Raw genomic sequence first — 214,419 nt, 5'->3', positions numbered from 1 at the left:
ACATCTTAAAATTTCAGATGACTATGTATTTTCAAAAATAATTCTGAAGGATATCAAATGTAATCATATAAATCACTCATTAAAAGAAAGTAGGAGTTAGTGACAATAATCTGATCTTTTTTGTTTATTTTTCTTTAAAAACAGGAAATCAAGTAGATTATAAGCGTCCTTTGTTCCAGGAGGACCAAGAGTATGCATCTCTTCCTTACGATGCCATTTGGCTGTCACATTTTTGAAAACTTTCTTAAATCCAAGGCCACACTTCTAAACAAACAGAAAGGATGTCTTGTTAATCCGAATGTGAGGCAGGAAAAAAAGAAGCCATTCAGATGGTAATAGTAGAAAGCACTTTAGAAGATCTGGCAAAGTCAGTCATGGCAATGTAGTGAGTGTCTATGTTTAATATATTTTCCAACATAAGTCCAGGACCAGGATGCTTCATTTAAGTGAATGTTCCAGATAATTGAAGCTTAACCCTTCAGGTGCCAAAACTTCAAAAATTTATCGAGCTCCCCAGTGAATAATGAAACACTTGCTTTTCCTTGGTTTCTCAGGATTCCCATTATAAACCACCATTGTACACCTGCTCAATACCCTCAGAAACTGCTTGTCCCATCCAGAGGCTGTTACATTAGGTGATTCTTCAGCCTCTCCTGGATCATCCTTCGCTATTATTATCATTTATCAGGGTCTTATTTACCTTTCTTTCTCGGTCTACCACCTCTTATAAACTGGGAGGAACTGTTGGTTGCCAAAGGAAACCAGATAAACTTATTATCTTATTATTAACTTATTCAATCCCCACCTTCTTGAAGAGCACTGCTCTAAGGTGGCAGGAAGCCCCGAAGACTCCTCTAAATGAAAAGTAGGCTTTGCAGCCTGAATCCCTGACTATTTGCTTTCAGGTTTTCTGCTCTCTTCCTTGGGTAGACAGGATTGCTATAAACTAGACAATCCCAGCAGTCCTGATGACTCTTCAATGGAGAACCACTGATTTAGGCATCGGTTGGACATGGTGTGAAGATCAGATTTAATAATAGCCTAGGGGTGTTATTAGTGACTGACTCACAAGTTTTATATGCTCCATCAGGAGTCAGCTGTGGTATGAGAGGGTGAATGTACCCTCAACCAAGATTCAGAAAACTGATCAGCTCAGTGACTTTGAAAAAGGACTAGACCTACCTGGGCCTCAGTTTCCTCCTCTGAAAAAAACAAAAGGAACCTTATTCCCTCTTGTTTGTAGATAGTACATTCTAGACAGTACAATTGTCTTAAACTACAGATTAAATTAGTCACAAAATAAGCACCAATCCAGACGCTTATTTTCATGGAATCTACAGGTGAGGATTTATACATCATGTTACCTGGCTGAATAGAGATTGTAATAATCTTTTCTGGACCAAATGAATGAAGTCACTTTGAAAAATCTAGTAGAGTGTTGGCTTACTAGGCCATCTACTTCAGATTTTAGAGATTAAAGTAGGAGACCTACGGTAAAATCTCTAGAAATGGATAATAGTTAACCCTTGGTGGTTATTAACCATGTTATAGAAAATGTTAACATGCTGTGTGGTAGAAAAACTTTGAAATGAAGGACTGGGGAATGTGTTCGTTTAGTGTCTGATGCTTTGTGTCACAAGTTTGCCTCAAAGTTGTATATGTGGAAGTATGTGTGTGTGTGTTGGCTATAAGGTTTTGCCTTTACTGTTTGTTTGTTAATAAAGCAGAATGAATATCAACTTCTGAGTTAATCTTTCTTCCTTTCTTGGAACATAAATTTAGATTTGTCGATAGAGCTCTGTAAGCTGTTTTATGGCAGGAAGTCAACAGTGAAACGTAAACCACACATATATATGACTGGAATTAGTATTAAACCTCAGAGCTACTTGGTTTGAACTCCTTGTTTGGATTCATAAAATTTGATTGGAAAAATTGATATAGTGAGAGAGCAAAGCCTATTACATTTCTCCCTTTAGGGCTCAAGGGATACTTTTGAGGGATTGCGTTGTCTGTCTCTAATGCCACTGGATTGAAATCCCCAATTCATTATGAACCCCCTACCACTGTTAGAAACCAGTAACTGGTGTCCGAGTTCCATTTTAGAAATATCAGTTAGCTTTTTTTCTTACTTCAGAGATAGTGAAGAAATAGAAAGCACAAAAGTACAAATATTTCCCTCCTAACACCTCAAGGGCACATTTTATCTTATACTAGCTTGGTCTCTGAGAAGAATGGGCCTCCAGATGCAGCTCCACCAGATGAGTCCTTATCTCAGTTACCTCCAGTTGGTTCTTGGAAGTCACTCCTTACAGAGTGGAGGCTGGGCTGTCTGCAAAAGGTGGCATGGATTTGACCCCCTCAGCATCAGTCACCTCACCTGACCCCTTGAAACTCACAGTCATAGCCCCAATTTCACTTAAAGTGAAAGAACAGATCCTGAGGCCCATATTCATAGACTGTGTATTGGCTTTGTACGTCTTTCATAGCATTGTTTTTCTGTAGCACACCAATAGCAGGAAGAAATCAGCCGAAGAGGAGGGGCCGAAGCTCTGGTTGGTTACGGAGCCACAGCCAGTCAGAGGCTTTTCCTCACCACGTGATCAGCAGACCCGAGCCATTACAGAATGACTGCACTTACTGTAAATCCCTCCAAGACACTGATCATTAAACAACATTATTACTGTTCTAGAAGAAGGAGGTTCCCTGGTATCTTCCATGTTGGGGAAGCTGGTTGAATCATGTTCATAAGGATTGCTCAGTGACCTGTCTCTCATTGAAATCATAGAGATTTGTCTGATACTAAAATGCTCTGAGTTGACTGTAAGATATTTTAGTAAAGGTGTTAAAAACACTGAATTTTGGGAGTCAGAAGACCTAATTTTTGCTAAAAGGTGTTTTTCCCCTTTGCTGATTGCTTCAGCTGAATCCCAGAAATTTGGGCATGTTGTTTCATTATCATTTTCTTTCACATAATTATTCGTTGTTTCTGTGATTTGTTCTGTAACCTCATTATTCAGGATTTCACTATTAAGCTTCCATTTGATAAGCCTCCTGTGCTGCTTTTTTGGGTTTCTGCTTCCTTCACTGAGTCTTGTTTTTACTGCCTTAAGTTCTGTAAATTATGTGTTTGCTGTTTCTGCCCTTTCGAAATATCTCTGGGCCCTCATATGTGGCAGTTTTTTGTAAAAAGTCCATGTGGTGCTGAGAAACGTATATTTCTTTTGAAATCTCATTTAGAAAACATTATCAGTCTTTTTGCTCTAGTTCCTCCAGCAAGTGATAGTGAACATCACATAGGATAAAATGGATAATTTTTATTACATAAATTTTAAAAGTTTTTGTAAAACAAATCACATATAGCACAAATAAGAATGGAAATGGTTAACTAGGAAAAATCTTTACAACAGGTTTCTCTGATAGAAGTCTCATTTTCAAGATACGTAAGGAATTGATTCAAATTTGTAAGTCTAAGAGTCATTCTCCAAAGAGATAAATGGTTTAAAAAAAAAGGATAAGAATAGTCAATTTTTAAAGTAAGTAATTCAAGGTATTCACAACCATATAAAATGCCCCCAAATCACTAATAATTAGAGAAATGAAAAAAAACCAATTCTGAGATTCTAAGTTACACTCACAAGGACTGTGACTATAACAAAAAAGAAAATGATTGTTATTGGAAGGACTATGGGAAAACAGGCGAGTAGGGGTAGATTAATGAAGAAAATAATTAAAAATATTTACCAGCCAGGCATCAGCACTTAAGTGATACAAAGTCTATACTTTTCACATTAGCCTGAATATTAATACTTGTCTAGGATTCAGTAACAGAACAGGTATCAGTGCTTAAACATTCAACAAATGTGCAAATATGAAAATGTTATATCCAAAGAAACTGTTCTGTCATGTAAGAGAAACAGACATCACACACGCAAAAAAGGACTGTACAATTTCAGATTTGCAACTTCAAGAGAACAAGTAACTTGCAAAATCTGCTCTAGTAGATCCCAAACTAAGGAATCTCAATAACCAGTGGTATGCTATAAATGTTTCACAGATGGCTCCCCAAACACAAAAGAAAAAAGCAACCCCATAACACACTTTTAAGTTTAAAATGTTAAAGAAATTTTTTTCTACTTAAGTCTAGAGACAGTCAATAAAACAATACATCAAGCCCTAATTTTGTAGCATTAACTAATGTCTAAGCATAAATGATCACACTGAAAATTTAAAATTTGTCTCTTCCACAAGCTCTTCCAATAACTCAAGTACTGGATGAAAATGTCTGCAAACGTGAAGGGTCCAATTTTATCCTGGATGAGCCTCTACCATATCTAAGATGTGTGTAGTTATGTAGTATATGCATTTCCACATGGGATATCTATACACATAGTTGAAATTTTCAGACAGTAAGAAGCATGGAGAGATATCTCTGGCAGATAGGGTGTTCCAACTATCTTGGGAATGCTTTAAGCTTTTAAAAGCCTAACATTGCCATTTCTACTATACATGGAGCAGGAGGAGGGCCCTAGCTTTTTCTTTTGGCTATCTTCAAGAGAAGCATGGATCTAGATTTATATCCATTTATCTCAAATATCTCTGGTCTAAGGGTTTTTTTTTTTTTGGCGGGGGGGGGGGGGGGGGGGTTCTAAACAAAGTGGCTTTCTTCATCAGTCTTAAAGAGAAAGATATCCCTCTGCTTACAATGACCAACTTAGCCCTTTCCCATCAAAAGTTGGTTACATGAGACCATCGCAAATAACAGACAGCAAGGATGGCCTGGGCTTTCCACCTCCTGTAGTAGGAGGATATTGTGTGGTGTGAACAGAGCAGAATAGACATTTCTAGCCTCTTCTTCTGCCACACTTTTCCAAGAAAGACTAATTCCTTCTCAAAAGGAAATCAGGAAGTTGGAGCCAGAGACTACCACTCTTGTTTTCCTCAGATAGAAAGGATACTGAACTAGAATTAGTATTCATGTGTTCCTTTAAATTAGTCTACTCCAAGAAAATCAAGGAAGAGCAAAAGACAGGAAGACCTTATCATGGAAGTAGAAAATCTAGCACTCAAGACCTGTCTTCAGGCTGTGCTGGTTGAGCTCAAACAGCAGGAAGAGAGAAACAACAGCTCCGTTCCTGGCAGGAACAGCTAGAATTATTCCTGGAGAAATAAGAGGTCCCTACCTGCAAATTCACTGTTATCCTCACATTGGTAAATGGCTCACGTTCCATCCTTTGGATTGAGGATGATATACATTGTTAATGTGAGAATTTGTATTTTCAGTTCACCATTTTTCTCTTGCCTATTTTGACTTCATCCCATTTCTCTCGCTGTAACACTTTATTTTGCTAGGAACTTACACACTAATAAGTAGAAGGTGATAGGTGAGAGAAGAGTGATTGTAGAAGAGTTTTGGCCACAAGGCTTTCCTTCTCAGAATCAGAACTTACTGTTTCTCCAACTATAAAAAGATTTAAGGATAGAGGCTGGAAAGCTTGTTTTGTGTATATTTTAGTTTCTCAACTGTTCTAGATCTCTCTAGAGGAGCAAGTTGTATAGTGGTAGATAACAGTCACAGCAAATAAAAGTGACAGCTATTCATGTCTGTAACAGAAGTAGTTTCCTATCGAGTGTTTGTCTCCATTTTTTTTACTTCATTAATGTTGATAAACAGTTATTTCTGTGATATGTTGTAGAATTTTTTATGATATAAGAGAGAGATAGACCATGTTTGGCAACTTTTAAGGCTACATTTTGCATCTCCCTTCACAGCTGGTAAAATTGTTACTCTGTTTCCTAGTGTTATATGTTACATTTTTGTTTAACTGACTCACCTTGAATTTATTATGAGTTCCAAGTTAATTCTTCATGCTGTGAAGTTTTTCTAACTGTGTTAAAGAGTGATTTGACTCCCTAAAATAAATAAATAAATATTATTAATCTAGATTGTAGAGGATGTAATTTTCAGGTTCAATAGAACACTGATCATTATTTCGCTAATGCGGTAAAGCAGGACTTAAAGCTTTATCCAAGGCTTGACTCTTTTTCCAGCAGATATCAGTTCCACAATGAACACACACACATCGCAATTAGCCAAGAAACCCACTTATCCAAATCAGTAGGAAAAACAGAAATCAGAGAAAATGTACATATGAGAATACATGCTGGACATAACAAGGTGAAGGAACTCTTCCATTGGGAGCAAGTTAACTTAGAGAATAAGAGAGGGAGAGAGACGGAGACAGAGACAGAGAGATGGAGACCAAGACAGAGAGAGATAGAAAGGGAGAGAGACAGAGAGGGAGACAGAGAGAGACAGAAAGACAGAGAGAGAAAGAGAGATGAACAGAGAGACAGAGAGACAGGGAGACAAAGGGTCCTAGATCTCACCAAAAAGGGAAGCTTCCTGAAGTCTGTAGTGTGGCAAGTTGGTGATAGGGACATGGCCAATGTGATGAGGACACAAACAGTGCCCTCCAAGGGTCAGTAAGGGTCACTTTCCCAGGCTCTCTGAGGGGGTTTGAGGCTCATTCTATAGCCCATCCTGTAACTTAAGGGTATCCTACTGCCCTATCTTGAAGCACCACGCAACTTGTATGAAATGAATTGCTTTTGTCCCCTTTATCCTGTGTTCCCTATCCTGTCATTCATCTTCCTCATCCTGTGTCATGACAACTTTTCCTTATCTTTCAAGCAACCACCTTCCTTACCTTGTTTGTACTTATCCTGTCCCTAAAATCTGCAACCCCCATAAGAAACCCTAAAATTACATTACTTTCTGTACATATGTCTGGTTCTTTTTCCTACATCAGTGCCTTTATTTAACTCCTTGCTAAATCTCAGACCTGTGTGCTTTTGCATCAATAAAGCTCTCAATGGCTACAGAGGTCTAAGTGAATTCTTTCACACCTGAAGCAGCTCTAACATTTCTAAACCTCATCAAATGGGATTTTTTTGGCTAAATTATACTTTTTTTTTTGTTAAAAAGTACTATTCAATTCAGATCTATTTTTTTAAAGAATTAATAAAATTTTATTTTTTAAATACTATGTTTGTGGATACTTAGTTTCCTGAAGCATCCTGTGTATATCATTCCATTTCTAAGGAAGTACAATATTCACATTGACTTAGGAAGATACTGTTATGAAGCTTCATGTCACTCAATAAATATTGGTTGAGTAAACCAAACAAAAAACAATTAAGAAGCCTTACTCCAAAGGTGGAGACAAACTGATCTTTATTGCTTGTTAAATCCAGTTTGCCTGTTCATTGTCGTTATTAGCTCCACCAAGCTCAAGTAGTTTTTTCTTCCCATTCACTCTGACTTTCTCTGGATGACTTTCTTCCTATTAATCTGAAAACCTATTTTAAATTAACCCTGCATGATTGCCTTTGGAGTTCTCTAACAAATCAACCACCCACTTGTTAAATACAGCACCATCTACCAGTTAAGGACATAACTTCTCTGTTAATTTAGAGTTGTTCAAATACTGTTTTTGAGACAAGTTAGTAGCCTTCTTAGCCCTCAGTTTTCCTTATCTGTAAAATCATGGAGTTGCTCAAGCTGGCCTCCAAGCTTTCTTGTAGCCCTCAGTCTATGATCCTATGACCTTGCCTGAAACTTTTAAGCAAGAAAATTTGCCACCTTTTCTCACACTATAGGGCAGATCAAAACTTAAATTGAAGCTTTAATTGTGTTTAGGGAATAAGAGTGGTATGTACTGATATACACTGATTATGGTATTATTGTAGGAGTCTGGTGCAAAGTTTGATCAACCTCATCTCAAATCATAAACACTAATCAGCACCCATTCTTCTCCCTTAGAATGTGAGCTCTTGTGAAGGAATGTTAAGGGGTCCCCTGAGCTTGTCTTTTTGAGTTGTCATATTTTCCAGAAATGCTGGACCCAGAGGTTGCAGGAGACCCTGAATATGGCAAGGATGAAATCCACCCTGAGCTGACATAATATGCTGTTTGCATCCCAGCCTGGACTCCGTGTCATTGGGAATCAAGACAGACATCAGTCAGTCTGTGCACTGGGCTGAGAAATTGCTAGCAAAGGCATCTGGGTCCCTTGTAGATAAGCAGACCCTCTTATCTTCATAGTCTGGCAGTTCCCAGGGGAAAAGAATGTGACTTTTGCTCCTCCTCTTCAGGAAGGGTTTTGTTCCACCTTTCCCCCTTCTGTGCCACACCCCTTTAGGTAGAGATTTGTGTTTTCTCCCCCCTCCTTTGTCCTACTGGTATGAATATGCAAACTTCTGTATGAATTATGAACTCTTTGAGTTCCACACGCATGTTTCATAAAGTTGTGGTTGCCTGTTGACTATCTTCAAGGATGAACACAATTTTCACTTTCTTTTGTCTTCTCAGCAGAGAACTATGGAAAAACAAAGCAGCCTTAGCTCCTAGATGGGGCCACCCACTTCAGTACCTTCATTTTACCCTTTCTCATGAGGAAGCTAAAACTCATAAAGAAAAGACTTGCCCAAATCTACATAGTTAATAAGCAGCAGAGCCAGAACTCAAACCCATCTCACACTCCAAAGCTTTTTCTGCTACATGAATCCAAGAAATATGAGTGATTTTTATATACATATGACAAGCTCATTGTGATGATCAGGATTTCTGAGTTATTTTAGAAGAGAAAACAGATGAGAGGCTCTTTAAAAAGCACCAAGTTTGGTTTGTTGCCTCTGGTGTAATGGAACATTATTTTAAATTTTTATTTATTTAATTTTAATGTATGGATTAAAGCAAGCATTTCCATAACATGATATAATAAGCAAAGATGACTGCATATGAAACTGCAAATCTATTGTGTACAATTTGCTATTCCTTTTAAATATATAATAATGTTACCATGTAAATTTCTTTTTTGTCTTTTTTTTAGAACCTATATATTCTAAAATATTTATAGCAGCTCTCTTTGTGGTGGCAAAGACCTGGAAACTGCAAGAATAGCTGAAAAAATTGTGGTAGATGATTGTGATGGAACACTACTGTTCCATGTAAGAAATGATGAGCTCAATGATCTTAGAAAAACATGGATAGACTTGCATGAAATAACGAAGAGTGAGATGGGCAGAACCAAGGCAACTTTGTATACAGTAACAGCAATATTGTTTTAAGAGCAACTTTGAGTGAATAAGTCATTTTGACTATTATAAGTAATCAAATTAACTACAAAAGAAATGTGAAGGAAGATGCTATCTGCATCCAAATGCTAAGTAGAAGTATGTATAGAATGATTTTACACACACACACACACACACACATACACACACACACATACACACACACACATACACACACACACATACACACACACATACACACACACACATACACACACACACACACATACACACACACACACACACACACACACACACACACCCCTTTAGGTTGCCCTTAATGGGAACTTTTTAGCACAGTTTTAGGTGCTCCAATTGGATTCACAATCTTAGGAGTCATGAATTAAAAAAGGAAGACAAGAGAAGAGGGTCCAGAAAACCTTTGGAGCATGCATGTAAGCTTTTAGAAACTGGATAAATAAAAACCATCTTTGCCTTCTCTCCCTCTGCCATGGAAATCTTTTAGTGAAAATCACTGATTGACTAGCAGACTGTACAGGGCATTTAAAATGGATAGTCCAGTGCTCTGAACCCCCTTGTTTTCCTCTTATTCAATCTGATAGGCCACATATATCTGGGTCTCCCAGGCTTCCTCCATATCACCACCATAGGTGTAACAAAGGAACCAAATGCCTCATCATTGTACTCTTGACCTATATTCCTTCAGGGGGTTCCTATTCTTTCTTCTCAGAGAGGGAAACTTTCTGGGACTGATCTCAAAGAAATCAGAAACTACTGAAGTAACCTTTGTGCTGTTTCCTGAGCATCCACTTTTGTACAGTGAAGACATACCATTTTGGGGGATTCTTTCTCAGATTCCCCAGACATTAGGAAATAGAGAACTCTTAAAGTCCAATGTCTCTAGATCCGCTTTGAAACAGGAAGAGTAGGAATCCCTTTGATGCACTCTGTCACCATTGGCTTCCCTCCTGCTGGACCACCACCTCCAAAGCATGATGTAGCAGTTCCTCAGGGTTACTTGGAGTGGAGATCTCTGTCCCCAAATAAACATATCAAATATCACAGGTAGTAAATATGAAACCCAGCATTCAAACCCAAGTTTTCAGAGTCCAAACCTGTCTTTTTTCCCACTACATTAATATGCAGTGAAATTTGGCAATATTAATGTTAAAGGAGTCTGCTTTTGTGGACTCAGCTTAAACTACCTTTATTTTCAGGCAAAATAATGATGATGTTGTTTAGGGGCAAGCCTAATTTCAGGATCCTATTAGTTAATAGAAGGAGGCTTACTTTGTCCTAACATAGTCAAGATATACAACGACAATATAGTAACACTTAGCGTCTCTGGTCATGGCCCCCTCATCTCCATATGGAAACTCATCTGGTCATTAGGTATGGTCATCTGAGTGATCTACTTGGGTGATCTTCAGATATCTACCAGGTTAGATGGACCCAATATCCATGTGAGTCAGACTTTTTGTGATCTTATGTGAACAGGAAAATGAATCAAGGAAAGGAAGAGATAATCAGACCCCAAGGAGAGCTCTTTCTATTTTTTAGGAAAAACTAATCCCTCTTGTGTGCAAAGGGGGGAACCTGGGCCTAACACAATCATGCTGCTGTTGAAGATGATAGGGATATTGATGACACTGATCAATGAAAGAGATGATTTTGATGATAATGATGATGGTGAAGATGATAATGATATTTTTTTTCCATTAGACAAAAGAAGTGAATTTTTCATCTCTCCCTAGCACCTACCACAGTACTTTGAACACAGCTGATGGTTAATAAATATTGGTTGAATTGCATGGAAAGAAGTGACAAGGTTTTTGTTTCCAGTTTCAGTTACTGCTTCCCATCTCTTCTGTTCCTTCTAGGTGAGTAGGAGAGAGAATGCCTTAGAAAAATACTCTCTAGCACATTATTATAGGTCATGAAATGGTAGCTGGAAGACCACTTGATGATGTTAAGAATGGGATTCCTGCTTAAGTAAAAGTCACATTAGTTGATTTCTGAAGTCCATCTGAACTCTGAGACTCTAGGGTTCTTTGGTTCTATATATTATTAGCTAGCCCAGTCTGAGACCAAGTATCAGGCAAGTTCCTCTTAGATTGAAACAATACAGGTCAAGTTCCCAGCTGACTCCTATAATCTAGAGATATATGGAATTAGAAAGAATCTCTCCCAAAAGATATTAATATCCCATATAATACAATTATGCACATATTATACGGGAACTATACTTATTTCCTTGAGATTTCCACAGAAGAACAAAACAGGAACCTCACAAATTGAAACAAAATGGAATGGAAGAATGGAAACCTAATATTTCTTTGGATGTGAAAACTAACCTCAGTCTCCAATATCATCCCAATTGTTGATATGAGAGATGGGATCCAATGATATTACAATGTGCTCTGGGTCTCCTGGAACAATGAGGGCCATTTCAGTCATCATCAATTACCAGTATAACTTTAGTGCTTCCCACTCTCTGCACACCCTCAATTTCTGGAGACCAAAATTGAAGGCAGCCCATCTCAAACTCCTGGGATGTATTTTCCTCTTTCCATGCTGACAAACTTTATACTAGTTGTTCTTTATCTGAGCTGTTTTCACTTAAGCTTACTGATAACTAAGCAGGTGACTCCAGATAGGTGGAAAGGAGGATGTATGTTTGTGTGAGTGTGTGTGTATTTGTATCACCCAGGAAATATTAATAGCACTGAGGGCAACTATGAATATGCTGGTGTAGTTCTGAATCTCCAAGTATAACAGACTTTGTATATAGAAGGCAGAAGAAACACATTTATTCAGATACCAGAAAGCCAAATCCATTGTAGTAACCTAGAAGTCAATACATACTAGCACTGCAGGGGACAAAGCCATTCCCAAGTCTTTCCCCACTGCTGGAGCCTTCCCACAAACAAACACTCATGAACCTAGCTGTGCCTGTGTCCTCTCTTCCCTCTGCCCTAACTGCTCTCACCAACTTCCTCCCAATTCTGCTCCACCCTTCCTGTTCCACCCATTCAGCAAGTTCCTCCCACCACATATGACTTAAGCTTCCATGTGATTTAAGCAGGTCGCATGGGTCTGTTAATGAATGAAAAAGATGTTTCCATTTAAATTACCATTACACCTGGCCCCAAGATTTCTTGTGTTCATTACATAGATTGGTGGGGCAACTGGTATCAACAGAATTGTAACAGAGGTAACAGAAAATAGGCATATAAAACAGTATCTTAGGCAACTGGTGTCAATAGAACCTTACCACAATATGACAGGAATCACACAAAATACACAAAACAATATCTTAGGGTGGGGCTTGAGCACAAGCACCCCATCATTCACCCCTCAAACAAATGGAGCCCAACATCTTGGAGTAAGGTGAAGGTTTCTTCTTTTATAGCTACTTCCTGCTGAAATTGGACGTAGAGCTATCCCTGACCCAAGAGGTCTCATATGAAAGGTTAGTTCTTTAGCTGGCATCTGGAGCTTGATCAACGCCAGTCTGTATTACGGAACTCCAGTGTTGATAAGAATTATTAGAACTTAACTTTCTTAACTTTTCTTTCAAAAATTCATTCTTTCAATTAACCCAGATACTTATGGATAATATGGAATATGATATATCCATTCTATATTGTTTAATACACAATATTTCTTCATTCCATTACTTTTGAAATGAGATCCATTGTAACTTCGAATCCGCATTGGAGTTCCATAATACAGACTTATAGAACCTAGAGTTTTACAGGTGTTTTCCTGGGTCCCATTCTTATAAGGAAAAGTCACTAGTACAGTATTCTATTCAGACTGCATTGTATATTCATGATATTAATGCCTTAGGTCTTTTTTATGATAATTTCTTCCTTCAGTCACCACCCAGGTCCAGCATCCCATGGCTTTTTGGAACTCTCCAAAGTACAGAGTTCAGAATGACTATGTTTCACACCCCATTCACCCCAGGTATCTTGCTGCCATCTCCTCTGTTGCTATCCCCTTCTCCCTCTCTAGAGCAGCACTCTCTATAACAGACTTTGAGAGATCATTCTCCACTCTTTGGGGAAGTGAATACACTCAAGTTTTGTTATCCACCCTGGGGCCAAGCTATCCTGCCCCAGACATGCTTTACATTCCTCCTCTTAAGGACATCTTATTACTATCTTGCCTTTCTCTCTCTCTCCCCTTTTTGCCTTTGGTTTTGGCAAGAATAACCAAACAGTGTTGACCCTGCTTCTAGAAAGGATGGGGAATTTGTTAGAAGAGACTTTCTATAGTTTCCATTTACCATTCTGTGACTCCCCAGACTCAAACTCACTTCCTTAGCTATCATTCCCCTAGATGTATGGTTCTCTCTCCTGCCATAGAAGTTATATAATGTAAGCTCCTTCAGGGCAGGGACTATATCACTTTTATATTTATTCTCCCAGTTCTTAGCACAGAGCCTGACACATAATAGATACTTAATAAATGCTTTTTCATTCATTCACCTGTCTATCCATTCATCCATTCTGCCAATTTACTGGAGTCTAGAGTGGAGACAAGGCTCTCAAAGCATATTATGCTCAGAAGAAGATTAGGGGACAGAAAGTTAATATAGCACAATGTCTCAGTGTCAAGGCCTATGAACTATGAGACATTCAAGTTAAAGAGCAGAAGGCTCAGTGCCACTCAGTGTTTTGCCTTCCAGGGAAATAGATTGTCAAGGAAAATAAATAAGCCAGAGTGCTCAGGAAGAAAAGGTTAAAGATTAGAATGTCAATAAAACGAGAGGAACAGGCTAATGTGATCACAGCTGGAGGCTAAAACCTGTAATCTCATTTTGCTGGAATGACATATGACTTGTCAGTGATATTTCTTATTCCTGATAGATAAGACATCGTCGCTGAGTAACAATCATAAAAGAAAGGCAAACTTAGACCTAAGAATACAAGCTTTAATTAGGTTAGCTATCTCCAATGGAGGAGCTCCCCTTCCATGCTTGTTTATAGTGGAATTGCATTAGAATCATTGGTCTGGAGGGAAAGCTTTAAATTTAGTAAATTTTTCACATTTTTTTTAAAAGAACACTTCCTTCACTAAAGTACTAATCTCTTTTCCCCACTTTCACTTAAAGTGCATTGAATCATTTTATTTGACCAGAATAAACATTTTCCATATCATTAATATAGGAAAAGAAAAAAATATTCTTATTATTTTTTCTCCAAATTTATTAATTTATTTTCAGTTTTCAGCATTCAGTTCCATAAGTTTTAAATTTTCTCCCTCTTTCCCTCCCCTCCCTTCCCAAGATGGCAAGCAATCTTATATGGTCTCTACACGTACATTCCTATTAAACACATTTTCACATTAGTCATGTTGCATAGAAGAATTATAATGAATGAGGGGAATCATAAGAAAAACAAAACATAACAAAAGAGAAAATAATCTGCTTCATTCTACGTTCCAACTCCATAGTTCTTTCTCTGAATGTGGATGAGTCCTTTGGAAATGTTTTAGGTCCTTCCATTACTGAGAAGAACTAAGTCTATCAAAATCAGTCCTCGAACTGTGGCTGTCATTGGGTATAATATTCTCCTGGTTCTGCTCCCTTCACTCAGCATCAGTTCGTATAAGTCTTCCCAGGTTTTTATGAAGTCTGCCTGTTTGTCATTTCTTATAGCACAGTAATATTACATTATATTCATATACCACAACTTACTCAGCCATTCCCCAATTGATGGGCATCCCCTCAATTTCCAGTTCTTGGCCACCAAAAAAAGAGCTGCTATAAATATTTTTGTTCATGTGGAAAATACCCTTATTCTTTCAACAGACTTCATTAAACCCAATGGAAGAGGCAGTATCTTGGTTGAAAACTGGCTTTGAAGTCACCAACCTTTCAGTGGTTCTTGCAACTCTGAAAGTCTTCTTATTGTAGAGGAATTAAAGAATTGCCTTAGTTGAATTTCCACACTTTACCTGGGAGCAGCAAGGTGCAGTAGAAAGAGAACTCAGGTAGGAAGGAGAATCTGGAATCTAAGGATCTGCATTCAAATCCCACCTCTGATGTTTATGACCTGTGGAACCTTTGACAAGTTATCTAATCTCCTCAGCATTAGTTTGAAATGAAAGAACTGGCCTCTCAGGCCCCTTTCAGGACTACATTTATGATCCGATCCTAGGATAGAACTCTACCCTGATGAAATCTTGAGTCTGGACCAAAAAGCAAAGCAACAAAAAACAGACAATGCATCATAAATTTTCTCCCTCTTTCCCTCCCCTCCCTTCCCAAGATGGCATACAATCTGATATGGGCCTTACACATACATTCCTATTAAACACATTTTCACATTAGTCATGTTGCATAGAAGAATTATAATGAACGAGGGGAATCATAAGAAAAACAAAACATGACAAAAGAGAAAATAATCTGCTTCATTCTACATTCCAACTCCATAGTTCTTTCTCTGGGTGTGGATGAGTCCTTTGGAAATGTTCTTAATCCAAAAAGGACTAAGTCTATCAAAATCAGTCCTTGAACTGTGGCTATCACTGTGCATAATGTTCTCCTGGTTCTGTTCCCTTCACTCAGCATCAGTTCAGTAGACAAAATTTGGTAGGATTCTCATGCCCAAGTTTTAGTAGTTTGTCTATCCAGAAGTTAGGAGAAGGCTAGCCCCATAAAAAAAGATAAATTAAGGTGAGACTTCTGAAGTCAAGGAGCTTAACTTTGTTTACAAGTTTACAGACCTGTGTTCTATTTACAGTCAATTTGTTTAAGAAGAGAAGAGGGCTTAAAAGTGTCCATCACAAGTTTTGGTAAAGAGAAGAGATTAAGAAGTGAGGGGTAAGGAGGGAAAAGGTTAGACATCTTTAGCAAAGCATGAAGGAGATTGAGTTATGTGGAACTTCAAATTTCAGTCCTTAGAGCTTTTCTAGTTCACAAAATAAGTTTTTCCCATTGAAGTAGAGCCTAAGCAAATGTCTAATTCAAGTATATTCTGTTTTGCATTTATCACTCTCATGGAAGTATTGAAATTTGTGCTGAGTCAGTCCCTGTGACCAAAAGACCAATGTCTTTTGGTAATTGTCAGCTTATCTCTTGGGAAAGGCATGTACTTTGATCCCCTCCCTTTGTCCTTTGTATTATCTGCTAGCCAGCAGGTAGATACATGGCTTTCATTCCATTCCCTTTGTCTCTAATCTCATTTCTCAGCGATGTGGCAGGGGGGTAGGAGCTGAGATGCAATGGTTCATCCCCTTTTGGAAATGTGTGCCCAGCAGGATTATCTTGCTCTTATTACAAAAAATTGTCCATAAAAGCAGCGGGTGGTTTGAAATTGTATCCTGGCCTCTCAATGCCTACTGGCCTTGAAGTGCTTAATAAACTCCTTTTAATTCTCTCTGAGTTTGTTTCATTATTGAGAGTAAAGACCCGAATGAAGATTTTCTTTTAACAATTTGGCAAGTTCAACCAGGAGGACACTCTGCTGTGGCTGGGAGTGAGGGTTAGGGAGGCTTACTGGGGAATTCGATTCTGACTTCTTCAGCCCCCAAACTAGGCTTTTGTCCCTTGATGAGTAGGAATAGATCAGTCAGCTTTGAGGTGGGATCAGAGAATTTAACTTACAAAACTCAGGTAGGATAAGGAGAAATAGGTCTCAAATCCAAATTTTGATTTTTCCCCCTCTTATTTTTGCATGAAGAACAGAAGAGGAGGATGGTTGGAAAAGGGAGGGTAAGAAAGGAACTTGCTGTGTGTGTGTGTGTGTGTGTGTGTGTTCCTCATTTGCTACAAAATACCAGAATATCACTATTCATGATTGGATAGGTGGAGGTCGCCTTCTCCTGACTTCTGGATAGACAAGCTACTAAAACTTGGGCATGAGAACCCTACCAAATTTTGTCTACCAAGCTTCACTCCTTGAAGTGGGAAAGTTGTGGAACAAAGAAAAAAAAATTTGGCTAGATAAAAGATGAGACTTTGAGAATTATGGTCAATAAGATGTGAATATTAAACAAGACTCAAAGGTCAACAGCCAAGGTAAAAATTCAATTTTAGCAAAACTGCCCTCATTATCAATACAACTAAAGCCACAATACCTTCCAGGGAAAGAGACAGAAGAGAAGGGATTAAAGAAGAGAAAAGGAGATTTAGGAGACTGAAGAGGAGTGAAAGATCATCAGCCCCACCCATACATCTCCTGGATCCAGATTCTATCATAGATAATGGGGGAAAATATTGACAATGACAGGAGGATGGAGGTGGTGGAGAACCAGGGCTGTCTTTGGGAAAGCTGAAGCAGAACAACTCATGGTGCATCACTGAGCTGTTAGAGAGCACTGAAAGGCAACTTAGAAGGGAGCAGGGAGACTAATAAAATTTCAAAACAGATCCATTAACTCTCACTGTCTTTTCATCAGACTCAGTGTGAGATAAGGAGGAAAACTGAAAGTCTTTCTGCTTCTACAGCCTTGGTCTGGTTGGAGAAACAGAGATAAAGATAGATAAGGAAAATGAAGGAATTTTTTTTCCTTTCTTCCTGGTTTGTGGAAAACAGTTTGAAATAATTCAGCAGAATTTGAATTGTTTAGGTAAATTAGTAGGCTTTAATCTACTTTCACTGGAAAGTTATATAAGAAGGGAAGAGAAAGTTTAGACAAATAAGGATAAGAGGAAATGGATAAGAAAAAAAAGTTAAGAAAGTGGTAGTGTGTTTACATTAACAGTGTAAACAGAGGTCTTGAAAGTAAAGGGTTTGGAGTTAAAAAAAATTTTTGAGTATTTCAACTATACTTCTTTGTTTGTATTTTTCTGATTAAAAATTATTTATAAATTATATGTAATTATTAAATTATAAAAATTACTTATAAAATTTAAAATTTTTATAAAAATAATATAATATAATAATAATATAATTTATTTTAATTTTCCAATTATATGTAAAGATAGTTTTCGAGATTTACGTTTATAAAATTTTGAGTTCCAAATTTATTTTCTCCTTCATTCCTTCGCCCCTTCCCCAAGACAGCATGCAATCTGATATAGGATATCAAGGTACAATCATATTAAACATATTCCTACATTAGTGATATTGTGAAAGAAGAACCAGAACAAAAGAGAAAAATAAGAAAGAAAGAAGAGAGAAAATAATGTGCTTTGACCTGCATTTAGACTCCATAGTTCTTTCTCTGGATATGGATAGCATTTTCCATCATGAGTCTTTGGGAACTGTAGATCCTTGTATTGCAGACAAGAGCTAAGTCTTATCAAAGTTGATCCCATACAATGTTGCTCTTCCTGTGTACAGTGTTTTGGGTCTGCTCACTTCATTCAGTATCAGTTCATGTAAATCTTTCCAGGTTATTCTGAAATCCACCTGCTCATCATTTCTTATGGCACAACAGTATTCTATTACATTCATATACCACAATGTGTTCAGTCATTCCCCAATTAATGGGCATCCCCTCAATTTCTAACTCTCTGCCACCACAAAAAGAGCTGCTATTAATATTTTTGTACATGTGGGTCATTTCCCTTTCTTCTGATCTCTTTGGGATATACTAGTGGTGTTGCAGGATCAAAAGGTATGCACAGTTTTATAGCCCTGTAGACATAGTTTCAAATTGCTCAGTTTGGAGTTTTCAAAAGAGGTTTAAGGAAGATTTTTGATTGAATTCAAATAAGAAGGGCAAGAAAAAAATTATTTTGTTATTCTTTATGATATGGAAAATATAATATAGAAATATATTTGTAGCATTGAATTAAGTATAGCATACCACAATTCTGTCCCTGAAGGATCATCAGAAGGGTGCTTTTTAGTCCTTATATAAGAAACATATATTCATAATTTTGTTGCTATATAACAGAGGTTATACTTGCAATTTTCGTGTTTTAGAAAATCATGGATCCTGAAAGAGGAGTGAAAATACAAGACTATCCCTTTAAATCTTTGACAGTAGGCTACCGGAAGGAGCCAAGCTATAATGTGAAGTGCTAGCAGAAAATGGCCATCAGGAGAACTGATTCTATTTGTAAATATAGATCCAAATGTGATTGAATTTATTCTAGTCTAACTTTAGTTGAGAGGTATTCTTCTGTTAGGATAATTGTGATCTTTGACCCTTTATAAGTAAATCAGGTCTTAATCTAAAATATTCTTAATATTTGACGTTAAAGCAATGTGTTTAGAAACTGCAAAAAATATTTTTTTAAAAAATGTATAATTGGTTCGAAATTATTCTGTATTGATCTTGAATGCAATCGGTATAGAATGCCAAAAGTGATAAGATGAATGAAGTAATTTCCTCTGTAAGATATTCTGGAGATGCATTCACCTGAACTGATGTCATCTTATTGATAACAAGTTTTGTTTCATGTTTTAAATTAATAATATTGAATATGCTATTATTATGTTTCAAAATTTTCTTGTATTGTGAATATGGGAAACCATTCATTGAATAAAATTGCTTTTAAGAGAATGATACAATTGCATCATTAGAAAATTAACTTCTCTTTTGACATGGATGTTGTGAAATTATTGTTTTTAAAGGTTGTTGTCATAATGTGAAAACCTATCAAGTGTTTCATTGGATATGATTTGCTTTAAAGAAAGAATAATAGCTTTTACTGTGGAGGGAAAGTATGAAAAGAAAGAGACTTCTTAAAATTTCTTTATTTGTAAACTTGCCAGGTTCCTTGAGACCTTCCTCCTGGGAAAGATCACAAGTTATTAGCCCTGTGAAAGAAGTTGCTAGATGTTGTGAAATTCCAAAATTATTAATTGGTTTACTGAAAAACTGGGCAGTTAGGTGGTAGAGTGGATAGAGCACCGAACCTGGAGTCAGGAGAACCTGAGTTCAAATCCAGCCTCATATACTATCTAGGTGACACTGGACAAAGTCACTAATTCATTTGCTTCAGTTCCCCATCTGTAAAATAAGATGGAGAAGGAAATGCCAAACCACTTCAGTATCTTTTCCAAGCAAATTCAAAATGGGATCACAGAGATTTAGAAAGGATTGAAATGACATAATAAGAAAAACTGAAAAAACTAGGATCCCTTCTTGAATCACAAACACTCACATACAAAATGTGTATATGTGGGAGACTTAAAGTTGTTTAGAAGCAATATACTATACTATATACTATAGTACGGAAGTAATTTACATGACACAAACAAAGATAGGATCCTCTTGACTCTCTTTCCCATTGTACTATTTCCTTTCTGAACAGAAAATTTTTCTACCTGGTTAATTCTGAGCCTGGCTATAAAATATCCTGTGAATAAAGGTGGGACTTTGCTACATGATTGGCTATTGACTCTGACTCATGCCTGGAATCAAACTGAGCTAAGAGGGTCAAACCACCCCCGGGCCACCCCCACCACCCTCTCCTTCCCCCCTTCCCCGTTAAGGCTTATATCAGATCAGTCTGTACCTTCGAAGAGAGAGCGCTAATATTGTCATAACCATGTCCTTCCCTTTTCCTTTAATGGAAAATTTCTATAACCAGGGTAGGTGAATAGTATAAGTTTTATGATTACAATACTAAACCTATTAATTAATAGATCAATACTAAAACATCTGAGTTACTATAATAGGACACAAGCATGAAACAACTTTCTATTTTTAATCTGTATTTGTGGTTAACTCCATAGCCTATGCAACTAGGTAAGTGAGTTCTTAGACTGTCCATCTCCTTGCTAATAGGTTTATATTCATGTATAACATTAGACCCTTGAAGTACCTCATTCAGGATGGGATTAGAATAATTTATAGATCCTAAAAAAGAGGGATAGGATGAAAAGGTAAATGTATTTTTAAAAGTTTGCTGGAAGGGGAAAAGCCAAGATGTTAGAGTAAACCAGGGACTTGCTTGACCTCTCCCCCAAACCCCTTCAAATATCTATAAAAAATGATTCTAAACAAATTCTAGAGCTTCAGAACCCACAAAATGACAGAGTGAAACAAATTGCTAGCCCAAGACAACCTGAAAGGCCCAGAGGAAAGGTCTGTTGAACCAGTCTGACAGAAGAGCACAGTCCAGTATGGGCCCCTCTGGCACAGACCAGGTCCCAGCAAATCCAGAGTAGGCCTCAAGGGACTGAATCACTGGCACCTGTGGTGATTTCCAGACTTCTTAACCCACAAATGCCAAAGACAACTTATAAGGTCAGTAGGAAAGGTCTGGAGAACCTGGGTGGGAGAGCCCCAGGGTGCCTGCAGCCGAGGTGGCAGCAGCAATGGCTGCTTCTGGAGCTCTCAGCCCACAGATGGTGGGGAATGGAACGGTAACAGAGTGGAATTACAGGTATCTCTTTGCTGGCACTGAGTAAGGATTCTCTTGCTTTTCCCTTGCTTGGATCTGGGACACAGTCCTGGGTGACGTGATCCTGGGGTGATGAAAAGCACTGTCTGACTGGAGCTTGTGGTGGCAATGTATGAAGGGAATTCTCCTCATAGTTCCAAGGAAGAAAAGAGTGCTTGTGGTCACTCACAGACCAGAGTATAGGCCAGGAGCAGAGTATACACCTTTTCTTTGCTCATACCATCTTGGAAGAATTGAAAATTTACAGGTCCCTAGAAATATCTCTGAAAACAGTTGTGCAAAGCCCAAGAAGCTTGGGACAGTGCATTCTCCACTCTGGAAGCAGAGTCCTACCTTCACAAAGAGCTAAAAAGTCAAGCAATTGAGTGGAAAATGAGCAAACAGGAAAAAAACCAGACTATTGAAATGACTTTGGTGACAAGGAAGATCAAAACATACAACCAGAAGAAGACAACACAGTAAGAGCTCCTACATCCCAAGCCTCCAAGAAAAGTAAGAATTTGTCATAGGTCATGGAAGAGCTCACAAAAGATCTTGAAAAATAATAAGAGAAATAGAGTAAAAATTGAGTTAAAAAAATGAGTGATGCAAGAAAATCATGAAAAGTGAGTCAACAGTTTGCTAAAGGAGACTTTAAAAATGCTGAAGAAAACAACACCTTAAAAATAGAATAACCCAAATGGCAAAAGAGGTCCAAAAAGCCAATGAGAAGAAAAATGCCTTACAATGCAGAATTGGTCAAGTGTAAAGAGAGGTCCAAAAGCTCATTGAAGAAAATAATTCCTTCAAAATTAGAATGTAGAAAATTGAAGCTAATGACCCTATTAGAAATCAAGAAATTATGAAACAAAACCAAAAGAATGAAAAAGTAAAAGACAATGTGAAATATCTCATTGGAAAAACAACTGACTTGGAAAATAGATCTAGGAGAGATAATTTAAAAATTATTAGACAACCTGAAAGCCATGATCAGAAAAAGAATCTGGACACCATCTTTCAAGAAATTATCAAGGAAAACTGCCCTGATATTCTAGAACCAGAGGGTAAAATAGAAATGGAAAGAATGTAATGATCACCTCCTGAATGTGATCCCAAAAGGAAAATGCCTAGGAATATTGTAGCCAAATTCCAGAGCTCCCAGGTCAAGGAGGAAATGTTGCAAGCAGCTAGAAAGAAACAATTTGAGTATTGTGGAAACACAGCCAGGGTTACACAAGATCTAGCAGCTTCTATATTAAAGAATCAGAGGGCTTAGAATATGATATTTCAGAAGTCAAAAGAGGTAGGATTAAAACCAAGAACCATCTACCCAGAAAAGCTGAGTATAATACTTTAAGGGAAAACATGGACATTCAATGAAATGGAGGACTTCCAAGCATTCTTGATGAAAAATCCAGAGCTGGATAGAAAATTTTACTTTCAAACACAAGATTCAAGAGAAGCATAAAGGTAAATGGGAAGGAGAAATCATAAGGGATTTACTAAAGTTGAACTGTTTACATTCCTATATGGAAAGATGATATTTGTACCTCATGAGACTTTTTTTTCAGTATTAGGATAGTTAGAGAGACTATATACATATACATGCACATAACATATACACATGCATACATACATATATATACACATATAGACATATGGAACAGCATGAAGTGAATATGAAGGGATGATATCTAAGAAATAAAATTGAGGAGTGAGAATTTACAGGGAGAAGGAGAAAGGGAGAAGTAGAGTGGGGTAAATTATCTCACATGAAAGAGGCAAGAATAAGCTTTTTCAGTAGAAAGGAAGAGTGTGGAGGTGAGAGGGAATGAATGAACCTTGTTCCCATCAGATTTGACTTAAGGAGGGAATAGTATGCATACTTAATTGCTATGAAAATATATCTTACCCTACAGGAAAATGAGTGGGAAGGGGATAAGATAGGGAGGATGATAGAAGGGAGGGCAAATGGAGGGAGTGGTAATCAGAAGCAAACACTTGATGTGGGACAGGGTCAAAGGAGAGAATAAATGGAGAGCAGGATAGGATGGAGGAAAACATAGTTAGTATTTTACAACTTGACTATTATAGAAGTGTTTTGCATGACTATACATTTATAACCTACATCAAATTGCTTGTCTTCTCAATGAGGGTAGGTGGGGAGGAAGGAAGGGAGAGAATGTGGAACTCAAAGTTTTAAAAACGAATGTTAAAAACTGTTTTTACATTCAATTGGGAAATAAGATATACAGACAATGGGGTATAAAAGTTTATCTTGCCCTATAGGAAGTAGAAGGGAACAGGATAAGAGGGGGGTGGTAATAGAAGGGAGGGCAGATTGGAGGAAAGAGTCATCAGATTATACACTGTCTTGGTGTGGGGGAGGGGAGAGATGGGGAGAAAAGTTGGAACTCAAAATCTTGTGGAAGTGAATGTTGAAAACTAAAAATAAATTAATTAATTTAAAAGATTTGCTAGAGTAGTAAACTTTGAGAAAAGCAACAAGGTTTACCTGTTAGAAATCTAAAGACTAAGATGTGTATGTGTTGTGTGTATGTGTGTATGTGTATGTGTGTATGCATGCATGCACACACATATGTATGTGAACAACTTCCAAAATGTTTCAAAATGGGACATACTAGTTTTGAGTACACTTTACAAAAAATCTCTCAAAATATTTGGATTAAGAGTTTTACATATAAAATTCCATTAACAATAGTCAAGAATTTTAAAATCATGTCTTTTTTCATATTTGAAGTATCTAAGTGATAATATTAAGAAACAAAAGTAATTATTTTTTAAGTCAGGGTCTCAAAGATCCCTTTTTAGAATAGGAGTATACCCATAACATGTGAATGAGCTTTCACCACATGAGCTAATTGCTGAAAGACCAATCTAATTAAGATTTTGTCACATTTACTTAATTCTACAAAGTCTCATCATTAGTAGGACTTGGCAGCATTATCTAGAGAGCCTACGAAGCTGACCAGGAACCTAAAAATGGTTGAGGAAATACTTTCACAAACTTGGCCTGATCCAGTCTGAGAGATGCGCAGGAAGAGTTAACCAGATCCCTGAAGATCACGGACTCTGCAAAAGGACTTGACACCCCTTAAGCTACTGCTGTGTGTGTGTGTGTGTGCGTGTGTGTGTGTGTGTGTGTGTTCATCCTTTGTTGCCAAAGAAGAGCATGCCATTCAAGACATGATGACAACTTGCACTTGACTTTGTTTTGAGTGAGGGAGGGCTCTGCAGGTCACCAGCCTCACTTCTCCTCCAGAGCCATCTGAATCCAGTGACCAGATATTCATCAGGATGACTGGAGATGACCCAGGATGAGGCAATGGGGTTAAGTGACTTGCCCAAGGTCACACAGCTGGTGAATGTCAAGCGTCTGAGGTCAGATCTGAGCTCAGGTCCTCCTGCCTCCTGCACTGGTGTTCTATCCCCTGCACCACCCAGCTGCCCCTTAAGTTACTGCTGTACTGAGTTGGTTTGCTTACTGTAACTTTGCTATGTTAGCTATGCATTGTTATGGACCTGCTACTTTTCCTGTAAGCTGCTCTCATTTCTTTGTGAACTGATGCTACTGGAGGAGCCCACTGTGCATGTGCCACTCCCGGTTTGCCCATGTGTTTAGGCAGAGGCCCTTCCTTCAGTCTCAAGCTGCCTTTCTTGTCATGAGCCTAACATCTCATGTAAAAAAAAAAACTGATAAAAGGGTAGTGAGACACCCGAACACCCACAGTGTCACTATAGTGCAGAACTTTTCATTAGCTAAATTATCTGTTTGTGGGTTTTCTCGTGTGTCCTCATAGGAACTGCGTGCTACAGATGTTTACAGTATCTTCCTTGGTGGAAAGAACTGATCCCCAAGCCAGCCCCCACGTTTACAGGGAGCAGATATTGGGTTATCACAGTTGAGGACAGAGGAGCAATATAGGTCTAAATGTGGTGCTGCATCACAAGGGGGAGATTTGTGCTGAGTCTGTCCAAGTAACAGCACTGTTTCCAGTTCTGCTTGTTTTCAGCTGTCCATCCGTCTCTTGGGAGAAGTGACATATGCTTTGATTCCATCCCCTTGTCCTTTGCTAGTCAGCAGGTAGCCACATGGGCTTTCATCCCATCTCCATTATCTCTCATCTCATTTCCCTATGATGTGGCATTATGGGAGGAGCTGAGATGCAAAAGATCCCTTTTGGAAATATGTACCTATCAAGATTGTCTTGCTCTCAAGTGGAATGAGCAGAACCAGGAAAACATTGTACACAGGAAAAGCAACATCATGTGATGATCAACTATGAAAGACTCAGCTCTTCTCAGCAACATAAAAATCCAAGACAGAGGACTCAGGAAGGAAAATGCTCTATATCCAGGTAAAGAGCTGATGGCCTCAGAAAGCAGATTGAAGCATATTTTTCACTTACTTTGTTCTTTCTCATGGTTTTATTTCCTTTTGATCTGTTTCTTCTTCCACAACAGTGAAGAATATGGAAATATGTTTTACAAGATAGCACATGTACAATTGCCTACCATTTTCAGAAGAGGGGAGGGTTGGAAGTGACATGGAAAATTTGGATCTCAAAATCTTGTAAAAATGAATGCTAAAAAATGTTCTTAATAGGTAATTGGAGGAGGGGAATAAAATACTATTTACATTTTAAAAAATAGACACAAGGAGTCTAGGGACAAACAGATCTAATATTTATTTAATTGGGGGAGAAAAGGTTTGCCCCTATTACAAAAATTGTCTATAAAAGCAGCAGGTGATTTTGAAATTGTATCCTGGCCTTTCTCAATGCCTGATTGCCTTGTGGTACTTAACAAATCCCTTTGAATTTTTCTACCTGCATTTGTGTCTTTATTGAAGGCAAAGGTCAAAAGACTTTCTTTTTACAGAAGGAACTGGGGTACATAGGTCTCTGCCTATCCTTCTGAAGACCCAAATGACTCAAAACTGGAATAAGAAGATTTGTGCTATTTACCCACTCACAAAAGGGAAGTCACAAGTGTTCTGCACTTAGAGAACAGTGTTCAAATGTTCATTCTATCTTGAATTGAAACAGAACCTCTCTAGAGGGTCTGGGTTGGATCCGAAAATGTATACAGCATTCAATCTAGCAGTAGTCACAAAGAAGATTCTATTGGCAAAGTGTCTTCCAGAAAAAAGTCTCAATGGAATGTTTCATTTTCTCTCTGTCTCTATAATTCTTAAAGGTATTTAAATACACTTGACACTGTAAATTTGGTAACATTCTGAAACTTGCTTGATTTTCTCTCTCATAAATACAATGAATTTCACAGTGATCTTAAATGGTTGTCTATGGATTTAAAATTTACCTTTTGCAAAACTGACCTTTGCAATCAGGAAGTAGGGACATTATGAAAAAGTAACCTCTTTTTGAAAAAGATAACATAACGGGATTCAATGTGCTGTAGATATAGGCTTAAATTAATATTTTATTGAAAAACTTTATCCTGAAAAGGGCAATTGTGGTACATTATATAAGTCTCTATTATCCTTAACAATTTGCTATATCCTACGCTTCTTGCAAGCTATCATCCTAAATCTCTTCTCACTTTCTCAGCCAAACTCCTTTATAAAAAAAGCTTTTCTCTAACTGTCCTTTAAACCCTGTGAAATCTGACTTTTGATTTATCTGAAGTTACTTTATCTTTAACTGAAATTCCTCTCTACCAAAGTTGCTAAAGATCTCCAGGGGTGGGGGAACTGCAGGCCTCTAGGTCCTCAAGTGTGGCCCTTTGACTGAATCTGGACTTCACAGAATAAATCCCCTCAATAAAAGATTAGGGCCACCTTAATCTAATGGACTCTTTTTACTCATCGTTTTTGGTCTGGGTGAAGCACTTGACACTGCTGGCCACCTTTTTCTCTTGAATACTCTCTTTGGATTTTCATGAACTTTTCTCTTCTGGTTGTCTTCTTACCTGCTGACTGATCTCGGTTAATTTCCTCTAATGGATTATCACTCACATCACGCTCCTTAACTGTGGGTGTACCAAAGGCTCTGTCCTGCGTCATCTTCCATTTTCTTTCTCTTAGTGACTTCATCAGCTTTAATGCACTCAATTATCAAACTTCTGGAGATGACTTCTAGAGCTCTTTCTTGACCTAGCCCTGGTCTCTTGCCACCAATTGCTTCTTGAATATTTTAGATTCATCTCAAATTCAACATGTCCCCAAATTGTACTCATTATCTTTACTCCCCTTCCCCCACTCTGCCACCATCTATTTCTTTTTCAAACTTCCTAATGACTGTTGAGATCACTACTGCCCTTCCAGTATCTGGTTTTGCAAACTCAGTGTCATCCTCACATCTTCACACTTACCCTACATTTCAATTGCCAAATATTGCTAATTCTATCTCTACAACATCTTTCAAAATCACCTCTTCTTTCTACCCACACTGCCATAACCCTGGCACAGGCCTCCCTCATGGCTGGACCAATACAACAAACCTCTCCAATTCATTCTCCACACAGCTGCCAAACAGATTTTCCTAAAGCATAGACCTCATCATGTCACTCCCTACCTAATTAATTCCATTGGCTCCCTAATACTCTTAAGATCCCCTTTCCTCTCTTTGGCATTTAAAACCCTTCAGAACCTGGTTCCAACCTCTGTTCAGTTTTACATGTTAGTCCCTGTAATGCCACTATGGTCTAGTCAAACTGTCAGTCCAATACTCCATTTCCCATTGGAATACAAAGTCATTGGTGTGTAGGGATTATTTCATTTTTTGTACTTGGATCTCTATCTAATGTTTAACACAGGGACTTACACATTTTTAGTTGTGCCTGACTCTCCGTGACCTTTTCTTGGCAAAGATACTGGAGTGGTTTTGACATCTCTTTCTCCAGCTCATTTTACAGATAAGGAAACCGGCAAACAGGGTTAAGTGGCTTACCCAAGGTCACACAGCTAGTGTTTGAGAATGTATTTGAACTCAAGAAGAGGAATATTCCCGACTTCAGGTCACACACTCTTTCACTGGCTTCACCTAACTGTCCATAATTGAACTTAATAAACACTTGTTGACTGAGCAGTGAAACTAGCGAAACTGGGCATCCTCCATGCTTGGAATGTCTTCCATCCTTTTAAAGTCCTTAGTGTCCTTCAAACTCATCTCAAGAATCATTAAAAACTTTCCCAACTCTGCTCTTTCCCCAACCCAGTTACTAATGTCTTGTCTCCCAAAACTACCCTGTACTGATTTCACAGGTACATATAAATATGTGTGTGTACGTGTGTATGCATATTTATATGTACATGTTATCTCCCTGGTTACAATCTAAATCATTTAAAGTCAGAGATACTTTTGTATCACCAGCACTTGACACAGTGCTGGCACAAAATTAGCAATAACGAATGCTGATTGATTGATTTGCTAGCTTAATGTCTCAGTGTTGTGACAAGTAATTCAATCATTGATTAGATAGAAAACACATAGATGATAACATTATTTAGCATCCTGTGACAATTCATCAAAAATAATATTTGAAGTGCTTGTATCAACACTCATGGCCTTAGGATACATCTGATTTGAAAAGCCACATCCTCTGGAACAGTAGAAGTTTACAATTCTTGTATACTTAATGCTGACTTTTGATCTGACTCGCTTTATTTTTTTGCCATTCAGTTGTTTCAATCTTGTCTGATACTTTGTGACTCCATTTGGGGTTTTCTTGGCAAAGATACCGGAATGGTTTGCCATTTCCTTCTCCAGCTCATTTACAGATGAAGAACTGAGGCCAATAGGGTTAAATGACTTTCCCAAGATCACACAGCTAACTAAGTGTCTGCGGCCAGATTTGAACTCAGAAAGATGAGTCCTCCTGATTCTAGGCCCAGTGCTTTATCCACTGTGGCACCTAGCTGTCCTTGCTGTCATCCAAAAGAAAATACAACATGGCATACATAAGTTCAGTGAACAAGTTTTATTGGATGGTCAGTTAAGGTTGATTATTGCACATGATCACTTCACAATATGAAAGAAGGAGAAAGCAACATATCCACTCTCAGACTGGAGGTTTCACAGAGTAACATAGAGAAAAACATATAAGTCAAATGATTTAATAGAGTATGTAGCATGCAGGCACTCAGGGAACACAGGAAAGAGTATGCTAGGGAGCTGCGGTTATTGGCAGAGTACTTCCTTGCACAAAGTTTCGAGTCAGAGCCCTGAATATAAGAATCAGGAGAGACTCATGACTGTTCCACCAAATAAGTAGCCTTGTAACCTCATAAGCAGGTCCCTTCCTCTCATTTTCTTGTGCACAAAAAAGAGGTTGACTGGATGAAGTCTAATGTTTCTTCCCACTCTATGGGTCTGTGAAAGAAGGTGGAAGAAGGAAGGAGATGGCAGTTAAGAAAACCAAAATGGTCAAAAAAGTAGTGAAAAGCAGGGCACAGTGTGTGAATTTTCTTGACTAGTGTAAAGTCTGAGAGTAGCAAGCAAGAAAACTGTTAAAATAGATTTGAAAGGAGGCTTCAAAAGCCAGGTAGAAGACTTGATAGCATAGGTAGTCAGATGTTGGAATTGCAAAAAACACCCCCCAAACAAAATAACAACCCAATAATCCAGTTTCTGTAATGGGGAGTCTAAGTGCCCTCAATCCTCCTAAAAAGGAAGTGTGCAACATTGTCTGGGAGTTTCTTCAGTTTCTCAGGAGCAGCCCCCTTTTATAGGCAAAGACAAGAGCAGCTGCTGAAGTCAAGACTGTAGAAAATCCAATCAATCTCAGAAGTCCTGGCACAGAAGGCAAGTTCCTCTCCCAAAAGGTGGTGATGATTGGCCGGGTTGGCACATCCTAGATAAAAGAACGTTTTATATTAGTTTTGGGACAGGTGGAGGGGCAGGGCAGTTGGTGGCAGAGGGGATAAAGTTCTGTGGGGCTGGAGTTAGGAAAACTCATCTTCACGAGTTCAAATTTGGCCTCAGACTCTTCCTAGCTGAGCAACTCAAGTTGCCATCCCCTGTTTGCCTCAGTTTCTTCATCTATAAAATGAGCTGGAGAAGGAAATGGAGAAGGAAATGCCCACTGCAGTATCTTTGCCAAGAAAACCCTAAAATGGGGTCACAAAGACTCAGGCATGATTGTAACAACTGAACAAAAAGGTGAAAAGACAGATTAATGTTTATATCACAAGTCACAGGATCTAGAGATGGAATGAATTTCCTTCATCTATGATCACACAGGCAGCAAGGGATATAAAGAACCAAAACCAAACAGGTTTATTATGTTTAGATGCTTCTGTGTAATAATAAACTAAAAGTCTGATGGGCTTCTATGGGGGTACTTTGGCCAAGCCCTTTCCTTTCTTCGGGAGTTTTTCACACCTGTAAAATAAAGGTGAACTTTGGGGACTCTAAGATCCCTTCCTGCCATGATTCCCATGATTCTCCTCTCACAGTGCTGCTAATCTATTTTTGAGGTGAAGGGGGTCACTGTATTTATTTGAATTTTCTGGTTTTCCCTTGACCAGGGGGAGGAAAGTTAGTTGGCCAGCGATGAGTTAGGAATGGTAGTAAAGCATCTCCAAAAATGCTATTCAATCAGAAAGCTTCCTGGCTAATTGATAAGGAACCTGGCAGTGTAAAATGTAGGAATGAGCTAAATCCAGCACACCCAAATTAGAAAATCCCAAATCTGTGTGGGAATATGTTACGGTGGAAGGCACCTTTCACTTGGGAGAACAGTGGGGAACCAGATAATCCAGGGCTGGAGAGACTCATGGGGCAAATGAGGCTGGGCATTTTAGTTTATAAAACTGAACCAAGTCCATTGCTTGACAGTTTTCTTTCACACACATGTCTACTAACCTTATTGTGATAAATTCTTTATGAATTCAGGTAGTCTCTTTTCCCTTATAAACAATCCCTTGACTATGTAAAATGTATGAATGAGTTAAGTCCCATTCGTATTCTGGAATGTGAATGGCACAGGTGAAAAGGGAGAGGAAGGGATGCTAGGATTCTAGCATCTACTCATAGTCCAGTAGAAGAGGGGTAAAAAGGTAATTAGTTACCATGTGCAGCAAATATTTGAATTCACAGTCAAGTTACCCATGTAGTCAATGGGCTTAGTAATTCTAAGTCATCAAGTAAGGTTATTTACAAAATAATCAGTTAAACTGGATGTGGTGTCATCTGTGAATCCCTGCTACTGAGGGAAGCTGAGGCTGGTTGATCTGAGCTGCAATGAGCTAGGACAGTCAGGTGTCCATATGAAGCCAGGTACCTATAAGGTGACCCTCTGGGAGTAGGGTTGTGGAGCCACCGGGTTGCCTAAGTGCCTAAGGACGGGCAAACCATCCAGGGTCAGAGATAGAGTGAGGCAAAGCTCCCATGCCAATTAATAGTGAGATCATGAGTAGCTTCCTCACTTCCAGGTTGGGAAACACATGGATCTCTCTCTTTCTCTCTCTATTTTTCTTGAAAAATCAAGCTAACAAATATGTATACATACACACAAATATACATGTATGTGAATATACACATACATATATACCTAGACACAAATAGATGTATATATGACTATATATGAATACACACATATACAAACTATCTACATAGCAACGAACATTTACTAAACAACCCACTATGAGCTAATTAGTGTGGGAGGACCAAGTGAATTGATAATGGTAAAGTTCTTAGCACAGTACCTGGCAGGCTGTGAATGCAACATAAATATTATCTATTTAGGTTATATTATCTATCTATTTAATACATCTATTTATGTCATAACATCTGTTGTCTATCATATGGCAAGTGCTTAATAAATCTTGGTTCCATTGAGTTGAATTCACCTAGTTGTGAACATCAAAATATAATAGTGATTTGGGTCAGATAATCATCCAACCATTTATTATCAGCTCAAAGTGGCACCAAGAATACTGTTTCAGGAAGGTGGGGCTCTTCTCTTTAATATAAAATTAAAAAATTTGTTTTCTTTGTTGCCTCTTATAGAGCCTTGTTGCCCCTGAATTATATCGAGATGCTCTTGTACTTGTCTGTTTCATATTGCACCACTTCCTGAGGTGGGTTTAATCAAGTAGATGAGTATTTTAGCCTTTTTCATGCTTCATGGTCTGCTTCTGGGTCACAATATTCTGGGTCTTGGTAAATAAGTCTATATCCATTGTACCCATGCCCTGAATGATTACACGAGTGTATACTGTATCTTCCTCTCCCTCTTCATCTTTACCAAAAGATGTCTAATTATTAAGGAGAAGTGAGTCTTTTTCAGGTATGCAATGGATAAGATGGTCACTGACGCACCTTTTAACTCTGAAATTCTGTGGGTGCTTCTGTGCATGAATAATTTCAGTCCGTATTCACACTGAAACCTACTCTTTCTTTCCATCACTTGATTTGATCATTTTGTATTTTTTATTGCATCTTTCTATAGGTTTCTTTTTTTGGGGAGGGGAGAAGGCAAAGGAGTTGGGGTTAAGTGACTTGCCTAAGGTCACACAGCTAATAAGTGTCAAGTGTCTGAGGCCAGATTTGAACTCAGATTCTCCTGGCTCCCCATCTAGGTTTCTTAACAAGTACTATACAGTATTCAAGAGTGGGACAAGTTTTTACATTCATTCTGAAGTTCTTCTTCATGATGTCCACCATCTTGTTAGTCTATTTAGGCCTGATGGAAACATAAACTTTTTGGAGCAGAATTGTCACTAAAAATATCCTTTTGAGATTGAAGCACTTTCTTTCTCTGTCTTTGTACTCTCAGTTATCCTTTTCTGAGATTTCCCCAGTTTTTCCCTGTCATTTGACTTTTCATAACTCAGAAAATCTTAATTTTTTTTAAGATTGGAGATCTTACCAAATGCTTCTCTTGCAGATCATTTACAAAAAATATTAAACAAGATTTCTGAGGTTCTCTTCTATTTAGAAAAAACAATGGTTTGTTCCTACTCTTTTTTTACCTTTTATTTTTTATCTTGTTAATTCTTTGTGATAAAAACACATACAGCCCTCCCATCTCCAAGCCCATGGTACCTCCTTAAAATATTCTTTGGTTGAAACAAATAAGCATTTATTTTAACCCATTCACTGTGCTAAGTACAGGGGATATACACAAATATACAAAGCTCTCCCACTCCTTAAAATATTCACTGGTTGAAGCATGTAAGGATCAAAAAAATAATATGTTATTCTTAATTTTTTTGTTAATAAAAGAGATTTATACTAATGTTGTCAGACATTGCTTGAAGCTATCAGTACATCTGATTACTAAGAGATATCACCTACCACAGATTCTGGTTCTGACTTCCAAATTTCGTCCTCTGGAATTTTCCCCATAGCATGGAGAACCTGAAATGAGAATATTTCCCAGTGAATCCAATTAGTTTTCAATTTAACTTGTAAACTTGCATGTAATGTTAATTAGAGTTAAAGATCTTTCCTACCTATTAATAGGCCTCACTTGAAACCCATTAAGGGAAATTTTTGCTAATATCTAATGAGGCACTGAGTTACAAGTGTTGTGCCCCCTGTTTCTGAAAAGTGTACATATACTTTGAGATGAGGTTTTGCTTTGGGGGCTTGGAAGAAGGTTCATGTGCCAGATGAGACTCTGGATAGCCATTAAGGAACCTCCTCCTTCCACCCCCTAGCTTTGAAAACCCAGATGTTGGTGTTTCTCTCTCTGGTAACTATGTATGTACTTAATGGTCAGACAGTTGGATCTGTCTGTTGATCTGTGATGTATGTATTGCTTACAGTCAGGCAGTTGGAAGTCCTGTCTGTTGATCTTTATTTGGATGAATATAATTAAAGTAGATTGTTGACCTCTCAAAAGTTGCTTTCATTTTAGAAAAGCAGATCTAAGAACCTATACAGCAGGGCCTCCTATGTATGCCAGAGTCCTTGCTGCAACACTTCGTTAAAGGAAAAAAAAAACTTTCCCGTCTTCCTCGTTCAATCTCCCTTTCTTGCTTCGCTCCCCAGTAAAATGAAAGAAGGTTGTCAGGTCATCAATCAATCATTGAGTAATCTGTACCTTTCCATCTCCCTTAGTAAAACAGAGAATTGACCTTCCTTGTTAGCTGCTACTAAGTGTTTCAAAGCCAAGACCTCAACAAAATGCAGAGATAATGCAACTCTACAGATAAAATATAAATAAGTGAATGCATTTATAAAAATGATGGTAGTCAATATTTTCCCCCAAGAGTAAGGGCTTAAATTGCCCCCCAACTCCCAACCCTTTCATTTTCTTTTTGAAAAATACAACTGAATCTGGAAACCAATGTAATCTATGTATTTAATTAGTCATTTCCTGGCCTGAATGGAATTTCCCTGGCAGTTGTTTTCTTTCTTATCTTTTCTACTTCAGAAGAAGTGCCTTCTTTGGTTGGGGCCTGGGTGGTAATCAAAGTAGAGGAAGAAACATATATTGTAAAAAGAACTCTGAACGTAGAGTTAGGAAAACTGAGGGCTTCAAGTCCTAACTTTGTTATTATCTCTGTGATCTTTGGAACTCACTGACCTTCTTTGGGCCTCAGTTTCCCCATCTGTAAAATAAGGGAGTTAGATTGATGATTTCCAAAGTCCATATGATCTTAGGTCTCATGTATGAGTTACATGTTTCAATGATGAACAGAGTAATGAGTCTTGGTCCAGAAATTTATCTGCAGCCAATTAACTGCCTCTGTGACCTTCACCAGTGTAATAGTCTTGTTTCCATGGGTCCTAGGAGAGGGACATTACTGTGGATTCAGAATCCTAGAGAATGTGTCTATGACTTTGCCTTCTAGATTCTGGGGCTGGGTTTTTAGCAGTATTATAAACTGCTGGCTTTTATCAAATGTAATACACAAAAGGAGGATAAATGTTTGTATATACATATACATATACATATACACATATATTTGCAGGACTAGATCTGTGATTTCCTTGGTTTAAGGGATTCTTGGTGATGAAACACCTCCCAACAATATTTTGCATCTCTCACACAACTGCCTGGGCAGTTAGGTGGCAAATGGATAAAACACTGGACCTGGAATCAAGAAGATCAGTGTTCAAATCTGTACTCAGCTTACTAGCTGGGAAAATCACTTAACCTGTTTGCCTCAGTTTCCTCACCTGTAAAATGGGGATTTATAGTAGCACCTACTTCCCATAGTTATAGGAAGCATCAGATAAGATAATATTTGTAAAGCACTAAGCACAGTGCCTGACACATAGTAGGAGATATATAAATGTTAGCTGTTATTTTTATTGTTATTTCATGACTTTCCCAAGGTCACATAACTGATATGTGTCAGAGGTGAAGTCTGAACACAGGTCTTGCTCACTTGAGACCAGTACTTTAACCTCTAATCCATACTGCCTCTCTACATTTAAGTGATATTTTTAAATGACAAAAAAAAATACCTTTTACCCTACTTGGTGACTTAATAATATGAGCCTAAGAATAAAAATAAATTTGGTACAACGCATATCAAAAGCTCCCACAACTTCTTCTACCCATGGAAGATGAATGGTATGGGAGGTTTCAGTTACTATATTCAGGGTCATTTTATAAATCTCCAACCTGCATTGCTATGGCTGAGACCAGGAGAGTTGGAATAAGTATTAAAAGGAAGTATGCAAATGAATTCATAGCTTTTTTGGAAATGAAGAAAAGGTTTCAATTTTGAAATTTCGGCACATCTTAGCTTTACATTGTTTTGGTCTCTTTATTCAATAGTGTTTTCTTGTGGACAGCTTATTCTAGCTTATTAGATTTTAGGAGGGGAAAGAAAAGAACTACATATGCATTCTTCCTCTTGGGAAGTTATTATAAATCATGTGACAATTCTCTAAAAGGAACAGAGCACAAAGCATGGGATGATTATTTCTGTAAGAATCTCAAGAAACTTGGAAATTGTTGATTTACTTTTAAATCTCTAATGCATTCTGCTCATGTGAAGGTTGAAACTTTGGGGAAAAGAATTATAAAGTGGACATGGGATCAAATAGAGAGTTTTGGATATAGATGTTAAAATTGATATGCAATCTTTTAAAAAATAAAATGTAAAAATGGAGATTATGGTTTCATATCCAATATTTAATTTTTTTGTTTGTGTATATGAATGTTTGTTATTGCTGGAAGTTGTTTAGAAAAATTGTAAAATTAATTTAGTTTTAAAAATAGACACTGGCTGCCTTCCCATACCTCTCTAGCTGCCCTCTCTCCTGCCTGCACTGCTCCTTCCATATATCCGCTCCAGTGTGTAGCAGTCTCCGTTCCGGCAAAATAAATTCTGCCAACTGGCTGGCGAAGAACCCTTGAAACCAAAGCAAAAGAAGGAGAGGGAAAAAAAGAGAAAACAGCATTAGAATTCCAAAGCACATGTTTTTGTTATGGAATGAACTACACTGGCCATATTCCAGGGAAAGCAACATTAACCTAGGATTAAAACTTGCCCTCACTCACAGTGCTATGTAGGGCACACTGCACAAAAAAAAAAAAAAAATGAAATTTAACAAGTGCTAGCCCCTGCCCTCTCCATGTATTTTATAAAGTGGGATAGAAAATAGATGAGGTAATCCACACTTTGGTGCAGCTATGTAGTGGATAGATAGAGTGGTAGGCCTAGAGTCAGGAAAATTCAACTTTGTGAGTTCAAATATGACCACAGACATGTTAGCTGTGTGACCCTGGGCAAGTCACTCAACCCTGTTGTCTCAGTTTCCTCATCTGTAAAATGATATGAAGAAGGAAATGGCAAACTTCTACAGTATCTTTGCCAAGAAATGGGGTCATGTGACCCACATGGGGTCCTGAAGAGTCAGATGACGGAACCACTAGGAAAAAAATACCTCACTTGCCACTTTATTGGATCTCCAACTCAAGGAGACGTGCATTGTATTCATAGGAGCTTTGGGGCATTGGAAGGAGCACTGGAGACTTTTTTTATTTTATTTAATTATTTTATCTTTATTTAGTTTACCTCCTCCATTTTACAGTCAAGCAAACTGAGGCACAGAAAAGTTCAGGTTTATCTGAGATCATATAGTTAACAGGTGGTTAAACTGAGACTTGATGTCTGAGATATTACCTGTTCAATTAATCAAGTTCTGTGATTTTGTCAAGATGTGCTGTCTTTCCATAGTGTGGTCTGAAAGTCCTGTGCAATTGAGTAGGTGGCCTTGATAGGTTGCTGTGCTCAAAGCAAGTTATCAATCCTGTTGATGAGTCTCTCTGACCTTAGCTAGGCTGTCCCTCAGTAGGCCCATTGGTTTTGCCAATGTGTCACAGAATTTTCCATACTTTAGACTTTGTTGGCAGAGCCTTCAAGAACCCTGGTTTACTATAATGCTATGATGAGGCAATAAAGTCAAAAGTTAGGGGAGAAATATGATTAATAGAAATGAAAAACAGTACTCTTCTTTAAAAAAATAAGCCACCAAACTTATGATCATGAAAAAGATCACTTAGTATATTTATTCTTATAGATAAGATGAGGTTAGATATATCAGTTTGCTTCTGAATTGACTACATAATGATATTTCAAAATATCTTAACAAAAATCCTTTTAAACTGGTCATTCTACTTGCTCTCAAAAGCTAACACCAGCCTCCGTCTCCTAAACTTACAAGAAAAGACTTCTGCATACATCCAATAGACAATTAAGGTAAAACCCTTAGCAGCCTTTGAACCTGCACTCAAATAACTGTTCAAATCTAACTTTGTCCTTTCAAGGGCATTGCTCTAAATTTGAAGTCTGAATAGCCTGGGCTCTTCATCTTAGCTCCTGTCTCTGATTATGACTTAGGTAAGTCAATAAACCATTTTATGTTTCAGTTTCTTCATCAGAGAAACTGCAATAATAAATCAGGCCTGACATTTTCAAGAGGATGTTTTTTAACAATGAAAGTGAATTATATGTGGAACCCTCAATGTTGTCTATCCTTTTCTACCAGGGAACATGTAAATAAGAAACAAAGAATTATTTCCCAGTTTACAATGCTGTTGGGCTATACTTTGTTGGCCTAACACATCTAGTTGTGCCCCCTTTAGGTTTTCTTATGACAGAATAAGAGTGAATGACCTTATCCTGACTCAGGGAAACCAGGAGGATGTTGACAGAAGAGACTTATGTTTCACTAATGCTGAGCTGAGAACTTAGATTTCTGGCCATCCAACTCAACAGTAACTTTAGTTTCATGTAGGTTTAAAGTGAAGGTGCTGTAATGGGATCTCAAAAATTGCCATAAATCCGTTAAATCCATATTATTCTGCCCATATTTTATTGCCTTTTCTTCTTCTATTCCGTGTTCAATCATTGTTTCCTAAAGCACTGGACTAAAAAACCATAGCATCTATCTACCACTGATACATAGGAGAATGGTATGAAACAATAGGAAGAAGGGAAAAGGACTCAGAGAATCATAAAATTGTAGAATTTTAGAAATAGAAGGGAAATTTCAGACCAACTACCTCATACATTCCTGATTTAGAGTATAGCAATTCTGATTTAGGCTAATAGCAAGCAGTGATTTTAGACCTTTCTCTTTTTTATTTTAGAAAATGTTACAATGTTCCTTTTCCCTCCAATTGAGCTGAATGTTTTTCATATATATATATGCATATACGAATGTGAGTGATATCCACAATATATTAATGTTTTGTTACTGCATCAACACCTTACATTTGGAAATAAAGCTGCCACATTGCCAGGAAGGTCCCTCGCAGCAAATGGAGAATGGTGTCATTCAGAAAAACATGTCTGCTTTTTGATAATCTCTACCTGCTTCTCAAACATTCTGGGTTAAGCAAAACTGATCCCACATTTTCCCAAGCAGTTTCTTCCTTTGTTTTTTTTATTTTGTTACTTATGAATTCTTTCTCCTATAAATTCCTTAGTAGCCAAGTCTTCTGTAAAACTATGCAGTGCTGACAAACATAGCCTGTGATATGACCACAGAGATTGCTGACAAAAACATGATCCTGATGACCTGAGACTGCTGAATGAAGGCATTCTCAGTTTGCTGAGAACAGCAGTGGCAGCCTTGCGGTGTTTTTATTTCTAGATACAATATGAGGCTTTTGACATGGTAATAAAATATGTAGATGATCATAATACACAAGAAGACATTTGGGGAAATTGGAGTAAAAAAAGAGAGATATTGCTGATATTATCTCCTAAAGAAAAAGAAAAGACTTCAAAGACTGGTAGTACAGCTCTATAGGAAGCTACTCTATGAACCATGAATATTTACATAAGGATAGATGTCCTCTGGGAGGGAACTGAGTTCTGAAATGTTGCTTCTGACTCTAAAATTCTTGGAACCCAAGAAAGTCATAGCTAAAATCAACCGTAGAGATTAACTTCGTCACTGGGGGTCTTGAGATTTCCCTTCTTGCTTTTTGCTATTCACCTGGTCTAGTTGGCTGCTTGCAGGAGTTGGATGAGATGGGCGAGATAGATGATGATGGGGACTCTCATTTTCCCTGTACTTGCTTCCGAAGGTCCTTCAGGTCTTACCATCTAACCTGCCTCTACGCCCTGTAGACTTCTAGAGCTTTTGTCACCTAAGAGCTCTTGGGGCTTGCCCCTACCCTGACCCCTAGGTCTCCTGAGCCATTCCATACAACCTGCAGTTACACTTTCTTTTAATTTGATGTCATCTTCCCCCAAATAGATTATATGTTCCTTGAAGGCAGGGACTGTTCTCTTTTTTTCTAGTTGTATCCACAGTGCTTAACAGAATGAATGACAAAAATAGATGCATAATAAATGTCTTTTCATTAATTGATTCACAAATTAATTCATTTATCTATTCATGTACCCCTGCCTCCCACATCTGTTGTGAGGATAAGATGATGTATTTGTAAAGCTGTAGGCAAGCCTTAAAGCACTGTATGAACACTAGCATTATTGTTATTATTATATAAGGGTCACTCAGGTCCAGGTCACTCAGCAGCACAGGCAAAATTAGAATCCAGATCTCATGATTCCTCATGCAGTGTTTTTTCTAGCTCACTGTTTTGCATGCCTTAGGTCTTCTAACTTAGTTTCACATTCAGACCAAACTAACTGAAATAACATGGTTGATACCAATAAATAACTGTTTCTGATGCCCAAGATAATTTTTCTCATTTTTCTAGAAAATTTTCTTTTCTTTACCCTGCGACCTCCTCAAACTGATGTCTTCTCTTTGCCCTTCAATGTTATACTTGTAGCATCCACTCTTACAATTTGGTTTCCTTTCTTACCACTCTACTGAAAAACCTGTTCTCAGGTTTTCTACTGCCTTCCTTAATGACAAAATCCAATCGTTTTTCTCCAGGTTTTACTCTCCTTAACAGCTGTTCAGCCCTTGGTATCAGTGGATACCACTTTGTTTTTGATACTTTGTTCTCCTTTGGCTCAGGCATTTTTGACTCTTCCCTTTCACTCATCCCTCACATTCAATCAGTCACAAAGTTCTATTACTTTCTTCCTTTAATATGTCTCTCACATTTGTCCTTTCTTTTCTACCTAGGGCAGCCACTCTGGTCTGGACTTGCATTATCCATTGCCTGGCCTATTGCATCTGATTCGATTCTCTCACCTCTCCCACCTCACACCATTATAGAGCAATCTGTCTAATATGCAGGTTTGATCACATGACCTCTTTTCTCAAAAGCTTCCTAGGTCTCCTCTCTAACCCCAACTCCTGCCATACATCACCAACTGCTTACAGGTCAGCTCCAGCTCCATGTCTTGTAGGCACATGCAAAATGGAACTCATTTGTCTTCCCCCTGAAACCCAGCCCTCTTTCTGACTTCTCTGTTTCTTTCAAGGGTACCGCCATTCTCCCAGGATAATCTCAGTTATTTTCAGCTCTTCAATCTCTCTCATCTCTCCCCCATCCAACTAGCTCTTATGTCTTATCAATTTAATTTCACGATTCTCAAATCTATCTCATTCCTCTACTTATAAAACCAACACCATAGTCTACACCCTTCTCACATCTCACCTAAGATTATGGTAATGGTCTCCCACCTCCATTCTTTCATTTCTGTAATATTTCTTCTAAACAGCTGTCAAACTGATATATTTTTTCCATTTTTAAAAATAATTTTTTTCTCTACTTGAGAAACACCAAATAGCATGAATATTCTATGTGCAGAAAAGAATAGAAAAAGAGTAACATATAGAAAACCACAAACTTCTATTACAAGCAGTTCTTTTTTTAAAAAGCACATAAATAAATTCAATCTGTTCATTTTAAAGCTAACCTCCTTTCTGTTTTATGTTTTTTAAAAGCTATTTCTTTCTACCGTTCTTGTTGGACATCATTACTGCTTTCTTGTTCTCTAACTCACCAATTCTTTTATTTTTTTTTAATTTTTAAAAAAATAAACTGATGTTTCTAAATGCAGGACTATTCATGTGTCATTCATTTGCTCAAGAAATTTAAATGCCTTTCTGCTGCTTCTCGGAAAAATACAAACTCCTTCGGTTGACCTTTAAAAGTTCTCCAACTTATGTTTTCTAATTTATTTCACATTACTTCCTTAGGAAGTTAGGTGGTTCATTAGATAGAGTGCTAGGCCTGGAGCCAGGAAAATCTGAGTTAAAATATAACCTCAGACACTCACTAGCTGTGTGACCCTGGCCAAGTCACTTAACCTCTATGCACCTCAGTTTTCTCAACTGTAAAGTGAGAATATAAAATAGTACCTACCTCCCCTGGGGTTGTTGTGAGGATCAGATGAGATATAATTTGTAAAGAACTTGACAATGCCTGCCATGTAATAGATGCTATTAATATCAGTACTTTACAAGCTTTATATTTGAAGCAATACTTGTTCCTGATATAAGACTTTCCAGCTCCCACTTCTGTAACTTGGAAAAGGCCCTCCTCCAGGCCTGGCATGCTCTTCCTCCTTACCTCTGCCTCTAGGAATCTTGAGCCTTCACCAAAGCTGAGCACAGGCCCCTGCTTCAGGGGCTCTCCCCTGATGTTGCCAGGCATCAGCACTCTCCTCACCTCCAAAATACTATGCATTTTCTTTTTATGTACTTTATAGTAACTAATCTGTGCGTATGTTGCTTACCACCCCAACGTTTCCCTGTTAATAACTTTTTGGTGACTGTTGACTTGAGAAGTGATTTACAGAGTCTTCTACAGATGATCACAGAATATGTTTTGAAAGCAGCAGGAAACCAGGCCACTCTGGGCAAAGAAACCATCCACCTTAGCTGTGTGGACAAGACTAGAGAGTGAACTCAACGGTTGTGTGGAGTGTCTATCTCAGGAAGAGGGGAGCTGGACAGACATTTTATGGGAGAACTCTTCTTCTAAAGATACATTTTAGAAACATTCTAGAGACACATTCTTCACATTTTGAACCTATTCCATGAAGGATACATTCTGACATTACTATATCCCTTCTATCAGTCTGAGTAGAGCACTCAAAAGGCTGCTTCATCGCTTACTCTTACAACACCTTGCACATAGTAGGTACTACTAAATGTTTGTTGAACTGAAAAAAAAAGGCAAACAAAATACCCTCCAGTGGTTCACCATTGCTTCCCAAGGTCTTCCATATTCTGACTCCAATCTTCCAGCTTTTTTTTTTTTTTACTACTCTCCTTCATGTACTTGAATGCAGTTCTGTTGCTCACTAGCCCTTATTTTCTTACCTTTCGTGTTTTTCATACATGCTATCTCCCAAGCGTGAAATGGAAATTCTCCTCTTTCTTTAAGACATAACTTAAGCAGCACATTTTCCAGGAAAACTTTCCTGAGATCTTCATCTACATAATTGATCCTTTCCTTCTTAAACCTTGGGTTTCAAAATAGTCTCTCTTATACCATTATCTGTTTTTTCTCCTTATAGTATCTGCTAGATTATGACCTCTTTGAGGGCAAAGATTGTTTTCTGTTTCATTTTCAAAATTCCTGTCACTTAGCACTTGCACATAATAGGTGCATCATTTGTTTAACTGAAAATAGGAAGCGGTATCCTTCACACAAGAAACAAACTTAAAAAAGAAGTTCTCATTTATTTTTATTGTCAGAAATCACTGTTTCCTTTCATGTTGCCATTCATGCAGAAATTTTAATACGTACCATTTTAGGAGGGTTTGAAGGGTTACAAACTCAACAGAAAGTTACTGTTTCTGAAGCTACTTGCTGATCACTGGAATTAGTCTTAGAAACAGAATAAGAAGTATCATGTTGGCTGGAGAGCCAATCTTGTGGTGAAGAATATATGGTTTGATAGAATCAACAATTCCTTGGCTCAACTCACATACCACCCTTTCCCCATAACCCTCACCCACTATGCCATGGGGAAATTTTACCTCTTTGGTGCCTGATTAACTTCAACTTCTCTAATGCAACTTTCCCTGCTTTGCATGCTACCCCCCACCTTCCAGTCCCTAGTCAACATGAGTAAGGTCCAGGACAAAGCTGTTCCTGGGATGTGATTAGTACTAGTTTTCTTGATGTACCTCTCTGGTCATAAAACTCCATCAAAAATCCCATGCACATGGAGTCTGGGCCTCTCAGACTTGGTAGAGGCTTAAGTCCATGTAAGTCACCATATCCTGATGACTTACTGACCAGAGATGTTTCCAGGTAGAAAGGGGTGGGAAGGCTATGTCCAGAGCACCTAAGGCTACTGGATCCTTGTTGTATATCCTTGCTATGTGTTAGGGCAAAGTAAACTTCCTTTGTTAAATATTAAATACCTTATGACAGTGCCTCACTTTGTCCCAACATCAAACCTGAACTAAAGGTGTTGTAGTTAGAACTGTGCCTCCAACATATGGGCTCAAAAACTGGATCATCCATATGAGCAGTCATGGGTAAGGGACTCAGCCTCTCCATTCCTATAAGTTACAGAAAGGTGCCATCTGCACTGGTGAAAGGATTTCCCTACAATGACAAGATTGGGTAGAGCCCCCCCCCCCCCCCCATTTCCTCAACAAAACAAAGATAGCCTGAAATATTGCTTTTTATAATGAAAACACAGGAATCAAAAAATTATGATGCTGGAATTCCATTCACTTAATGTAGAAGAAATAGAACTTGGAGACTTGTTCTGTATACCAACTTAGCTCACCCCAGGGCTCCTACGGTTACAGCTTTGTATATAAGTTTCACGTATAGTACCTCCCAAACTGAGTCATTATTCCTGGGGGGAAGTAAGTTGTGTAGCAGCCTCCTGAGTACTGTTCCTCACACCAGTTCTTCTCCTCATAATGCACCGGCTGTAAGACAATTGGGACAGTTTGAAAGAAAGCCAAAGGAAGACAGCACCAGACAACAAAATAGCTTCTTTCCTAAACATCCTCGTCTTAGAATCTTAGAGCTCTTATTCTTCTGTTATTATGTGATTTGGCATTGGACACCAGTCAGCAAAGTCCAAGTACAGGGAAAAATAAAAACCAAAAGAACTATTAAGAACTCTAACTTTATAAGTTAGAATACATGGGATACATTCATATAGTAGTTCCTATTTTACATGTCCTAAGTTGCCATTTCCCTTTTAACAAGTTTTCACTGTTGGCATCTTTTTCCTTGGAAGATGGATTATTTAAGAGGTGCTTACTGTTTGTGGATTGGGTTCTGAATGGCTCAAAAAACTAGACCAATCTGGACAAAAGGTATATCCGTAGGGATAAAGATTAGAGAGAAGTTTGTAGTGGTATAGAGTAAAAGCATCTCTGTGTGGAGGGGAGCTGGGAAGAAATATTATGAAAACAAAACATAGCATCTCTTCTGGAGACAGGCACCATTTGCATTTTGAATCTGTCTTACCCTTATAAATAATACTTTCTGATATAGCGTGACATTACTGTGTTGACAATCAGATTCACTTGGCAAGTTGAACATACAAAATTTGTTTCAGAGTGTGGTGGAAGCTTGTAGTTACAAAAAGGTGCCACCAAAAGCTGGCATTACCTTAGTCAAAACCAGTTATAGTTCATACTTAAATCTTATTCACATGCATCCTCATGATGTCACTGGTTTCCTTCGAGAATGATGAACAACAAACAAATGTAGTATACAGCAGATCTATTCCATGGGTGTGGCTTATTGGCACACAGAGATAGGCAAGTTCTTTTTCTATTTATAAAAATTAAATTCTGGATGAAAATGGAAAGAACAGTGAGAGTGAACCCAGGAAGTCTCAGGCCTGAGATTTGTCACTGACCACTCACTGGACCATGGAGAAGTCATTTTTCTCTATGTGGATCTCAAGTTTTCTTATCCGTAAAATGAGAGGTTTGCATGAGATGATCCCTAAGGCATCTTTCAGCTACAAATCCAGGGATGTTATTGTACTTTCAGGAGGTCATTGCTAAATATTACTTTCAGGTTAAAACTCATTAAAGATATGTTAATACCTGAATATGTAGCCTAACAGAAACTAAACTTCAAAATATTAAAAATAGTACATTGTTTACAAAACAAACATAGCTCAAATTTATGAAGCATAAATTAAGTTTTGTAAAATTCTTTCCCTACAATGATCCTCGTAAGTATCAAACTCAAGACTTGACCTTTGAACCTCGAACTACTGATCTAATGACCCTCTCATTGGAGCACACTGCTCTCTGCCATAGGTTTTATTTGTGTCAGAAAACAGCTCCTGGCACACACCTAATGGGTTTTGGAGCTGCTGGTAATTAAGGTCCAAATTAGGCAGTTGGCTCTATAAGAACAGATAAAGTATCCTATTCTTTTCTGATTCCTCCTTAGAACTTACCATAGTGCCTTGTAAACAGTTGGCCCTAAATGAATTCAATGAATAAATGAATGAATGGACTGGGTTGCATAAAGGGTGCTTTGGTTAGATTTTTTCCCCCATGGTTTATTTTTATGTTAATCTCTGTGTTTGTTTAAAGCTTCACAGACAAACGGTTTTAGTAAACACTTTCGAAAGGTGATAAAATACATGTCAAAACTCTTCAAAATAAGCAGTCTAGTGAATATACCCAGAATATTAATTAATACTTAAAAATTATAGAAAGTGAACAAAGAAGATGAATTTTACTGTTGCATAAGAACTCTACTTTAGGGCCCCTTGGTTTATAATAAAATGTATTAAAAGGGAAGGCACAATCTAAGAGCCTTTGAATTCAAAAGGGGAAAAAACCCTCTCTGTGAACTGTTTCCATGGTTACTCAAAACACAGCTTTTGAATGCTGCTTCAAAGAAAAAAAGTGAGAGAAGCTGAGACAAAGGTAGTCAAGCATCCAGGCAGGGCCACCTCTAGGTGGATGGGCTGGCTAAATCTTCAGCTCCCTTCCATTTCCTACTTCTCACACTATCCTTTTTTATACCAGTAAAATTAGGATAAGGTAAACACAGAGGTTGTGTTAGAAGAGGGAAATAAGTCACAAAGGATGGGTCTGTGTATGTGGAAGCTGGGGAGGGGAAACCATTATTCTCTGTTTTGCCTGGGTGGTAATGGAAGTGTTGGCAGCTGGAGGTCTATAGTCTTCTTTATAGACTTATGAAGCACAATCTTCAGGTCATCATCTCCTTTTCCTAGCGTGCCACCTCCATCTTTCTTGCTAGCTACCTCCCCAAGGCCTTATTTATTTGACAAGAGCAAGGCAACTGTCTCTTTCACCAAACCTGGCAAGAGCATTAAATCTACAGGTTTGTGAGGTCACAAGCCAGCCAGGAGCTCACTCAAGAGCCTAGTATAGACAAATCGCGTATATAATGGAAGAAATCCCTTTTTCTTTCAACCTGTTCCTTATAGAGGACATTATTAACCATGTCATTATTGGCTTACTGAATCATCTTTTATGGGGGAGGGAGGAGAATCTGGCTAATTGTGTAGGAAGTGCTGGTCTTACATTGAGTGCTTCTTTTGATCCCAAAACCTTTGCGTAGAGTTCACAGAGTTTCTTCTTCCTTCAAAGGAACAAAAAGTAGAATCAAACAAGCCCTGTTGTAATTTCTACTCCCCCTCCCTTATCTCTCAAATGAAAGATTGCTTACTCATTATTAGTTTAAGTTGGATAAAAGGTCATTTCATATCCAAGACAGAAAATAATGAAGAAAATGAAATGATCAAACATTCTGAAGGGAACTTTTCAGGTCACTGGAATCACTAGGCAGGTAAACTGATTACTGAAGGTTTGTGGTAGCTTGCATCAAGCTGATGTCATACAGTACAATATTAAGGAAGCAATGGTGGACTGGGAATCAGAAGACATAGGTTTCCTGTTGGGGGTGTAAGCTCAGTTCCATGTGGACAGTCTCGGGCAGGTAAAGGTGAGAACTTCTAAACCTTAGAGTTCTCATGAGGCCTCCCAGGGAACAGCAGGGAATTGAGGTGTGAGACCGAGCTATCTCGTGAATTTCCGCCTCTTCCCGTGAGAAAAGTGCTGGGAGAGAGCATCCCCGCCCTCGAGATTGGCCCAGATCTGAGCACACCTATTGTTGTCTAACAGGCACGGTATTCAGGTGCAAACTATGCGGCCGGAGATCTTAAGTAGGGTCAGGAAAGCCTGAAGGCGCTCTTAGCGCTGAGGGACCCTTACAGGACAGAAGGCCCCTCTCCCCTCTCTCCCCACTTCTACTTCTGCTTTCATTCTCTTACTGTAAGATCTTTGCCTCCTTGGGAGATTTCTCTCTCTCTCCTAAGGAAGAGTTCCCCCTGCACATGTAACCAAGACCCTGAATAAAGCCTAACCCTTGTTCGACTCCGGAAAGTCTCTTCTCTCATACGTTTATCCGGTTTGGCCAGCCGAAGACCTGCGATAAGTAAGGTAAGACTCGGGTAGCCCTCAGGCCTCTAGGCCTGGCAGTTTCCGTCCTACTCTTCCTACTTACTAGTCTTGATTATTCCCTCATCATTGGGAAAATAAGGACAAGTCTGCCAGTTGTCTCTAACTCATTGTTGAGAGGATTAAATATGATGATAAAGGGCTTCGTAACCACAAACATCAGATAAATGTAATTAACATAGAACCTTAGAACTGGTCCAGCTCTCTCATTTTACTGGGGAGGCAACTGAACCTCAGAGAGAGGAAGGGAGTTGCCCAGGGTTATAGTGTTAGGTAGCATCAGAGCCAGAGCTAGACCTAGGTCTACTGATTCCCAGTTCAGTATGCTTCCCAGTACACACTGCTTCCCAGGGAAGACAAATATCACTTCCTTTACATGATAAGAAAGTAGAAAATGTTAAAGCTTTCTGGTCTCCATTATTAAGATTCTCAACAGCATTTTGCAAATATTATCTCATTTTACTATTGCAATTATCCTCAAAGGAGAAAGCTATTATTACCCCTATTTTATAGGTGAGGAAACTGAGGCATACAGAAGTTGAGTGACTGGCCCAGGATCACATGGCTAGTGAGTGTCTAAGGTAAAATTTGAACTCAGATTTTACTGACTCCAAGGGCAATGCTCTAGTCACTATGCCACCTAGCTGCCTTTAAGTGACAGACAGCCTTCTATAATATACATGCTGCAGATAATTTGGTTTTTGAGCAGTGTCAGTACTGGCAAGGCTGGGAAAAGAGAGGTAGCCAAAAAAAAGACTTTTCTGACGAAGAATATTTGAGACAATACAGGGTGTCCCACCTTCCATATCTAATTGGATCAGGCTGATTAGAGTAGCAACTGCCTCCAATAAATTAAAAGAATACAACATTCAGTAAATGTCCATGAAGTATCTGTCACCTTGGAAACGAAAATGAACAACACTCATCAGATGCTACCAGGGAGTAAGTGACTCCATGTAAGTTTTTCTAGAAAGTGATCTGTGAATTCCTGACTGGCAGCATCTAGTCAAATAAGAATTTACTGAATAAACTAAAAGAGTTAAGACATCTCCCAAAGTGGATTACTTCTTCCCAGCAAGTAACTAGGTCCTTGGCATCCCAATAAAGTGAATTTGTGAAAAATTTGAAGAATACCCTCCTCATTTCTCATATGGAAAAGTAAAAGGGGATCCCACAAGATCCCACAGCATGTCACTTAACTGTCTTTGCCTCAGTTTCCTTATCTGTAAAATGAACTAGAGAAGGAAATGGCAAATGATTCCAGTATCTTTGACAAGAAAATCCCAAATGGAGTCATAAAGAGTTGGACATGACTGAAAAATGACCGAAGAACCACAAAAATCACCTCAATAATAAGCATGTTGTTTGTGTGGTTCATTTAGTATTTGCCACATATTGCTTTGTATTGTCCACTGTACTGGTCTTATTTTCCTTACTAGACTTTCTCCCTATAGACCTATTACCTTGCTCAGAGGGAGTACTCAAAAATGGCAACTAATTTGCAGAATGAATTAGAAGACCTGTTTTTTTTTTCAATGCCAGCTCCATATTTTTCCTAAAATGGCTTCTTGGCACCTCAGTAATTAAAAGACAGCTAGTATTTTATGGTATATATATTCATTGTTAGATGTTCTACACACTAAATTTAAAATTCACAACAACAAACTGTTAAATAACAAAATTTATTTCTTACCTTTCTTCTTTGGTAAGATGTGCCAGTTTTCTTACTTTGTGGGCAAGAATGAATCTAGAACATAAAAACAGGAAAAAATAATATGAACTTGTCTTTTTTCTTGCCCTGTTCACATAGCTTTAAACACTGCTTTAGAAGACTGATAAGACTATGCAAAACTAATTTATTTTGTCTCCATGTCCCTCTTATTTGCCAGTTGATTCAATTCTGAATGGAACACTGAATACTGAATTCCACTTTCACTCTTGAGGAATTCTGGGGGATAAATAAAAATAACCAATTCATCAGCAGTCCAGGTCAGTATCATATTGTTTTCCTCCAATTGTCATGGAATGATAATTGCTTATGAAAATTCCCTGAGCTGGGTTAGGTCTTTGTCAAGCACTTTCTGTCTTAAAAGTATATCATTATTCTAATACTTTCAACAAGGGAAGCTTCCTACGAACTGCTGTCTTTCTAAACCCAAAAAAAATGGTGAAAGATGTAATAAATGTCAAAATGGAAAGAGAATTCTATTTAAAAAAAAAAACTATGAATTTATTGGACATTTTGAAAAAGAAATAATGCTGATTTATGGAACATTACATTTGTGGAACCATTTTCTTGGGTAAGAAGACATTTCAAAATGATTCTGGTTCATTTTTCTTAACAATATGAGTATTTTCTTTTTCAAGAATGAAAGAAAATAAAAAATATCTTTCACCACCATGAATATTTGGACATTATAAAGACATTTCAAAATGGTTTTGGTTCATTTTTCTTAACAATATTAGTATTTACTTTTTCAAGAATAAAAGAAAATTTAAAAAATCTTTCATCACCATGAATATTTGGACATTATAAAGACATTTCAAACTGGTTTTGGTTCATTTTTCTTAACAATATTAATATTTCCTTTTTCAAGAATGAAAGAAAATTTTAAAATATCCTTCATCACCATAAATGTTTGGACATTATAAAGACATTTCAAAATGGTTTTGGTTCATTTTTCTTAACAATATTAGTATTTTCTTTAACAAAAGAAAATAAAAAATATCCTTCATCACTATAAATGTTTGGACCTTATAAAGACATTTCAAAATGATTTTGGTTCATTTTCCTTAACACCCCAATAACTCCTTTTTCAAGAAGAAAATAAAATAAAAAATACTCTTCATCACCATAAACGTTTGGACATTATAAAGAGATAGGCTTTCTTTCATTCTTACGTTGTTATGGCAGGATAAGAACCATCGGGCTTGGTGTCATCTAGAGTGTAGGCAACAGGTGCTTCTTCCCCTTCAATGATCATGCTTCCACAGTAATCTTGGCAAGCCAGAGAGAGCAGAAAGAATTGAATTTTCCCATCAAATCCAGGATCAACAATACAACCCTAAATCCACTGAATAAAACTGTTGTTTATTGTTTGGACAATAGATGCAGAAAGATCAGACAAGTGATTTATGCTGAAAGAAAAGGTAACCAACGGATCATTTACCTTTTTTTAAATTTTCTGAAAATGAGGCTACAGATTTGGGCAAAAAAAAAGTAAAAGAATATAGCACTATGAATAAATGCAGGACTGAATTTAATAAAATCTTGCTATTAATTCTAACATAATTTTCTGCTCCTTTTTATGTAGACAATAAGAATAAGATATCATATTCTGCTACCTAACTGTTGCAGATTTTATTCCAAATTTTTGCAAACAAGTGGAGTGTGACCATTATGTAAAGTTTTCCTTAAAAGACCGTGCTGGTATTACTTAAAAATCATTTATTACTAGACTGTCTTTGGCACAAGATTAGGATGCACAGAATTCTAGTGAAATACATTAAAACTGAATGTTGATGACGCACAAGCTCCCAGCTTGAGATAAACGCGTAGTCATATGCCACTGCTCAATATGTTGCCGATCTGTTTACCTTTTAAGTGGCATGAAGAACAGAAGTCTAATATTCAATGATTATGTGGTGAAAGATTGTAAACCAATTTTTGGACTGGAAAAAGAAAACAAAAACAGGGTGCAGCAATTATGTGGTAGTAATGATTACGCAGTGAAATATGGTAAGAAGGAAGGTTAAAATGAAAGGGATTCTAATAATCTACTGCACAATAGAAACAGGACAGTATGTCTAAAATCAGTCAGGCAATTTGCAGGCCTTAAAGTTTTATGATCATTTTCTTGGGTATTTTCCCCCAAGGGATATATGACAAAAGATTTTCAATGAATCAGCAGTTATCTGGGAGACAACGAAAAAATAGATAATAGAAATCTACCAATGGCACAAAATTTTCACTTCAACCAATCATTTCAACTTCTTTCTGTAGGGAACTGATGAACGCTTTGTGTTAGTTCATTTCCTATGGGTGGGTCTCCCCTGACCATTGACAAAACTGATGTCAGATCTAGAAAATGGTGATACTAAGGTGTGGTGAAGACACAGTGGTTAGAATGTGAACTATTAGAATATATGCTAGAGATAAGCTCATGATGAAACTCTACTTGATCCCTCATTTATTCAACAAACTGTAAGACACATGGTAATCAGATTACAATTATAACTAATACTTTTGTAGCACTTTGAGGTTTGCAGAATGCTTTAGAAGATCTCATTTTATCCTTACAACAATCCTGGAAGGCAGTTTCATTAACATAGCAATACTACAGATGAGGAAACTGAGGCACAGAAAGGGTGAATGATTTCTTTGAGGGCACACATTAGTAAGCATCCTAAAAGAAAGATCTCGGTCTTCCTGACTTAATGTCAAGTGTGTATTCACTGATCCACTTAGCTGCCTAATGGAGAATTCTAGTACCACTGTATTTTTTTTTTAGTTGTTAGAATAATTTTGTAGATTTTGTAATACTCCTACGCTTTGGGAAAAAAATCAGATCAAGGCTTAAATTATTGTTTTGTCAATTGTCTAGGCTGGGGTGGGGAACCTGAGACCTTGAGGTAACACGTGATCTTCTAGATCCTTAAGTTCAGCCCTTTGACTGAATCCAAACTTCACAAAATAAATCCACTTAATAAAAGAATTTGTTCTGAAAAGCTTGGATTTAGTCCAAAGGCCACACCCAAGGACCTAGAAGGCCACGTGTGAAGCTGCAGTTTCCCCAACTCTAGTCTAGACTTAAGAAAGCGATAGAGAAAACGATAATAAGTAAATTGAATTTAAAGTGTGGTGCATAGTCCTTTTTATTCAAAGAGTTATTTGTTAAACAGCTATCTCTTAAACGTTTTTACCTGAATACCCCATATTGAGTAAAAATGAAATATATGCAAAATAAATGCAAAGTAGGAGGAGATGTTATCAACTGAGGAGATCAGAAAAGACCCCGTGTAGGAGCAAGAATTTGAACTGAGCTTTAGAGATGAACTAGATCATCCCTAAGGTCCTTTCCTGAGCTGACATTGTATGATTCTGTTAAGAAGACTGGCTTTTTTTCTCCCCCATTCCCCTCTCTCCCAGCACCTTGTTTCTAGCTGGTCACTTCAAAGAAGGTACCAGCTCCTTGATATGGAACCACTTTTAATTTTTCTCAGCGTACCTTCTGCTGAAATGCTACTTATAAGTAACAAAGCTGATTAATAGGATTTTCACCTCTTCTCACTTATCCTCTGAAGAGACATGGCTAAAAGGCAAATAAGAAAAAGGATGAACTAAAGAATCCAAGCGACTGATTCTCAGTCAGTGGGTCTCAATACTTTGGCTTCTTTTTTTAAAAATAATATTTTATTTTTAGATAATTTTTAAATTTTTCCCCAATTACATATTAAAATAATTCTGAACATTTAAAAAAATCTTTTGAACTCCAAATCCTATCCCTCTCTCCACCCCCTGCTATGGTAAGTAATCTGAAATACATTACACATATGCAATCATGTAAAACATTTACATACTACTCATTTTATATAAGAAGAGTCAAAAAGAAGAGAGAAAGAAAAGAAGGAAGGAAAGAAGGAAGAAAGAAAAAACAGCATGACTTTGGTTTCTTGCAAAGATATCCTCAGTCTGCTGATGGTGGGGGTAAGGAATAGAAGGGGTTGAAAGAGTTAGGTTTTGGGAAGAAAAAGGAGTGGGATGGATGACAGAAGAAACACTAACCACAGTGCAAGGAGAGCAGCTCATGATAGATATAATTATATCTTGAAATTGAAAGATTCAGTGAATAGATAGGTGGCCAGACAGATGAATGGGAGACTATTAGTTGAGGCAGAGAAGAGGAGGATCCTTTCTTTCTTAATGTGTCTTGGGAAACTCATCTGGTTAAAGGTTGAAAAAGACTGGAAAGGACCTATCTAGATAATCCACAAACTAGATCAATTGTATCAGTCTGTAAAAATGAGTGGTCTGTAGTTCAATGTAAAAATACTTAAATAACTTCCTTTTAATTATCAAAGTTCTATTCAACTCTAACCAATTTATTAAAAGGTAACATACATAAATGGCTAATTATTTTGCTACTTTCAGAGATCTATGACTTTCTCAGGATGGGTATGCCCTCCCCTGACACAGATCAGAACTCCTGTATATGTTAGTAGATAATATTCATGAAAAAATCAGTACATGGTGATGGTCATTCTTTTACTAAGAAACTTGTTTGTGTTTGGTTACAGTGGTGCTAGGACGATAAACATAGTCTGTCACCTGGTCCATTCTCAAAATTTTTTCAACTTGGAGAGTTTACATTCCACTGGCATCATCTTTGAGAATTCAAAATCACTTCTATGTCACGAGGAACCTTCAGAAGAGGACTTAAGAGTAAGAATAATGAATAATTGGTGCATGAAATTTGCATGGACAATTATGGGATTTTCTCATGAACCCATCATGCTTTACAGGACTGGTTCCAAGCAATTGTCCTCAAGGATTATTCTGAGTACTAGTTTTGGACATAGAAAGCCTGGGTTCAAGTCCTGATTCTGCCTCTTAGCATCCGTATGATCTTGAATAAATCATTTTTCTTTTCCAGGACTCAACTTCCTCATCTGCAAAAGGAGTCTATTGGATTAAATGATTTCTAAATTCTCTTCCAGCTCTAAATCTATGACACTAAATTTCCTTTCCCTAAATCTACCAACAAGAAATGATGTGTTATGTTGGCCATCTTCTTATCTATTTAAATATGGCAGAATGTTCCTTAACTTATTAGAACCAGAGATAGTAAACAGTCACAAATCTCTGCTTTCCTTCCCTTCCTAAGATCTTACAGTAGAAAGAAGTTATGTTAGATAAGACTGGGAAGGTAGGTTGTAGAGAGCCTTGAATGTTAAGTTTAGGGCTTAAAACATGTATTTAACAGAAAATAGAATATTTTTTAAAAAATAGAGTGACAATATTCCAAAATAATGTGCATTGGTGGGGCATAGGGAAAGATAAAGAACCCTTTAGTATTTTTCTTAACAGACCTCTGGAATATTATTTAAAAAAAAAGATACCTACCTTTTTTCCTCCAGAAAGGTTCTTGGTAATATACTATACACTTGATGACTGAACCCATAGGAACACGATTAATCAACTGGTTTCTCATCATCGGTAAGGGAGGCTTAAAATGAATCTTCATACCCAATGTTGGAGGAATAGCGCTAATGACATATTTGGCCTGGAAGGAAACAAATGACATCATCATCGTCATCATGAACTGTACTTCAATTTTCATAAAAATCATAGAGTTTGAGTTGGAAGAAACCTTTGAATTGAGTCCAGCCTTCTTATCAAACAGATGAAGAAACTGAAACCCAAGGACGTTTATTGACTTGTCGAAGGTCAAACATTTTAAGTGTCTGAGGTAGGATGTGAACTCAGGATTGACTCCAAGTCTAGCACTACATCCATCACACCAGGGTAACCATTATCTAGAGCGTTCACAGAGCTCACATTATTATAGGTCTTGGGAGTGTTAACCAAAAAGGAGAAGATACCACTTCTGCAAGATAAGAGAATATTTTTCATTCTTCATTAGAGAAGGTATCATATCTGAAGTGTGGTAAGCTTGTCCATAGTTAAGTGCGGGGTATAGTGGAACTCTGACATAAAATCTTATCAGAAGGAATCTTTAAGGTTATTTGGTCCAAGCTCCAAATCAATCAATTTGTAAATATTTGTTAAGTACTTACTGTATTCTAAGAACTGTGCAAGGCACTAGAAATACAAAAACAATGAATTAAATGATCTCCCCTTTCAAGAAGCTTAAATTCTAATAAGGGAGGAATCTTTTTTTACCCCGTCCTTGACAGATGATCATTTGGGCTTTTCTTGCTGGAGTTTGGTGACAAGAATTTCACTGCTTCCTGAATATTTCATTTCATAAGAAATTTACAAGGTCTATTTCATTTTTTGATAATTCTAACAATTAAGAAGTTATTCATTACATTGAGGTGAAACATCTCAAATGTTTTTAAATTTAGTCATTGAATCTTAAAAATCTGAAATTTCCAACCACTGGACCTACTTTTTATCCTTTTCCTTCCTCCTATGCTACCTGCCTCCCCTCCCCCCCAGCCCTGCCTCTGTAACTACATGGAATAAATCTTATCTGTATTCCACATAATTCATCAAATATTTGAAGATAATTATGGTTTCCCTCTCTTCTCTTCTTCAGGATATAAATCCATTCATTTCCTTCAACTGTTACCAATACAATATAGTCTAGCTCCTTCATTATTCTGGATATTCCTTTGTACGTATCCAGTTTATCAGAATTAAGAAGAATATCCAAGATGTTTTCCAAACAGTTAAGAATATAGAGACCAATGAACTCTACCTCTTGCATTATAGAAACTACATTTTCATTGTATGATTACATTCTGGCAGCCTATGATTATATTAATATTTTTGTTTACAACAGTTAGAACATTGACTCATTTTGATCTTATAGCCCACTAGCTTCCAGTATTTTTGCCTTTCCCACCCTATGCCATTTGGCATAACATTTTAAATTTTGCTTTATATTCATGGAATAAAAGATGCAATTCCATAATATAGTATGATAAAAGGATGATTGCATGAAACTACAAATCTGTTACGTATAACTATGAATTACTGTTAATATAGTTCTCCTTCATCTAGAACTTGTTTAACTGTTTATTTTTAGTCTAAACAAAGAATTTTACATTTTATCCCATTATTTTCAACGCATTATTACTATGGATTAACACTTTTCACAAATTCAAATTTTGCTGTTTGATGTATTAGCTATTTCTTCCTGTTTTAGGGCATCTTTAAAATTTGCTAAGGGGCCTTTCTATGTCTTCATCCAAGATATTCATAAAAATTGAGTATTGCAGGAGCAAAAGAGAATCCTTTGGCATGCATCTAGAAATCTTCCTTTAGCTTAAATTAAGTTCATTAATCAATGTCCTTGAGTGCTTCAGTCAGTCAAAAATCAACCTTAACTTTCCTATCTATGCATTTTTAAAAATGTTTGTTAAATGCTTTGGGAAATTCAGACATACTATGTTTATAACATCTCCCTTAATCTTCTAGTCTAATAACAATTTTAAAAAGGATTGCATTCATTTGGCATAACATTTTAAATTTTGTTTTATATATATATGGAATAAAACAAGCATTTCCATAATACAGTATGATAAAAAGATGATTGCATGAAACTACAAATCTATTATGTATAACTTATTATTCCTTTTAAATATATAAAGTTATCACGTAAAATTTTTTCTTCCCTCCCTCACCTTCAACCCTAGGTATGGCTACCATTAGACACAAATAGACACACACACACACACACACACAAAATAATTCTATATAAACTTCTATTTATCAGGTCTTTCGATGCAGACAGCACCTTTTTTTCATATGCCCTTTATAGTCAATTTGGGTATTTATAACAGTCAAAATGACTTATTCTCTCAAAGTTGTTCTTCAAACAATATTGCTGTCACTGTATACAATGTCCTCTTGGTTCTGCTTATTTCACTCTTCATTATTTCATGCAAGTCTTTCCATGTTTTTCTAAAATCATTAAGCTCATCATTTCTTATGGCAGAGTAATATTCCATCACAATCATATACTACAATTTATTTAGCCATTCCCTCATTGATGGGCATCCTTGCAATTTCCAGTTCTTTGCCATCACAAAGAGAGTGGCTATAAACATTATACAACATATGGGTGCTTTTCCTCTTTTCCTAATCACCTTTGGAAATAGATCTAGTAGGAGTATTTCTGAGTCAGAGCGTATAGGCAGTTTAAAAACTCTTTGGACATAATTCCAAATTGCTTGCTTTCTGTCTTTGGATAGTTTCAATTGTATTAAATTTTAAAAAAAAGATTTTATACAATAAAACAAATGTAGCCAAGACCAGAAGGAAAGCAGAAAATTGGGGGGAAATTTAAAGACAGTTTATCAGAAAAGGGTCCCATATCTAAAATGTATAAGGAACTTTGTCAAATTTATAAGAATACAAGGTATTCCCCAACTGAGAAATAGTCAAAGGATATGAACAGGCAGTTTTCCAATGAAAGAATCAAAACAATTTATAGTCATATAAAAATGGTCTAAATTATTATTGATTAGAGAAATGCACCTATTAGATTGGCTAAAATGATTGAAGGGGAAAGTGACAAATATTGGAGGGGATGTGGAAAAATTGGGACACATTCATTGTTGGTGGAATTGTGAATTGATTCAACCATTTTGGTGTAACTTATTTTTAGTGAATACATTTTGGCCCTTAGGTATCATTTACAGAACTCTCAATCATATAAATATATTATTAATTAAAATACTAAAAGAACTTTAATTACCTCGTATATCTCATGGTTCAGAGTCTCCACAATAACCTTATCACCTGACTGATCAATATGCATTACAGCCCTTTCCAGCTTTACTCGGTCTCCAAGAAGTTCCATTATCCTCTCACTCACTTGACCAGAACCTCCAACAAACTTCCTTTCCTGTCAAAGAAAGACATACCATAAGAGGTGGGATAGAGGGGAAAGGAAACAGTGTTTAACTTCCTCCTCTCAATGACTCAATGACCATCCTTTCCACTTTCATTTTGTTTTTCTCTTTTCCTACCCTCCCCAGAGGTATATTAATATTTATTGGCTGCCTATGTGTCAAACATAAGATTGGAAGGAAAAAAATAAACTCATTATTATTTGTTCTGGACATCAGACTTTAATTAATGCAGGCAAAGGAACAGAGAGAGAGACAGAAGAAAGGGAATGAACACAAAATGAGAAGGCGGTCACAAATTGCTCGAGAGGAATTTCCAAAGAAATTTTCATTAACCAAGAAGAAAAAGAATTGCCTCCAATCCTTGAGGATAGTACTGAAAGGTTTCCTCATTATACTTCACTGTAGTTCTATTAAATAAAATATGTATAATACTCTAAAGACTATGCCTAATTAGTGGGAGTGGACTGATCACTTCCACCTCCTGTGTCTTTCCTTGGTACTTCCTACTCTCTTTATCATATTATTGATGATCTTTGAAAGACTGGAGGTCTTACAAGCTGATTGGTGGTGGTGGTGGTGACACCTGTAAGAACTGTTGACATTTTCTTCTGCCTCTCTACTGGGTTCTGATATATTTATCTTGAGTTCCTCATAGGTGGTGGTGTTCCATATGCTGGTGCTACATGGCAATAATAAAATAAGGTCTTGGTAACTGGTCCCATCACTTTCTGGCAAAATGAGGGAGAAGAAATGGAAGCAGCATCAGATTTTATGTTCTCAGGCTCAAAGATCACTGCAGATGGTCACTGTAGCCATGAAATTAAAAGATTAAGTTAAATTAAATTAAATTAAAAATTAAAATAAATTTAAAAACTCCTTGGAAGGAAAGCTGCGGCAAATCTGGACAGCATACTAAAAAGCAGAGCCATCACCTTGCTGACAAAGGTCCACATAGTCAAAGCTATGGTTTTTCCAGAAGCAACGGATGGCTATGAGAGTTGGAGTATAAAGAAAGCTGAGCCCTGAAGAAGAGATGCTTTCAATTTGTGGTGCTGGGGAAGACTGGAAAGAATTCCTTGGATAATAAAGAGATGACATCAGTCAATATTTAAAGAAATTTACTCAGACTATTCACTGGAAGGCCGAATGCTGAAGCTGAAATACAGTGACCACATAAAGAGAATAGAAGAGTTATTGGAAAAGCCCCTGATGTTGGGAAGAATTAAAGGAAAAAGGAAAAGGAAATGGCAGTAGGTGAGATAGATAGTGTCATGGAGACAACGAGTTGGAGTGGACAGACTTCAGGAGATAGTGGAGGATAGAAGGGCCTGGGGTGTTATAGTCCACTGGACCACAAAGAGTTGGATGTAAACGCAGGATTGAAAAACAGCCCCAAATTCTTGGCACCTACGAGGCCCTAGAGGGAACTCCAATTTGGGCTACTTTATTTAAAAAACAAAGACGACTGTTCCAACTATTTTTTTACTGAAAAAGAAATCAAAAAGTTTTTTTTTTTTAACTGTCACTGTCTGGCATTATCTGAAAGTCATAAAAAATGTGTCTATTTGGATTTTAATCTTTTAACACCACACAAATGTCCTTACTTTAAAAAATAACTTACTGAGAATGTACTCAATATGTCCATTTATTTTGTTTTTAATGTCTTTGTTCTAGAGCTTCATAAATATTCTGTTTTTGCAAAAATCTTTGGTTGCGTTGATTCCAAATACATTTAGATTTTTAAGATTACACTCCCAGTTTCTGTTATTATGAATATCCATCAACAAATAGTGCCTTTCTAAAAATATAAGAAGGCTCAAATTACTATAACACAGTGTTCTTATTCTCTCTCTCTCTCTCTCTCTCTCTCTCTCTCTCTCTCTCTCTCTCTCTCTCTCTCTCTCTCCCTCTCTGCTCTGTTCTTTCAAGTTGAAGTAACTTTCAAACTAGAAACATCCATTGATAATTGTGGGTACCTGTCCTCCATTGGTTGTTGCAAGGATTCTGGTTGTGCCTCCACACTGCTTCACATACCACAGGAACCAGAGTGCAGAGACTTCATGTGTCTCAGCAGTGACACAGAGATTCACAAAGAGTATGGCAAGTTGTTTGGCAGATCTGTATAGGAAACAGAAACAGAATTATCACTGTGATCATCCTCAGGGGAAAGAACATATTTAATTTTCCAAAAAAATGTTCAGATGAAAAATTTAGACGACAAGATCAAAATTAATATTGTCAAGCTCCTCAGTGTATAGACTAGGAGACCAAGATCAGGCAAGGTTATGTGACTTGAGAAGCAGCATAGTATAAGGGATAGAACACTGGACTACTTGGTATGCCAGTTCTTTTCACGGACACTAAAGTCCAGGTCCCACCATGCCACTCCCATAGTCAACATAGTTGCTCCCTTTTGTTACCAGGATTAAACACAAAATCCTGTTGGCATTCAAAGACCTTCATCATCTAGTCCCTTCCCATTTCCAGTCTTCTTACACCTAATTACCCTCCCATTCCTACATCATATATACCCTTTGATACAGTGACACTGGTCTTCCTGCTGTTCCACAAAGGAGATACTCTTCCTCTTGGCTGGAATGCTTTCCTTCTTCATTCATTTCTGCCTCCTGGCTTTCTTTAATTTCCAGCTAAAATCCTACCCTGCACAGGAAGCTTTTCCTAATCCTTCATAATTATTTCCTTTTTATCCTGTATATGCCTCATTTGAACATATTTATTTGTTTGTTTCCTCCATTAGACTTTAAGCTACTTGAGGTCAGGGACTGACTGTCTTTCACCTTTCTTTGCATCCCCAGGGCTTGGCACAGTGCTTGGCATATGGTAGGTGCTTAATAAATGCTTACTTACATACAAATAAGCAAATAGCAGTTTTCAAGAATTGGCTGGGGCACTGAGAGATTGTGTGACTTGTTCCTGATCACAAACCTAGTATGTGTCTAGAGGTAGTATACTCTGCCCCACTGCTGCTCATAGTGGTGAAACTTCACAATTTCTACCCCAAATTGGTCCCCATAATGCTGTTTCCCAGTTATCTTGACACAATGCCACCACACACATACTGCCGCTGCCCCATAACCACCTCTTTCTTAGATACATTTCCTTCCTCCACTACAGTATAAGCTCTTTGAGGGCAAGACTGCCTTTCTTTTTTGCATCTGTATCTCTAGAACCTAGCACAATACCTGATATATAGTAAGTACTTAATACATGAATTTTTGTCCATTTATCATAGTTTTAAAAAAATATTTTCCTCTTAGCAATCATATCTTACTCAAAGTCACCCTTGAAACATACATAATACATTCTCAAATGTCTCACAATGTTTCTGTACTTCAATGGATTTGTGATCTCACTGATAGGGGTAGTCTGTTCGGTGATACAAGCTGAACACAATTCGTGCCTTTTCATCCTGTGTAATTTTGGTCCAGGTATTTCTACAAATCCTTTAGAAGTAGTCCATTCAATGTGTTTCTGCATCTCTTCTAGATCTTCAAATATTTCTTGGGGACTATTGGTGGTACAAGGATTATCCTTCACAATCATTATCCAGCATTTCTATGACATTGCATTCTTGTTTTTCTGAAAAATTTTTTCCTGTGGACTAAAATTTTATCTACCTTTTTTAAATAGTATTTTATTTTTTCCATTTAGAAAGAAAATTTTCAATATTCATTTTTGAAAGATTTATCATTCTAAATTTTTTCTTCCCCTCCTTCCTCTCCACCCTCCCCAAGATTCCAAGTAATCTGATATAGGTTATACATGTGCATTCATAATATTTTTAAGTCATGTCTCCTGCACTCTTCTTGGTGAGCTAAGACCTCTTGTGACAGTATGCTTCTTCTTTGCCCTTTTAGTTTTATTTTTGTAGCTTGAAGTATCTCATGTTTTGCAGCCCCAAAGTATCACTAGTGAGATCACCAAGTAAGAAAATATAAAGGGAGAAGGTGGGGGGAACAGGATGGAGGTCTTGGGGAGGACATCTACAATTAAATATGAATAATCCTTTCAGGGCTCTTTATGAAATGTAATTTTATTGCATAATGATTAATAAATGATATATTTAATACTTTTGTTTTTCTACATTTTTTGATGAGACCTTTGCATCCTGATATATAGTCAACTTTTGTAAAGGTGCCAAATACAACTGAGAAGTACACAAATTTTTCTCTGTCCTCATTAAGTAATTTCCAAAGATCTTCATTTCTAATTTTTCTCTAGTTTTATTTAAGTTTTCATCTTCTTTCTTGTTTATTTTTGGTCATATTTGTCTAGGTCTGAAATAGATACATTGAGGGCCCCAATTATACTTTTACTGTCTATTCCTCCAATTTTATGATTTTTTTCCTTTAAGAATTTAGATGCTATGCTAGTAGTTGCACATATGTAATATATTGATATTCACTCATTATCTGTGGTGCCTTTAAGTATATTTATATTTCCCTGCTTGCTTCTTTTTTGGTCTGTTTTTACTGTAGCCTCATCAGACATCATGATTAGTATTTTTAAGTTCAGTTAAGCTATAATAGCTTTTACTTCAGTCCTTCATTTTTACTTTATGCAAATCTCAGTTTTAAGTGTTTCTTGCAAACAACATTCTGTTAGTTTCTGTTTTCAATCCATCCTGCTATCCTTTTGTTTTATACATGAATTTATCTCATTCACAATTATGATTTTCAATTGTGTATTACCCTCCATGCTATCCTTGTGTGCTCTTTTTGCTTTTGCCTTCACCTTTATAAGAAGTGAACAGTAAAGGAGTAGGAGTTTCCTCGACACGTGATTGTGTAAGTAGAGCAGCTTGTCCCCTCTCTGCAAGACTCTTCTCTTGTTCTTTCCCAATTTTGGTCCCATGTTTTTCCTCTTTCACCCTTTCTTTGCAGTTCCCCCTGTATGGTCCCCCCTCCCATGTTCAAAATTATTCTGCTGATGACTTAAAAACAACTTATCTATCCTGCCCCGTTACTCCTCCCACCTCTCCCTTGTCATTGTCCCCTACTTTTACCCCCTTTAATTTTAATGTATTTCTGTACTAAAATCTTTACTGTGTATGTAATTGTGTTCAATGTTACTTTATACAATTCAAATGTAAGTGAGATTGATGGGATGCCCATTGCCCCATCTCTTTCTCCATGATCATATGCTCTTCATGTTAAACATGTTGATGATGCAGTAGTGCTTTCCTTCCCCTTCTTCCTCTCCAGTGTTCTCTAATCTCTCTCATTTTCATCTTCTAACTACTGAAGGATGGTTTTCAGGCACTTAAGTTCATCGTGATTTTATAAAAAATTCTTTCGGTGCATGGTTTTCAAGTTTTCTTACAATGGTTTTACCTCATTCTAACAATCCTTCTGCTGTTCTGCTTTTGAGTTTCAAGTATGTGGTCCTCCTTTTTCAGAGAATCTATTCTTGATAAATTCTTTGCTTACTCTAAATTACCTTCTTGTTGGTAGTTTTTCCAATATCTTGGAGAGATCTAATTTCTATTTTTTGTTACTTCTTTTAATTTTGTAAAAATTGTTCTTCTAAAACCATCCTGAAGGTCCTTTCCATTGCTCGCTGTGACTTTGAGGCACCTTGTATTAGTTGCTACAGTACTTTTCCTCTCATCTACAGTCTTCAAATGAGCTTTTTTTATTTGGTCTACAATCTTTGTATTCTTTATACTGAAGAATCTTTGGAGTTGTTGAATCATTTTTCTTTATCACTAGTCTCTCTGCTATTTATGCTGATGCCTTCTTTCCCTAGGTGATCTTTGGCTTATCCTGGCATATGATGGAAAAGAATTGAGCTTAGATATAATTCAGACATCTTGCCCAAAGTTTCATGATTAACTTTTGGGACAACGAGTTCAGTAAAGTGACTGAGAGAGAAAACCTGCTGCAATGTTTAGATGACAGATGTAAGGAAATGAAGAAACTTCAGAGTTTATAGACATGGTTTCAATGTTTTCTTTTATTTCAGTGAAAGGGAGGAGATAGAATAGTAGCTAGATGGGGTAAAAGATCAGATTGTCAGGACTTCCTCCCCTTCCCCTTTAGTATTGCATGGATCTGAACATGCTTGTAGGCAGCTAGGAAAGAACCAATGGAGAGGGACAGGAAATTCAGTCCTAGAATAGGAAAGTACAGCATGGGATCAAAGGAGCAGGAATTAGGTCTAACAAGAAGCAGCTAAAAATATTCTTGTGGCTGGAGGAAAGACAAAGTAGGTTATGATTCTGATAATTTGTGAGAGATGAAATTAAAGATCCCGTCATTGAGAACCTTAGTTGTAACTCTGGCTAAAGTCCTTCTCCTAGTCATTACGTTAGACATAATGTTGAGTAAGTTCAGTGCAGTAGTTAAGACTTTCCCTCTTTAATATGAACTGATGTTGAGAAGGAATTTGTTCAGGGGAGAAAGACTGCTCTCATTTATGAACTTTCTACTCTGGATTCTCTTACATACATTTCAGTCATGTGCTCCTGATTAAAGACTTTCCCATGTTTATTATCTTCACATAGTTAATCACAATGTCTCTCAATCCACTGTTGAATAAAGTCACAGCTTCAGGTGAAAGCTGTTTCCTATTTATTATATACATAAAGTTACTCTCTATTATGAATTTTCTGATGGATAGCAAAGGTTATTTACAGAAGACAGGTCTTCCCACCGTCATTATATTCATAAGGTTTCTCTCCAGTGTGAATTCTCTGATGTTAAGTAAGCTGTGAGCTTTTTTGGAAGGCTTTCACACATTTGTTTCATTTATAAGTCTTCTCAGCATTATGTGTTAGCAGAAGACCTTCCAGTATTCATTGTATTTGTATGGTTTCTCTCCAGTATGAATTCTCAGATGTACAAAAAGTTAGGTACTCCTCTTGAAAGCCTTCCCACATGCATTTATTCTACATTTCCTCCCCTCTGAATTCTCTGTGTGCAATAAAGTTTGTATTCAGAAGGAAGTTCTGCCACATTCATTACATTCATGATTTCCCTCTACTATGAATTCTCTAGTGTACAGAAAGGTAGGGTGCTGCTATTGAAAGTGTTTTTTACATTTATAAAGCTTCTGTCCAGTATGAATTGTCTACTGTCAAGCAAGGTGTGAGTTCCACTGGAAGACCTTCATGTAATTATGACATTTTAGAAGGTTTCTCTTTAATATACAGTTTCTGAGTTTTGGTGAGGCTGGAATTATAACAGAAGGACTTTCATTCTCATTATAATTAGGGGATATTTTTGAGCATATTCTATCAATTTCTGAGAATAATCTGAAGCTATTTCCATATGTGTCACCTTTAGGGAAAGTATTTCCTAGTGATATTCTCTATTATAGAAAATGTCTTGTCTCAGAAGAGCAATTCAGGCACATTTGCCATGTTCATGCCTTCTCACTTGATTAAGATGGATGATTTTTACTAGTTCAGAATGTTTTTTCCTTATTTCTCTGCTCTCTCCAACCTGGCCAGACTCCTCACAGCTTGGAGATACCGATACTAACCATGGGAAAGCATCCCAGATATCTTTCTAGGGATAATTTTATCATGGAATGGTGTTGGTTTTTAGGTCTAGTCTCCTAATTTGCATAGCAGATTTCAGGGATATCCCCCCATCTCCAGTGTCTAGGGTACTTCCTCTTGCTTCAGCTAGTGGATCACATCTCTTGGAAATGACAAGTCCCAGGTGGACCAAGTTACTGGAGTTTTCCTGCTTTACTTTCCCGTATAACTTTTTCAGAGAAGGGTCTGGGTGCTCCCACTCTTCCAGAGTGAAGTCCCCAACCATATCCTAGAATGCCACTGACTTGTTGGTAGGAGGTGTTACTGAGCACTTCTTCCCTGGTCAGAAAGGAGTCTCGATATATTGGCCCCTAAAGCCCAGAAGCAACTGTAAGCCTTGGGCACATGCATTGGTTAGGTACCCTGAGGCCCTGAGGGAAACCAGGGTCCCTACTCTAGAACTTCGGGATTCTAGAAGAATCAGCTACAGGACTTCTAGTACAGAGCAGGAAGTAGACGTGATGAGATTGTTCCGGAGGACAAAGGTACCATTTTATGTAGAAGCAAGGACGATGCATGTACACAGCAGGCACCTTCCTACTAAAGCCAACAGTCTCAGGAGGCCTGACTACTTAGGCCTTATCAGACAGCTTTGGGTGTCCCATCTTCCCCTGCCTTCCAGTTTCTGCAGGGCTGCCAAGGGAGCAAGATGAGGTCTCTAACCCTCTGCCCACAGTGACTGCTCAAAGCCTTTGCCTTTTCTCCCATTTCAGGGCTGTGAGCTGAGGCCATGTGCTTGTCTTCTAAAACTATTAAAACATAATAAAATCATGCATAGACCCACTATCATGTTAATCTTTGGTACCCTTAAAGATATTAGGATTTCAAGAATACATTTATTTCTTATTACCATATTAACACATAAACAACTCATCCCTACATATTCCCTTTCGATTAAACATGTATGTTTCTCAGCTCAGATGCTACCTTCTTCAGGAGGCCTTTCTTGCTTCTGTCCAGTGTCAGGTCCTTTCCTTTGAAGTTAACTTTCATTTACATTACATGCACTTTTCCCCCTTTGGCATCCTCTCTGCCCCATTAAGGGAAGCAACCATGTGTTTACCATTCTTTGAATGCCCACTGCCTAGCACACAATGTAGATGTTTAATCAATGATGCTTAATAAGTGCTTAATAAATACTTGTTGACCGACTCACAGACTTGCCCAAGGTAGCGTAAGAGTTAGGATTTGAATCTACAAATCCAGATTCTTTCCATAACACCATGTTCTCCAGATTCACCTACTTTGTACCTATGCAGTTACTTTATAAAAATCATCATTCACTATCTGACATATACATGTCACGAACAGGGAAATCAAAAGCTGCAGCTTTGTAATTAACCGGCATTCTTGAAAATATTTCAATTCAGTTTGGCAAGACAGGCAAGCATGGAATAAAGAAAAATAACTGAACTGGAGACAGATCTGGGTTCTCGTTCAGGTTCCACCAGCAACTGACCAGCAAGTCACATTGGGCAAGTTACACGTTCTAGGCCTTTTTCTTGATCTATAAAATGAGGAGACTTGACTGACTGATCCTCAATGTAAAATCCAGTCCTCAATTTCTATGACACTGAATATTTGTTGAGGATCTGCTAGTGATAATCCTACCGTAGTGAATATAAAATATTAGGTATGCTCCCTGAGACGATGCCAGCAATTTCATTGAGAAGGCAAGATCTCCATTGAATTACTGCTGTTGCTGAGTTGTGTCCAGCTCTTAGTGATCTCATTTAGGGTTTTTGTGGCAAAGACAGTGGAGTAGTTTGCCATTTCCTTCTCTAGCTCATTTTATAGATGAGAAAACTCAAGCAAACTGAGTTGTCACACAGGTTGTAAGTGTCTGAGGCCAAGCTTGAACTCAGGTCTTCCCGATTCCAGGCCTGGCATTCTATCCACCACCTAGCTGAGGAAACAGTTAAGTTGAAAGAATAATTCATGTGTGACTGCTCATTTAGTGTGGAAGAAGAAACATCAGAGAAGGGGTCAGAGATCTATGTCTGAGGTCCAGTTCTGGTATTTATTAGATCTGTAACCATGGAAAAATAATTTAAACTCTGAGTTTCAGCCACACCAACCGGGAAATTCAATAATGCTTACACTACTTATAATAAACATACCATAGGATTGTTGTAAGTAAAAAGCTCTATAAATCTTAAAGAGTTTATTTTTATTTGTGAATCACAATAATAAATATGATTTTGGGCAGGACACTTAAAAGATAACTTATCTGCACCAACAACAATAATACTTAACATTGACATAACACACTAATATACGATTATTTAACATGTACATGGGTGACATGCTGTTGGAGTTGAGTCTCTAAGTCCATTTTGCTATACTGAGTCAAATGTGTTTTGTTTTAACCAATAAACAATAATCACATAGAATCTTCCATTTTTCATACTTCTCCATGAATAGTGAGGCTGAGAAGATAGAATGTGCTATAGAAAATTGTTTGTAAAAACACCATTCCTTTGGACTATTTTCTTTTTTTTTAAAACTAATTGGAATATTTTCATCAAGGATGTCTAGGTCTACAGATAAAGACCAATATCACTAAGAGTGATGCAGATGAAATAGAAAGCATTAGGGTCAGTACTTGATGTCCCTGGAATTACTCTTTTTTTTGGAGTATTAAAAGTACTTGATCAAGTACTTCATTTTTTTCATTCTTTTGGAATGTCTACAATGAAGAGTCTTGCACACATATAATTAAGATGCCATCATACAAAATTCTCTGGCAGATAGAACCACAGTAACTTTGTTCAGTGATCTGCATGCATCAGTATCAAGTTAGGGATATCATCCAGATAGTGTCACACAAATAGGTGGGCTACCATCATGAGAATTTGCTCAGCAGAAGTAGTGTGGGTCATGGCTACTTCCTTCAAGACCAGAGGGAAATTCTAAGTCCAATGCATCAGTACTTCCTGAAGTCTGTTCCTCTTTCATTCTATCCTATTTTTAAGCTATTTTCTTCTTTAAGGATATTTTTCCATGCTGACTCCTTAGCACTTTCGATTTAGGCAATCTTATCCTGCATTCTTTCCAGGATCTTTTTGCCCATATCTTTCTTCCTTTTTATCTTTTCATAATCCCAGTGAACCGTGTGATCAGCAAGAATAGTATAGATAACAATCTATTACTACATCTACTACTGCCTGCATTCTCCTTCTACTTCCATCATGGGTTACCATATTCTCTTATCAGAGATTCATGCCATTATTAAACCCAATAACCCAGGGGTAGTTAGGGGGAGCAATGGATAGAGCATTGACCCTGGAGTCAGGACCTGAGTTCAAATTGAACCTCAGACACTTGACACTAACTAGCTGTGGGACCCTGGGCAAGTTACTTAACCCGGATTGCCTCACCAAAAACAAAACAAACCAAAAATCCCTAGTAATCCTCTGAATCAGGGACATTCCCCAATTGTCCTCTTATTTAGAGACAAAGACAGATCTGTGATCTCATAGATTCACATCCTCTTTCCATTGATGCACATTATAATCCTACCCTACCTTCTTGTCTTTTGTGCTATTTAGCTATGTCTTTCTATAAATCCTCCATAGATATACTCACTATCCTGCAAGCCTCCTCTGGCTCTTTTAGTATATCAGGAGTGTGTATCACTGTAGCACTCAGTCTGTCTATCTGTAACTTCTCATTCTTATTACATTACCAATTCATCTCCTTTGCTGGTCACACATGTCCTGCACGTTTTCCCTTACAAATTACAAAATACTGACAATCATCATAGCCTGCATCTGTTCACACCCACCCTGTTTAATGAGACAATCAATCAACAGTGATTTATTAAGTATTTGCTATTTGAGGGGCACTATGCTAAGAGTTGGGGATAAAAATCATGGTCTTTGTCCTCAGAGAGCTCAGACGAAGGGGCATACTTCTGAAACCTAGGAAGCTGACCTAAGAGTGATGAGACAGTGTGAAGGTCAATGACAAAATGGAATTTGTTTGGTGTGAATATTGAGAAAACCAATAGGATTCTATCTCCTGAACACTGACTCCATCTTGTGCTGCCACATGTATTATCCTCCATCTTATTTTTCTGCAAATCATCTCCAAGAAACTAGATGGTATAAGCCATCTACTATTTCAAACAACTCAACTGAAATTCACTCTTCCCCCCTCCCAGCTTGGAAAGCCCCTAATCCTTCCTCCAATTAGAAATCAGATTACCTAATTTTATATCCTGGTTTGTGTTCTTGTTTGTATTAATTGCTTTCTTTTAATTAATTGGTCTTATTTGTTTAATTATTTTTAATACATAAAAACTTGTCTCACTGTATGCAGGGTCTTTTGGACTGATTGGAGACTAATGACCGTTTGTTATGTCTGTTTTGCTAATAAATCTTATAGCTTAGTTTGTGTTTTCTCAGTTATTGTAAGTTATCTACCACAAAAGCCACCTTTAACTTCCTAAAATGAGGCACCTCTCATTCAAGACAAGCAAAAGAATGGGAAAATAGTGCAGAAGCTGCTTTGCAATATTAATCTTTTCCCGTTCTCTTTTCCCTGGATGGCTTGTTTATTTTTCTTCATGAAAAATCCTACAAATCTAATCCAATATGGAGCTGAGAATGGGTTTATACACTTGAGGGGATTTGTTTTAAATCCACCTCTGTTTCTAATCAGAGCTATTGCTATACCACCAAATGATCAACTGCTGTGACTGCAAATCTTATGATCCTTAACAATAATTACCTGCATTGCTAATTGTATTTTCCTTATTTGTTACTCCCCTTAAATGATGCCCCAGGATCTGCCAATGCAATAAATGATAAGAAAAAAATAGACAATGCTATTTTCACTTTGATGCAATATTCCAAATGAATGCTTCGGTATTTGCTTTTGATGGATGGCAAGCTTTTCTTTGACAGGAGAGATATTGCTCAGCAATCTATTTACTTCAAGGGATATTGCAAATATCTCATAATCAAATTAACTTTAAATCACTTAAATTAAATTTTTAAAAAAGCTGTGCCATCTAGCAATTTGGGGTGGGACTTGGGGAGGAAGAGGCAATAACAGAAAAGAATCAAGCATGACAGCCTGTCAGCTTATCACAATTCCACAAATATCAGCATTTACGGATACATCTGCTGATTCTAGTTCCACATATACACAAGAGCAAATTTCAGGACAACAGAAAGAGGTCTTTGGCCAATGGGATCATTGATTAGTTGAAAATCTTTTTAAAATAGTCACTTTGTTTTACCTGTGCCCCAATTTCCTCATATGTAAAACCAGAAATTGTGCTGGATGATGTCCAAAGTTCCTTTTGGCTCTTAAAGTCATCTGAAATATACCTATTCTTAATCAGGCAGATTTCCAATCTAATCTATAAGTTACCTGTTCTTTGCTTTTTATAAATATTAATAAGAAATGGAAAGTGTTAAAATAGGAAGGCAAGGGACAAAAGGTACATTATAAGTGACAGTGTAGTCCTCCCAGATTTACTTCCCTCAACCCAACACTGTGGTGAAGGTTGGCTGAATATTATCCTCATTTTAATAATATCATTCATGTTGTGGGATCTAGATGATGCTGGATAGAGCGCTGGATCTGGAATCAGGAAGACCTGTGTTCAAATCTGACCACAAACACCCACTCACCAGCTATGAGACCCTGGGCAAGTTACTCTGCTTTCCTCAGTTTTCTCATATGTAAAATGGGGATAAGAATAACAAATCGCAGTGATGCTATGAGGATCAAAGAGGATAATAATTCTAAGCACTTAGTATGGCATTTGGCACATAGTAGGCACTATATAAATTTTAGCTTTCATTGTTATTATCATTTCTGTGCACATGAATAAGTGAGGCATAAGGAAAGTAGACTGATTACCCAATGATACAGAGCTAGAAAGCAGTAAGACTGGAACTCAGGTCCAAGTTTCCTGACTCCAAACCTGGTGCTTCTCCCACTATAACTAGTTAATTGACACTAAAGGAGGACCAGAGGTATGGTAGATGATTAAATAAAGCATGTTTTGGAACTGTGCCTTTAGGCTTGTAAGTGAATAAGGATATGGCTGAAAGTCTGGGAATTTATTTCCAATGAAATGATGAAAGCATGCTACTAAAACCAGCACTGGAAGACCTTGCAAAGTTAGTCATTTTTTCCCCATCCTCTCTACTGTTTCCCTTCAACTCTCTCTACTCTGGGAAGAGCCTAACGTCAAGAGATTTGCATCCAAGTTTCCTCAAAATTCCCTGGAGCATTCTTAATGTTTAAAAATTTCCTCTGCATAGAAGATCATAGAGTAGGCTCTTAATAAATATTTAATGAATTTAGTTGAAATAAAGGAAGCTCAAGCGCCTAAGTCAAACACCTAAGAAGAATAAGGAACTAATTTTTAATAAACTCAAAAGCACTCCAACTGGACATATAACTTAGGCATAAAGGGTGATATCAAAAACAAAGTAGGGGAACAAGGAAGAAGTTACCTTTTAGATCAATGCTTAAGGTAAGAGTTCATGACTAAACTCCTTTTGAGGATTATGGAAGATAAAGCAGACAATTTTATCATATGGGATTTTAAAAAGTTTTTGCACAAGCAAATCAAATTTAGTTAAAAATAAAAGAGAGACAGACAACTGGAAAAATTCTTTGTAGCAGTTTTCTTTGATAAAACTCTCATGTTTAGGATATATAAGAAACTGATTAAAATGTGTAAGACTGAGAGCCATTCCCCAAATGGTGAAAGGATAGGAATAGGCAGTTTTCAAAGGAAGCAACTTAAGCTATTAACAACTATTTGTTAACATCTAGATGTTCCTATTACACTAATAATTATAAAACTGAAATTAACACAGCTCTAAGGCCATCAAATTGGAAAAGATGATGAAAGATGAAAATGATGGATGCTGGAGGGATTGGGAAAAGTCACATTATGGCATTGTTGACAGACTTGTGAATTTGTCCAACCATTCTGGGAAGCAATTTGAAACTAGGCTCCAAAAGTTACAAGCCACAGTTGAATTGACTGTTATGTGGAGGACTGTTTTGTCATTAGCAGCAACTGTTGTAGTGAAAAAAAAAGCGTTACATCTGCAGTCAAAGTAGCTATATTCAAATCCTCTTTGTACTTCTCCTTGATCTGTTTTCCCAACTTCAAAATAAGGGAGTTATATAAAATAATCTCTTAAAATTCAAAGTTTTGTTCATATGCCTTGACTCAAAGCTATATTTGCTTTCAACATATATTTTTATGCCTATGTCACCAAATCAGTCCATTAAAATGAGGTCTCCTCACCTTACCCCCTTCTCCCACCCAATACTTCATATATAATTTCTATATGCTTATATGAATATGTGTTCTCTTTCCTGATAGAATGGAACCTTTTTGACGAAAGAATTATTTCATTTTTTTGTTTTCTTATCCCTAGATCTCAGCACATGTCCAGTGTCCATGGACACTTGATGGTGTATTAGAGAGATCCACGGTATCTGAAAGAAGTGTGTAGTGTTCTTAGAATAAATTCATTTATTTTATCTTCCCAGCAAGAGTGGGTTAAAATTAAAGAAAAAAAGAAGACAAAGCAAAATGGAAAATTATTTTAGTCAATGTAACATTTTTAAAAAATTAAACTTTCATGGAAAAAGCAATTCAATTCTGATGTTGTCCAAGTATTTTTTTTTACTGTAGTTTTATAAAAGTGTAATTTCATTTGATTAAAAGTTTTAATAGTTTAAAATGGCATTAAGACTTTTGGGATATCCAGTATCATATACATGGTGATCTCCAATTACAATAAAATTGTAATCTTCTTAAGGTCAAGAGCCATATCTTCTAGTATTCCACTTAGTGACTAGCAGTGTCCAACATATAATAGAAGCATGTTGAATTAAATTGATAAATAAAAATGAAAGATCATATATTATTTATGAGTTGCGTAGGAAGCTACTTCTTACTCAGTCCAGCAGATCTTGTCCAACAGCTCCTTCATTGTCATGAAATCCCACTCTTCTGCGAGAGGCGCTTTCCAGGGAGCATCACTTGGAATCTATGCAAAGAAGTGCAAAATGTTTTTCCTTTTGGAAATATACATATGTATATTTTTATATACAGTTTAGTTATTTTCAGTCATTTTGTTTTACATATGCATATTTATTTTTTGGCCTAGACCTTTGATGAAATCAAAATCTCCCCCTTCTGTCTGAGTGTATACATATAAACACATGCATGTTATAGTTATGTGCACATGCATGTGAATATATGCACATATTTGTGTGCATCAGCCTGTCTGCTCCCTCTTTTCATATGGCCTGCAGGCTAAGAATAGTTCTTACATTTTAAAATATAATAAAACTTTGTAAAACTATTCTTAAGGGGTGGGCACAGTGAGTCAAATCCATCCTTCTGGACCATAGTGTGCCAGCCTCTGCACTATACCTTACTACTTTTTCTATGAAATATTTTTATTGTTCCTATCACAATTGTTTAAATTATTACTCTCACTGTCATGATTTTATTTGTTTGGCATTCACATTATTACTTCTACTTATTGGACTCTATAAACTGAATGAACTCTTGAAATTGTGATGAAACCTTTTCTTTCTTATAATAAATATTGTCTTTAAATAGATGGTCCCCAGACATGGGTAATAATGTCTAATTCTAATTTAAAACCAGCCATTATGTCAGATTAGACTATTGAAGTGATTGGCAAAAAGGAAATACACAAAGCTTTCCTGAATCTGCCCAGAGAAAGACTAAATTTGTCTCTGAACATGGCAAAACTTAAAATATTTCAAAAACGAGGTTTGTTGTTATTTAGTCATGTCTGACTCTTCATGATTTCATTTGGGGTTTTCTTGGCAAAGATACTCAAGTAGTTTGCCGTTGCCTTCTTCACGTTATTTTACCTGAAACTGAGGCAAATGCAGTTAAGTGGTTTGCCCAGGTTAAGTGTCTGAGGCTGGATTTTCCTGGTGCTCCATCCATTGTGCTATCCTCTCATTTTGCTCCATTCTACATTTCCAGTTTAATTTCACCTTATTTTCTTTATACATTCTACATTTGTCAAATTAGACTACTATCTCTCTCCTGGATGCAAGCTTCCATCTCTGGCTTCCTATAACAGACCATGCGCCACACTAGAGAGTTAGCCTTCTTCATGGCCTCCATGGACCTCCTCATACAATTTTCTTAAGGTACTTTTTGGGGAGCTCTCTTTTGTCCCTCTCTCATTTTATCTTGTCTTGTCCTATGTATATTGTTAGTCATGTCATATTCCCTAGTAAAATGTAAGTTCCTTGAGGGGAAGAACTATGTCATTTCTTCTGCTTTTGCTCCTGGAATCTAGTATAGCACTTTGTGTATTATGGACACCTCATCCATGTTTCTTTAAATGCTAGAGGAGATGTGGGAAAATTGGGACACTGAAGCATTGTCAGTGGAATTGATCCTACCATTCTGGAGAGCAATTTGGAACTATGCTCAAACTGTGCATACTCTTTGATCCAACAAAATCACTACTAGGTCTGTATTCCAAAGAGATCAAAGAAAAGGAAAAGGACCTATATGTACAAAAATATTTGTAGCAGCACTTTTTATGGTGGCAAAGAATTGCAAATTGAGAAGATATCCAGCAACTGGGGGAATGTAACAAGTTATGGTATATGATTGTTATGGAATACTATTTTGCTATAAGAAATAATAAGTAGGTAGATTTCAGAAAAACTTGGACTTACATGAACTGATGTGGAGTGAAGTGAGCAGGACCAGGAAAACACTGTACACAGTAACAGCAATATTGTACAATGATCAACAGGGAATGACTTAATTATTCTTATCAATATAATGATCCAAGAAAATTTCCTAAGGACTCATGATGAAAAATGCTCTCCACTTCCAGAGAAAGGACTGATGGAGTCTGAATGAAGATTGAAGATGCCTTTTCTCTCTTTTTTAGGATTTCTTTTTGTCTGTGTCTTCTTTTACAACATAGTAATATGGAAATATGTTTTGCAGAACTGCACATGCATAATCTATATCAAATTGCTTACTGTCTAAGGGAAGAGAGAGGGGAGGCAGGGAGAGAATTTGGAACTCAACATTGTAAAAAAATGATGTTAAAAGTTGGAAAAAATAAAATAATATTTAAAAAAAGGAAAAATGTTTCTTGAATTGAAAAGAAGTAGAATAAAGCTCTTTAGAGAGATGTGGAGTTATAGCCCATACTTTGGGGAGAATGACGACCTGGAAAAGAATGAGATGGTTCTAGTTGGTTCTGAAACAGTGACCTACAGTCAACACCATCGGAATGGAGAATTTTAAGTAATTTTTAAAAGAAATGGTCTATTTATAACAGTTATTGTGCATCAAATTTTCTTTCTTTCCTTTTTTTGCTTTTGAGTACCATAAAGAATGGAAGGGAATAAAATAACATAAAAATTAACATAATTTAACCATATGTGATCTTTTTAAAACTCAGGGGGAAAAATGCATTTTCCCTTTAACTGAACACCTGAACATGAAGACTTTGTAGCTTAATCAAAAAAGACTGTACAGGCTCAAATATTCATACCTGTTTCCCCATTTCGTCCATTGTTCTCCATAGGTTATTATGATCCAAGAAGGCAATAGGGTTCCATACAGAAGGAAATGGACCTCTGAAGGGATAACTTTTGCCCTGTAATATATAAGATAAAAAAATAACTTTGACAAAATGCCCTATAATCTTTCATTCATTTGCACATATTTATATTAATTTCATTATGATGAATACTTTCAAAGGAGAAATATTAGATTTCCAAACATTTTGTCTTAAAACAGAGCACATAACATAGTCTGCCATCCTGAAGAAAGAAATTATTAATTAAAGCAGGGGTTCTTAACACATGGTTTATGAACCTGGTGAACAAAACATTTTGGTCACTGTATTTCAATATAACTGATTTCCTCCATAATTCTATAGATTTTATTTTATGCATTTAAAATGTTATTCTGAGAAGCGATTTATGAACTTCAACCAAAAGCAATTTATGTCATTCCTGCATTAATAAAATCACACAAGTGAGGCAACTAAAAAAGGCCCAAAATATGTATAACTCATATTGAGATCACAAGATCATAAAGCTAGAAGGAAGATTGCTCAGTAGAAACTCCTCATTTTAAAGATGAGGAAATTGAGACCCGGGCAGATTAAGTGGTTTATCCAAAGTCACACAGGCAGCAAGTAGCAGGGAGTTTGATTCCTGGTCCTTTGGCTGGAAATCTTTGCACTGTCTCATTCTGTTTGCTTGAAGTGTGGTACACAGTATAAACCATAGCTCACATGTATATAGCATTTTATTTCATTTTAAAACCAATATGCCTTTATTAAGTACCTACTGTGTGCCAGACATTGTGCTAAAGACAAAAAAATTAATTTATTTCATTTTAAATTTATGGAACAAAGCAAATTATAACACAGTATAATAAATAATGGCACACGAAACTGCAAATCTACTGTACAACTAGCTATTCCTTTTAAAATACAACAAAGTTAACATTTAAATTTTTTTCCCTTCCCTCTCCCTATCCTGCCCTAGAGATGGCCACCATTAAACACACACACGTGTGCACATATGCATGCACACATACACACACATAGGTATATAAAATCATTTTATATATGCTTTTCTGAGGAAAGAAGTGTAAACATTATGATTCCCATTTTACAAATGAGTAAACTGAGACTTAATGAAGTTAAGACATTTTCTTGCAGCTCTGCCTCTTATTAGAGAAGATAATAGAACGAGGACTCAAATTTAAACCTGACTCTCAGTATGGTGCTCTTTCCACTATACTATACTGTCTCACTTAGATTTTGTGAGATATAGGCACATTGGGGAATGGGGGAGGGCACCAATAGTCCTATATTGTGATTGTTCAGTTATTCAGAAGACAGTAACCCTGAATCACCAGAAAATACTATTCTTGTACCTATTTGTTAGTAGAGATGTGCGATGAAGTTAAAAAAAAAAAGGAAGTGATTTCCTATTGTCCTTCTGATATTACACTAACATAATACCTTGTACATAATAACGGCTGACCAAATGCGTATTGAATTGAATTTGTGGCAGATTTTAAATTTCATAAGGGAAGATGTCATATCTCATGCTTCTGTTTTATTATCTTCCCCTTACCTCCTTCCCCTAGTTTTGTAAGCTACTATTCAACAAATAGAGGCTAATTTATATTCATAGAGCTCTTTGGGCAGGCTGAAGGGCAGGAGGTTTGGTAGGAGAAAATAGCTTTGAATTAGGAGGCAGGTACTGCTCTGCTACTCACTATTTGTGGGATATCAAGTCATCTCTCTGGGTCTTAATTTTCTTATCTGTACAATGAGGGGATTAGTTTAGCAGAGTTCTAAAAATTCGTTGATGAATTTCTGACTCTCCTAGTTACAAACTTTGGAGATCCTTTATCAATGTTCCTCCAAAAATGTGACACCTGGATGAATTTCTTGAGAGTCAGTCAAAATGACATATTTGTTACTGGCAAGCTTGATGCCAGTATCCTGTTCAGATTTGATTGGAGGATGAAATGAGACAGTTGTAAGGCATGAAACAATTAATAAAAAGAGACTGACTTTGCCCTAAAAATCTGCAACTAGAATACAGTGGCACTTGGCATCTACACAGGTCTCCTCAGCACCATATGGAAAGGCTTCTGGTTGGCAGGACAAAGTATGGTGACTCCTGTGATCTTCAGATAGCCACCAAATCTGATAGCCCCTGACCCAATTTGGGTGGGACATTTTATGTCCTTAGGTGATCAGGAAGTTTGTCAGTGGAGAAAGACAGGTGAGGACCAGGAAACAGTTTTGTTGCCTTTAGGGAACAAGAATCCCTGTTGTGGGAGAGTGGTGAAACCTTGAGAGATACGGATCCTATCACAGTATTCAAAAAAAGCCCTGAATGTGGAGTCAGAAGACTAGAGGTTATTCTGGGCTGGTAACATTACTACTTTGCAAAATGGGGATAATAATAGTTGATTACCTACTTCTCAGAGTTGTTTGGGGAAGAGGGAAGTTCTTTGTAATCTCCTATGGAAATGTTTTTTTGTTATTATTGACTAGAGCTGACTTACATTAAGTTCTCTGGCCAAAAAAAAAAAAAAAAATCTCTCTAGGTATATGGATTTTTGCATGTGTAAGGTAGATTTTTGTTCTTTTTAAGATACTAGCTCCCAGAATCCATGACCATAATGATTTTTCATTCCCAGGCTCATGGTATGTAAACATCTCCACCCCACTTGTGCAGCATTATATAATAATAAATAATGTAACATTTGAATTCAGTTGATAAAAACCCACTATGACCACACAGTGAGACATAATGGTGAAATAATGTAAACTTGTGAGGCTATTGCTAGCAAATTACCTTCTTTGTCTGTTACCCTATAAATCAAGTAGGCACTGGTAAGTAAGGGAAATCTGAATGCAGAAGCTAGAATACTATGTGTACCTAGATTGGCCCCCATTAAGGCTCAGAGAGAATCTGTGTGCTTGCCTCAACCAGCCTCCATTGAGACTCAGGGGACTGGTAGGAGTTATGACTCCTACTATGTTCTTACCTGCTCCTGTAAGAAGAGTAAATAGGAAAGCTGTAAGAGTTAGTGCTCCCACTATCAGCTACCTTCTTGAGAAGACTAGACTAGAATAAAGTAAGCTTATTTAAATCCTTATTATGTCTCCAAACCTGTCTTCCTAGCTGCTCAGATCAAAAGTGAATCTGCTTTACTAGAAGCTAGTGACTTTACTAGAAGCTATTAGAACACACGCTAGAAAAGCTCCTCCTCCCACTCCTGTGTGTTTACCTGTCTAATAATTGGCATAGTTGGTGTTCTCTGTCTAATGCTAACTTTCATTTCCAGCACAATATGGAGTCATAGTCTAATGTGGGGACAGAAAGACTTACAAATTCATGACTTATTAAATAGCCATCCCTTTAAAGATAATTCAGAGGTTTTTTTTTCCCTCAAAATATCAAAAAAAAAAAAAAAAAAGAGAGAGAGAGAAAATGAATGGGGACAGAGCCAAGATGACAGAGTAGAAGCAGGAACCTGCCTGAGCTCTCCACCCAAACCCTTCAAAATACCTGTAAAAAAAAGACTGAATTCTAGAGCAGCAGAAGCCACAAAATGACAGAATGAAACAGATTTCCAGCCCAAGACAATCTGGACGGCTGACAGGAAGGGTCTATTGCATGGGACTCAAAGCAGAGCACAGCTCAGTGTGGGCTGCACGGACACAGACAGGACTGGAGCAGGTCATAGGGTGTTGAATTATTGTGCCTCGGTTTCCAGACTTCTCAAACCACAAATGCTGAAGATAGCTTCAAAGGTCAGTGGGAAAGCTCTCTCACCAGGATGAGAGAGAAATGTGGTCTAGCCCCAGCCCCATGGTGGCAGCAGACACTGCTGCAGCAGCTGGCTGCTTTTGGAGCTCTATAGAGGGAGGAGTTATCCAGCAGGTGATCTGCTTCACAGTTCTGGGTGGCAGTCATGGAGCAAGGAGGAGTGCTGGTGTGGCAGAGTTGGCCTTGGTTGTAAAAAGGGAATCCAGGATCCAGGGCAGAAAAGAGTGCTTGTGGTTGCTCGTAGACCAGAGCACAGGCCAAGAGAGAAATAAACACCTCTCCTTTGATCATACTACTTTGGAGGAGTTGAGAACTCATAGGTCCCTACAAATATTTCTGAAAGCAGCTACACAAAGGTCCTGAAACTTGGGGTAGTGCACCCTCTACTTAACAAGGAGCTCAGAGGTCAAGGAATTAGCTGGGAAAATGATCAAAAGAGGGAAAAAAACTATAGAAGGTAACTTTCTTGATTAAAAGGTATTTTCTTTCAATGAGGAAGATCAAAGCATATAACTGGAGGAAGACAGCAAGCTCAAGGCTCCTACATCCAAAACCTCCAAGAAAAAGATGAATTGGTCTCAGGCCATAGAAGACCACAAAAAGGATTTTGAAAATCAAGTAAGAGAAGCAGAGGAAAAATTGGGATGAGAAATGAAAGTGATACAAAAAAAATCATGAAAAACAAGTCAATAGCTTACTAAAGGAGAAGCATAATATAACACCTTTAAAAATAGACTAACTTAAATAGAAAAAGAGCTCCAAAAAGCCAATGAGAAGAATGCCTTAAAAAGCAGAATTAGCCAAATGTAAAAGGAGGTTCAAAAACTCACTGAAGAAAATAATTCCTTCAAAATTAGAATGGAGCAAATGGATGCTAATGACTTTATGACAAATCAAGAAATTATAAAACAAAACCAAAAGAATGAAAAAATGGAAGATAATGTGAAATATCTTATTGGAAAAGCAAGTGACCTGGAAAATAGATCCAGGAGAGATAATTTGAAAATTATTGGTGTACCTGAAAACTATGATTAAAAGAAGAGTCTACACATCATCTTTCAAGAAATTATCAAGGAAAACTGCCCTGATATTCTAGAACCAAGGAGCAAAATACAAATGGAAAGAATTCACTGATCACCTCCTGAAAAAGATCCGAAAAGGAAAACTCCTAGAAATATTGTAGCCAAAGGCCAGAGGCCTCAGGTCAAAGGGAAAATATTACAAGCAGCCAGAAAGAAACAATTCAAGTATTGTGGTAACATAATCAGGATAACACAGGATTTAGTAGCTTCTACACTAAGGGATTAAAGGGCTTGGGATATGATATTCCAGAGATCAAAGGAGATAGGATTAAAACCAAGAATCACCAATACAGCAAAACTGAGTATAATACTTCAGGGGGAAAAATGAAATTTCAGTGAAATAGAGGACTTCCAAGCATTCTCGTTGAAAAGACCAGAGCTGAATAGAAAATCTGACTTTCGAGTATAAGAATTAAGAGACACATGAAAAGGTAAACAGGAAAGAGAAGCCATAAGGGATTCATTAAAGTTGAACTGTTTGCATTTCTACATGGAAAGATGATATTTGTAACTCATGAGACCTTTCTAAGTATTAGGATAGCTAGAGGGAATATATATATATATATATATATATATATATATATATATATATATATATATATATATATACAGAGAGAGAGAGAGAGAGAGAGAGAGAGAGAAACAGAGAGAAACAGAGAGAGACAGAGACAGAGAGAGAGACAGGGAGAGAGACAGGGAGAAAGAAAGAGAGCATAGGGTGAGCTGAATATGAAGGGAGGATATCTAAAAAATAAAATTAAGTGTTGAGAAGAATGTAATGGGAGAAAGGGAAAGGGAGAAGTAGAATGTGGTAAAACATCTCACATAAAAGAGACAAGAAAGAGCTTTTGCAATGGAGGGGAAGAGGGGGGAGATGAAGGGGAATAGGTGAGCCTTGCTCTCATTGGATTGGGCTTAAAGAGAGAATAATACACATTCAATTGGGTACTAAAATTTATCTTACCCTGCAAGAAGACAGGAAGGGAATAGGAGAGAGAAGATAATAGAAGGGACTGCAGATTGAGGAAAGGGGTAATCAGAAGCAAACACAACTGTGGGAGGATGAGTCAAAGGAAGGAATAGAATAAATGGAGGGTAGGACAGGATAGAGGGAAATGTAGTTAGTCTTTCACAACATGACTGCTATGGAAGTGTTTTGCATAGCTACACATGAATGACCTATATTGAATTGTTTGCTTTCTCAATGAAGGTGGGTAGGGAAGGAGGAAGGGAGAGAAGTTAGAACTCAAAGCTTTACAATTGAATGTTAAAAACTGTTTTTGCTTGCAAATGGGAAATAAGTTGTATAGGCCTATCTTGCCCTACAGGTAAATAGAAGAGAAGGGGATGTGAGAAGGTGGGGGTGATAAAAGGGAGGGCAGACTGGGGAAAGGAGTAATTGGGGTACACACTGTCCTGGGGTGGAGGGAGGGGAGAGATGGAGAGAAAAACTGAAATTCAAAATCTTTTGGAAGTGAATGTTGAAAACTGAAAATAATTAAATTATATTTAAAAAAAGGAAAGAGAAAAGGAAGATCACTTTATTACAAATAGCTTTAAAAATCAGTAATTTCTATGGAATAATCAATCTATCAATAAGTATTTATCAAATACCTCCTAGTGCCAGGCACCATGTTAAACCCTGGGGATGCAAAGACAAAAATCCAACAGTCCCTGTCTACTCTTCAGAAATTTGCATTTTATCATAGGGGAGACATGTACATATATAAATGTATGTAGAATAAATGCAAGGTGTTCAGAGAGAGGGTACTAGAGGATGGTGGGATTTAGCTCAAAATGCCCACTCTGCAGCTTTGGAAGTGGCACTAGATCTCAGGAGAAAAACCTTGGCTTTATATAGTTCTATGACTCATCTGCATAGAGATGTAATTAAGTTGATAGGAGCTGATGAAGTCTCCAAGAGATCGAATATAAAGCGAGAAGCCCCAGATCAGAGACTTGGGGTAATCCATAATTAGAGGGTGTGATACAGATGATTAAACAGTAAAAGAGAGTGAAAAGGAATACTTAGATAGGTAGGAGAATCAGTCTTGAAGACCTAGAAAGGAGAGATTATCCAGGAGATTAGCAAGTAAGAATGATGAAGACAGAGAAAAGATAATTATATTTAGCAACTGTTTGGTTTTGGCAAATTTTGGCAATTGTTTAGATCATTGTTGACTTTAGAAAAAGAACTGAGAGATGACATCACAAGCCAGACTGCAAAGTGGGACATGTAATTATTTTTCTATTATAGTAATAACCAATTATTAAACTAGGATTAATGTTTTTTCTAGTTATTTCCTCATTCAGGGATCAGCTCCTATATGTCAGTCATCCAGCATCTGAAGGACAAGGTTGATAGATGAGATTGCCCAAATCTTCCAGGAACATGCGCCTTGACCTTGGGCAGGACTTCACCCAACTAGCTGATCTTATTTCTACAGAACCTAATCTAGGTAGATTCCAGGCCCAAAGCATTAAGCCCATGCCCTTGTACCCCTCATTGGAGTTTTGGATAACTCAGATCATGAAAAAGAAAACCAACCAGAGTGGTCTGGGTAGGGATGGACTCCTTTGTCCAGAGTGCTGGTGACAACTGAGTTTCATGATCATAAAAAAATATTAGAGACCAAGGGAGTATTGGGCAATCTTCAAGAGAAGGTAGGAGACTAAAGGGTCAAGGACACCTGTAGAATGGTTGGCCTTGGAAAGAAGTGTTTCATTATCAGAGACTAAAAGAAAGGAGAATAGAATGGGGGAATAAAATCAAGTGGAGAAAGAGACAAGAGGGAACTCATGGTAAATGGCCTGGGTTTTGTCAATAAAGAGGTGAGGTAATCTGCTGAGAGAGTTGTAGAGGGGAGGTGTGAGAGGCTTGAGGAGATAAGATAAGGTTTGGAAGAGCTTTGGTGGCAAGTAGAACAGGGAATCAATTAGGGAAAACCAACAAGACTGCCTACTTACCAGAAGGCTCACTAAGATTAGATAACATAAATTATTAGTTCTTCCAGTCAACTCAGGCACTTGGTTTTCTCCAGCTGAATGAGTAGGAATGGATGAGGGGCATCCAATGGATGCTGGGGGAAATCTACAGTTAAGACTTCGCAAGGAATCAGTGACCATAATACAAGCAAGCTAAATAGTACAGTGGAAAGGATGCTGCCTTTGGAGTCAGGAAGACTTGAGTTGAATCCCACCTCAAACATTTGTTAGCCGTGAACAGATGAAAACTGATTTGACTGGTATGGCCCCAGACCCACAGGATGCATAAAAAGTGTTTTGCAATTATATTCAAATAATACTGAGTTTGTCTTGGCAGGTCAGTTTCCAAGTATTTTATATTGTCTACAGTTATTTTAAATAGACTTTCTCTTTCTATCTCTTTCTGTTGAGTTCTGTTGATAGTATGATGGATGGTTTGTCTGGGTTTATTTTGTATCCTGCAACTTTACTGAAGTTGTTCATTGTTTCAAATAGTTTTTAAGCTGATTTTCTAAATTTCTCCAAGTATACCAGCATATTATCTGCCAAGAGTGACAGTTTTGTTTCCTCATTGAAGAAATATTAATTTCTCATGGGTAGGTTGAGCCAATATAATAAAAACGACAACTTTATTTAAGTTAATTTACTTATTCAGTGCCATACCAATCAAACTACCAAGGAATTATTTTATAGAGCTAAAAAGTAGTAACAAAATTCATCTGAAAGAACTAAATGTCGAGAATATCAAGGGATGCAATGAAATGGAAAAAAAAATATTAAGGAAGGTGGTCTAGCAGTTCCAGATCTCAAACTGTATTACAAAGTGATAATCATGAAAACAACCTGGTGCTGCCTAAGAAACAGAGTGGTGAATCAAAGGGATAGATTCGTTACAAAATACCCAGTAGTAAAAGACCATAATAATGTAGTGTTTGATAAACCCAAAGATACAAGCCTGTAGGGTAAGAACTCACCATCTGGCAAAAATTATTATGAAAACTAGAAAACAATTCAGCAAAATCTAGGCAGAGATCAATATCTCAAACCATATACCAATATAAAGTGAAAATGGATAAATAATTTAGACATAAATTATCAGGGGAATAACTTAGGGGAACATGGAAAAAATGTACCTATCAGATCAATGGAAAAGGGAAGATTTTATGACCAAAAAAGACAGAAGGGAGTACATGAAGTAAAATAGATAATCTTGATTACATGAAATTAAAATTCTTTTGCACAAATAAAACTAATACAGGCAAAAATAGAAGGAAAACAAGAAAATGGGAAAAATTTATAGCAAGTTTCTCTGATAAGGACCTCATTTCTCAGATATATGGAGAACTGTGCCAAAATGATAAAAATAAGAATCATTCTCCAGTTAATAAAATAGTCAAAGGATATGAACAGGCAGTTTTCAGAAGAAATCAAAGCTATCAATAATTATTTGAAAAATGCTCTAAATCATTACTGATTAGAGAAATTTAAATTAAAATAACTCTGATGTAACACCTCACAACCATCAGATAGACTAACATGACAGAGAAGGAAAATGAGGAGTACTGGAGGGGATGTGGAAAGATTGGGACACTAACGCATTGTTGGTGGAGTTGTGAACTAGTCCAACCATTTTGGAGAACAAAGGACTATAAAACTCTTTGACCCAGAAATCCCACTACTATCCCAAACACATCAAAGAAAAAGGGGAAAGGACTTATTTGAATAAAATATATTTTATAGCAGTTTTTTTTTGTGGTGCAAAGAATTGGAAACTGAGGGGATGTCTATCAATTGGGGAATGACTAAACAAGTGGTATATGATTTTGCTGTCATATTACTGTGCTATAAGAAATGACAAGCAGGATTCAGAAAAGTCTGGGAAGACTTATATGAACTGAAACAAGCATTACTGTTATACAGTAGCAGTAACATTGAAGGGATGATCAACTGTGAATGACTTAGCGATTCTGATCAAGACAATAATCCAAGACAATTTCAGACCTGATAGTTTTTTCAATCTTTTGTTATCTGCCCCCTTCATACCTTTCCAGTCTTCTTGCACCTTATTCTCTTTTATGTACTCTGTGATTTAGTGATCCTAGCCTCCTCTTGTTCCATGTACAAAACACTCCATTCCCTGCCTGCATTCATTTTCATTGGCTGTCCCCCATACCTAAAACTTTCTCACTCATCTCCTGGCATCTTTAAAATTACAGTTAAATTTCCAAATTCTATAAGACACTTTTCTCAGTTTTCCTTGCTCTTACTTATTTTGGGAATAGGTGATGGGAGGGTCATTTAATTTACTTTTTCCCTGTGGGAATGGAACAGGAAATTTAGAAGCCTGCTTATGAATAGGCTGCTATGGCTAGAACTTTGGACAACATCACATGGATATTTTATCTCCTACTAGGAGCTAAATGGGAGCAGCTAGGTGTTGCAGTGGATAGACTGATGGACCTACAGTCAAGAAGACTCATCTTACTGAGTGAAAGTCTGGCTTCAGTCACTTGCTAGCTATGTGACCCTGGGAAAGGCACTTAATCCAGTTTGCCTCAGTTTCCTCATCTGTCAAATGAGCTGCAGAAGGAAATGGTAAACCACTCCAGTATCTGTCAAGAAAAACCCAAATGGGGTCATGAAGAGTTGGACATGACTGAAATGATTAAATAACAACAACAAAAAGAAGATATATGGCTGGAAAAATTCAGACATAGACTTAGCTTCAGGTCCACTCTTACTTGTTCCATAGCAATGTGCCTCTGTGCAGAAGGTGTAATGTGAATATATGCACTATATATAGGGCTGGGTATGAGAAGAAGAGAAAATAGAGAATGCAGGAAAATCCAATGGCATAGGAGAAATTCTGACTCATCTCCACAAAGTAACTACCACTCCAAGAAAGGTTTAAGCCATGGAGAGTTTGACTCCTTTGGGAGATATGGAAGGAAGTCAGGGTCTGTCCTTTCATAGGGTCTGTTAACTGAGGAGACAACTTGGTTGGCAATTATGACCAAACTGAAACCCCGCTAAGATGTTTTACAAATAATCAGTAGCTGAATATTTCACAACAGAGGAAATCTTGTGAAGGAAATATATTTAAAATTCCAAATGAAAAATTTTTAGATAGTTACTTTGACTTTAGCTAGACTAGATAAATGATGATCCTTTACAAGAGAGGAAATCATCTTTATTCAAAACACTTCTCTCTTCTATTTGTTCTGTTCCTGCTCTCAGCCACACCTATCTTGATATGACCTATTCTCTTGAACTTAGTTTCTTGGCTAAGGCTCCTGAATTCTGGTATGATCTTTGGGCTATTATCTTTTGCCCCTTTGATTCCTAGAACTCAATTTTTGGGCACATTCAACCCCCACTCCCACAGAGTTTATCTACTCTCTCCCCTATTAATCACTCATTAAGCTTGGCAGATGCCAGTACCTTTCTGTTTCCTTTCATTGGGAAGGGAACTATAAAAATAAGAATAAAAAAAAAGAAATGGTGAGGTTTTTTGTGTGAATAAAAGAAGATCAAAATGAGTGTAAAATGATCCATCATTTAAAAAAGGAATAAATTGTCATACTACACATACATATGACCATTTTTCTCCTAGGTTGATGTATTAAAGAGGCTCATTGCTTAGTAAAATTCACAAAAGTAATTAAGATTTTCATATGGGTAAGAAAAGCATCTCATATAGGAAAACAGCATTATCATACTCATATAATCTTCATGCCTCAAGAAGCCAATTTATCACCAAATGGAATACAGAGGCAATATCTAGCTGCTAGAGATTTATACATGTAATAGGTTTACCATTAGCTTTACATTTTTATCCTTGTACTTTCTACAGAAATTCTCCTTTACTTTTCCTTACAGTTTCCTGAATTTGCTTTCTTGAAATTGTCAATTCAGAGTAAGGGGAAGAAAGTCAAGTTTTGGTAAGAGGTCTACTCAAATAACATGAAGTTTAGGAATTTTCTGTGGATTTCATTTATCTGTACTTATATGTTATTCTTAGTCATCCAAATAGCCAGTCAACCACCAATCATTTATTAATCTTTCATTCTATTGGTGGGGGAAAATGTACGCATATAGTAATATACAAAATATATTAAAAATATAAAATAATTAAAGGGAATAGGAATTAGTGACTGGGGAAAATCAGAAGAAGCCTTATGTAGGAGGTGGTAGGCACCTAAGTTAAGCTTCCAAGGCAGCTAAGAATTCTGAGACAGAGGTGAATTGGAAGTGCATTCTAGGTTTGGGAGACAGACTGAGACAATGACATGAAAGGTGAAATGTCCACAGGTCATATGAACTCTAAGATCTCTTTCACGGACTTGACTTTCAGTTTCTCTGAACTATGATCAAAAAGCAATTTGAAATCCCACATAAAAAGTTGCTAAACAGCACATTCCCTTTGACCCAAATGGGTTAATATTACTAGGCTTGAAACATGATTAATGTGGAAACATGTTTAATATGACTGTACGTGTATAGAGGATATCAGATTGCATGCCGTCTTGGGGAGAGAGAAGGAGAAAAAAAATTTGAAACTCAAAATCTTGTAAAAGTGAATGTTGAAAACTATCTTTTCAGGTAATTGGAAAAAATAAAATACTATTAAGTGGGAGAAAAATGCTGCTAGGCTTATACCAAAAAGTGTAAAAAGAAATAGGCAAAGGTCTTATATGAACAGCAATATTTATAGAAGGTGTGTGTGTGTGTGTGTGTGTGTGTGTGTGTCCGTGTGTGTATGTGCTAAAAAAAACAGGACAGTAAATCAATGCCATTTCACAAATAATACACAGGAGGCATTGGAGTTTTGGGACTCCAGTCTCAAATAGGTTCACTCTCGATCTGGGCAGACAGGAAGGACAGAAAGACAGGTTCAGAAGGGTTAATGGTCTTACTTTATTCTATCCTATTCTCAATAATAGGAGTTTGCTGATAATGGAAGCACCAACTCCTCCAGCATTGCCTAATCACCCTTCTCACAGGGTTTAGCAAGAAGCAGGGCAACAAGCCCCATGTCCCGATGGACTCAATAGAGACAAGTACAGCATTCCAGCTTGTGCGCTACCCTAAATCCCTTCAAGCCTCAATGGGGGTTGGTTCAGGCACAAACAGCATTACACTCATATTCCCTTATGTGTTCCCCACTTACTTACTTATTGGTCAGTGCCCACTTGCTTTATAGGGCAACAGACAAAGAAGGCATCTTGCCAACATTAAGCTCACAAGCTAACTTTAGCAACATTATGTCACCCCCACATCTCACTACACAAGCTCAATGGAGATGTTTACAAGTTATGAGCCTGGAAACTAGAGATCGTTAAGGCCATGGATCCTGAGAACTAAACCCTAAAAAGGATAACAAAATCCTCCTTCCTTGCAGATAGATGCCTATCAATTGAGGGATGGCTAAGTAAGTTTTAATATATGAATATGATGGAGTACTGTTAATACTATAAAAAGTGGGACATTGATTTCAAATAGACATAGAAAGACATAAACGGATGTAGAGTGAAAGGCAGAATCAGAACAATTTATATCATAATATCAACATTTCAAAAACAGTTTTGAAGACTTAAGACTGGTGGAGAGTGAAAATGAGCATAATCTGGAGAACGATTTATGCAATAACAACAATGCTGTAAATACAAAACACTTTGAAAGTTTTAATAATTGTGATTTTGATTGATGACTAACCATTCCAATTGATTCCACTGATTCCAAAGGACAAAAACAAAATATACTATCCATATCCAAAAAGAGAGGTAACAGGTTTATGATACAGAATAAGACATATGCATATATAGAAATATATGTATATATATATATATATACATACAAGTACACATATACACATGTATATATATACACATATAGTTACAGAAAATGATAGGATTTGTTTTGATTTTTTTTATTTTTCTAATTATACAGATGAGTGGGAAAGAGAGAACACAGAATCCTATTCATTTAAAATTAAAAAAAATAAGTTGGGGAGGTGTTAAAGATGTGGTATACTACCTGCACTTTCATTTCAGATTAGTTTCGCTCATTTTGCTTGACTGATTTACTTTGTTACAAACAACTTCCCACACACTTGTGGGAGGGGAGAAATCTGTAAATGTTTGTACTGTAGAAATAAGACACATCCACAAAACTTTTAGTAAAAAAAGTGATTTGTGTACCAAGAGATCCCTAATAAATCATGAGATAAGTGTAGACATGTCCAAAGGAAAATATTTCAGAAATATTTGCAGCTCAATAGCTCATCTAGGAAAGCTATCGTATTAATAAGACCAGTGTCACTGTCTGGATCTCTGAGTGGTCCAATTGGCTTTGCTTGTTTCCATGGCTAGAGATTGCCAAGCTATCTCTTCTTTCTACTGGTCTTAGCCCTCAGGAACCACCAACACTTTTTATAACCTTTTTTCTTTGAGTATTTGAAGTTGTTATTTTCCTCTCTCCTTACCCCCAAAAGACTTGAATTTGCGTTTCCTAATTCCTTATTTAGCTACACAAACATTGCAGCAAAATTCCTTTTTAGGAAGGATTACTAGTAGTCAAGATAAATCTTTCAGAGTTGTCTTCAAGAATTCTTTACTTTTAGGGTTGGAGGTCGCCTCATTTGGAATTTCTGAGATTATTAGGGAAAAAGGCAATTTTGACTTAACCTTAGAGTCTAGGGTCACACATTCCCCAAATTTCAATTGATTCTAAGAGGACCAAAACCCTTGATATTTCTCTTCTGTTGAGTTAAAAAAAAATAGATAAATTAACACTATTATCTGATCTTAGTTGAAGTTCTCAAGATTCTATTTTTTAAAACATGTGATAGTCAAAAAAACTGTTTTTTGGAAGATGGGTGACTAGATACCCTTATAGCCGAATGTTTCCTCCTGCTGATTGTATCCCCTCTTCTTACTCTTTTCTGAAAACTTAGATTAACTTCCATGTTCCACACTTTATCAGTGGAGGTTTTCCAAGTTTAATCCCTGCAGTCAGTCTCCTTGTCTGTGTCACCAGAAATGTGCCTGAGGAAGAAACTGTTATCTCTCTCTAGGACCCACAGTCTTCCTCTGGTTCAGTGTTGAGATAATGAAGGACAACAATTAAAAATAATGAATGTCATGGAACCTGGTTGAACTAAGGGTTGTCTCTTGCAGAACCAGCCCCTTTTTTTTCCTCTTCCTCCACTAGCCTGGCAACTACTGAACTTAAAGTTCTAACCATCTTCTTGGGTTTATCTTGTACCATGCTTCTGTCCCTGGGCAGAGCTGGAAAGGACCTCAAGAGGCCATCAAGTCAAATCCCCTCATTTTACAGATAAGGAAACTAAGTTTCATATTAGATCTCAAGACTTCTCTTGTGTGAATGCATTATAGAAAAGTTCTATGGTCTTAGACATTACTGGTCTGGAAGACTTTTGGAAAAATACTCCTAAACCTCACAACCAGGCAGGTGGATAGCACTGTGAATAGATCATTCAGAGCTAGGAAAACACTGAGTTTAAATCCTGCTTCAGAAACTCACTATATGATGGTAGGTAAGTCACTTACCCTCTATATCAATTTTCTCATCTGGGGATCATAATAGCACCTACCTCTCAAGGTCGTGGTAAGGATAAAATGAGATGATATGTGTAAAGCGCTTTGTAAACTTTAATGTACTCTAGAAATGTTGGTTATGGTCATTATTAACCATTTAACTGTTTACTGAAAGAGACAATTTCTTGTAGATCGCTCACTTAATGAAGGTACTGTAGTATTGCTACAGAGGAGAAATAGAGATAATATGTTTGTTTCACATGTGTGTATAACTATTTCTTCATATCTATCTGTCTATCTATATCTATAAAACCATTTCAAAGCTTGGAAAATTTTCATATATACATAAATTTACTTTCTTGATAACGCATTATAATTAGTAGAAACTAACAATGACAACTTAGTTTCCTCTCAAACCATCAAGCAACAGATTGAAACTTAATTTAACTACATTTACTGGAGTGCCTTAAAATATAATGCCTCAAACATGAATGATTGCTTATTAATGCAACAGTCAAACAAGAGTCATCCTTTAAATCCATATATTGAATTTTTCTCAGTTCAAGACTTTCATACACTCTGTATTTCTTTCTTTTCATTAAGCATACTGTCAACTTCCTACTCCTTTCCACAAACACCACAAAGACTGACTACTAATGCTTTCAACAAATATCACAAAGCCTTACATGTAACCAATGGGAATTCAGTTGACTGAATATTTCCTTGCTGACAGAGGGGATCCACTAGAAACCCAGAGTATCTTGCAATTCCAGAGCCACTGGATGGCCGAGAATTTACACTCAGAAAAAAAATCTCAAATTGCAAAGAAAAAATGTATATTTGTCATAGTAGGTGCTCACCTCTTCTAAGGATTTTTAAAACAATTTCTGAATCTTAAATGCTGTGATAATCAGAACCTATTGAACCTATTGTCTATAGTCATTACCAGACAATCTAGCTAATCTATAACAATTATGATGTTCCCCAATCTGAATCAGTTATACTTCTAACACAGGCATCTAGAGATCAGTGGTTCTCTTCTTTCAAAAATATTATCTGAATGCATTTGATATCCCTCATACACAGGTAAACACTCTTGTGAATTTGCTTAGATGGAGTGAAGTGGTTAATTGATTTGGGGAGAAAGGGCAAACTCAGAAACCAAAAGGATTAAAAATGATTGCTTTAATACATTCATCCTGATTTTTTCTTCACACTACTGAAATTTCTCTAAGAGACAAATAATTTCTTTTTTGGAGGGGGGGGTCATCATAAAGTCTTTTAAAAAGTTACCCAGTCCTGTGATTTTGTTGGTAAGAAAAATATCACCTCCTTTGCAACTTTTTGGCTAAGAGAGTTGCCTAGGTAGTAGAGAAGGCAACTTGCCTATGGTCACAGAGCCATTGTCTATGAGGGGTAGGACTTGAACCCAGGTCTTCTTGTCAGTAAGAGTTGCTTTTGATCCATTATATTTATTGTTGTTGTTTAGTTATTTTGTCAGAGCTCTTCGTGATCCCATGGACCATGCTGTCTACAGGGTTTTCTTGCCATGGTTACTGGAGTGTTTTACCATTTCCTTCTCCAGTGGATTAAGGCAGGTTAAGTGACTTGACCAATATCACACAATGCGTGAGCATCAGAGGTCACATTTGAACTCAGGTCTTCCATTATATTAGTGATCTTTAAAGTGGAGGCTATGACCTGACCCCAAAGGATATCTGGTGAAAGAGTTAGGGAGCAGGAAGATGAATTACCTCTGGTAATGTTATTGAGAAATTCTAGCAATTCTGCATAAGGCTTAAACAGAAGGACAAAACCAATTTTCTACAATTAGTTTTGCAACAGACCCGTGCAACTGATTTTTTTCCCTGTTCTTTTGTCCTCCAACATAATTTTCACACCACCTCAAGTCTATTACTCTACTATATATGTCAGGACTTTTACCTATACACCCACAGTGTTTGTTGTGCTTGTTTTTCCAGTTCAATATGAGATTCTTTCCAGGGAGTTATCTTATCTTATGTAGTAGAGTCCATGAGGGCAGGGACTGAGTAGTTTTCCATTTTTGCTTCCTTAGCATCAAGCATAATGCTTTGAATATAGACAGTACTTAAAACTCAGTTGAATCAAACTGAGCTGAATTGAATCTTTAAGATGGTTCTCAAATAAAATACTTTATTCTATGAACAATCAAAAGTATTTACAGACTCATCCAGAAGGTCTATTACAAATTCAGTCATAGTAGATGTGATTTCAACCAATTAGTCAATAAAGTGACTTGGTATGCACATGATGAAGTCCTAATAGATTTCATCCATCATTTTTCAGAATTACCTGAATTTAAGATGCCTTATATCAACTGAATCTATGTTTGAAGGGGAAATCTTATTTTTCTGAAATATTTGTCATTGCTAGAAAATATGTTTATTTCCACAAAACACCATGGGGAGAGGGTGGTGGTGAGGGGAATCATTCAGTCCATCTCTGAAACTCCTAGGCTCTTGAATGCGTTAGACAGGTTTTCTGGTGCCAGATTAGCTCTACATGGTATGTGTGAAGCTCATGTGGATCAGGCAGCTGTTCCTGTGTGAAACAAAAGCATTTGTCTAACCTGCTGCTATGGATTTCAATCATTGTAAGAAAAAAACCCCAAACAAATCACACTATGATTATGAGCAATTACAATGCGGACTTTGATCCAGGCTCCTGCAAATAACAGGATTAGGGGCTGGAATCTGTCTCAAACTTCTTGATAATGTTTAATTTTTTTAACCAGTCCTGAGGCTCTAATATAGATGACTTTGAAGTTTTCACATTCTGTCTTGCAAATTTAATTACTTTAAATATTTTATTTCCCAACTTATCTATTCCAACTCGATCTCTATTTTTTAAATTCAAGAGAAGCCTCGGTTGCTATTAACTCTTTGGCAAAGTTCAATGTCCTGGAATTATAATTATCCTCTTTATCCACCCCAATTGTTCTCCCAGTTCTTGACTTTACTACATCCTGAAACAATGTTTTCCATTGGATTTCAAACTTATGGCCATTATTAAGGGACAGTCCTTAAAGCTCTCTCCTCATACAGAATTTGACTAGCAGTCACATAGCAACAGCAAGTAGAACCCACTTCATAGGTTGCCCTGCTCCATCATATGGTAGCCCTGTGACTTTGAGCAAGTCATCTGACTTCTCCTAGCCTCAGTTTCCTCATCTGTAAAATGAGGATGACAATAGCATTGACCTCAATGGGCTGTTGTAAATATCAAATGGGACAACATATGTAAAGGTCTTTGCATATCTTAATGGGCTATGTAAAGCTATCGTTATTGTTATTAATTATCTCTGTGCCTCGTCAATATATATCTTCCATTTTGATAAATGAGGCAGCTAGGTAGCACCATGGATAGAGTGCTAGGACTGGAGACAGGAAGTCTCAGGTTCAAATCTAGTCTCATACACTTCCTAACTGTGTGACCTTGGACACACCATCGCATACTGTTTGTCTCAGTTTTCTCATCTGTAAAATGAGCTAGAGAAGGAAATGACAAACCACTCCTAGCATCTTTGCTAAGAATACCTCAAATGGGGTCACAGAGAGTCAGACATGACTGAATAGCAGCACCAACCCACTTAAATCCATGTCTAACACGTCTCCCAGTTCACCATGCTATCTACTACATTGGAAAAACCAGATTTGTTGACAGATGGTATTCAATGCTATTGCAGTAAAGGAGAATGGATTCTGGGCAGAGAGGTCATGTGGTGAGGTTCTGGCTGTGTGTGTCCTTCATTTTTGAAGAAGACTATGACATCAGAGAAATGATGATATGGCTTGTACTGGACTTTGTTTTGAGTGAAGGAGGGCTATGCAAGGTCACCAGCCTCACTTTCTCCTTCTGAATCATTTGGATCCAGTGACCAGATATTCATCAGGATGACCGGAGAAGGCCCAGGATGCAATGGGAGACCTTGGCTTTTTCAGGTACTCATTTAGAGTAAGGTAAGGTCATTCAGTAAATAAGCCTCTCTAGGAAGTAATCAGGAAATGGCCGATTAAACTGATGCTGAAGTGTTAAGAAATTGCTGATTCATAACACGCTATATGCTTTGTCTCATTTACTGACTCACACTACTGTGTGTAAATGGTACAGTTTTAAGGTCCTAATAGTCTCCATACATGAGTAGACAGCTCTTTGGGTGATATAAACAAGTCCACAGACAAAGAATCAGACTGCACCTGTCACATCCACAATGGGAGACAAGATGCTTAAATGGCAGTTTGGTCAAAAAGGAACTCAAGGTTTTGGTGGACTGAAAGTTGAGTCAGTAAATATTTACATGCCAACTCAGTGCTTAGCACTGTGCCAAGTAAACACTGCAGCACAGCAAGTTCAATAATAATTAATATTGTGACATAGGTTTCACACATAAGTACTTAAGAAATGAATTTTCATTCATTCATTCATTCACTCATCCATCCATCCATCCATCCATCCATCCATCCATCCATCCATCCATCCATTCATCCATTCATTCACAAAAGCTAGAGGAGAAGCTACATGTAGCTCATCAAGATATGCAAAGTGTTTTACATATGTTATTCCATTTGATATTTACAATAACCTATTTCCCTATCATTAGACCACATGTCGAATATTATGTTCAATTCTGGGAACTAAATTTAGGAACGATATTGACAAGATGGAAAGTTTTTAGAGAAAGGAGACCAATGTGGTATGAAGACCGGAAAACTTTATTGAATGAAGGAAGTAGAAATCTTAAGCCTAGAAAAGAAAATCTTAGAAAGGGTTATGAGGACTGGCTCCAGGCGTGTAAAAGGCATGTCATGTGGGAATGGGATTAGCTTTTTTCTGCTCCAACTCAAAGGACAGAACTGGAAATAATTGGTGGAATTTGGAAAAAGGCAGATCTGTGCTCCAATAAGGATAAATTTCTTAACCATTTGAGTTATGCAAAAATGGAATGGGCTGCCCCAAGTGGTAGTGGGTTCCCCCTTCTGAGTTGGATTTCAAATGAAGGCTGGATAATTACATTAGAAATATTATAAAAGAGATTCTTGGTCTTGTATAGGTTAGACTAGATGGCCCCTGACATCTCATCTACACTTGAGAGTATAATTATGTGAAAGTTTAGCAATCATTATCAGTCACTAGTCACCATTGGCACAAACCAGTGCTATTAATTATCCTGTTGATTTTGCAGCTAAACTATCAAATTGCAAACATTTCTCCTTTTGTGCCTAAGGGAGTTTATGCTTACTTATGCTAAGTTTTGGTTTCAAACAATAAATTGGTACAAAGCTTCTTAAACACAGGAATTTCATTTGTCAGTCATCTAGTTCCTACCAATTACCAGAGTTCACCTATAAAAAATGGATGAAAGAGCCAAGTCACAACATTCCCTAAAATTTCTCTTTTCTTTTAATTCTATCATCCCAAGAAGAAAAAGGAAAACAATTTTACCTTAGCCAATGGCTGCACTGTAAACTGTGATAACTGAAATTGCTGGGTTTTTTATCTTATTTTTAACTTACGGAATAACACAAGCATTTCCATAACAAAGTGTAATAAAAAAAGATGATGGCACATGAAGCTGCCAATTCATTATGTACAACTTGCTCTTATTCCTTTTAAATATATAATAGCTATCATGTAAATTTCTTTTTTCCCCTGCCTTCCTTCCCCCTCCCCCTAGAGATAGCTATCATTAGTCTCAAATAAGTATACATGCATAAAATTATTCTATACATACTTCTATTTATTGGTTTTTTCTCTGGATGCAGATAGCATCTTTCTTACCACTACTGGGTCTATTTCCAAAGAGAATTAGGGGAAATTATGTGTTCTAAAATGCTTATAGCAGCTCTTTGTGGTGAAAAAAAAATGGAAATTGGAGGGATGTACATCAGTTGGGGAATGACTGATGTTTTCTGAACCAGATTCAGTCTCAATAGATCATATTGTTCAGCACTAACAGATGAATCACTGGCAACAGAGAAGTGAAGAAAACACCTTCTGGATTAAAGTGCTTCAAGTGAAAATCATTGTTTAACCACACTAAAAATTAAATCCTAATTAAGCTGTGATGTTTTATTCATGAATAAAGTCCTAAAAAACTATGTTAACAAGAGTTGGATATATAGCAGTACTAAAAATGAATGACATCCTGGAGAATCATAAAATTTCCAAAGGGGATAATAGTCAGATGGCTGAGAGGGGTATATGTTCATCAAAAGTATAGTTAACTTATTTAAAAATTTTTTGGGACAAGAATAAATATCCCTCGTGTCTTGAGGTGATCTCAATAGCACAATAGAGTATGTACCAGATGGTACAATGTTACATGTGTGATATTTAGTCTTGCAGGCAGAATTCTTTCAGTGGGATAATTGTTCAATGATGAGCTGTCCTACAATTTCTCCTTCTTGGGTGCCTTCCATTCTCGTTATAAAACATCCAGTTGGCCCAGTGCATAGAGTGCTCGGCCTGGAGCCAGGAAGGTTTGCATTCAAATCTGGCCTCAGATACTTGGCAAATCAGTTAACCTTCATCTACTTCAGTTCCCTTAACTTTAAATTGGGGATAATAGCACCTCCATAGTACAGTTGCTGTAAGAATCAAATGAGATAATATTTCTCATATAGGTGCTTAATAAATCCTTCTTATTTTATCTGTTAAGGTGCTCTGTTAGCATTTCCCTCTGGAAGAGTCTCCAACTTCCTGGTATACCAGCTTTTCATTAAATTTCTTACTAAAACATACAACATAGCCTTAAAACAGGAGGAAATTAATAGTTTGAATTCTTATCATATAAAGAAATTTTCAAATATTTCTTGTTAAAAATGAGTAAATTATTGATGATAAATGCAAAATACTCCTCAGTTAAGAAATAAAGAAGAGAATTCACTTAAATAACCATTTCTCAAAGTGTGACCTAAATACCTTTGGGAGTTCCAAAGACCCTTTCAGGGGATGATGAGGTCAAAACTGTTTTCATAAAAATATTAATTTTTAACATGGTAAATATTGGTAGATATAACCCACATAAACAAAAGTTCTTTGGGATGCTCAGTAATTTTTAAGAGACCAAAATATTTGAAGACAGCTGTATCACATAATTATTTAGCAGAGAGGGGAGGGAAGGAAAGGATAGCAGATTTTATTGCTATCTTTGTTTTTAAAACATGTCCTTTGCTGAATTTGTTCATGAAGCATTTTAAATTTCAGAAAGCATATATGCATGTATGTAGGTATATAAATCTTTCTACAAATATTTGCACAAAACTATCACAGATGTTATTTAGAAGAGAACACAGGGCAGAAAGACATGGGGTGGATTCTACAAAGCAACGGACCAACTTCTTCCTTATTAACAGACCTGTCCTTCCTACTAGTACTATAAGGTGAAGGAGAACTTGGAAGCTCCAGAAATGAATCCTGCTAACAGAAATATATTTGGAACATAAGCCACGAAAGAGAGAAATGAAATTAAGATGGGCGCCAGGACTCTGATATAAACAACATGGTGCACATAGCCCCTGTTCATTGGCCTGACACTAGCACATATTGAAAAAGCTCTTTGGACTCATAACTCTTCCATAGCTCTGACATTTTCTGTCCTCTAAGTGAGGAAATTTGAAGCTTAGGTGAGTGTTTTGAGGTTGTTTATTGTTTTTTATCTTGATTACAAAGGGACAATTTTTTGGACAGTTTGACTCCAAAGATTTCTAAATATTTGTTTAACTGTAATCTATTTTGAGGTCTGATGGATATTCTCCATAGAACGTTTTATGATAGTAAAAATCCTATATTTGGAAGAGCTTTCAAAATTTAACAACTGGTCTGGAGTTCTGGGATTTTTTTCCCCCCTCCTAAGTCCTACAGCAATTCCTGGTGGAGCTGAAATTGATTACTACATTCAATTTTCCATCCATCAACAGTACTAAGTTGTAATAAGTATGAAGAAAAAGATCATCTAATGCTTATTTTTACAAGTACAAAATTAAAATAACAAGTGATTTGTGAATTTATTGACTTTTGCCAAGAATATGTAATCTACTGTCACATTTTTTATAGATAATATTCTAGGAAAACATTCAGGTAAAGGCAAAAGACCATAAAAAATTGTAAATGAAGTATAAATTATAATCAAATCTAAACAAGGGGACTTAAAATCAGAGTGGAGAGTTGATCATATCTTTTTAAGGGGAGATGTGATTGACGTTTAGTGAATCTCATGATTCATGGACCCAATTCTTAATCATAGACGTATAGTGGAAAGGATCTTGTTTGTCATAGAATCTTACACTCTCATTTTTGAGATGAAGAAACTGAATGCCCAAAGAATGTCAGAGACAGATTTGAATGCAGCCCTTGTTCTGACTGCATGACTCTATTGTATTACAATGTTCAACAATTAAAAAAAAATGATCATTATGTCTTGCTGCTGGATAAACATAGAAGCAGAGTTGAAATGCTTGTGACAATCTAAAATTGAAATGAAAACAAAATATTCATTTAAAAATTAGGAAGTATTTTACCCCTTAACATCATTTATGGTTGCTCTTTATTTCTTGTCATACAATTGTTTCTAATAAATGTTCTGATATTTGGTCTATTTGCTATTATCATTCACTATTTAAAATATTTAAATAGTTTATTTAAATATACATGTATATATATTACATTATATATACATATGTTTAAAGCAGTACTTAAAATAATCTCTCAGGTATCTTTGAAATATAAATTATTGAGTATGCAAGAAATTTTTCTGGTAGACTTAGCCCTTCACAGCAATGCAAGGACCTAAAAATTCCCAATGGACTCTTGAGGCAAAATGCCTTCCACATCCAGAGAAAGAACTATGGAATTGGATAGCAGAATGAAGCAGACCATTTTCTCTTGTGTTATGGTCTTGTTTTTATGGTTTCTCCCATTCATTTTAATTCTTCTATGTAACATGACTAAGGTGAAATGTATTTAATAAGAATGTAAGATTGCACGTTGTCTTGGGGAGGGACAGGAGAAGGAGGGAGTAGGAGGGGAAGGGAAGGGAAAAACATATGGAAATGATTGTAAAAGAACTGAAAACAAATAAATAAATAAATTTTAAAAACCCAGAAGACACAACAGAACTTCTGGTATAAAGCTAAAGGAAATGAACAAATCGAATTTCAAACATATTTCTGAGATTTTTCAACTGTTATTTGGTTAAACAACACTTTTATTAAGTAGATGTTGACCCTAAATTAATACCTTCTCTCTCTAGGGTCAAGACTGCATCCAATTCCCACTGAGGAATATGAATGAAATTAAATTTTAAAATATACTTAAGTGATACAGAGATGGAGAAGAATACCAGGGAACATCATATGGTCCCTCTAAGCAGAAATGTACAAGGTTTAGAATCTCTAAGGGGTGGGTCCGAGCTTACCTTCACATAGTGGATGAGACGCTCTACTTCATTCACTTTGTAGGTCTCTAATCCCAGCTCTTTAGCTAACCTCAATATACGATTCTGGGTTGGCCCAACATAAGATCCTCCGAGGTCTACATATTTAACATGTTTATTCTGGTTTTCCAATAAAAAGACAAAAAAAAATCATTGAAAATAACAAATAGAGGAAACTAATCAGCATACTGAGATTTAATAATTTACCCCATTTATTATTACCTTGAGCGCATCTTTGGGTTCATGTGCCTACTTCTTTTCTTGGTATTTATTTGAAAATTTTCAATATCATCAAATATTGTTGGGTTTTTTTTTTTTTGCCATTTCTTATGGTGTCTATACATACATAAGTAAAATACTCAAATATATAAATGTGCAATGTAAAGGCACAAATATATTTATATGTGTACGTAAAACATTATTTAGTACAAAATCTAAAAATATGTGTATAGCATAGGTATATATCATTACAGACATACACACACATATGAGAAAAGCTATTATCCTATTTAGACAACCAATATATAGATAAGAAGATTGCTTAAAATAAATCCCAAAGTCCATTGCATTCACTTTTTTTTGACAGCTATACACTGAACCTGGATTACTGACTTTTTAAATGAGACATGAAATATTATGAATTTCTTTGATCAGTTTTTCAACCTTGTTTAGAGAAAATACCTAATAATTTGGATGCCAATGAGAAAAACAAGGAATAAAATTAAGCAAAATTCAAACCATTCAAGGAATAGTTTACTAGTCTGTCATTTGCAAAGTCATAGCTGGACAGGGAAGGTACAATTATAATTTAGCTTGTTAAAGATCTCCACATCCTTAACAGTTTGAAATTTGATAATTATTTTGATTCAATTCTAAGAATCAGAGGGGTGACTTCACAAGACAGTATGCTTCCTCCTGTTCTGTTCATTGAGTTCATTATTAAGTTCATTACTGTTCATTAAGGGGTTGGGTGACCATTTGGCTAAGCTGTTGAAAGAGAGATTTCTGCAACTAGATGGAAGATGGACTAAATTCTCTAAATTCTTCATTTATTCAACTTATTCAAGAAATATTTGTTAATATACCCATCATGTGCAAAGCACTGTATTAGGTGCAGTTTGGAATTCACATACATATAAAACATGCTCCTGTCTTCAGAAAGCTTATAATCCAATAGATTTGATTTTTAAAATGTATACAATCAGCTTAAATGAAAAGCAAAATGAGATCAATGCAATGAAAAGATACAAAAAAGTGCTATGAGACTTCAGAAGAGGGAGACATTGCTTTTGACTGGGAAACGGAGAAAACGTTTGAAAACAAGTTCATTCCAAGCAGGGATTGTTTCATTCTTTGCACTTGGAATCTCAGTGCCTAACACAATGTGGCCATATAGTAAGCACTTAATACATAATTGTTGGTTTATTGTAGGATAAGTTACTACATGCAATGGGCTCTGAAGACTGGTAGAACTTTGATGGGCAGAAATGCTCATCAAATTCAGGCATGGGAAATGCAATGTCTATTTTATGTCACATAAGTGATCTAAACTAAGGACTGTACAGAGGAAGAAGGAGCCGCTTATAGATGGGTTGAGGGATGACATTATGGAAGTTAGAATTTAGCCTGGGTATGATAAACAGTATACTTTAGCTAGGGCAAGAGTTTTGTAAGCAGAAATGACAGGGCATTCGTGATGGAGACAATAACCTAAATAAACATATGGAAGTGGAGATTTAGGAGATTATGAGGAGTACAGATTGGCTGGGGCATGGTGTTGATATGGTTGGTTAGGAGCAAATTGTGGAGGGAACTGAATGTCAAACTAAGGTGCTCAAATTTACTTCATGGTAAATGGAAAAACAAGAAAGGTTGTTGAGCAGGGAGGCAGCTTGATCAAAGAAAGACTTTGTGAATATGGATTTTTGCTTGAATTTACTGGGAGTCCTGGGACTGTCTCAATCTCTAAAGAACTAGCAAATCTTGAGTAGAAATCATTAGAGTTGAAACATTAACTAACCAAGAAAAAATGAAAATGCTATTATAATCCTATTATAATAATTACTATTATAATAAATGCTATTATTATAATGAAAATGCTATTATAATATTTTTTGATGTAAGGAGGTGGGGAAGGAGAAGTTCTTTTCTAACCTGCCCATTTCAAGTCTTGATTACTTACTCTTACAGTAAAAGTTCTTCCACCTACTCGATCCCGGGCCTCCAGCACTACAACACTCTGTCCAGAATCATGAAGCAACTTGGCTGCTGCCATACCTGAATGAGAAATCAGAGGAGAATCATCAGATTCAAATATTCTAAAATCCCACAATTATTCTGGAGTGCATTATCATGGTTTCTAGATCCTTTGTGTATCACACTAACTAATGAATCTGATGTTGTCCAAACCTCCTAAATAAATGACACTAAACAGTTCACTAAGTGAATGGATATTTCTAATAAGGAAAAAGAACAAAAACATTCCACATCTGGTAAAGAGTGTGTCTGACTATACAAATTAAAGCTTAACTGAACCCAAGGTGATTGTTCTAAGAAATGTATTGGCCAGACCTGGGGTAACATACAAAACTAATAAATGATTATGGTAATATATTATTTATACACATATAACGTTAATCTAACATAAAATATATAAATATAAAGCATATAATAATATAAATTATAAAACATAAATGGATGTATATGTTATTTTTATATATTACATTAATATTATCTTTATATGACATAGATACAAAAAAATTTGATAATACTGTGTATGTGAGTGTGAGTGTATGTGTGTGTGTGTGTGTGTGTGTGTGTGTATGTACATACACAAAGACCCCGGAACATTGGGTCTTTTCCATCATAAGAGCACAGAGAATCTGTTATTTGGTTGATATTTTTGCAAAATATAGACAATACCATGATCAGTAAAAGAAAAATACAAAGGAATACAAAGAAAACTACTCCAGAGCTCATATCATATTGCTCAATATAATCTGCATCAAAGCTTTCACTCTGATCCCCTAAATTCCTCTTCCCTGACTTGTGGAGTCTATTCTCATAAGGGAATATTGATTGACTTCCATATTTTTCATACTCTTGGATGAGATTTTTAAAACAATCTCTTATTAATAAATTGTATTGTTTAATAAAATGCATTTTATTTCATTTGTAAATTTGATTAATAGTCCTATAATTAGAAAAAACACATCTTGAAAAAAATACTGTGAAAAGGCTTCATCAAAGTAGCCTGCAGATGATTGGTCCCAAGCTATCTTACAATAGTGAGAAAAGGTAACTGAAAGAACATTCCACAATGAAATGAAATGATACCTTGGTTACTGGACTAATAAAACATGGTTGGGTAACAAATCTGATAGTCTTTGTTAAAGAAAATGACCTCTGATTATCTTTTGTAGGAAGTGAAATTTGAAGAATCTAAAGCCTCAGTAGCATGAAAAACTATTTAACAGGAGAAAAATCTAAGGCATTCCCACAGGAAAACATTTCTACTTTTATCGTTGAACTCCCCACCTGACTTCACACTTCCTCACTATGAAGTACAGCAATTAAAACAGGCCCTTTTCAATTTCTTTTGATCTACTTTTTCTACTTCACATTTTGTTTTTGATCTTTATCTGGTAGTTAGCTAATACTCCAACTTAGTATAAAATTAGAGGACTTTTCAAAGTTATAATGAAAACATTGGTTAACTAACTGGTTCCAGTAGTTTTTTATTCATTGTTTTTAGTGGAGTAAATATTTTTAGAGATGTACCATTTTCCTTTTAGAAACAGTTATGGTTTGGCTCCTTTGTTGTACTATTTACCTGACCATTCTATTTACTGTTTTCCTGGGTGTTAAACCATTAAAAAATAAAGTCTAGAACTCATTACAGAGAACTGAGTGCAAAAAAAGAACATCTGAATCACACCCCCCACAACACCTGTGGAGGATGAAAGTGCAATAATAAAAATGAGCACACGAATGAGAAAATTTAGGAGGTAGGTAGCTGGAAAATTGGCCCAGGGCTTACCAATTCAGCTCTGAGTCAAGGCTCTTAAATTTTAAAAACTTTGATTCAGGAATGGTAAATAATTCACTGACGCTCTACATTTTGCATTCTCAGCTGAGCAAATAAAATGACATGAACACACAGTGGCATAACTCTGTTACCAACAAATTCTATCTCTTTGGCAACAGCAGCACAAGTGATAAGCCCAGAAAATCCTCCTAAATGCTCTTTAAAAAATGCTATTCTGAATTTGAAAAGCTCAAACTGAGCATTTTATGTACAAAGAATATCCCTTCCCCCCAAAAAAGATTAAACATGAACAGCAAATCACCACTAGGTTATTTCTTCTTTAAAAGTTTATAATGAATTTAATTCATTCGTTTCAAAGATGTTCTGCTCATCTTTGTTTTCCTCTGAGTTTCCTTTTCTCTTCTAGCTGCTCTTTTAAATGCTTCACCGAGATTTCTTTCTTTTCTTCTTTTTTTTTTTTGGTGGGGGGAGATCAAAATAATGAACCCCTCTATACTCCCTCCCGTAACTCCTCCTTTTTATAAAAAAAAACCCTCCCTTATAACACACAAACATAAGCAAAACAAATCCATACACTGGCCATGTTTGAAAAGGAATACTTCATCTTCAATTTATTACCGAGAAGTGAGAAGCATGCTTCATTAGTTCTTTGGAGAACTGGTTAGTCAATGTTCATGTCATATTTTTTTTAACAATGTTGTAGAGATCATATAAATTATTCTCCTTGTTCTGCTCATTTCATTTTCAATCAGGCCATAAAAGTCTTTTCACATTGCTCTAAATGTATCCCTTTACTGATTTCTTACGGAAAAAAAGTATTCCATTATATTAATATAGCATAATTTGTTCAGACGTTCCCTAATTTATGGGTACTCACATTGTTTCCAGTTCTTTACCATTATGAAAAGGGCCACAATGACTATTTTTGTATCTAAAGGCCCTTTTCATCTTCATTTTATCTCTCTGAAGTATATGTCTAGTCGGCATATCACTGGGTCAGAAGGCGTATGTGATCTAGTTACCTTTTAGGAATAGCTCCAAATTGCTTTTGAGATGAGATGAACCACTTCCCAACTCCATCAACTGTGTCCACCCGGGCCTGTCTTTCCACATTAACCTCCAACAGTTGTTCTTTTACGTTTTTGTCTTTGTAAAAAATATATGAGGCAGAGTTGGAGTTTTTTGATTTGTATTTGGTGATTTGGAACATCTTTTGACATGAATATTTATTGATAGTCCACTTTTCTTTTAAGAACTGCTTGTTCATATCTGTTGACCACTTATTTATTGGGAAATGGTTTCTGTTCTTATGTACAATATTTGAACCAGTTCCCTATCTAGTTTGGATGACAGACTTTCTCAGGGAAGTTTGTTGCAAAGATTTTTTCCATTAACAATTTCCCTTCTGATTCTTAACTTCATTAATTTCCTTTTGCAAAAGATTTTCAAATTTCCAAGTTGTCAAGGAATGTTTACTAAGTACCAACTATAGGCTAGGAATTGTGATAAATTCTGGGAATGCACAGAAAAGAAAAAAAACAGGCTCTGTTCTCAAGGAGTTCAGTCTAATGGAGAAGCTACATGTAGACAACAATTCACATACAAGGACTGTGCAAGATAAATTGGAGATAATTTCAGAGGAAAGATACTATTTTTTTATGATCATTGTAGTAATTTTATTTGCATAATTTCAAATTGCTTTCCAAAATGGTTATACTAATTCACAGCTCTACCAAGGGCATAGAGGAAAGGAGAGGCTCCACCCCTAAAATTTCAGTTGCCAAGGCAATGTCAGAAATAGATAAAGACTGTCAGGGTAGGGATAGGCTGGTATACAGGCTTTTTAAAAAAGGAATAAGACAAAGAAAGACAAGCTGGCGAAATGGAAGACATAGGAAGGGTCTATTTCTGTACAATGGCCTGCCCTTGAGGAAAGGCACTATTCTTAAAGTTGGTGGGGATAGACTTCTTGCAGAATGTGGGATAGCTGAGATTTGAAAAAATCCAGGGAAGCCAAGAGGTGTTGATAAGGGAGAGAATTGTAGGCATGGGGGACAGCTCAGAATAAGGAGATGGATTACTGGAGAAAATCAAGGTCAATGTCACTGCATCACAGAGTATGTGGAAGGAAGTAAGCTGTAAGAAGACAAGAAAAGCAGGAGGGGTTAAGGTTGAAGGTAATAGGGAGCTGCCAGAATTGACTGAATAAAAAGAACAATATGGCCAAACCTGCACTTTAGGGACATAGACTTGAGAGCTGAGTGGAGGGGGATAGACTGGAGTGAGGAGAGACTTGAGGCAAGGAGACCACTACAGCACACTACTGCAGTATTCCAGGTGTAGGGTGAGAAGAATCTGCACCACGGTGGTGTCAATTTTAGAGGAGAGAATGAGGCATAGACAGGAGATATCATGAAGGCAGAATTGACAGAACTTGACAATAGATTGGATATGGGGGGATGAGAGAGAATGGATAGGAAGATGACACTTAGTTGTGAGCAGGGTGACTGAGAGGATGGTGACACCTTCTACAATAACAGGAAAGGGGGAAGGTTTTGGGGAAAAAAGAGATTGATCTCAGTTTTGGATATGTTGAATTTGAACTATCTATGGAACATCCATCTCAAGATGTTCCATAGACAATTGGAGATGTGAGATTTGGAGGTCAGAAGAGAGAGATGAAGACCAGCCATATGGAATCATCTGCTAAGAGACAGATAATAAATTAGCCCATGGGAGCTAATGAGGTCACAATGAAATAGTGTAGAGGGAAAGGGAAAAGGTCTCAGGACAGAGCCCTGTGGGACACCCATAGCTAAAGGGTATGACTTGAATGAAGATCCAGCAAAGGGGAAAGTCAGAAATAGGAGAACCAGGAGTCATAAAAACCTAGAAAGAAGACATTATCAAAATAATGATGCCAGACAGTGTCACAAACTGCCCAGAAGCCAGGAAGAAAAAAAAGACTGAAAAGGGCCATTAGATTTGGTGATGAGATCACTAGTAGCAAGAGTCAGCATTTTTAATTACATGATGAATCTGAAAGTCAGGCTACAGAGAGGAAGAAGAGAAAAGGAAGTTGAGGTGTCAGTTACAGATGGCCTTCTCAAGGAGTTTAACCATGAAAGGGAAGAGAAAGTAGCAGTTGATACTGATAGATCAGGTGAGAGTTTTATGTAAAATGTCCACTTTGTTTTTTACCCACTGTAAATTTCTCTTTCTTTGCTCCTCGAATTTGTTTATGATATGATAATTTATATCTAGGTCTTGTTTCCATTTAGTCATTATTGTGGCAGATGTGAGATTCAGATTAAATCCAATTTCTACCATGCTGCTTTCCAGTTGTCCCAGCAGATTTTGGCAAATAGGGAGTCTTTATCCTGTAAATGTAAAAAAGTCATGCTCTAAGGGATGTGTTTACTATTGTTTAGAGGAGAAAGGGAGATAAAAATGTTCTCATTTACAAAAGAGGAAACAGCTGGCAGAGATGATGGGACATCCCAGATCACACAGATAACAAATAGCAAAGTCACAATTTCAGCTTCATTTCTCTTGCTTCCATCCAATACTCTTTCCATCAAATTCTTCATTGGAAAATTAAACGCTATCCACTGCCCCATCGAGCTGTTCTACGCAATCAACTGCTTAGTGTATGTATGATAACTTCTCAAGGTGTATAGAATGTAAGCCCTGGAATCAGGAGGACCTGAGTTCAAATCTTGTCTCAGACACTAGTTGTGTGACCCTGGGCAAGTCACTTAACCCTGTTTGATTCAGTTTTCTCATCTATGAAATGGAGACGGAAATGGCAAAGCACTCCAGTACCTTTATCAAGAAAACCCCAAATGGGGTCAAGAAGAATTGGACATCACTGAAATGACTCAAAAACAATGAAGCTGATTATATTTTGTGATCAAAAAGCTACTGCAATTGTATGATGATAACATGATCCAAGCAAACACAACACAAGACAAATGGTTACTTTTTTGAAGTTCCTTTAGAACTCTCCAGGTCAGAGGACAGGTCTGCAGTAGGAGAGCTTTCCCAGGTTCAAGGGAATTTCTGTCTATACCTCTAAAACTTACTTCCTTTCCTCTATTCATTTTTCAACTCCCTACAATCTGACTTCCAAGCTTTATCACTCAGCTGAAACTGTTATCTCCAGTCACCAATGATTTCTTAGTTGCCCAATCTAATGATTTTTTTTTCACTCCTCATCTTTCTTGACCATCCTAGTTGTGTGACCCTAGGCAAGTCACTTACCCCTGCTTGCCTCAGTTTCATCATCTGTAAAATGATCTAGAGAAGAAAATGGTAAATCACTCCAATATCTTTGCAAAGAAAATCTCAAATGGGGTCATGAAGAGTCAGCCATAACTGAAAAACAGCATATCAGCAGTACATTATCAATTGCCTTTTTGGATATTTTGAAATGCGAGTCCAGTGAGCATCAAAAAATAAATGTAAACCATAATTTGTTATCTTCCCCTCAAAACTTTTCTCTCTACTATTGAGGATATCACTATCCTTTCAGAGAACTGGGTTTACGACAGGTTCAGTGTTATGCTTTACTGTTCACTCTTCCTCTACCAACATAACTAATCAATCACCAAATCTTGTTATTGCGATCTCTACCACCTTTCTTTCCCCTTACATAGCCGCTTTCTTAGCACCTTTTCACCTCTCACTAGGACTACTGAAAATAACTTGATTGCACATGGATAACCGATGTTGGATTGCTTGCCATCTGGGGGTGGGGAGGAGAGAAAAGGACGGATAGAATTTGGAACTCAAAACCTTAAAAACAGCAAAAAATAGTTTAATAAAATGTTTTATGGAACAAGGGAAAAATAAACATTATTTTAAAGAAAGAAAATAACCTCCTAATTTGTTGCCCTGACTCAAGGCTCATTCTACTCCAGTTTCCCCTTCATACCAATGTCAAAATGATTTTCCTAAGTCTGACCATATGTCACTCTTCCACTTAATAAACTGCAGTTGTTGCTTGTACCAATAGGGATAAATATCATCTTCTCTATAGGGAATTAAAGTTATTCACAATCTGGCTTCAATCTAAATTCTAACTTTATGACACAGGACTCCCCTACATATACTCTATAATCCAGTTAAATTGCCCTTCTTAATATACATTATACCTGACACTGCATTGCCCACCTCCATGTTGTTGTCTTGGCTGCTACTACACCTGAAATGAACTCTTCCCTTATTTCTCTTCTAATTTCTAACTAGTTTTTCAAGACTTAACTCAAGTGTCATGTTCAGGAAGCCCTTCCTGATCCCCAAGATACTTGTATCCAAATCATCTTTTATTTACATGTATCTATTCTGTAGATGTAAATGCATGGACACATCCCCCATGACAGAAGGTGAGCTCCCAGAAGTGAGGCACAGCTTCATTTTTGACTTTCCATCATTTAGCTTGGTACATACTATTGGCTAACAAATGCTTGAAGCTGGATTCACTGATTGCTAAAGGCAGACAGTGGCACAGTATGTAGAGTGCTAGGCTTGGAGTCAAGAAGATGTGAGTCAAAATCTAGACTCAGACACTAGCCACGGGGTTCTCAACAAGTCACTTAATCTCTGTTTGTCTCAGTTTCCTCAACTGTAAAATAAGGATAATAACAGTACCTAATCCCCAGTGTTATGAAGATCAAATGAGACAATATTTGTCATGGTGCCTGGAATGTTGTAGGTACTATGTGAATAGTTACTACCTTCCCTTCTCCCCTAGAAAGACATGTTCAACTTTCTCCTTAAAGAAAAGTAAGCATACTAAAAAGTTGTTTCTTGAAAGAGGACAATGGAATTGTGTATCATATGTGCACACCATAAAAAAAACAACAACTCATAAACGTTTGTTGCTCCCATAAGTCTTAGCATCTGGTTTTACTGGTGATTCTGGTTTTACTCGGTGAAAGACAACATCAGAGAGAAGCTGTATAACAGAGCTGGAGAGCAAACGCTTATATAAATGGAAGGTAAAAGGTCAGGGGAGGAGGTTGTTTACAAAGTCTCTTCCTCAGTTGATGAATATCAGTATTGAAGTACAGTGGAATTGAAAGGAAATAGCCTGTCTCACATGTCAACTACAAACAGCGCTTTGTTTCATCAGTATATTTTGTCTATATTGAAAGTTGATTTTTTTTAAAGGATATCAATTTATTTATTTAGAAAACATGATGAAATTAATCCTATTTTAAAAACTCTAACTCCAGGTATGGGAAACAAGAAAGGCTATCCAAGCCTCCATTACGTGATGCCAGTATGCTCATGAGATGCTGGTATGAACTGCATAGGTGATCTCAAGGGAAGAGTGGGAGAGCAGCTGTTCAGCATGGGCTCAGGGGGGATTTTCTGGACTCAATTTCCCCAATGACACCTGGCAGACTTTAAGCCTGACTGAATGCAAGCGGACAATCTAATCCTGCCTGGAATAGACACGAAGTTGGGGAGATATGGTTTCTCTGCAATGTCCCCACTTTTGGTGGTAATTGCCTATAGTCAAAAGGTTTGTAAGCTTAATACCAGATCTATTCAATTACAGATTATGGGTAGAGGAACATCCGAGGTTGTCTAAAATTAAGCTATTAGGCATAGGACTTTAGACCAACAACATTAAGTTAGGGTCTTTTTATATTATCTGTGTCTCAGTTGGTTTATGTTTAAAAAAATTCTTTTGTGGTCCATATTGTAAATGCTTTAAAAAGATGTATCACCTGACCAAAAGTTTGAATTGCTTTATCTGTTATAAACTGTGTTAAAAATAAATAGAAAAAATAAAAACTCTAAGTAGTTTTCTTTTCAGAAGAGTGCATAGCTTATTTCAAAGCTGCCAAACAGAAGAAGTCAATTAAAATCTCCAATGAATCTCATAAGCACCTTGATATGCCTACTACAATAGTAATCAAAAAATATATCCCTCCTTATTAACCATTGTAAACAAAACAGGGAATTGAACTTGCCCATCATCACTTTTGAGATTTCTTTTCAAGTAATGGCTTTATGAAGCCAGCAAACTTCATTAAAAAAAATCAAAGCTTTGATATAAAAAATGCTTTTTTGCTTGCTTATTTGTTTTTAAGATTAATTCAAAATGTATACATAACCTAGATATAAAGAGAGATAATAAAAGTAAATTTGAACAACATGGAACACATTACTTATAAGATTTATGAATAGGTGAACAATTTATGAATAAACAAGAGATAGAGAGCAGAGTAAGGTATGAAATGGATAATTTCGATTACATTAATGAAAAAGTTTTTGTATTGATAAAACAAATGTAGCCAAGATCAAAAGGAAAGCAGAAAATTTGGAAAAAATATTTTATAGATAGTTTCTCAGATAGTCTCATATCCCAAATAAATAAAGAACTTTGTCAAATCTATAAGAATCTATGTCTATAAGTTTATCTATATCTATAAATCTATAGGTCATTCCCCAATTGATTAATGGTCAAAAGATATACCAGGCAGTTTTTAGATATGAAAATCAAAACAATTTATAATCATGTGAAAAATGCTTTAAAGGCATTATTGATTAGAGAAATGTAAATTCAAACAACCTCAAGATATCATTTTGTATCTATCAGATTGCCTTAAAATGATTGAAGTGGAAAGTGACAAATGTTGGAGGGAATGTGGGGAACCATTGGGTTTACAACATTGTTCATTGTTTGTGGAAGTGTGAACTAATCCCACCATTCTGGAGAGCAATCTGGAATTATGTCAAAAGAATTATTAAATTGCCTATATCTATACCATTTAACCCAGCAATGACACTACTAGGTCTATTTCCAAAGATGATTAGGGACATGTTCTAAAATAGTCATAGCAGCCCTCTTTGTGGTAGCAAAGAACTGGAAATTGCAGGGATGCCCATCAATGGGGAGTGGCTGAACACGTGGCATATGATTGGGATGGAATACTGCTATGCTATAAGAAATGATGAGCTCAGTGATCTTAGAAAAACTTGGATAAACTTTCATGAAATAATGAAGAGGAAAATGAGAAGAACCAAGAGAAAATTGTATAAAGTAACAGCAAATTTATTTTAAGAACAACTCTGAGTGACTAAGTTATTTTACCTATAACAAATACCCAAATTAACTGCACAGCTCATATGAAGGAAGAAGCTATCTGCATCCAGAGAAAAAATGATAAATAAAAGTGTGTACAGAATGACATTAAATATATATTATATGTGTGTGTGTGTGTGTGTGTGTGTGAGTGTGTGAAATGGTAACTATCTCTAGGGTGGGAGGGGAGGAAGAAAATGAGAAAAATACAGAGATTTACATGAAACTTTAATATGTATATATATATATAAAAGGAATAGTAAGTTATACATAATAGATATGGAATTTCATGTGCAATCATCCTTCATAACTATTGTTATACTATGCTATGGAAATGCTTGCTTTATTCCATAAATTACAAATATATTTTTTAGAAGAGTCATTCAGGTAGAACAAGGATCCAACTCTAGTTTGTGTTATTGTGTAGAACTCAGATGTCAAAAATCGAGTTCTCATTAGAAAAAAAGAGAAAACAATGAACCTATAAAAATAAAATCCAACAACAAAACTCACTTGAGTGACAAGAATCTTTTCATCTCTTCAGTGACCTGCATCAGTAGAAATAATTCTGAGGAATAAGAGATCCTTCAATATTGATGAATATATATTTACTAGCTATATGATTATGGACTGGTCATTTAATCTCAGACTCAGTCAACTCTCTAAGGCTACAAATTGAAACCATATTGTCATCTGTATTGGGGAAAGGAGTTTCTACGTTGGGTGCTCCCATAAGTCATTAATATATTGGAGTTTATTTGTGTATCATCTTAATATATTAAAATCTACCCCATACTTCAAGATACTAGGTCACATTTACAGAGCCCTTTATAGTTAGGAAAGGATTTTCTCCTATGCAATGTAATTATCTCAAATTTACAGATAATTAAACTGAATCATATGGGTGTCCACATGTCTTGTGTCCATGGCAGAATCAGCCCTCAAACCCACCCAGGGATCCTGACTCTCAGACCAATTCTCTTCCCACTATACTGTACCAAAATGCCTACCAATTCAGAGATTGGTAGACTAGTTGATCTATGTGATTTCTTGAACCTAAAAGGTAAAATTTTAAATACAGACAATCTGTTTGTGGAACTTCAATGATTATAATTTTTAATCAGAAAATTCTTTCTAACCTAGTTTTTCTAAGGATGGGACAAAGGAAATTGAGAAAATCAAAGCAGAAAAAGGTTGTGATTTGTCCATGTTCACACAGCTAGTAAGTACATGAAGCTGGATTTTAATAGGGGCTTTTCTGACTACAGGATCAGCATTCCATTCATTGCATACGTAGCAAAGTTATTTATGATTAAGCCACCCACTTCTCCATTTGTTTTTCCAGCCTTATTGCAATATTGATAATTTGCAGACAAAATGTGGAATTATGTTATTCATGATAAAACTGCATAATAGAAAAGTCAGATGCCAAGCTCCCTGTAGAGCAGAACAGCCTCTGTTCTCCCCAATCTTCTAAAGAGATCAAAGTCTAAAATATAAATACTAATGACAAGGCACATAGGATTATGTAGGGCTTTGCTGAAGCCTGAAGCTGTGGGCAGACTTTTGCTCTGATCAAGTTGACTGAGGGTAAAAAACAGCCAGCTTTCATTAAGTTACTATAGCAACCTGATACCCAGATGCAGCTACCTCGAGATACTAAAATGAGATTGCTTTCTAGTAGGATTCAGGCTAAGTTTAAAACCATGAAAAATTGTTATCCCCCAAATATTACATACAAATGATTATTTTATTGAAATAATAGTAATCACCACAATTCTTTCTTTAAAAAATGTTTCAGCCTTTTTCCTCGCCATTTTATTGTTTGTGCATAGTTGAATATCTTCTGCATTTTGCTGCAGTTTTAGATAAAACAGCTTTCCTCTTTACCGTGGGCTTTAAGGACAAAAGAAATAAAGAACGAACATGAAAACATGAAGCTTTCTCTAGGTTGGGCATCTAGGCATCATTACTCTCCCTTTACTTGTGTGCAATAGGTACACAGCAAAGCTTTCAATTGGACACATCTACGCAAGAAATACTTAAGTGAAAACATATAATGCAGAATATGGCAGGATGCTGTTATCTGAAATGTGGCTTTGAAGATTAAACAAAGTAGTTATCTTAATTGCTCTAGGAGATATTCATTAGAAAGAAAGCATAACTGTCAATATCATCAAAGCAGAATATAAAAATAGTAGCTTTCCCTGCAAGGAAAAATTGAGTTTCTCCCCTAGAATATCTTTGTTCGAGCCAACGATGATTAAGTACAAAGCAGGAAGAGATAGGAGATTCTTCAAAGACAAAATTCCTATCAGATAAACTGTAGCATAATGCTGAGAAAATAATTGGAGTCGAGAGAGAGAGAGAGAGGGGGGGGGGAGGAAGGGAGAGAAAGAAAGAGAGAGAGAGAGAGAGAAAGAAAGAGAGAGAGGGAGGGAGGGGGGAGGAAGGGAGGGAGGAAGGGAGGGAGAGAGAGAGAGAGAGGGGGGAGGGCAGGAAAGGAGAGAGAGAAAGAGAGAGGGGGGGGAGGGGGGAGGAAGGGAGAGAGAGGGGGGGGAGGAAGAGAGAGAGAGAGAGAGAGGGAGGGGGGAGGAAGGGAGAGAGAGAGAGAGAGAGAAAGAGAGAGAGAGAGAGAGAGAGAGAGAAGGGGCAGAGAGACAGACACAGAGAGACAGACACAGAGAGAGACAGACACAAAGACAGAGAAATAGAAAAAGAGAAACAGACAGGGAGAGACAGAAACAGAAAGAGGCAGTAAGACAAGAAAGAGACAGAAAGAAGCATAAAGAGAGATAGAAAAAGGCAGACAGAGAGAGTGAGACAGAAAGACACAGAGAGAGATGGAAAGAGGCGAAGACAGAGACAGAGAGAAAAAAGGCAGAGATAGAGAGAGAACACAGACAGAAACAAAGCCATAGAGAACACAGCACTGTCCATCGAGGCAACTTGGTTCAAGGCAAAAATGCTTCAGGGGACTGAGTGCCTCTCTTTTGGCGTATGTAATAAGTTTGAGGCTCTGGGACCAGTAGTCTTACCAGCTCACTCTGTATAACAACTTTCTGAAAACGCCCAGGTAGATAGGTCATGGCAGTGTGACTAAAAAGATCAAACAAACAAAAACCAAAGAAGGAAGAATAATTTATTGGGGGAAAAGGGGAGAGATCAGGGAAAGAGGAGAGAATGGAGGGGGACAGGCCAATAAATAAATGAGGCTAAAATAGTGTGATTTGTGGAAAAAAGTTCTGATGGTTGAATCAGGCTATCTGCGCTTTAAGTCTAAGTTCTGATGTTAACTAGTTGTATGATTGTGAGTAAAGGTCCCTTTGTTTCTCCGAGACTGAGTTTTTTCCTCAGTGAAGTGAGGCGATTTTCATTTAATAAAATTATATCATTGAATATCATCTTTCATCCAAGATCTTTTCCAACTCTTACTTCTGTGATTAATGTAAATCACAGATGAAGGAAACCTTTCTTTTTTAGGAGGAGAACTGAAATTTGAAGACACATTTTGGTGCAATGGATATGGATCTGAACTTCAAGTCAGGAAGGACTGGGTACTACCCACTCCCACTTCAGACATCTGCTCCCTATGTGACCATGATTCAGTCGTTTAACATCTCTGAACCTTAGTTTCCTCATCTGTAAAATGGGAACAGGACATCTTTACCTTACCTTTTAAAACTTCTTATGAGGTTCAATCAAGATAATGTATTATTTGCTGAGAAGACTTCAAAATTGTTATTTCAGTGTCAATGATGATGGTGATGAAGGTGGTGGTAGTAGGCTGACCACAAGGCAATTGACTGCTTCAGACAATCAGGAAAACAAGTTTCTTAATTAAAGGTGAGTGTGGGGATCCACTTATGGTTTTATAGACATTAAATAGACTCATTAGATTCTTTTATACTTGCCCTCATCAAAAAGCCTAACCAAAACTTTGACTTTTTAGCCAACATTATGAGCATTCAGTTAACACATTTGTTCAAGCATTTACTATGTAACTACATGGCACAGTGGAGACAGCCCTGGATTTGTAGTCAGCATGACCTGGGTTCATAGTCTTCCTCAAATATGCAGTAGTTGTGTAACCCTGGGCAAGTCACTTAACTTCTTTTGCCCTCAGTTTCTTTATTTGTAAAATAGGAATAACAACTGTACCTACCTCGCAGGGTTATTTGAGTCAAGTGAGATAATATATGTAGGGACAGAGGTGGAAGATGGAGTCTTGTGTTCAAGGAACAGCAAGTAATCCAGTACAGCTGGAATGTCAAGTAAATGGAGGTAAATAAAGAATAAAACTGGATAGGCAGGAAGAGATCAGATTAGGGAAAGTTTTAAGTGTCAGTTCTGGAGGCAATATGGAATCAAGGATTTTACTAAGTGTCATGGTTGTTCATCTTTAGTTCTTGAAAAGAAACAATGATATCAGGAGGGTGTTTTCTTGACTTGCAAGTGAATTAGATTTAAGTGAGGGAGGGCTGGGCAAAGTCATCAGCCTCACTCTCTTCTGCAGAGTCATCTGAGTCCAGTGGCAAGATATAGGTCAGGATGACTGGAGATAATGTCAGATGCAGCGGGAGATGTTAACCTTTTTAAGCTAAGGTCTTTCCCAGGTCTCAGTTTGTCTGGGGCAACACCCATTCAGTGATTTAAGACTAAGTAAAAAATGAGGCAAAAGAGGGCCTAGGCCTAGTTTGCCTACTCAAAAAAAAATCATACTGGGAGGGGAAGACCCTCAGGGTTTCTGACTAGTACAGGAACAGTTGCTATTTACACTTACTCTGGGTCATCAAAACCCCAAAAATTGACCAAGTAAGGCTTGGGCTGGGTAGTTAGGTGGTATGGGCAGACCAAGGTTTAAGGAGAATCACTTTGGCAGTTATGTGGGGAGTTAATTGAAGTAGGAAGAAATATGAGGACGGGAAAACACTTAGATGGCTATTACAACAGTCCAGGTGGGAAACCACGAGGACTTGACCTAGGGTGGTGGTTGTACAGAGAGAGAGAAGAGGACATGCAAGAGAAATGTGAGTGAATCTGAGTCTTTAGTTTTTGTATAGCATTGAAAACTATAGGCCTTAGGAATTAAATAAAAAGTAATAAGTAACAGCAAGAGTTTGTGAATTCTCCATTAACTAGATCAGGGCTGGAGAACCTCAGCCTGAGCCCACATGTGACGCTGTAGGTCCTCAAGTACAGCCCTTTGACTGAACCCAAACTTCATAGAACAAATACCCGTAATAAAAAGATCTGCTCTATAAAACTTAGACTCAGTCAAAAGGCCATGCACAAGGACCTAGAAGGCCACACCCAAGAACCTAGAAGGCCACATATGGTCTCGAGGCTACAGATTCCCTACCCCTGAACTAGATAATCAATGAAATGTTTAAATTAGTTTATTAAGAGGTCAGCTGTAGTCAAAAGCACTGCATATCTGCTGGTTCCAAGCTGAAATCATTTCATTCAAATTCCATGAATTGCAGGATGGCTAATAGCTCATCTTCTCATTAAGTTAGAAAACTATCAGTGCTATTTTTCCATCTCACTCAGAAGCAAACTACAATTTCACATATGTGTGTGTGCCTCATTATATTTCAATAACAGAACAAAATATAAAGTTATTTACGTACATGCATGTATATGTGTGTGCATACATATAATGTATACATATACGTATATTTCCTGTTATGTTATTTATCATTAAATATTTGCCAGCTTTACAATTGTTATAATTCCACAAATGAGGGTTAAGTATCTACTGTGTGCAAAACACTGTGCTAAGCTACTTCAACGTTTGGATGGAAAGGAACCTCTCAGTCCTGCGGTACCAACATTATGGAGATGATAAAACTAAAACCAAGTAAGTTAACTGAATTGCCTAAAGACACAAAGATGGCAAATGGGATGGACAAGACTTGAATCAGGGTTCTCTGACTGCAGACCCAATGCTCTTGGCACAATTTTTATATCATTGGAAAAACAGAGTATCAATTGAATTGTTAAGAGAACAAGATAAATTAGCAAAGCCATGGGGACAGGAGAAAGAAAATGATAACCCTATTAAAATTACAATTAGTTAACATTCTGTTATGTACCTCAAACAGATCATGTATACTGACAAGTTGATTCTGGCACTCTACTAGATAATATAACATAAGTCTTCTCTGTTTTCCACTTAACTATCTAGTGAATGTGTACAATGGATAAAGGTCTCATCCTATTCCTTATTCCTATAATTGCCAAAATATGAGATGGTTTTAACAGTCTTTAGTAACAATATACTAAAAAGCTGCAAGATGGTAATATTACTCCACAGAGTTTTTCCTCCTCTTTTTCTCTTATCTAGCAAAGGACAGAGAATCAGATCCAGGAAGAGTGATGGATCCAGAGAGGCAGACTTCAAGGCTCAAAGATGTTTCAAAGGGTGTGATCTCTGCCAGCAGAAAAGAAAGCCAACCATGGATTAAAGGGAGAATTAGTCCTAGCACTTGGTGGTCTTCTCCTGGGAAGGGGAGAGCCCAATTGAACAACAAATAGGGGAACAACATAAGGAAATCACAAGAAGGCAGATTATCAGGGCATCGTAGTATTAAAAGCAGCAGTAAAGGTTCCCTAATGCTTGTGCCTACTTTTCAGAGGGGCACTGTGTTTATTTGGAGAACTGTTTATGACAAATATTTTGCAGCCACTGTTCTTCTGAAGCCTTTTTAGTAAATACATTTCCTTTTTTAAAAAATCATTTTCATTCAAAGTTTTGAGTTCCAAATTCTATCTCTCCCTCCTTCTGTTCCCCCCCTTAAGATAGTAATCAATCAGATATAGGTTATACATGTGCAATCATGTAAAACATTTCCTTATTAATCATTTTGTATAAGACATGAATAAAAGAAAAAAATGAAAGACAATGAAAAGTAGCATGCTTCAATCTGTGTTCAACCAATATCAGTTCTTTCTCTGGAGGCAGATAGTATGCTTCATCATTAGTTCTCTGGATCATTTAATTGCTGAGAATAGTTAAGTCATTCACAATTCTTCATCGAACAATATTGCTGTTACTATGTGCAATGTTCTGGTTCTGTTCACTTCCATATGTATGAATCAGTTCATGTAAGTCTTTTCAAGTTTTATTGAAATCATCCTGCTTGTCATTTCTTATAGCACAATAATATTCCATTACAATCATATACTACAGCTTGCTCAGTCATTCTCCAGCTGATGGACATCCCTTTGATTTCCAATTCCGAGACACCACAAGAAGAGCTGCTATAAATATTTTTGTACAAATAGGTCTTTTTTCATTTTTTGGATGTCTTTTGGAATGCAACCAAAGTTATAAGGAAAGCAGAAAGCTTGGGGAAAATTTTGCAACAAGTATCTTTAATAAAGGCCTCATTTCTCTAATATATAGAGAATTGAGTCAAATTTGTAAAAATAGATATTCTCCAGTTGATAAATGGTCAGAGGATACAAGGATATGAACAGGCAGTTTTCAGATAAAGAAATCTAAGCTATCTATAGTCACATGAAAAAATGTCTAAAATCACTATTGATGAGAGAAATGCAAATGAAGACAACTCTGAGGTACTAACTACCTCACAGCTATCAGAGTGGCTAATATGACAAAAAAGGAAAATGTTGGATGTTGGAGGGGATGTCGGAAAACTGGGAAACTAATGCACTGTTGGTGCAGTTGTGAACTGATTCAGCCCTTCAGGAGAGCAATTTTGAACTATGCCCAAAGGACTATAAAGCTGTGCATATCCTTTGATTCGCCAATATCACTGCTAGTTCTATATCCTAAATATATTTGTTTGAACTAATTATGTCCATGGGCAGCTAGGTGGCACAGTGCTAAGAGCACTGTTTGGAATCAGGAAGACTCATCTTCATGAGTTTGAATCTGGTCTCAGACACTTACTAGCTATGTGATACTGGGCAAGTCACTTAACATGTGACTGCTTGACAAAAGGATCCACTGCAGAAGGAAATGCAAAATCACTCTTGTATCTTTACCAAGAAAACTCCATGCAGAGATATAGTCCATGGGGTCCTGAAGAGTTGGACATGACTGAGCCACAAGAAAGACTCAACCTACAATCCTGTGAGAACCCAGTTGGGAGGGTAACCCAGAGCAGGTGCTATCCTTGGAAAATACGAACTCCAAAAAGTGAGAAAATGTCAATAACTACTGGTGCATGTGCACACTTTTGTATGTCTAAAATATCTTTATGAGAATAATCTCCATACGTATTGATGGCTCTCTGATATAGGTATGTGAAGCAAGTAGATGAGACTTTAGAAAAAAGATTAAAAATGAATATTAAAAATATTCTACGGTAGTATATTCTATAGTGGTATACACGATGCTACAAGATTGTGCTTATTGTTCTTTTTACTATAAAAAACATTTGATTGAGTTAAATGGAGTTTTCCAGGGTCTTGTTCAGCTAGGTATTATATGTCTATACAAAAAGATTGCTTGAAAGTTGAGCAGATGATTATTACTTTGTAATTAGTAATATCAAGTGAGGTATAAGACAGGAAAACATATGCTCACTTCAGATGTTTGCCATCGTTGTGGAGAACATAGGGTAAACATTAGGATTGCTTTAGATACTCCTGTTTTCAAATGGCATTGTATTGATTTGAGCAAACCCTGTACCATTACAGAGCTCTCCAAATAAGGCCCACACTCATCCAAAAGTGTTCGGAATACCTACCGACATGAAAAAAACCAACTGGATGAAGATTACCTATTTTCCAGATTATTATATATAGTTGAAATGATGACTCATATACCAGTCCGGGAGAACTAGACATTGAACGGTCAATGAGTTAATTGAAAAGGAGGAAGCAAGTGCTGAATTTCCTTTACAAAACTGCTTGTGTTTTCCTAATAATTTAAAAAATACATTATTTATTGATACCTCCTACTTGGGAATCTTTAGCTTTTCTTACTATACCTACCAAAGTATCATCTCTTTTAACAAAGAATTTAAAAAGAATTTTAAAAAGTCTAGCAAAACCATATTATGTTCTGTGTGTCACACCTAGTCTTCCACTTCTATAGGAAAGGGAAGACCTTTTCACGTTGTTTTTGGAGGACAAATATAGTCATTTTGCTTCACAGAATTCAGTTTTGATTGTTTTACTATTATACTTTCCATATATGTTGTTGTAGTCATTGGGTATATTTTTCTTGGTTCTGCTTATTTCATAATAAATGAAGATTTATATTTTTTGTTTGTGTACTCTGTATTAATTACAGTTTTTATTGGATAATGGTCTACAAGGGATATGTTTAGTATTCCTCCTTTGAAACATTCATTTAAAATTTCTCTGTGTTCAGTATGGTCTAATTATTTTGTCTATTTTTGTATGGTCTATTTTTATAAAGGTGCTGAGGAATACACACACACATATAATATCCACAGTAAGAATATCTTTCAGCTCTTTCTTATGCTTTCCTGTATTCACCATATTCGTTGTTTTATACAGCACAATCATATTCTATTACATCTGTACGCTATTTCCCAGTTAATGGACATTTATTTTATTTCCACTTCTTTGCTACAAAATTGCTGCTACAGATAGTCTGGTGAATACAAGGCTGAACGCCTTGACTAATGAGATCTCTGTATCAGAAGGTATGGGCATTGAAATCGCTTCCTTCATATATTCCCAAGTAGCTTTTAAAAGAGTTGGACCAATTCACAGCTTCATCAATGGTATATTAATGTGGCTATTTTTCCATAACTCTGTTAATATTAACTGTTCCCATCTTTTATCATCTTCACTAATTTGCTAACCTTAAATCATCGGATATGAGGAAAAATCTCAGAGTTGATTTAGTGTGAATTTATATAACTATGAATGATCAGAGAATCATTTCATATGACTACCAATAATTTGTAGTTTCAAGAGTCTTTGCTTGTTCATATATGGAAATGTAAGTGTGTGTATACATATGTCCATATTTATATAGGTATTTGTATAAATGTTTTCAAACTCTTATCAGAAACATTTGATACGAAAATCCTGCCCCCTCCCTCCCCAGGATAGATTCCTTATCTTAGTTGTATTAATTTTGCTTGTATTTAATCTTTCCAATGTTATGCAATTGAAATACTTTTTTCTATCTTTTGTGTTCATCTCTGTTGCTTAAGAACATGCTTTTTGGTCATAGATGTGAAAGGTAACTATTCTGGTCCTCCTCTCATTTTTTAATGGCTGTGACCTGTATTATTCCAGTCACATGACATTTTGAGCTTATTGTAATAAATACCGTAAAATGTTGGTTTGAGTTTATTTTCTATCAGGATGCTTTCAAGTTTCCCAGAATCTTTTGTCAAATATGGAATTCTTTCTTAATTAATATATGTTCTCAATTTGTTGAACATTGAATTACTTAGTTTAATTGTTTAACTGGTATGTTTCACTGAGCTACTTAAGTCTGTTTCACAAACCTAATTTTCTATTTTTTAAAAAAACAGTACTAAATGTAATTTTGATAATTACTATTTCATAGTATAATTTGACATCTAGAAGGCCCTATTTCCCCTGTTCCCCTTTCTTTGGAGATGTATGTTTCTTCCAAATTAATTTTGTTATTATTTTGCTTAGCTCTATAAAAGATTACCTTGATAGTTTGGTTGGTATAAAGTTAATCTATAAATTGATTTAGGTAATATAATCTTCATGATAGTAATACAGCTCAGCCATGATCACTGGTTATCATGGAACATTTTATTCTTTTATCTCCACAGGTCTGAGAATTGCTTGGAAGATTGATTCCCAGATATTTTATGCATTTTGTACTTATTTTGAATTTGAGTCTTTCCTCTTGAAATATGAAATTCTTTCCTTTTGGCGTTTGTTAGCACTGTGTTGAAAATATCATTGATTTTTATAGGATTAGTATGCATGTAAGTATGTTCTTTACTGAACTTGCTTTTGCTTTTTTTTGCTAATTCTCTGGGATTTTCTAAGGAACACATCATAGCATCAACAAAATGAATAGCTTGGTCTCCTCTCTGTCTATCTCTATACCTTTAGTTTCTTTCCATTTTCTTATTACTATTCCTATCATTTCTAGCATTATGTCAAATTACAATGAGGAAAGAGGGCATTCTTATTTTATTGGGAAAGTTTCATTTATTTTCCCCTTCCATATGATACTGGCTTTTAATTTTACATAGGTACTTTTTATCATATTTTAACAACTTTCTATGCCTATGCACTGTACTTTTTTTTTTAACATAAAAGCATGGTGCTTTATCAAAGGCTTCTTTCTGCATCTATTGATATCAAATTATTTTACATTCTTTTGTTCTTATAAGTTTAATTATGTTATATTCTTAATGTTGAAGCATCCTTGGTATAAATCTTACTCTTTGGATATATTGCTATATTTTTTTTACAAGGATTTTATTTTAAAATTTTAATTCCTATACATTAATGAAGTTGCTTCATAGTTTTCTTTGCTTTATACTTCCCTAGTTTAGGGAGTAAGACTTTATTTTTCATAGATTGTAGATTGTTCTCTTTCTCAATCCTCCCTAAATTTATTAATTTACTTGTTTTCAGTTTCCAACAATCACTTCCATAAGTTCCAAATTTTCTTTCCCTCCCTTCCCTCTCCCTCCCCAAGATGGCATGAAATCTTATATGGACTCCACACATACATTCCTATTAAACTCATTTTCACATTAGTCATGTTGCATAGAAGAATTAAAATGAATGGGAGAAACCATGAGAAAAACAAAACAAAACATAACAAAAGAGAAAATAGTCTGATTCATTCTGCATTCTGACTCCATAGTTCTTTCTCTGGAAAGAGAAAATGGCATTTTGCATTGTGAGTCCTTTGGATATGTTTTAGGTTCTTAACTGCTATGAAGGGCTAAGTCTATCACAAACAGTCTTCACACACTGTGGTTCTTCCTGTGTATAATGTTCTCCTGGTTCTGCTCCTTTCACTCAGCATCAGTTCATATAAGTCTTTCCAGGTTTTTCTGAAGTCCATCTGCTCAACATTTCTTACAGAACAATAGGATTCCATTACACTCATATACCACAACTTGTTTAGCCATTCCCCAATTGATGGGCATCCCCTCAATTTCTAGTTCTTGGCCACCACAAAGAGAACTACTATAAATACTTTTGTACATGTGGGTCCTTTGCCTATTTTATGATCTCTTTGGGATACAGTCCTAGAAGGGGTACTACTGGGTCAAAGGATATGAACAGTTTTATAGCCCTTTGGGCATAGTTCCAAATTGTTCTCCAGAGTGGTTGGATCAGCTCACAGCTCCACCAACAATGAATTAGTGTTCCCACTCTCCCATATCTTCTCTAATTTATTATTTTCCTGTTTTGTCATGTTAGTCAATCTGATAGATGTGATGTAGTACCTCACAGTTGCTCTCTTTCTTAATTTTTGGTAATAATTTGTAAAATAGAGGTATTAATTAGTTTTTAAAAGTATGATAGAATTCTCCATCTTCATCAGAGTTTTGCCTATTTGCAAAGAGCATAATTATTATAGTTCCAAGTAGGTCTGTCTCTTTTTTATGTGTTCCTTATATTAGTTACTATTTTTACCGTTTTATGGTCTGTAACAACGTGATTAATGTTTTTCTTTTACATCTAATTGTAATTTGTTCTAGAATTTATTTTTGTAAAGATGTTATATGAACTGAGAAATATATGTGTATGTTAATATGTGTGTGTTCACCCTTCATTGCTGAAGAAGACCATGCCATCAGAGAAATAATGACATGACTTACACTTGACTTTGTTTTGAGTGAGGGAGGGCTGTGTGCAGGTCACCAGCCTCACCTCCTCCAGAGCCATCTGAATCCAGTGACTAGATATTCATCATGTATATGTTGCTTCCAATCAGAAGATGCCATAAGTTTTTCAGCTCTAAATTCTCTAACAGTTTGCTCAATTCCATATTTTCCCTTTTGTTTATCTTTGTGTAATATGTGTCCACTTCCAGAGAGGAAAATCAAAACTTCCAAACATTATTTTGTTACTAGCTGTATTTTTTGCAGCTTAGGTCTTTTCTTCATAATTTATTTGCTCTGCCATTTGGCACATATATATTTTACATTGATATTGCTTCACTGTCTATGGTTCCCTTAAGTATAACTGCCTTCTAATCTCTAATGATATTGTAAATTTTTATTTTTGCTTTGTCTGTTAACATGATTATGGTGACTGCTTTTTGAGACTGACCTGATGCACAATAAATTTTGATCAAGTCTTACTTTCATTTCTATCTTTACCTTTTAGTAAAATGATGACTACGCACCAGAAAAGGGAGACTAGAAAGTAAATAAGGAAACTTTTTTTTAAAGGTGAAAACTGCATAAGCAGATGAATCAACAGAGAGTGTCTTAAAAACAGAAGTAAAAAGAAACAAAACTTTAAGAAGCAGTAAAAAAAGCAAGCAAACAAACAAACCCTACACCTCCTCTAACAATTCTTGTGATTCAAAAGGAAGTAAATCAATACCTGATGAAAGACATCCCAGGAATGGCTAAGAAAGCATGGAATAATAAGTTCAAAAATGGTTGAGGGGGGCGGAGCCAAGATGGCGAAGTAGAAAGACGCACATACACATAGCTCCGAACACACAAACCACAGAACGGCTAGAGGGGACCAACTCATGGTGAATTCTGCACCCAGAGACCATGGAGTATTGGAGCGAGGGAGATTCCTGCTCTGGAGAGACCTGCGGACCTCTCGCGGGGGGTCCTTAGCTCCGCAGACTGGGCGCCGGGATGGGGAGCGGAGTGCGGCCCTGCCCCGGCCGCGACACTGAGGGGAGGAGATCCGAGAGGGCTACAGGGATGGGATCTCCAGTGGCCACGCGGGTCTCCCCACCCACAGAGGGACCTGCAAACCTCTCACAAAAGGTTCGTCGCGCTGCAGACGTGGAGCCCAGCCCGGACCTGTGGCGGCGGCGGTGGCCACGGCTCCGAGAGGCACAGATCTGAGAGGGCTCCAGAGGCGGGATCTTCAGCGGCAGCACGGGCCTCCCCACCAACAGGTGACTGACGGGGGTGGGTGAGAGAGTCTCTTTGGCGGGTTGAGAGGGGAGTGGGGTGCCCCCAAGGCTCGGGCCCCCCCGGGAGGTGGGGGCTGAGAGGCGGCTGCGGACAGGGGCTCCCCAAACGGGCAGGAGCCTGGATCCATTGTGGAAGGTCTGTGCATAAACCCCCAGAGGGAACTATGCCTGAGAGGCAGCCCTGCCCCTGACCACCTGAACTTAATTCTCACACTGAATAGCAGCCCTGCCCCCGCCAAAAATCCTAAGGCGGGAAGCAGCATTTGAATCTCAGTCTCCAAACGCTGGCTGGGAGAACCAGGAGGTGAGGTGGGTGTGAGGAGAACATTCAGAGGTCAGGCCACTGGTTGGAGAAAATGCCAAGAAAAGAGAAAAGAAATAAAACTATTGAAGGGTACTTTACCAGAGAAAAGACACTTCCTCCCTTCCTTTCTGATGGGGAGGAACAATGCTTGCCATCAGGCAAAGACACAGAAATCGAGGATTCTGTGTCCCAGCCCACCCAATGGGCTCGGGCCATGGAAGAGCTCAAGAGGAATTTTGAAAATCAAGTTAGAGAGGTGGAGGAAAGACTGGGAAGGGAAATGAGAGGGATGAGGGAGAAGCATGAAAAGTAGATCAGCTCCCTGCTAAAGGAGAACCAAAAAAATTTTGAAGAAATTGGCACCTTGAGAACTAGCCTAACTCAGTTGGCAAGGGAGGTGCAAGGGGCCAATGAGGAGAAGAATGCTTTCAAAAGCAGAATTAACCAAATGGAAAAGGAGATTCAAAAGCTCACTGAAGAAAATAGATCTTTCAAAATTGGAATGGTTCGGATGGACGCTAAGGACTTTTCGAGAAAGACATATCTCAGAACATACCGCGCAGATTCGAAAAATGGAAGATAATGTGAAATATCTTATTGGAAAAACAACTGACCTGGAAAATAGAATCAGGAGAGACAATGTAAAAATTCTGGGACTACCTGAAAACCATGATCAAAAGAAGAGCCTAGACATCATCTTCCATGAAATTATCAAGGAAAACTTCCCTGAGATTCTAGAACCAGAAGGCAAAATAAATATTCAAGGAATCCGCAGAACACCGCATGAAAGAGATCCAAAAAGAGAAACTCCTAGGAGCATTGTGGCCAAATTCCAGAATTCCCAGGTGAAAGAGAAAATATTGCAAGCAGCTAGAAAGAAACAATTCAAGTATTGTGGAAATACAATCAGGATAGCACAAGATCTGGCACCCTCTACATTGAGGGATAGAAGGGAATGGAATAGGATATTCCAGAAGTCAAAGGAACTAGGACTGAAGCCAAGAATCACCTACCCAGCAAAACTGAGTATAATACTTCAGGAGAAAAAATGGTCTTTCAATGAAATAGAAGACTTTCAAATTTTCCTGATGAAAAGACCAGAGCTGGAAAGAAAATTTGACTTTCTAACACAAGAATGAAGAGAACCATGAAAAGGCAAACAGCAAAGAGAAATCATAAGGGACTTACTAAAGTTGAACTGTTTACATTCCTACATGGAAAGACAATATTTATAACTCTTGAAACATTTCAGTATCTGGGCACTGGGTGGGAGTACACACACACACACACATGCACACATGCACACATACATAGAAACAGAGTGCACAGAGTGAATTGAAGAGGATGGGATAATATATTTTAAAAAAATGAAATCAAGCAGTGAGAGAGAAATATTGGGAGGAGAAAGGGAGAAGTTATATGGGGCAAATTATCTCTCATAAAAGAGGCAAGCAAAAGACTTATTAGTGGTGGGATAAAGAGGGGAGGCAAGAGAAAAACATGAGGTCTACTCTCATCACATTCCACTAAAGGAAAGAATATAATGCACACTCATTTTGATAGGAAAACCTATCTCATAATACAGGAGAGTGGGGGACAGGGGCACAAGCAGGGTGGGGGGGAGGATGGAGGGGAGGGCATGGTGAAGAGAATGCAATACGAGGTCGACACTCATGGGGAGGGAAAGGACCATAAGAAAATAGAAGTAAAGGGGGACAGGATAGGATGGAGGGAAATATAATTAGTCCTATACAACACAACTAGTATGGAAATCATTTGCAAAACTAAACAGATATGGCCTATATTGAATTGCCTGTCTTTCAAGGGGAAGGGGTGGAGAGGGAGGGAGCTAAGAAGGTTAGAACTCAAAGTGTTAGGACCAAATGTAATGTTCTTACCACTGGGTAACAAGAAATACAGGTTAAGGGGTCAAGAAAGCTATCTGGTCCTACAGGACAAAAGAGAAGATGGAGACAAGGGCAGGGAGGGAGGATAGAGGAGAGAGCAGATAGGTCACAGGGGCAATTAGAAAGCTCGGGTTTGGGGGGGGGAGGGGATAAAAGAGGAGAAAATTTGTAACCCCAAATTGTGTGAAAATACATGTTAAAAATTAAAAAAAAAAAGAATGGTTGAAAGGAAAAATAATATTTTTAGAACAAAAACCTGGAGTTACTATATGTAGAAACTAAAGTTATATTTTTCAAAAATTAGCAAAATGGAAAATATTCTAATCCATGATGAACAGGTTGCTTATGGAGATTTGCTACAGTCTTGTGGACCTCTATCTTAGGACCAGACTAGTCTGAAGGTAGCACATTTTTAACTCTTCTGCCCCACCAAGGCTCCTTTTCCTTTCCTGTGGTTGGGCAAAGTCAGACTCTGCCACTTCTTTTAATATAGTGGATGAAAGAATGTTTTATTCTATCACTGCAGAAGTATGTGTCAGAGGGCTCTCTATCCTAGAGTCAAGCCCTACCATACATGTCTACAAGTTTGGTGCATGGAGTTGGGTAGAGGAGGAGATCTGTGGTGTTAATTCAAACAGGATTTTACCTTGTCAGGAATTCTGTCTTCTGTGGATTTAGAGGTAATCACTCTACATATAGCACACAATTCCTTTGGGGTTTGGTGAGGAATAGGGTTTAAGTTGTTTAGAGAAAGCGTTTTCAGAGAAATCCCCTATTGTTGGTCAAATGGCCTGGAATTTGCATATCACTTTTAATGACTGCAAGTTTCTCCCTGAAGCAAAAGGCAATATTTATTCTTTCAAGGATGCCATATGATTTCAAATCAGTGAATAGCACAGTTTCCAAAAAATTAGAGTCTCAGGTTATAGCACAGGAAAGTAGGATGAACATTTATTCTGGAGTCATCCGATTTGGGTTTGAATTCTACATCTGTCAGTTACTATTTGTATGACTGGGCAAATTGCTTCACTTCTCTGATTCTGAGTTTCCACAGCCATAAAATATAGGGTTCAGCCTAAATTACTTCCAAACTTTCAGCTTTAAGTTTCAGCTCTAAATCTATGTTCCTAGGACCTTGTTACTATTATTTAGTCATTTTTCAATCAAATCATACTCCTTGTGACCCCTCTTGGGGTTTTCTTGGGAAAGATAATGAAATGATTTGCCATTTTCTTCTCCAGTTCATTTTATAGATGAGGAAACTGAGGCAAACAGGGTTAAGTGACTTACCCAGGGTCACACAGTGTCTGAAAACTGATTTGAATCAGGTCTGGCACTTAATCCACTATACCACCTAGCTGCCCTTTCTATGACCTAAGAGATAAATAATTGTGAATAGTGACTTATAATGTATTTCCAAGAAAAAATTGCTCCTGACAAATGCTGTCAAGAATGTCATCAGAGATATGTATGGAGCAAGAGTGAAGGGAAAAAAGGAAAGAAACATTTATTAAGTGAATACTAGGCTCTAAACTCTTATTTGATCCTCACAACAATTCTAGGAAGTAGATACTATTACTATCACCTCTATTTGACAGTGGGAGAAACTGAGGCATACTGAGGTTAAGTGACTGTCCAGGGTCACACAACTAGTGGCTCAGACTTATTTCTTGAATTCAAGTCTTCCTGACTCCAGACCTGGTACTTCATCCACTGGACGACTGTGATGCCATTAGAGACACAAGAAGGAAAAGTCCCTATGCTGCATGGTATCCACTGAAGTCTAGAGGACAGCACCTGGAATGTTGAATGGGCCCTGCTGAATGCATGATGTAAAGGAATGGTCATGTGGTGATTTGCACCATTGAAAAGAATACCCACATCAGTCACATTGGACAAATTCAATACACATATCGTTGAAGCATTGAAGTGCTAAGATTTGTTTTTGGAAAAAGTTTTTATTGATATCTTTTCTGAATTTTCTATCACCAGCTTTCCCCAGTATTTCTCTCCATCCTCCTCCTCCATGAGCCATCCTATATAACAAATAACATTTTTTTAGAGAATAAAAATTAAAAAAAGAGAAATCAACATAACTAGACTACATAAAATATCTGCATGTATATATGCATATGTATATATACGTGTATCTATATATCTATACATAAATATATTCATGTCAAATTGCAGCCTTCTGGGGAGGGGCAGGGGAAGGAGAACAAAGTAAAAAGTGCACAGCAGAAAATAAAAGAAAACTATCAAGGAAGCAAAAGAAAGATGGACAGCTCTTAACAGAACGCATATTTATTATGTAGACTTTCTAGAAATGGAAAATTTTTGCTATATATTTTGAATCCTCTTACTTTTTACTGTGCACATGACGTACCTTTTTTCTTTTCTTATTTTGTATTTGTTTCAACATCTAAGTTTATAATAGGTTTCTTATTTTTAAGTGTATATTTAAATTTCAGTACTAAAAAAAGAAAAAAAAAGAAAGTAAAAACATCTGGGGATATATACAATATACAATGCTTATGGGTCTTTAACCTCTGAAAATGGGTGGTGTGGAAGTGTCAAATGAAATTGTATGTTCTCCACTCAACTTTAAAAGAGAATGAAATAAGATACCATGACCTAAGCTATCATGAAGTATCTTGCATTTCTCACTTAAAGAAAATAAATTAAGCCAAGATGTTATGGAAGTGACATTTATTGATTGACCCAGACCTATGATTTCATTTTTCTGACAGCTTAGACTGAGGAATCTCCTTTAATCAATGCAGATAAACGATTATTCTGCGCTATTGTAATCTTAGAAAATTGCCTAGGATAGTGAGAGTGTCTCTATTAATTTATGTAACAAATAAGTGTCAGAAGTGTGATTTGAACCCTGGTCTGTCTGTGAGGTGGGCTTCCCATACATTATACTGTGTTGCCCCTCACTGGTATTTTTAAAGTGTTTTAAAGTTTACTATGTATTTTACATGTTTTATCTTATTTGATCCTCTCAATAACCCCATGAAATAAGCTCTATGGATACTCTTTGTCATCTCTGTTTTACACATGAGGAAATTAAGTCTCAAAGTAGTAAAGGGTGGATTGCAAAGTTAATATTAAAGGCAGGATTTGAACTCTGGTCTTTCTAATGCTAAGCCTCTCCCTTTACCGTTAAACCATGCTAGAAGCTCAGGTTCTGGGTTCTTCAGTTCCAGCTAATTTGACAGATCTGGTGATTGGTTGTGAAGGTCAAATATTTCAAGCAGTGTAGCTGCGAGAATGATTATATCTTTGATTGAAGTGAGGATGATTACACAGTTGCCTGGTTTGGAGGAAAAGAATATAAAATTTGGTCTGGTGAAAAGAAAAAGAGAATTTCAGAAATGGAAGAGAAGTTACAGACAACAAAGTCTAGGTGAGGAAAATCAAGTCTAGAGCGATTAACTAATTGACTTGCCAACTACTAACAAAGCTGAGTGTTGAGCTTGAAGTGATGATATATTCAAATTGAAGTAACTAGTAGGTGATTAGAAATTCCTCATATGCAGGAGAGAGATCAGAACTGTAAATATAACTTTAAGAATTATCTGGCACAAGCGAGAACTGAAGTCATGAAAGGAGAAGATATCTCTTAGACCTGAGAATGGAGAAGAGAAATTTCAGGACTGAATCTTGGTTTGCACACATTTTTAAGAGGGTGGAAGGAGTGATCAGTCAGCAAAGAGTTTATTTTTGTTTTTTTCATGTGGGTGTTGTGAGGGTTTGGGAAGTATAAAACACTATTTATATAAAAGCCTAATTATTCTATTATTTAGTCCAACAATCATTTATTAAATGCCTACTACATATGAAGTCTTATGCTAGGTAACAGGAACACAAAGACCTTATAATCACTGAGATTAAAGACCTGGACCAGATCAGGACAACAGAGTCTGAAAAGGAGCAGTCCTGGGGGTGCCATGTTCATGTCCACCTTGGTCTGCAGGAATTCTGTAGGACCACATATGTTCTGAGGTCTCAGTCTCAGGCAGTCCTAGAGAATGCTCCCATCTTCAACAAGGTATCTGTCTTTGGGTCTATGTTGAAACAGAGTAACAAGGAAGATGAGGAATGAATTTATCCTCCTGAGGGCCTCTAGATGAAGGTGGATCCAAATTTCAAAGTCTCAGGAGACTTTGAAAGTTATTTAGCTCTTGGGAACAGGAGTAAGATGCAGCTAATTAGCTAAGTGAGTTCTGTAGGTGAAACAGACTCTGATGCCATTACAGTCTCTTTGTTGTATTTCACCTCTGATCTCACCTCTTTGTTCTTTAGTGGGTTCCCAGGCTACCCTTACTGAATCCAGACACACAGCAAAACCTCATTTTGGGGTTTTGTTTCTCCTGAATGTCAGCAGAGCACGTTGAGTTGCCTTCTAGAAAGAATTAGCCTTTAGCTTTTTTCTGACCATTCTTCAGATAAATGCTTCACTGTAAGGGAATTTTGGCCATCCATAAAACAAAGTACTTTTTCATGATACTGTGCTTCTTTATCACATAAAGCTGACATACCACAGTCCCATTTCAGGAAGCTCAGTCCCACTTGGATCTGCTACACCTTTGTAAAAGGAGAAGTATCACAACAACATGTGCATGGGGATTAAAACTATATGAAAGGCATTTCAAAAGAGCCCCATTTATCCTATTAGACCATTCAATTCCATTCAGCAAGCTTTTAATTACAGTATCAGAATCAACACATTGCTATTGCTGACACACCTGGGGAACAGAATCTATCCCATGGAAAATAGTTTGGAGATAGACACTCAAAAGCCTTCATTATGAGAATACCTCTGCAGAGTAAAGATACCAAATGACTGTTTGTGTTCGTCTGTTACCAAATGACAGCCTTCATAGGAAGATCATAGACAAATCCTGGCTAATGTTTTCTAAAGCACTTGGTCAATCAGTCAGTATTTATTAAATATTTACTAGGTACCAGGCATTATGCTAAGTACTGGGGATATAATGAAAGACAAAAACAGTCTTTGACCTCAAGACATTCTAAGGTCAGGGGAAAATGTAAATAATTTTGTATGTAAGGAATATATAAAGTGTAGTTGGAAGGTATTCTCAGACAAAAGGCACTAACTTTGACTAGAGCTGAGGAAGGAGGGACTTCTGTATAAGGTGGGATTTCAGCTGACTTTTTTTTACATTTAATAGCATTTTATTTTTTCCAGTTACATGTAAAAAGTTTTCCATATTTATTTCTGTAAGATTTTAAGTTCCAAATTTTTCTCCCTTCCTCCTTTCCTCCCTTCCCAAGATGGCAAGTAATCTGACATAGACTGCACATGTACAATCATGATATACGTATTTCTACATTAGTCATGTTGTAAAAGAAGAATCAGCACAAAATGGAAAAACTGAGAGAAAGAAAAAACAAACAAGTGAAAATGGTATGCTTCTGTCTGCATGCAGACTCCACAGTTCTTTCTTTGATGTGGCTAACATTTTCCATTACGAGTCTTTTGGAGTTGCCTTAGAAGGTTGCATTGCTCGGAAGAGTTAAGTCTAACAAAGTTGGTCATGGTACAATGTTGCTTATACTGTATACAATGTTTAAGTTGGTTATGGCACAATGTTGCTGTTACTGTATACAATGTTTAAGTTGGTCATGGTACAATGTTGCTATTACTGTATACAATGTTTTCCTGATTCTGCTTACTTCACTCTCCATCTGTTCATGAAAGTCTTTCCAGGTTTTTCTGAAATCTATCTATTGAGCTGACTCTTTAAAAAAAGCCAGGGAAGCTAAAAGTATGAATTCCAAGCACTGGGGACAGATAGACAGACAGGCACTAACAAAGGAGATGGAGCTCTAAGTGTCAAGATAAGCACACAGCCCAACGTATCTTGCTTATAGAGCATGCTGGAAGGGAGTAAGATTCAGGAATACTAGAAAGGTAGGAAGGGGGCAGGCTACAAAGGGCTTTAAATGCCAAATAACAGTATATATTTGATCCTAGAGGTAATTGAGAACAATTTTCTAGTTTATTGAGAAAGGGGGTGACATGGGAGGAACTAAACTTTAGGAGAATCATTTTGTTGGCTAAATAGAGGACAGATTGGAGTGGGTAGAAATTTGAGGCAGAAAGATCTATGGGAAGGCAAAAGCCTATGCAAGAGGTAATAATAAAGGCCTAAAATAGGGTAGTGACAGTGTGAATGGAAAGGTGATATACGCAAGAATTGTTGTGAAACTAGAAATGAAAAGATTTGACAGCAGGCTGGATAGGTGAACGTAAGTCTGTGAAAGTAAGAGTGATGTATTTCCTTCAGCTGTGAAGGAAATTAAAAAAACAAATTTGAAATAATTCCTACTCATAAAGCTAGCCAAACCTGTAGCTTCAGTGCAGGGTGAAAGGAGAAGGAAGGTATAATGAGTCCCCAGTCACTAGAAGATTCTAGGCAGAGGCAGTAGAATGATAACTACTTGTCATGTCTTCTACATTCCAGACAAGCTGCGTGACGTAGCGCTTCTCCTGCATAAAATTCCATCTCTAGCTATGTACCTTTGCACAAGTGATTTCCTATGCCTAAGATGTGCTCCCTATTTACTTGTACCTCCTACAATCTCCCTAGCTCTTTTCAAAATTCAGTTAAAAATAACCTGACAAACAAGGTGGAGCACCTGATCCATTCTTCAATCCTTACCATCTCACATGTGCCTCCAAAACAGAAATTATGTATGAGACAAAGTGATCTCAGCTGTCTGAGAAACATTTACATAATGCTTTTGGTAGGGATGGGATCTGAACCCATAAAAGGAAAAGATCATGTCTTTGGGATCTGGATCTCAAAAAGGAAAAACCTTGGACTTTCCCCAGATTTATTAACAACCCTAAGAAGGTAATAACTGGATGAATTAACAGCAGAAAAGGCTAATCTATAACTTCTAATATGCTTACTCAGCACCCTCTTCCCCAACTGTCCACTAGACTTTGATATCTATATAAGACAACCCATTTACTTGCAACCAACTGAACTCTACCCCATTTCCCATCTCTCCTTCTACTGTCAAGGAAAAATGAGAAGGAAAAGCTTACTTTGGATGATGAAAAAAGATGGAAATTGCTGAAGATCACAGGAGGAAGCAAACCAATTAGACACCTTGAGCACAGACAGATAAACCAGTAGGGGAATATAGCCTCCATCTTATCCCATCACCATGAGTATATCCATGCCAGAATTACTTTGTATTTAACAGCCAACACTCACGTAGTGGTTTAAGGTTTGCAAAGTGCTTTATACATGTTGTCTCTTTTTATCCTCACAACAGCACCATAACTATTTATTAATTAGTGTTATATTATTGTAGTATTGTATAGTATTACACATGCATATATGTTAGACATATATAAATATATGCACATAGTATTATGCATATGTATAGCATTATAGCATAGAATTCTATATTAGTAGAGTATTATTTAGTGTATTAAGTAGTATTACTATTAATATGAAATATATTATCTCACCTTATCCTCACAACAGCTATTATTACTTCCACCTTACAGATGAAGAAACTGAAGTAGATAGATGTTAAGTGACTTACCCAGGAGGTTACAGTTAGGAAGTGTTTCGGTCTGAACTGGAATCTAGGTCTTCCTGATGCTACATCTAGCACTCTATTTACTCTCCACTGCCTGGGATTTCCTTTGTATTTATTTAAATTTGGATATGTTATCCATCCCACTGAATGGAATCTAAGCTCCTAAGGACAGATACTGTCTAATATTTGTTTTTGTCTTCTAATACACTGCCTGAAGAATGGTAGTTTATCAATAAATGCTTATTAATTGATTATTTTTTTCTAGACAAAACAGGATTCATGATGGGGCAGAATGAGGGTGGAGGTGAAGGAAGGGGAGTTAAAGAGACAGGCAGAAAGCTCCTAGACCTCTGAGATCTTTTCTGTGTCATTAATGTTAAATTTATGAGTCCATGATAACACAGAATCATACCACCACATGAACAGCTTTATTCACTCCTGAAGGAAAACAAGCTCAGTACTTTTCTCGCCAACCTTTCCCTCTAATAAAAATTTAGACGCTTAAAATGTAGGGAAAAGATTCAGCAAGTTGAAAGAAACCTCATTGGATCATGTAACTGGTTTATCCTCCTGCCACCATTAACCATCCTTTTTGAGAAAATATAAGGAAATAACAAAATAGTAACAACTTCGCAAAATACTAACAATTTGCATTTTCCAGAATACAAATGTATATTAAATTCTAATAATAAGCTCAACTTTGATTAAATTTTTTTTTCAATATCATACCTAAGCTGGGAAAGAGTGTTACTTTTTATTTTTACTTTTTTAACTAGGCCACTTTTAATGTTTTTTTCTTTGAATGTCACCCACATATCTGTTGTGGTTGTATCTTTATTTTATTATGCTGTTAGCAATTAGAATCCAATAACATAGTTACTATTGTGCTTTCTACACTAATGAACTAAAACTGATTATTGTTCTTTATTGATGGATTGAATTTGGCATTAGCAATCTTTAATTCCACTTCCATTAATCAACTGAAATTTCTTAGCTTATAGGAATGGAAAGAGTGACTTGTGAAATTGTACACCCACAATGTAATTTACTAAGTCTGTTTCACATATATACTTCCATCCACTCATTAATACCTACCTCATTAATGCCTACCTACTTAAATGAATGGCTTTATACCATATGCTAAGTGGCATCTGTTAATCAATGAGTATTTATTAAACACCTATAATGTTCTAGGCATTGTGCTAAGTGCTGAGGATACAAAGAAAGGGAAAACACTCCCTGTTCTCAAGGGAATTAACAATCTCCCAGAATTCAAGCCCTTCATCTATAAAACAGTAATGACAATATTTGCACTATCTACCATGCAGGGTTATGAGGAAAGTATTCTGTAAATCTTAAAATGCTATATAAATGTTACTGTTTTAATTGCTATTATTATTAAGGATATACATATATTTCTGCATTCAAGTATGTTTAGTATCAGAATGATGAACATAGAATTAACACAAAACATAGAGAGCAGGTAGACTAAATGTGTCAATTCTTAATTATTCATTCTAATGGTATGGACAATCCAAGAACATTGTAAAATATAAAAATAACTTTCATTTTACTTCAAAATGCAGTGGAAGACTCATTGAGACTTTTTTTGGGGGGGTAACTATGCCAGAGGGTTTGGACCTATGATTTAATTCATGTGGGCAAAGCAGCTCATTTGTGACTTAGTCTTAAAAGACTTGTTGAGGGGGCTGAGAGGTTAAATAACTCACCAATATTCACACAGCAAGTGTGATTCCAAGGTTAGCCATGTGCCCTCTATCATGCTCATTCTTTATTTGATGATATACAGTTAATGTGTAACAAAGAACAATTAACAAATCCTTTAGTTAGTTTCTTATTTCTGCTTTATTGTGGATGGGAATGTTTTCTGTTTTCAGTATCACTCTGTCTTCATTAATATCAATAGGGCCCACTGGATTCATAGAAATGGTCCTATTCCATTCTGTGTCATTAGGGAGAAGAAATGGGGAATATAGAGCAGGTATGATAGAAAAGTTTTCTTCCATTAAATATAAAATATCAGTCATCCTTATCTTCCTGGGTAAAATATATTAACTGTCTTTTACACTAAAATAAAGCTAGTCTTTCTTTAAAGACTTTTAAGAATATGATATGAACCTTATTAACTTTTGTATCTACACTACCTCACTTGTTGATTTTGTCAATTCATGGGCTCAGTTATCATCTCTATGAAGACGACTCTCAGTCCTATTTAGCCAGACCTCATCTCTCCCTTAACCTCCAGTCTCATATCAACAACTTACTTGAACTGAATGTGCCATGGTATCTCAAGCCCAGCATGTCCACAACAGAACTCATTCATTATTCTCCCCTGCCCCCAAAATAATCCTTCCTTCTGAACTCCCCTATTATTCTCAAGGCTACCACCATCATACTAGTCACCAAGGCCTCATGGTCAGGCTTGATGCCTGACAAACTCAACCCCCATATCCAATTTGTTGCCAAGTCGTGTCATTTTTACCTTTACAAGATCTCTTCTATACATCTCCTTCTTTGGATTTACATAGCTGCCATCTCTGTGTAGGCCTTCATCACCTCACATTTAGATTTTTGTTTTCTGATTGGTCTCCTTGGCTCAACTCTTTCCTGGCTCCAATTCAATTGTCTACTCAGATACCAAAGCAATCTTATCAAAGTATAGATCTAACCACCACTACCCTATGTACTCAATAAGCTCCATTGGTCCCCTATTAAACCTTCAGAATCACAAACAAAACACTGGTTTTTTAAAGCCCTTCACAGTCAGGCAGCTTGGCTACCTTTGAAGCTTTCTTACTCTTTACCCCACAACACATACTTTGAGATCTGAGGCTACACAATAGAAGCTATAGCCTAACAAATGGACCCAGACCAAATATAAAGGCAAGAGAAAGGAGAATGTGGAGTCTGTTACATTTGTTAGGTCATTGTCTGTTTCTTTTAGGCCCTTGCAGATTTCTAAAAAGCACCACAGCATTTAAAAGTGGAAGAGGATGTAGAGATTATTTCATTTAATTTCTGCTTGATAAGGAAAAGAATGCACAAAATGAAGTTACATGGCTAATTTCATAAAGAAATAAGAGACCTGATATTCAAAAACAAGTCTTCTTACTCCAAATCCAGGGAACCATTTGCCATAACATGTTCTAAGCTTGTTAACAGAAGATGGTTTTCATACTTTTACCACTTCACCTCCAATTATATGGTAAAAAAAATGTGAGCAACTACCTTCATCTCACTCAGAGGGGGAACAACATTCAAGAAATGAAAGACAGCTCAGTACAGTGGGGAGATCATTTCTCCCAACCACCCAAGACAGCACGTGTTATTGACAGGTACATTAACTTAGATTTGGTAGAACCATGGGAGGAGTCTTGTGGTCAGTTTTAAGGAATGTGTTTTCTTGGGATGCAGTATTCTATAAGATGTTCTGACCACAGTTGTCTGCCTTAGCTTCTATATAACTCCTTTTTTGCTCCCTCTCTTTAACAATGTACTTTTCATTTTTTCCAACCTTTAAGTAGGACTATCTCTGGGAAATGCTGTAAAATACCGAGCTTGCTGTGGCATCATAGGACAAAACTGAGAAGCAGGTCTTGTCATAGGACCACAGAAGTTAAAATTGGGCAGAACCTTTGGAGAGCGTCATCTCCTCTTCTTCATTTAAGATGACAAAACACGACCCAGAAAGCTAAAATATGTCTTGCCCAGGGTCATACAACTAGCTGTGTTAGGAGCTAAACCCAGGTCCTGTGTGTCTTTTATTTTCCAGGCACTCAACATAGTGATTGGTACATAGTAGGTGTTATATAAATGCTTATTCCTTTTCTCAACCCTAAACTCCCAGGAACTTTCACAGGTTTTCCTCCTTCCTATTTGTCTTCTAGCTAATTATCAGTGAATAGCCCTAAAGTATCTGCATTTTGATAAAGCATAGGAGATCTAAAAACTTGCCATATCAAGAAAGGAGTTGATATCCCAAAAAGTAGAATTCCTGACTTGTATAATCTGGTGTAATTTAAGACATGCCACTAGTGGTAGCAGAAGGGAGGTAGATATGTTTAAGAAGTGGAGCATAAGCATCCTTCACCTTCACTGAGTTGTATAGGCAACTGCTGACTCTACCTATGTGGAAAGCTCTCCTTACCTTCAATCTACGTGTTAACAGTGTACCAAGAGAAACTACTGAATTTTCCCCCCTGATGATCATGCAAATAATTAAAATAGATCCAACACATATTTGAGAGGCCTCTCTACAAAGAATTTTGCTAATCAGTATGGAGGAATATAAATCAGAACAGTACTAGTCCCACCACAGCTATTAGAGGCATATACATAATTTTCTGACAGCAGTAGTGAGATTTTATCCATCCATGGATAATTTACAAAATTTACACTCATGGATACTGACAAGATATCTTACAAAATATAAAAAATGACAATGTCTAAGCGGCATGGTTAAAAGGTTACCTGCCAAACCCTGCAGTATTTTTTGAGGCAGCTGATTGCACAGGGGAATAAGATGTCTTGAGCTCAAATTCAGCCTCAAATACTTAATAGCTGCATGAGCCTGGATAAGCCACTTAACTCATTTGCCTTAGTTTACTCATCTGTAAAATGGAGATAATAAAACACCTACCTCATAAGGTTGTTGTAAGGATCAAATGAGCTAGCATTTATAAAAACACTTAGCACAGTGACTGGAATTTTACATCTTTCTCATTTGAACAATCATCTCTCATTGAAGAGTGAAAAACTGTATGAGAAAAGGTGCCCTTAGAATCAAGGAAACTTGGAGGTGGAAGGACTTTTAGATAGAATTAAATTCATCCTCTACTTTTTTTTTTTCTACAAATGATACAACTGAGACCCGGGCAAGCCAAAGGATTTTCTCAAGGTCATTCAACTCATGCCTGGCAGAGCTTAAAAACCATAGCCATGGTCTCCACAATCCTAATCACAGATGTATTTGCTTTTTAAAAATTCCTCTTTCTCAGCCTGGAAAGACTTACATGATCTGATGCTGACTGAAATAAGTAGTACCAGGAGAACATCGTATATAGTAACATCAACATTGTTCATAGATAAACCTTGATAGATTTAGCTCTTCTTAGCAATGCAATGATCTAAGACACTTCCAAAAGACTCATGATGGAAAATGCCATCCACATCCAGAGAAAAATCTATGGAGTCTGAATGCAGAGAAAAGCATACTATTTTCTCCCTCTTTTTTCCTTTCTTGTGGATTTTCCCCTTTTGTCATGATTCTTTGACAATATGACTAATGTGGAAATGTTTAATATGATTGTAAGCAGATAGCCTATATCAGATTGCTTGCCATCTTGGGGAGGGGATAGTAGAGGGAAGAAAACAGTTGGAACTCAAAATCTTATAAAAGTGAATGCTGAAAACTATTTTTACATGTAATTGGAAAAAATAAAATGCTATTAAGTTGGAAAATTTTTTAAATTTCCTCTTTCTCTTTACTAGAACATTTTCTCATGTGGCATGCCATTTTTGATTGAAGACCATTTAAAGAGAAAGTCTTACTACTTTCAAATAGAGAATTGAGAAGAGAATGCTAGCCATTTGCTTTTAAGTAGAGGAATTACTATAGTCTGCTTCAACAGTTAAAATGTGAGGAAGTAGAAAGATCATCAGGACCATAAAGTCACAGACTTAGGAGGATCAAGATCTTGGCTGTACCACTAGTGACCTCAGGCAGTTCATTTAATATCTTTGAAGCTCAGTTTCCTTAAATGTAAAATTAGAATAATAAATACTTCCCTATTTAACTCACATAATGAAGATGAAATTTGATAATGTATGTGCTGGGATAATATGGGATCCAAGGTCAGAACAGCTGACTTTGAATTCCAACTCTTGTACTGATTAACTGTGTGGCTTTGGAACTGCCACTCAATCTTCTGTTTCTCAACTACAAAATAAGAAGGTTGAATGGTATTTTAAATAAATAAATGACTGAAAATGAATGGAGCTGAGAAACTCTAATGTCCCTTCTAATTTTACCCTATTAAAAGATTCACAAAATTTTTTGTGTTCATTCTTTGTTTTCAAAGAAGATCATGACATCAGATAAATGATGACGTGACTCACACTTGACTTTGTTTTGAATGAGGGAGGGCTGTGCAAGGTCACTAGCCTCCCTTTCTCCTCCTGAGCCATCTGGATCCAATGACCAGATATTCATCAGGATGGCTGGAGATGGCCCAGGATGCAATGGGAGACTTTGGTCTTTTTAGGCTGGCCTTTTCAGGTGAATAAAAAAACCAGTGAACACTTTTGGGCAACAGCTGTGGTCACTGATAGGAAGAATTAAGCAGAGAATCCCTAGCCTCATCTCTTAAGTAACTACTGAGCATCTATGCCATCAGAGGCTCAAATTCCTTCCTATTTATTTTGACATTAACCACATTCTAGTACTATTGTAAGAATTACTGAATACCAAACTTTAAAAAACTTCAAAATGGTTTGATTTAAAAAAAAATCACATTAGAATCTCATCCAATCAATCCATTTGATTTCTCTATCTCAAAAGAGAGCAAAGATAAATATGATAAAACTTCATGATTCTGCTGACAGCCCTCAGTTAAACAGGGGAGAGAGAGTAGATGGCCTACTCCTAAGGTCTCATCCCTTTTAAGTCTAGAAGTCTAGGAATGTTTTTTGCTTCCTCTTTATTTACTTGAAAAATATTTAATTTTTCCAAATAAAATTTAAGTACTAATTGAATGTTAGTTATTGATAATAAGTAACTAGGACTTGTTGATAGCATATTTGCCAAGAATCTGCTAATAGAGTTTGTGAAAATACCGTCCCCTCTGTTGTTTTCGAAGAGGATCGATGAGATCGTAAGTGACATCTTGACTTGCTTGTGAACTGCCACAGGTGAGTGGTGGGTGAAACAGGTGAACACCAGAGATGGATAAGCAGCCAGGGATCAGCAAACCTGTACAACTAGTCCTCCTGAACACCACTGTCCTCTCTTCTTCTTCCCCTGAATGAGTAAATCTTATTTATGAATGTTTAGCAAAACCTTCCTTCACAAATGCTGCAAAGGGAAATTAAACCAGCCTAAGCTGAATGATCATGAATTCCCATCAATTGCATTTAAAAAAATTTTGCAGGGATTATTTTGTAGTCCTTGGAGACTGGCTCCTATAAATATTAATCTTTTAAAGCTCTCTGCTATTTTGGCAGAAATTTAAAGCTACAAATTTTAAAAAGCAAAGTAACAAACAAACCCATAATGCCCTACTTGTATTTTTAAAAAATTGTCCTAGAATCATGAAGTGGTCGGTAAATTACAATGGATACATTTGGTTGTACGTGGAATGTGCTCAACTAGTGGACATATCTGTCTTAAATGTCAACTCTGTGGAGTACGTGAATTTGTCTTTACAGAGACAGTATGCATCCTTAACGTCTTTCTCTAACATGGTACCTTTTCCCTACTCTCCTCTTCCTCAACCTTTTCATCTTCCTTTTACTTATGATTTCCCCCTTCGAATAGAAGCTCCTTGAGGGCAGGGGCTTGCTTTTTGCTTGTGAATGGATTTCAGTACAGTACCTAGCACATAATAAATGCTTAATATTTATCTTTGACAATATGTTGATCTTTAAATTTTTTAATTTAAATTTTCATTTTGTTTTGAACTTAACAAACACACTGAATATGTGGAGTTAATGAGAATCAAAAGTCATGACTGACACCAAGACTACAGACCTCAAAGACTGAGAGGATGGTGGTGCCTTTGACTACATTAGAGAAAATTGAAGATGATTTGGGGGGAAAGCTGATGAATTTTGTTTTGAACATGTTGAGTTTGAGATACTGATGGAACATCCAGTTCAAAATATCTAAAAAAAGTGGTTGCTGAAATGAAACTGAAGGTCAGCAGAGAGACTAGATATACAAGTATAGATCAGGAAATCATTTTCAGAGATTATCATTAATCCCACAGGAGCTGACAAGATTATTTACTGAGGGCATAAATAGTATAAAAATAAGAAATATGGAAGACAGATCACAGTTAATGAGTATGAAATGGATAAAGACCCAACTAAGGAGACAGAAAAAGAACAGTCACATAGAAGGAGGAGAACAGAGAGAAGGCAGAGTCACAAATATCCTGAGAGAACATCTAGGAGGAAAAAAACCCAACAATGTCAAAACTTACAGAGATATCAAAAAAGGATGAATAGTGAGAAAAGGCTATTTGATCTGGTGATTAAGAAACCATAATAAGTTAAGAAAGAGCTGTTTAGTTTCTGTTGGATGATGAAATCATAAACCAGACTGCTGAATCTAGACAAGTGAAAGAAAACGGAGGAACCAGGCAGAGCTGATTTTTTTTCAGTGCTTAGCTGAGAAGGAACGATGCTGAGATACAGATGGCTAGCAGGGATGGATGAATCAAGGACAGGGTTGGGGGTGGGGGACAGAGACATGACCATGTCTGTAGGTAGTAGCATAGAAACCAACAGATAGGAAGAAACTAAAGATTTTAGGGGCAGGGATGATAGGATTTCTTTTTTCTTAATAAGCATTTATTAAGCTACCTGCTACTATTACTAATTATAATAGACATTTGTTGTTCAGTCGTTTCAGTTGTTTCTGATTCTTCGTGACCTCATTTGGGGTTTTCTTAGCAAATGTACTGTATTGGTTTATCATTTCCTTCTCCAGCTCATTTTACAGATGAGGAAATTGAGGCATACAGGGATCACACAAGTGTCCAAGACCAGAACTGAACTCAAGAACATGAGTCTTCCTGACTCCAGCCCACCACTCTGTGCAGTATGGCACCACCTAGCCACTGAGCCAACATTTAAATAGTGCTTATTGTGGGCCAGGCCCTGTGCTAAGCACTTTATAATTTTTGTCTCATTTGATCCTCATGGCAATCCTTGGAAGTAGGTGCTTTAATTATCCTCATTTTACAGATGATGAAACTGAGACGTACAGAAATTAAGTGACTCATCCAGGATTACACAGATTTAAGTATTTAAGTCCAAATTTGAAATCAGGTCTCCTGGACTCCAAGTCCAGGGGCTCGACACACTATACCATCTAGCACTTGCCTCTCATAGTAGGGGCAATATGCTGGAGAAGACTGTGGGATGATTGTTAAATTTCTTGATTTCCTCCCCAATGCTAAAGTTGGTAATTATATTTTCTCTCTTGGTGCTGCTCTGGGGAGGTGGGCACTTGAAGAACTCAATTCTTGTGTGTTTGGCTTTATAATTATTTATTTTATAATTATCCATATAAGTGTCCTATCCTTCTACTAAACTTTGTGTCTCCCCCTAGCACCTAAGACAGTGCTCTTTATTGGAGTGGGGGAATACAATTTCATTAATGTGGGGAATTCCCAGAGGAGGGACATTTTCTAAGATCAACAACTCCACTGTAATTCATAATCTCCGGTTGTCGCTTGGGCCCCTGCCAGATGATATGATTTGCTCAGGATTACACAACCAGTAGGCATCAGAATTAGAAAAACTAGAAGAAACTAGAATTCAGTTCTTTCTGGTCTTTATCTTATCTGCTATCCCATGTCACACCTCTCTCTGTTCGTGTTTAATAAATTTTTACTGTAGTGAACTGAATAATCTTTTTACATTTCAAATACTGAACATAGACTATTGTTGTTCAGTCCTATCTAATTCTTCGTGACCCTGTGAGCCATAGCCCACCAATACTCTCCAGGGGGTTTTCTTGGCAAAGATACTGGAGTGGTTTGCCATTTACTTCTCAAGTGGGTTAAAGCAAACAAGAGGTTAAGTGACTTGTCCAGGCTCACACAGCTAGTATACGTTTAAGGTCACCTTTGAACTCAGGTCTTTCTGATTCTGGGCCCAGTGCTCTCACCCACTGAGCCACCTAGCTGTCTCTGAATATAGGCTATCCTGCCTACTAAATTCGTGATTGTATAAAACCTGACTGCAATTGTGCTCTTAGTTTTATCCATTTTTATCACCTCCCTCCACCCTAATATCTTTGAGGTAATTGAAAAGAGAGTAGTGGTGATAAAACTGAATAAAACCAGTTCCTTTGAACTGTAATATAAAAACACTTTTATAATAAACATATTTATAGTAGTTTTATGTAATTACATTTAGTGCATGCACAAACATATTTTTTTTTGCTCTCAAAGAAATTTCATTTTAATAATGCAGTCTAGAGTACAGTATCGCCTATTTGCAGACAAATTCAGTACATTTCATGGACTGTTTTAATGAAAAGGAAATGTTAGCTTTAACCCAACATCCTGTGAGCAACATAAACCTGAATAATATTCATTATGAAGGAAACAGAGATGGACTCAAAGTCCTAGTACCTTGAGTACACTTTAGCAAGTTGTTTGAATTTCATCCATTTCAATTTGTTTTGAAAGGGAGAAAGTTTGAACAGTTAGTTTACCTTTCTCCCAAACACATTATGGCAGTCTTGTTTGCTTTTCTCCTACACAGCAACAACTTGTCACATCAGCTATGCTACATTTCATAAAAAAGGTATGGCTCATTTGGGTCATGAGACCTCTCTTTTGTGGGTACTCATGAATACCATACTTCTGAACATCATAGTGGGTCTTTGATTCCAGTTAATTGGCATTACATAAAAAGATTATCTTGATTACGCAATCAATATCTCTTCTATATTCCTAAAGCAAATCAAACACAGAACAGGCTTTTTATATGAACTAAAATTCAAGAGGAATATATTTGATCAGCAGCTACAGTGGTTGTGGTTAAAAGTTCCTCTTAGCTAAATGCCTTATCTAAATCGTCTTAAAATCAGCTGTTACATGTTGATTCTACGATCATTTTGTTGTTCTAAGAATCTTGGAATTTTAAGGCTGAAACTGACCTTCAAGTATTCTGGTCCAGCCTTCTCATCTTACAGAAGGGGAAACAGACTCATAAAAGGAAGGGGACTTCACATGTTGTGAATTACACATGTAACACAATGGAGCTCATACAGAAACAGTTTTGTGTCAAGATGCCATCTTGTTACTACTCTTTTATGTTTCATGTTCTGAAGACTATTGCAAAATGGAAAAATAATAACAATAGCTAGCTCGCGCTTATATAGTGCTTTAAGTTTTACAAAGCTATTTAGAAATATCTCACTGTGTCCTTACAACAACCATGTGAGATATTATTATCTTTATTTTACAAATGAAGAAACTGAGACTTAGAGAAATTAAGGAACTTGTTCAGGATCATGCAGCTAGTGGTAAGCACCTGAGGCAGGATCTGAACTCAGGTCTTCTTGATCTCAAGTCTAGCACTCTACTCACTATTTTTGTAGTTGAATAAAAGCATGCAACAGTTAGAACTGAACATGGAACAATTGATTGGTTTAAGATGGGAAAAGGAGTATGACAAAGCTGTATATTGTCTCATTTATTTAATTTAATTTAATGTTACTTTAACGTAAAATAAATCATGTGAAATGTCAGGCTGGATGAATCAACAGCCAGAATTAAGGTTGCCAAGAGAAACATCAACAATGTAAGATATGCAGATGATACCACTCTAACAGCAGAGAGTGAAGAAGAATTAAGAAGCTCCTTGATGAAGGTGAAAGAGGAGAGTGTAAAAATTAGCTTGAAGTTTAACATTAAAAAATAAATAACCCAGATCTTGGCAACTGGTCCCATCACTTCCTGGCAAATAAATGGAGAAAAAATGAAAGTAGTGTCAGATTTTTTAAATTTTATTTCATATTCAAAGATCACTGCAGACCATGTTTGCAGCCATGAAATTTAAAAAAAAAAAAAAAAAACAAAAACTTTCTCCCAAGAAAGAAAGCTCTGGCAAATCTGGACAGTATAATAAAAACCAGAGATATCACTGTCCAACAAAGGTCTATATAGTCAAAGTTGTGGTTTTTCCAGTACTAGTGTATGGCTGTGAAGAGCTGGACGATAAGGGAAGCAGAGTGCCACAGAATCTATGCTTCTGAACTATGGTGCTAGAGAAGACTCTTGAGAGTCCCTTGGACAGCAAAGGGATCAAACCTGTCAATATTTAAAGAAATTAATTCACACTATTCATTGGAAGGACAAATACTGAAGCTGAAGTTTCAATACTTTGGCCACATATTGAGAAAACAGGATTCATTACAAAAAACTTGAATGTTGGGAAAGACTGAAGGCAAAAGGAGAAAGGGGCAGCACATTCCCAAAGAAAAAGTTCAACTCAATAAGTATTTATTAAGTGCCTCCTATGGTCCAGGCACTGTGTTAGGCACTAGCAATACAAAAGGTAGTTCCTTCCCTCAAGGAACTTATAACTAAATAGGGGAGACAACATGCAAACACACATATAACAAACAAGTTATATTCAGGACAAATAGGAAATAATTAACCAAGGAAAGGCACCAGAATTAAAGGGTTTGGGGAGGGCTTCTAAGGAAGTCAGTAGTAAGAGGGAGAGCACTGTAGGCATGGGGGACAGCCAGGAAAAATGTCTTAAGTCAAGGGAAGGAGTATCTTGTTTTTGGAATGACCAGTGCCACTGGATCAAACATGTGTTGGAGGAGTAAGGTGTAAGAAGACTGGGAAGGTAGGAGGGGGCTAGCTTAGGAAAGGCTTTGAATGTCAGACAGGACACTTTGTCTTTGCTCCTACTGGCAACAGGAAACCACTGGAGTTTATTGAGGGGGTAGGATTTTAGGAAAGTACTGTTTTAGGAAAGTTTTAGTGGCTGAGTGACTGAGTGGAAAATAGATTGAAGGGGGAGAGACTTGAGACCCATCAGTAGGCTATTGGGGCAAGCAAGGTATGATGTAATGAGGGCCTGTACTATAAGGGTGGCAGTCTCAGAGGGGAGAAAAGGACATATTTAAGAAAGGTTGCAAAGATGAAACAGGTAGGACTTTGCAACAGCTTTATATGAAGAGGGGGGTGAGAGATAGTGAGGAACTGAGGATGACTCACTCCTAAGTTGTAAACCTGAAGAACTGGGAGGATGGTAAAAGTGGAGATAGGGTTGAGGGAAAAATAATAAATTCTGTTTTGGACACATTGAGTTTAAGTTGTCTACTGGACATATAGTTCAAGAAGTCTGAAAGGCACTTGGAGATACGGGATTGGAGGTTAGCAGAGAGATTGAGTCAGGAAAGGTAGGTTTTGAATCATCAGCATAAAGATAGGAATTAAATCCATATGAGCTGAGGAAATCATTGAGTGAAGTATTATAGAGGGAGAAGAGAAGAGGACTCAGGACAGAACCCTGAGAGACACCTACAGTTAGAGAGTATGATCTAGAGAAGGATCTAGCAAAACAGTAAGAGAAGGAGTCAGATACGTAGGAGAAAAATCAAGAGAGAGTGGTGTCCTAAAAGCCTAGAGAGAAAAGTGTATCAAAGAGAAGGGTGATCAGTAGCAGAGAGGTCAAAGAGAAAAGGTCACTGGATTTGGCAACTAAGAGATTATTAGTGACTTTGGAGAGAGCAGTTTGGGTAGAATGATAAAGTCAGAAACCAGATCATAAGGGGTTAAGAAGAGAGTAAGAGGAGAGAAAGTGGAGGCACCACTGTAGATAATATTTTCAAAGAGTTTAACTAGAAAGAGGGAGAGTAAACCAAGAGGGATGATCAAGTAAAGATTTTTTTTTTTTTTTTGGATACAGGAGATATGGGCATGTTTGTAAGCAGCAGGAAATGAGCCATTAGAAAGGGAGAGATTGAAACTAAGTGAGAGACCTATCAGATTGGCTAATATGATGCTAATGCATTGTTGATGGCGTTGTGAACTAATCCAACCATTTTGGAGGGCAATTTGGAACTATGCCCAACTATGCCCAACGGGGTATCAAACTGCACATACTCTTTGATCCAGAAATTCCACTACTAGATCTATATCCTAAAGAGATCATTAAAAAGGGAAAAGGACTCACATGGGCAAAAATACTGATAGCACCTCTTCTTATGGTGGCAAAGAATTGGAAATTGAGGGGATGCCTATTGATTGGGAAATAGCTGACTGAGTTGGTATATGGTTGTGGTAATGAGAGAGAGAGAGAGAGAGAGAGAGAGAGAGAGAGAGAGAGTGTGTGTTCATCCTTCGTTGCCAAAGAAGACCTTGCCATCAGAGAAATAGTGACATGACTTGTACTTAACTATGTTTTCAGTGAGGGAGGACTGTGCAGGTCACCGGCCTCACTTCTCCTCCAGAGCCATCTGAATCCAGTGACCAGATATTCATCAGGACAACTGGAGATGACCCAGGATGAGGCAACTGGGGTTAAGTGACTTGCCCAAGGCCACACAGCTAGTGAGTGTCAAGTGTTTGAGGTGAGATTTGAACTCAGATACTCCTGACTCATGCACTGGTGCTCTATCCACTGCACTACCCAGCTGCCTGGTTGTGGTATACGAATGTAACGGAATACTATTGTTCTGCAAGAAATGATGAGCAGATAGATTTCAGGAAAACCTGGAAAGATTCACATGAACTGATGCTGAGGGAAGTGAGCAGAACCAGGAAAACATTGTATATAGTAACAGCAACACTGTGTGATGATCAACTGTGAAAGACTCTTCTCAGCAATACAATGATCCAAGACAATTCCAAAAGACTTGTGTTAGAAAATGCTAACCATATCACAAGAAAGAACTATGGAGTCTGAATGAAGATCAAAGCATAGTATTTTCACTTTTTTTGTTATTTTCTATTGCTCATGGCTTTTCCCTTTTGTTCTGATTCTTCTTTCACAACATGACTAATATGAAAACATGTTTAACATGATTGTACATGTATAACATATCATATTGCTTGGGGAGGGAGAAAGAAAGTGAAAGAGAAAAAGTTTTAGAACTCAAAATCTTACAAAATGAATGTTGAAAACTCTCTTTACATGTAATTGGAAAAAATAAAATACTATTAAGTAAAAAAAGAAAAGAAGTGAGAGAATGGGGCAATCTGTTGAAGAAAATGGGATGGAATGAGATTACTTTGAGCAAGTAGAGTGATTTGCCTTGGTAAGGAGTGACACCACTTCATTAGGTGAAATGGGTGAAATAGAAGAAAGCAGCAGAAGGCATCTGAGTGAGATGAGGAAGAGGGAAGAAGAAGGAGTTCATGGTGAATAACCTCAATTTTTTTTCTGTAAAACAAGGCAATGCTTTCAAGTTCATTTTTAAATTTTAAAAATATTTTTGTTAATGTATTTATTAATTTAATATATTTAAGCCCTTGTAGTAACAGAATTGAGTTTCAATCCAGGTCTCCTATCCATAGCTAACTTTATTTCAACAAGAGTGGAACCTCCTTATTTGGACAGATGGGGACACTGAAGTCCAGGTAACAGAAGTAGTGATAGAGTCAAAATTTGAACCCAAGTTGCCAGATTCCAAAAACATCCTTCTCTCCCCATTATGAATTTTTTTTTAAAAAAGCAAAGATTTGAATAAAAAAAAACCAGTTCATTTCTTCCTCAAGAATTCTACACTTTTATGGGTAAATATTTAAACATTAAGAAGCTGCCTGGTTGGATAGCAAGAGAAACACTATTCTACTCTGCCTATTATTCCAATTCAGAATGAAAAAGAGATAGAAGAATGAAAGGAAAAGGAAAAAGGGAGGGAGATGACAAGGGGTGGTCATGAGGCTGAAATAAGATTGAGTACAAAGCAAAAATAATAGTCTGAACTTCCGAAGGTGTGTGGGAAGGGACTGGGAGGACGTCTCCGAGAGCCGTCTATTAAAACAGATATGGTAGGTGTACGCATAGTAGCTGCTTTATTTATATGTATTTAGATTTAGTTCATATATTATATTTAGCTATATATATTATACAATATAATGTCATATATCATATAACATAATATTCATTATATTACATTTAGTTCATAAATAATATATATATTTATATTTCGTTCCAAATTTTTCCCTTTCCCTTTCTTTCCCCCTCCCCAAGACAGCAAGCAATCTGTATAATCATGCTTCCACCTTAGTCATGTTGTGAAAGAAGAATCAGAAAAAAGAAAAGTCGGAACATATAACTAATATGCACTTATTGAATTGAAACAGACAGAAGAAAAAATCAATCTAGGAGACTCTGATATGAATAAAATGTGTTACTAAAAACCATGGACATCTGATTAATTTTGATGATAATGAGATCAGAGGTAAAGTGGCTTTGGTAAGAAATGACTAACTCATATTATTATAAGCTCGTATTATTTTAAACTTTTGACCTAAAGTATAAGATTCAGTTTAAAGAATAAATGGCCTTTAATAGACTATTAAATGAAACCCATGACAAAATTTTAATTATTTAAAAAGATATAAAATATGTTTAAGGGTATTTTCTGAATTATCCAAGGAAATTCTAAATAAATTCATGACATTTTTCATGTCTTAAAATAGTAAACTTGGTTTTTTTTATTAATTATTAAAGTTGTTACGTATTTATAAAAAATAAAGTTGGCTCTCAGTAACCTGAGAAAAGACTCTCTTATAATGAGAAGATTATAAAGCAATAATATCTTTCCATTGAGGAAAATACTCAATTGTTTCTGACACTTCTCAGAGGTATCCTTACAACTCATCATTTTCCTTTTTCCTCTTTGAGGAACCCATTTTTAATTTTGAGGAGTTCCCATTTCTCCAGACACAGATTTTGTAAGTCATTTCTTTCCTTACCCTGGCCCCTTCAACAAAAGAAAGCACTCACTAAAGGCATTATTATTATTATTATTATTATTAAAAGGTCATTATCTGATCTGGATTGTCATTTGGTTTTTTGGGGACCTAAGTATAAGGTTTCACATTTATCCCTCTTTAATTTAATTTTACAGCATTAGACTTGGACTATTGGTTTAGCCAGTCCTTATTTCTTTTTAGATCTCCATTCTTTCAGCCAAATGTATGGATTATCCCTCCTAGTTTTATTTCATGAACAAATGTGAGAAATACTTGATTTATGTGTTTCATCCCGTGTTCCTTTACCAACTTGTACTAGAACTGATATATTAAGTCCCCAGAGGCTAGCTGCTACCTAGGATTCTAAATGCAACTTTGCTGGGCTATAACTCTTTTTTAATTTTTTAAATTTAATTTTGTTTTTCTTCTGAACTTAACACTCCCCCCCCCCAAAAAAAATGAGCATTCCTACATACAAAGTAGATAGAAGACTATAGTTTAAGCTATGAATATCTCTAAAGTACTCCAATATATAACTTTCAAAGATATCCTGTTTGTCTTGCGTTTCTTTTTGGCTTTTCTTCAGCTCTCTTCTGTGCATTAAAAAATGCTTCAGTGACCTGCTTTCTTTTCTTTTGGGGGGAGGATAACCTATAAAGAGCAACCTACCATTAGGTCCACCTTATCTCCTATTTCCCTCCACTCCAAATTGAAAAGAAAAGAAAGAAAATCTTTCTAGCAAATATGTATTATCAAGCAAAACAAATTCCCACATTTGCCCTCTCTGGAAACATGTGACACACAGTATACCTTGAATGCCATACTTCTTACATGGTTCATCATTAGTCCTCCAGAACTGTAATTGGTCATCAAATTGACCAGAGTTCTTAAGTCTAAGTTGCTTTTTCTTTATAATGTTGTTGGTATTGTATAACATCTGTATGATTCTGCTTACCTAACCACTCTGCCTCAAATTGTCTCTGAAATCTTCCTTTTCATCCTATTATATTACATTCCTGTACCATAATTTGTTCATCCATTTCCCAAATGATGTGACATCCCCTTAGTTTCCAGTTCCTTGCTATAAGAAAAAGAGCTGCTATAAATATTTTTGTAGATATTGGCTCATTTTCCTCTTTCTTTGACCTATTTGGAATATTAAACCACTAGAAATGTTCATTTCTTTTTCTAAATTATTTTGGAATTCAACTTCTTTTCAGTGGTCTTCATTTATGTTGTGGTAGTCACTGGATATATTGCTACTTTGCTTCTCTTTCATTGTGCAAAATTCATATAACTCTTCTGATGTTTCTTTGAATTCATTACTTGTTATTAATGTACAAAAATAGTTCATTACATTCATAGAACATAGATTTTTTTATCCATTCTCCATGTGATGGGCACCATCTTGTTTCTAGAGTTGTTTTGGGGTTTTGTTTTTTTTTTTTGCTCTCACAATGAGTGGTGCTATGGATATTTTGATACATACTGACCTTTGTTCCTCTCTATGATTTTTCATGGGCATATGACCAGTAGTGGGATCAATGTGGACAAAAGGTAAGGATAGTTTTGTCACGTTTCTTGATCAGTTTCACATCAGTATCCATAGTGACTTAACCAACTCACAATTCCATCAATCATATATTAGTGTGAGAGGGTTTTCTCACTACTCTTTAATAGTGACTATGGTCTTTTTAGTCTTATATGGTAATTTTTCAGGGTATAATTTGAAACCTCACAATTATTTATATTGTTATTAGTAATTTGGGTTGGATGTTTTCAAATGATAATTTATATTTTGCATTTCTTGCTTTGGAAACATCATAATGTTTTGCCACTTATTAGGTAATGGTTCTTGATATTAATTATGTAGATTTTTATCTCTAACCTGATGATTCGTCTAATTTCTTCTTTAGTTGTAAATTTACCTTGTTCATTTTTTTGATCATTTGATTTTCCTCCCTCATTTTGTTAATTGTTTATCAACTTAATTAGTCATTTTAAATCATTGTGCTTAGTTTTTTTTTTAATCAGTTATATAGGTTTAAAAAACGTCAGGCTTCTCTGTTTCTCTAATTTCCAGATTTCTTCTTTTGTTCTTGCTTTAGGATTGCAAATTTCTGTATTTTCTAGTTATTTTAATTACATACGGTTTGTTCTTCTTTTCCCATTTTGTCAATTCAAGTTTTATGAGAAATCTATTTTTCTCTGAAGACTGCTTTTTGGTGCCTGGGACTTGGATTAGGACTGGAAACTAGAGACTGCACCCTTCCCCTGACAGCCCTGGGACTAATGTCCAGGACTTATTCCCCTGAAAGTTCCAGCCCTGATGGGGTAAGTTCCTTCTCCATTCCTTGCTCCTAAAATTAAACTCCTGCCTGTTTGGTGCAGTATGAACTTTTCTGTCTGAGCTGTCTCTGGAGATGAAGACCACTTGCATAGGACTTCTCTGAAAGGATATTCTCTGCAATTAGGTAAAGGTAACTGGTTTGTAATAAACTGTACTGTAATCTGAACGTGTTGCTTATGAATTGGATTTTTAGAAGGATGTGGAAAAAAAAATTAGAGTAACTAAAGATAACCCTGAATTTTGACTGCTCTTAATTTAAATTGGTTTCTAAATCTAAATTGATTTATCTTAAAAATAAATTAAGCAAGGGAAGCTAGGTGGCTCACTGGATAGAGCACAGGCTCTGGAGTAGGAAGGACCTGATTTCAAATTGGGTCTCAGATATTTAACAGTTACTAGCTGTGTGACCCTAGGCAAGTCACTTAACCCCGATTGCCTAGCCAAAAACAAACAAATAAAATCCACTAAGCCTAAAAAGCCACCAAGAAAATTAGATTGGCCCACTCTGCTGTCTTGTTATTTGCCTGTGTTTGTAAAATGACTGTGTTTGCGCTGAAAGATTTAAAATCAGGCATCCAGAAAACTTCTAAAAGTTATGGTTAGACAGAACACCTTAGGCTTTGAGAGGGAGATTGACTTTTTTTGGGAGGTCCCAACACTGGCCAAATTGGGGCTATAAGATAAAGTTAGATTAGAAGTAATGGAACTGAAAAAGCAGGGTGAGACTCTCCCAGGAGTTAGTTTGGGAGGTGGAATCAGCACGCACTTGCTGTCCAGCAAAGGATTTTGGTGACCTTTGAAAAACATAAAGAACATAAAACAGGCCTGTACAATATCCAGCCTGTAGGCTGTTTTGGCAGGCCGGATGTCATGCAGGCCTTATCTAGATGGAGCAAACTGCACACAGTAAGGGCTGATGAGGGAAAGCTGAGAGATCCTTTTTGTTGAATTGGATCCCAAAGCTAAAGTTCGTAGATCATGTTTAAATTAAATATAGAGAACTGTCTTTGCACCCCCACTCCACCAATATATCTGACGTATGGGCAATGTGTTTAAAACTACAAAAATAAAGTATGTTGGGGTCTTTTTTTGTCTTTTAACACACTTTAATCAGGGCTTTTATATCATACCCATAAATGTGATCACTTTAGGATTTCAGTGGTTTGCTTAAAATGTATATTAACATTATAAAAGTTTTTTAAAAAATATGTAATGTTTGTGAAGGGTGTGAGACTTTCTCCAGATTCTGAAAGGTGACAAGAAGCAGGACAAAAAAGGGAGTATGAGTTTTCACTTTGGAAAAATGTGTCAATTTGGCAGTCAAGCCTTTTGTAATCTGTTAATGGGGTTTGGAGGTAGCTGGAATCTGACTCTTGTGTTTCAACAGGAACATAACATAAGCCACTGCACATCTCCTAAAAAAAATTGTAATCACTAAAAACATCCAAATGTTTTTTTTTTAAAAAAAGATTTGTCTTTGTTTGGTTATCACTTATGAAAACTACAAGATGGTTCACTAAGCTATTTGGAGTTATTGTTTTAATCAAGTATTTACAAAGAAATTTTTTAAGAAAGGAAAATTGGTAATTATACAAAGAAGAGACCTTGTAAAATCTCCCCTTTGTAATTCTTATCAACCATGTGCAAAAGTTTTCTGAGCTGTGGAATTTCTACTGAGTAAATGGGAATCCATGCACAAAATAGGGGTGTGATTTTCAAAGCTGTTTCATCTAAGGATACATTTATATATGTTAATTTGGAGGTTTGTGAGCTATACTTTTTAAAGACCTGGTAAAATTTGCTATTGTGAGTATGTTCTTGGCTTAGAAAAACTGAATCCTCCTCCCCATTACAAACATCTTTTTTTTTTTTTGAGTAGAGAATTTAGATAACTAAGAATTTTGTGGTAATTAGGAATTTTAGTTCGTTATAGTGCTTTGGGGATTTATTTGTGTTGCTTAAAGTCATTTTGTAGCAACTTAGTTTTGATACATTCCAATTTTAGAGATTTACAACTAATTTACTTCATGAAAGTTTAGTGATTACTCCTTTTAACATCAGGATAAATTTTAAAGCTATTTTAAAGAAAGGGAAATACTTTTACAAAGAAATGATTGTAAGAATCTTTTATTTTGTAATTTTTAGAAGACCTACTAAATTTTCATTTACAAGCTAATTTATTGTGATAATTTGATGTTGATAACAATTTATCAAAATCTAAACCTACTGTGAATTTCCAACTTTCATTTCCAGATTTGTTGTGTCCTTGGACTGGCCTTACATGTATGTTTTCAAGGAAACAAGAGTCAGAGCCATTGGATTGGAATGCAGGTCATTGGAAACAGTATCAGAGATCTAAGGCTAGTGATTAATACTAAAGCATCTGAATTATTGTAACAAACTGTAAGTGGGAAAGGTCTTGCTGTTTTGACCTCAATTCATAGCCTTTCCATGGTCTAAGCAAGAATTAAAATTAGTGTTTGAACTTATTATATGTATAAGATTCAATTCCTGAAGTATCTCATTTTTTCAGATTGAGTATAATTAGAGAAGTTTGTAAACAAGCATGAGGAACAAAGAAGTAAATCCATTAAGTTGTAAAGTTAAAGTCCGGAACTTTTTTTGTTTTTGTTTTAAGGAACAGGTTTTCAATACAGCCAGTTATGTTAGTGAAGAATAGTAATTTATGAGCTATCTTGTGTTATCTTAATGGGAAATTTGATTTTACTTATCTTTGTCATTTGATCTAGATCACTTACCTTAAAGATGTTTAAAGGGATTCTGAGAGTAATAGGATTTTTTGGTGATGATCTTTTATTGTTGTCAATGTGGGGTTACAGTCATATATGTGATCCTTGAGATACGAACCACCTGAAACTCTGATTATCGGAACTATTCAAGACTATATGGGACTATTAGCGACATTTCTGAATCTAACTCCTGGTATGATCACCAATGAATGCTAATGAGTAAATGATCCATGATATCAACAATCCTATGGGGTCTATGAACTGTATCTATGAACTGCAAAGGGTGTTCTCATGTGAAAAGCTGGGAGAATGACTATTTGCATGAACTGAGGTAGGATTCTCCTGACTCAACTTCCTCAATACGACACTGGGCTCAATGCAGTTGGCCATCTAATATAACTTTTGCCTGGAATTAACACGAAGTTGGAGAAACACTATTCCCTTACTACAGTCATATCCCTATTCTTTTTATAGCAAATTTCTATAATCAAAAAGTTTTGTAAGTACAATATTAAATAAGAGATTGATACTGGAACAATTATTGTGATAATTTGATGTTGATAAGAAATTATCAAAGTCCAAATCTACTCTGAATTTCCAGTTACTATAATAAAACTCCCTGTATATTCCTATATGAGTTAGGGTCCTTTTAGGAACCTTTTAGACCAGGGAACTTAGTGGCTAACCTAACTTTTTAGGTTAGCCACTTGTCATGCTAATATAACTGAAATGGTATGGAGATAATTAGATTAAAGACTTAGGAAACCAGGATATAATTTTGTTCTTTAGTCACTGTCTCAGTCCTGTCACAATTAGTTAATTTTAGAAGAAGAATGGCCTGTGGTCTGTCTTGTGAAACAAGCATCCATTTTCATTGCGAGTTACTTATTTGAATATGGCCAGATGTTGGAAATATTTTTATTTGATATGCACTGTTTTAAAACTGATTAATAAATATATGTATGTATATCATCTCTGAACCTTTGTTAAAAGTATAGTTAATCTTTGAACTTTTAAATTAATTAATTTGTGTGTTAAAGTTCATCTTCTTATAAAAGTGTTGTGATGCTAATTTCTTAGTGGAATTTCATCTTCCTACGAATGATGTGAAGCATAAAAACTGGTAATGAGAAGTATAAAAACTGGGCTCTAATTATTCTGTTTTTATTTGAGTTTTTTAATTATATTAACATGACAATTGGCTAACCTAAAAATATAAGTTCCCTGGTCTAAAAAGTTCCAATTTTGATTTTATAATAATAGAGACATAAAGGTTGAGTTAACTTTCATTATTTGACCTGGTTATTGGCAAAGCAATTTAAAATTGTGTTAAGATCAGTTTTGTAGGAGATTTGTAACAAAGAAAGAAGATCTCTACAAAGAGTCTAAGAAGACAGTCAGCTCAAAACTGTTAAAACCATGCTGAGACTGGAAAACTTCATCAGTTGGTGTCCAGACTGATGTATGAGATGAGACTTCTGAGCCTTAATGGACAATTTTCTTCATTATTCACTTTTCCCCTACGTGTCTTCTATCTGTATGGTCTACTTACTAAAAGGCAACTGCCCCCTTTTAACTTAGTCCTCTGTCTATATAGTCCAAGGCTAGGAGTGGTCTGGTATGGCTGGGAGTGATCTGGTATCAAGATATTTTCAGACAACTGCGTAAGGTTGACACACACAAATATGTGTGTGTGTGTGTGTATGTATATATATTACACATATATGGGTGTGTGTGTGTATTAATATCAACATATTTTATGTTTTCATACCATAATAATTCGGATTTATTTTCTGGCATGAAGGGAAGACCAAAAAATTTTATGCAGATTTTCCAGATTGTGGGGGTGCTGTGGAAGGGATGACTGTATAGCAAATGAATATTGCCCTTACTCCTGGAAAGGGTGGGTTGGCTTATTCTCTATGGCTCCACTCACCATGTAACTTTCCAAACAATGCTTCCCTATATGTATTGTCTCCTCCTAGAAGAATTGAAGCTTTTTTAAGGACAGGGACTATCTTTATTTTTGTAATTGTAGCCCTACTGCTTAACACACTGCTCTATTAAGTGCTCTTCATATTTTTAAAATTCATTCTTCTTCTCAATATTTCTAAAGACCCAGTGCTGTTGTGCTTGTTGCCTGTGCTTTAGAATTGGATAACTGTTTTCCTTCAGAGGTTGAGAGTAGCCAGTTTAGACACTGCTTCAAGGAAAGTCTAGGAGCCCATTGCAGTTAGACCTATTCTCCCAGCTTTCCATGGTATCCTTCTGAACAGTTTCTGTGGTTGGCTTTCTTCAGCACCTAGGCTGACCTCATGGATCTAGTCAGGAAGTGGTGCTGAGGTGAGGGAGAGAAAGTCTGAGAAACATTTGAACTGGGTCTCTTCTCCATCTTTTCCTCACTCATTCTGCATGTTCAACGCTATAAAGTATTAAATAGTTATCACCAGCATTGCACTTCTAGGACCCTCCCTTCTCTGTAATCTTCTCCTTTGGGTCCTCTATGACATTATTTTTACTGCTGCATAATTATCTTCCTCTTGATCTTCAAGACTGATTCATGAGACTCAACTAGCCCATAAACCAGCCCAAACCAGTTTGATTTAGCTTCAAAAGGCAATGATCAGAATTGCAGTTGCTTGAGAAATACAGGGCTGCTACAAGATAGCACAGATATAAACAATAAATGAGACACCAGTAACAAGAATGCCAAGAAGTTGATTTGCTTTTGAACTAGATTTCAGTTCCTATTTGTATAAGAATTACCTCAAGGAAAGCTCATTCCCCTTTCCTCCTCTGGTCACCATTTTTGCTTCACTTGGGGCCATTTTCTAGTACCTAGGATGGAGGCAAAAAGATGTGTCCCAAGTTACCTCTCACTCCCTGGTCTTTCAAGGATTTTGTTCTTAAACAAATCCACTAAGTTGCAGAAAGACTGAACTACATTGGTGGAAACATTACCTGGCTGATGAAATTACAAATCCTTGAAGGATTGAAATACTCAAATCCTTCTATGTGTAATTCTCCTTTTATGTAAAATAGAAAGCAAGATTTGAATATTTCTGCCTCTTCTCCATTATACATTATTATCACTTCTTCAGTGATACCTACCTGAAGTCCTGTCCATTTTTAAATCATCCTCCTGCCCCTAAATAGTTTCTTAAAGTTTCTTTTGTTGTAGATAAAGTACACTTTATCTATCTTCACATTACTGCTATTGGAATTCTTTTTTTTTCTCTTCAGTTAACTCCCCTCACTTTCATCTTCTACACACATCTTTTAAAAATTTAAGCTGCTCAGTGAGTTCCCTGTGGAAAATGTATTATCCTTCACCCTCTCTTCTTTTACTCTTGTCTCAAAGGATGAGGTAGCCCTTTTTACCAAAGCTAAATCTTTTATTTCCTACCCCTCTCATTTCCTCTCAGAATCTTCCCCTTTGATTATACCCTTTTTTTCCCCTAATTTTCAATGTTTCCTTATATATGGTCATTTCTCTGCTACTTAGGAATATACTCCTCACTCATAAAATTAAAAAAAACAAAAATTCTTAGGATGCCCTCAAATTCTAATTCTATATCCCAGCTCAACTTCTAGAAAAAGCCACCTATCCTTATTGCTTCTGCATTCTCACCTCCTACTTACTTCTCAGAGTCTTACAGCCTGGCTTTCCATATCTTCCATTTGATTGAAACTGATCCCTCCAATATCTTTTCTCAGGGCTCATATCCTTGTTGACCTCTCTGTAATATATGTCACTGTTGATCACCTCTGCCTTCTGAGATTCTTTTCCCTGGGTTTTTTTCACACCAGTTTACTGTGGTTTTCCTATCTATCAAGCTGATTCTTCTTCATCCCTTTTTCAGGTTCATGACCAAGTTCCACATGTCTCTGTACCCCCAATAAAAGTATACTGCAGGTCTCTATCCTAGGCTCGCTTTTCTTCTCTCTTCTGAAGATTTTCTCTTTCTATACTCTCTCTTTTGGGTATCTTATCAGCTGCTACTGAGACTTTCAGTTCTTTGCAGATGGTTCTCAAAATAGACTTGAGATATAGATATAGATTTTATATATATATCTCAGATATAGACATATCCATACCACATTTGAGCTCTACTCTTGTATTGTCAACTTCCTGCTTGACATACTCAGCCAGAAGTCCTATAGGCATCTCAAAGTCAGTAAGTCTAAAATAGACTTGATTAATTATCCAAAAAAATAAATATTTTATTGAGATAGAAAAATAACAAAATTAATTTGGAAGAACAAAAGATAAAGGATATCAAAGGAATTAATAAAAAAATGTAAAGGCAGACAGTCTAGCAATACTAGATGATAATTATCAAAACTAGCTAGCATTGGTTAAAAAAAGTGCTGAATGACTAGAATAGAGTAGATATACAATACATAGTGGTAAAAAACTGTTGGGAAAAGTGGAAAACAGTGTGGCAGAAAGTAGGTATAGACTGATATCTTAGATCATTTACCAAAACAAGGTCAAAGTGGATATACAACTTAGACATAAAAGATGATATCGTAAGTAAATTAGAAGAAAATGGTACATAGTACCTTTCAGACTTATAGATAGGAGAAGAATTTATGAATTAACATGAGATAGAGAGCATTGTGAGATATAAAATGGATAATTCTGACTACATTAAATAAAAGTTTTTGTACAAATAAAAGCAATGTTTCTAAAATTAGAAGGAAAGCAGAAAACTGGGGTGGAAATTTTAGGGATGGTTTTTTGCATAAAGACCTCACATCTCAAATGTTTACAAAACTTTGTCAAATTTATAAAAATATGAGTGATCCCTCAATTGATTAATCATCAAAAGATATGAACAGGCAATTTTTGGAAGAGTATATCAAAGTCATATATGGTTATATGAAAAAATTCCCTAAATCATTCTTTATTAGAGAAATGCAAATTAAAACAACTTTGAAATACCATCTCACACTTATCAGGTTGGTTAAAATGACAGGAGAAAATGACACATGTTGGAGAGCATGTGGAAAAATACATACACTACTAATACACTCTTGATGGAACTGTGAACTGACCAACCATTTTGGAGAGCAATCTGGAATTATGCCTGAAGAGTGATAAAACTGTGATTATCCTTTGACTGAACAATATCATTATTAAGTCTATTTCCCAAGATGATCAGGGGAAAAGTATAAGAACCTATATATTCTAAAATATTTACAGCAGCTCTCTTTATGGTGGTAAAAAACTGGAAATTGAGGGGATCCTCATCAATTGGGGAATGGCTGAATATATTACAGTCTCATAAATTGTGCTTTAAGAAATGATTACCAGTTCGATTTTTAGAAAAACATGGAAATGATGGGGTGCTTGAGTGCATGTGCTTGAGCCTCGATTCTAAAATTACATTTGTCTTTAAAAATCCCATTTCTTGCTAGCCTCAAAACACTATTCCAGGCAGTTTCTCCCCAGCCTAAGGACATAGGCTGCCCCAGCAACAACCATTATCTCCCTTCCTGATACAGCAGCCAGCTGCACCTATAGAATTTATTAGTCTGAACCAGCTATGTACTGACTGAACTGGCTGTGCACTAGATCATAATGACATTTACTCCTCACTGACCAATCATATGTATCCTACACTTAGACATACCTATACTGCCTTACATTTGTCTTATCTAACAAGACATGGATGACAGCAACCTGGTATTTCTGAGCCAGCCCTGACTGCTAGTTGACTTGGTGACATTTTAGGCCTAAAACCACACCTCCAGGTAGCTCCCCACCCCCTTGAACTATTTCTCGAAGAACTTGGGTAAAATACCAGCTCAGTAGATACCAAAAGTGCATGTTCCTTTAAGAACTGACCACTCTTTAACCACTCCCTAATCCCACCCCAAAACACCTACTTAGCATATTTGGCACAAGTGATACTATAGAATATCCTATATAAACTTTACCTGTACCCCTTTAAGGTTGCAGGTTTCCCTAACAACTCTTGCCCGCTAAAAAGCGTAACAAATCTTTACTTTGACCTCAACAATACTTACAGTCTGTGAATTCCTTCCAGGTGGCCTTTCTCTGGCACCCTAGTCTTTGTGGGGATCTCATCTACCCTTCCAAATCTCATCAGAAAGACTTGCATGAAAAATGAAACATAAAATGAACAAAACCAAGAGAATGCTGTATACAATAATAGCAATATTGCTTGAATAGTAACTGTGAATGACCAAGCTATTTTGAATCATATGAATATTCAAAATGACTACAAAGGACATAAGAAGGAAGATGCTCTCCATCTCAGAGAAAGAATTGATATATGGACATATGTATTCTTTGGTTTCACATACACATCTTTGTCAAATGTTGGACTTCTCTAGTGTGGGGTTGGGAGGGAAGGAGAGAGACAGCTCAGAATTCAAAATGAGCATAAAAATAAAATAAAAAAAGATTAGCAAAGATGGAAGAAACAAAACAAAATAGATCATATTTTCCCTTAAACTCATTCCTCCTTTTAATTTCAGTATTTCTGATGAGGGTACCTCCATTTTTTCAGTCACCTCAGTTGTCAACTTTGGATCCATTAGGACATGTAGGTGTTGAAAAAGTAAAATATACCAATAAAATTTAATTTTTTACAAAAGAATATTCAATCCCTTTTGATTTAACTTCCTCTTTAGAACCCTGGATTATGAAATTCTACCTAACCCTTCTTTGAACTTTTTGAAATTTAATCTTCCCAAGTCCATGGAATATGTGAACCTAAGACTACCATTTTCTTATTTTTTTTAGATAGCAAGATAACTTACTATAAACACTATGTAATAAATGTTTATTAAATTGAATTGTCAAATCTAACGGAAACTCCAAGATATCAGAGTCACTTTGAATAATACTTTTTAAACAAATTTTTTATTTTCCAGAGGCACATTCAGAAAAGAATTTTCCTTGCTTCTTCCTCCTTCTTAAGCCTTCTTAATTGCCGTTAAATATTCAGGGCAAGTCAATTATTTCTTAACTGCTTTCTTTTTATGTACAAAAAACATTCCAGCAGATGTCCACATAATTGAGATTTTTCGTCACTCCTAAGGATTGTCTCCATGACAGATTTGTATTGTGCTTCAGTAACTTAGCATCTGATTTCTGACTACATGATTTATAATATTCTTTTATCACAACATCTCATCTTTCCTTCCATTTATCTTTGCCCAAATGTTCTCTAGTTGATGCTTCCTAAATGAAGGTCTCTTGTTCTAGGTTAGAGGTTTTTAATCTAGGTTCTATGAAGCTGAGTTTTTTAAGTACTACTATTTAATATTTGATTTGGTTTAAAATTATAACGGTATTCAATGTAACTAGTTTCCTCTATAATTCTACATATTTTTTCATGCATTAAAAAGCATTATTCTGAAAATAAGTTCAAAAGCTTCACCAGACCGCTATTGACTAGTTGCCCTAAATACCACTTTTTTAATGCTCAAGAACATTTAGACCTTTTATTTTTTACCACGTGAAAAATCCAATCTCTTTTGGCTGGCTTTCAAGGCCCTCCATAATCTGGACTTAGTCTATCTATCCACCTTTGCATGTCACTACTGCCTACTATAAATTCTCTACTCCAACTATGCCAATTCCCTAGCTTTCCTACAAATAATTCAAAACTTTAATGAATCCTTTACCTCTTAATATAAGAATTCCCCCTGAAAACACAAGTAACAACTCATCCATACCTTCTCATGCTGTGCAACTCTTATCCAACTGCTCCTGAAATGGACCAAGTTTATAGAATCATAACCATTGCATTATCTGAGACTCCTGTTGTCTTCTCATTGCATGCTTCCAATCAAGTGCCAAAATTTGCTGTTTCTTACTTCACAACATTTCTTGCATCCATCCCCTTATCTTCACAGAGTTAACAGCCTTAAGATCAGGTTCTAATCAACTCTAGATTACTGCCACAACTTCCTTATAGGTTTCCCTGACTCAAGTTCATCTTTACTTCTGTCTCATGGAGTCACTTTCTTCCCTCAGGGTGTAGTTGGAACACCTTCTGCATGATACCTTTCCTGTTGCCACCAAATGCTAATGCTTTCCCACCCAAATTACCTTGCATTTAACTATTTTACATACATGTGTATCTGTACACTTTAAATTTAAGCTGTACATATTATTGTATGGACTTGTTGTCTACCCTATTAGAATCTAAATTCCCTTGTACATAGGGATTTTTTTTTGTACTGATATCCCCATTGCTTTACAAAGTGCCTGGAGCATATTAAGAGTTTCACTTAATATTTGTTTAGAGACAGCTAGGTGGCTCAGTGGATACAGCACTAATCCTAGAGTCAGTCAGGAGGACCTGAGCTCGATTCTAGTCTCAGACATTTACTAGCTGTGTGACTCTGGGTAAGTCACTTAACCCTGCTGGCCTCAGTTCCTCATCTATAGAATGAGAAAACGGAGAAGCAAATGGCAAATTACTCTAGTATCTTTGCCAAGAAAATCCCAAGTGGGGTCAGGGAAGAGATGGAAATGATTGAAATAACAACAATAATAAATACCTGATTTTTTTGATTGGTTGATGGTTCCTACCCAGGGGGCAACTCTTTTCTTTACTTTTCCTAATCCTTCTCATTCTTCAAAGCCAGGTTAGATCCCAACTCTTGGAAGCACATTACCCAATAAATATCCTTGGATCATAAACTTAAAGCTTGAAAAAACCAAGGAATTCTTCTAGTGCAAACGTCTCTTTTTACATAAAGAATCTGGCAACAAAGGAGTTAAGCTAATGTTGCTGAGGGGCGGCTAATTATTACCTGTGTACTCAAGGACAAAGAGGTAACAGTAAGATCAGAATTTAAATTCAGGTCCCCCATTCCAAGTCCTTTGCCATTTCCACTCCATTGATTTTTCCATACTCTTCAAACTTGTGTAGCACTCACAGTGTACACAGTGTACACCGTACAATTTAACAAACAATTAAGTGCTGTTTTGGATTGTTCACCATTGTTTCACATATGTTAGTTTTATCTCCTTGACAGATTCTTAATTCTTTGAAATCTCCTTTTTCTTGTTGACTGACAAAACTGAGCATTCCATTTGCTGACTATAGTAACCACTGAGATCCAGGATGAATCTGGTTTTTGTTTTTGTAGAAACAGTAAAAAATGGATATAAGATCATTTTTAAATACCATCTATTGCTCAGAAATATAATTAAAAGGAGCTGACCTGTGTTATTACAAGTCCCCTAGCCTGAGACTTGGTTTCCTTATCTGTAAAGTAAGAAGTAACAACTAAACTCAACTTTAAGAGTCCTTCCAATTCTAACATAATACTACCTCCTATCATTGCCATATTTTGTAAGCACTAGACATACATTGCCCTCCTCTGTTCCTAAGCAGAGAAAAAGCAGCAGTGTTTCCCACTTTTTCTGCTGTATTACAGTTATGGAGGCAGCCCCCAGTTATCAGAGTGGATTCCCAGACAAGGCTCTTCCAGGCTCAAAGTTGTGGATCTGTGGATCTGTATTCCCTTGTAACCACAGCTCTCAAGCTCTCAGTGAGATACTTATCTGTACTTAGTTGTAAGGACAGAACCTGACTAAGGCCAGGAATCTTAGTTGTTTACGAATTGTAAAGACATGAAGCACTTGGAGACCATCCAATGGTTAAGAAAAGGAAGTTTACTTAGCCATAACAGACAAAAACAAGAATACTACTGCACTTAGCTTAGGTCAGTGATAGCCGTCTTTCCTTCCACATCCAGGGAAAGGACAAGAGAATTCGACTGCAGAATGAAGCAGATCATTTTCTTTTGTATTATATTTTGGTTTGTTTTATGATTTCTCTCATTCATTTTAATTCTTCTATGCAACATGACTAAGGTGATAATGCCTTTAATAGAAATGTATGTATAGAACCTATATAAAATGGTATGCCGTATCAGAGAGGGAGTGGGGAGGTGGGGAAAAAGTGGGGGAGGGAGGGAGAAAATCTAAGATATATGGAAGTGATTGTAGAACACTGAAAACAAATAATAATAATAAAAATAAATTTTAAAAAAATGATAGCTTTCCAAATGGAGTGTGGGGGGCAGGACAGAATGCGTTGACGTCACTGGCTTAGGGAACATCTTCCAAGGCCCAATTCCATATGGGTAGCCTTTTTGATGTCCTTAGGTGACAAGGAAACTTTGTCAATATAGCTAGAGATTACAAAACCAAAGGATGGTTTGCCAATTTTGTAACTTTTCAGGAAAAAAATGAAAACAAAGTCATAGCTCAAATAGGCTGATCATGCTGGGTCAGCCAGAGTACACCATTAGTTCGCTACAAAGGCATTTACTGAAATGGAATAACAAGAAAAGTGGCAATGAATTATTTTCTCCAAAAATCTGGGGCAAGCTCTACTCCTAACGACATACATTATCAATGGGAAAAGTAAACACATGGAGAACGGAGTAAACATTTACATAGTGCCTACTATGTGCCAAACATTGTGCTAAGTGCTTTATAAATATTATTATTTCATTCTCAAAACAACCCTGGGAAGCAGACATTATTGTGTCATTTTAAAAGGAATTCGTTTGTCTCCCTTTTTCTTTGCCCCATATTAACATAAACATTTTTAATGCCATTGTAATCTGGTACAGAATTTCATTTATGCACGTATATTCATAATTTATATTGATTTGTGATCTGCCCGTAACTTAAAGTCTTAGAAGTGACGATGAGAAGCAAGTGTGTCAGAGAAAGGACTTGAACCCGGGTCTTCTTTACTTTGAGGCTGGCTCTCCCTCCACTACATTATACAGTCTTTTCTTGGTTGGACTTGGTGATCCCTTGAAATTCTAGGGGAAGAAAGGCATAAACATTCCACTGTTGTCTGTATCAACTATGAGTATCTAAGTTAACATTTTTATTTAAAATTTAAATTATGGATAATATAGTAGAAGAGGTCACTATGTTAGACAAAGTACTTTAAGTCTCAGTCATAACTCAAAAAATACTTATGGTGTTTCTACTATGGATGTAACTGGACTAGACACTGGGAATACAGAGGGGAAAAAAAATTTCTGCCTTCAAGGGGCTTACTATCTAATGGGCAAGAGGAACTCTGTTGTATGTGGCTTTAATATCTACAACAATCAATAACGTCCAGGTCATCTTGGGATCAAGATGACGGCTTCTGTTACCTCTAGGATCAAATACAGACTCCCCCACTTGGGTCTCTGGTCTACCTGTCCAGACTTATTATACTTCACACCACCCTTTCATGCATCCAGCTAATTCAAACAGGATGCCTTGCGGTTCTTCTCCTGAGTCTGTGCCTTTAAAAGTTGTCTCTCACACTTGGAAGGCATACCCTCTTCTCTTCTGAGAATAGCTAGTTCCCTCCAAAGTTCAGTTTAATGTTACCTCCTACATTCTGTCATTCCTCATCCTCGCCTCCAACTCTCAGATGTTTCATTGCATTGTGTACTCCTTGAGGGTAGAGACTATCCTTTGCTTTTTTTTTTTTGTACCTTTAGCACTTAGCATAGTGTCAGGCACACAGTAGGTGTTTAATAAATGGTTACTGATTGGTGCCTCCATCAAAATCATCTTACATTTACCATACACATAATCTGTATCTTTTCATGAGGAAAAGTTGTTTCCCTCATTAGAATATAAACTACTTGTGGGTAGGAATTTCTTTTGTCTATATCTCTTGGCATTGCAATAAAGTATGGTACAAAATAAGCACTAAATTAATAAATAATAGCTAACATTCATATAATATTTTAAGGTCTACAAAGAGTTTTACCCATGTCAATTAATTTGATCCTCACAGTAATCCTCTGAGGTAGGTGCTATTATCACCCTCATGTTACAAATGAGGACACTGAGTTACAGAGGGAGAAAATGCCCAATGTCACATAGCTTGTGTCTGAAGCAAAATTGGAACTCAGGTCTCATGACTACAAATCTTTTGCTCTACCAACTGTTATTTAACTGCTTATTGATTAATTAGTAATGCTTATTAATGACCTATGATACTAATTATACTGCTTATCAACTCAGTTGATTATTTCAAATGTATCCCATATATTACCTGTTTATAACACAGTTATTTACATGTTGTCCCCCCCATTAGACTGTGAGCTCCTAGAACTGGAACTTTCTTTTACCTTTCTTTGTAATCCCAGCACTTAGCACAGTATCTGATGTAAAGTAGGTGCTCATAAATTGATAAATTATTAATAATAATACATAGTATTCAATGCTTATTGATTGCTTAATTGAATTATCTGCTTAGAACTATGTAGCAATAAGTAATCTTGTGGTTTGATCCTACCAGAGAAATATAGGTTAATATTCTTTTAAAAGTATCAATAATGTTCCCTCATAATATTAAAAGAATGTGTAATCAAATAAGCTAAAATTTAATAAATAGGGATTAATATAAAAATCTCATACATGGGTCCCATAAATTAGTATCACAAGAATTTGGAAAGAGTTATAGCTAGAAGGTAGGTCATGTGAAAAAAGATCTAGTGGTTTTAAGAAACTACAACCTCAAGATGAGTCAATAGTGTGATTTGACAGCTAAAAAACCTATGATCATACTACATTGCACTAAAACAAATACAAGTTTAAGAATTATTTATTCATCAGTAGGCAGTCACTGGAGTGCAGGACTTGGAATCAGGAAAACCAGAGTCTGTATACTGCTTCAGACATTTACTAGCTATGTGACACTGGGTATGTGGCACTGGAAAGATCTGGGCCAGTAGAAGCCTTGGGTACAATTGCAGAGGGGAGGGCATTGAATGCCAAGAGTGGAAGCATAACATAAGATGAGAAGAAAATTTTGAAAAACCATTCATGCATGTTTCATTTGTGGTGTAATACAGTTAAAGTCATAATGATTATATTATTTTCCAAATAAACACACAAAATGCAAAAATAACTAATCAGTGGTCAAGTCTGCTGACAGGTCTTAACAAGCAAGTGTTGGCAGATGAGCATGTCCTGCATTGTTGGGAAGTCCATTATGCATTGGCAGGAATATATACTTGTAATGACTTGCTTACAATAGGATACAATACAGTTTCATAACACAAAATTGAGTCAAAAATATCAATGCAGGAAAAAATATAAATCTGCAATAAATTATTAAATATGTGTATTTTTTTAAAAAATTATGCTTTTTTTGAAATGATGCAAATTTCAATAAAAACACTAAAGAGTTAAAGGAAGTAGATTTTGCGGGGAGGGGAGAGATTGCTGAGTAATTTTTTTGAAAAGGGGACAGTAGGTCAAAAAAGTTTGAGACCCTATGGAAAAAATCATAAGACCAAATAGTTTGAGAATTTGCTGCAATTTTCTAGTAGGTGAGTGAAAGGGGCAGAAAACAAATTGTAAATATAGGGGGCATCAAAACAATCAAATTTTTTTGGTGAAAGATAAACAGAATAAAGGTGAAAATGATCCTAAGTAGGTAGAAAACAATGATCTTGCTTCCTTAGCTTACTCTCTGTTCTGTCTCAATTAATTTTCATCTAAAAACTGGAAATATCTAATCTTAAATTAGATAATTATCTGGAACGGAGGGCTTTGTTCTCCAAACTATGGGTAAAAAGGCCTTATTTTAGCCCAAATTCTGTCTTCCATTAGTTGTACTGACTTTGACTAAAGAGTTACTTGCTTATCCTTATCAGAGAGAGGTGCTAGCTTCTACACCCTAGCAGATAAGCTAAAATAGACTGGAGGTCCCAGAAGAGATGAGTCTCGAAGCTAGTACCAGGGATCAATGATCAGGAGACACTATGTACTCAGCAGCAATGCTCAGGTGATACTAAAGAGGAAATATCCTATTTTCCAGAGTTAAGACCCAGAAAACAAGCTGTGACCTGAGCTTGGCTCAATCTTTTGTGCTCACCTTCTTGCAAAATCACTTAATTATTTTATTTCTTTGACCAGCACCAGATATTTTCAGAGCCAAGCACTGGACAAGTTTGGACAAGTACCATGTTCTGGTCATGAAGCTCTATTATAAATCAAACCTGTCTCACTATTGCTGTTACCCACTATTCCTAAAGGAATCCTAAGGAGCAAGTTTGACTCTCCCTCCTCAATAAAGTCCAGTTGCTTCCTAGAATCACATATCAAATCATGTGTTTGGCTTTTAAAACCTTCCACAACCTGATCCCTTTCTACTTTTCCAGTCTTCTTACACTACTCTCATATACTATGTGATTTCAGAGACACCACACTCCTTGCTGTTCCTCAAACACAACATTCCATATTCTGACCTTAGCCTTTTCACTGGCTACATCTCTCCACAAGCCTCCTGGCTTCCTCCAAGTCTTAGGTAAAATCTCATCTTCAAGAAGCCTTTCCTGGTCCTTCCTTCTGAAGAAAATTACTTCCTTACTCTGCCAATTCTTCCAACACAGGTGTTAGTATGATACTGGCCATCCCTGATTTCAATAATTCATATGGGCAACTTAGAATACAGCACCTACATTTCTATACCCATCTTCCTCAAAAGTTTTCTTTTTTTCTCCCTAACACATAAAGTTAAAACTCATTTGCCTGGCATTTAAAAGATTCTTAAGGCCTTCTAAGTTCACCTGCCAATCAAACTACCAATAACTGTGACAATTCCTTTCTTCTTCTCCCCCTGGATTTTCTCCTAATTTTTAGATTCAGTCTGCTGGGCATCAAAGAAAAAGTCTTTTGGACTGTTGCCAAATACAGGCTAAGTTAGCCAGTGTGCTGCTCTTAGGAATGAAACCTTTCTAGTGTCCTGAGTAACAAAATTCTTTCAAGTTTATTAGAAAAGTTCTGAAAAAGATGCAGGGATAGAACCCCTTGGAAAGTCTCCGAGTGCCTCAGATGGTCATTATCCTCCTTAACCACACTTCTTTAAAGTTGTAAAGGGCCTTTAACACTGTGACCTGTGTCCCCTTACTGCTTTCAGCTGAGTGCTCCCCACCAGCGCTTCACACTGTGCTAGGCACACAGTAAACTGTTAAAAATGTTTATTATTGACTGACGGGACCTTCCCCTTGGGATCTTACATTGAACTTTGTCTTGGACCTTTTTAACACTCTAATCAGGTGATGTGTATTGCATAATTATCTGGATTTAAGTCCAATACTTCTACTAGCTTAAATTCAAGGACAGCGTCTTAGGCAAGCTTTTTATCCACCTCCTCCCCCCAACAGTGCTCTGAACACAATAAATGTTCAACAGTTTGCTGAACTGAAAGGTCATTTAATAAAATTCTAAGATTTTTACAAAGCTCCCAGTTTTATACTTATCTTATTCAAACGTTTAATTGAATCCTTTGCCCACAGGTTTGCTTTGGAGTCAGATTCCGTTAATAAACACAACCTACAGACAAACAAGGGCTGAGCAATGATACCGACACTAACTCTGGTAACAAGGGGCTTTCACATCCATTTGATCATCACAACCCTATAAGGAAAGTAAGACCATTTCAAAGATGGAGAAATTGAGTTTCAAAAGTTATTGGGACTTGAACTCAGACCCAGATCTTTTTGGCTCCAAGTTGAGTGTTTTCTGTGCTAAATATATGTCTCAGCACCATTCCACTACGTCACACGGCTTCTCACTACAGACATGCCAGCATATTAAATATATGGCATTATTTGCAGGTTTGCTCCTAGTGTGGGAACTCTGGATTTACTAGGCTCTCTGCTCCCTCTTCCACCCCCAAACTATCTTTACTTACAAGCAACCAGAGCAAACTAGGAATACAAGTTTGGTCTGTAACTCCCCGCGGCTCCTCTCCCCATTCCTCCTGCCCCCCAAATCCCCCAGGCACTGATACAGCAGGCAACACTTTGCCTCCCTCCCTCTCCCATTAAAATTCAGGAGGCGCAATCCAAAAGGGAATTGCCACTGTTTGGCAGGGAGTTAAGTGGGGTACAAGGTGCGATGCCAGTTGACTTATCTGTTTCTAGATGGGTCAGATGGGTATCGGAGTTGCGTGATTCTTTATCCTCACTACAGCCAAAGGACTTGGCAAAAGTTCCAGCCAGGAGGCTTGGCATTTAAGATTTTGCACCCTGCTGCCTAATCCCTGAATGGCCTAATTAGTCTTTCCCAGGAGTTGGAGAGAAGAGTGGGACGCAAGGAGATCAAATCACAGGATGATGGGGTCTCAAGATTTAGAAAGATGCTTCCCAGACCCTCCTCCAGCTCTTGCGCAGTCGCTGGATCTTTACCCCAACTCGCCAGAGACCTGTGGGTCTGAAAAAATCCCTCGGGCAATCCTCCAGGCTTCACCCCCTCATTCTCCTCCCTTCCTCCCGATCCATTTCTCCACTCCTCCTTTCAACAGGTCAGCCTCCACCTCCGCCTCCGAGTCAGAGCCAAAAGGGAGGGTGCGAACGATCTAAGGGACAAAAACCTAGGCCAGACTGACCTGAGATTCCTCCTCCCACCACGATCACATCATACTTGTCGCTCATGGTGCACGCTCACCCGGCGTGGCTGTGACCTCAGCGGTTTCTGCGGCTGTCACCCTGGCTCAAGTTTCTCTCCACAAGGTCTCTTGGGTTCCGTGCCCTCGGCCTTATATGTAGCTGCTCCAAAGGGCTCCCAAAGTGCTCCGCCCGCTAATACGCCAAGCGCTGGGGGAGGAGAAATGGGTTTAGGAGGAGGGAGGTGGTGCCTCAGCCACCTTCCCTCCTATGCCAACCCCACATCTGTGCCGTAATTCAAAAACCGCCTCCATCTTCACTTCCCTCCCCTCAGCCCCATCACGCAGACACCTCAAATGCTTCTTGGTACCAGGCTAGAGGCAGGGGAGCTCGGACCTGGGCTGTACAAGAGGTCAGTTGGAGGGAGGTACGCGAAGCCAGAGAGGAAGCCGCGAGGGTTGAAGGATTTCAGCTTTAATGCTCACTTAACCCTGCTCCACTTGGCTTTTACGTTAGGGTAGTCAGTAGTCTTTTGGGGTAGGGGGATGGGAAAAGAAGTGGAGAAAAACCTGCAAGAGTAGAGAAGTTTAAACACAGTAGGATTGGATCTCTTTGCCGGTAGCTGTCCATGGAGACAGAAGGTGGAAAATGACCTTTTGTAAACTCCCAAGTTCTTCTACCACCAGAACCTTAACCCATTCTTTTCTCTCCGCTCCTTTTTTATTTCTAAATCCCAGTCTTTAAGTCCTAATTCTCTCCTGAAATCCAGTATCATCAAGGTTCTCTTGGATATCTCCTAAATATCCCCAAAGCATCTCAAACTAAAAATGTTGAAAAGAGAACTTATTATCCTTCCCCTCCCCATCTAACCATCTTCCAGAGTTCTCTGTTTTCTTTGACGGAACTCTCATCTCAGGCACTCAAATTTGTAAGCTCTGAGTTTTCCACAATTCTTCCTTCTCCTTTACTTGTGGTTGTTTAGTGGTTTTTCAGTCATGGCTGACTCCTCCTGACCCCATCTGAGGTTTTCTTGGCAATGATATTAGAGTGGCTTGGCTTGTCCTTCTCCAGCTCATTTTACAGAGGAGGAAAGTGAGGCAAATAGGGTATAACCACTTGCTCAGGGTCACACAGCCAGTAAGTGTCTGAGGTTGGATTTGAACTCCTGCGGTTGAGTCTTCCTGACTCCAGGACCCAAACTCTATCCATAGTGACACCTATTGCTCTAGCTCCCCTACTTATACCCATTCAGATGTAATCAGATATTCATTTTTAACCCCACAATGTAACTCGAATCTATCTCTTTCCTTCTACTCCCGCAGCCAATGTCCCTTCAAATCTATCACCTTGGTTAGAGTATTGCTAATGATTCAGCAAAATGGCCTGTCTTTCCCCTTTCTCACCATCTCCAATTTCTGTGCCAAAAGAGTCTTCCTAAGGCATGTCTGACCATAGTGCTCCCCCCTTCCCAAATCTTTAGTAGTAAATCGCTGCCAACAAAATAAGACAGGAAGATAGTAGATATTTATAAAGTGCCTATTATGCACCTGTTAACTCTGGGGATACAATGAAAGGGCTGGATCTGTGAATTCATTTGGTATAGCTAACTCCTAAGTGCTGAAATTCCTTCTACCAAGGCAGTTTGACATAGTCTTAGGGAGCTGTTTAGAGCACTGGGAAGCTGAATGTTATCTACAAGTTTAATTTGGGCAGCTAGGTGGGGCAGTGGCTAGAGTGCAGGATTTTGAGTCAGAAAGACTCATCTTCCAGAGTTCAAATGTGGCCTCAGACAATTCCTACCTGCGTATCCCTGGGTTAGTCTCAACCCTATTTGCCTCAATTTCCTCATCTGTAAAATGAACTAGAGAAGGAAATGTCAAACCCCTCCAATATCTTTGCCAAGAAAATCCCAAATGGGGTCAAAAGAGTCAGACATGACTGAAAAATGACTATACAAAAGAAGTTAAACTAATTATCTCGGTATCATAAAGCCAGTAGGTGTCAGAAGTAGTATTAGAATTCAGGTTTCCTAATTCCAAGGGCACCTCTATTTACTATATACTGCATTTCTTATAATAGCTGACGGCATAGATTACCTCATTTGGCCATATAGCGTCAAGAAGCAGGTGCTGTCATTATATCCATTTTATGGATAATGAAACTGAGTCTGAAAGGGACTGACTTGCCAGAATCACAAAAATATTACTTTAGGATTAGGAGTAAAGTGTTCTTGATTTTAAGTCCAGTGTTGAAACTATCTATAAAATAAGACACAAACTCCCCAATGTGATGTTCGAGTTCATCAATAACCTTGCTCCCATTTTCTTTTCTAGCCTTATTTTCATGAACTCTATGCTTTAAACCAAGAAGACAAATGACTCCAAGCTTGACAGTCATGACATGACCCACACTGTGCTTCTGCGCACATTGTGCTTACTGCCTGTTTATCTCTACTTGGCAGAAGACTTATCTTTTTTCATGACTCAGCTTGGGTGCAATCTCCTCCCAGAAATCTCTTATCTCCCTACTTGTCAGTATTTCTTCCCTCCTTGGTTTTACTGGTACTATACACCTCTCCGTTCTGTATTTATATACTGGAAGATAAAGCCTCTGAAGGAAAGGATTTCCTTCCTTCTTTCCTTCTTTTCTTCCTTCCTTCCTTTCTTCCTTCCTTCCTTCCTTCCTTCCTTCCTTCCTTCCTTCCTTCCTTCCTTCCTTCCTTCCATCGTACCTTCTTCTCTGTTTCTTTCTCTCTGTCCCTTCCTTTTTTCTGTTTCCTTCTTCCTTTCTCCTTCCCTCTTTTCTTCTTTGTAATCTCATGTCCTAGCACACACCTTCTTAATAAATATCCACTGAATGTAGTAGAAGACCCATTTCCAATGCCATCACCTCAGGAAAACTTCCCTGAACATACAGTATGGTAACAATCTTCCCTTACCTGGAACTTTGTTTTGTAGCTAAGTCTAGAATTGTATATCCTTTGTAATTGCGTTTGTCACCCTACATTGAGGCAGTGACCATGTTTTCTATAATTTTTTTCTTTTCAGTCACCTAGCATGGTACTCTGTATGATCATGATAGGTGCTTAAGAGGTAGAAGCAGCTATGTGGCACAGTGAATACAATACCAGACCTGGAAGCAGAAGGGCATGAATTCAAGTTCAGTCTCAGACATTAGCTGGGTAACTGGACAAGTCACTTAACCTATGTTTGCTTCAGTTTCCTCAACTGCAAAAATGAGCATTATAGTTGCACTTACTTTGAAAAGTTGTTGTGAGTACCAAATGAGACAAACTTTGTAAAGTATGTGGCATACTGCCTGACACATAGTAGGTGCTATATAAATGACTATTCTTTCCCTCCTCATTTCAGATGAATGAAGTTAATAAATAAATGAATAAAGCATGTTCCTGAGGGTTTAGTTCAATAAAGAACAGGTAGCAATCTACTAGACTTAACAGCTAAAACACAATGTGAATCCTTAGAAACATACAGCAAAGCCAAGAATAAGACGTGAGGACTTCAATCTGCTTAGTTCAGCCTTCAGGGACTACACAGAGATGGGTTGTGACCATCTCCTGGCCATTCCAAAGGCTGGTAATAGACTAGGAAGAGCAGAACTAGTAGGGATCTTAGATATCATTTGTTCTAACCTCATTTTACAGTTAGGGTAACTGAGGTCTGGGAAAGGAGAAGTGAAGCTACTTGCCCAAGGTAACAGATCTGAGATTCAAACCCAGACTCTCTTCTGCCCTAAACATAATACTTCTTTCAACATCACGTAGCCATCACAGCACTTGATAACCTTGCCAGCCTTCTCTCCTTTGCCCACAGTATCCCTCAAGCTTAGGACTGCTCATTCGGCACATCTTCCTTTTTACACTGCTAAAGGCTATCTTTGCGGTTTAATTTAGTTAGGTTATAACAACAATAAACATAATCACCTCAAAGATACAATTTATGTGGTGTGATACGAGCCAAGTTTGACATCCAGGCAAGTACATCCTTGATTATAGTTGAGGATAAAAGGCCCAGAAACAATTTAGTCATCAGACATGTTGCTTCACGCAACATTCCTAACCTAAATATTTACTCCAGTTTATATAGGTGGGAATGGGGTGGAACTAGGTTTGTCAGGTCCTTAGATATGCTGTGCCTTCTCCATATCAATGTGGAAACAGTCAGCTTTTGGAAGTGTGTGATGGAGGTGTTTTTTCCTCTGTTATTCAGAACACGTGTAGGTATCCTATTCTGTTTCCTATTGGCTTACTGTATGGTCCTGAAAAGCTTCTTAACTGGCTACCAAGCCAGCACTGAGTGAGCATATAAAGACACGAACAACCAAAATCTCTCTCAATGGCAGCTTTCAAGAGAGGATGAAGAAATCCTCATTTGATATCATCCTATATCTTTCACCCTCTGATGTCTCCACTTTCTTTCTTTTTGCTCTCTTCTTAACTCTTTTGTCTCATTTCCAAATTCATCATCTAATTGAAACTACTCTCTCCAAAGTTATCAATGATCCCTCAATTGCCAAATTTAGTGACCTTTGAAAAATTCTTGTTTTTCTTGACTTCTGAGAGGTCACTGAAACTGCTGATCACCCTTTTCTCCAGAGATAAGGATACTTACTTCTAGCTAGATTTGCATGACTGCTCTGTTCTGGTTCTTTTTCTACCTGGCTGACCACTCTTTTTCAGTCTCTTTTGCTGGATCTTCATCTAGATCACTTCTGCTAACCATGAGTGTCTCTCCAAGGAGTCTGTTCCGAGCCTTCTTTTCTTCTCCCTCCAGACTATTTCATGTTATTCATATGCTATAATATCTCATCAGCTCTTATAAATTCACTAGTTATATCTATGAAAATGACCCTTAGATCTATTTATTCAGCTCTAACTTCTTTACTGACTTCCAGTATCAAATCTCCAACTACGTAATAGACATCTCAGCTGGGGTGTCCAATCAACATCCTAAACTCAACCAATCCAAAACTGAACTCATTGTCTTTTTCTCCAAACCCTCTCCTCTTCCTGTCTTTCCAATTATTATCAAGAGTACTACCATATTCCCAGTCATCCAGGCTCACTTCATAGCCAAAGAGCTATCTTGGACCTCTCAGTCTCTCCCAATGCGTATATCCAATCTGTTTCTAAGTGTTGTCAGTTCTGTCTTCATTATACCTCAGGTATATGACCCTTTTTCTCCTCTTATATTGCCAACAACACACTAGTACAGACCCTTATCACCTCATGCCTAATGCAATAACCTTCTGATTGGTGTCCCTTCCTCAAGTTCTCCCCACTCCAATCCATCTTTTATTATATCAGGGTGATCTCCTTTCCAGAGTGATTTTCATGAAGACGTCTAACCATGTCACTGCTCTATTCAATAAACTCCAATGACTCCCCAGTGCCCATTGGGTCAAATATAAAATCCAGTTTGACCTTTAGAGCTTTTTATTATCTGCCCGCAACTTATGTTTTCATCTTCACCTTCTGACTTCCCTGGCTTCCTTCAAGTCTCAGTTAAAATCCAATCTTCTTCAAGAAATGTTTCCTTGTACTTCTTAACGCAGTCTTTCCTCTGAGATTATTCCAATTTATCCTGTATAGATCTTGTTTGTATGTAGTGTTTTGCTTGTTGCCTCCCTGTTAGGCTTCTTGAGGTCAAGATCTATTTTTTACCTTTCTTTATATGCCCAGTGCTTACCCTGGAACATAACAGGACTCTAATAATACTTGCTGACTTCATTCCATTTAACCTCTGTGTTAGGAAGCAGAAGAGGCTGCTGTGGATCCTTAATCTCCCCATTGAGGCCTCTCAGTGGCCATGATGCCTATGTCTCTTTTTTGTTTTTTCTTTCGTGATCTTAGAACAGTGAGTATCAGAGATGGATGAAGAAGTTTATGTTAATTTAGTCTTCAAAAGTTTGGCAGAGCCAATGAGTCCAGTCATTGGAAATCATCTGGTACCCTCACAAGTTGGGCCTGTGTAGGAACCAGCTCTGAGGTCCAAATTGCTTGAACTAGAAAGAAGTCAATCAACCTGATAGGTGAAACAGTATGTCCTACAAGCAAAAGAATGATTCCTCCATTGGCTGTTCCACACTTAGAAATGAACTCTTCTCAGGGACTATGTAAAGACAAGAATGTTCCCTCTTTTAGGTGCGTAGGGTTTTACTTCAGTCTTTGTTGTGCCTTCTCAACAAATATTTATTTGAAAAAGTTTTTATCTTTCACCCATTTTTCAGTTGTGTCTGATTCTTCATGATGCCTTTTGGGTTTTCTTGGCAAAGATACTGGAGTGGTTTACCCTTTTCTTGTCCAGATTATTTTATAGATGAGGAAACTGAGGCAAACAGTTAAGTGATTTGCCCAGGGTCACACAGGTACTAATTGTCTGAGGTCAGATTTGAACTGACTCCAGGCCAGGTGCTTGATCCATTGCACCACTTAGCTGAAAATTTGAAAAAGCTAATCAATGTTAATTTATTAATTGATACTGAAGAGAGAACAACTGATCAAATGATATTGGGGCAGTGGTAGCTGATTAGATGATTTTGAGGAGATCATAACTAGTCAGTTGACACTGGGGGAGCAAGATAATGCAAGGGTAGATGGAAGGAGGAGGAACTATGTCAGACAGAGGCTCAGGAGAAATTGTATAAGAAAAAACCCCTCTAGCCTCTGCGGGTCCCTCACTCTGGGAACGTTACCTATCCATGAAAATGTGCATTGGAAATGTGGCCCCAGAACCCATATGCTATACAGAGTTTGTTAAGTACTTTCCACATAATAACCCTGCATCAAAGGTTGTAGTAGTATTATCCTCAATTTCATATGATAAAACTGAGGCTCAGAGAGTTTAAATGACTTCCTTAAGACCACAGCTAATATCATGGAGTTCAAGTTGTCTAAAAGCAGTGATTTTTCTACTACTCCACACATGTTGGCAAAACATAAATATTCCCCCCACACTTCCTGACGTAGCTGACCATAGTAGGGAAGAATGTATGAGGTCACCTATTAGGCCAATTTCAAGTCAATTATATACTGTCTGTAGAAGATACAGAATTTTCCAAAAATCTGAATCACTTGCAAAGTGTCAGGAACTATATAAATATAAAATATTATTAATTATTACTTTTACCTAAAGTCAGTACATGTTTTTCTGAAAGGGAAACAATCGCAGAAGTAAGGACACACAATGCGAATGATGGAAGGCACCTCGGTGGTTACCTAGTCCAACCCTGTATACATGAAGAAACAGAAACACAAACAAAGGTCCACTACAACAAAATGCTTCAAGGCTTTCAGTGGAGGAGAACCCACCACCTACTGGGGTACCCTATTCCATTTTCAGACCGTCATTTTTTTAGCAATTCTTTTTTCCTGACATTATCTAAATTGGGATTTTTGTAACTTCTACTCATTTATCTTGAGACAGCATGATAACTCAATGGTTTAAGCACTGGAAGACCTGAGTTCTGATCTAACTTCATATGTTCACTAGCTATGTAACCCTGAGCAAGTCACTTAACCTCTGTTTGCCTTAATCTGCTGGAGAAGGAAATGGCAAACTACTCCAGTATCTTTGCGAAGAAAAACCCACACAGGGTCATGAAAAGTCATATACAATTGAATGGGCAAACAACAAAAAATCAGTTTATCTTAGTTCTGCCTTCTGGAGGCAAACTGAACAAGTTCAATGTTCTACCTGATAGCCCTACAAATATTTGAACCCAGATAGGAAGTTTTCATTTTATAAACTAACATATCCTGTTCCTTCAACCACTTTTCATGTGACAAGGTCTTGAAACCCTTAACTGTCCTAGTTATCTTGCTCTCTATGCTCTGCATCTTAATGTTCATTTACTGTGTCATCCAGAATAGAACACAATACATCAAATGGGTTCCAACTAGGGCAGATCACTGAAAGATTGCATCTCCTACTGAAGGCCCAGGTTGCTTTATTTTTCTTGGCTTCTGTGTCACATTGTTAACTCATATTGAACTTCTATTTCATTAAATCCCTTAGATCTTTTTAAGACAAACCACTCTCCGACCAGGCCTCCACCATGTTGTATTTCTGAATTTGGTTTTTTGAGCCTAAGTACAAAACTTTATATCTATGACCATTAAGTATCATTTTGTTAAATTCGGTCCAGTGATCTAACCCTTCATGAGGTATTTTATCAAATGCTTTGTTAAAGCACAACTAAATCATATGAGTATCATTTCCTGACCAATTAGTTTCATAACTCTGCTTTTTGAAAAAGAGGCATAAGGCTAATTTCTCATGGCCTTGATGAAACTGTAGCAGCCCTTTTGTAATCCTCTCTTTTTTCATACATAACCATGGCTTTAATGATCTATTTTAGATTTTCCCCAGGAAATAAATTCAAATTCACTGACTTATAGCTAGTAAACTATTCTTTTTCTTCTTTTGAAAAATCAAGATAATATTTGCACTTCTCTCATTCTATATAATCTTTCAAACATTATTGATTGAGACTCAGGAAGCACAAGATACTTCTTTCAGTACTCAAGGATATAGTTCCTCTACCTTAGGTGACTGGAATTCATGAATTATGTCTTATTTTAAGGATCTATTCCTTTTAGATTTTTATCAAAATTGAAAGTCATAAAGGATAAGATCAGAGGGAATGAGATATAAGGATGAAGCTCTTTTAGGTATAATCTAATCATATCATACCTCTTAAAGGATGTGAAACTTTGAATAGCTCAACTGTATATGAAAAAAAAAAACCATCAGAAATAATGACTACTTCAGTACTTATTCCTTGTTCATTCTCGTGCTTAGGAGACAGGAGGAGTTGAGAGGAATACTGGTTGGTCACCATAAGCTTGTGGGAGGTGCCTCACTGATGGAACCAAGCTCTGGATCAGGAAGAGTTAGGCTTTCACCTCCTGCCTGGTATATGCTAAACCTCAGAGCCACAGCCCTGAAAGAGCATAATCAGAGAGGCTTCTGCCAATCTTAAGCGAAGGGTTCTGCTTTTTCTCAAAGCTCAGGAGTACCCCAGCTAAAAGAGTCTAATTGCACACCATCCAAATCTAAGCATGAGTCAAGTCAAGTCTAAAATGGTGGAAATTATGGCTGCCAATTAAACACTGAACCTGAGGAGTCCGATAAATTAATCCATACAGCAGAGATCTCACCTATACAGCAGAGATGCAGTACACTGTGAGTAGCACACCCACCTGAGCCATTCATCCAGGTCTCCTCTGGGTGGACAGTCTGACCTAGGAACAGAATGACACACTCATGATTCATTTCACACTTTGCAGGGACTCCATGAGGACTCTGTAGTGGTACAGTTGTGAGTTACTTTGGCCACATATGCTCCTTACATAATTGCCTCACTGCTCTTTGTGCTCTCTGTTCCCCATGGACTGAGCATATTTGTGGTCTCAAAGATTGGGGGCAGGGAGGGAAGAATCTTTTGTAACTAGTGCTTTTGCTATGCCAAACTTAAAAAAAAGAGTGCCTTTGTTAACAGTAATGAATGCATACTTAAGAACCCTGGAGATAGAGTGAAATCTAACCTACCTGGTCTTCCAAGCAGAAAGGATTGTAGTAGTTAAGGTTAAACATTAATATTGTTTTTCAGCACCATTAATACTGTGTAGCTGCAAATCTCTAAACCAGGGGTGGGGAACTTGGGGGCCTCAAGGCCACATGTGACCTTCTAGGTCTTCGAGTGTGGCTTTTTGACTGAGTCCAAGTTTTATAGAACAAATCTTTTTATTAAGGAGATTTTTTCAGTAAAGTTTGGATTCAGTCAAAGGGTGGTACTTGAGGACCTAGAGGGCCACATGTGGCTTCAGATTCCCTACCCCTGCTCTAAACACTGTGAACACTTTCTTCTCCAGGATATACTCCAGGATATACTCTAGAACTCCTTCCCTTTGCTCTAGTTCTTCATCCTGAATCTTCACTGTGCCCTGGAATTCACACATTAAAAGTTACCCACTACCCCTGTGACTTTTCCCTCCGATTATTTCCTTCGGGAAGCTTTGTTTAAGGAGGGTGCCCAAGCCATCTATGTCTCATTCCTCTTTAGGTACAACTCCAGGCTTCCTCCCTCATTTTTTGTTTTGTCTCTCTCACCTTTCAGCTTCCTTAGAATATAAGCTGCTTGAGGGTAAGGCCTGTCCTTGTTTCTACTTGTATCTATATTCCCAGTGCTTGGCGCATGGTAAGCACATAATAAATACTAGTTGACCAGATAAATGATAGCTCATGTAGTAGCATAATAGATATCATCCCGGAAATGTATAATTAGAAAGGGAGATGGGCCATTTACGTAGGGAGGGTGACAGATATATGCACAGCCCCAAGTGCTTCCCTTGGTACCCATGATAGGTTAAAGGAATTACTTTCAGTATATTAAGTATATCCTTTATGGATATTTTGTGGACAAGAAGGCATGGAATGTGTTCTGATTTGCACTGTTGAAAGAAGTGTCCATATTGATAAGATTCAATATTGAAGTAAATCACCTCCCAAATTATAACTGTGAGCACTTTGAGAACCGTACCCCTTTTTGTCCTTCATAGAGCCCATCCCATTACGTTAATATACTTAGCACTCTAGCTGTGTGATCATGATTAATTATGTTCATTTTTTGAATGAATATAAACTACATGATATACAATATCCAGATAATGTAGATTTACAGAAAAGATCATAATTTCCCTGCATTTTTCCTGATAATCTGCCTTAATGACTTCTCTCCTATACAGAAGAGGAGAGTTGAAAGGAAACTAAGAGATCCCAGCATCATTCGTTTTATAGATGAGGAAACCAAGGTTAAGGGAAGAAGAGTAATTGCCCAGGGTCATACTACAAGTCTGTTTTCACTCTTTATCTTGATTCTTTAGAACAAGGAATTCAGTTTTTTTCTAGTTTGAGTTATTTGGCGTTGAATACAAATGACACCCATGTGTCTTTTAAGATCAGGTTATATTTTATTTTATTCTTTATTAGAGGATTGGTAAAGAGATAGTGTCTCTACTGACCTGTTTCTTGCAGAAGGGTATTTCTACAAGTTTCTTGCCATTGGAATTTTTAGTAAAGACACGGGCTGTGCAGAACTCAAAAGATAGGATCTATGTGGTAGAGTTTGCTTGTTTGAGGAGGAAAGAGGAGGGGGAAGAATGGATTGCTTTGAAATATTCTTTGGATTCTTCCATCTCTACTTCCCAAATTTACCATTTGGGGGGGTCATTTTACTATTATTCTTCCAATCTTTCTGGCTAGATACCTGAATTCACTCTTTTTTCTCCCTCATTCTAATATCCAATATGTCATCAATTGTTGATATATTTTTATTTCACCTGCCTCTCAGATTTATCTCTTTAATTCCCACTGCAACCACCTTAGTTTAGGTCTTTATTACTTCACATCTAGACTTCTGAAATAGTCTTCTAATGGTCCTCTCCTTTTGCCTTCCAGTCATATCCTGTATATTTTGAAAGACTAATTTTCCTTAAACAGTACTTTTTTCTGTCACTCCCTTCTCAAGAATTTGCAATGGCTATCCCTGATCTTCTACACCAATCCTAACCTACTTTCCTTGGATTTCAAACCCTTCCTAATAGGGCTCCACCCTAGTTATTCAATCTTATTTCCTATTTTTTACTAGGGAGTATATAAAATGTAAGAAGAGTAGAGTTACTTACCTCAGTTTCCTTATCTATAAAATGATCTAGGCAGTGTGGTATTGTTTGCAGAAGACTAGAGTCACAAAGATGTTGGTTCAAGTCCTGTAAGTAATACAACATATTAATTATGTAATCATAGACAAATCATTTAATCTCTTGGTTCCTGAGGCAACTCTCTATGACCATAAATTATAGATGAGTTATTAATCTACATTAGTGGATAGAATTTCCATCTCTGGTATCTTCTACAGAGATAGCTTAAGCCAAAAAAAAAAAAAAAAAGAATGGGAGGGGAAAGGAAATGCTGCTATTATTTCCCAGGTCTATAGTAAGAAAGGCATATTATAAACCTTAAAGTATTATAAAAGTGTGAGTTGTTATTATTAACAATTTTGTTGCCTTTTCCTATTTTCTTTATGTGTATTTCTGTAATTGTGTATATTATTCTTTCAGTTCTACTTTTCACCACATGTAATTTCATACATGTGTTTTAATATTTCTGAATTCTTCATATTCATCATTGGTTGTGGAACAATGATACGTCATTATATTTGTATGCTACAATTTATGCAACCTTTCCTAGTAATTAGGCACATAATTTGGTTCTACATTTTTATTATCAAAAATAATCCTGCTATGAATATTTTTGTATGGATGTCTTTTTTTGCTGCCTTTAATTGCCTTGCAGAATAAAACTAATAATAGTATCCCTGAATCAAAGAATATACAAATAAATTTGTGTTCTTTCTTACATAGTTCCAAGCTGTATAGAATAGTTAGACCAATTCATACATCTATAATCTTCATCCTCTTTTTTTCCTTGTTAATAACATATGGAAATGCTAATGGTTTTTATTATTATTTTTATTTTTACCTACTACTTTATTAAAGTCATTGTCTAGGTTAATTTTTTGTTGATACTCTAAGATTCTCCATCATATTGTCTGGAAATAGAGATAATTTTGTTTCCTTTTTGTTTATGTGGATTCCCTTATTTTACTGCTGTTTTGTCTTATACAATAGCTACTATTTCTAGTACTATATCAAGTAATGGTGAAGACAGGGAAGATGTTATTCTTTCTTCATTTCTAACCCATCTGGGAAAGTTTCCCAAGGTTCTCCATTTCAAATGAGACTAGCTCTTTCTCTGAGATAAATGTTTTGATCATCTGTAAGAGAGGTATTTTCATTCCTATGCTTAAAAGCAATTTTAACAAAATAAGTGTGTGATTGAGGGTTTTTTCTTCATATATTTATATAGATATGTGTGTTACCATTTTTTTGGTACAAATGCGATCATGCTAACAATTTTACTTATATTTCTGGTATATATCTAACTTAGTTATAATAAATAATCTTTTGGATATGTTGTAATATTTTAAAAATTCCAATTTTTAAAACTTGTAATACTTGTTTGATTGATTCTTGACATCTTGTAGTCATTACCTTCCACTTGCCCAATTCTAATTTTTAATGAGCTGTTTTCTTCAATTAGCTTTTGTACCTCCTTTTCCATTTTGCCAATTTGACTTTTTAAGGAGTTGTTTTCTTCAATGTATTTTTTTGTATTTTTGTCAATTGTATTTTTAAAGGAATTGTTCAATTTTTTTTCTACCTCTCTAATTTGAAAATTTTTAATTTTTAAAATCCTACTTCAGCTCTTCCAAGAAGGCTTTTTGGGCTTGAGGCCAATTCATATTTCCTTTTGAGGTTTCAGATGTGAGTATAGTGATAATGCTGTCCCCTTCTGAATTTGTGTTTTGATTTTCCCTCTCCCCTTTACAAGAATCTATGACCTTTGTTTCTCTATGTTTCTTTTTGCTCGTGCTGTTTGCCTTTTTCCTGGTTTTTAAAATTGATGTGTTTCTGGGGCACAAGGATCACTGTCCCAAGTTTCTTGTGCTGGAGGCTAGGGGCCTGTTTACTGTCTTTGTGTACTGTCTTAGGTGCTGGCAGCTGGAGGCTGTAGCTTACATGATGCTGAGCTGGAACTGGTGGTAGTGGCTGGTGTGTTCAGTGACCAAGTAAGGTTTTTTGCATTTCCCCAGGATTACACTGAAGCTCCTGGGGTGGGGTGTGGGAGTGTGAGTTGTCTAGCCAGTAGAGGTCACCTCCTCACCCAGGGTTGCACTAGAGCATGGGTAGACTCAGCCACAAATAAACACCCGTCAGCTGGAGCAAGTGGTAGTTCTCCATCCTGGTGTCTGCTGATTCATGACAAGGCATGCTGTGGGGGTAGGGGTGTCCTGATGTTGGCATTTGCCTGCTTCACCATCCTGGGGCTCAGGATCTTCTACTGTTCCACTGAGTTGGGACTTGCTGCAGGCTTACTAGGATGCCTGCCAGCCTGTACTGATCTCCTTCAACCATGGCAAGAGGGACCTTTCCTGTTAATCCCCCTAGCCTCATGAGCTAAAAGACTTCTGCACCCCATCTTCCTGCTGGCTTCACTGTTCCAGGATTTTTCCTGGGGTGGTATTTTCTGAGTTTTTCAAGGTCAATAAGGGAGAGTGAAAATGACTTACTGCTTATTCCATCATATTGGCTCCTGCAGCTTTGTTATACTCATAACAACACTTATTTTATAGCCATTATTTGTTACCTTTGTTATATTTGCAAAAATCACATAAACATGCCAACATACAAAAAGTCCAAGAAAGAGAAATATATTAGAAATCACGATCTTTAGTTATGCACAATTTCTTTTAGATGTATATTTATCATTTGTCAATCTATCTATCTAAATTTTAACATGATAGTAGGTTTTTTTTTTTTTTTTACTATTTATGTGTCCCTATTTTGGTGTATTCCTTGTTTTCTTTTATGGATTTAAAATTTTGTTGTTAGTGCTCTTATTTTTGCATATTTATCACTATCCAGTAACCTATCACTCCCATTCTCCTTTCCTCAAGTGGAAGCCCCTCTTTATAAAAAAATATGCATTGTCTAGCAGAATAAATCAACTCATGCCCAAGAATGCATTTCTCATTCTGTGTCTTCACTATATTGTTTTGCTCTCAAGTCATGAGAAACATGTTCCATCATTAGTCTTTTGAAATCACTGTCATCCACTGCTTTGATCAAAGTTCTGAGGTCTTTTGAAATTGTTTTTCTTTTTATTATTGATGTCATAGCTATATAAATTGTTCTTCTGGTCTTGCTTATCTCACTCAGACTACTTTCTATAAGTTCTTCCATATTTATCTGAATATCATATTTTGTCATTTCAATAATGTTCCATTGCATTTATACACCATACTTTTTTGTTTCTGTTTCTGTTGCTAACACTGGGTAATCTGTGTTTCTGGAGCACTAGGGGCCCTGTCCCATGCTTCTTGTACTGGGGGTTAGGGACCTGGTTACTGGCTTTGTGTGCTGGGGCCTCAGGTGCTGGCAGCTGGAGACTATAGAGGGTGTATCTTACCTAGTGCTGAGGTTGAGCTGGTAGTGGTGACTGGTGTGTGCAGAGGCCAGCTGGGTTTTTCAGCTAATACAAAAAAAATACTTTTTCTGTAAATGTTCTTTTAGTTACAAGTCCTTTCCTTCTATTCTGGATTTTCTTGGTATTTATCCCTAATAGTAGTATTACTAGATCTCTATCATAGTGCACTAGTGTATTTATTTTCCTATAACCACTCCAACAGTTCCTATTTTCCTCTTTTGTCACCTTTGCCAATCTGATCAATGTGAGGTGGAACTTAAGGGTTTTTATAATTTGTGTTTCTGTATTAGCTCTTTGGAACATTTTTCAAATGGTTATAAATTGTTTCTGTTTCTTCATATGAGAATTGTTTATATTCTTTGACTATTAATTCACTGAGGTATGGCTCTTGTTTTTATGCATTTATACATTCTTTATATGTCTTAGTTAATGACCTTCTTTGTAATTGAAATTATTCACTTTTTATTTTAACAGAGATGCTGGACCCAAAGAATGGGATTCCAGTACTAAACCTACTCCTTTTCCTTCAGGAGCCCTTCTGCTCTAGTAGGTGTGTAGAGAGGTGTGTAGTTTGGTGGGCAAAGTCCTGATATGGCACTAATGCTCCACATTAATTTAGATGCTGTCATCACAGTAATTATATTTGCATGGACCAACCATGAAAAATTAATACAGGTTGTGCCCAAAGACATAGTGCTTTTTTTTAAACTTTGGTAGCTTAGGATGCCATGTTTTGCTGGAATTATTTTTTTAAAATTTCTGTAAAGAGTGTGTCATAGTTGCATTTATGTATTTCCTGAATATATTTGAAACACTTCCAGATATTTTACGTACTTTATAGTTATTTTGAATAGCCTTTCTTTTTTCTGTCTTTTCCTGCTTTTGTTTTTGTCCTTTTTTGGTCCTCGGAAGTATAAATGCTAACAATTTTTGTGGGTATCCTGAAAAGTTTTTTGAAATTATTTAATACTGAAATTTTGGTTGAAATTCTTGGGTACCCTATCATTTGCAAAAAGGGATATTGTTATTTCCTTCCTGCCAGTGTTTATTCCCTCAATTCTTGCCTGATCTTATTGCTAAAAACTAGAAGATACTAAATCATAGTGATGAAAGTGGACATCCTAATTTTACCTTGCTACTTTGGGGGTTTTTCCATTACAGATCTTGCTAGTTATGATTTTTAATAAATATTCTTTAGGATATTAGGGAAAAGTCCATTTATTTCTCTACTTTCTAATGTTTTACTAATATAAATGTATTGTATTTTCTCAAAGACTTTTGTGCTATAATCATGCTTTTAAGCTTTTTTAATTAACATGTTCTATTATATTTGTAGCAATAGGGATAGGGGATGGATGTGTAGTTTCATTAGTATGTATATGGGATTTCTGAGTAAGAACTCCTTCCTCTATCAATACATGTTGGTACCTTCTCTGCAACTTGTGATCTTATAGATTTGCCTAGACAGCTGAGAAGTTAAATGATTTACAGAGGGTGATACAGACGTGCCACAAAAGAGACTTGGATATAGGTCTTCCTTTTTTTGTGTGTGTGTCTCCTTTTTTTTTTTTTTAATTAAATTTATTTATTTAACTTTTAACATTCATTTTCACAAAATTTTGGGTTACAAATTTTCTCCCCTTTTATCACCTCCCCCCCCCAAACACCAAGCATTCTAATTGCCCCTATGACCAATCTGCTCTCTCTTCTATCATCCCTCTCTGCCCTTGTCTCTGTCTTCTCTTTTGTCCTGTAGGGCCAGATAGCTTTCTGTACCCCTTTACCTGTATTTCTTATTTCCTAGTGGCAAGAACATTACTTGACAGTTGATCCTAACACTTTGAGTTCCAACTTCTTTACCTCCCTCCCTCTCCACCCCATCCCTTTGGAAGGTAAGCAACTCAATATAGGCTAAATCTGTGTAGTTTTGCAGATGACTTCCATAATAGTTGTGTTGTATAGGACTGACTATATTTCCCTCCATCCTATCCTGTCCCCCATTACTTCTATTCTCTTTTGATCCTATCCCTCCCCATGAGTGTTGACCTCAAATTGCACTCTCCTCCCCATGCCCTCCCTTCTATCATCCCCCCCATCCTGCTTGTCCCCTTATACCCCACTTTCCTGTGTTGTGAGATAGGTTTTCATACCAAAATGAGTGTGCATTTTATTCTTTCCCTTAGTGGAATGTGATGAGAGTAGACTTCATGTTTTTCTCTCACCTCCCCTCTTTATCCCTCCACTAATGAGTCTTTTGCTTGCCTCTTTTATGAGAGATAATTTGCCCCATTCAATTTTTCCCTTTCTCCTCCCAATATCTTTCTCTCTCACTGCTTGATTTCATGTTTTTTTTAAGATATGATCCCATCCTCTTCAATTCACTCTGTGCACTCTGCCTCTATGTATGTGTGCGTGTGTGCATGTGTGTGTGTGTAATACCACCCAGTACCCAGATACTGAAATGTTTCAAGAGTTACTAATATTGTCTTTCCATGTAGGAATGTAAACAGTTCAACTTTAGTAAGTCCCTTATGACTTCTCCTTGCTGTTCACCTTTTCATGGTTCTCTTCATTCTTGTGTTTGAAAGTCAAATTTTCTTTTCAGCTCTGGTCTTTTCATCAAGAATGTTTGAAAATCCTCTATTTCATTGAAAGTCCAATTTTTCCCCTGAAGTATTATACTCAGTTTTGCTGGGTGGGTGATTCTTTATTTTAGTCCTAGTTCCTTTGACTTCTGGAATATCCTATTCCATGCCCTTTGATGTAGAGGCTGCTAGATCTTGTGTTATCCTGATTGTATTTCCACAATACTTGAATTGTTTCTTTCTAGCTGCTTGCAATATTTTCTCCTTGACCTGGGAACTCTGGAATTTGGCCACAATGTTCCTAGAAGTTTCTCTTTTTGGATCTCTTTCAGGCGGTGTTCTGTGGATTCCTTGAATATTTATTTTGCCCTCTGGTTCTAGAATGTCAGGGCAGTTTTCCTTGATAATTTCATGAAAGATAATGTCTAGGCTCTTCTTTTGATCATGGCTTTCAGGTAGTCCCATAATTTTTAAATTGTCTCTCCTGGATCTATTTTCCAGTTCAGTTGTTTTTCCAATGAGATATTTCACATTATCTTCCATTTTTCCATTCTTCTGGCTTTGTTCTGTGATTTCTTGCTTTCTCATAAAGTCCTTAGCCTCCATCTGTGCCATTCTAATTTTGAAAGAACTATTTTCTTCAGTGAGCTTTTGAATCTCCTTTTCCATTTGGCTAATTCTGCTTTTGAAAGCATTCTTCTCCTCATTGGCTTTTTGAACCTCTTTTGCCAATTGAGTTAGGCTCGTTTTCAAGGTGTTATTTTCTTCAACATTTTTTTGGGTCTCCTTTAGCAGGGAGCTGATCTGCTGTTCATGCTTTGACTTCATGTCTCTCATTTCTCTTCCCAGCTTTTCCTCTACCTCTCTAACTTGATTTTCAAAATTCTTTTTGAGCTCTTCCATGGTCTGAGCCCATTGGGTGGGCTGGGACACAGAAGCCTTGAATTCTGTGTCTTTGCCTGATGGTAAGCATTGTTCTTCCTCATCAGAAAGGAAGGGAGGAAATGCCTGTTCACCAAGAAAGTAACCTTCTATAGTCTTATTTCTTTTCCCTTTTCTGGGCATTTTCCCAGCCAGTGACTTGACCTCTGAATATTCTCCTCACACCCACCTCGCCTCCTGATCCTCCCAGCCAGCATTTGGGGTCTGAGATTCAAATGCTGCTTCCAGCCTTAGGGCTTTTGGTGGGGGCAGGGCTGCTATTCAGTGTGAGATTAAGTTCAGGTGATCAGGTCGGGGCAGGGCCACCTCTCAGGCTCAGTTCCCTCAGGGAGTTTACGCACAGACCTTCCACAATGGATCCAGGCTCCTGCCCCCTTGGGGAGCCCTGGTCTTCAGCTGCCTCTCAGCTTCTACCTCCCAGGGGGGCCTGAGTTATGGGGGCACCCCACTCCCCTCTCAACCCGCCAAAGAGACTCTCTCACCGACCCCTGTCACCTGTGGGTGGAGGGACTTGTGCGGCCACTGGAGATCCCATCCCTGAAGCCTGCTCAGATCTTTTCCTCTCGGTGCCGCAACCGCAGCAGGGCTGCACTCAGCTCCCAGTCCCGGAGCCCAGTCCGCAGAGCGAAGGACCCCCCGCAAGAGGTTTGCAGGTCTCTCCGGAACAGAAATCTCCCTCGCTCCAATGTTCTGTGGCCTCTGGGTGCAGAATTTGCCATGAGTTACTTCCCTGTAGCCGTTCTATGGGTTGTGGGTTCGGAGCTATGTGTATGTGCGTCTTTCTACTCCGCCGTCTTGGCTCCGCCCCCTAGGTCTTCTTAATGAATGAGTAAAATAACATTTATTAAACACTTATTATTTGCCAAGTATTATGCTAAGTATTGGAGGTACAAACAGAAAAATGTGATAATTTTTTTGCAGTTCAAACCCTATTTAGATGAAAGAACACATTAAAAAAAGTTTCCCTGAAGGGTAGATAGAAATATTCAGAAATCCTATGGATATAATGGGTAAGCATGTAGGACTAGATCAGTGGATCTGAGAATCAGTATGAAGATGATAATTGAATCCATGGGAACTGATGAGATCTCCAAGTGAAAGTATAGAAAGAAAGAAAAAGAGGGTCCTAGATAAAACTTTGGGGGAATACTCAAGGTTAGGTGACATGATCTGGATGAAGTTTCAGCAAAAGAGAAAGAGGAATGGTCAGTAAGAAGAAAACTAGGAGAAAGCCTCTAGAGAAAAGAGGGTATTTAGGAGAAGAGAGTGATTGACATTGTGAAAGGCTGCAGAGAGGTCAAGAATGACAGAGATTACGAAAAGGCAATTTGGTTTTGCAATTAGGAAATCTTAGAGAAAACTGTTTCAGTTGATTGATGAGGCAGGAAACCACACTGCTGAGAGCTAAGAAATGAGTAAAAAGAAAGGAAGTGGAGGCACTAACTGTAAATTGTCTTCTCAAGGAGTTGATCCTGAAGGGAAGGGGAGATATAGGATGATAACCTGTAGGGATGAATGGATCCAGAGAGTGTTTTTTGATGATGGGTGAGAGATAATATTTATAGACAGCAGAGAAACAGACAGTAGACAAGGAAAGATTGAAGACTGATGAAAAAATCAGGATAATAGAGGAGGCAATTCACTGGAGAAGATGAGTTGGAAAGGCATCACTTTTACTTGTAGAGGTGATTGTCTTGGCAAAGAGAAGGGACAGTTTTTCATGTGACAATAAGGTGGAGGAGAAAGTGACAGGAGCATGTGAGCAATGTGAGATGAGGAACAGAGAAGAAAAGGGAACTCTGTGAATAACCTCAATATGTGTGAGATAGTGAATTGATTAGGAAAATATAAAAGAAACACTATTGAGGACTCTGTAAACTTTATGCAGCATAAATTTCCAGTGGAACTGATCAACACAGTTCAATCATTTTTAGTTTAATTCAGCAGTGTAGGAGTAAGAGTGAGGGCATATGGATGGGTGGTAAGAGGAATTCAAGGCTCACTGAAGCTTGATAGGGCAAGATCAGTAATATGATAAAGAGTTAAAGGATTAAAAAAATGAATGGTATAGAACTGAACTGGTTCACTAAAAGATAAATACACAAAAAGGAATATAGAAGAACCAGTATAAGGATGATAACCTGGGAAAGAATCAAGGAATGAAAAAACTGGAGATGATAGCAAGGATAAATAACAGGGTTAAGGGTCACAAGGTGGAAGGAACAGTGGAATGACAACAGATTGTGATTAGATAAAGAAATTTAAGAATTTCTGAGCATGAATGTGGCACATTTGTGGGTGATGGCAAAATCAAGTTTATGAGGATTTCTGTCAATAAGTTGAGGTGAAGAAATAAGTCAGAAGAAAGAAACAAGTTGATGAATGGGTGGGTTAGGATGTATGGGAGAAATGTCAATACGTATGTTGAAGTCCTGTAGTGTGAGAGCAGGAATCAAAGATGAGAGAAAGACTGAGCTAGACACTGAACTCATTAATTAATTAATTAGTCATAAGTTAATTAGTTAAGCTTAATTAGTTAAACAAGTAAAGTGTTTTCTAGGGATCTAGATAGCTGCAAGAAGCTTGACTGGGTGATAAATATGGATTGAATGAGCCTTAAAGGAGAGGTTATTGAGTGATAGTGGTAGAGAGCCTGGAAGTGGGAAGGAGTATGCCCTACCACAACCAGTGTGGGTGAGGTGGGGAGGAATTGGGGCTGCATGAGTGAAAGTGCCAAAAATGCTGAAAAAGGTGGCCAGGGAAACTGTTTTTAGGAAGGAGCCAGGTTTCACTGAGTGCAATAAAGTGGAAGGAATGATAAAGGAAAAGTTTTAGTGAAATCAACTGTTACCTATGGAGCAGGCATTCCATAGAATCCACTGAAAAGGTAGGTGGCTTTAGAATGGGATAATGGAGAAGATGGATTTTAAAGAGAATGGGGAAAAATGAGAGATGGAGAACAGAGCTCAACCAATGATAGTTAGAAAGAGGGGTTCATTCAGGCTCACTGGAATGAGGAGGGTATGACATGGAATATGTTAACCACTGAAAATTGAGTTCAAGTAGGATATTATTGTCTCTAGGGCTTCATCCTGAGTCGAGTTGCACTAGTATGGAAGAGGGGCAGAGGACTAGGCAACTGGTATTGTGTTGTAAGAGAACAGAGATGGTGCCGGGGGTGTAATAAATTTGCAACATTCTGCCAATATCTTGACTAGATAGGTCAAGATTAGAATTGATTCCAATTGGTTCCAATTAATTAGAATTATAACTGGTTCCAATTAGGGCTAACATTGCTGAGAACTAGGTTGGTTTGGACATGCTAGACACAATGTTCTACTGACACTAGCAAATTCTTTGCAAAATTTCAAGGTCACCCCTAATCTTTCCCAAATATAGATAATTCTTGTCACTTAGGTTAATCAAGGTCAAATATTTTCAAAGGTTGTAGGTATTTTTCTTAAATATATGTCACAGAATGACTGGGAACATGATGGCCCCTTGTACTCCAGTGTTCAGAATAGGAGGGCAGTCCACATCCTCCATCTTTATCATCAACTCAATGCCTCTGGGTGAGACCAAGCCCGTGTTACACACAGAAGCAGAGAAAAGGATTCAGTAGGGGATATGAAAACAAGCAGAACAGTTGTGTTGCTGTCTTGTTAAAGTTAATAGACATTACTAGTTTGTAACAAGGTACAAATAATAGAAGTTTAATCCCACTCCCACCTAGGTGTATTTGGTGGTCCCATAAAAGATAGATCTGTGATGCTGTACACTGTGTATGTGAGAGAAGGAGATGTGACTTCAGATTGACTGAGAGACTTATGGGAAAGAGAAGCAGAGATGGGAAAAGCAGTCCAAGGATAGGCTTTGAGTGATTAATAGGAGCTCTCAGTGCCTTAACCAAGCATGTAAGTCAGTACCTGAATATGTCCTTTGATTCTTGGTGCTTCCACCCCGAGACCTCTCAGGTGAAATAGTTTTCTAATTGATTGATCTGAGATTCTATTTTTAAGTGAGTTTCAGAGCTCCTTTATGTTTGTGTATTCTAGCTTTTAAACTAATCTGTTCAACTTCCCTTATTATTTTTGTATTGTTTGTTCAAAATAAATATCTCTGCTCACTTATCCATGATTATTTTTTGTGTCAAATGTTTTGGTGGGAAGGGAACGGAACTGACTGAGAGTGAACTGTCTGTCACTTTCCCAGTCTGTGGTGGGTCTACTCCCTATATGTTGGCTTTTGTCTAGAAACCCTTAGGAATTCCAGACTGCCAATATCTGACATGTAGCAATAGATACAATTCTAGCCTAAATATGTCTTCTGAAGATAGTAGCAGGCATAATTGTCTGGTCATGGCCAGTATTCCTTGGAGACATAGCATGGGTCAGTCCAGATTGTATAAATCCTGTGATATGCATGTTGCCTGTGGTCCAGTTCAACCTGCAATAAAAGTTTGCAGTTTCACATACAATCTTTAAAAACATTACTTATTTATGAATTCAAATGTATTTGTCAATGGTTATTAAATTTATAATAAAACTATGAAAACTATATATAGATTAATGCCTATGAAAAATAAAAACAAAATACCTACACTATCTGTAAAGTTGTAATACAAGAGTATTATATAGGAGTGATGTGCCTATTTATACAAAACTTATTTGTCATTGAGGTTTGTGCTGGCAAGAATTAGTTAACATTAATTTTATTGTTGGAGACTAATTCCTAAAAACGGATATTATGCAATAAAGCCTTGAATCACATATCAGAATGCATTTTTTTAAATCTGCAGCTTATCTGACAAGTCCTTCCATGTTAAAACTCTTATGTGGTTACTCTCACCCTATTTACTTAATTAGAGCTGGGGTTTCAGAATGACTTCCAAGCCAAGCTCATGTGGAATTTTTATTCATGCCTTTCACTATAAAGACACCACAGAAAGAGTAATAATCAAGCTATGAGACCAAACAAAGCAGATTTAGCTTGAAAAAAGACACTGGTGAATTCTACACCTCATCTAGGACAAAAAAGTCTGGGGGCCTTTGGGTAGGTAGGTGCCTCTCAACATGTTTGGTTTAATCCCTCAAGGACTAGAATGAAAACAAAGAGAGAAAGAGTCATAGAGAAATAGAAGGAAGAGGGAAGAAGGAAAGAAGGAAGAAAAGAAAAAGAGAAAGAAAGAGGAGAGGACAATAAAGAAAGGGAAGAATGGGAGAGAGGACAAGAAGAAATTGACTGTCTCCTCCCATGGCACTTTAAGGTATATGTACCAAGAAGCAGTTAAGTAAAACACCATCCATGGAATCAGAAGGATCTGGGTTCAAATCTGGCCTTAGACACTTACTATGTGACCTTGGGTAAGTCACTTAACATTGATTACCTCAAAAAAAAGGGATATATCTCAAATTCTGATTCTTATATTCATATGGTATTCTGCTGGTTTTCCCCTTCTTTGACTCAAACTTTGATAAATTTCTTATTTTCCCATCTTTAGAATTAGAATGATTCATGCTTCTTACCTACCTAAGGAAATATATTTAAAATGAATGAGAAACCCAGCCCTGTGCTAGACCTGTGGAAGATACAAAAGAAATATCAGAATCTCTTACCTCAAAGAGCTCAAAAGCATAGGTACAAACCTAGTTTATAAGCCTCACTTTCCCCCAGGTAAGACTAAAATATTGAATTAATGATAATTAACAATTAGTAATAAACCACAGTATGCCAGGTAGCATGGTCGAATGGATCGAGGGTTGTCCTGGGAGTCAGGAGGATCTGAATTCCAGTCCACTCTTTATCACGTAGTAGCCTTGTGATCACAGGCAAGTCACTTAAACTCTTAGAGGCCCCAAGGATCTATAAGTTATTAGTTAGTTATCAATTTGCATTAATCAGAGTAGTTTCTACATGGAGACTCCTCAGTGGTAATGAACTCACCACACCAGAACAATATATGCATGCATGAATGCATGTGTGTATGTATTATGTAAATGCATCTATAATATATTATAATAATAAGTAGAATATGGCCAAGTTCCAGTTGATGTGGTTCAAGCTACAAGCATAATATAGTATGAACTTGGGGAAGAAACATGTCAATAGACCCCAGAGTCCTCAGGGAAAGTCTAATGGAAATATGCTTTCATTGGGCTTAGGAGGATGGCTAAGACTTGAAAAGAAACAGAGGAATGGGCAACGAGAGACAATAAGGAACTGAGAGAACAACTCAGAAATAACAGACATTTGCAGAGAATTGTGGCTCTGAATTCTCCATATCACAGTGAAATTTCTAAATTTAATAAAAGAAGTTTCTGGGTCCTCAATAGAGAGACTGAGGAAGCATGATTTTTATATCACAGACTCTAGCCTGGGGATTTTAAAGAAACAACGGAAAATAATTCCAGAGCCTGGAAGAAAATCCTTAAAGCTAATTTATTCAAAAAGAGTGAAAAAACTTATAGTTCTATAAAGAAAGATAAAATTTACATATAGTTGGATAAGATTTTAGGCACATCTCATCCAATCTCCTCACTTTAATAGTGAAGAAAGTGAGGTCCTCCTGAGTAAATTGCTTTGGCGGGGGTAAAGATGGGATTGGAACAAAGACTTTTTGATTCCAAATTAAGGGTTAAGATAATCTTACCCTGAGTCCTGCCCAAGTGAAAACCTGATGCTTCAGTTAGAGGACAGAATTGAAAATGCAATTCAATTCCTTTCCATTTGAGAAAAGGAAGAATCATCTTGGATAAATGAAACCTCTTTACTTATGAAACTTGCTTTTAGGACAAATGGTTGACCTGAAGGACAGAAGAAGTAATGAAAATGAACAGGAGTGAGTTCCATTAAGATCACAGTAGGCCACTTCTAAGTGCCAGTGTTCAATGGGCCTATGCCAAATATAGGAACTAAATTGCCCAGTGATGAATTGCACTTTGAAAATGAAGATCTAAAGGTTAAGTGCAGGGATAATCGTTTTGAATGAGTTATTTTATACTTGCAATTTTTTGTAGAAATGAAATTGTCCAGACTAAAGTGTATGGAAAGAGTAGGAGGAAGCCTTTGAAAAGAATTGGACCCCTGACCTAAGGTGACTTATTCTAGAAAATGTCACTTTGTCTGCTCTTTGAAATCAGCATATAGAACACTAGTCCATAGCCCTAAATGAGTAGTGCAGTCAGTTCTGCTATAATGAGACCTACCTGTTCTCAAAAATCCCTATGTGAATGCAAGGACCTAAAACATCCTCAAAGGACTCTTAAGACAAAATGCCATCCACATCCAGAGAAAGACCTATGGAATTGGTATGCAGAATGAAGCAGACTATTTTTCCCTTGTGTTATGTTTTGGTTTGGTTTTTCTCATGGTTTCTCCCATTCATTTTAATTCTTCTAAGCAACGTGACTAATGTGAAAATGTGTTTAGTAAGAATGTATGTGTAGAACCCATATAAGATTGCATGCCATCTTAAGGAGGGAGGGGAGAGGGAGAGAGGGGAAGGGAGGAAGAGAAAATTTAAGACTTATGGAAGTGATTATCGAAAACTGAAAACAAATAAATTAATTACATTTTTAAAAAAATCACTACGGAAAATCACACACCAAAACTCACAGGGCTTATGAGAAAAATGAGGCTAGGGACCTCGTTAACTTCTTCAGCACATTAAAACAAAAAAGGAACCTAATAAAAATGGCAGCACAAGTTTATATGTGTTAAATAGTTAAGAAATACATAAACAGTACAATAAATAGTGTGTCAGGGGCTTCAGGCTACAGCCTGGCTGGTTCTTATAGGTCTGTGTTGGCAAAGGTCTATCTGGAAAGTATTGTGGTAGAAGGACTGGGTATGGACCAGCATCTCTCCACCCATCATATATCTCTCAAAGTAGAAGATATACAATAAATATGGCACTTTTCCTTTAAAAAAGACCCGACATTTGACTGGGGAAGGGTTGAAGTTTATGAATTATTGTGAAGTGGTGCAGTTTCTAAATGAACTAAATCATACATAAGAACGTATAAAATTTGTGATGTGCTCAAATTGTTTCCTAATGTATCAATATCATTGAAACAAATTCATATTTTCAAAACAAGCTATAGAAGAGAGACCTATATTTGGTTGTTTTCCCTTTATCACCTTGCCTGAAAAATACTATTTGAAACTATGAAATAGTCATAGCTTTTCATTATGTTGGTGCTACATAATGTAGCACCTCTCTGGGGTGCTTCCCCAGTTTATGATTTCCCTCACAGGTTAGGACCCGACCCCAAAGGACAATTGCTGCGTTGATTAGCTTGTAGACTTCTAAATCTATAGGTCACGAGCCCTAATCTGTGTGCTTCTCATTAAGAATCAGCCAGTAGACATAACTAGCTCTTAGCAAAGACCATTACTATAATCTCACAGTGAAAAAATTGCTACTAAATATTCTCCCAAAGAAACACAGGACCCACTTTCCCACAAATACACGTTGGAAAGGTAGGCTCAAACTTAGAGGACAATGTGAGTGAGACCCACGTCATAGGATCCCGATCTAGCAAAAGCAACTCAAAACTACTTGTACTGAAGTACTTTCTTTGTAGAGTTCTCATGCATCTCCTCTTGGGTGCAGCATTTCTTCTCAGAAAGTTGTTCAGCTGAGTTTCTGGGGTCTGCACTTCTCCATCGCTTGCTCTTTTCTCTGCTGCCATAGATCATCACATTGTCTAAAGGAGCTTCCTCTCTCTAGTGACCATATTTCTCTCTTTGTGCTCATCAGGAATGTATTTCTGCTTATTAGTCGTATCTTCATTCCTCTTAAACTGATGAACTTTAGAACAGCATTGTTAATGTCCCAGGGAAGAGAGTGATCTCTCTTTCATCTCCACTTCCATAGGAAGCTCTGAAACCTGGACTATCTCCTATGTTGGAAATGTTGGAATTCATTCATTCTGGAGGCTATGTAAAGCCTCCAGAGACCTGGCTAATTTGTTTGCTCAGCCAATACTATTGATCCCTTCTTCCTCTCCTCCCTCTGTCCACAAGGAGAATATGATTATTTATACTTTGCAAGATATCTTGGATTTTGGGGGCTAAATTTTTTCTTTCCCTATTTATTTATTCTGATGTTGCTTTCTTTCTTTCTTTCTTTTTTAAACTAGGACAATTGATGATTTTGGACCATGTAGTTTTCATTTGTGATTTCTTGAAATATAGCTCTGGTAAACCAGGCTTTGATGAAGGCTACTGAGATTCAAATGCAGCTACTGGACTTTCAACCCAAATCACTCTGACTTTATTGGCCAATAATAGGTCCTAGCCCAAACCTCCCTTGGATGTCGTTTGAGTTTTGATGGCTCAGAGTGAGTGTAAATTAGCAGTTGTTTTTCTTCCATCCAAAAACCCAGAAGCTTCAATTCTTACCTAGTCTTTTAATCACTGAATGGGTGTTGCCTCAGACAAACTGATACCTGGGAAAGACCTTAGCTTAAAAAGTTCAGGGTCTCCCACTGCATCTGTGGCCATCACTAGTCACCCTGAACTATGTCTTGCCACTGGACTACAATAATTCTGGAGAAAAGAGTGTGGCTGATAACTTTGCACAGCTTTTCCTCACTTAAATCCAATTCACTTGGAAGTCAAGACATCACCCTCCTGGTACCATTGGTCTTCTTCCACAACCAAGGACAAACAATAACATACACACTTACCTGTTTGCATATTATGAGCCTCTATATGAATGCAAGCTTCTTGAGAGCAGTGACTATTTTTTATTTTATCTTTGTATCTCTAACTTCTAGCAAAATGCCTTGCACATGTCTAATAAATGTTTCTTGGAATATTTGGTTAAGACTAGTTAATTTCCCATCCCCTTCAATTTCTTTTTTGCTTATATTGAAAAGTGAGCTTACAAGAGTCAGTTTCCTATTTATCTTGGAACCTTTATCAGAGAATATTGCTGCAAAGTCAATTCTTAGTTAATTATTTCCCTTGCAATCTTGGCTTTATCATGTTTGTTTATGCAAAAACTATGTAACTGCGTACGATCAAAAATCATACATTTTATCTTCTATTTCTTATCTAGTCATGAACTTTTATCCATATATCTGCTAATTTTTCCAGGTTTCTCTAATTAGTTTAGGACGTGGTCTTTTATATCTAGGTCATATATCTATTTGGAGGTTCCCAAACTTATTTGATCTATCACTGCCTTTAAAAAAAAATTACTCAACACCTCCCTGGAAATCTACTTTCTTTAACCCTTCAAGGGTTGTTTTTTTTTTAAATTTGTGTCATTTCAAAAAAATTCTTTTTAAAAAGTGAAGCATCTTAAATTTAATAATTTATTGTAAATTTGTGGGTTCTTTCCTGCATTAAAATTTTGATGATACCGTATTGCATCATGTAACTGCATAATATCGTATTGTAAACAAGTCATTACATGCATATATTCCTACCATTGCATGCCGGACTTCCTGACACTGCGCTATAAGCTCGCCTACCAACCCTTGCTCATTAAGACTGTTCTCAGACTTGACCACTGATGGATGAGAACTTGCATTTTGTTTATTTATTTGGAAAATAATGTAATCACTATGACTTTAACTCTGTTATACAACAGATGAAATATACAGGAGTAGTTTTTCAAAATTTTCTTGTCTTTTCTTCTTTCCTTACGCTTCTACTGCTCCCCCCCCCCATTGCACCCGAGGCTATTACCCCTCCCCAACTTTCCAGCACCCACCAGGAGGTGGTATCATCCATTTTGGAAATCTATACATAAGGTATGAGGTGTTGGTATAAATTTAATTCCTCCCATACTGCTATCCAATTTTCCCAGCAGTTTTATAGTGAATAGAATAGTGAGTTCTTATTATTTCAGTCTTTTTACACTGTAGGAAATCTTTCTGCACAGCATTTGATCTTTCACCTTTTTTTCATTCCTCTTTTAAAAGGTTATTGAGCACCCACCATGTCAAGACTCTTCCTGACAGTGTGGGCATGATAAGTACCTCAGGTAAGGACACTATAAGTACCTCACATAAGGACACTAGAAGTACCTCAAATAAGGACACTAGAAGCACCTCACATAGGGATACTAGCTCCAGATAAGTTCATGAGAAAGAACTAGAATCAAGTGTCTTGACCCTAAATCTAATGTCTTACCTAGTTGGATGACGTTGGGTAAGTTACATCTCTGGACCTCTGTTTCCTGATCTCTGTGAACTACAAAGACATTTGCTATCACTTATGAAGCTGGGCAGCCCTTTTCTAGACCTTTATGCTAAGCATTTTTTTTACCTGTTCTGCTTTCTAGAACTTCAGGGGACTTGAAATGCCTGCTGAGGGATGACTTTTCTATGGGGCTTTGTAGTTTGCAAAGCACTTTCCTCCCAACACTTATCCCTCTGAGATAAGTGCTGCAGGAATAATTGTCCATATCTTAGAAATGAGTAAGAGTTTATTAGAGGGAGATGTGTCATACTAACCATTATTTCCATTGACCTCCACTCCTACCCCCTCCCAACGCATACCTCTTTTCACTTTGGTCTCTACTAATTTGAGGTCTTGGGAAAGGAATATAAAGGCCAGTTATTAGATCCTTTGGTGAGTTGTGCCTGAATTGTAAGCAAGAGGAGGGCCTTATTATGGTGAACATTCAATAAAAATTTATTAGTTGAGTAAAAATGGATGAATGATCAAATATCAGTGTTAGCTCAGGCCAGGGAAGCAAATAAGACCAGGTAGGTAGCAGGTAGTCTTCAGGGGGAAGAAACAGTGCCCTGCTATGTCACTCACTGTCAAGGATTTAGCTCCAGTCACCTTGTTCTGTTTCTAGGATTGTTAATGCATCTGGTATGCCCAGAAGTGACTGGCAAAATGCAGAACATGCTTGACTCTTTGAGTTCTAACAGATTATAAGTTACTTAGTATTATGAAGATAGTAATACTGTATAATTTTCATCACTAATATTTTCTGTTTTCCCAATCTAACTGGTAACAACTCTGAAATGAGATCCTTTACAATGATAACTGTGCAAATGAATTCCTCAAACATTTCAGCTCAAAACTGTAAGTAACAATGATAATAAAATTATAGGTTGTAGAAAGTAATTGAACACCCTCTAGTCTCATCTTTTCTATCCCTATAATCTTAGGTCATCCTTTTGGCATTCAGGTATTCACAGATTTGTCAATGTCTAGATAGTATAGGTACCTTTCCATATGTCCTGGCACTGATCGTCTCTCCTCATAAGGTAGAGACCCAACTCTATAGAGATCTGGCCTCTCTTTCCTGAAGGAATTAATCCATTCATCTTGAGGATTTGTCATGGGTCAGGAATATTGTGTGCTGGAGGGAGGGTCAATGCTTAACTCTGCTTTCTACATTTAATAAGTCTCAGCCCATATTTCCTCTCCTTCAGTTATCTACTACAATATCAGGGTGTAACCAGCATGGGCATCATACCATCTGACCTGCCTCTGTGCCTTAGAAAAAGTGTGACTGTCTACTTGGGCTGACTCCATTAACAATCTCAGTGTCTGCCTAGCCCAAAGCTCTCTTCTCTAGTCACTTCTCTCCAATCAACATTGTATATCTCTTCAGCATCATAGGGGTTAAGGACATGGTGCCCCTGTGATCTGGAAAATTGGCGTAAAATTTTTTGGCCCTCCCTTTGTACCAGAGAAGTCTGATTTTTTTCTTTTTGTTTTTGGGGGTGTTTACTGTAACTTATTGTAAAATTTGGGTTGTGTTTGGAACATATATTCAGTGTTCCAAGACAGATGAGAATCTATTCTAGAATCATAGTATGTGAGAATTGGAAGGGATCTTAGAACAAGTAATAGAAACGGATTATTTTACAGATGTAGAAACTGAGGCCCATAGAATTTCAAATTTTTGTCTGAGGTAACAGTTTGTGGCAGGTCTGGATCTAGTACCTAGTGACTGTTCCACTATAACCCAATCTTCCAAGACCAAGAGATAAGAGATTTACCCCTTCCTGTCACCTACTACCTCCTGCCTTATTCAACTTCCCCGGGTAACTCATATTGATGTTTAAACAATTTTAGTTGTCAAGAAATTTCTCCTTATGTCTAACCTAAATCCTTTCTTTATAGCTTAAGTCCCTCATTTCTTGCTCTTTTCTGAGTGAAGATGAAAAAGAGCTGGGTACCAACCTTTTCACAGGCTTTCCTATGTGTGTGTGTGTGTGTGTGTGTGTGTGTGTGTGTGTGTGTGTGTGTGTGTGTGTATATATGTATGTATGTATTTCTAGAGATATACTTCTTTAAACTGCTCCTCAGCTTTCTCTTCTCTAAGCTCAAATGAACAGACAAACAAAAGCAGATATTTCAGCTTTTATGTAGAGAGCTTTCTTTTTTGTTGTTTGACTGTCCTAGAAGTAGCTAAGTGGTACAAGGGGCATAAGCTCTGAACCTGGAGTTTGGAATGCCTGAATTTAGATTCAACCTCAGATACTCCCTAGCTGTGTGGCTCTGAGTTAATCACTTAACCTGTCTGTCTCAGTTTATTCAACTGTAAAATGAGGATCATAATAGCACAGGATCGTTGTAAGAATCAGATGCTAATTTTGTAAAGCATTTAGCACAATGTCTGGTGTAGAGTAGGTGCTTAATAAATATTCCCTCCTCCCCCCTTCCCTCTCTTTCTCTCCTTCAAGGACTTTGGAAGTCCTTCAGGCCTTTTCTCAGTCATTGGGGTGCAGCTGGACATACTCTGTCCAGTGGAGCTATAATGGTGTAGTAGATGTGGAAGTGGTGTTCTAAGAGTTGCACTCAAGTCTTGGTTCTTCCCCTAAATAGCTAGGCAAATCAACCCTCTAAGACAGCTTCTGGTCTATAAAATTAGCATAAAACCATTTATTCCAACTGCTTCACGACTAGTTTGTAGATGGAGCTACTACTGGCAGGGATGTTAGAGGTTATCCAGTTCAACCCACTCATTTTTCATATGTGGAAACTGAGGGCCAGCAAGTCTAGTCCAAGGTCATGCAGGAAGGTAATAAATGGCAGAGAAGATACAAATGAAGACCTTCTGACTCCAAACTGGTCAGTCAATAAGCATTTGTAAAGTACCTACTATGTGCCAGGTACTGTGCTGGGTGCTGGGAATACAAAAAGGTGGGGGGAAGACAGTCCATTTCCCTGAAGTAGCTCACAAAGAGAGATAAATCAAGCAAAAAAAAAAAAAACCTCTTTAAACAAACTACGTACAGAATAAACTGGAAATAATTAAAAGAATAGACATTAGAATTAAGAGGAGTTGGGGAAGGCTTCTTGTAGAAGATGAGGTATAAATTGAGACTAAGAGGAAGTCAGTAGGCAGAGATGAGGAAGGAGAGCATTACATGCATGGGCACAAACCAGAAAAAATCCAGGCCAGTTCGACTGTTGTGAAGAAATTCTACGTATGTGTGAGATATTAGGTATCTCAAGAAAATCAACTTCAAGCCAGTAGGGATGAACTTCATATTTCAGAATTCATTTACATACAATTTCCTTTTGATTAGTTGTTTGATTCAAATCTGGTTCCCAGGCCCTCTGTGATTAGTTGGGGGAGGGGATAGACCCTGACTCTTTCAACCGTGGGAGCCTTTGCATTAACATATGTCCCAAATCCCAGGAATAAATAAGCTTCTTACAGTCAAGACTGGATATAAACTAATTCTCTTGGTTATATGTGCGTGTGCCCTATGTGTCTTTGCTAAGCATGCTAAACCATAATTCCTAGGCCTGGAGGTATCAAATGTCAAGGAATTCAGGTCTAGAATCCCTTCTTGGCCAATTCTCACTGTTTCAAAAATTCCCTTTACTTAAGCCCCTGTTCAGCTATTTAATGGGTATTGTCATTACTTTTAATCTAAAAAATCCTTAATTGCCCTTCTACAAGGAACTTTTCCCAGTGCTCACTTAATTCTAGTGCCCTGGAATATCACAGACTAAGCTTCTTACAGACATTTTTGTATAATTCTTAAGCACATCTTTAAAAGTACCTCATACTTATACTTCAACAAAAAATGTGCATAAACACGTTTACTGTGTGCATATCTAATTTATAAAATAGTTTACTAGACTGTGAAATGGAGGTAATAATAGCATCTATCTTGTCCGGTTGTTGTAAGGATCCAATGAGATAATGTTTGTAAAGCACTTGGCACAGTGCCTGGCACAAAGTAGGTTCTGGGTAAGTACTTATTCCTTTACCTTTCCCCATTTCTAATCTATATTTCCTCTATCCTGTTTCATTTGATGATCTCATCAGCTCACATGGGTTCAATTATCATCCCTATGTCAGTCTCAATATATATCAAACTCCTCTCTCTCTCTTAAGCTGCAACCTCGTGTCATCTCATATAGGACTTTATAATAAAAACTTTACCTGGCTACTCAAGATGGTTCTGATTTCTTGTCTATGGAAAATTTTAGGGCTTCTGGTTAAAGGGATAGAAAGAAGGGAAGAATGTTGAAGGACAATAATAGTTTTATTCACATATATATACACACGTATGTACATGCATACATATATATGCATTATGTATACATATGTGCATATACATATATGTATATAAATTTATACACATGTGTGTAAATATATATGCATATATATACATATATATATACATGTATATTTGTCATTCCTTTACTTGAGCCTCTGGTGAAAAGGTGGCTCTTTTCTTTAACAAGGCTGGCCACCTTAGAATCATTCTTCATTCTCTCCCCTCCTACCTTCTCCAGTAGATCGTGCTCTTTTTCTCACTCTAGTTTTTCAGTTTTGTCCTTGTATCCTCAGTGCTTAGGTCAGGCCTTAGTATACAGTAAGCTCTACTGTCATTATTAATTGTTTCCTCATTTGCTTTGTGTTTCAACCTGCTCACAGTCATCATTGCCCTGTGAGTGGTATTCATTGTTAATTCTTCAGTGATCTGCAGTCATATATTTAATTATTGCTCTCTATATAATTAATATATTTTTGCTTCATTTAAATATTTGATTTTTCTAATTATAAGTAAAAAGTTTTTAACATTCATTTTTTAAAATCTGAGTTCCAAATTCAGTCCCTCCCCCTCCTCCCCCATCATTAAAAAGGCAAGCAATTTGATATGGGTTATACATGTGCAGTCAAACAAAGGATTTTTCCACATTGGTCATGGTATGAAAGAAACTAAAAAAACACGCCAAGAAAGTGAAGTTTAAAAAAAGTTTGTTTTGATCAATATTTTGTCTCAATCTGTTCTTTCTCTGAAGATGGATAGCATTTTTCATTAGAAGTCCCTTGGGATTGTCTTGGATCATTGCATTGCTGAGGATAGCTAACTCATTTATGTTTGATCATCATACAACATCGCTATTCCTCAGTACAGTGGTCTTTTAGTTCTGCTTAGTTCTGCTTTATATCAGTTCATGTAAATTCCCCAGGTTTCCCTCAAACAATCCTGCATTTCTTATAGCACAATAGTATTCCAGCAAAAACTACACCTTGTTCAATCATTCCCAATTGATGGGCATTCCTTCAATTTCCAATTCTTTGCCATCACAAAAAGAGCTGCTATAAATATTTTTATTTAAATAGATCTTTTCCTTTTCCTTTTTAAATATTCTTTGGGATACAAACCTAGTAGTAGTATTGACGGGTCAAAAGATAAACATGGTTTTAAAGTCTTTTGGGCACAGTTCCAAATTGTTCTCACTTCACAACTCCACCAGTGTTTCAGTCTTCCAATTTTCCCCCATTCCCTCCAAAATTTGTCATTTCCTTTTCTCTGTCATATTAGCCAATCTGATAGGTGGAACCTCAAGACTTTTAAAATGTGCATTTCTCTTATCAACAGTGATTTGGAGCATTTTTTTCATATGACTATAGTTTCAATTTCTTCATCTGAAAACTGCCTGTTCATATCCTTTGACTGTTTATCAATTGGGGAATAACTGGTATTATAAATTTGACCCTGTCTTCTACATATTTGAGAAATGAGACCTTTATCCTAGAAACCTGATATAATTTTTTTCAGTTATAATTGCTGTGTTTCCTTTCATTCTATTTCCCCTGTTTATCCTTCTCTCTTTCCTTTCACCCTTTCCCTCCTCAAAAATGTTTTGCTTCTGACCACCACCTCCCTCATATCTGCCCTCTCTTCTATCAGTCCCACATCTTTCTTTTATCCTATTCCTTTCCTACTTCCCTGTAGGAAGATATATTTCTATACTCAACTGAGTGTATATGTTATTTCCTCTTTGACCTAAATCCATTTCTTAAATTGGAGGTTCTGGGAAGAACTAGCCAATCAGAGAGAGAGACAGAGAGAGACAGAGAGAGAGACAGACAGAGACAGAGAGAGAGAGAGAGAGAGAGAGAGAGACAGAGAGAGACAGAGAGAGAGACAGAGACAGAGACAGAGACAGAGACAGACAGAGAGACAGACAGAGAGGTAAAGGGGCAGAGGGTATTTCCAGTGTGTGAAGTCTGGGGGTGGATTGAGTTTCCAGGGTGATAGGGTTTCTGGAGAAGTGGAAGAAAGTCCAGAAGTATCAGGAATGCAAAGCAAAGAGGAATGAAAAGGAAACCTACAATCAGTGTTGGGAGTCATATAATTTTTATTAGAAAATTTTCTTCACTACTAAGTGATTTCTTTCGGGGCTTATACATAGATTCTATGACATATTCAAATCATATAAATGTTTGTACAAGCCCTGGCGGTGTATTCATAATTATGGAAAGGACAGTGACTGGTTCCCCCTTCCAACAAAGAATAGCCGGCCATCTGGGATGTGTCTTTCATTGCTAAGAAGGTTCATATCCACATTTTTCTTTGACATCTTTTAAATGAGAATCAAAATGGAAAATGACATTTGAAATTTTGTCTTGTGATTTCTAATACCCTGAGTTCATTAGGATGGCAAAATTGTCTGCTGAAAATTTATCAGAAAACCATTGCCTAACAAGACAATATACAACTATTCAAAAAATCGATCTTCTGTAAAGTTTAATTAATGAGCAGGTGATGTAAAAGTCACATGAACCACATGTTTTCAGAGGAAAATTGCTCTTAGAACCCTATAGTTTATAGACAAAAAATGTGGTATGTTTGTAATTTCTACAGTTTATGAAATTTAAATACAAAAAAGGATTAGATATATTTTGTGGATAGGATTTGTTTCTAGGGAATTATGAATGCTAATCTCAGTTATGACAGTGATTGCTTGTGTGACCTGAAGTGCATCTTTGCCTTAATTACTGATTAACAAAAATGAGGCAATAATGTCCTCCTATTTCCTGATGTGAAGAATGATTAACATTGCTGAAGTGTATGACAAAGAAGAAAGCCATATGAAGGAATATTTCATATCCCTTGAATAAAGTAAGTTCACTCTGTCCTTTTGGTGACCTCTCAAGGAACATAACATGCGCGAGTTGGCCATGCCTTAATGTTTTGGGAACCAGCCACTCCCGGAACACATAGATAATACTTGGAGGATCTGGCTAGTCCTCCCAGTATATGATTAATTAGCTTATATCTTGTGGCCCCAGTATGATATGTCCTTGACGAACAAACACCTGCATTCCCATGGCCATGTGCCTGACCAGCTTGGAACAGTGTGTGGAGCCGTTGGCAAAAAGCCTTCTTTGTCTAGGTCCCTATAAACTCCCCTCGCTTAGTGCAAGTCCTCGGAATCTCACCCATGGAGAGGACGCTCTGCCTGGGACCTCTTTGCTCCCAATTCGGACCCTGAACGCTGTAACCCGGGATTCCCCAGCTGATGTAATCCAGGTGTTGGTGCTCCCCGAATTGGTGATGTTTTTCCATTTCCTCTTATATCTATATTAATATTGCTATAATTATATTAGTATTAGGCTATATTCATTATTTCTGCTGTAGCTCTAAACTGTTCATGCATTTGCCTTTTCTGTAAATCAATAAAATATCCAGCTTCTTCTTCTCAAATGTGTCTTATTGTAGGTGCGAATCTGAACCATAAATATCCTTAATCATACATAATTGGACGAATCCGAATCCCTTTTGAAATCACAATACATAAATGGCGTCACGAACAGGATTCGTTGTGTAAATGCCTCTCATCAAGATCCTCACCTTCTCTGCTCTTGGTAAACTTCACTTCTCTGTTTCAGTTGCAAAAATGTATTTTATTTCTGTTTCACCTGTCTTCTGATTTGTAAAAGTAAAGATAATAATGGTTGTTGTTATGAGATCAAAAGGATGAAATGATTATAAGATTCTTAACATAAGGACTGGTGTATAATTGTTAACTTTGAAGTGGTTTTAATTACTCAAGGTAATAAGATCAATAATTTATGGAAATGTTATAATACCACCTGAAGTTATTGTTGTGTTAAAACTATATTTCTAAGATTGTATTTCTGAATTTCTCTTAGATTGTAAAAATTGAGTGACCACTCTAATTCAGAAATGGTGCTAGACAGAGTGATTTTTAACCTGAATTTTGTTGAAACTAAAAGATGTTGGGAAAATTGTGTAAAACCAGCTATGTTCCTTTATGAGTCCTGCTAACCTTGCCTTATAATGTTTGTAATTGCCATTTAGAAAACCAGGTATTTTCACCTTTGCCTGTTAAAGGAGTTACAGCTAAAACAATCTGACTCTCATGTATAAAAGTTGTAAGATTGTTAGCTAAGTTATTTGGAGTTACTGTTTT

General features: G+C 37.0%; 1 protein-coding gene and 1 long non-coding RNA gene across 2 annotated transcripts in view; one reads left to right on the top strand and one right to left on the bottom strand.

Annotated features, from left to right (window-relative positions):
- Positions 1-29,341: 29,341 nt before the first annotated feature.
- Positions 29,342-176,559, bottom strand: LOC140507145 (amine oxidase [flavin-containing] B). The gene is made up of 16 exons (XM_072615120.1): positions 176,481-176,559; positions 176,087-176,294; positions 104,006-104,100; positions 101,806-101,943; positions 76,903-77,007; positions 74,285-74,376; positions 60,750-60,891; positions 58,617-58,766; positions 55,292-55,451; positions 51,070-51,166; positions 49,862-49,915; positions 47,233-47,290; positions 44,531-44,628; positions 36,587-36,698; positions 33,679-33,741; positions 29,342-30,229 (listed from the first exon to the last, which is right to left on the bottom strand). The coding sequence occupies exons 2-16, from the start codon at positions 176,130-176,132 to the stop codon at positions 30,077-30,079; spliced, it is 1,563 nt and encodes a 520-aa protein (XP_072471221.1). The 5' UTR covers positions 176,133-176,294; positions 176,481-176,559; the 3' UTR covers positions 29,342-30,076.
- Positions 176,560-213,252: 36,693 nt separating this feature from the next.
- LOC140507144 (uncharacterized) overlaps positions 213,253-214,419 on the top strand; it is a 5,978-nt gene continuing 4,811 nt past the window's right edge. The window contains exons 1-2 of the long non-coding RNA XR_011968212.1: positions 213,253-213,536; positions 213,705-213,850. This is a non-coding gene — a long non-coding RNA (uncharacterized lncRNA). The remainder of the gene's footprint in view (positions 213,537-213,704; positions 213,851-214,419) is intronic.

The sequence above is a fragment of the Notamacropus eugenii genome, chromosome 5 (assembly GCF_028372415.1).
Source record: "Notamacropus eugenii isolate mMacEug1 chromosome 5, mMacEug1.pri_v2, whole genome shotgun sequence".
Lineage (NCBI taxonomy): Eukaryota > Metazoa > Chordata > Mammalia > Diprotodontia > Macropodidae > Notamacropus > Notamacropus eugenii.
The sequence above is the reverse complement of the archived record's forward strand: the minus strand, read 5'-3'. Positions and strand labels throughout refer to the sequence as shown.

What these genes read in the sequence shown, in the direction of transcription:
- LOC140507145 (XM_072615120.1), bottom strand. Translation starts at nt 176,132, where the DNA reads ATGAGCGACAAGTATGATGTGATCGTGGTGGGAGGAGGAATCTCAG. An exon ending in GACAAGATCTGCTGGACTGA is followed by an intron (nt 60,892 to 74,284) that starts GTAAGAAGTAGC and finishes TTTCCTATACAG; the next exon opens with ATCTGCCAAACAACTTGCCA. An exon ending in CAACAACCAATGGAGGACAG is followed by an intron (nt 58,767 to 60,749) that starts GTACCCACAATT and finishes TTTCTTTGACAG; the next exon opens with GAAAGGAAGTTTGTTGGAGG.